This window comes from Ctenopharyngodon idella, chromosome 9, assembly GCF_019924925.1.
Source record: "Ctenopharyngodon idella isolate HZGC_01 chromosome 9, HZGC01, whole genome shotgun sequence".
Classification (NCBI taxonomy): domain Eukaryota; kingdom Metazoa; phylum Chordata; class Actinopteri; order Cypriniformes; family Xenocyprididae; genus Ctenopharyngodon; species Ctenopharyngodon idella.
The window spans coordinates 12,057,046-12,282,959 of record NC_067228.1 but is presented as its reverse complement, the minus strand read 5'-3'; the positions used below and the strand labels follow the sequence as shown (position 1 = coordinate 12,282,959).

Here is a 225,914-nt window from a genome sequence, read left to right as displayed (position 1 = left end):
TAATAGAGTATGCATTTTGTTCTTCTGGTTCTTTAAAATTAAATTCAGATGAGAAGTTCAAGCTCCTTTGCTCTGTGACTTTGTGCTTTGAGTTTATCCCAGGCTCATCCATGACTCATTGTAGTGGCATTTTGGCTTTCCACGGGTGCAATAAATACAAAAACCAACTATATATTTCAAATCATAAAAGGCTCACCATAAATCCAATTAATCTGCAATCTGTGTCACATGAGAAAACTGTCTCCATTTGTCTGATCATGGTGGCCAAGCATTTCATGGCACTGACACCGTATCTGTCTCCATCGTCACTGGCAACTTTGTAGTGTAATTTGACTCGTCTGCAATTTGTTATGCATTTTTGCTTAGAGTTTGGTGTGAACTAGCAATGAAACAGCCAGGAAAACAATCATCAAACAAAAAATCAATTTGTACTCTATGTTCAGAAGATTCAAGATTCAATTATATAGTTACTTGTTCTTGATGACATTTTTTTTAACTTATTGTTTATTGCTATAAATTGTAGCGGGTAAATTGTATTTACCCAAATGTCCAAAATTTGGGTAAATACAAGCGTTTGACAAGCGACATAAAGGTTGAAGTGAGCAAAAAAAATAAATTATTGAATACAGTTAAGTGTCTTACCTCATTTCCTTTCCCTCTGAATCTGAATAAAAATAGTCTTTGATCATAAATATGTTAAACAGATGTTTGAATGCAAAAAATGACAGCAGAAAGACAAATTCAACTAATTAAACTGTACTAAACATTACTTCACGAGTGTACAAACATTATTATGTATATGAAGCCAATAAACAATACATTTTTGCTGTTTTGAAGAGAATAAACTGAGCATTTAGGCTCCTGTGGCATACTGCTGTATCTTTCTGAGAAATATGCTGTCAGAAAAGTATAATATTTACAGCTAGGTTGTTTTAAAAATAATTTCATAATATTTTAAAAATTAAAAATATATTTAAAAAAGAATGAGCAATAATAACAGTGATGCCTTAGCCACACCAATAATTATTTTGCTTTTTTACACAGCGTGGCATAATTGTCCATTTATTTATTGAACAGCGTCATGATGTCCACCCCAGTATAACCAAAATTGCAATCCCCTTTGGACTTCTACTGCCAGAACACTGATTAGCCCTCAACCCACAGACATCCCCCTGCTCCAGATGAAAGATGGGAAAAGGCTTTTTCCACTGACTAGTAACATCCTGATGCTTCTCATCTGCCTCCGTTTTGGGTCTGGAAAAAAATAAGCAAGTCAGCCAGCAATGAGACACCATATGCTCACATTCTCTGGTCCAACATGACCTGGGAAAAGGTGAAGCAGGCCAGACTGATTTCCCCAAAGATATCTGTATTTTTGACATGAAAGTATGGACTTTTCTGGTTAAATATTGTGAAATATCCACTTTCTTGTGCTACTGATTATTCTAAATGACCCACTCTATCTCAATGATTGCAATGGAAAAGCAGCAAGGAAATGATTGGAACTAATTGTGATGAGAATTTTGGCTGCTATGGCTGCGTGGTTAGTACATCTGCCTTTCCATATTCTGACAGACTTCAGCTTCTAGGGAGCATTATGTAACTTTTTGGCTTGTACATGTTAAGGTTTGAAGCCCATGGAAAAATTACTCTAAACTTTGTGGAGTAGTGGCAGTTTGGAATAACAAGAACTTTCTCATCGATGTATAATGTGTTGAAAATGAGATGTCTCATTATTCTCATTAGTTTTTCTTCGCTATCACCCAGCACTCTGCTTAACAATAAATACTGCTAAATAATAGTACTCACAGGGACAGACTGTCCATGACTTTGTAGACCTTTACATTTTATCTAAAAAAAAAAGTGCATATTAGGATCTTAAAGGGTTAGTTCACCCAAAAATGAAAATTCTGTCATTAATTACTCACCCTCATGTCGTTCCACACCCGTAAGACCTTTGTTCATCTTCGGAACACAAATTAAGATATTTTTCATAAAATCTGATGGCTCAGTGAGGCCTGCATTGCCAGCAAGACAATTAACACTTTCAACGCCCAGAAAGCTACTAAAGATGTAGGCTATTTATTCTAATAAACAGTTCATGTGACTACAGTGGTTCAACCTTAAAGCGACCAGAATAGTTTTTGTGTGCCAAAAAAGCAAAATAACAACTTTATTCAACAATATCTAGTGATGGACAATTTCAAAACACAGCTTCATGAAGCTTCAAAGTTTTACGAATCTTTTTTTTCGAACCAGTGGTTCAGAGTGTGTATCAAACTGCCAAAGTCATGTGATTTCAGTAAACAAGGCTTCGTTACATCATAAGTGTTTCAAAATTTCAATGGTTCACCACTGGGGGGCGTGACTTTGGCAGTTTGATACATGCTCCGAACCACTGATTCGAAACAAAAGATTCGTAAAGCTTCGAAGCTTCATGAAGCAGTGTTTTGAAATCGCCCATCACTAGATATTATTGAATAAAGTCGTTTTTTGTTTTTTTTTGGCACACAAAAAGTGTTCTCGTCACTTCATAACATTAAGGTTGAACCACTGTAGTCACATGAACTGTTTTAAATACATCTTTAGTAGCTTTCTGGGCATTGAAAGTGTTAATTGTCTTGCTGGCAATGCAGGCCTCACTGAGCCATCGGATTTCATCAAAAATATCTTAATTTGTGTTCCGAAGATGAACGAAGGTCTTACGGGTGTGGAACGACATGAGGGTGAGGCAACATGCAAGTACAATTTTATCTTCTTCTTCTTTTTGACTGCAATTTTATGACCTCCATTATTACAAGTATAAAACTACACAAAAAACTATTTACAATGTATTGTAGGCCTAAAAAGAAAGTTGTAATGCTTAAAGACTGTAATACACTATTTACAGGGTATAATAACTGCATGGGTCCCTGGAAATGGCTGGGATATTTGAGTTTCCTGTTGGGTGGGCTTCAGGTCAACTGCCCAGGCAGCGGAGTTGATAATTACACCACTGTGTCCATGCAACTCGCCATCACAAAAGCAAACCGTATGAACCATTGGGATCACCCAGACAGCTGAACAATTTTAACAAACATAGAATGTAGAAGACAGAAGTCATTAAATTAAGAATTGGATATAATCTTGGATGACAACTAAACCACTGCACAAAGAAAAAAAAATGACAATAGATGTCTGTAGAAAGAAGATAAATCTTTTTCTTTTCTTATCTAAGATCAAAATGCTGGAACTAAATAAATGCACAATGACTTGAAGCCAAACAAAAAGCAGCTGCAGTTTGTTTGACTGTCATAAAAGGATTGTTTTATAATCCATGTGAGCTCAACTCACCACAGAGGAGAACCTAAAATGTTTGCTATGGAAGTAAGTTTTGTATTTGGATGCCACCTTCATGTGTGGTGCGCTGGTGTTCATGTTGGTCTGACCGCTTCCGTAGTTTACATACAGAGACATAATGACAAAGCAATGTTATCCACCTCTGACTTTTCCTGGACTAACAAGGCATGTGAAATACACAAAGATCAACTAAATTAGGGAATTCCATATGGGGCAAATTAAATGAGTCACTCTTTAAACTGTGTGAGGTTGTAAGCACTGCACATTCTTTAATCACAAGCGTCCCCTCCCCTGAACCATTGGCAACAATTAACTGTAAAAGAAAAAAAAAAACTTAAAAGATCTTATAGTTTAGTTTTACACATCAATTAGTCAGAACAAACAACTTCTTCAGAATATTTTGCTATTTTAAAACACTATTTCTCTGTCTCACACACACACACACACTGTTTTAATACTTCATAGCTTGGAAAAAAGGCTTATGACTCATCCACCCACATGGAAACATTTTCCCTTCACATGTGGCAGGACTTTTATTTATTTAAATTCAATAAATATATTACTTGCTGTTTTGACAAATAACCTTTCTTCCTCAATGGTTCATAACACTCTCTGTCCATAAACAGAATGACGGTACTGTTGATCTGGACGATGGAGTTCAAATTTGAAGGATGGCAACACTTACAGTGCTGAATTGAAATTCTAAACAGATGGAGACAATGTGCAGTATTACAATGAGACAAAGAATGTGTAGTATTACAAAGAGACAAAGAAATCATTTTAAGAAGTAATGTAGTTTTTTGCAGCAACAGCAGTAATGCTTAACCATTGCCTACGGATTCATTTCCAGACTTTCATATTGCTACCATGTTGTTGAGAGACAAATCTATGATGACGAAATCTCTTCAAAAAGGACTGCATGAAAGAGCTGGGTGGAAGAGGAGGATTTGAAATCTGCTCACCTTTACTGCACGTCACCTCTGTGGCATGCAGCATGATGGGATACAGACATAACCCTTAACCCTTGGAAAAAGTGAACTCATTAGGAATGGCCAATAGCACTTTATGAACATCTGTCTAAGAAGAGGTAAGATCTGGTTTTGTAAACATACCTCAGGGGTGCTTGTTTTATTAAGACACTAGGCCTAAGCAAAGAAAAACACCATCATATTAATGTTGATTTATCATTTGTCAAGTACAAAAAAAAAAACAAGCAAAAAAAAAAAACACCAACTTTCAAAGTTTAGGAATGGATAACAGTTTCATTTGGCCTTGCAATAGTACTTAACAAATGGCTGAGCAGTTTTACACACGCACCCCAGCTGCTCCAGTAAAGCCTGTCTGTGACCCCAGACCGCTCCTGATGTCAAAGACTTCAGTTCAGCTGGTCTGCATTTATTACTGTTTGAAGTAGTATAAGGTCAATAATGATCTCAGATCAGGAAACATGTCCATTGAAGTTTTTTGTCACTTGATCGAACAGCCAAAAAAAGAAGAAGAAGAAAAAAAAAAAAGATTTATTATAGAAAAATAAAATACATGATAAATAGGCTGGTTCAAATATACATATACAGTTGCAAGAAAAAGTATGTGAACCACTTGCAGAATCTGTGAAAATGTGCAAAATTTTAACAAAATAAGAGAGATCATACAAAATGCATGTTATTTTTTATTTAGTACTGTCCTGAGTAAGATATTTTACATAAAAGATGTTTACATATAATCCATAAGACAAAAAAATAGCTGTATTTATTAAAATGACCCAGTTCAAAAGTTTGTGAACCATCGATTCTTAATACTGTGTGTGGTTACCTGGATGATCTACGACTGTTTTTTTGTTTTGTGACGGTTGTTCATGAGTCCCTTGTTTGTTCTGAGCAGTTAAACTGAGCTCTGTTCTTCAGAAAAATTCTCCAGGTCCCAAAAATTCTTCAGTTTTCCACCATCTTTTGCATATTTGAACCCTTTAGAACAGTGACTGAATGATTTTGAGATCCGTCTTTTCACATGGAGGACAACTGAGGGACTCAAACACAACTATTAAAAAAGGTTCAAACATTCACTGATGCTTCAGAAGGAAACACGATGCATTAAGAGTAACATGAGTCTAATAATGCATCATGTTTTTTTCTGGAGCATCAGTGAATGTTTGAACCTTTTTTAAAAGTTGTGTTTGAGTCCCTCAGTTGTCCTCCATGTGAAAAGACGGATCTCAAAATCATTCAGTCACTGCTGTAAAGGGTTCAAATATGCAAAAAATGCTGGAAAACTGAATAATCTGCAGGACCTGGAGGATTTTTCTGAAGAACAGAGCTCAGTTTAACTGCTCAAAACAAACAAGGGACTCATGAACAACCGTCACAAAACAAAAAAACAGTCGTAGATCATCCAGGTAACCACACACAGTATTAAGAATCAATGGTTCACATACTTATGAATGGGGTTATTTTAATAAATTCAGCTTTTTTTTTTTTGTTGTGTGGATTATATGTAAACATCTTTTATGTTAAATATCTTACTCAGGACAGTACTAAATAAAAAATAACATGCATTTTGTATTATCTCCCTTATTTTGATAAATTATTAACATTTTCACAGATTCTGCAAGTGGTTCACATACTTTTTCTTGCAACTGTACATACATAACCCCCGGTTTCACAGACAAGGCTTAAGCTAGTCCTGTAATAATATGCATGTTTGAGCTGTTTTAACTGAAAGCAACTTCTACTGATATGTCAGTGCCATTGTTTTGTCTCAAGATGCACACAACACCGGTAATGTTTCTTTCTACTGTACGTTTATAAAAGTTACTTAAATATCCTAATTGAACCAAGGCCTAATCCTGTCTTAGGCTAAGCAGCTGTCTGTGAAACCGGGCCAAAATATTCCACAGTTTTAGTTTAACACGTTCACCTCTCAAAAGAGTGCCAGGTTTCAGACTACAGGTCACAATAATAAAGCACAAAGGAAATGCATGCACAAACAAATGAGGCACCTGTCAATATTTTAACAACGTTTTGTGTTTTTATAGAACAAATTAGACCGAAGTGCAAAGAATCATGCTGTGAGTCTCCTTTAAAAGGTTAACAGTAAGTTCCCGTACTATATACAGGGAAGAACTGTAAAAGCTCTAACCAGGGGGTTACCATGATGGTGTTTTGTGTTTGCGTGAATGACCTTCTTTATATTAGTATATACTTCAGCTCGTGTAAAAGCTACTTGTGATGAACTTTGATTCTTCATGTAGCTTTCTCTTTTACCACCTGCATTATTATGGTGGTTGTCAGTATATGTTAAAGGTACAAATCAGATTTTAGTAGCAGCGTGCATTGTTGAATTTACTGGTTTATTTTCAAATTTTCCTATTTGTAAATTAGTTTTATACTGTAAAATTTACATAGTCCTGTAAATGTGTTTACAGTTTTTCTGTATTTTTTACAAAATTATTCTGGCAACCACAGCTGCCAAAATTACTTTGTAAAAACTATATATATATATATATATATATATACATACACACACACTATATATATATTATGGCATGCCGTTCAGGAAATTATAGTATTTATAATATGATTGGTTGTATATATTGAATGAAAATCTGAATATATGGAATGAAAGTCTGAACATATGGAATGAAACTAGAATATATGGAATGAAACTTGAATATATGGAATGAAAGTCTGAATATATGGAATGAAGCTTGAATATATGGAATGAAAGTCTGAATATATGGAATGAAACTAGAATATATGGAATGAAGCTTGAATATATGGAATGAAAGTCTGAATATATGGAATGAAACTTGAATGTATTGAATGAAAGTCTGAATATATGGAATGAAAGTCTGAATATATGGAATGAAAGTCTGAATATATGGAATGAAGCTTGAATATATGGAATGAAAGTCTGAATATATGGAATGAAACTAGAATATATGGAATGAAGCTTGAATATATGGAATGAAAGTCTGAATATATGGAATGAAACTTGAATGTATTGAATGAAAGTCTGAATATATGGAATGAAAGTCTGAATATATGGAATGAAACTAGAATATATTGAATGAAAGTCTGAATACATGGAATGAAACTTGAATATATTGAATGAAAGTCTGAATATATGGAATGAAAGTATGAATATATTGAATGAAAGTCTGAAAATATGGAATGAAAGTCTGAATATATGGAATGAAACTTGAATATATGGAATGAAAGTCTGAATATATGGAATGAAACTTGAATATATTGAATGAAAGTCTGAATATATGGAATGAAATCTAAATATATGGAATGAAACTTGAATATATGGAATGAAAGTCTAAATATATGGAATGAAACTAGAATACATTGAATGAAAATCTGAATATATGGAATGAAACTTGAATATATTGAATGAAAGTCTGAATATATGGAATGAAAGTATGAATATATTGAATGAAAGTCTGAATATATTGAATGAAAGTCTGAATATATGGAATGAAAATCTGAATATATGGAATGAAACTTGAATATATTGAATAAAAGTCTGAATATATGGAATGAAAATCTGAATATATGGAATGAAAATCTGAATATATGGAATGAAACTTGAATATATTGAATGAAAGTGAATATATGGAATGAAACTAGAATATATAGAAAGAAAATCTGAATATATGGAATGAAAATCTGAATATATGGAATGGAAATCTGAATATATGGAATGAAACTTCAATATATTGAATGAAAGTCTGAATATTTTGAATGAAAGTATGAATATATTAAATGAAAGTCTGAATATATGGAATGGAGATCTGTATATAGCCTATGGAATGAAACTTGAATATATTGAATGAAAGTCTGAATATATTGAATGAAAATCTGAATATATGGAATGAAAGTCTGAATATATTGAATGAAAGTCTTAATATATGGAATGAAACTTATATTCAATAAAAACTGACGTCATCAAAGCATCATCTTGTGTTTTTCATTTGTGATTGATCTGATGTTCACCTATGAGCGAGTCTGCGCTAAATCAATTTTAAGTAATAATGAATTAATAAACACGCTGGTGAATGCGTGTATGGGCCAAAATACTGGCAACCAGACTCAATACGCTTCTAACGATGAAGAAATCCATTCGCTATCTAATCGCGGTAGACTTAATGCGGCAAACCACACAGGCCAACAAGTTCCTGCTTGTCTGGCTACAGAAATAAACATGCCTTCCACCTCGACCTGACAGGGACCACCCACAGCATCTCCTATCTACAATCTTCGCCCGTTCACTCGAAACGATGACAGAAGAGTAAGAATAGAACTGAATGCATTTGAATTGCGGTTGGTAAGAGTTTTATTTCAATCAGTCATAGTAAAACTCATAAATATCACAGGTATTAGGTTTGATTTTAAACGTAGTCAATATTAGGCTATATCTTTTAAATTTAAGGTAAATAAATTAGGCTTGTTAGGTTTTATTTAAACTTTGAAATGAATACTTTGGATTAGTGCACTGCTGTATTAATGGCATGTATGTATGTATGTATTTATGAGTAAAATTATGAAGTTACACACTTTAACAGTGCAGTACGGTAAGAGAAATGTTGACGGTTGACTATGAACCACAAAAATAAATAACTGCAGTTTACACTAAATTTATTGTAAACACGGTTCACAATTGTCAAGTTTCATTCCATATATTCAGATTGTCATTTAATATATACAACCAATCATATTATAAATACTATAATTTGCTGAACAGCATGCCATAATATATATATATATATATATATATATATATATATATATATATATATAAATATAAAACGAAGTCTCTTATGCTCATTAAGGCTGCATTTATTTCATAGTAAATACAGAAAAAACAATAATGTTGTGAAATATTATTACAATTTAAAATTATGGTTTTCTATTTTAACATACTTTAAAATAGAATTTATTTCTGTGATGCAAAGCTGAATTTTCAGCATCATTACTCCAGTCTTCAGTGTCACATGATCCTTCAGAAATCATTCTAATATGCTGATTTGATACTCAGTTATTATCAATGTTGAAAACAGTTGTGTTGCTTAATATTTTTTTGGAACCTGTGATACTTTTTTCAGGATTCATTGATGAATATAAGGTTAAAAAAAACAGCATTTATTCCAAATATTAATCTTTTCTAACAATATAAATCTTTACTATCACTTTTTATCAATTTAACATATCCGTGCTGAATAAAAGTATTAATTTCTTTCAAAAAAAAGAAAGAAAAAAAAAATTACTGACCCCAAACTTTTGAACGGTAGTGTATCTTGTTACAAAAGATTTCTATTTTAAATAAATGCTGATATTTTTTTAAACTTTTTATTCATCAAAGAATCCTGAAAAAGTATCACAGGTTCTAAAATAATATTAAGCAGCACAACTGTTTCCAACATTGATAATAAATCACCATATTAGAATGATTTCTGAAGGATCATGTGACACTAAAGACTGGAGTAATGATGCTGACAATTCAGCTTTGCATCACAGAAATAAATTATATTTTAAAGTATATTAAAATAGAAAACCATAATTTTAAATTGTAATAATATTTTACATTATTGTTTTTTCTGTATTTATTATTAAATAAATGCAGCCTTAATGAGCATAAGAGACTTCATTCAAAAACATTAAAAATAGTAATGTTTCCAAACTTTTGACTGGTAGTGTATAAACTACATATATATAACCTATATATATACACATACACACACACACACATACAAACACTATTTATTTAGATAAAATTCAAAGACAAACAGAGTAAAATGGATGGGTTTATTATTCTCATAGTACCATATGTGCCCGTTGTTTCAGCGCATATGGAGTGCACTTTTATTCTCAAGCTGAAAGGATGTGACAGTGGCCAGCAGCTGGTATGTTTCCTCTACTTTTTTTTAAAACCACTCTGCGTGAGAAACCAAGGAGGCAGTGCAAAACATCTGAATAGCAGACAGAGATGCACTGTCAACAAAACACTTGTCAGACAGTGGAAAACATCTTAAATACAACTGTGTGTCTCCCAAAATAAACTGCTTTAAGCTGTCGGTTGTTTGCACTGTTAAACAATACCTTTGCTAGTAAAGCAAGGCTTTTTTTGGCTATCATAAAATGAACATTTCCTTCACTGCAAACTCTGCCAAATAACCTGATTTTCATAAGCTTTCAGTCATTAAAAAGTAAAAAAAAAAAAAAAAGTGTCACTGCATCAACATAAGAGAATATTGTGTACATAGTATATAATTGTATGCATGGCCTTAAAAATGAGACTGGGGTTAAATATTGCAAGTAGTCATTTTGATTAACTGATCTGCCAAAATTTATAATATGATAAAATTGTAAATACACAAATGAAAAATGTTGCCATTTATTCCGATGAGTGATTTTGTACAACAGATGTAAATGGAAGTTTTAACCAGCACGAACCATCGTCTTCGTTGGACCAAAATTACATAAAGACCAAATTTTGAACTGTACCATCAAAACAGCACAAATGGCCTGAGCAATATATGCATATAGTGAAGTATTTATGCTGAAAAATAATAATTTACAATATTGACAGCAGTGTCGTATTTCAAAGCAGATGTAAAGTTTGTACAAGTACAACCATTTCGAAATTGTCCTATATCACTGTGGTTGATGAGTTCAAGAAGCAGAACAGGAGAAAAGAAAGATGGCAGCTCCATCACTGAGCAGGACAGATGAGTGTGTGTGAAGGGTCCTGGACACCAGAGATTTTTCTTCCATAAAACTCAGAATCTGAGAGGTGGTGAGGAAGAGGATGGGAGAGGATGGAGTGCTTATCAGTTCTCAAGAAAAGCCACGTAGTCAGTAAGTCTGGCCAGCTGTTGTTCGTTTGGAACCAGAGAGACCGGGGGCGGATCTGGAGAGAGGGGAAGGCAGAACAGAAACATGAGAGGAGAGGGGATTCCTTCAAGTCCTCTACGATCTGCTCTATAACACATAGACATATGAATGTAAACAAAGATGTGCACAGAATAAACGCATGAATATGTGTGAGAGAGAGACTGTTACAGATGCAACAGCACAAGAAAGAAAAATGTCATAGCAACTGTTGAATTAATAAACTTCAGCCGCTTTTAGCAAAAGTTGCAGGTCATCAGTACTGGGAATAATTTCTCAATCATCAGTTACTCAAATGCATTACAGACATCTGCACTGTCTCACGAGGCTCATGCAGAAACACAGATGTTGCTTGTTCCTGTTCTTTTGGAATGAATGTTTCTCGTAAAAATGGTTCTCAACAGTTACAGGCCAACACATAAAAAGCTGCGTGCACTAAAACACAAAACGTAAAGAGCACCATGGTTCAGAACTATGAACTGAAGGGGACCAAAAACCTAATGATATCCTTGTTGTTTACAGAACCATGAAATCTTCAAGGAACTGTGAGAGCCAATCAGCAACGAACATGAGAGCAGGATGAAAATGGAATTGGAGTGAAGTCACCCTTTCACATGCTTGTTATGAAATAACCGTGCAGAACAGTGAACTCAATGGAACAAACTCTTTATACAGAGGAGGGGCCATGAATAAAACCTTATGGAGGAATGAGTCATAGAGTGGACGAAAAACATCTGTTCTTGTTGGTAATAAGAAGTGAAACAGTGCCCCCACCTGGTTTCTGTGGCATGATCATCCTGGTGTTTGGATCTGCTTGCCACCCATGGCTAACTACACCTTGAGTGAAAGACAAATGGACATTTACATTAAAAAGTGTCGCACAATGGGGGTTTGCACATCTCTAAACCATGGCAAGTTGCTTTTGCAGAAGATCAAGAAATCGTCACAGCCAAAATAAAATTATTTGTATTCTAATGATGACCAAACACATGTGAAAGTCCTCCAGACTTGTTTAAATGTATTTCTTCAAAATATATGACATTTACATAAAAATCCATCATATGTTTGCGTGTGTGTGTTGTGGCACTCTGTCTTGGATTATGTACCTTTGACCGCCTCTTCTACAGAGTATCCCACAAAGGCAGCAAAGTCGTCTGCACTGATAGAGGTGTACGCTTGAGCAACGAGACCATATGCCCTCCTACGGGTGGACTCTACAAAAAAAAAAAAAAAAAAGCAAGAAAAAGACATGAGAGATTTTCAAAAGATGGCAATCTCCCAAATTTAATACTTTTAATCAGCAATAATGCATTAAAATGATCAAAAGTGAAAGTAAAGACATGTTACAAAATATTTCTATTTCAAATAAATGCTGTTCTAATGAATGTTTTTTTTTTATTAATATTTTTTGTAGGCCAGTCCTTTTTGACCGGGAACACCACAAGTGTCACTTTGGGCCATTTTGTTCAAGATAAAAGTATTTCAAAACAAACTTCCTGATTAAACATTAAAGCACACTAGTGTGAAAACGGTGCTATTTTTTTCCCCATATTTCATTGAATATTGACAAAATTGGTAACACTTTACAATAAGGTTCATTAGTTAACATTAGTTAACTACATTAGTTAACATGAACAATGAACTGCACTTAAACAGCAATCTTTGTTAATGTTAATTTCAACATTTACTAATACATTATTAAAATCTTGTTAACATTAGTTAATGCACTGTGAACTACCTTAAACAAACAATGAACAACTGTATTTTCATTAACGTTAACAAAGATTAGTAAATACAGTAACAAATGTGTTGCTCATGGTTAGTTCATGACATGTTAGTTAATACATTAACTAATGTTTAACTAATGAACCTTATTGTAAAGTGTTACCACAAAATTATCCACAGACTGCTTTGATCACTCAAATAAAAGGTCACTGAGGTGTATAAGCTCAGATCAATGAGGCCTACAATCAATCAGCTCCAAAAAGAAATACAAAACATGTCCTAATTAAAAGAAAACAAGTTGACAAAAAGATTGAATCCAATGTTTTGGGAAGTAGTTATACTCTGTATGAGCAAAGTCAGTAAGTTTTAGTCCAATGTGACAACATTAACTAACATTTTGGGAAAAAGAAAACCCTTTTCAGGTCAAAATGACCCAAACACAACATAATGCAGCCTTGGTGAACATAAGAGATGACTTCTCTCAAAAACATAATAAATCTTACCGACCCCAATATTTTTAATGGTAGTGTATAGGTTTTCGTTATGTTTATGCAAACAAACTACTTTTTCTAGGCAATTATGTGCATCGTTTCAAACTGCTTTGCTTTTAAATATTTTTAAGTGAAAAAAAGTCTGAACTGTTTGTTTACACATTCAAGTTGCATTAAGCATTGAGGAATTAGATTATGAAACAAAAGTAAAATCGTTTTGCTTAAAAATTAGTTTATATTGTAATAACTCAAATAGAGAGGACAACTGTGGCTTTCATATGTTCAAAATTGAAAGGTGATGTCTGTAAATGTATTTGTTGTCACACTTGTGATTACTGAAACAGACTGAGTAATGCTGTGAAGGCACTAAAGGAATTGTAAGTGTGACATTATCCATCAACCCAAGGTTAACCTAAAGGAGATACACAAAAACATATACATATATACACATACATATATTAATGTATGTATATATGTATATGTTTTTGTGTATCTCCTTTAGGTTAACCTTGGGTTGATGGATAATGTCACACTTACAATTCCTTTAGTATAATTTATATATATATATATATATATATATATATATATATATATATATATATATATATTTATATATTTATATTATATATTTTATATAAACATTTTAAATGATTTATTTTCCATAGTTTGCAATATTGGAGAGAAGTATGATTCAAAGGCTTACAAACACTTCTAAACACTTTCAGGCCTTGAGCTAAATGAAAAGCAACTTTCATAGCAACAGTGTTTACTAACAGCTACTGGAATGCAACACCAAGGAGGTCAGCAGTGAATACAAGACTGCCGTTTGGAAATTACAGGCAGTCAAGAACATGTTATACAAGGATGACCTCTACAGAAAGAAAACCAGATACACATGATGTGTGAAAAATATTTGGTCTTAGCACCTCACAAGCAACAAGAGTACTTAAACAGTTACATTCAGGGGATTCATTGTATATTGCTTGTTTATTTTTAGCAACAGCCATTCCAAGTGCTTGCCAATCCATGCATCCAATTCGTGACTCCTCACTTGCCTTGACCCTCTATCATGAATAGCAAAAGCTGTTGAGCAAGGCAGTGCTGGGGGGAGGTGGAAGTGGTGTCCATATGTCCTATTCTGGTATCCTACCCCAAGGTCCCCCCAGCCATATCTCATCCTCTTACCTTTTAAAAATAGCATGTGCCTTTAACCAGAGAAGAAAGTTGAGAGCAAAGAGTGCACAGAGTTCACTTGTGAACAGTTACCTTTAGAGTAAGTCCAAGATTCTCTATTTAAACTGTAAATAAATAAATAAACTCAAATCTCAAATTTGAATATTTTTATTTGATATCAAAGCATTAAGTCCACATTCGAGTAAACTGAACATATAGGAACTACATGACCACATATCATAAAATGAGACAACAATGATCAATTTCTGAGTAAAACAAATGTGAAAGTATGAAGATAACTTCTAAAGTGACAACAGCATAATTTTAACTACATTATAAAAAGTATAAAAATGGCACCTAGTTAATTTGAAGTATTCTTATGATGATAGAGTTGAAATGCTGACACTGCTTAGCAGTGATATACGAACATTAAATCCTCTTCTTTCTCACTGTCACCGTCCTTGCTTGATCTTCTTGTCCTTCCTCACATCCTATTTAACCTCTAAGACACTCTTCCTTCCCTGCAACCCATTTACTCCTCTTCCTGATCCTCAGCATCTTCAAATTCCTCCTCATCATCTGCTCCAAAGTCCATCTTGGACAACAAAGTCTCCACATGTTCTGTATCCAGAGTGAAATGGTCCATTCTTTCAAAGCCTGGCTCTGGCCTTTCTTCAGCAAGTGAGCTCTTCGCCGCATCCTTTGTCTGGGCAATCAGGTTCTTGGAGGCCTGCAGGAATTCTGCGGCACCGCTTTGCTCCAGTGCCTGCACTGCCGTGTCCGTTAACTCTGTGGCTGCCTGAAGACGATCCCCATAACGCCTAGCCAGACTTCTGAGGGCAGCTACCTTCTCATCCTGCTCCTTGCCAATACGTTCCAAGAGGGCATTCTTACGCTCTTCCAAGGCTGCGTACAGAGAATCGAAGCATTCACCAAGCCTTTGCTTGGCACGTTGAGCATTGTCCTGAACAGCTGTGCAGGCCTCCTCCATCTGGTTGAGCAACGCCTGAAGGCGACCGTTGCCTGCCACAAGAGCATCAATGGCGTTACTCAGCTCTCCCTTTTGAGCCTGATAGACACTAGCAAGTGGTGACACCTCACAGTCTTTATGTTGGCCAAATACCTTACACATGGAGCAAGTGGGAGTTTGGTGAGTCACGCAGTAGATGTTGATCTTCTCGTCCTCATGCTCTTGGCACATTGGCTCCTTGGAGCTTTTGGGTTTTATCGAAGTTTCTGTGGTGCTTCCACCACCTCCACCCTCCTGCTGCTGTTTGTATATGTCAATTATGTTCTCAACTAGAAGATTTCTCTGAAGTCCATGCACACCATGACGATCGAGAACCACTTCAAATCGGCAAGTAGGGCACCGGAAGACACCACCAGAGAAACGATAAGGGTTTCGAGAGTCATAAAGATCACTAGCACATCCACGACACAGGTTATGTTGACAGGGCAGGATCACCACCGGTTTAGTGAACATATCTAGACAGATCGGGCAGCTCAGCTGTTTCTCAAGGCTCTCCATGGAGCCAGGAGACCCCAACAAAGAGGCAGTTCGCTGAATTTCCATGTCAGTGGTCGCTTTGTCTCCTTTAGCTTCAGTGGCTGTCTCCTCAAAAAAACACGTTAAAAATAAACTGCAGCACAGCAGCAAATGATTCCTTGCAGTTATCAGGTCTGTTCTGGGACACAGTGGCCCTGGTCTTTATACTACCCTCAGCCTGTGGGTGACATGCCATTCCTCCAACCAATCAGAGCACACATTCCTATCCACTTGTTTTCAAGATTCATTTTTGGAGACGCAAAAGCCCCCACCCCTTTAAACCCATGTGTTGTGTCATGATGATACCATAACACCCCTACCCTTTCCTGTACAGTGAGATTTCAATGGTGAAACACTTTAGTGGTGACAAACAACTTTCATATGAAGAAAACAAACTCTGTTACAAAAAACCCTTTACATTTTTATATAATTATATATATATAATTTATATAAAGTTCTGTATATATAAATTTTCAGAGTATTCTGAGGAATAGTATTTTTGAAGAAACATTTTATTTTGAGGAACAACCCATAAATCATTCCAAATGTGTAATTTCAAAAAAATTTCTTGTTCAAATGTTCTTGAGTAATTTGTTTGTGAAAAACAGCTGTTGATGTCCTACACAGTACATAGGGAACCCATGAATACATGGAAAGGGTTATTTTTAACCTATCCTTGGCCTGGGTGGGTCAGGTGCTGGCACGTAGGGATCAAATGAAAGCTGTGTTTTAGCACGAGCCCCGAAAATACTATATTAAATATAGAGAAGAGATGGTAAAAGAACTGTTGCTCCCTTAGTACTTTCCAACAAAAAAAAAAAAAAAAAAAGGATACAACAAAATGTTGCATTTGAATGATAAAGTAAGTTCCGCATTTAAAATGTCCCTAAAGGCGGTCATCATTCGAAGGATTCACACTTGGCCTATGAATATGCAGAGTTAATGTCTGAGCTAAGTTTAGTCATGAACCACTTGAAATGGAATTTGAGAGCAATATATGTGCCACTTCCTAGGGTAAATTTTTATTTCTTGTTGCACATCCATCAATATTCAATGGTGATTTTTATAAGCATACAATTTAAATTTTATGCTTGTAAAGCTAATCACACATAACCCCATTTAATTTGAATTAAATATTAAATTTGCCTTTAAATTTTTTCTCTTTAAATAAAATATTCAAATTTCCTATCAAAATAATAATGCAGTTAACTATAAAGACAAAACACACAGGAATGAAAGAGCAAAAAACACTATCCTGTTACACTGTATGCATCCATTTAGGAACTAAGAGCAAAATTAGGTCTCTCCTTTAATCCAGTACACACAATAGTTTGAAAAAGTTGACTAAGGTTTATTAATGAACAATTTACAACAAGTTACCACTGTTTGTTCAGATTTAATTTCTTTGGATGCCCATATTATTTTTGTAATTTAACTTATTAAATCAATAAAAATGTTTACCATACTACTAAATAAAGCGGTTGCCAGAATGAGAACTAAACACAAACAAATCCACCTCAATCTAAAAAAAGCCCAACGAAATTTCAAGACAAACACTTTATATAGAGAGAAACTGTCATGGTGAAAAAGTCAGTAATTTCTTTATTAAACCGAGCCATAAACCAAGTTAAGGATTACAGCTCTGTATCTTATAATTTGTAATTTTTTGTCATTTATGATTAACTGATGATGTCTGAATACATTATTGACTGAAACATTTATTTCAAGACTATTTAAATACTATTTAAATCAGTGGTTCTCAACCAAGGGGAAGACTTACTGTACAAGTATTTGCATTTATTAATTATTATAAATATATTAAAATAATCAAACTCTAATCTAAATTAAAATGTTAAAACAAAATCAAGATAAACTGGCGTCATATTTTTTACTTTCACTCAAATAACTATTGGTTCATTCCATGTCAAATCAAACAAATTTCGAAAACTTCCCCGGCTCAAATTTTTGATTTTGTTAACATTTTTTTCTGTAGAAAGACAAAATATTAAATATCAAAGATGTATATTTACTGATTAATCCACTATTTTGTAGAGGGGGGGGTAAGAATTACAATTTTCACCTGAGATTTGGAGCTAATTTACAGGGGTGTAAAAATGACTTTAAAAAAGATGGCAGCATCATTATTTTATTTTTACACAGAGATTGGCAAGTCTGTTAGTAAAATTTGTTGACTTTAGCAATCTTTGTTTCATTATATGCCAACGGTGATGGTTCAAAAATGGCAAAAAGCACTTCTTGTGTTTTTTGCCTCAAGTTTTCATGCCTGTGACTGAAGAAGTATTAAAGATATCTTAATATCCTTTTAGATTCTGATTCTTGACAAACTTTCCTTTTGGTATTTTCATTTTAAAGGCCCTTGATGGTTTAATACCAAAGATATGGAGATATTAATGCAGCTCCATGAGTAAATTTATAAAGTGTACACATTTTCAGTGGTCAAAAACCAAATGTGGGTCACTTTGCATACAGCTGATGCTTTTTTCTTTTAAAGAGGAATATCTGAAGAACAAATAATGTTGAAACTAGGAATGTATCTTGTGTTTTTCTATTAACTCCGCTGCATAGAACATACCTGTCTGAGTGCCATAAATATTCCTTTTCCAAAGTTTGCATCCGTGTAACTCTAAAAGTATTTAAATAACTATTGGTTTATTCCATGTCAAATCAACCAAATTTTGTAAACTTTCCCACTTTAACATTTTTTTTTTTTTTTCTGTAGAAAGACAGACAAAAATATTAACAAAATCAAAAATTTGAGCCGGGGACCTCTAGTTGAATTGACATGATATGACCCTATGGTTTTTTATTTAAGAACATACAGTTCTAGAAACTTCTGGAGTCACAAAATGAATTGTGGTTTATTAATTTAACATAAACACTCCCAGTTTCTGTTAACAATAATAACACAAAAAAATAAAAAATTTAAAACCAAGAAGCTTTATAATAGCCATGATTACAGCTGAACCACCAAATATATCTAATATGGAGGGGGCCTTTTTGTATAACAACAGGGGGACCTTCGCATCAGGAAGGTTGAGAACTACTGATTAGCTGGGTGCACACTGTGCGATTTATATTAGTCCTTTACGATTGTTGCTTGTCAGACTGTACGAACATGATCCTCATGTCATACTGTGGGATCTCAGCTGTCATTTATGTCCGACTGTACGACAGTCAAGACGTGTTAAAAACGGACGCGCGCATGAAAACTTGTCCGGAGATTTACATCATCAACCCATACACGTTCGGTGACTGTGAGCTGCATTACATGCGGGACTGAAATGGTGGCTAACAAACAAATCTCTATCGTTAATTTTGATCATTGCTTGTCTTGAAAAACGAAGACAATTTGACGTTTGTCGTAGGAGAAGTCACACTGCAGGACTGTGCACCAAATCTTTAACATGTCAAACTAGCGATCAAAGACCACAGATTTTAGCCTAGGATTATAGGAATCTTTTAGGATTCTCAAAATTAGTCTCAGACAACCAAATCGTGGCCAAAATAGCACTGTGCACACGCCTTAAGATGAGCGACCAACGATTCATTAATCACACTGTTTCATCATTTCATTATAACATTTTGAAAACCAGTATATAGCTATATAGACAGATAAAGAAGGCAGTGAGTTCTGGCTAAGCATGGAACCCTATGATCTCTTAATTGTTAGATGGTAATGAGGATTTGTTTAATTAAACAGACAAGAATAACCACAGAGCAAATGAAAAGTTCAAGGCCAATATATCTAACTTCATTATAGACTTCAACTTAGGAATACAACATAAAATGCAGCATAAACCCCAAGCCACATGATCACAGTACCTCTTAAAGCTTCCATCACAGGGAGAATGCTTTCAGACCACTGGTAAGCAGCAATAGCAGTGTAGATCCCTGGAAAGTCTCGCTGCCAGATACGCTGTCCTACCGCCCATATAGCCGCCAGCTCTGGGTTTGCCTGTAATTAAAAACTGTATCAGAGATCTCAAATTTATTGTGCTTTATTTTAGATTAATTGGAAGCAAACATAAAACTCACTGTTTTAATTGCTTGGGGTATCCGTTTCCAAAGATATCTGGCATTATTCCTGCATAAAGCAAGTGACTATCATGACAATCAACTGATAATATAAATGTAAATTAACATCAAATATAATTTATGTAACATACTCACATGTCATTATGCATGAGATACAAGACTAGTAATTGAGAATACACCTGAGGTGTAGCAATGCCACCGGGAGCCTAAGATACAAGGTAACATGGTTTAAAATTAATGACATTTAAGAGATGACTATGACAATTTACATTTATAAAAAAATAATAAAAAAAAAAATAAAAAAAGTCAGACGTCCCTGTTGTACAATACACGTAAAAAAAAAAAAACATGTGCACAAGGCAAATTATTACACACAAAACTTCATAGACATTTACACAGAATTTCCATATCACATTAATGAGTTTAAGAGTTGAATGTCTTTATTTTATCTTACACTGATGCCTAAAGCTGGCTTTACATTACTAATGTTGTTCAACTGACAACTGTAGCTGTTTAGTAGATAACAAACATCCGCAATATAAACGCACTAATAAATCAACCTCTCTGCCTGCTTTTACCTCCAGCTCTTGAGTTTCAAACTGCAACAGCAGCTTTTCATCAAGTTCAGCCATCATGACAGACACAGGCATCTTTTACAGGCGCTTCATATGCTAACGGCTAAGGAAAACAAATCGCTGCTGCTCTGGCTCTGCGACGCCACACTGACACCTGCTGGACTGGAGAGCAAACGACGTCACCACACCTGTTGACATTTGTGCGGTCAAATATGATTGACTGTCTTGATACTGCTGGCCAACTGCTCACCAGGTTGTCTAGAGAGAGGAGCGTGTCTCAATATCTATAATCCACTTCTCATAACACTGCACTGTATTTTGAAACGTCTGTGTGTCTTGTTACTGTGTGACATCTATGCTTACGCATGGAGAAGTCCTTGCTTGTTTGTTTAAAACGTTCTGAAGTTGCACCAAATTAAAATATTGCGTTATATTGCGATTGCGATAATATACTTTATTAATCCGCGTTTCTTTGCTTTTTCCACTCTTGTAAAACTGAGATTTCACATTGGGTTTGAGGGGATAAATGCTAACGTCAGTCTTATAAACATTAAGATCAACTTACAGTTGGACCTGTCTATATTTAGATGTAACCACTGAGAACAACAACAGATGCACAGCATATGAAACTTATTAAAGTGTCAGGCATATTGTGAAAGGGGAAAACCCTATTAACAGTGACACTGTTGTGAAACAATGTCAGGCGACATTGCATTGGATTACCCTGTTGAATCAGAATTTGTACAGGCTCTTAAAGAAGCACAAAGTAAGGAGGACTCTACATGTGTGCAGACTCTTCTCGTGGAGGCAAGCAAAGAAAACCCAAATGTCATCATAGAGTTGTCAAATGATGATTGGATGAAAGACCCTGATGTCGAGCTCCCCCCAGTTGTGCTGTTGGGTAAGTACAACACAGCCATGCTCTTATTTGATCCTGAAAAAGTATGATGATGGAATACACAGTGTTGAAATTTTTCTACAGTTTGAATTTCAAACTTATTTCAAAATGAACAGATTTTTTCCTCCCATCAACACAAATAATAGGGAGACGGGTTATGGTTGTAACATGTGGATATATATATAGATAGATAGATAGATAGATAGATAGATATAGATTTTATATATATATATATATATGTACATATATTCTGATCTAGCAAGACTATAATTTTTTTGGCCAAAAAAAAAAAAAACACATTTTGTTTACCACCTAAACTTTTGCAGATCAAATCATTTAACTTAACTTATATTAAATTGTAGTTTCTCAGGCAAAATGTGATGTATTTTTAACCTGGTAATTTCAAACTGCTATGCTAATATGGCTAGCTAAACAATGGCTGACAGGGATGGGGTGGGTTATAGCTTTGAAAAGTGTTACATCCCCTTGCATACAACTAAGAACATTTTCTTTTATAATTTTACAGAATGCACAGAAAATGAAAAAGAAAGACAGATAGAGATGTGTCTGCCCATTTTTAAAGGAACGGATAAAAGGGCAGGCCCTTAAAGAAGGGCAGGTCAATCAGATTAGTTGTGAAGACAATGCTGAAAGCTAGTGGTGAGGATTATGAGACCTTAAGCCGGGTTCACACTGTGCGATTTTGTCCGTGATTTGGCCATCTGAGACAGATTTTGCAAATCCCAAAAGATTCCTCTGATCCTAGGGTAAAATCTGAAGTCTTTGATCGTTAGTTTGACATGTTCACTAACAGCCAATTAAGACTGTTGAGATCAAATTTTACCTCAGACGGAATTCCGGCACTGTCAGAAGATTTGGTGCACAGTCCTGCAGTGTGCTCACACAGACATTGACAGTGTTTTTTTTTTTTTTTTTTTTTTTGAAAGTGGATTTGAGTTGTGGTCAGTCACAGAGAGAAAGGCATTGTTTTGTATTGTTCTTTTGTATTGTTTTAATAAACCTTTTTTTGAAGCATATTGCATGGTGTGGCCTCTGTTTTTGGTTCTTTTGTCTAATTGTTACAACTTACCCCATGTGTTACAACCTACCCCAATACCGGCACACCTATGTATTAGACATTAACTCATAAGGGCTGTGAAATTCTTACAGAGGTTTGAATTGGTGCCTTTTGTAGTAAACAAATGTGGGTACATTGTATAAAAGTTTAAGCACTCTAGCTCAAAAATAAAGTGAGTTACAGATGCTGAAGCAAAAAGTGTTACAACCATACCTGATCTCCCCCTACATCAAAATGGTCTAACAATTATTTTGTCAAAAATAGCACTCAGTATTTTGTAGAACCCTTTATGTGTGTGTGATTGTTACAGTTTCCAGTGTTTTCTCCCAGTCTTCTGTAAATCTTTTGAAACACTAAGGGTTTTGTTTTTTTATGAAAAAATAATATATGCGGCAATCAAAAATCTAATATTAAATTACCCTCAACCAAACTGAGAAGCTAAAGTTCAGCTAAATGCTTTATTGTCATTCCCACATCCTAAAATAATATTTAAAAATTTAAATTAAAACAATATAAAATTAAAGCTGCAAGCAGCGATAAAAGGGCCCTCGCACCCGGGCTCACCGCCACCCGTTGGACTTAGGAAAACAGTGAACAGTGGGCGAAATGCATTTAAGTGAGTAAATACCGGAGAATTATGGCAAAGTCATTTCAAAGTGCCACACTTTCTGCTGCCTACAGGTGGCACTGTGACCGTAACTGAATATTGCCATGTAGATGTCTTCAGGCCAGAAGTATTATCAAACATGTAAAGTTTGGAGCAGATCAGACATCGTATGCCTGAGTTACAACAACTTCCTGTTTCGTGGTGTTAATCGCAAACATTAGCACTAGCCAAGTGTTGCATGATTTAACTTGATTTCTAGTATTCTTGATTTAACGTGTTTCTAGTATGTTTGGTACTTCGTGGCATACTGAAATGTGTTTCTGGGAGTGAATTACAGTGTAAAGCATGCCATTTCCTGTTGCCAGCAGGTGGTGCTATGACTTACTGAATATTGGCATATAGATGTCTTTAGGCCAGGACTCTTATCACACATGTGAAGCTTAGGGCAGATCGGACACTATATGCCTGAGTTAAAACAGCTTCCTCTTTCATGGCGAAACATCAGACTTTGTCAGTCCGCCACGGACACGCCCTTCAACGAAAACTCAAGATCTATGATATTTTGATTTATCATCGCTATGGTCTTAAGATTAGACTGACAACATATGATGTTGATCTGGTTAAATCTCTTTGAGGAGTTAATCACAGTGTAAAATATGACATTTCCTGTTGTCTGCAGGTGGCGCTATGACTGTAATTGAATATTGGCATGTAGATGTCTTCAGGCCAGGGCTCTAATAAAACATGTGAAGTTTGGGGCAGATCGGACATTGTATGCCCGAGTTACAACAACTTCCTGTTTCATGGCGAAACATCAAACTTTGTCAGGCCGCCACGGACACGCCCTTCAGCAAAAACTCAAGATCTTCGCAATTTAACATTGCAAAGGTCTTTAGATTAGACTGACCAAATATGATGTTGATCTGATTAATGCTCTAGGAGGAGTTCATTAAAGTACAATGTGTGGAAATGGCAAAAATTGCACAAATTTTGCAGAGAAAATTCAAAATATCACTTCCTGTTGGTTTTCAGATTTCGTACCAAGAGACTTTTTTGTAGGGATTGGGCTGTTACATGTGGGTACCGAATTTCATACCTGTATTTGAAACCTCATTGAAATTTTTTAAGTGGCGCTATCGAGCCATTTTGCCACACCTAATTCTGAAACCCATATCAGACGTAAATTTTCACCACTTCTGATGCGTATGCAAAGTTTAATGAGTTTTTGAGCATGTGTAGGCCCTCAAAAAAGCGATTCATTTGCCAGAAGCGGAAGAAGAAGAATAAGAAACGGTACAATTCCAATAGGGTCCTCACACCATCGGTGCTCGGGCCCTAATAAAATAAAAATAAAGGTGTATGACTCTATACTGTCATGCTGTATCTCAGAGACCCTCTCAACGCAGGAGTGTAGAATCCAGGGATAATTTTTATTTAAATCAAAAACCATGAAACTCCAGGCAGAACAGCATCAAACAGACTATACAGGATAATACCTTAACTAAAACAACTGGAGCGGACTCAGGGGTTGGAGCTGACACTGGAGCAGAATCAGGGTCTGTAGCCGATACTGGAGTGGACTCAGGGCCTGAAGCCGACACTGAAGCGGACTCAGGGACTAGAGCAATGGACTGTGCTCATGGGCTGGAGCCAAAACTGGACTGTGCTCATGGGCTGGCGATGCAGAGGATCATCTCTTCTTCCTCAGACTCCTCCTTTTAGCTCAGATTAAAGTGAATCTGGGACTGAGTGCTGAGGCAAGAGCAGACTCTGGACTGGACTCACAAATTGGAGCGGACTCATGGGCTGGAACGGGCTCTAGAGCAGAATCGGGGTGTAGGGACCGGAGAGGGGAATTCTGGATGGAGATAAATGCTGGATCTGCCACTTTTGCTACTAGGTCAGCGCTGTTGAAAACCATCTTCTGGGCTCGAGGGAAAACTGGAGGAATGGGTAAGATGGTCCTGATGTTAAGGGATGTGGAGGGTACAGTCGCAGGCTTGGGGTGAGCTTGTAGGGTTTGTATTGTCCTCTTTGACTTCATCAACCACAAAAACGGAGACATTTAGCCAGAGGACGTAATTAATGAAATCAACTAAGGGAAAATAACAATGACCAGAAGACAGGAACTGAAATAACTCGTCATCCATTCCCATCTGAACGCAGGCATTGAGGGTAGTATTACTCCAGCTTACCAGATGGGAATAGTCCAAAAACTCCTCCACATACCGCTCCAGAGGATGTCCGTTCTGTCGGAGAGAGAAGAGATGATCTTCAGCCATTTCCATTGTTGAGTCTTTGTTTTGGGTTCTTGGATTCTGTCACACTGTATCTCAGAGACTCTCTCAACGAAGTAGTGTAGAATCCAGGGAAAACTTTTATTTAAATCAAAAACCAAGAACTCAGGAAAATCCAGGCAGAACAGCATCAAACATACTATACAGGATAATACCTTGACTAAAACAAACTCATAACATGACATACAGTATACAGTACATTAGTAATAATTACATTTATGAGTTATATGACTAATTTGAGACCAAAAACTATGCTTGTGTTTATGCAACTGGCCCCAGTAACAAAGGTCCCTGCTCCATCTGGTTCCTGTGCTTAAAAAATGAAAAGATCCCGGCATTAAACCAACACAGCTAGTTGCCAATTTTCCTCCAGTGTCAACATGAAAATAACAAACCATTAACTTGAATTTGTCCTCATTGCTTCTACATATTTGACAGTATATCAGAACAGCCATAAAATACCCAGGTATGTCATCAGCTGTTTGGGAGATGTTTTAAATTGCATATAGTTACATGTGAGGTCACAGCTAATGACTACTTTCACATGCACCTACACAACTGCATAAGAACTGCCTATAATAGCAATTAAAACCTTAAAGCCCTATGTTTAACAGATGTTTTGACTTAATTCAAGTAATCAGCACAGTTAAAGGTAAATTAACTAATGAGTTTTCGTCAAGGAGAAATTGATGCCCTTTCACTTGTCACTGGAATTACAGTTGACAGCTCAGGGCACTTTTGGAATTAAGGTCACAAGGTAAAGCACCTGGATGGATCAGATTCCGGGCAGCTGTGTGGCAAGTCTGATTGGAGGACAATGCTGTCACACCTCATGATTTCTTGAAATGGAGAGTCTGACTCTATTCCTGGCTTGTGTAGTGGTGATATCACCAGCAATGCTTTCCACTCAGCTGTGCATCTGGCATATTTATCGAACTGACCTCTCTGAACGCTCAGCCTCTGTGTTGTTGGTGAAAACAATAATCAAGGCACTCTTGTTATGCAATTGCCCTGCACTGATCACATGTCATTTGTACTAAAAATACAGGATATAGAGCAACTGTGATAATATAAATAGCCATAAAAATAGGCAGGTAAGAAGAGGAAAGGGTTGTCAATATTAGCCATGCTCTCCCAAGGTAGTGAGGCGTGCTCTGCAAGTCGAAAGGCCACGTTCTTGACAGAGAGAAGGCGGTCGTCTTTAGACAGCAGTCAGAGGGTTAGGACAGAAAAGACCAAAGGTTATAGAAAACCAGGGTTGCACTTTCTTTGTCCCCCTGTTCTCAATGACCTGTTAACCCACCATTGGAGGGACGTGCAGGATGGATTCTCTGATCCAGAACAACTGAACAAAGTGTTAGAGTTTCAAAGTGATGAATTGCTGTGGACTGCTCAGAAACAGGGTGAGTCAGATTTGATGAATATGACGGAGATATAAAATGCTATTTTAGGGAAGACAATGAAGAATTGTTAATATATTTCAGCATCATTACTTTGCTCTGAAGTGTGCAGAAATGTGCATACTCAACTTTGTGCATTCAAAATGTTTTTGTGCATTCAAAATGTTTCAGAGAGGACTTTTACTTTAAAAAAATTCAATGATATCCGTATTCATATCAGTCATATTCTTAAGTTTCAATATCCTGCTGAAAAGGCATCACATGTTGTGCATCTGTTGTTAATAACACCAACCAACATATGTTGAATTTTCCCAGAATCGGATGCAGGTATGCTGGTGCACATATCTGGCTTCTTAAATAGCTTAACCAGAAAGCCTCACTGCATGGTCTAGTGCTTGTTTTGTGCTGGACTTACTGGTGGACCAGCAAATCAATGTTGTTCACCAGCAAAAAGTGCCAGTGATGGAATTGTTTTGCAGGTCGACCAGCAGAGAACCAGTTTGGACCGGCATGAAACACTGATCATTTTAGCAGTCTTATTCTGACATCACATATAGAAATCATATTCTAAAAAAACTAATATAATGTGTTAAATAGATAGTTCACCCAAAAGGAAAATGTGTCATCATTGTCCGTATGTCATTTCAAACCATAAGGCTTTCATTAATCTTTAAAACACACACTTAGTTTAACTTTGTTAAACTTGGTTGAATCCAAGTCTTCTAAAGAGACACAAACTCTTTATATGATGAACAGATTAATTTATGCCTTTATTTGCATATAAACATTGCACATATTTTGAGCACATCATAAGCGGAAGCTCAACCGTACTTACTTGATATTTTCACTAAAATATCTTCATATGTGTTTCAAAGATGAACGAAAGTCTTATGGGTTTGGAGCGACAGTGAGGGTGAGTCAATGATACATTTCCAATCAAATTTGACATTTTAATAATCACAGCATAAAAGTCTAGTGATCAATAATCAGATTTAACAATTTTGGTAGTGATCTGCTGTACATTTTGACATCAACTGGATATGTACAAGGTATATAAGAGCCATACTTTAATCCAGGCTTCAACTATGACTACAGTTTGTCTGCTAGCAAACTCCCCTCACATTCCCTGCACTCCCTTTTGATGAGACAGGCATCTTACATGAGACACACTGACATATTAAAGCTTTTCATGCAAGGATAACAAAGCTTGCGCCTTTTAAAATAGACTAAACGTGCCACGCTGAACAAGTCTTTTAACGCTAGAAAGCCCTTAACTCACGGCATTGTGCTTCATACTGTCTGTGGGCGGATGCCGCATTACTGAGGTGAGGAATCTGTGTGGAATTGACACAGGATTTCTAAGGGATTGTGGTAATCTTCTGTGCATATGAATGCCATGCACAGATCAATACTGATCCCACTGTTTGGGTCTGTCTCCATGCAACACTCCTACTACTCATTCTGCAGATTCCAGTAAAGATTTTCCTTGTGTGCCCTCAAAATAAATTATCTCATCCAACCCAGAGATTATGCCATTGCAATTAAACTCTCTGCTACTACTATAAATATCTAACCTGTTATGCTACAGGCACTTTTTGGCATACATGGAAGTAGCATATAAAATTTGATCTGTTTAACAATAGAGCATGTCTTAAATGTTCTTGAAAGACAGGTCTATTATTCAAATAAAACAAAAGTCAACAAATGGACATAGATGTTTGCAGCTCAAAGGATTTAGCATCTATCTCATACATCAACAACTAAAAATGGCGCCAGTAAGCTATGACCAACTGATGGAGAACAATGGCTTACTAAAAATAGAGGCAAAAAGTGCTTGAAGCCGTAGGAAAACATGACTAGCACTATATAAACACAAGTCCTTGAAAGTGTAAGCCATTTGAAAAGTTAGGAGGAGATGCTAAGAACTATGTGCTTTGAGAACCTCTGTTCAACTGTGCAGCTGAATGGATGGCAGGCTCTGCTGGATGATAATTGTGAGTTAGGACAAGATCATTGGGAAAGAGCTCATTTACGCTCCTTGTGGCTCTATAGAGCTGTAGTGAAGGGAGACTCCAGAGGGCTTCGAACCCTCCTTAAAAGGAACTATATTGATGTTGATGTGTTTTACAATGTGAACCGGGAGGAACTCGAGTGGCAGTCTCACACAGAAACCACATTTGGACCCTCAGGTAAAAACAGTCATTTGTGGGATAGAAACTCTAGGTCAGTGTTTTTCCAACCCTGTTCCTGGAGGCACACAAGCACTGCACATTTTGGATGTCTCCCTTATCTGACCAGTCTATTTCTGGTCTTGGAGTCTCTACTAATGAGCTGATGAGTTGAATCAGCTGTGTTTGATTAGGAAGAGTCTGAAAATGTGCAGTGTTGTTGTGCCTCCAGGAACAGGGTTGGGAAACATATTGTACTTTTTTGTGTTGTGCTGGTCTATGAAACAAAGATTTAGTTTATTCTTTGATAACAGAGATTAAACATTTTATTTTGCTACTGTGGATCATTTTTTTATTGGATTTATATATTCAGATGTATTAATTTTTTTTTATTTTTTTTTTATTTTATTTTTTTTTTTATATTTTAATCTATTATTTTAAGACTTCATTGTAGTATTCCTACTCTTATTACTTTATTTCATTGTTAATTATATTTTATTATTCATTATTACTCTTGAGCCTTTATTTTCATTTTTTAGGATATTCAGTATATAATTTCTAAATATTTCTGTATAAGTGGTTTCACATACACTTCTGTTAAATAGTTTGGGGTCATTAAGACTTTTTTTTATTATTATTATTATTTCTTTGAAAGACTTCTCTTACTCACCAAGACTGCATTTAATTGATTATTTGAATATTTTAAAATGTAATATTCCTGTTCTGACAAAGCTGAATTTTCAGCATCATTACTCCAGTATTCAGTTTCACACAGTCCTTCAGATATAATCACAATATGCTGATTTCATGCTCAAGAAACATTTCTTATTATTATCAATGTTGAAAACAGTCTGCTTAATATTTTAATATATCAGTTTAATTCATCCTTGCTAAATAAAAGTAGCCTATTAATTTATAAAATAAAAACAATCTTACTGACCCCAAATTTTGAACGGTAGTCAAGTATGCAATTTTGATTTAGGCTAATATTCTTTTAAAATGAGTCCTCATTTTAACATATTGTTTTATTTTCTGTAAGATTCATTCAATTATTAAAGCATATCACAGTGATTGTCTGGGAATATTTCCCATTTCAGGTCTTTGGTCTTTGGAGTACAAAAGAGAAGTGACAAGCCCACTGTGTATTGCTGCTGCACAAGGTTTCACTGAATGTCTACAGTATTTACTGGAGCACGGCGCACACCCCAACCTTATCGCAGGAGGAAAAGCGGCACTTCATGAGGCCTGTGCAAACGCCAACACTGAATGTGTAGAGCTGCTGCTGGAACATGGAGCAAATCCTAACCAGATGACAGAGGAGGGACTGACTGCCTTACATCTCTGCAAAACAACACAATCACTACGGTATCATCATATGAATACTATACAAACAACACTATAGTATTAATACACCTTATAATTATCATTATCATAAGAAAGATTTTAAATATAATGGTAAACAAATACTAAATTAAAAAAAAAAAATTGGTCAAATTATATGTTATTGTACATTAATAGCTGATATGAAACCCATATTAATAATATTTTAACTCTAGTGCAAAATGTGCAGCAAGTTCTTCCCCCCGAAAATTATTGAACCTATTGTTTTTGCTGTGCAAGCTGGATTATACAAAAAGTAGGCCTATCAATATTAAATTTTAGGAAAAATCAGTTCAAGCTGTATGCAGTGTTTGTATTCTCTCATCGTGAGCATCTGCTGTACATTTCTATTGTAGCTGTGCAAAAACATTGGTGAGATATGGTGCCAAGGTGAACGTACCCAGTGAGGAAGAGGAAGAAACACCATTGCATGTGGCAGCTAGACATGGTCTGCCCCACCATGCACAGCTGTACCTACGATTTGGAACCTGTGTAAACCATAGCAGTTCTTCGGGTGAAACGCCACTGGGGGTGGTTTGTGGAGTCGCCCCAGAAAAGACAGCCAACAGCCAAGATGAACGGTACCTCGAGCTCTGTCGTCTCCTCCTGGCCTATGGAGCAAACATTAATTTAGCTGATAAAGAACGCCGCAGTCCTCTACACAAGGCAGCCCGCAATGTTCAGCATAAGATGGTGGAGCTTCTCTTGGATCATGGAGCTGATATCAATGCCATTGACTATAACGGATGTTCACCGCTATCTAGTGTTCTACAGAGCTCTGTGGTTCGGCAAGAATGGGAACCTCACATGGTGGTTCAGACCTTGTTAAATCGTGGCTCCATTAAAGTCTGGCCACAAGCACTGCTGAAGGTGATCACTAATAACACAGAGACAATAGCATTAAGATATTTCAATAATCTACAATAAAAACTCTTCTTGTTTCATTACTTAAAGGGTTAGTTCACCCAAAAATGAAAATTCTGTCATTTATTACTCACCCTCATGTCATTCTACACCCGTAAGACCTTCGTTCATATTTGGAACACAAATTAAGATATTTTTGATAAAATCCGATGGCTCAGTGAGGCCTCTATTGAGAGCAAAGCCACCGAACCTCTCAAGGTCCAAAAAGGTACTCAAAACATATTGAAAACAGTTCATGTGAGTACAGTGGTTCTACCTTAATATTATAAAGCGACAAGAATACCTTTTGTGTGCCAAAAAAACAAAATAACGACTTTTCAACAATATCTAGTGATGGGCGATTTCAAAACACTGCTTCGAAGCTTTATGAATCGAATCAGTGGTTCGGAGCACCAAAATCACGTGATTTCAGCAGTTTTGCCGTTTAATAGGAGATCCGAATCACTAATTCGAAACAAAAGATTTGTAAAGCTCAGAAGCAGTGTTTTGAAATCGGCCATCACGAGATATTGTTGAAAAGTCGTTATTTTGTTTTTTTGGCCCACAAAAAGTATTCTTGTCGCATAAGGTAGAACCACTGAACTCACATGAACTGTTTTAAATATGTTTTTAGTACCTTTATGGATCTTGAGAGGTTCGGTGGCTTTGCTCTCAATAGAGGCCTCACTGAGCCATCGGATTTCATCAACAATATCTTAATTTGTGTTCCGAAGATGAACGAAGGTCTTACGGGTGTAGAACAACATGAGGGTGAGTAGTAAATGACATTATTTTAATTTTTGGGTGAACTAACCCTTTAACATTTTCCTACCACTGAAAAAAGCAGATTTAAAGTCTATTAATTTGCTGATGTCTCATGCATTTCCATTTCTGTGTATTAATTTGTATTAAAATGTATTAATTTCATGTTTGTTTGTTTTTGGTTTTAAGGTATTGACAGCCTGTGCAGAGGCACCTAAAACAGTGGAAATCCTGTTTAACTCATACACACTTGTTCCTGTAACCTACAAATGGGTTGAGGCAATACCTGAGGATACCTTTCATGTGAGTCTCTTATCATTTTACCAGGGTCTTTGGATTCATATAGATGAAACCTATGTGTAAACATGGTTTATAGCATAATTATTTCAAACATTGTGTAGCAAAACAAGGCTAAAGGCTTAAAGGAAATCAGCTTTGGATTGAGTCAATGCATGCACACTGTTTGCATTATTGTACCATAGTGAAGCAAAGTAAATAAAAAAGAAATAAATAAAAATTATTTTTTTTCTTTTTTCTTTTCTTCTTTCTTTCTTTCTTTTTTTTTTTTTTTTTTTTTAGCTTCACCGACCCTTTTATGAGTCTCTTTTTGCACTGGAGTATAAACCACGTAGTTTACAGCATCTGTGTCGGTCTGCACTGAGGAAACAGTTTGGGAAAAAATGCTACTCACTCATTCCCAGTCTCCCTGTGCCAAAGACACTACAGCAGTATCTTCTTCTGGAACCGGAGGGGTACATTGACTAGAACCAGACCTTTTGGTAAATAAAACTGTAGAAGGCTTTTTTAGTGTTATAAATGAAGTACAGACTTCCTTACATTTCACTTGCAAAATCACAATACACTGATACTTTTAGAGATATTTTTTTCACCTATTTTCATATATATATAGCTGATATATTAGTGTAAATAGCTTTACAATACATTTTATTGTTTGAATGGCATTGTGTTGTGTATGCTATGAATTCTTCTTTAATTTCTATAAATATCTAGGCCTAGTTACAGCTCATTTAATGTTTTTGCATAATTATTTAGTTAAGAAATATTTTTCTTGTTTGCCCTTAAAATAAAATACCTTTTGACAAGTCTGATTCTCCTTCATTTCTCCAGTGTAAAATGTGTTTGGTATAGATAGAGATGTTACACTGACATGCTTGACATCTGTTTGTGGACCTGTGGATTGCACTTATTTGGTTGGCTTGTTGATGTAAGTACTTTTATGTTTGTGCTTTGTAAGGTGCCTTGAAACATTATTATTATTGTCGTTGTTGTTGTTGTAAGTCAGTGGTGTCCAAACTCGGTCCTGGAGGGCCGCTGTCCTGCAGAGTTTAGCTCCAACGCCACTTAAACACACCTGAACCAGCTAATCAAGATCTAACTAGGCATAACTTCCAGGCAGGAAGTTTTGGAGCTGGAAGGAGCTAAGCTCTGCAGGACAGCGGCTCTCCAGGACCGAGTTTGGACACCCTGTTGTAAGTGATTTGCCTACATGACATTATATGATGTTAACATAGCGGCCATGAGAGGGCGACCTGCTCCATGTAGAATAAGGCTTTTTATAGGTTTCACCTCAAGTATTTAAGTGTACATTATTTAAGTTATATCTCAGAAGTATCAGACTGGTAATTTTCTTAATATATAAAACATTTGACAAAATAAAGGAATGAGAGTGCGGCAGTAAAATATTTTAGGCCTACTGTTGGGAATTTGTCGTTGCTCCACATCCAGCATCACTGATTATAATGAGTTCGATTGTATTTTGTCGCGGCGTCTCGGTGTAGACAGTAACTTAAATGTAGCCTATAATCGTTTCATAATGCAATAGCTTTATAGATACTTTAAGTCAAAACTGTTTTTTTAATCTTAACGTCTACATTCCACAGACTGAGTGCGCACTATGTACGTCTCATGGTCCAGTGCGTGAATACTCGCTTTAACTGCGTTGTGCCACCTGGGAGCGGTAAACGCACCCCTATTGAACTGAATGAGCGGCGGTGACGCACAAGCCTCACGAACGAACCGGATCAGACAGATTTTGGCGTGTCACTGCTGTTACTGTCACCCTTACCGAAGTCGTTTGTCCATCCCAGCTTTAAAAAGTTCTTCGCAGTCATTGTGTGGGCGTTAAAGTGCAGAAGAAGAAGAAGAAAACGGGAGGCATGTGAAGTTACTGTCTGTCACTTTCACCAGAGATGAAGAATTCAGTGGAAGATGAGTGCGCTGATTCGGGAGCAGAGACTGGAGGGTGAGCGATGATAAAGAGGCTTTATTTGCTAAGATAATTAAATAAATAAATAGTATAGCGAATATAGCCGTAATGCACTAATTAGGTTAGACACCATTGTGTTACAAACAAACATCAACGCGCTTAGAAAAATCTGATTCATTTAAAGTGAGTCATTTGGTGAGGATTCTGATACCTGAGCAGCACAGGTCGTTATGAAAATCATTAGACAGCGCGCTTATTTGAAGTTTTCTCGTTTCGTTTTTTACCTCTTTTGGCCCATTTCTTATTTAACCATCTGTTGTTTGGCATTAACACCCAAGACATCTGGCGCAGAGATTTACTGATGAAAAGTAACTGAAAGCCAATGAGTTGAGCTATTAGTGCATGCTTCTTAGGCTGCTTAGCACAAGAGAGTGACAGAAGTAGCCAACATACTAATCACATAGATCTGACATTAGCACGCTACCTGAGGTTTAACTCTATTATTTCAAAGTCATGTGTGATCTGTACCATCATCATTCTGTGCTTTCAGCTGTGAACGATGAAAAGATGCATCCTGGTTTGTTTATAGGTATGTCACATCATAATGGCTGTCGTGTGTTGTAGGTGTAGGTACTGCTTTAGTAGGACAGTCTTGGCACATTGCTTAAATCCTCCATTCTGTAGAACATGTGACCTGTGTGTATATAATCTGCTTTGGAATATTATTTCTTTAGATATGCTCAGAATCATTTGTTGAAGAAAATGGCCTCAGCACCTTTCTAATGACTAAGTCTTCAATTAGCTGATGCATTTATCCAAAGCCACTTACAGTACACAAGAGCAACCTTGGGTTTAAGCTCAAATGGTGATAGCTCATCCCTCATTGAGTTTGAACCACAACATATCTGTTAAAATGTTCTTTTTACCACTGAGATAGATCTAGTTCCTTTAAACTTATCCTAAAAATGTGTTGTATTTGGTTGATCCGGTAAAAATAATATGATGGACTCGTTCTTCCCATATGTAAATATATTGAATATTTTCCACATGTAGTGATTGTCAGATTAGGTTTATGTGGCTGTCTTAATGCTATTGTTGTGTGCCTTATATTCTCATTTAGTTTGTTTCCAAAACAGTAACTGACTGTAAACTGCATGAATGGCAGTAGATCAGAGAATTTCAAAAATGATGCTAATGATGCTCAAGAGTTCATTGTTGAAGTGTGAGACTAATACAGATCAATAGAAAATTCACCACTTTTAATGCCTTAATTAAGATTTTCATTATATACAGCACTCATTGATTCAGGATTAGCAAATGTAAAACACATTTGATTCACTGTAATGATATTATCGGCCACATTAAGAGGCTTTTATGATACTTTTCTTTGTATTAACTGTTATATAGAAACACATAAAAGTGCTTTTGCTGTTGAATGCCAAGTATAGACCATGGTGTGTACAGCATAGTTTAAAAGTTTGAGGTTGGTAAGATTTTTCGGGTAACACTTTACAATAAGGTTCATTAGTTAACTACATTAGTTAACATGAACTAACAATGAACTGCACTTATACAGCATTTATTAATCTTTGTTCATGTTAATTTCAGCATTTACTCATACATTATTAAAATCTTGTTAACATTAGTTAATGCACTGTGAACTAACATGAACAAACAATGAACAACTGTATTTTCATTAACTAACATTAACGAAGATTAGTAAATACAATAACAAATGTATTGCTCATGGTTAGTTCATGTTAGTTAATACATTAACTAATGTTTAACTAATAAACCTTATTGTAAAGTGTTACCAATTTTTTTAAGTTTTTGAAAGAAGTCTCTTATGCTATCATCATTCTATCCTAATCATTCTAATATGCTTATTTGATGCTCAAGAAACATTTCTCATTATTATCAATGTTGAAAATAGTTGTGCATCTTAATATTTTTGTGGAAACCATGATTCATTTTTTCAAGATTCTATGACGAATAGAAACTTAAAAAGAACAGCATTTATTTAAAATAGAAAGCTTTTGTACCTTATAAATACCTTACCATCACTTATGATTAATTTAATGCATCCTTGTTAAATAAAAATATTAATTTCTATTAATTTCTAGTGTACATTGCACCACATTACCAGTACAGACCATAAAATTACAGCATTAAATATTCAAAATTCAAGTTTAACTACACAGAATTTCCATGTTACACTGTTCTCATTACCAGAGAAACAGGAAAGACAGCGAGAGAGAGGAAAGGAAAAAGATTGACCAGAGAGCGATAAAAGGAAAAAAAATATGTACAATGGAAAAAAAAATACTAGGTTACTATAAGGCACATGTACATAAGGTATGAAATATTTCAAACAGGTCTTATTCTTAGTTTGTTTTTAACCTTTCTCAGCAACCGTTGAGCTGAGAGCATAGAAGGTTACTGACACAAAGCAGCTAAAGGCACAATCTTTGATCATAACTTCTGCATATATGTGTGTGTACTATATACACAAGAGGATCTACTACACACACTATATACCATGACACCCAGGATTGTTTATCCAGATGTAGGACCTTCCTTTGAAACCTTGGGATCCTAAATCACTCTAACAGTCTCTAACAAAAGTCTCTCTCTGTTTCCCTCTCTCTCCTTTCTGTCATTCACTCTCCTCTCAGGTCTGACTACAGTCTTATGTCATCAGCAAGCAGTGAGTACATGTCATTTGTTTGTCCATTCCCCTATATGCAATTCAGATTAATTTTCTAATAAAACATGTCTTAATCAAACACATACACACTTTTTCAACTCGTCATATGTGACTGATGCACTTTAAATACCATCCTGTTGTCTTGTGCTCACTGGGGTGTTTGTAAGGGACTATTATTTGTAAAGCTGCTTTTGGAACAATATATACTTCGGAAGCACGGTAGAAATTACAAGTGAAAGATTTCAGTCAGTTAAAACACACTTGACAATTGTTGCCATGACAGTGAGATTAGTTTGTTCTAGAAATCACAGCTTGAAGAGCTTCGAGAGCTCTAACACCTCCGCTTGTTTGTGTGTGAGTGCCTGCTTGTGTGTGTGTCTGTGGCTGACCTTTCCCTGTGGCTGTGTTGGGCCCAGTCTGTTTCCCTATGGAGGGATTAATGTCCAATATTAGCCCATTAATCTGGGCAGCAGGAAACACTCCTCCCAGTGACAGCGCAGGAAGCACTCTCTCACTCACCCACTCACATATAGACACACTCACCTACTCACACACACACACACACACACACTAAAAAACCTAGAGCCCATCAAGGACACCACATAATAGACTGTGTATAATTTACTGAAGAATGAAGAAAAGTGCTTCAATGTGGACTCAGGGACAGAAAATGAAGAAAACAGAATGAGACTGTTTGAGAAACAAGGAGAGAGGGGGAGAAAGAGAGGGACTGTTCTCACATATAAAATATATATTTTATATGCAATTTATATAAAATTAAATAAAAGTTTTAGTGTGGATCAGTGTAGTAGAGCAGTATTCATTTTGAATTCATATTTATCGGAACACCTCTGCATGGAAGGGAAATGTTTTTCACTTTTTCCACCACATTTCCCCTTATTGTTTCTGCATTCTGTCTCTATCTCAACAGTGTGACAATATGCTTTCTTGAAATGCTGCCATGAATAACTGCTTACTGCTGCATCATCAGTCATGTCAGCATTTCGTCGCTTCTGCAGCTCATCAGATTTTCTCTGTATCCATGTGCACAACACTTTCTTCTCTATATCTTTGTTTTGTCACATCACTAACAACTTCAATGTTCTGCATAAACAGTCGAGTGCTTATTCTCTGAAATCTGTTTTTCCTCTTTAGAGCTCTGTACGCTTTTCTACAGTATCTAAATTAATTGATTTTAATTCAAGTCAAAAATATTATTTAACATCACTCAGTCAACCTAAATGCATTATGTTACATCAACAAGATGAAATGTAAGGGGTAGATAAGAGAGAAATAGCCACTTAAAGTAACAACTGCAGGTCACCACTTTATACAGTGTTGGAATGACACCAGATTGGGGTGTATATTAGGGATGGTTAAGCTGGTGCTAAACATGGCGTCTTATTTAATGGTGTTGCTTAAGTCTCACACAGCCAAACAGATTACATTCCATTACAGACTCAACTGAGATTACAGATGGTTTAAAGTGATCAAGTCTTATTGAATCTAGCTGAACGCAGAGCTGTGTCTCAGGAAAGATACACAGACACCTACAGACCAGATTTCCTGTATTCAGACATCATTAACATGAGAATATGCTGCTGCATTTCAACCCTGTTACAGTACGTTTGGAATTTATTAGTAATTTGAATACTTAAATTATGGTATTATCATTACTGTGTAATAATTCACAAATTATAATTGAAATATGAAACATTGTATATATTTATTTTTATTCACTTATTTTATTTTTTATTATTGTCATTGTCATTCTGTCTGTACACTGAAAGCTTCTGTCACCAAGACAGATTCCTTGTATGTGCAAACATACTTGGCAATAAAGCTCATTATGATTATAATTAAAAAAAAAAAAAAGAAATTAATAACTGATAACATTCCTCTTTTAATGTGTTTCATTAGATGTTTGTGCTAATCCTCATACATTGAAAAGATTTTAGGGTTGTCAAAGATTGCAATAGCCACATTATTTGCAGTCAATATTTGGTCAAAATAAATAAATAAATAAAGTGCAACCATTATAAAATACTGATAAAAAGTGTATGGTCAAAAGATGTCACTTGTCAAGATGTCAAATATACTGTCAAAATGGCAGAATGATTAAAACATTCATTTAAAATGTGGAAATATCACAGGTTAACTAAAAATTCTTTAAAAAACTAAGAATAAAAAAGTTGTTCAGTATAAGCCATTAACACGATAAATTGGGACTTGCAAACTGGCCAATATGCCAATGAAAAAAAATTTAAAAATAATTTTTTTTTTATTTTAACATTTCCTTTTAAATTTATCAAACAATGTAGAGACGTTCAGTATCTGTGATTTCTCCTCTTAATTGCATCAGTAATAAGTCAAAGGATTCTGTTTCCTGAGAATCAACCATGTGTCTGCGGGGCAAAGTGCCATATCATTCACATTTAATTTCTTCCAGCTGAAAGCTTTTGGTAATTGAAATTAATAACTGGATCACATTAGGTCTGTCGTGAGACTGTCTGCATATGTGCATTCAATCTCGAGGTCATACAATAGAAGAAATATTATGTGGTTTTAAGTCTGAACAAGTACATTTGCTTAGCGAATATACTGCTTAGTTTTACTACACTGATCAATTGAAAGGATCCTTCATTGAATGATGTGCGTCAGTTACACCTGCAAGAGTGCATTGCAACTAGAGAAGTGTGTTTACTTGCGTGAGTGTGTTTTTGTGTGTACGTGTGTAAGAGCATAGCGTTCCCTCGGCCTCTGGTGCCCCCAACCTTAAACAACAAACAAACTGGGACAAGTCCCATGAGTCAGGAGACAGAGTTTGGGGGGGAAAAGAGTGGAGGAATAGAAAAAGGCAGGTGTCCATGCCCTGCCACTTTCTGCTATATACTGAGAAAAATGTTTGATTCTGTGTTTGTGAGAGCAGCTAGACACTAACTGTGTTCTCAGGCATAACATTATGACCACTGACATTTGAAGTGAATAACACTGATTATCTCTTCATCACGACACCTGTTAGTGGGTGGGATATATTAGGCAGCAAGTGAACATTTTGTCCTCAGTTGATGTGTTAGAAGCAGGAAAAATGGGCAAACGTAAGGATTTGAGCGAGTTTGACAAGGGCCAAAGTGTGATGGCTAGACGACTGGGTCAGAGCATCACCAAAACTGCAGCTCTTGTGGGGTGTTCCCGGTCTGCAGTAGTCAATATCTATCAAAAGTTCTCCAAGGAAGGAACAGTGGTGAACCGGCGACAGGGTCATGGGCAGCCAAGGCTCATTGATGCACATGGGGAGCGAAGGCTGGCCCGTGTGGTCCGATCCAACAGACGAGCTACTGTAGCTCAAATTGCTCAAGAAGTCAATGCTGGTTCTGATAGAAAGGTGTCAGAATACACAGTGCATTGCAGTTTGTTGCGTATGGGGCTGCATAGCCACAAACCAGTCAGGGTGCCCATGCTGACCCCTGTCCACCGCCGAAAGCGCCAAGAGTGGGCACATGACATCCGAACTGGACCGCGGAGCAATGGAAGAAGGTGGCCTGGTCTGATGAACCACGTTTTCTTTTACATCACGTGGATGGCCGGGTGCGTGTGCGTCGCTTAGCTGGGGAACACATGACACCAGGGTACACTATGGGAAGAAGGCAAGCCGGCGGAGGCAGTGTGATGCTTTGGGAAATGTTCTGCTGGGAAACCTTGGGTCCTGCCATCCACATGTTACTTTGACACGTACCACTTATCTAAGCATTGTTGCAGACCATGTACACCCTTTCATGGAAACGGTATTCCATGGTGGCTGTGGCCTCTTTAAGCAGGATAATGCGCCCTGCCACAAAGCAAAAATGGTTCAGGAATGGTTTGAGGAGCACAACAACGAGTTTGAGGACTTGGCCTCCAAATTCCCCAGATCTCAATCCAAACGAGCATCTGTGGGATGTGCTGAACAAACAAGTCCGATCCATGGAGGCCCCACCTCGCAACTTACAGGACTAACATCTTGCTGCTGCTAACATCTTGTGCCGGATACCACAGTCTAGTCTAGTGGAGTCCATGCCTCGATGGGTCAGGGCTGTTTTGGCAGCAAAAGGGGGACCAGCACAATATTTGGTAGGTGGTCATAATGTTATGCCTGATCGATGTATCAATACAAGGGTTTGAAGGGCTTGTTACATTGTGCAGCATTTCTTAGGATGTTGAGAGATCATAAGTGTTGATGTTTTTCACATGTCATACAATTACAATTGTAAAAGTTTCCTATGAGACTTTCTTTAATTCCTGCTCATGAATATTGAGGTTTGATCTCTGCAATCGTAAAATGTCACATATGCCTTTATCACTTTGTTAACTTGGTCTTTTATGTACTTTTCTGCTCAAGCATATTTGTGTGTGTGCAGTGAGGGCTCGGTCTGGTCAAAGGTTCAGTGGAAGGGCAAACCTTATTCAGAAGTCCTGCAGGGAGCCAAAGCATTTCTCCAGGGTTACTAACCATCCACTAATGCAACTAATGAGGCTGTACTGTTCACTATTAACCACAGCCTGATTACAGAACATGGATGAAAAGATTCCATTTAGTCTTGAGAGCCCATCCATTTTTTTTTTTTCAATTCCCGCAGTGCGTTCCTTTATAGAAGTCAAAGTTGAAGAAGGTTTGCAGTGACTCCTGAAGCCAGAACAAAGCAGAACATGTAACACACAAATACACCTCATAGACAGAAAGGCAAGAACTAAGTGTGTGGTAGACTTGGTAGCAGTGCACAAACTGAGGGAAGTCTGAGGAAATATATATCCCAAATAAGGGATATACAGTAGGACTTCCCATAAGAAGGACAAATATACTTGGAGGGGTCCCTAAATATTTTTGTAGTAGGAAACATAATGACAACATCAATTTGTTTTGAACAGTCAGCAAAAGGGTAAATGTAGTGAATTAGACGTGTTAATGTGACTTTATTTTCTGTCTCTTTTAAAACCATCGGAAAAAACCCTGCACACTTTCCCTTATATCCATTTATCCATATGATATTTTTATTATTAAAAATATGAAAATATTTTGTAAAAATGATCAAAAGCAGTGATGATTTGCGGCAGTTTTAAAGAATTGTGTCATAAATTGTGTCCTTAGTTTGAGGATAAAAAACACAAAATTATATTCATTTATAAATATATTTAAATTAAATAGATTAATTGATAAATAAATGATTAATTATTATACATTTTATTTATATATTAATTTAACTTTAAAATTGATTTAAAATTGAATGAAATGAAAATTCAATTTATTTTCTAAATGTATGTTACTGGTCTTTGTGAACAATTCATCCATGCATGTTTCATTTTTTTTTTATTATTATTATTATTATTATTAATTTGACCTTGTAATATTTTATCAATATGTCATAACTTCATCTTCCAGTGAAACAACAGACTTCTCTCTGGTGATGTATTTTGGACTTCTCCAATCATTTAGTCTGGTTAAACCCCACACCTTTCTTACAATTGACTGCAATCTCTCATTCAGATCCATCCAATTTAACAACCGATGGACAGAACCAAGTCCCCAACCTACATTTTCCCATAATCTGTTTCTCTTGGATGTTTTCACAATACAGAAGAAAAGATGTCACTACATTGTTTCATTGGAATTAATTTATTGTAATTTATGTGCAGCTACATATGTTTATGGATCATTTTCTTCTTGTCTCTCTATCCACCCACCTCTTGTTATGTCTTTCTGTTAGGTGATTTGTCCATGGGGGACCTACAAGACCCTTTCCTAGTTTCTATCCACATCATCACTGACCCTGGTCAGGCCAAACCACTCCAGCAAGCTGCTGATCAGGTCCTCTCCTGGCTCCACCCGGATCTTACCCTCTTCAGGGTGTCAGAACGGGCAGGTGGTCTCTCTCGAAAGCCCAAGGTCCGCCTACAGCGCATCACTGAACCGCCATCACACCAGCCAGCCTTGGCCGTCATCCTGTTCCTACAGGATGAATATGGAGGTGAAGAGAGTCTTAAACGTCTCCACAGTCAGCTGAGATGCCCACCATGGCGATACCACCACACAGAGCGTGTGAACGGGCGAGGGCTGTTACCCCTTTCGCCAGCCAGCCAGGACTTTGTTACTTTGGCACCAGGCACACCACTATGGGCGCTTCGCCAGGTGCACTATGGCAAAGAGATTGTGCGCTTTACGGTCTACTGTCGCTACGATACCTACACCGAACAGGTGCGTCTGTACAGGCTGCTCCTGCGCCGAAGGCTTGCCCAGAAGAAGGAGGATTTCTGCTTCTGTGTGGTCTACTCCAATCCTGAAACAGAAATCCAGCTGTCATTCAAGCGGATGCCCCGTGGCCAGAGCCCCGCCCCCACTGAAAATGCTGTGATGGAGATTCGAGTGAGGGATGTCGGTGAACTTGTGCCACTGCTGCCACGCCCCTGCACGCCCATCAGTGACGTCCGCTGGCAAACCAACGATTATGACGGGAACAAAATATTGCTACAGGTAAGACAGAGAATATATTATTAGAAAATTAACTTAAAGTAGCCTTTTTTGTGTAACAAGTATATTTGAGGTCCTAAAAATTTTTACAGCATGTAAATGGCATACCATATACTGACTTCTTTCCATGAACTGTCTGCAGTTCTAGAAAATGTCTAAACAATGTGAGTAGAAGTGTTGGAAAATGATGTTTTACTAACAAAGTTCGGGAGGAGCAGGTTCAGATAATTAACCTAATTAGTAGGACTGGGTAAAAATATCGATTTCTCGATTTTAATCGATTCTCATTTTTACGAACCGATATCGATCCTTAAATCCCAAGAATCGATTAGTCTAGTCTGTTTTCAGTTGATGAATGAACAGAAAATGTAACGCGCCTCCCATCCAATAAATCGCAATAATCTTTGTGCTTTGTTACTTTTGATATGAAGCAAAGTCTCAGATTTCAAATGACGTCCATCTTATTATGAGATTCAAAAAATAAATACCGTTTTGGTGCTGTTTAATGTGACGTGACAGATCGCTTTTGCGCCTCAGTTAAAGAGAAGCGGCAGCACGAAGTGCATGTGAACATGCTCTCCTTCGCTTTAATACCAGTTACAGCGCGAAATAAACATGATTAAACATCTGAAGGTATGTTAAAATACAGTACATCTTACCGAAATCCGTGTCATGTCTCGTGTAATAGCTCAGTGTTTCAACCTCGGAAAGACGTAAAACAGCTTGTAAACAATGTCACGTAAAGTCACATTTACCGAAGAGAAACCATATTCAGTGACCATAAACTCATTAGTCAGCTAGAAAAATGAACTCTAGAAAGCAGCATTCTGATAAATATATGCACCGTTACATATTCATTATAATTTTATATCTCTCAACATTAGTTGAGAGATTTTTTCCTCTAGAAAATTTGCCATGTACAGTATCTGATATACTACATCCAAAATAATCGATATCGAATCAAAATCGGAATCGAATCGCAAGCATGTGAATAGAAATTGAATCGAATCGTGAAAATTGTGTCAATACCCGGCCCTACTAATTAGCACAAGTGGAGAGCATTCAGTTAATCAACTCAAACAACGACAAGAGGTATATATTCAGCAGACTTACCTCTGTTCATTTGACAGCTTATCAGCATCCCTCCACCACCCCATCTCCTCACTTCTCTATCTATTCTTACTACAACCAGGGGGAGTACTCTGGGTTCGGCCCGAAATTACGAGGTCGAGGCCCTCCCCCCGGACAGCACGCAAAATATGCATAACTTTTACTCTATTTAATTATATGTAAATGTGAACTCGTGATATAAAGATTCAGAAAGAAAATGTATGAATCCGACAGTGACTTACTATACTCCATATATTTTACATAGCAGTGTAGTAAAGAGACTATGTGGAATATTTGTACTTTTATAAAGTATTATAATTTTTTCACACCACAGTACTGTTGAAATGAACTAGTGAATACAATAAGGTGAATAAAATAATAAGGACGTTTCAAATATTTATATATTATTTATAAATTGTAACCTAAAATGTCGATTTAAAAAAGCTCATGACATGTTATGCATCAACTAACAATACACCTTTGAAAACCTTTACCATTAAAAAAAAAAAAAAACATGTTTAGTTGAAGACTTCCCAGCAGTACACTACTTTTCCCACAATCCTATTAATCTCCACAAATCAGATAAGTCATTGTTACCATGGAGATGAGAATCATTGCAAACAGTTGTGGTGAGTTTTTCAAGGTGAGACTAACTAGATAACAATAGCCAAATGTTAGCTAGCTGCCTACCTAACTTTAGTTAATATGAGATGCAGTAGTGTGCAGTGTTAGGCTACACAATACAGTTGACGCCTTGCAAGCAGAGTTGTGAATCCGTTTTTAATTACTGGTTGCCTGAGATTACCTTCAGTGATCAGCTCACATTCTTTGCATCTCCTAAGGGTGTTTTTGGTAGAAACCAACAAACCAAAAATTAAAAAAAAGTGAAGAAGTGTGTTCCCTTTGCTGTCTTCTCTTTCTGAATCATTACCTAGCTACAGCAGTAAACAACTGCTGCTAATACTTACACTGATGACAATAATACAGTGTGAATGCCAACCAGAGGGGCATGAAATTGAACTCAGGTTTAAACGAATCAATCATTAGTGCATTAGTGCTTAAAGGGTTAGTTCACCATCGTCATCTCACAATCATTTGTTTCGAATCAGAGGTTTGGAGTGCGTATCAAACTGCCAGAGTCACGTGAACATTTGAAGTTTCAAAACACTTATGACGTAACGAAGCCTCGTTTACTGAAATCATAAGATTTTGCCGCTCTGAACCACTGATTCGAAACAAATGATTCGTAAAGCTTCGAAGCTTCATGAAGCAGTGTTTTGAAATCGCCCATCACTAGATATTGTGGAATAAAGTTGCTATTTTGTTATTTTTGGCGCACAAAAAGTATTCTAGTCGCTTTATAATGTTAAGGTTGAACCACTGTAGTTACATGAACTGTTTTAAATATGTTTTTAGTAGCTTTCTGGGCATTGAAAAAGGGAGTGTTATTGCTGGCGATGCAGGCCTCACTGAGCCATCGGATTTTATCAAAAATATCTTAATTTGTGTTCCGAAGATGAACGAAGGTCTTACGGGTGTGGAACGACATGAGGGTGAGTAATAAATGACAGAATTTTCATTTTTGGCTGAACGAACCCTTTAAATATGCAAAGATGATAGTGGAATTTAGTATACTGCAGAGTTGCATACAGAAAAAATAATATGAAGACAGCAAGATATCTCATAAATAATACAAACTGATTTTTAAAACGTGTATCCTGGTTGGGATCCAAACACCTCCAGCCTGTTTGTGTGTGGACTGTATTCAATGTAAAAATTCTAAAACAAACCTAAAGACATGCAGCTAAATTAACTAACATACAAACACATACAGGTCAATTCTGCCTGACCTGGATTAGCTGCGATCAAAGCAGGTTTGGCTCTCGGTCACAACTACAGCTTTATTACTAATCAACCCCTGCTGGTGCCAAATGGCACAGGGAGGATTTCAAACGTAATACACATTATCTCTCAAATAAATATGCTCAGTTTAACTGAGTACAGACTTATAGACAAACTCTCTCACTTTACTAAGTCTCCTCAGAATCTGTGGACTATATAGTATATAGACTAGTCACTAACAAATTCAGCTATGCTATCACAAGAATTAATTCATGATATAGAAATGTACTGTATATTTGAGCAAATAAATATTAGAGCTTTTTTCAAAAACAAACTTAAACTTTTGAACAGTAGTGTAAATACATTACAATACTCTCATTTTTACACTTCAAAATTTCGCACATGTATTTTAATACATTTCCTTGCCAGTGACCGTTTAGTTTGCTCGTTTGGTGCTCAGTGAGTGTTAATTTGACCCTGCTGGGACCAATGAGGAATCCCCAGAGTGAAAAGGAACATATAAACTATTCTGAGAGGAAGATATAGCACATAAAAAATAAATAAAATGGCAATGAGAGAAAAGTATGAATGTGGAGAACGTGGGAAATGTGTGAGTGGAACAGTGAGAAAAAGGGGCACAAAGAGGCTCAATGATGGATGGAAAACCAAAAGACCTAGAGGAAAACGATCGAGGGAGAGGTAGAGGGATGGAGGGAATGTGCAGTGAGGTGTGAAGCAGAAAACAGTGGAACTTTGTTACTCTCATGCACACACACTCAGCAATGCTTAGAGGAATTTTCCTCTTTTCCTCTTTCACTCTTTCTCTCTCTCACACTCCACAGGTGTACAGTTACCTTATCGGATCCATATTCCCACATTGTGTTTTGTTTGGCAGTTGCAGGAACATGACTCCTTTTCCCAAGATATTTTTATTTAATGTCAAACTATTATGACAGCTCACTGCAAAATCATCCTCCATGTTGTTCATCATTTTGCCATGTGAACAGTCAAGATTTAAAGCAGCTGGTATTCAACTAGTTTTGATTTAGGACCCAGGTTTTACATTTATAGATCGTCAAGTGGCAACCCAATGTATTACATAAAAAAAAGTAAAGAAAAATGTCAAACATTGAGATTTATTAAATTGCCATGCACTGTATAGGCCCATCAACATTCAAAATTATTAACAGAACACAAGACAAACCACGTTTGTCCTTGTTATATTTATCCTTGTACACTACCATTCAAAAGATTTTTTAAATGTTTTTAAAGTCTTTTTTGCTCACCAAAGCTGTATATATTTGATTATAAATACAGTAAAATATTGTGAAATATTAAAAAAAAATGTCAGCATCATTACTCCAGTCTTCAGTTTCACATGATCCTTCAGAAATCATTCTAATATGCTACCATAAAAACCCACCCCAGACTTTTGAATGGTAGTGTATGTCTGCATCTTATTGTCAATATAGATCTTTAAATAAAGAAATTAGGTTGCCTGCTAATTGCAAATAATTTCATGCTCTCATTTTGACTTTGTCAGGTTCAAGGTTCACGGTATTACCGCAAACATACCATAGCAAAGTTCTGTCACCTTCCTCCTGAAGATCCTCCGATCACCTCCCTCCCTCCACCAGAGATGCCCCCTCCTCCACCTCCACCTCCACCATACGGTCGCGGCCCTGCCTCCTATCGGAATCGCCGTTACCACCGGAACTCCTCGCGTTCGAGGAGCCAGACCCTTCCGTCTCCTGTCATACACGCCTCCAGGACATCTCCGCCGACGCTGTGTGATCAGGAGGGCCGTGTGGAGAGGCTCCAGAGGGATGTGGAACTCTTACGGGCTGGATGGACAGGTCACCGCACACAGTCCCTCTTTTCTCTGCCTACAGATGAGTCCCGTTCCTCGTGTGCCTCTCCGTCAAGCTTCCGTCCTCGCTGCTTCTCTTCCATGGCTGCTCCAATTTTCCGTGTCAATGTCGATACGCTAGTGGGAGCCGAAGAGACAGATGTGGACACGGGACGAACCATCAGCGGCAGCTCTGTGGACCTGTCGGTGGTCTCAGGTTATTCCCATCCACAGCTGAGGCCCCGTCTAAAGGCCCCAGCCCCACGGCCCAAGTCTGCTCCTCCGACAGATGGAGGTCTTGACTTTTCTGAACTGACCCATAATAACACCTCCTTCTCCATAAGACAGACTCCTGTGCCGTTTAGAACACAGAGCGTCTCTGCAAAATCCACACCTTGTGTAGTACACAAACCCCAGCCAAAGAATGTGTGTGTCTCACAGCTGGATGCGTTGCAGAACAGAGGACAGCAGAACAGCAATGGTATCACAACAATAGATGACTGTAGTCAAGAAGGCACTGCGGAGGATGAGCAAGAATTTTATATCTGACACGTGCAGGACAGACATCTCATAAACATGTATGCAGGCATTTGGGTAAGAAGAGGGAGATTTGATGTCTTTTATAATTGTTAGTTGAGTATTTAAATGTGGAAAACCCTTAAAGGGAAAGATCAGCTTAAAATGAAAAAATGCTAATGTTGTTCCTAATGTGACTTCTTCGAAAGTAAGATATTTTATTGAAACCTGAGACGTTTCTGTCACTTCCATTGAAAGTCCAGGTGACCAAAAGATCTAAAAGGTCACAAAGATGTTGTAAAATGAACCGAGCAGTTTAATCTAAATCTTGTGAAGAGATGCAATCAATTTATATGAACAGATTTAATTGAAGCTTTTCTTTGCATCTAATCAATGAACGACATGCATAGAGCACATATGTCGCAGTGGAGGGACAGTAGGGAAGTCTTATGTGTTTGGAATGACATGAGGATGAATAAATAATGACAGCATTTTTGGGTGAACTATCCATTTTAAAAGCTTTGTTCTATAGCAAATATTTTTTATTAGCAACAGGCCATGCTTCACAATGTGCATTCATAATGAATGACTTTAAGACTTAATAAAACTGGCTTTTATTTGTTGAATGTGGTGATATTCTGTAGTGTTTCATAATAGTTGTAATAACAAAAGAGCAATTGCTTATGTCAGAGAACTCAATGAAGAATAAAACTCTGCCACCTAGTGGTTGAACATGGCAACTACACAGGTGCTAGACACTTGTATTATGCCACATGTCACAACATTATTAGAGAAAATATTCACTTCTCTACAATTTGTACAGTTTCACTATTTGTTCTGTATAAGAGTTTAGGAAATTGTTTTGTTTCTGGCTTGAATGTAATGCTTTACATTATCATGCATTTTAAATTATATGTAAATACTTTGTTTTAAATACCTCTGTCAGTGACCGAGATTTCATTAGAATGACTTCTGTGCAAAATATCAGTGATTATATGGATAGACGAGAAAATAATCAAGGAATTCATTAATGTCTGTGTTTACAAATATAAAGTAATTATATTCTTTGTCATTTCATGGTGTGAATTACTTGCTATTTGATGTGATGTAATAAAACCAAATAATTATTATGTTTATTATTGGGGTTAGCAGCTGTTTTCTGGAGAAAATAATAAATACATTGTGGGAAGTTGCTACTTCTACTAAGATTGGTCCTTAGAAATTCTTTAAATTTATTGCATGTTATCCCTAATGTGACCAATATGTTCATCTGGTAAAACACAGGAAACAAGATATATACTTCATGGTAAAGAAATATGTATGCCTGTTAATCATTATTAGCTAATATTACACAATATGGTCTGATTCAAATACTGGTTGCAAATGTGTTCTGCATTAAATTATTGAGTCATGTAAAAAAGTGACTAATTTATCATGTAGTATCCCTTTTATTTCATCCAGCCCTGTACATTTCTTTTTTTCTTTCTTTTTTTTTTTTTTTTAAACAAAACATTAAGTATTTTAAGTAAGTGAATTTTCCTCTCACAGTTCTTTCAAAGCATGGTTCAATGTAGGGTCAAAGGTCAAAGATGTTTTCAACAGTCCACACCTTCATGTTTCAATACATTCATGTAACCTGTAACAAGACAGACATGCCCGAGTTTCGTCCTTGTGAGTTGCCCCTCTCTCAGTGCCAGAACACCCCCCTCCCCCAACTAATCCCATGAGCGTACCTGGCACATCGCTACGGCGATACCGGCTCTCAGTGCTACCGCGCTCCGGCACTGGACTGGGATTCTGTTAATCCGGTCCAGCAGCCACAGAGCTATGGAAATAGGGCAGGAGAGGTGAACGACAGAGAGCACTCACCAAATATCACAGAGCTTCAGTTCCAGCACACAAATCTCAGACAGACCCTGCTAGAACATAAGTCACTTCTAATAAAGTCAGTTCCCATGAAGCAGTTGTAGATTAAACATGTGGGATCACACAGGGTTACAATGCCAGAATAATCAGTCAAGAATAATTATAATCATCATCATTATCATTATTATTATTACTACTAATACTACTACTATTAACATATTACCTACTATCACTACTGCTACTACTAATAATAACCCATTACCTACTATTAAATACTAATATATATGAATAATAATCATAATTATTGTTATTATTATCATAGGTAACACTTTATTTTACAGTGCCGTAGTTACACATTACTACATGTACTTACTATAGTAATAACAGTAAATTATGCATAATTACAAGTAACCCTAAACCAAACCCTAGCCCTAACTGTAACTCTATATAGTAAATTAGAATTATTAAATTATTAGTTGTAGTAGTAGTGCTCAAATACAATAATTTTATTATAATAATTACTAGTATTAATATACATGTATTATTATTAATAACAGTGAGAATAATAATAATAATGCACTAATGTTATAATTATTAATAGTTATTATTATTAGTAGTAGTAGTAGTAGCAGTGCTCAAATATAATAATTTTATAATAATAATTACTAGTATGAATATGTATATCAGGCCCAGTTCTACCAGGGTGCTTGCGAAAGCAAGAACACCCTCAGTTGATGCTATAATAATATCTTATTGACGAAAAGATTTCTCAAATGCTCCAGTGCGTATTTGTGTTTGCATTCTGGAGAATGTCAGATGTTTCTATTTACTAAATTTGAATTTACTTCATGACCGTTAAAAAAGTATGTTCTATATAGTATGAATATGGGTAGTATGAAAGAAATTCGGACGTACTACATCCGCCATGTTGTTACTGTCACGTGAACTACCAGCGTCAGTTACATCACTGCCATTCATAAACCCACTCCTGTGGACTCATGGGATAGCGTCCATCAAATCACTTCAGAATCTTAGCGGAAGTAGGTCATCCGGGGACTTTTCACCTACTGTTTTTCAAATACGCTATGTCCCAATTCAGAGGCTGCATCCTTCGAAGGACTTGGACTTCAGAGGCTGCACCCTTCAAAGGCCGCAAAGGTCGAACCAAGCATTGTTAAATGGGACGGCCTAGCCTACGTTTTTTTTTGTTTTTTGTTTGTCACCTCTAGCAAGTGTGACAGCTGCCATTGATGAGTGGCAGTAACGTTTGTACTGGACTTTTTTAAAAGTTATATTAAACTGTCTGAAAACAGGTTCGAACTGTCTAAATATGTTCACCATGGTCCATTTCTGTATATAATAAGATGAGATTATATATAGTTTATACTCTTTAAGTCAACTTTTGAATGACTTAAAGGTTTTTTTTATTTTATTTTTTTACATTTGTATCATTTGAGTAAGCTGAAACCCAATACTTGCATTTAAAAGTGTAATTCGGCAATTTCTCTTAAAAAAAAATCGTGTCGTCACTGGCGCGCAATGAATTCTGGAGGCAAGGCCGTGAAGTATCCATCTGTTGTATTCTTCATTGCACGGGAAATGAAGGATGCATTTGGAAGCGCATTTGAAGGAGATTTTGAATTGGGACAGTCTTCGTCGCACCGCTGTGATGCAATCAGCCTTCGAATGCAGCCTTCGAAGGATGCAGCCTCTGAATTGGAAGCAACTTAAGTATTCGGACATACTACTCTTTTTCCATACTGTTTTTTGCATACTGTGTAGTAGGGAAGTATTCGATTTTGGATGCAGCATAGAGTGTTTTGCTGCGGTAAGCAATGTAGCCAACCACAGACAAGTTTGATGATCTCTTGAATGCAATGGCCAATCAGGGGTGTTTAATTTAGTCTGAAGCCACTCACCGGTCAAAACGCAAGAGTTTTTGTACAGTGCTGAGTTCTGCACGCTCGCAAATGTAAATAAGTTGCAGTGTAAATGTGTGCAATTTAGACAACTTCATTGATTATAACGGAACTTTGTGAGATCGCGATGAACTGAGAAGAGTGACAACTTTTAGTGATTATAAAGTGCTTTAGGCCAATTACATGCTAAAAAAAAATTTCAGAAGTGACATCCACATATAAATGCAGGATTCACTCTCAAAATTGCAATGATTGATACATAGCACGGGACAAAAATGTCAAAATAGATAGCCTACGCATTAAGCAATAAATGCAGACTAATAGATTGATAGAAAATATTTAAATTTCCATATCAATTTTTTTGAAATTCTATTCCAAATTATGTGTAAAAGTAATGACTTGTAATTATGTTATCTTAAATGTCTCACTGTGCATTTCTATTCTTGCTGGAGCCGTTGCTTACACATTACATGTGCACTTCACTTATTCACTTCACTTAACAGTAATAATTATACATGCATGATGATGAATGATGATTGTTGTTGTTGTTATTGAATGTTTTATGTTCATAATATATTTGTGGTTGATATTAATTTGTCATTATTATGATTATCATCACCACCACCATCATCATACTAATATATTCATAATTAAATAAGACAATAATGCAAACACAGAACCTGTGTCTCTCCCACTTGCCCCTGCCTCGATCTATTTGCAATCCTTCTCCACAACATATTAATTGTGAGAATGTAATGCTGAATTTATTTGTCCAGGCAGTAAATGTCAAACATTGATGTTACTCCCATTAGGATTGCCTAGTTGTAACTTTTCTATAAAGGACTAAAGACAATGTCAAATTGTAACATTTAAGACATTTTTTTTTTTAATCTTTTAATGTTTTAGTCCATCAATAGCCTATTTGGCCCATGAGCAAACCTTCTGTATTCAAAAAATGTTTTCATAGCTAATTTTAAATATCCGACCTTCAAGATGAAAGAGGAGTTGTTTACTTTGGCCGCCATTCCTTTGGGTGCATTGTCCTTGCTCAAGTGACCGTGACTTTCCCATCATCGTTTCCCATCTTAAAAATTCAAATTCCATGGACGGAATACTGGAATTAAAGAATCTGTCTTCTCCACTGACTGCTGCCAAGTTGGCTGTACTAATTAACATGCCTTCTGATGGGCACAATCCAAATACCTGATGCTTACTGATCATTTCCCGGTTGCAGTTTACCATGGGAAAATGTGTCTTCAATCCATTAGGGTCATTTATGGAAACTCCAATTATGGTGGAGATCTGACTTTGACAATGTGAAAATACAATAGTTAAATATAACAATTTCTGAATGTTATAACAGGATTGTTTTAAAATATAAAAAGATTTTCATGTTAGTGACCCTGTTCAAAAGTTTATGTTCGTTTTTTTTTTTTTTTTTGAAAGAAAGATATTAATACTTTTATTCAGCATTAAATTGATTATTATTTTTACATTGTTACAAAAAAAAAAAAAATCAAATAAATGTTATTCTTTTGAACTTTCTCCATCAAAGAATCCTGAAAAAGATATGTATCTCTTGGTTACCACAAGGATATTAAAGGGTTAGTTCACCCAAAAATGAAAATAGCCTAATGTCATTTATTACTCACCCTCATGTCGTTCTACAGCCGTAAGACCTTCGTTCATCTTCGGAACACAAATTAAGATATTGTTGATGAAATCCGCTGGCTCAGTGAGGCCTCTATTGAGAGCAAAGCCATTGAAACTCTCAAGGTCCATAAAGGTACTAAAAACATATTTGAAACAGTTCATGTGAGTGGTTCAATCTTATTATTATAAAGCGATGAGAATACTTTTTGTGCGGCAAAAAAACAAAATAACGACTTTTCAACAATATCTAGTGATGGGCCGATTTCAAAACACTGCTTCAGAGCTTTACGAATCGAATCAGTGAATCGGAGCTCCAAAGTCACGTGATTTCAGCAGTTAAGCCGTTTGATAGGAGATACGAATCATTAATTCGAAACAAAAGATTCATAATACTCAGAAGCTTCATGAAGCAGTGGTTTGAAATCGGCCCATATAGATTTTGTTGAAAAGTGTTATTTTGTTTTTTTGCCACACAAAAAGTATTCTTGTCACTTTATAATATTAATATAGAACTACTGAACTCACATGAACTGTTTTAAATGTGGTTTTAGTACCTTTATGGATCTTGAGAGGTGCAGTTGCATTGCTGGCAACGGAGGCCTCACTGAGCCATCGGATTTCATCAACAATATCTTAATTTGTGTTCCGAAGATGAACGAAGGTCTTACGGGTGTGGAACGACATGAGGGGAGTAATAAATGACATTATTTTCATTTTTGGGTGAACTAACCCTTTAAGAAGCACAATCGTTTTAAATTTATAATAAAGGTTCACGCGTGACTGTTTTACTGTATTTCAAAAACAATAAAAAAAAATCTAACCAACCCAAACTTTTGTACTTGTGTAATGACTTCCTCTCTTTATTGTGTGTGTGTGCGTGCGCGCGCGCCTTCTTCTCGAGTGCGGATTTGCTGGTCGGGCGCATGCCTCCCTCTGCCTGGCTCCTTATAGTGCCGGGCGGGAGGCAGGAATTCTGACCGAGTGGTACGGACATCGCCGCCAGAGACCACAAACACGGAGCTCTCTCTTTAAACAAGGTCTCATGATCGACAACTCTTTCAATCAGTTATCCTGGCGTGGAGGATCAGGGCGAACGCACGTTCTCCTACAATTAAAGCAAAGCGCGTGAGTGACAGTGACAGTGGAGCTGAACATCAGTAGAAGAACCGGAGCAGCTGACACTCAAGGAATCTACAGAGGACGAGCCGGCATGTATGAAGTTTTCTTAAATATTTTAATTCAATTATATACTTTTAATTAAATAGATTTTAATAACATATTTAAATGTAATAAAGATTTATGTTCAGATAAATAACTATTTCTGTACTGTGGTTCACGCTGTGTAAATCATTGCAATTTTTCATTGCATTCATTTTGTTTTAATTTATATGATGAATGCTGGGGACTTAAAGGGATAGTTCACCCAAATATGACAATTTTCATCATTTACTCACCCTCATTTTGTTCCAAACTTGACAAACATTATAGATAAACATTATAGAAGATATTTTGAGAAATGTTTCAGTAGGCCTATTTGTTTCTCCATACATTGGAAATCAATGGTCTCCAAAACAGTTTTGTTACCAAAATTTTTCAAAATATCTTTGTTTGTAATCTGCAGAAGAAAGTCATACAGTTTTGGGATGGCATGAGGGTAAATAGATGATGTCAGAATTTAAGATTAACCAACTTAAAGCTTATAGGGTTGAGCTGCTGAAAAGTGGGTGATAGTGGAAATGTATTTTTCATTGATTGTCATCATTATAGAAACACTTTAAAAATCATTGAACAGCTCTTTCAGCTTACAGCCTGACTGAAATATACCAAATAATTTCACCAAATTATACATTATGTCGTTTGGTAACTTTAAAATTTCTTGATGCATGTGGCAACATCTATTTTAACTGGTTTTATGCTCACAAATGTAATTTGGTACTGAATCTAGATAAGGGTTACAGCAACAAAAGTAATTTGTAGTAGATTATAAAAAGTAATAGATTTTATATAAAATAGATTTGTAATTTTTTCCAGTGTATGTAAAAGAATACATGATCTATTTTTGAGTTGATTTTATGTTTGCAGATTTTGACCTGTTGATCATGCATCAGCTGTCTGTGACTTCCCTGTTGGTCTGTCTGTGGCTGGTGGAGCGCTGCCATGGCAACAGTAGCTTGGGCAACAGCCTCAATGATCTACACACGCAGTTTGGCGTCAGCCTCTACCAAACACTCACAGAGACAGAGAACAACTCCAATCTGATCGTGTCTCCAGCCAGCGTCTCATTGTGTCTGGGTCTTCTGCAGCTAGGTGCCAGGGGGAACACTTTAGCACAGCTTGAGGGAACTCTGGGATATGATGTCAATGGTAAGAGTAAACTCTATTATTGCTGAACTAGCAGCACACTTGTATGTTGGTGTCCTAAATGTTGCAAAATATAAATCAGCAATGCCTGACAACCTGTCTACCTGTCATTGTCCAATACTTGGAGACACTTATGATGATATAATGATACAATGGTGTCCTCGTAGATGCTCGTGTACAGGACATTTTGTCTCGGCCACAAGGGGATCTGGGCAATTCCAGTGAGGGGGTGCGGCTTCAGCTTGCCAATGCCTTATTTGTCCAGAGTGGTGTGAAACTCCTGCCAGAATTTATCCAGCATGCCTTGGGATGGGGTAACAGTAGTCTACTGAGTGTGAACTTCAGTAATCCCAACCACACTCATAGTCGGCTACAGCAGTGGGCACGTTACCAGAGTAAAGGTGAAAACTAAATATTGATTTGCATTTAAATTGTTTTATTATGATGAGACACATGGTACTAGTATGTTTTTTAATTATTTAATTATTATGCTTTCTAAAGCGGTTGACCATCTCCAGACAAGAGAGGAGCAGCTTCAGTCCAGCGAGGTCCAGGAGGAATCCTCCGGGCGAGACAGTTTGCTGCACATAGCTCTTCTGAGCACGGTGGTGTTCCATGGTGCCTGGCAGAAACAATTTCTCTTCACTGAGACTCAGAACCTGCCCTTCACCCTCTCAGACGGCAGCACAGTCAAAGTGCCGATGATGTACCAGTCAACCGAAGTCAGTTTTGGTAAGGGAAGGAACAAGACAGACACGACCCAGCCAACATTTCCATGTGGGCCCCATGTGGGTTTTTGATGGGCTGTAACTTGGGCCCTGCATGGGCAACCCAAATGGGCAACATTTGTCCATTGGCTCCACATGGGCCCCATGTATGTTAGCCCATAGGGGCGCATGATGGGTCCATAGTGGGCTCTAAGTGGGGCCCATTTAGATGTTCATTATATGGTCCCAAATGGGTGCTAATAATGGGGCCAAGGTGGGCTACACACAACCCTTATGGAGCCCAAATGGGTGATCACACTGGACCCACAAATGGCCCCATTATGTTGTTTGTTTTGTTCTGTTTTTGTGGGACCACAGTGGGTAAAAAGATGTTCCTGGGACTGTACAGACTCCTCAGCTTCATATCTAAAGAGTAAAGAAAGAAAAGACATAGAATACACATTATTCGGCTGGTCAAATATGCAAACAACATAAAGCATTTATACTAATGCAGTGGTTCTTAATCCTGGTCCTGGTGATGCACCACTCTGCACATTTTGTATGTCTCCACTATTTAAAACAACTGATTCAGATCATCAGCTTATTAGAAGAGAGCTCCATGAACTTAATTTAGTGTGTCAGATAAAGGAGACAAAACTTGATAGTTAACTGCCAATATTATCATTTTCATTCTTTATATAGCTGTTTAGTTGCGGTAGTTCGGCTAGCTTCGTTAAGTTTTTTCATTCTTGAGTCTGCCGTTACTGAATTCCAAAATCTTTCAAAATTATCCAATTATATAAAAGCAACAGTAAAACTTGGTTAATATAAAATGAAATAGACATATCTTACCTTGATAGAGAGTTTATATCCCTTGACACCAGGTGATAGTGTTTAAATGGTGAGGGGAGACCGTTTTCTTTTTTATTATTATTTAAATGAGAATGCGGGAAGAAAGAAAGAAATACTATTATTATTATTATTATTATTATTATTATTATTAGTGTCTAATATACCCCAAATGTGGCCCACTGACCCTCATATAAACAATAATGAGCAACCAAACATGGGACCCACAACTTTAACCAAGTTGGAGCCCACATTCAGCCCATTAAAGTGCCCACTTTGTCCCTGTGCCCAGATGACACCCATAAAACCCAGATATAACTTCTGTGGGGCTCACATGGACATGTTGGCTGGGCAGTTAAATTGAAGCCTATTGATCCATTGTTCTACTAAGAATCATATTGGAGGTTTAATTTTTCCTTTTTTTAATGAAAGTTCCCTCACTTTACCTGTCCACCTGTCTCAGGGCATTTCCGACTGCCTTCAGAGCAGGAATACTCTGTGCTGGAGCTGCCATACCTGGATCGTTCACTCAGGCTACTGGTGGCGTTACCTGGTGACCGGAAAACCCCTCTATCACAGCTGGAAAAGCAGCTCACAGCCCGTGCTGTGGGACTGTGGGATACTGGATTAAGACGCACTAAGATGGATATATTTATGCCTAGGTAACTGCATAAAAAAAAAAAAAAACTACACATGAAAAATTATTTTATACAGTTGGTATTCAAAATGAATAATACTTATATCCAGGTCTTGTGTGTATTTCAGGTTTAAGATGCAGAGCAGGTTCAATCTGAAGCCTGTTCTACAATCTCTCGGTATCTCTGATGTCTTCAGTCCCTCAGCTGCTGATTTCAGAGGCATCTCTGGTAGGAAAGTGGGTCTGAAAACAGTTTAAACCAATCACAGATGCTGAGAATATCAAAAATAATTACAAATATCATCAGTTGAAATCAATGATTGCAAGTTTGCTCCCTCTGTGAAAATTAAACCTCTGTTTAATATACCTACAGATGGGGAAGGGCTTTTTGTATCAGAGGCTTTCCATGAGGCAAGAATAGAGGTGACAGAGGAAGGGACAAAAGCAGCTTCAGCTACAGGTATGTGATATTTGCTTGCTGAAAAGGATTAGTAGGGAACTGAAAATAAGATATATGTTTAGTTATACCTCTAGATATGAAGTACTGTCTGTTTAATGTTAATGAAGACTGATTATAGAATTGGAGATATTGCTGTTTCTAATAGAGGTCATGTTACACCTGGAAAGTCACGATAAAGTGGAAGTAGTGGCAGATCTTTTCTTCTGTATTGTGACGTACATCCAAGAGTAACGGATTATTGGGGACTTGCTTCTATGGGTTGCTGATTGGATTTTGACAACCGATGGAAGCAAGTCCCCGTCATACATTTTTTAATTTTCCAATAATCCGTCACTCTCGCTCAAAAATGGAGGTAGATGGACGTGAGCTTGCAGGGATGAGGTTTAACTGGACTAAATGACTGGAAGTCTTGCATACGTCATCAGAGAGAAGTCTGTTGTTTCACCTGAAGATTAAGTTATGACATTTTGATAAAAAATTCCAAGGTCAAAATACAAGGCTGAATTATTCACAGAGGTCAATGACATGCATTGACAAGAGGACAGAAGCACATCTGTGTTAACGACAAAAATATTATTTGAAACTGATTATTGTAATTAATTGACACCCGTTTGTTTTTTGTTTTTTACTTTAAGATGTGTGTTTTATATGCTCAACAAAGCTTCTCCCTGGGGTATGTGTGTGTGTGCCTGCTTGAGAATCAGTTGTAGTCAACAGATGGGATATAGTTGAATAGTCTGTTCAAGCTGTGAATCCACTGGGAAATAATGACAGAGCTTTCTTTCTCTATCTTTCTTTTTAGCAATGGTGCTATTGAAACGATCCCGTTCAGCAGTGTTTAAAGCAGATCGACCATTTCTATTTATCTTGCGACAAATTAATACAGGTAAATACTAGAAACTTTAATTAGCATTCATATATATATATATATATATATAAAAAATATGATCAAAAAAATACAGTAAAAACAGTAATATTGTGAAATATCATTTAAAATTAATTTCTATTTTGACATTTTAAAATGTCATTTATTCCTGTGATGGCAAAGCTAAATTTTCAGCATCATTACTCCAATCTTCAGTGTCACTTGATTAATCAGAAATCATTTTAATGTGCTGATTTGCTGCTCAAGAAACATTTGATCATTCATAAAAAATCTGAAGTGTTTTGAAATTTCATTTGTGGGCTTTCATTTCACAGGTTCGTTGCTGTTTATAGGTCGAGTTCTGAATCCAGCTGAGATGTTTTGAGAAGATCCATGCAATCACAACTGCTTCATGAACTTTATGAACACACACAGAGAGGACACTTGGCAAAATCATACAAATGTATATTAACTCCACACACCCCTCCTCCCTCATGGTTGGGGGGGGGTCAGAGGAATATTTGAGGACCGTTAGGAGGGTCCACTGACACTTCAGGAAGAGGGACGAGACTTTTGTACATATCTGTAAATAAAATTTTATTACATCAGGGTTTTTTGCACATCACAGCGTCTGCTGTCATTTTTTCCCCCTCTACCCACAATAAATTTCCTCATTTCTGATGGAAATGTTTGGTTAGCATCCATTACTGATTTCATAGAATTCAGTATTCAGTTGATCTGGCAGATTTTAAACTTAAACCAAGGTTCTGTTTTCATACATATTGAAAAATGTAAAAAGGCTATATTGAATCACAATGTGGCATTTAAGATGCAAAAATATAACGTCAAAATAACAATCCCAATACGATTGCAAATTCACGTTGGAGTTAAATTTCTTTCTAAAAGGTTTCAAGAATAAGAGCTCCGACCATCAAGAAAACAGTCAATGTTAGTTTACAAAGTCTAGCAGTCATGAGTCAAAAATACCAAGAGGAATAAACTAACCCTTGACAAGACAAACACTTTATTGCATTACCCCAAACATCAATAACAGAATTATATTTTAATTATATTTTTGATGGTCTCAGATTGGGAGCTCACAACATAACACACTACTAATGATGTTTTGGTTCTAGATCTCACAAATTTAAGTGTGTGTGTGTGGGGGGGGGGGGACAAAAAAACAAAACAAAAAAAACACAGTGAACATGGTAAGATTTGCAATCCTTTTAATGACATTGTGCCACTGAGAAATTAATGACAGAAAAAATGTCATTTATTTACACGACTATTCACAGTGTAAAATAGACTTTATTCAAATACTTACAAAAAATGCTTTCCACCAAACATTCTCTTAAATAATATTTTCAATGTCACCATGTACATATATACAGCATATTAAAAATACTTTTTTTTTTTTTTTTTTTTTTAGAGAAGCCACAGATTCCTCTATCTATAACATGTATGATGAAGATTTGGTCCCTACATTAGGGTGCAGGGTTAGGAGGGTGAGACGCACAAAGACCAAAAGAAGCTAAGGGATACTGAATATTTGGCAGTAATGTAGGAATACATTAGCAGCAACTTCCCATGTCAATGAATAAGCTCTTAACTCTGACTGGCTCTTAACTCTATAATGGATGTTTAAATATCACTTTTACATTGTTTGCACGTTTCATTATTATATCTTTCCAGTTGATGCTTCTGTAAATCAAATTTGGTTACTCAATGCAGAACTGTCATTTGCAATTTTCAGCAAAGTCAAGAAACCAAAGTTCAGATAAGTGTTTTAGTCCTTACTTTCACAGAACTTTGCCATGGTTCTGTGGTCTGAAAACCAGATGACATGAACCTTTTTTTGCTAGAGGCAAAGCCATGTGTAATAATGAAGGTGTTTCTTTTTTTTTTAAACGATAAGAGCTTTTTTAAAAGTATCAGGAAAACAAAACATCAGAAAGATGTTCCTCTGCTGCCAAATGCTAAATCTTTTGCACCAACATCATTCCTGAGATGAGATATTTTATCAACAACAATTATTTTTGGAGTGTACAAGACTACATTTAATTATAAAACCTCAAAGTCACTCAAACCTCCAACATTAAAGAATTGCTTTGTAACTTGCCTTTTTATTGGTGTGGAATATTGCTGATTTAGTTTCTTTATTAGAGAGATCAAACCAAAGAACCACTTTCCAGTAAATAATCTTGTCTGAGACTGAATGCAGCAGTGAGTTTGCAGAGGCGCTATTCCGCTATTGAAATGAAAAGGAAAACTTGTTTATATTGGTGATCAATGACACGTGTCAAAATGTCACAGGGGACTGTGGGGGGAAATACAAAAACGCAAATGAGCTGAGGTGGAACCCAATGCCATTCAACCAGTTCTCTTTGGCACAATTAGATGGGGGAAAAAAAAATGTCTAAGAAAAAGAAAAGGAGCAGTGCGTTTATGACCATCTGACATAGAAACATTCCCATATCCCCCTAGTCCTGAGGTTTAGAGACAACCCATCAAGTCCTCATCGATAAAATCAGCTTCAATACTGATAAAAACTGGAGACACACGAGTCCCAAAAAACGTTACATAAATAGTGCAGATCTGTGCGCGAGTCTTTCAAGTAGGGCAGATGGAGTGCTCAGAAACCGTCCAGATGATTCATGCTGTTGGTTCTTAAGTGAATCTCCTCTAAGAAGTTCTCCAGCTGCTCAATCAAGACCCTCTTCTTAAACCTGTGCGCACGCACACATGGTGTAATTAATTAGTAATTGGATATATTAATAGAATAGAAGCATAATGTTTATGGCTTAATGCATTGAAAGTGCAGATATTTGTGTTTTCACATTAAGCCCAAAGTACACTTCACTTTGACGCGAATGCTTAGGCAAACATGTAGCGAACATGTACTAAAAGTATACTTCTTTTGATAGCATACAAACACAGGCACACCAGAAAGATTAATCCTTGTCCAGAGTCTGTACTTTTTCCTCTCCGAAAGTTATGACCAATTAAAAAAAATAAATACTTCGTACTCATTTAAACTAGAGATGGGGAAAAGTCAAAGCATTTTAAAAAGGGTTGCAGGTATCCCTTAACCCACAAACACTCTTTAATGGCTGCATTTTATGGGGCTTTCACACTGGCAGTTTATTTCGAAACGGGCCACGGTTCGCATGAAAAATTGCTACTGTGAAAGCTATCATGTGAACCTGAGAGCACACCGGGGTACCAGACACAAGACTGCCTGAAGGAGGTGGCTTATGGTGAAAGGCGATCTGTGGCACAGTTTGCGTGAATATGAAAGCAACACGGACTCAGGTGCGCACTTGTCCAGTAAGTAAAATAACCTGCGCATATTTTAGCCGATTACGATGTATTTACTTAAAATATGTAAGATATGATAGTGTTGATTTACCTTGTATTCGAGCAAAAGTTAGCCTGCAGTGTATTCAGACATTGTGAGTGCAATCATAGCGGCAAATAAATGGCAATCAGCTGTCTCCTCACAATAATTTGTTTGCAAGCAGCAGAAAGCAGTCTACATGCAATGCACATGACCACACCCAAGTGTCGTTTCCTCTGCTGCACATAATAGCACCACCACCGTTCTGTTTTCTGTCATGCGCCGTGCACTTTGTGATGACGTAAGTTTAGTGTGAAACCAGAACAACGCTGCGGGAGGCACCGGGAACAATCACGCCCAGGCTTGGACCGCAGCAAATGAGCCCAGTGTAAAAGCCCCAAGACATTTTTTATGCCCTTCTCTCGCTAACTTCCCTCAGGTCTCGTTCACTTGGATGTACATCATTGCTTACATTGCATGAGTGCCCACTACTGGCTGAACCCTTGCAATGGGTTTAAACGGAAAGCCCTAAGCCTTCGATCACTTGTGTGTAAAATAAGTGGCAATGCATGCATCTATTGTTGATAAAAATTACATGACATGCACTGTGAGTGTACTCTATTGTATGCATAAAAACGAAGTTTACTTTGGGCTTTACTCTTCATACAAATACCAAATGTGTAGTTAATCTACTTAATTTTGAATCTGAAGGAAGGAGTATACCTGGCAGCCTCTTTGATTATGCTTTGCAGGAAGATCAGACGTGTTTCCAAACTGCCCTGGATTTGCTTGAGGAGGTAGAAGATTTTCTCATAACCTGCGTTAAGGACATGGGGGGTAGAAAGCTTTGATGTATGGTGTCATGATCAATGTAAAAAAAAAAACAATAAAAAAACAAAAAAAACAATTGTAAAACCACAGGAACAAAATGAATTTCCCAAGACCTGCAATATTCATTACAATGTACAAATAAAAATAACAAATGGAAACCAGCTGCAACAATATTACAGCTTTTCACATTTGGCAAAAGAAGCCAACATGTCCAATTGATTTCATAAGGCCCAAGACAAAGCGTTGGTGGGAGGCCACCCCTCCTTTACTTATTGGACACCATCCAGGAAAGAGCATCAAGAGAGGAAATGATGGAAACACTTGAGCATTGTTTAGTTGCAGACATCTGCACATGTGTGTTGTTACTTACGTCTTCCAGGTTTCCTTATCTCCTTGGTGATGAGCACTCGGAGTTCAGAGTTCAGCTCCTGGCTCTCTTCGTTTCTGATTTTTTTCAGCTGGCAGGGGGAAGGGTAGCGACGCGGGGCCTCCTCTTCACCCTCACTGCCCAGAGAGAGCTCACTCTCGCTGGACTGGCCGTTCTCCTGCACTCCGTCCTGCTGGTTCTCATTCTCATTTAACTGAAGGTGGTTCCTTTGCTGAATCGGTTCAGACTCTGGCACAGGACTCGACTCCTTGTCCAAGTTATTGTTTGACTCAAGATGGTTGGTGATGTGGTTATCCAATTCTGTTTGATCATTATCTGGTGCTGTATTGGATCAGACATGAAACATGCATGAGTAAAATTGGAGCTTCAATGTTTTAGACACTAAAGGAACCAGAATTAAGTGACACACCCACTACTAAATGATTTTTCTGCATTCGTTTATTGGTTACTTACTTCTGGGTGGTGTTTTGGGAGGTGTATATGCCCGTCCCGGCCGAAGCAGTGGAGACATGCAGCGCCTGCGTTTGGGGGCCCCAACCCCAGCAGGACTGCTGGACTCTCCAGGACGTTTTCCTTTGCCTTGAGTGCCAGTAACAAATTCATCTGCCTCGTCCACCATCATCGCCTGACACGAAGAGAAGAGAAAAAGAGTTATATGCCTGAAAGTCAAATCTGTATAGTGCTCCTTTTTGAAAGCCTGAGATCTAAAAGTACCTTCTTGTCCAATTTGAAGGGGTTACCAAAGGTGTGCAGACGTTTAGGCTGATCGGGGTCTGCCTCTCTCAGAGGGGCCGGGCAATGCTTCAAGTAGTCCTGATAGTTGCCCATCTGAGCTATAGGCACACTGTGAAGCTGATCTAGTAAAAAAATTAAAAAAAAAAATAAATAATATAATATAATATAATATAATATAATATAATATATATATATATATATATATATATATTTTTTTTTTTTTTTTTTTTTTGAAGTTACATAACTAATGTTGAAAAATTAACATTTAAATGGTATCATGAACATAACCTTATATAACAAATTGCAGTCAGAGGCTTGCAGTTCTTTCGGAAATCAGAAGCTACATTTAATTGAGTGAATCGCCCAGACATTCAGGAAACTGCTCCAAGGAAATCAATAACCATTCATGGCTCTCTGAGTGTTACCTTGATCTTGTCCTTTCAGAATGCAGATGCTAGCGTGCAGAAGGTTCCGCCTCATGCGACTCAGCTGGTCCAGCAGATGAGCTCTTGGGATATCATAGGGGTTCCGCAATCCTTGTGGTTTTAATGCCTGTGTTGTCAGAGGATAAATGGCAAAGATGAGGGATCTGAATTGGTAAGAACTGACCATGGATCATTTGCTGACCAGTTCCCTGTTAAAAACATCAAATGTGCCATATATATATACAAAACACTTGCATTCAAATCCAGCCTTTTAAACATTAATCTCATATAGACTTGTTTTAAATTTAGATGTCATATGTACGTGTATTCTTTGTGGATCTCCTGGTCTTGAGCTCATGATAACAGTACAAAACATCTACAAAGTGTGCAGTATTTACAGTAGTGTAAATGTACACACTTTATTCAGAGCAGCTAGTTGAAAGCCAGCAAACTCCTTGGTGTTTGCCTCCATTGGTAGAGCTGGCCCATCTCCCATGATACTATGCAGCAGTTGTGTGAAATCCTTCCTGTGTGCTAGAGAGAGGGCGGAGCTTCTGCAGCGAAGTTTAATCCCACCTTCCGGAACCGTCTTTTTCCCTATTGACGCACAAACTCTGTCTGCCTCGACCTTCGTCTGTAATATACACAATTTACTAATATATAACTTGATGAAGCACTTTTAAGAATAAAGACTCTAGAAACAAGCTATATTAGAACACACCTGCTGACTGAGCTTTTTGAGATAGGACACAACACTGTAGCTGAGGCCATACTCCATGTTGTCAGCCAACAGGTTTGGAGCTCCCATCATTCTTAATGCTTTCCGCAGGGCCTGGGAGAATCAGGATGAAGAAATAAAGAAAATAACTTAATTTAATTACTTTTGTAATGTTAAAATGAACATGAGTGATTCCATTACTTACAGTGATGTAGTAGGGCGGCATTGTTTTAAGATAGTTTTCAAAAGATTGTCGCCACTTCGCTGGAGGCTTGAACTTATGCACAGTAATCAAGTCATCTATAAATGCATGATGAACAGTTATGTGACTTGTAACCATCAACAATCAAAAAAACAACAGCAAATACAGAGTGTTAATTTTGTTTTTACTCGAGATGTTAAAAACAAGACAGGACAAGAGAAAAATCAACCAATTCTGTATATGAATTATTCTACCTATACCTTCATATGATAAAATCTAATAAATGAGATGTTATTAATGAAACTTACCAAGCAAAGGCAGCACCACAGGGTAGTTATAGGGCATGACAAACAGGTTGACACAGGTGAGAGCTGTGCTGGCCTTCAGATAACCAAACGGCTGCCCGAGTTCCCCGTATTTAGCACTATTACACACAAAAACCTGAGAGAGAATAAAACGTTACAGCAATTAACATTCAGCCATAGCAGTGAAGTTAGTGAAGTCTGACGATGCTTTCACACTACCACTTTTGTTGCGCAGCTGAGTTCAATTGACATCAGAGTTTGATTCTTTTGGATGATGTGAATGCTGTTCTCCGAACTCAGGTGCGCACCCTTGAGCCATACCCGAAACAGGATAAAAAAGGAGCAGTGTGTAAAGCTGCGACTGAGGGGTGCTGTGACTAAATATGCGATCAAACCTTCTCAGTGATGAAGTCTCTTGATTTATGCTTATGGTGGAAGTGCAATAATTCTGTTGAAGTGTAAAAAAAAAATTCCTCAAATGACAATCATTGCAATTATAATTTTGCGCAAAATAATCATTTTCAGTTTAACCATTTTGCAGCAATGTGAAAAGTTCTCATTGCCTAAAAACTAGACTAAAATGCCCAGACATTTAGTTGACTAAATATGATATACTAAAAAGTACATTTGACACAGGACAAAGACTAAGACTAAATTTTAAATAAATAAATAAATAAATAAATAAATAAATAGACAAAAACTGACAAAATTAACACTAGTTCTCATTTTCCTGACACACTGAACGTGTATCTAATTTCTGCTCCCCTTCGGCAGAAATCAGCTTCCGCATTCTTAGAACATTTTCAATACATTAGCAGCAGATAGATACAAGTAATGTGTTGACGCTTTAAAACCAAAACCAAAAGGTTCAAAAACATGCTATGCATTTTGCCACCTTCTCCAGCATTGTCGTTACTAAGCAGCTGCTGCTTTGATTGCGCAAATGCACCGCGGTTCAGACACAAATATAATGTGAACACAATCCAGCGGGGACAGGGGGGAGCAATCAAACTCCGGTTCAGACCAGGCAATCGAACCATAGTGTGAAAGCACCTTGAGTGAACATACATGTTGCCTGACTCGCATGTAAGGCGCTAAAATACTAGCAGTACCTGCCAGCAGGTGTGCGGTGATTTCCTCTCCAGTATATACTGAGTAAGTGGGGAAGGCTCTAGCTCGTACTTGTCAAAGGGCACTTTATCAACCACCATGGGCTCTGAATCCACACATGAAAACTTTACTTGTGGGTGAGCTGCACGTGGAGGCTGAAGAGAAACACAGTCAACTTAGCAAACAGCACACTAACAAGGCTTACAAGTTTACATTACACTAGAAAAATACAGTTTTTATCTATCATTTAACACCATACCAGCATCAAAGGCTATATTTGTGGCAAACTTAAGAGTAAAAAAAAAAAAAAAAAAAAAAAAAAAAAAATTACAGTAATCATTATAAAAATGATATTTCAATTAATTGTATACTATCATTTACATTACACTAGAAAAACCAACAGAGCATATAAACATTACATTAGAAAAAAAAAAAAAAAAAAAGGACTGAACAGATGGTACAGCATACACAAATTGAAACATGTTTTTTTTCGTACCAAAGTAGGAGAGTTCTGGTCAGGCCAAAAGGACTCCGGGATAGGCCAATGGCCAACAGGAACACCAGTTTTAGGGTTGGGTCTAACATAGATCAACTTATGACAGCTGTGCCATGATTGAGGTCCATACTTTATCTCTGTTGGACCATCTAGGAAAAACAAAACAAACGGTAGTTTCATTAATAATGGCTTGGTTTAATTTTTTTTTTAAATATAAAGCATACACTACCGTTCAAAAGTTTGAAAAACACTGCTCAAGTGTGGGGAAAAGTATTTTTTTCCTCTTTGTTTTAGGAAAGAAATTAATACTTTTATTCAGCAAGGACGCACTAAACTGATCAAAAGTGACATTTAGTTTGTTACAAAAGATTTCTATTTCACAATATTACTGTTTTACTTTATTTTTGATCAATTAATGCAGCCTAGGTGAACAAGAAACTTTTAAAAACATTACAAATTGTTTTTACAGACCCCACATTTTTGAACAGTAATGTGTTCAATCTGTGAAATTTATAAACCTTTGTGTATTTTGTGTATACTGCATTTACTGTGTAAACTGCATATTGTCCCGTGCAGCCATACAGCGTTTGTTTTGTTGTAATATCCAAAAATCTACATATCAAATATCTAAATCTAATGGGGAACATTGGATATAAGTACCCATCTATCCACCCACCTATACTGGTTACAGCCTAAACTGATAAACAGTAGCGTTATCATTAATAAGCACTTTACTATATTAAAAAAAAAAAAAAAAAAAAAAAAAAAAAAAACTGCAAAAGCCTGGTCCTCCTTTACCTTCAGTAGGTGGAGGATCAGGTCCCGTCTTCTCAAAATTGATGACCACACCACTCTGGATCTTCTGCACCAGAGACTCCAGACACTGGTTTAGCATTCTCTGGGAAAACACGCTGTACGAGCGGCCTAAACATACAACAGGAAACAGAGTTTAATTGCATCTGACGTGAGATTAAACTTGATTGCTTAAATGAACATTCTATCCACTACTACGCATTATTTGAAGTAGATTAATACTGTCTGCTTTAAGATGAAACAGTTTACTGTGGCTTTTTTTTTCTTGTCAGTTTACTGCCAGGCCACAGCTATTCAGCTATTCAAGGCTGCACACACACACACACACACACACACACACACACACACACACACACACACACACACAGTAGCCGCCCTATTGTGTTTAGTATTTGATCAACATGAGGACAGACGTTGTTCTTTTCTCTATAGTAAAGTTCAGTTTGTCTCCATTACAGAGATGAATTAGTCAGCACACACGAGTCCAGCAGAATCTGCACTTAACCACAATTCAGCAATTCTCTTCAATTCACAATTCAAACACTTTCACAGCACTTAAACGTCACCCGATATGTATGATCTGACATTTACTCAGCAGGGCATGTACAGCTTTTTAAAAAGTTGGGCTGCCCCTAATAGCCGACTAAACGTTAGTCGTTGAGAAGAGGCTTGGTCGACTAAATTTTAATCAGTTTTTTATTAGCCGAAAAAACAACTCCACAGGAATTGGCGAAGTCACGCAGATTTCTAGCACTGTTCCATGCTGTGATATGCAAGAAAGGAAGTCCAAGGTGTGGCAACATTTCGAGAATGACCACAAAAAGGTGATGTGCGAACTCAAACATGACTTAATAAAAACATGCAAGTAGTAGCATAACAATAGCCACTTTACATGGCCGCATGTCTATCGTTAACATTAACCTAGATAAATGTGCGCTAATATTAGGCAAATATCCAAGTGTTCGTGTGAAAGCTTACTGCAAAACGTTTAACTTAACGTTCATGTCCATGCCATCGGAGCACATCTTAAAAGCCTGCTTTGTGAGCAAGACAAAGAGCTCACTTCTCTCTGAATGTGGACAAACTTGTGTTACTTTCTGATTATATGAGAAGACTGAGATTGGAGGAAAAATAAGTCAGGTAAAGCCTAATGGTTCATTTTATTGCAGCGTTTCAGTTTGATTTATTTCTTTTTTATATAATGTTCATTTATTTTTCATGTTTATTTATTTTCAGTTTTCAGCGACGCAACGCGTCAAAAGACAACAGAACCAGTAATAATCAGTGATATTGTCTACAACTGTCGCGTCTGGTGTAGACACGGTGTAAGAGTCGACTAGAAAATCTTCAGTCAGGTGCCCAAATTGACTTTTTCTGTAACCTCATATAAATATCTATTTCAAATTTTACTTGATATACTTTACATACTTGATCATGAATAATTCTCACACACACAACCAAATATTTCATGGTGGCTATAAAGCACTTGCACTAGTACCACTAAACATTGCCAGTTGACTTAAAAGTGTACTTCACCACTGGGAAAATGGGCTTTCAATTAAATTCAACTTAATTCAATTGCCTATGCAGTAAAAAAGTGGAAAAACAATTGAAATCGGTGACGAGAAAAAAAGGCTGTTGTCTTCCCTTTTGTCAAATAGGTAAGAAAACTTCAAAACCCATAATGCACTGGGCATATTGCAATCCAAGGTCACTCCCATCAGTCTGCTATGGATACGCTTCACCGGAGTCAAATACCGCCTTGCTTTAGCAGGAATTACTTCAGCAAACTTTCAGTTATAAGGGTGTCGACTTGTATTGTTCCCGGGGGCAAGAATTCAGAGTAAATGTTTAGCAGGAGTGAGTTATTTCGGTTTCCTGTGAAGGATCCAGTTAGTTGTAAGGCAGTGGCTAACGGCTGCACAGAAACGTAAATATGGAGAAGATGACCACAATCAGTGTTTTTGGCCAAGCGGGGGGGTGGGGGAGATACTGAAAGAAACTGCTGTCCTGTCAGTCCCGCCCAACAACCTCGCAAAGCTGTCGCGTACAGGAAAGGCTGTGGTCATACGGTTACATTTTTTTTTTAACCTTAATGCTGTTTAAAGAAAAGACATAATATGATGCATTTTTCAGTGATAAACCTACCCTTACAATAACTGTTCTGTTAATAACCCTCTGTCGATCTAACTGTCTGTGGTTACACTTTAGTTTGAGTTCACTTCCAAAACATGCAGTTCATTGTCTTTTCTTTTCCACGCCTTTGTCTTTTTGTGATAAAATTCTCACTTAAGTAGTTAAAATGCATACACACCTCCAGTGACCTCACACATGGGTGTAATAGGGGAGGAGTCAAGTGGAACTCCACCCATTGGTTCAGGATCAGAAGAGGCATGGCCTGGAATGCGGAGCACTAAAGAGAAGAGTCGCTGGTCCCATCTGAAAGGCTCTTTGGTCAGCTCACTGCCAGGCAATGGTGTTGTCAGGGGTAAATGTAACTAGAGCAGAGAAAAAGGATGAATTAATTCATGTCAGCACATATATGGAGAAATCCCTGGGGAGGGGAGAGAAAAAAAAAAAAAAAAAATCTTGTAGGAGACTGACTTGACTATTGCTCATTTTACCAGCTACAGTCTGTTACTTTCACAGATCTGCAAGCCATACTGTTAAAGGAACACTCCACTTTTTTTGAAAATAGGCTCATTTTCCAACTCCCCTAGAGTTAAACAGTTGAGTTTTACCATTTTCGAATCCATTCAGTCGATCTCCAGGTCTGGCGGTACCACTTTTAGCATAGCTTAGCATAGTTCATTGAATCTGATTAGACCGTTAGCATCTCCTTAAAAAAATGACCAAAGAGTTTCAATATTTTTCCTTTTTAAAACTTAACTCTTCTGTAGTTACATCGTGTACTAAGACCGACGGAAAATGAAAAGTTGCGATTTTCTAGGCCGATATGGCTAGGAACTATACTCTCATTCTGGCGTAATCAAGGAAATTTGCTGCCGTACCATGGGTGCAGCAGGCGCAATGATATTACGCAGACGGAGACATTTGTGAGAGGCGCTGCGTAATATCATTGCGCCTGCTGCACCCATGGTACGACAGCAAAGTTCCTTGATTATTACGCCGGAATGAGAGTATAGTTCCTAGCCATATCGGCCTAGAAAAATCGCAACTTTTCATTTTCCGTTGGTCTTAGTACACAATGTAACTACAGAAGAGTCAAGTTTTAAATAGGAAAAATATCGAAACTCTTTGGTCATTTTTGAGCGAGATGCTAACGGTCTAATCAGATTCAATGAACTATGCTAAGCTATGCTAAAAGTGGTACCGCCAGACCCGGAGATCGGCTGAATGGATTCGAAAACGGTAAAACTCAACTGTTTAACTCTAGGGGAGTTGGAAAATGAGCCTATTTTCAAAAAAAGTGGAGTGTTCCTTTAAAGAGAACAACAGATGATATGGCAAGGGAGGAGAAAAAAAAAAAAAAAAAAAAGCAAGCAGGGGATAGCGAGGACAAAGCAAAATAGGAAACCCATGACTAGACAGGATGCCATCACAGAGGGAGTCCTCAAGTCCGGCCCATACTGGCACATGACCCACCTCATCTTGCACCCCAGAACTGCTGGTCAGCTTGCTGCCATCAGTTATGGCCAAAATGATAGCAGGCTCCAAGAAAAAAGGGTTTCTACCCTGCAAAACACAAGACAACAAAAATGATATAATAACAACAACCATAAAAACTGAGCACTTGCAGTGGAGCTCATTAGACAAAGGCATAGCTTCAAATACACCCACTGTTTTTGATGTTAACACTGATTTCATTATACAAATCATAAACACACCATATATGCACTGATAAAATAATGTATAATCAATCAGTTAAACGCTCTGCTCTTTCAATGATAACATTTAATTGTATCTTCAGCACAGTGCAGATTTTATGGAGGAGTCATTTCTGAAACAAATATGTGAACCAGAAACAAAAGAGATCCATTACTAAGCATTCCAATAATATAAAGAGAGGGAATCTAAATTTACCTCAGGCAGGCAGAGAAAAGATTTAATGACCCTGTTTTTCTTGTGTCATGTCACTACATGCAGCTCTATTACATGCCAATAATAAACTCAGAGACAAAATATATTGTCTAAATCATATAATATGAAGATATATAGCATATTATAAAGAATATAAAGCATATTTTAAAATTTCTTATTTTCTGTCAAAAAAATAAAAATAAACATGTAAACAAATAAGCTGGGGCCTATACCATGAAGCCAGTTTAGGTGTGTAGTAGCCACAATAGCTAATTATGTTTCAGTTTAGTTTGTGCCAAGTGCCAACCCTGGGTTTTAGGCACTATGAAAGTGGCTCAGCTTTTAGTGGTGTTCATCTCCATAGTAAGTTACGCTCCACAGCTAACCTGCTCCAGGACAGGTTATACTCTAGGTAAGAGATCTCAAACCGAAAGGTTTGCTGACCAATCAGCTGTGAACAAAGTGACACAGCGCTCATAAATGAAGCCACTCTCCCAGTTTCTCTTGCTTCAAATTAAAGGTCACCACGTAATAAATTTTTAAAGACAAAATCATCTGGCTTTTAGTGATGAGTATTATAATTATTTTATATGATTTATATAATTACTATACCCTTAATCCATTACACAAGCAATTTTAGTTAAACGATTAAGCAGCATTTAGTTTAAATGTATAAATACATACTATACAAACACGCTTTAGAATCAATAAAGTTTAAAAATGACTGAAATCTGTGAAATTATATATATATATATATTATTAATTATATATATTATTAACTACATAAACCAACATCACTTTAACTTGTAATGATAACACAAAATGTTTTCTTTTAGTTGTCCTCTTTCAGGGACAATGTTTTCTTCTTGCTATGTAAATGCATTTATATAATTTATATTCTTCAATCTCTTAATCTTCGGCAGAAGAGAAATTAATCATGCTGACTCTTTTGTGAGAAGTGAATCTCTGTTTCTCTGTATTTAAGGCATGTGATTGGCTGTTCGCTACTGATGTCACACTTTCATGTGAACAAATTCCAAAAACTCAGAATCAAAATCTGAGTTGACTTAGAAAGTTGATGATCAGAGTCATGTTACCAACAAAGCCTGACTGGATTGTTTTAGTTTTGTCAGCTCAAAACTAATCCCGTAACCCTGAGTTTGTTCAACTAGCACAAAAAAAAAAACATTCTGTGTGGGGAAATCTTTTGTCTTCCAGCAAAATTCCTGAACGTGTGAATTTCTACAGCCAGGGAAGTGGGAAAAAAAAAAAAAAAAAAAAAAAAATTAAACTACATGATAGGTGATATAATTCAATTTAAGTAACCTGAATTCGAAGACAATTTACCCTTAAAAAAAAAAAAAAAAAAAAAAAAAAAAAAAAAAAAAAGAATAGCATAAATAGCAAATAACCACTGAGATGACCAAAGTAAAGCCCTTGCAACCTCACAGAAATGTGCTTAAAACCAATAAGAACCTTTAGTATGGTGTATTGCACAAATCACCCACATTTTTAACAAATAAAAATGTAAAAAATTAACATAATATTCTTTAAAAAAATGCATATCCACATGGGTTCTATCAGCAATTTTCTCATAGAGAAGTAATGATGGTAATAAATATCTTGAGTGATTTGTCTCACCACACACAGCCTCCAAATCTTGTCTATGTGAGGTAATTTTGCATCTGTTAGTTTCACAGCTCAACATGCAAAAATACAAGAACTGTGAACCTTAAGAAAACTCCTGAGAATTTTTCATTTACAAACAATGAAGCAAAATAAGACCAAGCTCAACCTGGAACAATTTTAACTAGAGCACACTTACACAGCATAACTGAGGTCCCACTACAAAACCTGCTTTAGTTAATCATTGCCCTTATTTGCATCCAAGATGCAGTTTACTTATTACTACAGTGTGTCACCAGGGGCCCTTTGGGATTGTGTTGGCACAGTGTGAGCCTACTGGGTGCTTGTTTAACTGAGTTGTTGGGGATGGGCTCATGGGGTTAGGCCAAAGACTTTATACCAGTCCCTGGTTTATAACATACCTGTCCATAGTTGTCTATCCCCGAAACTAATCTATTGAGATTGAGCAAATCAAAAGCGGTCCTTAAAGACTGGCCGATCGATGTCAATCCAACTGCTTGCAGGTTCCTCAGCTCGGTCATAAAAGTGGCATGACTGTCCTTCCATCCAGCCTGAAAAATCAAGACACAGCAAATGATTAGCTATGCTTCTAAAGAGATCCTCACACCACATCTCTTCAGGCAGACACAATGATCTGAAACTGGCTGAGGGAATAATGTAAAGGGCAGTGAAGAGTCCTCTCTCTCTCTCGGTGGGAAAACTAAGTTAGGTTAGTCCCCCCATCTCTCTTTCCTCAAACACACACACACACACACACACACACTTAGAGCTCTCTGCTGCCACACTGAACAAAATGTCGGCCATGTTTAAACACACAAATTCATGCTGGGCAGAATGTTTTTACACCACATATTTAGACGTGGTGTTTTGAAACGCAAACAGACGAAGCGAGCGCTGAAAGTGTCTGGAGTAAAATAAATCCGGTTTGGAAAGAAATAAGAGTTTGTACCTTGATTCCAGCCGGTGCTTCCTCAAAACTCACTAACATGTATCTGTCTCCCCTGCTGGCCGGATCTCTGCTCCTCAGCTGTTGAGAAAAAGTATATGGAAACGTAGGTTTTTCGTAAGTTTTCAGTAAAGTAAGAATGTGGAGCAGAGTCGTGTATTCATTTACCTTCAGGAAAGTCTCAACTGCGCCCTTCGCTATGTCCAGATAGCTAGTGCCCAGATGGGAGCGCTGGTTCATGGAGGCGGACGTATCTATCAGAAAAAGTAACACGGGCATTGTGTTGATAATCGCCCCTTCTACATGGACCGAGTGTCAGTGCAAGCGGACAAATGCAGAGCAATCTTTTGTTCGCCTCCTGTCGCTGCTGTCAGCACGCTGCTAGCCGGCTAATGCTAACTGTCTCGCGCATTCTTTCTGTCAGAGTGTAACTGTAGTTAGTGTTGAAAGAGCGATGCCTTGTAAACTTAAGCAAACCTCAGACCCTGGGGGGAAAAGGTTGTTGATTTACAAGGGAAACGGGTGTTGTTGCTGTAATTTGAAAGAAATGCCTAACTTTTATCATGGTAACTTTCTGTTTAGTTTACGTCCATGATTCTCCTCACACTGAGGTCTGCTCGCGGGCTGCAGTGGTTTTATTCTACGTTCAGCACTTGACTCCGCCTCCCAAGCCCTGCCCGAGTGCCATGCGTCAAAACGCCTCAACTGATTGGCACCTGAAAATAAATGATTAGCATATTCACACAAAAAAAGCGAAGCTCAACGGGAGCATGCGCATTTGTAAACAAATTGTTTATTGAATAAACATTAACATTGTACATGTACTTTCGTTCAAATGCTGATACTGAATTATGCATACAAAAATAACACATAAAAATAACAAGAAAAGAAAAGAAAAAAAAAACAGACTAATACAAAATAAAGTATTTATCAAATAAATACTCTATAAAGCTCTCAAACTTTTAAAGTCTTTATAGTTTTCTTATTCAAAGAGTACAAAAAGTACAGTTTATATGTGTACTTTCTGTAAATAATGATTTCTACTGGATAAAATTAGTTTATACATTTAAATGAGATTTCTTTAACCTTGTTTCTAATATGGAACCACACTTTTTTCTTGGCAAATCACCTTTCCATTTAATAAAGAGTTCAAAGATTTAACCTTGGAAAGTAACATAGTATTACGATGTAGTGGCATGTTATTATTGCTTTATTGACATTTATTCAGTTTTTTTCTTCTTTTTTGTTAGTAGCTGTTGGTCTTTGAATGCCCTTGTTCTCTTTATACAAAGTGACAAACAGAACTTCCTGGAAACAATGATAGCATCAACCAAAGGACAAATCATGTTACTTTCCTAAACAATATGAGGCACTTCTGGTTATAAAAAAGCCAGAATATGTGCATTAAAGGCATGTTTGGTCACATAATCTGCAAAATTATTTGGGATATGCATCCATTTAGTTTGGCTTTCTTGTCTTGAGTTAAGAGAATGCACAATAGTTTTGTGGTGTCTGTCTGCACATGATAAGGCCGAACTATAAATAGAACAATTTCCACTCTGTGTTTTTATTTTTTAGACCCAAATATTAATTAAAAAATGTCGAGAAAAAAAGAAGACTAAACTAACATATAGAATGAAACTGATTGTTTCAATTGAACAAATAGCACCGCTGTACAAGGTTTGGTGCAATTAAACAATGCTCATGTACAAATGTCAAAGAAATGGAAAAAAATAATGACGTTCAACTTCCTGTTCTACAAATTTGGTATTCATCAGAGTCAACGCTGCACATCGCAAACGCATGCATTTGTGATTCATTTCAAAGTCGGATCGTCTGGTTACATAGGCAGTGAGAGAAGAACAAGCTTATGTATTTAGGTGACATGGCATAGAGATCGTGTTTCTCTAAACAGAAAACGCCGTGAGAGGTAATCAGCTGACCTGCAGCATCCCAGATCGTCACACTTCACCGTGCTGCAGCCAGGTCTAATAATCGACCTGCGCTCAGCGTGTTATGCTGCCGAGAGAGAGCTCAGGTGACGGAGAGACTACAGCGCCATGGCGGCAGAGATTCCCCGTCCGCAGACGCGAAAGCCCGTCCTGTTGAGTAAGATCGAGGGTTTCCAAGATGTTGTGAATACGGCTGTGATCATCCCCAAAGAAGACGGTGTTATCAGCGTATCTCAAGACAGGTCAGCACGCGTATGATTAGAAACCCAAAACAAATACTAGAATTACATTGCAGAATATTCAAAACAGGTCATGTATACGGTAATCTTATAAGCAGCACTGGCACAATAATAATAAGATATACAATACATGTGATATATGGTCGATTTATTCTGTTTTTGTTGAATAAACGATATTCGGAGGACTAAAGAATATAACACGCAGTTATTATCTCATAGGGAGTACATCTGGAGGATAATAATAAAGAAGCTTAATATGCAAACACGTACGGCTTATTTAAGCTGCTGCTATCGACGAACTACGTTTGCGCATATTTGCTGTATAGTATCGCGACTCGAGCATTTGTCTGCGGTTATTTTCTGAGTGGTGTATCGTTTGTGAACGAATCGGTGTATTTGAGAGAATCGCTCACTGAAACGTCCCCTTTTAAGCGCGTGACTACCTTTTCCTGCCTTTAAAGATTGACAGAAACAAACAGAAAGCATTTGAAATGTGAAGTATAAATTCATTGGCAACCTACTGAACAAAAAAGCCCTTTAAATGGAAAAAAAGAAATAATTTGAATAAAGAGATTCGGAGCGAGACATCTCTTCCGTGAATGAACTGGCCGAACGAAACATTTTTGTTTGTGAACGAGGTGTTACTTATCTCTTATTTTCAAGAGGGAAAAGAGAAAAAAAATAATGTGTAAAAATTAATAATGACCATACACAAATAAATTTATATAAGGGCTTTACTGAAACGCAAAATTTCTTTATACTGTTTGTTATGTTTTTTCTATACCTTGATGCCAAGCAGTTCAGTGATTGGGGGTAATAGATCTGCATTATTGTGAAGAAAACGCTTAGGCATAAAAGTCTCTTATAGTAGATTTGTAGTAAAATATTTCTCAGTAAAGTAGTAGTTTGATTGTAAATGACTGGGCATATTTTAATCAACCGTTTGAATTAATGATTCAATGACTCACTCGTAATTAACACACAAAAAGAAATTCACTTGTCGCCACCTACTGGCATAACAATGTAACATAGCCTACAGAAAGTGTCATTAATTCATTAATTCATAAAAGTGTCATTAATTCATGGAATCTGAACCAAGCTGTACGAATTTTTTTTGGTGATCGGATTTTAAATAGTTACTAACATTATATGTATATTTAAGGTGTTTCTACACAGAAAAAAATCCACAAAATTGTTATTATAAATATTAATAATTGTTTTAAATTACTTTTAACAGCTTCTCTAATTTTAAAGTAAAAAATTTTGTTTTAGAGATTTGTCAAAGCAAAATCTAAATATTACTGTTCTTCACATTACTTTACATAATACATATGGCAGATTTTGGCAGCCCTTATCCTGGCTATGTTTTTTTTTTTTTTTTTTTTTTTAACTTGCCAACCAAATTTAGTTTGAGGTCTTATCTTGTCTGGCGATTAAGGTGATTAGGACTTATCTTAGCCAGCGACATTTATTCTTAACTATTCTTAAATTGTGCACTGAATTGCATGTCATTTCAGTAAGAATGTTTCTGCTAAATACATGAAATTTTATAATCAAGACTATTAATTTATTTGCTTGTTTTCATTTTTTAGGACAATCCGTGTGTGGCTGAAGAGAGACAGTGGTCAGTACTGGCCCAGTGTCTATCACACAATGCCTGGTGAGTCCAAGGCAGCTTTCTGATAGCCAAAACAGCTACATAGAAACATTATGGGACATGCAACTACATAACTTCAGGAATTTTACTATCAAAGTAAAAAGATGAAATGAAACCAGTATGGGCATGAACTTCAGCTTGTGTTCACATTCAGACAGGAGTTTCATTTCTCAGCAATGATGTCACATTTTTTGCTTGCTTTCTAGTTAACTATTGCAAACTATGACTAAGAGGTCACTGACTGTCAGTAGAGGGTTTGTGTTTATAGTTGAATGCTGATCGATAGATTTAGTAGGATAGAAGATACTCATACTTGTTGTCTTTCTTATATTGCAGTGGCTTGTTCATGTATGTCATTTAACCCAGAGACAAGGAGGATCTCTGTAGGGTTGGAAAACGGCACTGTATCGGTATGTTATGTAAAATATTATTATCTTCAAGCACATAAGTGGCACTGCTGCAGTATTCTTACACACACCTGTTTTCTATGTAGTAAAATGTCACTAGCAGGTTCTAAGATACGTTCCTAAGCTTCATTAAGACAGGAGTTTCTTTTTCCAGGAGTTTGTCCTATCGGAGGACTACAACCAGATGACTCCTGCACGAACATATCAGGGTAAGTCACAAATCTAGTCTCGCACAATAAAGTTTGTTTTCTTGACTTAACATAAATCATATAAACATGTGCAAGCATCATATGCTATCTATCGCTGTGATTTGAAATGTCAGAAAAAGTCAAATTTCTATTCCTCTTGTTTTATTCTGTTGATACACTTAGAAAGGTTTTGAAACAAGTTCATCTGAATTTAGTTTTAGAATTTTAGGAAAAAATGGGTTTCAAATATTTGATTTAGTTTCTATTTTAATAACTCAGGCATGGGTTTCATATTTCGTAGTATTTACAAAAAGGCCTAATTAGTAAAGCATTTGGTCATTTTGGGGATTTTATTATTTTTTGTATCTTGGGATTTCACCATGACCATCATACATTAGCTTGCTGTTAAAAGCTTTTTTATAGAAGAAGAAGGTGGAAGAACTTTAATCCTATTTGGATGTAATTCTAGAACATACAGATGATATATATTCCGGTTCCATTCATATAACAGCAACCAAAGAACAATGGATGGCTGTTCCTTTAATAGCCATGTACACAATTGTAGTCAGGTCAGTTCTGTAGAAAGGGAAAATATATGCAGGGCAGCTTTATTATTCAGTACTTAATCTGAACATTCAGCTCTCAATCACTTTGTGTCATTATGGCCTAGAATGACATTAATGTGAAACAGCTAGCTAACCTTCTTTAAAAAACATGGCTTTATGTAATGCTCTCAACACAGATAAATGATAGCATTAGTGATATAGATACATTAGTATAATAAGTGCTGTGGTTTTAGTTTGCTAGTTCGTTACTGAAATCCAATCTCTTGTGATTATTTGACTTTCTGCTGTATTATTTATTAATATTTCATGTGAGAGCATAATTCCTTGTATTTTTGAATGTGGTAAAGTTATCCCTTCCTGCTTTGTTTATTGTGTTTTGTATTTTGTTTGTTTTAGCTCATCAGGGTGGCGTGACTGTGGTGCTGTTTGTCTTAGAGATGGAGTGGGTTCTAAGCACAGGTCAGGACAAGAGCTTTACGTGGCACTGCTCAGAGAGCGGACAGCAGCTGGGCACGTACAGGACCACAGCATGGGTGTCTGGACTACAGTATCCATTCATACGCCACTTCCAATCTGAGATTTCTCACAAAATCTCCAAGTTTTTATTCAGTCTTTAAAAAATATGTCATCTGAGCAAAGTCAGTCACTGTCACTGATATTATCAGATTGTGCTGTCTTCTGACGTAAAACAATTTACTTTTGCTTTATTATAGGAAATAAGCTTCCTTAAATTATTGCTTGGTTTTTCTGCTTGAAATCACAATGAACACACCAATCATGAATAATTTATATTAAAAATATAACTAGGTAAAGGGATAGTTCACCCAAAAATGAAAATACTGTCATCATTTACTCACCCTCATGTTGTTCCAGAATGGTTTGTATTTCTTTCGTCTGTGGAAAATGAGAAATGTCTTAGCATTTTTTGACCATCTGAAGGAAATCAGTGGTAACCAAAACCAAATAACAACATTCTTTAAAATATATACTTTTGTGTTTACCCAGAAGATGGAAAGTCATACAGTTTTGGAACATGAGGGTGAGTAAATGATGAAGAAAAAAAAAAAAAAAAAATGTTTAGGGTGAACTTTTAAATGCTGTAGGAATACAGGAATGTGGCTAGTATGTTTATATATGTGCTGAAATCTAGTGATGCAACCAAAAATTTGACCCGAACATTGGCGTTTAATTAGCGCTTTTCCGATGACTAGTTTTGACTGTGTCAGTGTCTATTTTGAATTACCAAAACTTTATTTTCGGTTTCAAGTTTTCAGCTAAATGAAAACTTTTTAATTTCAGTTTCAGATAATAAATTCACTTTGGTGCATCACTACTGTATTGGTCTAGATAGAAGAGATTCAGGAGGGGTTCCAACATTTTGTAGCATGTGCTTCTTAACGATTGTGTAAGATTTGATGTGGAGACCAGACATGCCTTCGTTGGAGATCATTCCGGACAAGTGACAATCCTGAAGCTGGAACAGGACAATTGCAGCCTTGTTACCACCTTTAAAGGCCACACAGGTGCTTATGCAAACAGCACTTTACAAACAGACACACAATAAAACTTTTCACAGGTGTCAGCACAATCTTTACCCATTAGCCCAGACACATTTTGCCATTGGCTGGTCAATTGAAGTGTAGAGATTCACACAACATTTTGAGCACTTAAATTAATTAAATAAAGTAAATACTTTATCAAGCTTTAAGTTACAAACATAAACTGCAGAAAGCTAAAAAAAAACTGATCAGCAAAGGGGTAGCATGAAAACAAGCAACAAATAGGTTGATAAATGGTTGCCTATTAACAATATAAGTAATTAACATGGCTTGGAAGGAAATCAGTTGGTCAGCACAAATAAGCAAATTAACCAACAAACAAGTCCTCAGTGTAATTTAAATGACTACCTCCAATCATTCTGGTGTGGCTGGCGTCCCCTGGTGGCCAGGATGACAATACTGTGCCAGAGTAACAGAAATATCATAATTTCCTCCTTGAGAAGCCTTAAAGTCCTCATAACCACAGGATACACAAATATACTAATCTTCATGCATGCATCCACACATCCAAAGTATTCCATTATTTGCACTGTAACTGACCCTGAACACTGTAAACGAACATCTTATTGAATCTTTTAACGTTGACCCTGTGTGTGTTTATATGTGCAGGCAATGTTACAGCCCTGTCTTGGGATCCTGTGCAAAGGGTTTTATTCTCTGGAAGTTCTGATCATTCAATCATCATGTGGGACATTGGAGGCCGTAAAGGCACAGCCATTGAACTGCAGGGACACAAGTAGGACATTGGATAAATTGTTGTCATGTATTTAAGATATGAGAATTTAGAAAGCATACTTGTCATGTCCTAATATTTGTGTCTGTGTGTGCGACAGTGATAAAGTGCAGGGCTTGTGTTACGCTCCTCACACTCGTCAGCTCATTTCCTGTGGCTCAGATGGCGGAATAGTTATCTGGAACATGGACGTCACACGACAAGAGGTGAGAGAGATATGGAGCTAGAAAGTATCATCTAAGACAAAAGGATTGTCTCTGTCAACAGGATGTGTGATATTTATGTTAGTTACATATGTCTGTTTACATAGTTTCAGCATGTCCTCATCTGTTCTTTATCTCAGACCCCTGAGTGGCTTGACAGCGACTCGTGTCAGAAGTGTGAACAGCCGTTCTTCTGGAATTTTAAACAGATGTGGGACAGTAAGAAAATTGGTCTGCGGCAGGTACTACACACAAAAACACAGATTGTACATGGTAAAAAGATAAAATAAAATAAGATAATTTTTAAATAACAATCAATATTTTGTCTTGTTTTACAGCAAAATCTTAAATGAAAATTTTTAAAACAAGATAAATTAGCTAAAGAGTTTTATAGAATATACATTAGTTTAAAAGATTTTTTTCATGTTTTTGAAGGTCTCATGCTGACCAAGGCCACATTTATTTGAATAAATTAATACAAAAATACAATGAAAACAGTAATATTGCAAAAATATTTATACAATGTAAAATTACCTTTTTATTTTAATATAGTTGAAAATGTAATTTATTCCTCTGATGGCAACATTGAATGTTCAGCATTATTACTCCAGTTTTCAGTGTCACATGATCCTTCTGAAATCACTCTGATATGCTGATTTGCTGCTCAAGAAACATTTCTTCTTATTATTAATGTTATAAACAGTTGTGCAGCTTTATATCTTGGTGGAATCAGTGATATTTTTTCAGCATTTATGTAAAACATTAATCTTTTGTAACATTATTAATGTCTTTACTGTTACTTTAAATTCATTTAATGCATTCTTATGTTTTATTTATCTAGTTTTATTGGCCCAAAACTTTTGAACAGTACTGTGTATTGAATTAAGTTTAAAAGTACATCTTAAAACAAGTTTTAAAATATAAATATGTAATTAAGCTTTAAAATATTTTAGCATAAAATAAATTGATCTGAGAACTGTAAATGCGTGGAGAATTCTTTTCAGAAAATATACCTCAAATTATGTTTTTCTGGTTAAGTTAAATGATTGTTTACAGTCCTTTATTCAGCCAAATCTTTAATATAATATGAAGAAGCTTGATTTTGCTCTCTTTCCCAGCATCACTGTAGGAAGTGTGGCCAGGCCGTTTGTGGAAAGTGCTCCTCTAAACGTTCCACGATTCCTCTCATGGGATTTGAGTTTGAGGTGCGGGTTTGTGACAGTTGTCACGACTCCATTACAGATGAGGAGTAAGTTAAATTTTGATTGTCTTCAATTGTTTTGAGTCTCTCAAATGGTAGAATCACCCAAAGCTCTCTTTTTGAACCCTTCCCACATCTGGTTCAAGTCCCTCCTATCTAGGAAGAAGCTGAGAATCATCCAGGCCAGAACATCCAGACTCAAAAACAGTTTCTTCCCGCAAGCAGTCAGACTTCTGAACCGCTAGTCTGTGTGCACCTAACCACCCCCCGCCCCACCAAAAGACTATGACCATAACCCCCATTATCACTTAATTCCACACAAATAATAGTTACCTACCAACCATGATGTAACAATAACATCACTCTACCTCATCAAAAGACTTAATTTTCTGTTACATACCTATGTGCAATACTGTAACATATATACACGTATATAAATATTTATTATCTAATACTTCAACACTACAACTCATACCTCAATGCTGCTGCACTTTATGTATATTTTGCCTTATTTGTCTTATTTAATTGTCTGTCTTACCCTGCACACTTATTGTCTATATTTACATATATTTATATTTCCTTGTAAATATCCACTATGTGTGTCAACGTTGTACCCTAAAGGAACTGAGTTTCGTTTTTAACCATTGCCTTGCTTTTGACTTTGTCCAGACGGGCGCCCACTGCAACATTTCATGACAGTAAGCACAGCATCATACATATGCAGTATGAACCAACCAGGGGCTGGCTGCTCACCTCTGGGACAGACAAAGTCATCAAGGTCAGTCACTGTTCTCACACCTGAGTGTGAGTGTACTGTTTTATAAATTGTGGAGATTGAAATCATTTTAAAATCTGTGCTGTGTTTACATGCAGCTATGGGACATGACTCCTGTGGTATCATGAGAATCATATGTATCATCTGCAAGCAAGTCTGAACCTGAACCGAGAACCATGGAGAACGTTCAGAGTTCAGGTCACTTCCCATGGGCAGCTTCCTCTCATGGAGGAAAAACTCAAGGATATCATGGCATTGAACTGATGTTTTAAACTGAGCATGTGCATTTGTATGTATTTGTGCATGTGCACGTGGATTATGGGAACAAACTTGTAAATATTGTCCAGTCTGCTTAGTTCAGGTTGTTTATATTGACATAAACCAGTGTTGTTATGTTGTCTGTAAAAAAAAAAATCTTCGCCCTCATTTTATCATCGTCTTATCTCTTATCCCAAACACAAATGGATCCTCATGATATTGCATCAAAGCATGCTGGAACTGTTTCTATATTCAAGTGCCTTTACTGCACATCAATCAGTGGTTTTGGCATGGTAAAATACCGTTTGCAATTGACTCTTGGTCATGATCCGTTGCCTCTTTAAATGTAAGCACTTAGTTTTACTGGTATTTTTACACCAGTAAATTTAATGGGAGATTTAAACATGCACATAATCACAAATGTTGTTGTTTATACAGGGTAAAGTTCAGTAATGCTTTATTGTAATAATATTGTGTTTGGTTTGATTAAAGCTGATGTTTCATAGACATCTCATTACTATAAGAAACATTCATGGTATTCCATTCTTTCAATGGCTGAGAAAATATTATGGTGGTTTAAATGATAATTTGACGTCTTTCCTCAGGCACAGTTTCTGCTGTATGTTGAATCAAGCAAAGATTCCATAATGAGTGACTTGCAAGATTCCAGTGAAGTTGAGTTGAAGTGACATTTGAGCATTTTTAACTGATCATTGTAAAGCCACAATATGTAAAACACTACAGCTGAATGTTTACAGAATATGGATAGATAAACAGCAGGAATATAGATGCTTTATTTTGGTGTAAGCAATTGCAAATGGGGAGGTTGGATTACCAATTAGCATTTTAAAAGGACTAATTTGACAAATGAAATCTGGTTCATTTTTAAGTATACTGTTGTTGTTTGGGGTCAGTAAGATTTTTCTTTTATGTTTTTGAAGGAAGTTTTTCCAAGGCTGCATTTGTTTTCTTTTCTGCTTGTATATATTTTAAAAAGTAATTTATTCCTGTGATGGCAAAGTTGAATTTTCTGCATTATTACTGCAGTCTTCAGTGTCAGATGATCCTTCAGAAATCATTCTAATATGCTGATTTGCTGCTCAAATATCATTGCTGACAGTTGTGCTGCTTAATATTTTGTGGATTTCAGGACTCTGTGGTCAAAAGACTTTTGATTATTTTAACGTGTTCTTTCTTGCAAAATAAAATTATTAATTAAAAAAAAAAATCTTACTGACCCCAAACTTCTAATGTAATCAGTAAACAGTAATGTAAGTGATAATAATATGAGTGAAGTCTTTGTTCATCGTGAATTAAAAGCCCCAATTTTTGTCACAGGATAGTCAGATTCTTTTTCTGTGTTATGGCACTTTCTATAAAAACAAATCATTTAAAATCCTGTGTATTAATCTCAACTACCAGCTCATCATAAACATGATTTGGATTTAATCAGTTGTTTTGTTGAGAAAATGTGTAATGTAAAGCTCTCTTACATTTAATAGAAATGTAAATAAATAATAATGATTCCCCTAAAAGATTTAGTCAGAGATTCATTGTTATTATCTTTTATTAAAAATCATGTCAATAGCCACAAATTGACATAAAAATACAGTATTTTTTAGTTAATAATTAGCTAGTTAATTGTAAACTCATTTGTAAGTGTGTATAAGGGGAAAAACACACCTGTTCATCTTCACTTTTATTTGTTCCACAGTCATCTATTTTCATAATAGTATGAGTACAGGTTATAGGTAGTGTGGTATATGATGTTCTCAGACAGCTGTTCATTTTTTTGATGTCAGTTTCTAGGCCAGCCCGCAAGGCTAATTAGAAAATTACTCATTTTTTATGGGTTTTATGGAACAGCAGTTTTAGATTTATGAATCAAATAATCTGCTGATGCAATGTCTGCAATGTTGTCCAATTCATCAAGCATGCAAACTCAAAACCTTGCGGTAGCTGTATTCCTCATTTAGTACCTTTCTAAAAAACAAAACAAAAAAAAAAACATCTGTAACACTTTACAATAAGGTTCATTAGTTAAACATTAGTTAATGTATTAACTAACCATGAGCAATACATTTGTTACTGTATTTACTAATCTTCGTTAACGTCAGTTCATGAAAATACATTTGTTCTTTGTTTGTTCATGTTAGTTCACAGTGCATTAACTAATGTTAACAAGATTTTAATAATGTATTAGTAAATGTTGAAATTAACATTAACAAAGATTAATAAATGCTGTAGAAGTGCAGTTCATTATTAGTTCATGTTAACTAATGAACCTTATTGTAAAAGTTTTACAAAAACATCTTTAACATTTATGTTTTTCATGTTTGAGGTATGACTGTGTGCAATATATGTAGAAAAACATTTGAATAATGTTAACCATAGACGCCATTTTACATCAGGAAACTCAAAAGTGCCATTCCAAAAGCAGAAGTGGGTGTATTAGTTGCTTGCCTCAAACTAGTATAATAAAAAATAATTAGGAGTGTATTTGTTCAGAAGAATGGACCATAAGTTTAAAATATTTCAAATATACATTTTAGCTCACTTTGGTTAATCTTTGTGGTATAGAAATCATAAGCTTCTCACATCTCTGCAATTCTCACCATTATTAAGAATGAATATCACAGTCTCTGTGAGGAATGATTTGGCCATTAACTCAACCGATTAACACTTGAATTTCACAGCGAGCTCCTCAAGCTTGCTCATCAGCTTCTGTTCTTCAGCTGGAGAAGACCTGGAGAAGGCCAGCGGCAGATGCGTAGAAACCGCTTTTCTGTCTGCAGATGAATCAGTATGTGGAAGAGAGGTCAAAGTTTAGTTACATGTTAAAGAGACCTTTAGTCTGCTATATATAGAGACATGTTCAAAAGATGATGTGTACAGCAAACTAACGCACACTTTCTGCTAAAGAGTGTTGGGGAAGTTACTTTTAAAAGTAATGCATTACAATGTTGTGTTAGTCCGCTACTTAGTTACTTATGTAAAGTAAAGTTACGTTACTTTTGCATTACTTTTTCCTCACCTGGACTTGGCTTGCTTGTTTGCTTTATAATAACAAAAAACAAAAGTTCTGTTTTTGGCAAATGTAAAGGCCCTTTTCACACCAAAAGTGAAATGATGCAGGAGAAGAAAGTTCAACACTTCAGCAATAAAATAAATAAATAAAATGAAACACAAATGTGCTGTTTATCTAAAGTCATTTTTGCTTATTTGTCTAGTTGAATTGGTCCTTGATGAACTGATCATCAAAGGTCAGCAGCAAAGACATTACAGTGAAATATATAAAGTATATTTGTGTTATTTAACATATTTAAATTCTGCAGGTTTGCGTAATATCCTGAATTTGCATTTCACTGGGTTTTTTTTTTTTCATTTTGAGAAATACTGAATCTGTTTTTGTGCAAGTGAGATGAGTAAATGAATGCTCACATTTAGTCTAGAATTACAGTAACCATCATGTTTACACAGCGCACACAACGCCTCTGCACTTCACTCCAGATTTCTCTCAACATGGTGACAGGAGAAGTGTCGGTCAATAAATTTGAAAACAAAGTAACCTGCGTTACTTATTTGAAAAAGTAACTTAGATATTTTGTTGTAAATATAAAAGTAATGCGTTACTTTGCTAGTTACTTGAAAAAAGTAATCTGATTATGTAACACACGTTACATGTAATGCGTTACTCTCAACACTGCTGCTAAATGACAAATAACTGTACACTTTATAAAGATGCTTGACCTTGGAAGAAGAGGCCACTGGGCTGTCGGCTGGCAGCATCCGATATGGCCAGCCACACCACTGTGTCAGCGCCCTGAGCTTCAGTACGGAGCTTATTCTTCATTTTCTCATAGAAATCTGGCATGGATGACCGTACCGCTGTAGACAGAATGCAAATCTTAGTGGCTGAGATTGCACAACACCTTTATCTTATAAGCAAGACATTTACTTGCAACTGATGTAAACACACTGCTCACCTGGGGTGTCTGCCCAGCCGGGGTGCATGGATGAGAAGTGGATTTCTTTGTGCTGAGCTGCCCATTGCTCTGTCATGATCACCTGTTGCCTCTGAGAAAGGCCAAAGTTTACACTAATCAACTCTAGTATTTTTACTGAAAACATAACAATAAGGAAAAAACTCAGCATAAACTCAGCAATAACATGAGGACAGTGATCCAGGCTGCATGATGTAAAAAAGCTTACACAGTGACAATAATAGTGGTCATTATAACAAAGGCAGAGTGGTGATGCTGCTGGAATATTTTGTCTTGTGCCACGATTATTTTTTAACAGTGATGGACTAGATTGGTAAGCCACCAAAAGTATGATGATTTTGTGGTCTATGGACTATGGAAGTAATAATAAAAGTAAAAAAAAAAAAAAATAAATTATATATATATATATATATATATATATACATATATATATTATTACATATAAAATGCAAGTTGCAGAGCAAAGTATTTCCTGAAGAAGAAGAAGAAAAAAAAAAAACAGATTTAAATTTGAGTTTATAATTTATAGTAGTACCTTGTTCTGTGCATAAGCCATAGTGCCATCAAAAGAGTCTCTCTCAAACTGAAGGTCCTCCACATTCAACTTCTGAACCAGCATCCCACCAGATGACACGGTGATCTGTAATAAAACAAAAATATAATTAATAAAAAATAATAATTATAAAATAAAACCAAAACAATAATGGTAACACTTTACAATAAGGTTTCATTAAACTAATTAAAAAATAAATAAATAAATAAAATAAAAATAAACACATAATTATCAATAATAATAATGACAATGAAAAAAAAATTTTTTTGGTTAAATTCTGTTGCCACATTCATGAAGTTGTCAACAAGTCATATGTACAAGGTTAGTCTGTGGAAACATGCAAATTCAATCAGAAGGCTCTGGCTTATGAATTCTGCATAATGCTCTCTCTAATGTCCAGAGACTAATCTTTATGTTATGTGTCTCCTCCAGTAAAAATCAAAATTTCTTTATTGGTAAATCCACGCTGAAAATTATGGAAGCCCGTTTCCGCCACTAAAAAAAAAAAAGAGTAATTGCGACTTTTTATCTCAGAATTCTGACTTTTTATCTCGCAATTGCGAGTTTATATCTCACAATTGCGAGTTATAAAGTCAGAATTCTGAGATAAAAAGTCGCAATTGCGTGATATAAAGTCAGAATTCTGAGATATAAACTCGCAATTGCGTGATATAAAAGTCAGAATTCTGAGATATAAACTCGCAATTGCGTGATATAAAGTCAGAATTCTGAGATATAAAGTCGCAATTGCGTGATATAAAGTCAGAATTCTGAGATATAAAGTCGCAATTGCGTGATATAAAGTCAGAATTCTGAGATGTAAAGTCGCAATTGCGTGATATAAAGTCAGAATTCTGATATATAAAGTCGCAATTGCGTGAAATAAAGTCAGAATTCTGAGATGTAAAGTCGCAATTGCGTGATATAAAGTCAGAATTCTGAGATATAAAGTCGCAATTGCGTGATATAAAGTCAGAATTCTGAGATGTAAAGTCGCAATTGCGTGTTATAAAGTCAGAATTCTGAGATGTAAAGTCGTAATTGCGTGATATAAAGTCAGAATTCTGAGATATAAAGTCGCAATTGCGTGATATAAAGTCAGAATTCTGATATATAAAGTCGCAATTGCGTGATATAAAGTCAGAATTCTGAGATGTAAAGTCGCAATTGCGTGATATAAAGTCAGAATTCTGAGATGTAAAGTCGCAATTGCGTGTTATAAAGTCAGAATTCTGAGATGTAAAGTCGCAATTGCGTGATATAAAGTCAGAATTCTGAGATATAAAGTCGCAATTGCGTGATATAAAGTCAGAATTCTGAGATATAAAGTCGCAATTGCGTGATATAAAGTCAGAATTCTGAGATATAAAGTCGCAATTGCGTGATATAAAGTCAGAATTCTGAGATATAAAGTCGCAATTGCGTGATATAAAGTCAGAATTCTGAGATATAAAGTCGCAATTGCGTGATATAAAGTCAGAATTCTGAGATATAAAGTCGCAACTGCGTGATATAAAGTCAGAATTCTGAGATAAAAAGTCGCAATTGCGAGTTATAAAGTCAGAATTCTGAGATATAAAGTCGCAATTGCGTGATATAAAGTCAGAATTCTGAGATATAAAGTCGCAATTGCGAGTTATAAAGTCAGAATTCTGATATATAAAGTCGCAATTGCGTGATATAAAGTCAGAATTCTGAGATATAAAGTCGCAACTGCGTGATATAAAGTCAGAATTCTGAGATAAAAAGTCGCAATTGCGAGTTATAAAGTCAGAATTCTGAGATATAAAGTCGCAATTGCGTGATATAAAGTCAGAATTCTGAGATATAAAGTCGCAATTGCGAGTTATAAAGTCAGAATTCTGATATATAAAGTCGCAATTGCGTGATATAAAGTCAGAATTCTGAGATATAAAGTCGCAATTGCGAGTTATAAAGTCAGAATTCTGAGATATAAAGTCGCAATTGCGTGATATAAAGTCAGAATTCTGAGATAAAAAGTCGCAATTGCGAGTTATAAAGTCAGAATTCTGAGATATAAAGTCGCAATTGCGTGATATAAAGTCAGAATTCTGAGATATAAAGTCGCAATTGCGTGATATAAAGTCAGAATTCTGAGATATAAACTCGCAATTGCGTGATATAAAGTCAGAATTCTGAGATATAAAGTCGCAATTGCGAGTTATAGTCAGAATTCTGAGATATAAAGTCGCAATTGCCTGATATAAAGTCAGAATTCTGAGATATAAAGTCGCAATTGCGTGATATAAAGTCAGAATTCTGAGATATAAACTCGCAATTGCGTGATATAAAGTCAGAATTCTGAGATATAAAGTCGCAATTGCGAGTTATAAAGTCAGAATTCTGAGATATAAAGTCGCAATTGCGTGATATAAAGTCAGAATTCTGAGATAAAAAGTCGCAATTGCAAGTTATAAAGTCAGAATTCTGAGATATAAAGTCGCAATTGCGTGATATAAAGTCAGAATTCTGAGATATAAAGTCGCAATTGCGTGATATAAAGTCAGAATTCTGAGATATAAAGTCGCAATTGCGTGATATAAAGTCAGAATTCTGAGATATAAAGTCGCAATTGCGAGTTATAAAGTCAGAATTCTGAGATATAAAGTCGCAATTGCGTGATATAAAGTCAGAATTCTGAGATAAAAAGTCGCAATTGCGAGTTATAAAGTCAGAATTCTGAGATATAAAGTCGCAATTGCGTGATATAAAGTCAGAATTCTGAGATATAAAGTCGCAATTGCGTGATATAAAGTCAGAATTCTGAGATATAAACTCGCAATTGCGTGATATAAAGTCAGAATTCTGAGATATAAAGTCGCAATTGCGTGATATAAAGTCAGAATTCTGAGATATAAAGTCGCAATTGCGAGTTATAAAGTCAGAATTCTGAGATATAAAGTCGCAATTGCGTGATATAAAGTCAGAATTCTGAGATATAAAGTCGCAAGTGCGTGATATAAAGTCACAATTCTGAGATATAAAGTCGCAATTGCGTGATATAAAGTCAGAATTCTGAGATATAAAGTCGCAATTGCGAGTTATAAAGTCAGAATTCTGATATATAAAGTCGCAATTGCGTGATATAAAGTCAGAATTCTGAGATAAAAAGTCGCAATTGCGAGTTATAGTCAGAATTCTGAGATATAAAGTCGCAATTGCCTGATATAAAGTCAGAATTCTGAGATATAAAGTCGCAATTGCGTGATATAAAGTCAGAATTCTGAGATATAAACTCGCAATTGCGTGATATAAAGTCAGAATTCTGAGATATAAAGTCGCAATTGCGAGTTATAAAGTCAGAATTCTGAGATATAAAGTCGCAATTGCGTGATATAAAGTCAGAATTCTGAGATAAAAAGTCGCAATTGCGAGTTATAAAGTCAGAATTCTGAGATATAAAGTCGCAATTGCGTGATATAAAGTCAGAATTCTGAGATATAAACTCGCAATTGCGTGATATAAAGTCAGAATTCTGAGATATAAAGTCGCAATTGCGTGATATAAAGTCAGAATTCTGAGATATAAAGTCGCAATTGCGAGTTATAAAGTCAGAATTCTGAGATATAAAGTCGCAATTGCGTGATATAAAGTCAGAATTCTGAGATATAAACTCGCAAGTGCGTGATATAAAGTCACAATTCTGAGAAATAAAGTCGCAATTGCGTGATATAAAGTCAGAATTCTGAGATATAAAGTCGCAATTGCGAGTTATAAAGTCAGAATTCTGATATATAAAGTCGCAATTGCGTGATATAAAGTCAGAATTCTGAGATAAAAGTCGCAATTGCGAGTTATAAAGTCAGAATTCTGAGATATAAAGTCGCAATTGCGTGATATAAAGTCAGAATTCTGAGATATAAAGTCGCAATTGCGTGATATAAAGTCAGAATTCTGAGATATAAAGTCGCAATTGCGAGTTATAAAGTCAGAATCCTGAGATATAAAGTCGCAATTGCGTGATATAAAGTCAGAATTCTGAGATAAAAAGTCGCAATTGCGAGTTATAGTCAGAATTCTGAGATATAAAGTCGCAATTGCGTGATATAAAGTCAGAATTCTGAGATATAAAGTCGCAATTGCGTGATATAAAGTCAGAATTCTGAGATATAAACTCGCAATTGCGTGATATAAAGTCAGAATTCTGAGATATAAAGTCGCAATTGCGAGTTATAAAGTCAGAATTCTGAGATATAAAGTCGCAATTGCGTGATATAAAGTCAGAATTCTGAGATATAAAGTCGCAATTGCGTGATATAAAGTCAGAATTCTGAGATATAAACTCGCAATTGCGTGATATAAAGTCAGAATTCTGAGATATAAAGTCGCAATTGCGTGATATAAAGTCAGAATTCTGAGATATAAAGTCGCAATTGCGTGATATAAAGTCAGAATTCTGAGATATAAAGTCGCAATTGCGTGATATAAAGTCAGAATTCTGAGATAAAAAGTCGCAATTGCGAGTTATAGTCAGAATTCTGAGATATAAAGTCGCAATTGCGTGATATAAAGTCAGAATTCTGAGATATAAAGTCGCAATTGCGTGATATAAAGTCAGAATTCTGAGATATAAAGTCGCAATTGCGTGATATAAAGTCAGAATTCTGACTTTTTTTCTCGCAATTCTGACTTTTTTTCTCACAATTGCGAGTTATAAAGTCAGAATTCTGACTTCTTACTTTGCTTGCGTTGCCTTTCACTGCGACTGACCATTAGGATTGGTGCTTCGTTATTATTCTACATAACATGGAAGACCTCATAAAGGATTATTTTCAGCGCGGATTTACCAATAAAGAAATTTTGATTTTCCTGGAGGAGACACATAAGGATTAGTCTCCGGACATATGCATTATGCAGGAATATGCATATAGCATGTTTCCACGGTAACCTTGTACATGAGTATCATTGTTTCGTTTCAAGGAGAAAAAACAGCTTTTACTGCCATCTAGTGGGCTTAATACTAAAACACCAATACCTATCATGTTTCATCAACTTTGTAACTTTGCAACTCAAGTCTGGTGGCTCCATAAAAGGGGGCATTCAAGGGTAAAATCATGCAATTCTGCAAATACAGTGGAAGTATTTGGTGAATAAAAGTTGTTTTTAACAGAATGGATACACTAATGAATTTGACACAATAATAACAATAGTAATAATAATAAGAATCAGCTGTGGCGGAGGCGCAATAAAACAGACGAAGCTGAAGTGGCACATTTTCTACACCAACAGCTTCAGACATCAGAACGGCAGCACGGCTATCGTTGGATGCACCAGAAATGTTGGATGTCCGGAACTGTTACAGACAGAGAAACTGTCTGTCAGTTAATTGCGAGAAAAAAAGTCAGAATTCTGAGATATAAACTCGCAATTGCGAGAAAAAAAAGTCAGAATTGCGAGTTTATATCTCAGAATTCTGACTTTATATCACGCAATTGCGAGTTTATATCTCAGAATTCTGACTTTATATCACGCAATTGCGAGTTTATATCTCAGAATTCTGACTTTATATCACGCAGTTGCGAGTTTATATCTCAGAATTCTGACTTTATATCACGCAATTGCGACTTTATATCTCAGAATTCTGACTTTATATCACGCAATTGCGACTTTATATCTCAGAATTCTGACTTTATAACTCGCAATTGTGAGATATAAACTCGCAATTGCGAGATAAAAAGTCAGAATTCTGAGATAAAAAGTCGCAATTACTCTTTTTTTTTTTTTTATTTAGTGGCGGAAACGGGCTTCCATAGAAAATAATCCTTTATGATGTCTTCCATTTTATGTAGAATAATAACGAAGCAGCAATCCTGATGGTCAGTCGCAATGAAAGGAAACGCAAGCAAAGTAAGAACTGCGAGAAATAAAGTTTCACACAATTGTGAGTTTATATCTCACAATTGTGAGAAAAAAAGTCAGAATTGTGACTTTATATCACGCACTTGCGAGTTTATATCTCAGAATTGTGACTTTATAACTCGCAATTGTGAGAAAAAAAAAGTCTGAATTGTGAGATATAAACTCGCAATTGCGAGATATAAAGTCAGAATTCTGAGATAAAAAGTCGCAATTACGGTTTTATTTTTTTTATTTAGTGGCGGAAACGGGCTTCCATAGAAAACAGCATGCGTTTATTACACCACTCATTGGGACTCAGAAGAACGGGTGCTTTTCTTCACACTCACCACTCTGGGATTCTCTGACTTCTTCAGTGTGGGAATCAGTGCTGTCGTCAGTATATAAGTCCCTGTAAAACAAACAGGATCAGCGAGCCACATAGTCACTTTTATCTCGTCTTATCTCTAGATCTCAAGAGGTGACATTCTGTACCAGAAGGGATAGCCTCTGACCTTTGTAACTCAATATTATAAAATAGACAAAATTACAAAACTTCAGTAAGAGCTCATACTTTGTGGTCCATATCGGAGAAATTTTAAGATATAATCAATATCAGATCAGTAAAAAACATGAATTAACTTTCCTACCAAGTGTGTTTGTTGCAAAGTTTTTCTCCAGACCATCCTCAGTCAGTTCTCTTTGATTGACCATGCAACCCGCATTATTGATCTATGGTAATAAATCACATTACAAGTACAATAAATCACAAGTAGAGACAGCATGACAATGTACATGTTTTTGTTGTACACTGTAAAATGCATAGTTCAGACTAAGAGTTGTCATATGCTGTTGTTAGCACATTAAATCTGCAATATCCCTATGCACAATAACAGGGATTTTACTATGTGCACAGCCTCTTGTGACTTGTTACTTTAACTTATTATGGTATGTTGATATGTCCTAAACCTTGAATACATTTACCAAAGCATGTAGATTGTGTTTCCGAGAGAATCCATTGGCAAACTCCCACACTTTCCTGGGGTTGGACATGTCAACTAGGTGAATATGGACATTCTGAAAGCACATGAGACAAACTCAGAGCAAAATTCATTTCAGAAGCATGTGAAATAATGTTAAAGCATAACATGTACCTCATTTTTACTTTGCTCCACGATCTCTTTTCTTGCATCCTCCGCACGATCTTTATTTCTGCACACCAGATGTACTGTCCCACCTGAAGAAAAACAAGTTCGTTTGAAAGAACTTTGAATTGCTGTTTTTTAGAAGCACTACACATTATTTGCCAGTAGGAGTCACTGTGGTGTCCTTTTTGTTTGTTAAACTTGAACCGTACAATTGTCATAACATATGTGATTGATTGCACAAGATTTTCTCAGTTGATCAGTTATTAAGGGTAGAATATAATGGCAGTAGTCTATATGCTGTTTTTGTTCTCACCTCTCTTTGCGATTTCGCAGGCGGCGGCTTTACCGATGCCGCTGTTCGCTCCGGTGATGATGAACGAGCGGCCGCTCACACTCACCTCTAGATCCGCCGCGCTGAAGCGCCTTTCTGCTGCTTCATAACCGCCCCTGATAACAGAGTAAACTAGACTTTAACTAGAGCACTGCAGAAACTATCGATGGTGAAATTAGGTAATGGCTGTCTATGACTTGCCAAAGTGTTGTGCAAGCTGAGACGACAATAGACAGACTAATGATGACTTACTTCGTATATTCCTGTAGACCCTTCAGGAGCCAAACTGTGTTTCGGTAGAAAGACATCGGTACGATTCTACTCGTTTCCACTCGAAAGCGGTGTCATAACATACGAGATACGAGCACGCTGGTAATCAGAGCCACGCCCCTGTGGCGTTTAATAACAGATCACATGTTGAATGTGTTGTAAGCATGGTTGCCAATTCCGCGTTTTTCCAACGCAATATCAAACTGTTGCCGCGGGTTCGACATTGCATAAATTATATTTGCCTAAAAATGCTTGTAAATATTTCATATTCTACCAATGATAAAACTGTTCTATTTTGAGTCTTGTTAGGGAGGGACACTGGGGAGTCTTTGAACTCTGTGTGATCCTTTATGAAAACAAAATGTGTCAATGATTAGTACCATAGTGATTTTCAAATTGAAGTTGTGTGCATTACAGTGACTGTAAAATATGAATTTTAGGTATGGTAGTGGCATGTTTTCAGTTTTTATATTTGGGCTAGGGTCATTGGGCTAGTTTTGACTTTTGGGCTATTTTTATTTGGCCATTGGGCTGTTTATTATTATTATTATTATTATTATTAAGATAGCAATAGGGGAATACAAACACATTTGAATCTGTAAACCAATAAAATCCAAATTCTGCATCTTATATCACAAATCAATCATGTTTCTAATACATCAAGTATCCTTTTCAACAGCTTAGATGTTGGGCTGGTTTTGTTATGCAGACGTGGCAACCATGGTTGTATACGCGGTTGCGCATGCGCAGATTCCTTTGCGAATCTGCTTCTTCATAAAACGATAAACTTGTTCTTTGGTCAGTGAAAACGTCAGTTTTGTACACTTATTTGAAATAGTTTCTAAAACATAAATGATAAACACAAATTATTAGATTTAGGTTTCACCACATACTGGCGTCGTGTTTTTTAGGCAAAGTCGAGTGTATCAACTTAAGTATACTAAGTATATCTAAAAGTACACTGGTGCGCAACATTCTGTCTTTTACATCTTTTTAGAAAACGAGAGTTGACAGTTTTCATTCATATGGATAGCGGCGTATTTTATGAGTTCTTTCAGTTGTCAGGATGGCCGAGTGGTCTAAGGCGCCAGACTCAAGGTTCACACCTTCCCAAAAAACATGGGTCTTCTGGTCTCCGAATGGAGGCGTGGGTTCGAATCCCACTTCTGACAGAACTTTTTCCCATTATGATTAAAACCCGGATTCCTCCATAAAACGTATTTTAAATTCATTTACATAGTTAAAATGAATGCAAGTAAGCATACATAGGAAATGCAAAATTAATGTGTGGTTTAAACATTTAACATTTACTAAAAAGATTAACATTGCTTATCATTCAATCAAACATTTCTCTTTTACTAAAGCAAAACTGCTCACTTTTTTGTCATGCTCTGTCATGTGATACAATTTTCATGTGATACAAATTTTCAGTGGTCTTTCTGTATAATTCTTTCATCAATTTTAAGAGAAATGCTATTTTAAATAATGAGTAATAGCCTACAATTACTCAAATTCACCTCCACTTCCAATTCAGGTCAAACTATTATCAGTATCACTAAGGCTTATCAGTATAGGCGATAATGATGCTCTTGTATTGGACTGCAGTGGCTTTGAAGCTCCTCGAGATGGCAGAAGACAAACAAGGTTAAATTTGTACAAACTTCATAGCAGTTGGATTCTTGGAAAAAAAGAGTAAATCGCATGAAAATTAATGTACAACTTAAAGTTTAATTAATAATTACTCTCAAATTCTTTAAAACCTTTTTTATTAGGGCACTTTTTGAAATCTTAAAAAATCAAATATTGTTTCACGTTGACTAGTAAATATTGCATGTATTTTGAAACGGTAACACTTTAGTTAGTTAACTACCATTAACTTACAATGAGCAATAGCCTACACTGTTCTACGGTATTTAATTAATGAAAATACAACTGTAGTTAATGTAAACTCAGGTCCAACTTTTCATTTTATTTATTTATTAAAAAAAAGATATTAGTAAAGGCTGAAATTAACATTAATAAACGATTTTCATTGTTAGTTTATGTTAACTAATGTAGTTAACTAAAATTACTAAATGGAACCGTATTGTAAAATGTTACCGTTGAAACATCCACCATTAGGGTGAAGTCAGCTAAAATGGGCTATCAGGTAAAATGGGCCAAATAAGGTTGTAGCGTCATATCTCTTTAAATTTTTACAGCCAATCACAATAACTGATCTTGCATTGTTGCTTGAACACTTGTTGACATGTAACAATAGTTTTGACTTTGAGGGTGAATTGAGGGTGAAAATAGGTTTATAGGCCTAAATGTAGGCTATCCATACGCAATCTTAACAGTCTTTTAAAGGAAATTGCATTGCAGACAGTATGGCAGGAGGACAAGCAAAGAAAGGAAACATAGAGAGAAGAGAAGAGAAGAGAAGAGAAGAGAAGAGAAGAGAAGAGAAGAGAAGGAAGATGTCAGTACAGTACAATGTTAGGACCTATAGCTACAGGAAATGTTAAAGTGATTTTTTTTTTTTTTTTTTTGTCAAAGATGTTCTAATGTTTAACAAAACGTTTGACAGATATTTGACAAAGCATAGAAACACACACCAATGAACACGATCAGTTCGTTTTTTTTAAAGCATTTTTTAATGAAATATTCGTTCAACTTTCTATTAGTGTCTAATAGTGTCAATTTACTGTTAAAAATAAAATGATTTCAGCCGAAATTACCTGTGTTGTTCTCTTTTTATACTGGCCCATTTTACCTGAATGTTGTGCCATGGCTCAAGAAGGGACCTGCTGATACTCTAACTCTCATAATTTTAAAACAATTATACTTTTTCACATTTTAATATACATATATATATATATATATATATATATATATATATATATTTAAGAGACCCATGCTAATTTATAAAAATATCATTAGATCAGCTTATTTGATGGTATTATAAGCAATTTACCAAAACGTGGCCCATTTTAGATGACTAAATATAAATATAAATATAAACGTTTCTTCAAAATCATTGTTTTCTTAAATGTTTGGTGTGAGAATAATGACAGCAATATTCTTTGCTAAAGACAAATAATAAATAAATAAATAAATAAATACATAAATAAATAAAGTGCACATAAATATATAAAGTTTATATGAAACTTTAAAATGCTAAAACTTTTTAAAAAATTAAAGAGACAATAAAAAGTTTAAAGCTAAAATAATCTGTAATTTAAACGCTGATTCTTCTTCATTTTCTATTGTTGTTGTTAATTTCGTAATCACGTTTCTTTAAAACACTAAGTAAACAAAAAAAATCTGCAATAAATCTCGGCCGCGCACTCTTTATCAGCTTAATGATGTTGTCTTCATACTTCCACGAACAGAATACATTTTCAATCGTTTTAGTTTCGTAGCAGATCCTGTCTGTCAACTTACTACATGAACGAGATTGTACTTTTTCTCATACACAGAAAAGGGTGGAATTTAGGCGTGTCTACGTAGAGGCCATGCCAGGTAAAAAACCCAATGGATGGGAAACACGGAAGTTCACAAAAACTGAACGAGAGTTTCCACAATCACAGTTGGAGATGGACTAATCGCGACGGTCACCCGTGATGAAATGTTTTGTTTACAATCTCGATCTGATGGTTGGATTTGATCGCAAGCACCCTGTAAACCATCAGCGATCGATCGACAGGCGATGCGTCTCTGATGTGAATTTAGACGCTCTTACTTCTACGTAGTAGGAACTTCATACGTTTAAATACTAGTCAGTCTCCATAGTCACAATGAGTGCTGCAGTCACTGAGGGTCAAGAGCCCTCCACCTCTGCTGGAAATCCAGAGGGACTCAGTGTAAAGGATGTCAATCAGATGATCATGGAGTTCCTGATGTTCATGATGAGAGCGATTGTCCTGTGCTATCCCGTGTACCTGACCGGCTCGCTTGGACTCAGCATCAGCTGGATTCTTCTGAGTATGCTGATGTGGACAATGTGGAAAAACAACCGCAGGTGGAAAGATCAGAGGATCGATACAGCTATTGACTTTTTGGAAAACGAGAAGGACGTGATCAGCACTGAACTCAAGGCCATGAACATGCCAGCTTGGGTGGGTGGTCTTCTTGCCATTGACCTGGAATAATACTAGTTTAAATGCAGCGTGAATGTATATTCTGAAGATGCAAACCAATGCTGGTGGGAAAATACTGTTTTTGTGTATTAGCCTACTGCTTAGTTTCTGTCAGAGGACTGTCAGAGGTGTGGCTTCTTGTTGTGTTGCTTTGGGAACATTACACACAAAGGTGTCAGCCTGAGTTGTTTAATTACAATACCCAGCCCTTCATACCTTAAAACAAGAAACTGACACACCTTTAATATGGTACCAAGCTGAGCAAAATATATAAAATGGATTATGGTGTAAGACCATTTTATTGGACCTGTAAAGTTACAAATTCCAGTTTCCAGTTTTTATATTAGCTACAATTACTCCAATCTAGTCTTAAAGGGTAGTTCACCTAAAAAGGAAAAAAGAAAAGTAGACGTGAGGCTGTCAGATATCAGAAGAATATTAGTGACTATGTAAATTAATTATGACAAAATTTTCATTTTAGGTTGAACTATCCCTACCCTGTGTAACAAAAATAGTCAGCCTGTCTCAGGTTAACAGCGTGAAATAACACACCGGATCTTTACTGTTGATTTTGATATAACAGATTACAAGTCGCAGATATCCATATACCATAAAATAAAATTAAAAATGCCTGACTGAAGGTCTGAACCTGGTGTTTTGTGTTTAAATAACCCATCTGAGCATCATAAAATGCTTCATGAATATTGCTTCTTTCACAAGAAAATTATTTTAATGGCATAAAAACTTGATGTAATTCATATTTCATAAAAAAAGCCGAAAGGAAATGTGAAAATGAATTCATATTTAAGCAACTTATGTTTTTGATCTTGAAACTGTTGGAACAACATTTTGTTGTGAAATGTCCAATTATTATGTTCCTTATTCTTTGCCCTGATAGATTGACTTTGCAGATGTTGAGAAGGCTGCATGGATGAACAAGGTAAGATTTCATCCTGAGAGGTTAATTTGCCCTTGACATATTTTTTCAAACCTCTTTTTCATAAATTTGTTTGCCTGTGGGAGTTTAGATTGTAGTATTTCGATATTTCCGCATTAAATGCGTGTCTCTAAATGTGCTTGTTTGTTGTAGATTCTTCAGCAGGCATGGCCATTCTTTGGCATGTACATGGAGAAGCTTCTCGTTGAAAACATTCAGCCGGCTGTAAGAACGTCCAGCCCCCATCTGAAGACCTTCACTTTTACTAAAGTTCACATGGGGCAGAAGGTATAATTCCACAATCTGAGGCTCTGTGCCCTTAATTGGGAATAGAGTGTAATACCCCACTACTATAACTATTTCAGCAATCATTATAGAGTTTACAAGGGTGTATTTGCGTTTCAGGCTCCTACTATTACTGGGGTACGAGTGTACACACATGAGCTGGAAACAAGAGAGGTCATCCTTGACTTCAACATTGTGTAAGCTATGACAGCAAATGTCATTTTGATACTATATTATCATGCTAACCCACATATGGCCGCTATAATGTGTGGTTTTACTACCATCACTTCCTGAAATGTTTTAAGACTCTCTTTTTCTTTCATCTACTGCAGTTACGAGGCTGATGTGGACATTGATGCAGATGTTAAACCAGCCATCAAAGTAGGAGTCAAAGGGCTTCAGGTTAGTGAAGGAATGTAATGAATGTTAAAACTGCTTGAATCTAATAATAGTAGATGGTATTTTCTTCAGTTGATGTTCAAGTGTTGACTTTTAAGTCAGGTGAGGTGATAAAGACTACCATTCAAAAGTTTGGAGTCAGATTAGATTTTTTTTTTTTTTAATGAATTTTTTAATAAGAAGTCTCTAATTCTCACCAAGGGTGCATTTATTTGATTAAAAAATACAGTAAAACAGTAATATTGTGAAATATTATTAAAAGTTTTCTTTTTTTACTATAATTTAAAGTGTAATTTATTCCTATGATGGCAAAGCTGAATTTTCAGCATCATTACTCCAGTCTTCAGTGTCACATGATCCTTCAGAAATCATTCTAATATGCTGATTTGGTGCTCAAGAAACATTTCTTATCATTATAGAAAACTCTTGTGCTGCTTAATATTTTTGAGGAAACATTTTTCTCAGTATACTTTAAGGAATAGAAAGTTTAAAAGAACAGCATTTATTTGAAACAGAAATGTATTGTAACATTATAAATGTCTTTACTGTCACTTTTGATCGATTGAATGTATCCTTGCTGAATAAAAGTATTAATTTCCTTTAAGAAATCTTACTGACCACAAACTTTTGAATAACAGTATACAGAAGTTATTTGTTTTTTAAATGCCCATCCTGCTGATCCCTCAGCCAATTTTCAAAAAATGTATTACGTAATGATTTGATTGGAGTTTGTCTTTGTCCATGTGATTGTTTTGGATCATTTGAGAGAATTGACAGTAAATGTACCAGCATCAGTCCCCACAGCACAAGTTAAATAATATGAAAATGTCGGTAACACTTTATTTTAGGGTCTTTTAACTAGTTGCTTATTAGCATGCATATTACTAGAATATTGGCTGTTTATTAGTAATTATTAAGCACATATTAATGCCTTATTCTGCATGACCTTATTCTACATTCTTAATCCTACCCAATACCTAAACTTAACAACTACCTTACTAACTATTAATAAGCAGTAAATTAGGAGTTTATTGAGGGAAAAGTCATAGTTAATAGTGAATACATGTTCCCTATTCTAAAGTGTTACCAAAATGTCTAACTATGAATGTGTGTTAATTTTTTCGTTCAGCTTCAGGGGATGTTACGTGTAATTCTCGAGCCTCTGATTGGCCAGGCACCCCTTGTAGGTGGAGTCACCATGTTTTTCATTCGCCGACCCGTGAGTATGGACATTGCAAGCAATTAGCAAGTTCAAAGTAAAAAATAACAAAAGTGTCATGAGTTCATCAGCAAAACATGAACATTTTAAATTACATTTCCAGGCTCTGCAAATCAATTGGACTGGAATGACTAACCTTTTAGATGGTCCAGGACTAAGGTACGTTCATAGATTTTAATCATTTTGATTGTCAATCAATAATATGTATTTAATGAAAATCTGTCAGAATAATAGGATTTTTTTGTAGTTGACAGTTCTCATTACACATGCTAAGTATTAAAGTATTATTATTGCATTATTTCGTAACTTAAGCATGTTAAGTTGTGTTTTAAATTGTGTGTATACTTTGTGTTATCAAGCAGTCAACCTTGTAATAAGCATGAGCAACACAGTCACAGTAAAGCTGGAGTGGCTAAACAAACAATGACAAAAACAAACTGGCCACCCTACACTCATCTTCAAAACTGCTTCAGGACATGGAATGTTGTCATACGAGTTTATATATAGATGTCTGTGTATAGCATGAAAGCCTCCAGTACATGGAGAGATGAATAGTACAGGTAGTAATAATTAGGATTTAAAGGGTTCACCCAAAATAGTAGAAATGAAAATTCTGTCATCATTTACTCACCCTCAAGTTGTTCCAAATCTCTATGAATTTCTTTCTTCTTCTGAACACAAAAGAAGATATTTTGAAGAATATGGGTAACTAGGGATGCACCGAAATGAAAATTCTGGCCCTAAACCAAAAATTCTGGATGCACTTGGCCAAACCGAAATTAAAAATTATTTATTTATAATTTTAAATTCGCTTTTTTTGTATAATTGTATTAATATTAGACTTTTTAATGAAATTCAATAATTTTAATGATACTGAATTTAAAAAATACAAGCCAATAAAATAAAATAACCCCACTTTTATTGAAAGTAACACACTAAAATTGGACAGAAAATATATTAATATTAAATATCAATATATTATTCTTTATTCAGTTCTATGCAACAGAATAAGATTGAACAGATTTATTTTTTGACCAATTATCCAAACAATGTATAGTCCTCGAAAGCTATTATCACCAGAGAATGTGAGCAGAACGTAGGGGAGCGGATCGGTGAACGAGATGGTAGCGTCATTTTACCAGTATTGCCCAATATGGCTATACACAACATGTTACAGTATGGCTATTACAAATAGAAACAAGTATACTACTACATAGAAATTTCATGTCGGCACATTATTTGAGTGGACTTGTTTTTCCGATGAGCATGAGCGGTACACAAGTTAAGCGTTCGCATGGGCTGTGAGCAACTTAGCTCCGCACGTGTGTAGAGTGGAATATTGAGGCTACTGGAGCGATAACCGCTAGAGCGAGTGTGAAACTTGAGTGCTAGAGGTGGGGTGGGGTGGCATTTATTTTTGGCACATATTTTTGGCCATTTTTATCTTTCGGCGAAAAAAAAAAAAAAAAGGAAATGTCATTTTTGGCCGATAATTTTCGGCAGCTGAAATTTTGGTGCCCCATGGGTAACCAAACAGTTGATGTGCTGACTTCCATAGTATGGAAAAAAAAATACTATGGAAGTCAATGGTGCCCATCAACATTCTTCAAAATATCATCTTTTGTGTTCAGCAGAAGGAAGAAATTCATACAGGTTTGGAACAACTTGGGGGTGATTAAATAATGACAGAATTTTTTTGGGTGAACTATCCCTTTAAGTTGTCCTTTTTCCAAAATGTTAGAAATAAGATTACTGCATACTTAACTGTGCTCTTTGTTCCTAATTTGCCATAATTGTATATAAAACACATAACATGCTGTCTCAAAACACAATTTATCGTTATTAGTACAAATTGGAAAAACTAATTTTATTTCTGCTAACTATTAACTCTTAATCTTTATAACAATCAGAGATTTATCCATATATCCTGCAACTCAGGACAGATTTTTCCTGGCTGTAAGACTCTTAAGGTGATGATACACAGGGCAACTTTTTGAGCAATGTTGCCGGGTAATTCTGCCGAGCGATGTTACTTGGGCACTTTCCCATTGAGAATGGGCAACAAATTTCAATCTAAAGTATCCAAATAGACATTTGTTGCCCATTCTCAATGGAAAATTGCCCAAGCAACATTGCTCAAAAAGTTGAAAGTTTTAGTAGTAATTGAGTAATCCAGGCACATTTAATTCCGTCATCTCAATAAACTGAAAAAAAACGTGATATGTAGTCTTCCACCATCTAAATCTAAATCTCTCTTTACTCCTTAGTCAAATGTCAGAATCAGCCATTGTGGACATCATCGCCTCTCTCATGGTTCTGCCCAATCGGATGTGCATCCCTTTGATTGATCAAGTCAAGGTTGACCAAATGAAGTTTCCTCTTCCTCGAGTAAGACTGGCAATGATTGGCTCCCATTATCAAATTCAGTCAAAATGCTTTTTGTGTTTGTTTTCAAACTGGAGAATAAGTTATACCATGTGAACATCTTTAGGGTGTTGTACGGGTCCATGTTTTGGAGGCTCGGGATCTTGTAGCAAAGGACACGTACATGATGGGACTAGTAAAGGGCAAGTCAGATCCATATACTGTGCTGAGGGTCGGGAACAAGCAATTCAAAACAAAGACCATCAAAGAAACTTTGAATCCACGTTGGAATGAAGTTTATGAGGTAATTATGAGCAGTCCTCAATCTGTCTGGATAATATAAACAATTTCAGATGGGAAATAGGAAATGCAAAGAGATCTCATTAATGTTTCAATAGTTTGTCATTCATGAAGCTCCTGGACAGGAGTTGGAAGTGGAACTTTATGACGAAGACAAAGACGCTGATGACTTTTTGGGCAGGTAATGATGATTATGCACAGATGCTCATGCTAAGATGCTCAGATGCTCATTATTTTACCCATTTTATATGACTGAGTGCGAGATGTTGGATTGTCTGCCACAGGTTCAGTTTGGATTGTGGAGATGTGAGAAAAGACAGAGAGATAGATGAGGTGAGCTTTAGAAAGATCAGAATCATAGTGCTCCTTTACGGATAGTTGATTGGAATGAGAACAAAGAATTTATCTATAGTTCTCTGCACATAAATATACCATGATATAACTAAGCTTTTTGTTGTTTTTGTTATTGTTGTTCTGTCTTTGATTTGCAGTGGTACACTCTGGAGGACATTGAGAGTGGTCAGATACATATGAAACTGCAGTGGTTTTCTTTGCACACAAACCCAGAACTACTGAAGGAGGTAAGCTTGTATTTATTGCATTTATTATAGTTACCTTGTTGTATTGATTTAGATACTGTGGCAGATGGCTAAAATATGTGCTGTGATTTAAGTGGTGTATTTTCTAACAAAATATGTGCTATGTGAATATTTAAGGAATCAAACGTTGTCTGGATCAAATTTAAGGTTATTTTAATGTTTTCATCTAATTTGTTCATTTTCATCTTTCAGACTAGTGATGGGCTTGCTTGTGCCATGCTGGCAGTATATCTAGATTGTGCCTCCAATCTGCCTGTGAGTATACTTATACAATGAGAGCACTTCTAAAAGACTGCCAGCCTATCATAACCCATCACAGCATGTGAGAACAAGTGTTATTATGTGATATTTTCATCCATTTTCTTTGCCTTCAGAAAAACCAACGTGAATTCACCCATAATGAGAAACATGGAAAACCACCCAAAGAGGCTCGGGTAAGAAATTGTCTCAACTCCTTTTATTATACACAGTTTGCAGTCATTTCTTAGTTTATTTAAAAAAAAAAAAAAAAAAAAAAAAAAATACTTAATTTCATCCACTATTGCCCTTCATGGCAGTGAGTAAATGATGACCATAAATTAACGTTTTTGGGTGATCTGTTCTTTTAAGCCTTTCTGAAAAGTTTGTCTATTAGGTTTCCTCATGAACAAAGTGAATTTTTTTTTATTTTTTTTTTTTTTCTGTTGTTGGGTCAAAATGCTAGATGTCTAGGTATTTCACTCTTCCATCATTCCATCTCATGCATTTGGAATGCAGCCTTCTGCCATGCAGCACTGAATAGAGAGCATTCCAGAGATTATATCATATAGTTTTAACCGAGCACGATAAAGTCAAGGCACAGGTTTTAGTTTCTGCTTCTCTGTAATTGTAACGACCTGTTCAGCTGGTTTTTATCAGTGGCTCAACTATGAAAATGATCACGTTAACCACATATACATCATGCAAATTAAAAGGTGAAACATTAGGACTTTTTCATAGTCTTTTTCATGATGTCAGTGTATCATAATATCACCTAATTTTCAGTGGATCGCAATCTTATTATTTTATTATATTGAGGGTACATTTACACAACAACAATGTAATAAAACCGGAAATGTTTTTTCTTTGTACAGATGACAATGTTGTCAAAACAACCCCCATTCACACGGATTCACGAAAACAACTAAAAACTCTGTACACTTAATACGCATGTGCATGTGCATGCCGTCACCATTTTCACAGATTTACGTTTTTGTAGTTTACATGGAGACATGGTATAACTGTATCTTTTCATAAAAATGGCACTTTGAAACCAGTTTTCAAATGTTTGCTTTTTCAGGTCCCAAAACGCTGTTGTCATGTAAATGAACAGCCAAAACGCATAAAAAGATTTCTGTTTTTAGTTGAAAACTGTTGTGTAAATGGCCCCTTAGGTAGTGGAGTGATCTGCTGGTCAGGACATAGAAATGAAAAGGCTTTCATGCACACATTCTCTGAATACTTTCTTCAGTCGAAAATGAAAGCATTCTTTTGCAGCTGCCAGAACTGCTTTTGGCATAATGTGGTTTTTGATGCACCACTACACTAGCTAAATCATCCATGAGTTGCATTTCAAATTTTTTCACTAATGTGCATAATAGTTCGAATATATCACTTGCAAGGATTGGACGTAAATAAAAATCTGTACTAGATTTGTAAAAATCACAACTGAAAAGTTTAAGGAAAAGTCATGGAAATTTATTGATGGAAAAAGTTTGGGAACCATATCTAAGGGTTACTTGGAATATACATTATAAAAATGTCTACGTCCTTATTTACAGATGTGTCCATTTTTAATTTCAGCTCACCAGAAAAACTAATGATCCCAACTCATATGTGGAATTTTCCATTGATCAGCAAAGTCAAAAAAGCAAGGTATTTAACTTCTTTAGAATATAATTCTAATGCCAATCCCCTCTGTTTTCACTTTTTTTAAACATAATGGATCAGATATTTAGAAGCTGGAGTGTTTGTATTTGTTTTGACAGATTGTGTATGCCACAAAAGACCCGAGTTATGATGAATGCTTCACATTCTTTGTGCACAGTGTGAAAAACCAAGTGTTGAATGTTGAGGTAAACCAGGTCTTAAAATAATCAATTTTACAATATTAAAATAGACTGAATAATTCTTGTTCTTCCATACAAATGACTTGATAAATTTAGCAAAAATCAGGAATTCATAGCATTATTATGTAATATATAGAAAATAAATCTATCACTCTCTTTTACCCTGTGGCCTCAGGTAAAGGAGCACGAGAAGAAATCCTCACTGGGCAAACTCACTCTGCCATTGGTCCGGCTGCTCAATGTTTCTGACATGACAATGGATCAGCGCTTTCAGCTCGAGCGCTCCGGAGCCAATAGCCAGATCAAGATGAAAGCTGTTCTCAGGGTGAGCGAGTGAACTAAAACTGCTGTTTTGTTTTTTTCTTCAGCACCTGGATTTTACAAGCCCAAACACAGTACAAAAACTGTCATTCAAAAGTAAAATAAAATCAAACTTAAAATCAAACATTGAAATATATAATATTTATTATATTGGTTACACTTTACAATATTGTTAAATATGTTAACATTAGTTAAAGCATTAGGTAATATGAACTAACAATGAACTTTACAGCATTTATTAATAATATTGAAAATGTCAACATTACAGTTTGTATATATGACTTATACTTTTAATGGATATGATCTAACAATGATCAGTAGGATGTATTTATTAATTATTATTAATCTAGATTCATAAATTGTTATTTAATTTGTTGTTTAGTGTTTGTTCACAATACCTAATAGATTAATTTTAACAAATTGAAAAACAAAATGAAAGTGTTACCATTATATTTGTTTTTCAACAATTCCTACAATACATTGTGGTTAGCACAAACAATGTTTATCTTTGTTGCAAGTGAACCTGTATTGGTTCCTTTTTTATGTTACTTTTTTTATGATTTTGTAGGATAAGTGTATGTCACACAACCTGGCCATGTTGAAATCTGCCTCTCTTGACTAGCTTCTACCAAATAATAAATGACTTTTGCAGTTTGACTGAACACAGTCTTTGGCATCAACAACTTGAAATATGGGAGATTTTGCTATCCTGACATCCATAACCCAATCAGGAGTTTTACTGAAGGACAGTAAAAGACTCTTAAAGAGATATTCCTCCCAAAAATGAAAATTCTCTCACAATTTACTCACCCTTATGCCGTCCCAGATGTATATGACTTTCTTTCTTTAGATGAACGCAAATAGATTTTTGGAAAAAATAATCCATCTCTGTGAGTGTTTATAATGGAAGTGAATAGGCCCCTCAAAGATGACACTTCAAAAATCACACAAAATTAACATGGAGGTAATCCATACATCCCCAGTTGATGCATCTTCTTAAATGAAATGATAGGAATGTATGAGAAAACAAAAAAATTTTTAAACTAGAAACCATCGCTTCAGCAATGTGTTCACTTGATGTCAATAAATGTAAATGCGTTGTGAAACTCGCATCACATAACGTCTCGTCATGTTTGTTTTGCGTGGTTTTTGAAATGTCAACTTTGAGGGGCCTATCCACTTGCTGTATATGGAATCAAAGAGAATAATTATTTTTCTAAAAATCTACTTGTTTGTCTGAAGAAAGATAGCCATATACAATGGATGGCATTAGGGTGAGTAAATGACGAGAGAATTTTTTTATTTTTGGGTGGAGTATCCCTCTACCGAAAGGATTTGATGTAAAAATAGTTCTATTATATAAATATATGTTCTATTGTATATTCAGAATCAGAATCAGAATGAGCTTTATTCGCCAGGTGTTTACAAACACACAAGGAATTTGTTGTGGTTTTCTACAGGAGCTCTTGGTACACACATACATATGACATAAGAACAGAAAGAACATTTAAATAAGTAAACTAAGAAAATAATAATAAATAAGTAAAATAAAATAAATAATACTAATGTGGTATACATCTGGAACAGAAGACATACAATTAAGACATAAATTACTAAAATAATGACTATAATATTTGTTGGTAAATGTTTAACAATGACTTCACACCTTTCGCTTTATTTAGATTCTTACGTTGGAGAAACGGGAACCAAAGGTTGTCACTCCACCAGCTCAGGATAAGTCAAAAGCCTCATCAACTCAAACTCGCCCTGAGCCTCAAACTCCAGCTCCAACTCCAGTTCCAGCTCCAGCTCAACCTGTACAGAGTAACCAGAAGGAAAATGTGCCCGTTTCATCTGTCCCACTCTCCAGAACACAGACTGTTCCTGCCCCCATGCCATCTTCAGTCAGCTCCTCTAATGACCTCCAAGCAGAGTATCCCCCCTATAGACGAAGCACTTTCGTGGGCACAGAGGCGCTGCGTTCGACCCCTTCCACCCCCAGTCAAATGCGTCGCTACGATTCCCACAGTCTGTTGTCAGATAACTCAATAGCTTCTTCTCGCTTTGATCTAACAGACAGCGTCCCTTATCCAGAGTATGTACAATATAATGCATTACATTTATTTATTTTTCATTCATTTACATTTATTTATTTATATTACGCTTAATACTATACAGATTGTTTCAAAGCAGCTTCACAGTAATAAATAAAATAACAGTGTGAATGTTGCAAAGTTCTTTAGTTATAAAGTGAACTCAGTTTAACTATAAAGCAGCACTACAGAAAACAATAGTGTCTTTATTCAACTCAAGTCAGTTCAGTGTTGATTCAGTTTAGTTCAATAATAGTGCAAAGTTAAAGGGATAGTTCACCCAAAAATGAAAATTCTGTCATCAATTACTCACCCTCAAGTAGTTCCAAACCTGTATGAATTTCTTTCTTCTGCTGACAACAAAGGAAGATATTTGGAAGAATGTTTGTAACGAAACAGATCTTGCCTCCCATTGACTGCCATAGTATTTATTTTTCCTACTATGGAAGTAAATGGGGGAGTGAGATCTGTTTGGTTACTGACATTCTTCCAAATATCTTCCTTTGTGTTCAGCAGAAGAAAGAAATTCATACAGGCTTGGAACTAATCATTTTTGGGTGAACTATCCCTTTAATCAAATTATGAAACAAGCTTATTTCATCTATAAGCAAGTCTACAGAAGACAATAGTGTCATTATTTAGCTCATGTCAGTTCAGTGTTGATTCAGTACAGTTCAATAACTGACAAATGTTTTGTCCTATAAAAATCTTCAGATTTCACCAATGAGTTTATATGTTAATTTTAAGGGCCGTCTTGAATCACCAGGGCAGCTTTGGGCAGATCCAACTCACATTGCGTTATGCCACCTTAAGGAAGCGGCTCATCGTGATGGTCAACAGCTGCAAGTGAGATGCCTATGTATCTTTTTTTATATACCTTGTAATTATTTTACCACAGAGCTGAAAGAATCATAAAAACTATTATCTTTCTTCATGGCTTCTTAGGGATCTGTTCTCCTGCAGCGAGAGCGGCTCTGATACTTACGTCCGCCTGTATCTGCTGCCTGATCAGACGTGGAAACACCGCAAGCGCACTCCAGTTAAAAAGAAGACCGTGAACCCTGTCTTCAATGAGATGTTAGAGCCATTTTTCACTTCCTGAAAACCAAGTATTTTCATTGTTTGAAATGTTTTAAAGATCCCTAAAATAACTCTTCATCTCAGATTTGAGTTTGCCGTGTCACCGGAGGAAGCAAGAAACAGAAAGTTGGACGTTGCAGTAAAAAACAATAAAATGCTTCACAAAAGAGAGCGAAAGGAGATTGGAATGGTAAGTGGAGAAAGAACGTTGATTGACATGAATATATGAGGCAGCTACAGAGTAAACTTAGATAAAAAAAGCATTTTCTAATTATCGGGATGTTGACATTACATTTTTTTTTCCAAAAGGTTTTGATTGATATGTCTGAAATGGATCTGATCAAAGGCTCCACAGAATGGTAAGGACAGCAAATGTGAACTACATTTGTTGTGGCATTAACTTTTATTGCACAGCTGAGGTTTTTTTTTTACTAATATGGTTTAAATAAGTGTATACAGATGGTGTGTGTGTTTATGTGTTTATTTACTTTTTCTCTCCGATCAAACAGGTATGAACTCACTCTCCCCGGGCTGAAGAAGACAAACTAACAAAATTGAGGTCAACTACACACAAAATAATGGAGCAAATTTATTATTTATACTCAAATGAGACAGACTAATGACTTTGACACTGACTTTTAAGGTGACAGGAATACATAATTCCTAAATCTACACAATAGTTCATTGCTCATGTTGACCTTATGCCACACTGTAGGATCCAATTTTATACTTTTTCCACCATCTATTTTTACATTCATACACTGAGTTTTATGCATTTGCAGTCTTTTTTTGTGTGATACAGTGAATCTTAACATGACAGGTTGTGTGGCTTTCGGTCTTTTTCAATTTTTCTGTCAAAAGTCTTCAAAACAGGTTTATTTTTTATTTTTGTGCTGTATTTCATTAATTATTTTTTATAAATATTAGTATGAACTCATGGAATGGTAGCAAAACCACTTGAATTCCTAAATATATAGACAGATATGATTTTAAAACTTAAAGCATGAAGTATTATTTTCAGTTGTTACAATGGAATTCAAAATTCCGTTCCAAATATCTCTACTTTCTGCACAAAGAGGAAATATAACTATAATGATTTATTTTTATATTTGTAACTAAGATGTAGAAAAGCAAACATACTTGTGGATTGTGCTTATAAACTTTTTTTTTTTATATATATGCCAAAAGTATCAGTTGTATGTTGTATAAGGATGTAAGAAATTACAATAAAACTATTTGAAGGTTTAAGTTCTTTATTTGCAGTGCAGTTTGTTTAAATGATTGTCTTGTTTGTGCATATTTTTAGAGAAAATATCACCAGAATTAACAAGACACAATTTTGTAAACATTACAGCTAAACATTTCACAGCAAAAACAACAGAAAATAAATTCATTATAAGGCACATACATTTTCCATAATTAAAGCCCTTTAAAATTTTGATGATTCAGTAAGAAACATTATGGGAACTACAGTTCTATTTAAAAATCTTCTCCCTGATTGTATCTGATGTGATCAAGTCCTCAGTCTCACTGTGTAAAATGATTAAGTGACTAAGTGAAAGTGATTAAATATTCAGGATAAGCATTATCATCACGAAATACCACAAAAATGGTTGGAGCATTAGGGTTGTCCACAACAGTGTCGTACAGGTCACAGTTGGCATTTTTTGCAGGTGGCACAATCATCCCTCCTACTCCTCTAGTGTAGTCTCCCGTAAGGACTCTGCAGAGGTACATGTGCTTATGTCTCTGAGCATTAGGCACTGAGTATGTGTCGCTAGAAGAGTAGCTTGCATTAAGTGCAAAGTAAGTGCCGTTTCCATATGCTGCAGCTATAAGAAGAAAAATTAAGATATGAAAAATACATTTATACACAACTTCAGTTAGAATGATGAAATGTGAATATTATAGTGATTGTAGCAAATGATTTACCATTTTTTCCTGCATAGCTGCGATTAAATCCACTCTTATTGATGTGACTGATAGTCTGCTCACTGGTTCCATGAAATAGTCTTTTCTCATTGTTTTGATGACCGTTCTTTTTCTCCATGACGCTTTTGTTATTCTGGTAGTTCTTCCACATGCCAGGATTCTGGATTCGTTCAATCTATAATAAAAAACCAGGTGTAAAAACCAGATAAGAATCCCATAATGAATATGAGTATGAAATGGAGTTGTTGGTGATGTTGCCATGTGTTTATTTCCTTGTGATTTACAATGTATAGCACTACCTAGTTAAAAAATTACATCCACCTACACACATCCTAAGAATTCTATATATAACTGGGGTTTAAATCCTGTAAATAAGTATGAACTGTTCAGAAAACACTAAAAACAATATTTTAGGAGGGAAAGGCATTAGTATGTTCAACCCTGTGTAGACCATCGGATATGAAGAAAAAAAAAACAATATAATAAAATGACACACACCTTCAAGACATTGTTTTTTGGACAAGTGGCCTGGAAGAGCCTCAATACTTCTTTGTATTCTGTGCTGGTCGTTTGCAAATTAAACCTTTGGTACAACTGGTCAGGCGCCATGGCATCCCAATACTGTGGGATACTTTCAATTGCTGAAGAAAAACATATAGTTTTTTTTTTAAAATGGTAGTGAAATTAGTTCTAGTGCAATTAGACAAATCATATCCAATTTGCATCTTTTATTTATTATGATAAGACAATTTATACATTTATTCACTTTATATTTATATATGTATTATTTTCTTTTTCGTATCGATATGATATTACACAGCAAATACCTTTCAGTTTGTCAATGCGTTTGATGTCCATCTGGTTTCCACTAGTAGTGCTCACCGCAGGACCCTCAGGCAGTTTGACCTGGTACGTTTGGCCTTGGAAGGAAATTCTGATGTCTGGAGCTTGCCTGCTAAGGGCCTTTTCCAACTCAAAATTTGTAAGTTGATCAAAACTCTTATATTGCCCACCTTGTTCATACTGCCAATCCACAAGCTCACTTGTGTAATCCAGGTCTTTTTTTAGTATTTCATTTTCTTTGGCTGTTTTGAGCATTTCTTGGATTTCCTGAATGGCTTTTAGAACATCTCGGCTGAGACCTTGTACTATGAGTGTGGCCTGTCCTGAGGTCCCTTCTAAACCTTTATGGGCTTTGTACTCTAGCCTTATAGTCACATCTATACTGCTTTGCAGGTCCTGGATTCGCTGTTGGTCCTTATCTGTTAAGCTAAGGATCGCTGTGTCTGTGATGGACTCGAACACTTGTTCCTGAGAGATCGTATCCTCTAAGAAACGCTTTGTTTTGTCCACTTCTGCTTGTGATGGTCCACAGATAGAAAAAAGCACTGGATGTACTTGCACGCCTTCAATGACAAAGTCTTTGCCACCATGTTGTTTTATTTCTTTCTCCCAAGATCCACTGAAGAATGATTTTGCATATGCTACAACATACACAATGTTGGAATAGAGAAATATCTTCAGTCAGGTCGTGTTTGACATGTTTGAATATTTTAATGTTTTAAAAGCTACTGAGAAAATTACATGTTCTATGAAATTAGGTTGAAGTGTAAGTAATGAGATTCATACTTTTGATTTTTGACCATGTACTCTCTTTCTCTTGTTTGGGAGGCCCAGTTTCTCTATACTGCATACTTTTGAGGAATTCAGGAAGCATGGGGGCCTGGAACACAACCAATCTGATCAGCTTGATAGTGGACTGGGGAGTTTTTCTTACCATGTCCAACACACCATCCATCATGGAGTCTGCTACTTGACCTGGAGACAAACCCGCTTGTCCTAAAAAAAAAGGAAAGCAACGTGACTATGAACCATGTTCATGTTTTTAGTGAAAAACATGTTTTGCATTGACAACATAAAATATTGTAGGAATTTGGGCTGCTAAAGTTAATTTAAGATGAAAAACCTTTATGACCACTTATTTATTTAAAATGCTAAACCAGAATTTGAGATTACTCACAATCAGTTCAGTTAAACTCAAATTATAACAACTATAATAACTAACAGCTCTAGAAAATAAATAAATAAATAAATGTATTGTACAAATAATAAATACAAATATGTTTTGTAAAAAAAAAAAACAAGTGGAAAAATAAATAAAAAATATATGTTACTTATAAAAATTGAATTCATATATGCTTTATATTTTATATATAAGGACAGTCATTGTGTGACATAGATGAACAACAATTGCACTTTCCCTCTCATCTGTTCATTTTCCTGTTCTTACCTGTGCCAATAGCTGGGAAGGAAATGGAGGTTAACTTTTCCTTGGCACACATTTCCAGGGCCTTTTTAACATGTTTTTGGATCATAATAGCATTGCTTTGTGCTGCAATGTGGATGATCTTTTTACACTGTAAATTCCCAGCTTGAGTCATTATCAGTCCACTGTTAGTCTTGGCCGCTGAAAAAACACATGGACCAGAATTATAAAGCACCACCTGCTCTTTTCTAATTTAATATTACATTTATTTTATTTAAATTCGTATTAAATATTTTACCCTTGTAAAAAAAAAAATATATATATATATATATATATATATACCAAAATCTACTTAAAATACATTTATTTCATACTAAGTATACTTCAAATCTATTAACATATTTATTGACACATCATTTAAGACTTACTGATATATAACTTTATTTGGAGTATTTCTTTATTGCACAATGCACATTTCTTAATATTATGCCTAAAAGTGTTTACTATTAGTAAGGATTGTATGATCTTTGTATAATATCAGTCTTTAAATGCAATATATTTAAAGTGTACCTAAAGTATACTTGCAATAGCTCCACTTTAGCACAATCAAATATACTTAAGTACATCTTTAGTTAGACCTCAGCACTACTTACACACAATTAAAAAGTGCATTAAGTACAAAATTAGTTGTTCCAATTTAGCAGACTTTAAGTATACCAAAAGTATAATTGCAGGATATTTGATTTAGCACATAAATATGTAAATGTATTTGTAGTATACTTAGCACAAGATAAATGTATTTTAAATTCATTTTAGTATATTTTTGTTCACTTGGGTAGTTTAGGAATTAAAACATGCTTCTCACCAAGTTGCTGACACTCAGCTTCTACGTTTGGGCCAGCCTTATCCAAAATAGCCTTTGAGACACCTTGACAGTTTGAGAGAAATGTTTGTTTTATGTACTAGCTCATTTATTTCTATCTTATAAAATGAAGCAACAAGCAATTACAAGCAAAATGCTTGAAAAGACATGAGTAAGGTAAAGCATTTACAGGTTTCTACTAACTCAGTATTAGTAACTTTACCTGATTTCAGTGTGAACTCTTTATTGCTAGAGTTCACGATGACATCAGTTTTCTCAGTAGTAATATCACCATTCAGGACCTGAAGTGTTACTCCTCCCACTGTAGTCTCATGAATCCCAGATTTCGTAGTGACCTTTGAGAAGGGGCCTGTAAACATAAAACAGAACTGAATGACCATTATGGTAAGGTACCATATCAAGAGGAATTTATTTCATACATCCACTAAAAATGACCTTAAAACAAGTTAGTTATAGGTAATTTGGATCTGATAAGTGAAGTTTAGGGCACCTGTGCTCTGGGGCTGTGTGGGGTTACTTGCTGTTGCTGCAGCAGACTGGCCCAAAAACCTTTTGCTGAACTCATCTGTGAATACCTGTAGTGAATGACATACAGTATTACAGAGGTGAAAATAACACATTATTGTGTAAGAGTCAAAAATCTGCAAAATGTGGAATCGTGACTCCATATGGATCTTAAAAAGGCTGAAATGAGATCATATATCAGGTACCTGAATGGTTTGCGTATCTTTGTGGTGAAGAACATATACCACTTCCTTCACATGCTTTGAACTTCTTTTACTGCTAAACTTGAGGGTTGAGTCCAGCATTGTGCAGACCACCAGTGGCTTTGGAAATCCCAGGTTTCCTGTGCCAATGGCAGAGAATACAATGGAGCTCTGCTGACGCTGCTCTGCCTGATCTAAACACTTATCCATGATATCCTCCAGCACCTGCTCAAAGAGAATAAAATATCATTAAAAGCATCAGGTTTTTTTCTACTAATCACTAAAAATCAATCAATGAGTATTACCTTCTGTTCATTCCCTTGTCCCTGATTCCAGTGTGGTACGACTGCATGGAACACCAGTTTGTTCTTCAGGTTTGCACCTGCAGTTTCAAAAACTGCTCCAATGTTTGCAGTGCCTGTGACTTGCTGATTGAGCAGAACCTGAAGCTGTGGACCAGCTGCTTTGAGAAGGGCATTTGAAATAGCTCCTACACCAAGATTCAGGTCACTGCTGAGAGTGTTCACAACGACATCCATCTATATAAAAAAAGAGCAGATATTTACAGATGATTATTTAGCTCAAATCATGCTCCAGCATTTTACTTTGGCAAGGGGCCTAAGAACTAAATATATAAAATCTTATTTTATACAAAAAAATAAAAATAAATCTCTAAACATTTTTGATATTTCAAATACAAACTACACTTCAGAAGAAAGCAATACACCAAATAATATTATGCATAATCTGTAAATATATATGGAACTCACTGTTGTGTCCTCAATGTTTCCTTTCATAAGGGTGATGGTTAAACCTTCTTTTGTCGGAAAACTTTGAGATGCCCCTTGAAAGAGTGTGGTTATCTGTTGTTGGCTTGGAGAAGAACTTGCTTGGTTTTGCTGCTGGCTGCTTGAACTGCTTCCAGCTGTCATGCTGCTGGTAAGTGAACTGACCCCATAAATTTTCTTCACAGCAGCTTCTAAAGCTTGAACCGTTTTATCATTATTGTCAACTAGGTGAATCTTCCTCAGCGCAATGTCTACTTCAACAAAATCACAGAACTCTTTTATAGCTTTCACAATGGTTTCTGCACAAAGGTCTAATGGGAAACCAAATACACCAGAGCTAATGGCTGGGATTGCCAACGACTTGAAGCTTTCTTGATCTGCCACATTCAGACTTTTCTTCACAGCTTTCTTCAGGAGCTTTTCGGACTCCTGACGTTTTGAAGAATTATAATGTGGTCCTATTGCTAAGATGACATGCTTGCATCGCAGCTGTCCCCCTGCATCGAGGAGAACTGCATCACCTGTTGTCAACTTCCGTACTTTGACAAGCTGGTTGCAGGCATTCTGAAGTTTAGGGCCAGCAGCATCTGAGAGTGCCTTTGCTAAACCTCCATCCAGTAGGAGGTTCTCTTTGCATGCACCGATCACTGCATCCGCTTGAAATGAACACATGTCAGCTTTGTTTACTGTAATCTCAATTCCTTCATGTGTTTTATATTGATAAACAGGCTTTATTGTCTGCGACTGAACAGTGTCATGTGGGTGGTCATAGTCGTCTATTAATTGGACCAGACAACTCATATTTGTCTTGGCAATTGTAACACACATTGACTCTTTCTCCTTGAAAAACTTCTTTGCCCCTGGTTTAACTATTTTCATGGTGCAGTGATGTGCAGACGTAATCAAGTCATCAAACATAGGCACAAACTCAGAGACACAAAGCCTTGGGCCACTGATCACGATGGTTTCATCTTTAAAGTCCACATTCACTTTACCTTTCACCTCTTCAAGCCAATCCTGCGTTTTGTGATCCCTGATGAATGTGACAACGGTCTTGTGAGCCTTCAGAGTTTTCTCGAAGTGTGAGTTTTTCTGAACAAAATCATATAACTCTTGTTCAACATCCTTGATAGACTCAACAAAGCCAGAAACCATCACCTGGTTGACTGATGTCTGTACTGTAACATTTTTCTCATTTTTTTTAATGTGAGACACAAGGTCTTGCCAGTCTGATCTTGTTAGAACACTGGGATCTTCTACATTGAAGCTCAAATGTCCCAGATCTGTCTGCAGTCGCTTCTCACCAAAATCCAAGTCCTTGTCTGTTTTTCCAACAAGCAAAACTCTCTTTACATCGGCTTCTAATGCTACATTGATTCCTTTGTTAAAAAACAAAACTATGGACATTTCTTCCAGATCCTTCTTGAACAGAAAATCTAAAACAGATTGGTGGAGCTCAGTTGGTTTACGAATCAAACTAAGAACAGCCTCCAGTATCTTGTTCTTTGTTTCCAGCATCTCATCTTTTAGACCGTAAAGAGTTAACTTTTGGCTGTGCGCATGGTATGTTATGTCCATTTCTGGAAATCTGTCTTTAATTTGCTGCTCCAAACCATCACAGAGAACAAGCTTGTAAATGGATGGAGTCATATTTATTTCATCAGTCTCACTGCCCTTCTCCCTTTGGATTCGTTGGGTGACTCTCTGAACAGTTTCTCTCAGAATTCCCTCAATCCCGTTCACATCTTCATTCAGGCCGGCTACAGATATTGTCCCTTCATCTGCACAGGGAACCAGTGTGACTGCCTCTCCCGCTACTGCTTTTTGAATTTCAGGCTGTATCTCTGTCCATGCATCCTTCTGAATGTGGAGCTCAATGGATTTAAACTTAGACACTGACAATGAGAACTCAGAAAGGGCGATTTCACTCCATGTCTGAATAAGTTTTCTTGTCTGCCCGCCTTGGTTAAGTAAAGAGGATGAAGGACTGATCTTCACTGCTGAGGACTGAAAATCTATCTCACAAAAATGACTGGACATAGCTTGTGTGACTAAACCCAGATATTTTTGGTTTTCCTTTAAGTGGTGCCATACAGTTTTATCAATCTTCTCAGTAAATGCCTCTGGAAGTCTCAGAGTGGGTCTGTCTTTACCATATAGAGCTGTTTGTAGTGTGTCATAGTATGGCAGTACTCTGAAAGGCTGCTTTTTAATCTGATGTTGCTGGTCAATGACTGTTTGCACATCTGAAAAAGCAAACACTGTATAGTTTATGCATATGTAGAAATTAAATTCAATGAAAAAAATCAAATGTAACCACTTTATATACCTTCAGGATTTTTAAAAGTGATTATTGCTGACTGATCCGTTTCAAATGTTACCCCATCATCCACTACTTCTCCAAATTTTTCAAAATAGAGCATGAGGTAGTCAGAGTTTGTGTTTGGAGGTAAGCCTTCAGCTTTCACCTTTGATGTCATTTCAAGTAATCTGACTTTCATGTTTTTCCTCTTAATAATTCCATTGCTTGGGCAGGATATAATGAAGTTTTCTGCATCTATTGAAGAAAATATAAGTAACAGGAAATGTGGGTTAGAGGGAAGGTGATCAACACTAAGACGCCGTCCCAAAAGGCTTAGTATTTTGCATGTACATCTGAAGAGTATATCCCTCTATGGTACGCAATATGATATCAATGAGGAAAAAATTATTTGTGTTGTTAAAATTGGACACTTTAACAATATCAGTAAACATTTTCATAATTTTTTAATTTATTTAATTTTTATAAGTTTGTTGCCTCGAGGCAACATTGTACCACAATGGAAAAATTTAAACATTTGGTATTTTCATGTAGAAAAAAGAAATATATTTATTGAAAACATCAATTTCTTTAACTAGACATTTGAACAAACAAATTTATCTAGTTTTTAATGTATTAAAAGTTTTTTTTTTTTAATAAAAAGTAACATTTTATATCCCGCTGTTATCCAGTTGTACCATAGTTGAACACAAGTATTACCAAACCATCATATTATTGTTATTATTTCAAGTTATCATATTTCCTCATTTTCCAGGATGATCTTCCTCATCACAGTATGACCCCTTATCATCACCCTCATCAACTGACAGTGTTACCTGTGTTTTATACCTTTTTGAAGTGCTATAGAAAATGTGCAAATCATAATATATGCAGATATAGTATGTGAATTACTATTCTTATAAGTGCATTACAAAATCATGTGAAAATGCCAACATATTTAGATAATTCTAACTTTTTTCCTTACAAATATAATACATTTCTATTGAAACCTATTGTGCCTGTATGGCCTTATGCGATTCCATTATGGTTGTTATTTTTTTCTAAAACATTTGATGATATATAATAAAGTTCTTAAAAATACTTCTTTACTTGCCAGTGAAGGTGACTCATATTTTTTGTGGGAAAAAGCACTTTTCATTAGAGAAAATATGGAGTCATGTGACATGTGCACATGTGCTGAAACAGGACACAAAATGGACCCCTGTTGGTCATGTTTTGGTCTTTTTTGCACTTTTATTGATTAGTATTTGAGTTATTCTGTCCTGAGATACATTTGATCAATCAATTGGTGTCTTATTTTATTAAAAACAAACTAAAATAGACCATGTTGCCTGGAGGCAACACCGTACCATAGAGGGATATTCTACTGGGGAACACAACTCATGACTTACCCTTGCTATGGGAAAAGGTTACGACAGCACAGTTGCCCTCTGGTATCATCTCAATGCTGAAGTCATTCGCCTCACCAGAAGATCCTTTCTGTACATTTTCCACCAGCATTGTCAGAAACTCCTGACCGCTGTTTTGGATGTTTTCAATTACAGCTGATCTATGGGTTGTATCTTCTTCTTTTTCCTCAGGTATCTCAACCTTCTCTTCTTCTTCACTCTGTGGTTCACCTGAATATAAAACATCATTAATTTGAAAAGATTTACACAGTGTCTACAAGTGCTGTGACGCAACACAACAAAATACAATAGACCCCATTATAATCAGTGATACTGTCTACACTGGATGCGATGTGGTGCGACAAATAAGACAGTAAATTGATGCACCGTTCTATTTCTGATGTACCTATGCTACAACTGACACAAAAGACAATTTGTTTTGCAATAGTTGCTTTGTCACATCCGGTGTAGACAGATTGCAAGCTACAAGGTGTTAGTTGTGCTGAAGATATCATTTATTAAGCTTGGTATCCTGTTTGTGCCGAGGTATCATGCACAAATAACCATGCTAAAGCTGAATAAAATCTTCACTATTAGTATACGTATTACTTTTTGAAATCATTCCAGTGCACTGAAACGTTCACTCCCTAAAAAGTCCCACAATAAAACCAGGGAACATCGATGCTCACTATGTTCCCTTAATGGAAGTTCTAAAGCAATAAATGTTTTTTAAAAATACAAACCATTATTTAAGTATATTTCAGCATAAACATACATCGCTAGACAGGTAATGAACATAATCTAGCTAACATTTATAATTCATTTAATGTTGCACGTATATGTATCAAGCAAAGTATTTATTTAAATAACATTAAAAGATAATGTCCAAATTATATCAGTTCTGCTGTTGTTCATAAATACCAGTAGTGATGTTGAGTGACAATAAGGACGTTGTCATGTTGCTTGTCACCATAAGTGTCCCAATGTTTAGTGAGCCAGGGTCCTTACTGTCCTTACCAGTACCCGAAATTCCTGTACACAATATACTGATTCACGACCTAGCGAAGCTAGGTAGCTGATTGAGACGCACCCATGTTTCCTTTGTCCCTGTTCATTAGTTGCCATGGTTTTTGATTTGGTCTCATGTGTTACACATCTGTCTTGTTAATTATCTTGTTTAGTTCCTAGTGTTTCACTGTGTATATATAGCCCTCATTTTTTAGTTGTTCCTTGTCTCTTATCATCTGTTTGCGGGTTGTTCTGTTCATGTTTTTGAGTTCTGAGATACCTGACTATATTGTTATTTTGATTTTGTTACTAATAAAGACTATTGTGCATAGATCCTCCTTTTTTCATCCTTTGCCTCAACCACGCCCTGACAATCATATAATAAAATATCATATTTATTGTTACTACTGTAAAGCCATATTTAAAAAAAATCTCCTTCAAAGCTTTCAGAATCTTTAGTTTTTAAATATTTTTTCATTAAAAGATACTTAGGTTGTCACCCATGGCTTTTCCATTTTGGCCTAGTTTTCATTAAATAAATAATGCCAAGGTGTGATATGACATGTGTTGTCGTTCATCTGAAGTTTTATTTTTTATATTTATTTATATATATGTTTTATATTTGAAGACCTGCCTAGGATCAGATGATTTTCTAGGATGTCCTAACTTTTTCACATGATTGTATATGAAAGTACAATTGACCCTTTTCACATTTCCGGGTTTCTCAGAAGCGGAAGTCGTCATAGTTGGGTAAACTTCTATAGCGTTGAATGAGAGACTACATTAAATATATTTTTTGTGTTCCCATTTGAAAATTGAGAGATATTGAAACGGTAGTCAGAAGAGAGAAAGATGTCAATTTTACCATCACCTCCCATAGCCGGTGTATTAGAAACACCACAGCAGCATTAATTGTTTTTTTTTTGTTTGTTTGTTTTTTAGGAATTTAATGCAAAGGTAATATAATACAAAGTATAGTGTTATAAGTGTACATACATTTTTTAAAAAAAAAATTAGAATATAAAAAACTGCAGGATTTTCGATGCTGATGGCCGTTAAAACGCGTCATTACAGTCTGTGAAAAGAGTCATTATCGATTGTACTGAAAATGATAACTTCAGTATTATTATACAAATATTGTTGTAGCGTTCATCACTAATTCTATTGAAGCTATGCTTTAGTGGACAAGTTTTTTGTCAGCGAAAACTTTAACTGTATACAGGTGAGGTACGATTATAAAATTTCAACTTAAAGTTATGAACAAATGTTTTTTTCCAATAACGTTGACAAAGTTGTAGCACAAAAATATTTATACATCTTTCATGGAACTTTTTTCTGAATTTTTTTTTTTTTTTTTTAAATGTTATTACTACTTGTTTTAGAATGTACAGAAAATAATCAAAAGTAAAGTTAATAGTAATGTTAGTAATGTTACATGCAAAATGATAAAATAGAACGTTCCATCAACGCTTTCTCTAATGTTTGAACAACCAAGGAAAAATGTTTTCTAAAACCTGGATGTTTTGGATTTTCAGAGAACATTCAGAAATAACGTTTTCATAACTTGGGAATTTTAGCCAAACGTTCTTACAACATATTTGTGTTAGCTGGGACATACTGTAAGACTTTTTGTACAATTATAAAGGATTTGCATGACAAAAAAAGAAAGTATAGCCTATGTCTTTCATGTCTGGCATAAAATTGTGTATGTGATCATAACTTAATAAATGTAAAATGACAACTTGCATCATCAAAATCAGTAGGTCAGCTTGTTTAGGTTGATAGGCTATAAAACGCCCACAAAATTTTCATCTATGTCACCGATGTACTCTTAAGAAAAGAAAAGAAAAGAAAAGAAAAGAAAAGAAAAGAAAAGAAAAGAAAAGAAAAGAAAAGAAAAGAAAAGAAAAGAAAAGAAAAGAAAAGAAAACATAGGCCTAGGGAAAAAACGGTTTCGCGGGAAGAAAGTCTAGGCCTACATGCTGGCATGACCAGCAGAGGGCAGCAGAACAGCGTTTATTCTGATCCCGAAGGACTTACCCGACGTGATTGTGCTGACTGAAGAGGTTGATTCCTATAAAACAAAGTTTACTTTTTACTCCAAGTCAAAGTATTAGCTGTTCGCGTTACTCAGTTGTGATATTGAATACTCACATGAGGAACTGATGCTTCTGATGACGGAAGACTCACAGTGATTTTCACAGTTTTTTGATCAATCTTGAGCTCATGCGTTTGTTTGTTCAAAACCCGCTGTCTCACTGAGACAAATATTAGAACATACATGAGTGAACAAACATCGTGATTTTCATTTGCACTACGCAAAAATTAGATCAGTTTCGTTTCTGGACTCCTCCCACTGTAACTTCACAACATGTTTTGATATAATCAATAATTATGAAACTTTTAACGCGAAAATATTAACGAATCACTTTACAATTTATTCGTGATATATGTAACAGTGATTCAGAATTTTGAAAGAGTTTATGTAACTTTACCTTCCTCTGCTTTGAATCGAACAGTTGCTGTCTGTCCTTCAGTATCACAGTGTTCCACCACACAGTCGCCTCCGACGGATTTCCTACTTTGAAAATAGATGTTAAGTTTATTTTTTAGTTTGGGAGTGTGGGGGTCCCACTGGCCCTCCACGCAGAGAGCATAAGGAAACTCCTCTGCCATGTCCGCCTGTCCTGTGACTGAAGTGTTAGTCGAACTCAGTGTAAAGGCTTAAAGTTTCACTTTTGATTTCTTTGCAGCCTGTCATGCATCGGGCGGGGTTTTTCCCAACAACAACAAAAAAACGTTTCAGCTTCAAGAAGAAACCTGTTTAGTAGCTTCTTTTCGAAACGTTGAAACCATCGCTGTTTTGGAAAAACTAGGAAAGTACTGCAGTAAATGAAATAAAAAAGGTGAGTGAACAGATTCTTGTAGCTAGGTTATTGAGTAAATCGACCTCTGTTCGCATTTAATTCATTGAAGGTCGCACAACTCTTTCGCTTTCGATTTCAATTCAACAAACTTTTTATGTGATTTTTGACAGTCATTGATATGCATGTCTTGATAGAAGTTAGTCAAAACTACGGTAAGATTTGTTTGTAATTTCAAAAACAAGTAGTCTACTATACTTAAGTTACATGGATTGGCTCCTGATTTTAGCGATCAGGATTATTTGCAGCTTCGTATGACGACGTTTCAACATTCACAAGGATTACGCTTCGTTGTGTAAAAACACAACGTTTATGCTTTAAATTGGTTGTATTGTATGTCTATAGTTTTACTCCTTTAATTTTTAGTGTTTTGTTAATCGATTTTTTTAGGTTCTTGTGTTGCGGAGTTGGCCAGTGTTGTTGTTATAGTGGATACGTGCAATTTAAAGGGATAGGTCCCTCTAAAATAAAAATTAAGCGTTATGGTCCCTGGTGTAGGTCAGGGTGTAACATAAATGACAAAACAATACTTCTTTATCACCAGTTACTCACCCTCATGCCTGTCTTAATTTCTTACTTCGGTTAAACAGAATGTTAGATACTAAAAGCCTGTCACCATTTACTTTGATTGCATTTTTCCTTATAGGCCTACAATGAAAGTGAATGGCGACTAGCTGTTTAACATCTCCTTTTCAGTTTTCTTTCTAGCTGTCATATATATATAGGCCTAGGCCTATAGTTATATATACAGAGATTTTTATTTGGTCAGTCGTGGTTTAGTCAAAGAACCATTTGGACTTTCTATCAGAATTTAGAATCAACTCAGAAGAACTTTATAATATGCGCTTGGCTTTGGAGCTGCTACTCAACCCATCACCGCTGTATGCACCTGCCTTGTGACCCGTCCTCAGTATGCACCTGTCACTCAGCCCGTCACAGTTATATTTGCCTACCTGCCAATCCATTACCTTTGTATGTGCCTGCCTCACGACACAGTTACATGCGCCTGTCACTTGAACTATTAAGATTACTAAAAGGAATAAAAGCCATGTGGACATCAAAAGGAATTTCAAGTAAATCATTTAGGATTTTGAAACTCTTGCAGTAGTTCTCAGTGTTTTGTCATTAAACTCTAGTAAGACATTATTCTAATACAACTAGTAGGAATCTGAAAAAAGATACACAATATTCCATTCTTATTCAATAGACCCTTTTCACAGACTGTGATGACACAATTTAACGGTCATCAATATCGTAAATCCTGCAAAGTTTTTTATATTTATAACACTATACATTGTATTATATTACCTTTGCATCAAATTACCAAAAAAAAAAAAAAAAAGAAAGAAAAAAAAAAATTAACACTGCTGTGTGTTTCTAATACAGCGGCTATGGGAGTGATGGTACAAATTACATACTTCTCTCTTCTGACTGCTGTTATCAATTGCTCTCTAATTTTTTCCTCTTTTTGAAAGTTGTGAAAACACAATTGTGTTGTTTTTCTTTTCCTATTTGTGCAAATGGAAACACAAAAAATATATTTAATGAAGTCTCTCATTCACCGCTATAAAAGTTAGCCCGACAACTTCCGCTTCTGAGAAACCTGGAAATGTGAAAAGGGTCTATATTCAGGACTTCAATTTCACTTTATCTAGCAGCATCTAGGGGTGTGCGATATCATGTTTAAAGGGTTAGTTCACCCAAAAATGAAATTTCTGTCATTAATTACTCACCCTCATGTCGTTCCACACCCGTAAGACCTTCGTTCATCTTCGTTCAAACTGCTCTTGCCTGAACAACTTGTAGCTTTAATAAAAATTAATGTATTTAATTTATACAGTGAAGTCTATTCACTGTTTTATTTTTTTCTTATTTGAATGTCAGTTAAATAGACGTAGCTGAAAAAAGTAGTTTGTTTCAGTTGAATCTATTGCATTTGTTCTGTTATTTGTAATTTCATCTTTGTTCTTTTTTAAATAACAAAGATAAAACAATGAACTAGTTCATTATTTTAATAGATCATGAATTGTGATCAATATTTTTCAAGATCATGAATTGTGATCCTGCCTGAAAGAAAATCGTGATATGATAATTTTGCCTTATCGCCCACCCCTATAGCATCTTATTAGATTCTTCCAATAAGATATTTTGACTAATGATTCTGCAGTCAGAAATTGTTGATATTTTTGTATAATTGTTGATAATTCATTCATTCCCCCCCCTTAGAGGTTTGTATCCAGAGGAAGCTAAAAGCCATGAGTGACATACAACAGATTCCACTAGTTCTTGAGCACGCTGCCATTCTGAGAAAGTGTCAGGATGCCTTTTGCCATGCTGTTAAAGCAAAATTTAATTGCAAGGCTATTCTCCACAACATGGAAGAGGCTGGCTCCTTTGGTAGTAACAGTGGAGTCTTGCGTGCTGAGAAGAGGTACTCCACAAAACTGTCCAGCCGAGTGGAAATATCAATCTGGAGAGATGATCTTACCCGTCATCAAGTGGATGCTGTGGTCAATGCAGCCAATGAGAAGCTTAACCATGCAGGAGGTCTTGCACAAGCCCTGAGTGATGCTGGGGGACCAATGATCCAGAAATGGAGTGATGATATTATACAGCGAGTGCAAAGAGTGAAAACCGGTGATGCTGTGCTCACTCCTGCTGGAAATCTCCCATGTAATTATATCATACATGCTGTTGGTCCCTGCTTGTCTCCAAACCCAAACAAGAAGGATATTGATCGAGCAACACCCTTCTTACATAATGCTATCATTAGAATTCTAGAAATAACTGTAATAAATAACATTTCCTCTGTTGCTATTCCTGCTCTGAGTTCTGGCCTTTTCCATTTTCCAAGAGATCTCTGTGCAGACATTATTATAAAGGCTATAAAGCAGTTCTATGACTTGAATGGGTTTCAAGGCAAGAACTTAGAAATCCATCTTGTTAATAATGATGAACCCACTGTCCAAGAAATGGAGAGAGCCACTAGAGCGGTTTTTGATCCGTCCAGCATCTCTGGCTCATACAGTGGAGCTGTGCAAGGCAGAAACCAGAGCATGACTTCCTCTTCAAGCAACAGTTTGAAGTTTGGCAATGTAACACTGCACCTTAAAAAGGGCCTTATTGAGGAGGAAAAGGTAAGACTATAATGTCAAGGACTAGCTAGCAACTCATGATTTTCAGGTTTTTAAAGAAAAGTTTGTTTTATATAATGATATAAAAATTTGTTATGTGGAAAAAATACAATTTCTTTTTCTTTGTTCTTTGCTTCAATCTCCAGGTTGATGTAATTGTGAATACAATTGCAAAGGACTGCGATTTGTCTCAAGGAGCGGTTTCAAATGCTATTTTGAAGAAAGCTGGCCAAAAGATTCAAGAAGAGATTTACAGAAAAAGATACTATGGTGCTGATCTTTATGAGACAAAAGGATACAACCTTAAATGTAAAGAAGTTTTTCATACTGTATGTGCCATTAGGTCTGACCCTAATGCAGAGAAGGTAGATTTACTTTTTATCAGCACACTTTATTCAGCTTTATTCATTTTTTCATGTATGTTATTATCACTGACCACTGTCTGTCTTTTGTTGTTATCTATAGATTCTTTTCAAAGTGGTCTCAGAATGTTTGAGAAAAGCTGCTTTGATACACACATCCATCTCCTTCCCAGCTATTGGTACTGGTAATCTGGGTTTGGACAAATATCAGGTGGCTCGAATCATGATGAATGCTGTGGCTGGATTTGCAAAACCGAGCGTGAAACTGAACATATACTTTGTTGTGTTCCCAAAAGATGATGAAATGATGAAGGTGATATATGCTAATTGCTTTTAACTTGTCACACTTAACCTTTGTGTCCCCACTGCAAAAAGTGACATTATGATGTGTAGCACAGGTGTAAAAATAATCAAGCAAAAATGCAATTCAGCAGAGAATAAACTTTTTTCACATATTTGATTTCACTGCATGTTCAGGCTTTCGAAAAGGAGATGAAGGGAAGAAAAGAAGGAACAATGTCCCCAGTCTTACCCAATGACATGACAAGAAGTAAGCAAATTTCTAATTTCTGTTTCTAATTTCACAGCATCACAAATTTGCCCAGATTAAGAATACTGTTCTTCATTGTTACCATTATTTTGTTAAATTACTCAGATTTTATTGAGCCTTTATTTGGTAAAGTCACTGTTGGACTTTAAAATACAAATACTTATTAAAACTACTGAGATAAATGTTCTTATATAACTCTTAAATGCTTTCAGGCTTTGCTTCTGCAGCCAAAGAAACCACAGCAAATGAAACACCCACTGTTGAGTTCCACAGTGTCTCCAAGGAGGCTGAGAGAGAGGCAAAAGCATGGACATTTAATATGCTTAAGCAATCAGATAACATGACAATAAGGAATAACCATGTCATATACCTTGACCAAAGAGACCATGAAAACATGCTTTCTCTTCAAGCCAAGTTACGTGTTCACATCAAGGAGTTTTTCAGGAATGGTAATGGTGGCATAACCATCACTGGAAGTCCTTCAGATGTCAGCTGTGCAGCAATTGAGGTGGAGTCCATGCTTTGTAAGGCCCAGGAGGACTTTGCTGAAGCTGAAGAATGTGACATTCTGTATTCTGTTGTTCGCTGGAGCTGTAAAGATAAACCTTGGATACAAACACCTGAAACCAGTGCAGTTTTGGAGAAAGCTTATCTGGCAGGGAATGAAGAAATTACGTTCAGCAACCACAAAGTCAAGTTTAAGTCCATGGTTTTGATTGACAACAGTGGAGGATTTAGCAGAATAAAGAGGACATGTATGTTTTTAATACTTAAAATGTAAATATATTGCAGATAATAAGTTAGTGTTGAGTTTATGTTTCTGATGACCGGATACAGTTTTTACTCCTTGACACCACAGGCCTGTTGGATCCTTTTGAGCCTCTTAAGAATTCATTTTATGCAAGAACTCCTGTGAGCAGCAAGGAATATTTGGACAAAGAAAGGAGAACCTTGGAGGCTTTTGGGTTCCGTGTCGTCAAGGTGAGTGAGCTGCCATACTACATCCAACATTATGTTTTATTTGCTGAGAGAACATCACATTATCTTTATTTTGATATCGAGCAGTTTTTGAACCTGTTATGTGTCAAGCAATACATGTTGTTTTCACAAAAAAAAAAAAAAAAAAAAAATCTATGCTTAATCTAGTATATATAATAATGATTTTTTTCATCTTTGGCTTGCACACAAGAGGACTAAATATATTTTGTGTTATGTACTATGCATTATGACATTTGTATATATATAATGTTATGACCTTCATTTACATAAATCTTTTCATACCTTTCAAACCTTACAGACTTCCATATCACAGCAAATTGTATTAATAACGCCAGCTTACAACTACTATAAATATATCCAGCACTATCACCATACATACAGTACAATCACATAAATCAATAAATACTATATAGCAAATCTCAGATGTGGACAATTAGGCATTAAGGTACTATAAACATTAACATAATGAATTTCTGTAAAGCTGCTTTGAATCTATGTGTATTGTGAAAAGCATGATACAAATAAAAATTGACATGATTTGAAGTTTAGCAGTGTTGTGGTAATAATAGGATCTAATGGCATGTGGTTGCACTGGTTGTTGCAGGTGGAGAAGCTAGAGAACAACGCACTGAAGCAGCTGTTTGACAGGAATGGACAGAGAGTGACAGACAAACCGAGGCGCCTCTACCAGCGTGTGTCAGCTCAGTTCTGTGATCTCATCTGTAGAGTAGGCTTTCAGAAAGAGTTCGCTCCTCCTGCAGGTAACACAAATGTGAAGACATTGAGAATAATAATTAGGTTTTTGTGTTCTTTTCTGAAGGCATTTCTTGTAAAAGTGAATTTACTGTGTTTTTAAGGTACAAATGCTATATTTTGGTGTTTGGAATCAGGTTACAATATCTTCATTAAAGAAGTTTTCCTTCATTTCTAGAGCAAAGGTATGGCAGTGGAATATACTTCAGCAGTACAGTGGACGGAGCCTTGAAGCTGTGGAAGGAGCCGGATCATGAGCAGTACATCTACATCATTCAGGCCCGGGTCCTCACTGGGAAATCCACGGATGGTTCTCAAGATCTTATTTTGCCCCCTACCTTAATGGGAGACCCTTTGGATCGTTATGATAGCGTGTCTGACAGGGGACAGACACATGTCATCTTCAGCGGTCAACAAGCTCTTCCTGAATGCCTGATCATTTGTGACAAATCATCCGCTGTGTAGCTGCTCACAGAAATATGCAAAGCACATTAAAAATAATTAGGTGAAATCTGTGGCTTAAAATTTAAATCGCATATTACTGGATCATTGATGGGAATAGAAGATGGTGAAAATTATTAGTTTTTTTTTTTTATATATATATATATATATATATATGCTCAACATAAATGTAACTATCTTTGACTAGGACTGCTCTTTCTTTCTTTCTTTCTTTCAGACAGTTTCTCACAAGTCTGGCTTTGAGTAGCCTACTGTTGTTACTGTTATAACAGTTACATGAAATTATTTAGTTTTTAATTAATTTTGATAAGTTCACCTTTATCAATTGATCACAATAGAATGCAAACGAGGATAAATAATTTAGCTGGTGGGTTTATGGTTTTAAACTCTATGCTTAAATGCAATGCAAAATATCTCTGACTGTTTATTTTATCAGTAATCAAGGCCTTCTGAACACAACTGAGTTATATTTGAATTCCTAGACCTAAATAAATAAATGCCAAATTTCAACCAAAATTTCTTTTGTGATGACTTTTCTGTACAGCATTATGAGCAATATGTAATGCAACGTTCCTTAGATTTAGACTAGAAAATATTACAGAAATATAACATGACCATAACAAGACATAACATTGGTAGTGTTAGAGTTGCTCTACGTTTTAAGCAGAATCGTTTAGCTTAAGTATTCTCTTTTCGAAACGTTGAAACCATAATCGCTGTTTTGACAAACCACGAGAGTATTGCTGTAAAATAAATGAAAGGTAAGTGAACAGATTATACAGTATGTTGTTTGCCATATAGCGTCTGTTCGCATTGAAGGTCGCACAGCTTTTTCTTTCGATTTCAATTCGACGAACTTTGTTATTTTTGACAGTCATTGACGTGTCTGTCTTGACATAAGTTTGTTAATCCTAAGGTAAGATTTGTTTATAATTTCAAAAACAAAATATACTTCAGTCAGCCTACATGTTACACCATGGAATTTTGTTTCCTGATCTAGTGATCATGATTGTTGCAGTTTCGTGGACTATTCGTTGTGTAACGACACGAGCACACGACGTTTATGTTTCAAATCAATGCTCGCAAAATCAATAACTTAAACAATACTATAGTTTTAGTGTTTTTAATTTCAGTGTATTGTTTGTGGATTATTTTAAGTTTTTTAAAGTTTTGTTGTGCGATTGTTATCTTAAAGGATAGTTCCTTTGAAAGTAAAAGGCTACTACCATAGGCTACCTGTATGCCTTCTTCTTTGAAACAAATAGGCCTAATGACAGAGTAAAAAGCCTCTGTCACTATTTACTTTCATTGCATCTTTTTGTCCATAAATTTAAAAGTCAATGGTGGCAGGCATTTTAACATATCCTTTTGCATGTGCTAGTCATCCTCCTGAAAACAAACAAACAAAAACTGCTGGACTTTCTTTCTGAATTTAGAACCAATTTAGAGGATTTTTCATTAACACTTAATAATAAGGTCTCATTTGTTAGATAATGCATTATAGTTAACATTAACTATTAGATCGTTAATGCTTGTTCACAGTTCACAATGTTGAAATTAACATCAATATCATGATCATGATGTCTTTGAAGTCTTCAGTAGTTAGACGTTATTTCTATAGTAGGGATCTGATAAACATTACACAATATTCAGTATGACTCTAAAATTAAAAACAACTTTAAAACTGTTTCACTTTATATTTACTAGGAGGCTTATTTGATCCTGTTATCATTTATCACTGGTTCCAAATTATGAAAGAAAATCCAATATAAACCCTGTACACACATCCAATTTGAACTAATGATTCTGTGTTCAGATATTTTTGTATAATGGTCAGTACTTTGTTTTACTCCAAAGCCAGAGGTCTGTGTCCTGAGGAAGCTACATGCCATGAGTAACATACAACAGATTCCACTGGTTCCAGGGCACGCTGCCATTCTGAAAAAGTGTCAAAGTGCCTTTTGCCATGCTGTTAAAGCAAAATTTAATTGCATGGCTATTCTCCACAACATGGAAGAGGCTGGCTCCTTTGGTAGTAACAGTGGTGTCTTGCGTGCTGAGAAGAGGTACTCCACAAAGCTGTCCAACCGAGTGGAAATATCAATCTGGAAAGATGATCTTACCCGTCATCAAGTGTATGCTGTGGTCAATGCAGCCAATGAGAAGCTTAACCATACAGGAGGTCTTGCACAAGCCCTGAGTGATGCTGGGGGACCAATGATCCAGAAATGGAGTGATGATATTATACAGCGAGTGCAAAGAGTGAAAACCGGTGATGCTGTGCTCACTCCTGCTGGAAATCTCCCATGTAAATATATCATACATGCTGTTGGTCCCTGCTTGGCTCCAAACCCAAACAAGAAGGATATTGATCGAGCAACACCCTTCTTATATAATGCTATCTTTAGAATTCTAGAAATAGCTGTAATACATAACATTTCCTCTGTTGCTATTCCTGCTCTGAGTTCTGGCCTTTTCCATTTTCCAAGAGATCTCTGTGCAGACATTATTATAAAGGCTATAAAGCAGTTCCATGACTTGAATGGGTTTCAAGGCAAGAACTTAGAAATCCATCTTGTTAATAATGATGAACCCACTGTCCAAGAAATGGAGAGAGCCACTAGAGCGATTTTAGGTCCACCCAGCATCTCTGCCGTGGATCTCTACAGTGGAGCTTTGCAAGTATTTTTCTACTCATCACATTTTATTTTCATGTTCCCACCCGATTACATAATTATTCAAGCAGCATTTGTACTTATATGGAAAAAGTGAATACATAAATATGTGCAACACAGTTGTTAAAATTAATCAAGCACAAATGCAATTCAGCAGAAATGCAAAATTACTTATTTAATTCCACTGTATTGTTTAGGCATTTGAAAACATGGAGTAAGTCCCAAGTATACAATGCCATGGCAACAAGTAAGTAAAATATATGACATTGTTTTTATTTACGGAAAATATTTCTGGTTTCACAGTGCCACATCATTTGCCTAGAAATTAATAATACAGATACTCATAAAAACTACTGAGATAAATGTTCTTATATCACTCTTGAATGCTTTCAGGCTTTGCTTCTGCAGCCAAAGAAACCACAGCAAATGAAACACCCACTGTTGAGTTCCACAGTGTCTCCAAGGAGGCTGAGAGAGAGGCAAAAGTATGGGCATTTAATATGCTTAAGCAATCAGATAACATGACAATAAGGAATAACCATGTCATATACCTTGACCAGAGAGACCATGAAAACATGCTTTCTCTTCAAGCCAAGTTTCGTGTTCACATCAAGAAGTTTTTAAGGAGTGGTAATGGTGGCATAACCATCACTGGAAGTCCTTCAGATGTCAGCTGTGCAGCAATTGAGGTGGAGTCCATGCTTTGTAAGGCCCAGGAGGACTTTACTGAAGCTGAAGAAAATTACATTCTGTATTCTGTGGTTCGCTGGAGCTGTGAAGATGAACCTTGGATACAAACACCTGAAATCAGTGCAGTTTTGGAGAAAGCTTATCTGGCAGGGAGTAAAGAAATTACGTTCAGCAACCACAAAGTCAGGTTTAAGTCCATGGTTTTGATTGACGACAATGGAGGATTTAGCGCAGTGAAGAGGACATGTATGTTTTTAATACTTAAAATGTAAATATATTGCAGATAAGTTAGTGTTGAGATTATGTCTCTGATGACCTGCTACAGTATTTACTCCTTTACACCACAGGCCTGTTGGATCCTTTTGAGCCTCTTACAAATTCATTTTATGCAAGAACTCCTGTGAGCAGCAAGGACTATTTGGACAAAGAAGGAAGGAGAACCTTGGAGGCTTTTGGGTTCCGTATCGTCAAGGTGAGTGAGTTGCCATACTACATCCAACATTATGTTTTATTTGCTGAGAGAACATCACATTATTTTTATTTTGATATTAAACAGTTTTTGAACCTGTTATGTGTCAAGCAATACAGTTTGTTTTTACTAATAAATAAACTTAGCTTAATCTATTCCAATATAATTATGTTGTGTTTTTTTTTTTCTACATCTCAGGAAGTACAGTCTTTGGCTTGCACACTGGAGGACTAAATATATTTTGTGTTATGTACTATGCATTAACTTAAACCTTTTCATACCTTTCAAACCTTACAGACTTCCATATCACAGCAAAATGTATTAATAACTCCAACTTGCAGCTACTATAAATATCAGCACTATCCCCATACATACAGTACAATCACATAAATCAATAAATACTATATACAGCAAATCTCATATGTGGACAATTAGGCATTAAAGTATTATAAACATTAATATAATGAATTTCTATAAAGCTGCTTTGAATCAATGTGTATTGTGAAAAGCACTATAAAAAAATGACTTGATTTGAAGTTGCAGTGTTAAAAGGATCTAATGGCATGTGGTTGCACTGGTTGTTACAGGTGGAGAAGCTAGAGAACATCGCGCTGAAGCAGCTGTTTAACAGAAATGAACAGAGAATTAAAGACAAACCGAGGCGCCTCTACCAGCGTGTGTCAGCTCAGTTCTGTGATCTCATCTGTAGAGTAGGCTTTCAGAAAGTGTTCGCTCCTCCTGCAGGTAACACAAATGTGAAGACATTGAGAATAATAATTAGGTTTTTGTGTTCTTCTCTGAAGCATTTCTTGTAAAAGTGAATTTACTGTGTTTTCAAGGTACAAATGATATATTTTGATGTTTGGAATCAGGTTACAATATTTTCATTAAAGAAGTTTTCCTTTGTTTAGAGCAAAGTTGTGGCAGTGGAATATACTTCAGCAGTACAGTGGACGGAGCCTTGAAGCTGTGGAAGGAGCCGGATCATGAGCAGTACATCTACATCATTCAGGCCCGGGTCCTCACTGGGAAATCCACGATTGGTTCTCGAGATCTTATTTTGCCCCCTACCTTAATGGGAGACCCTTTGTATCGTTATGATAGCGTGTCTGACATGAGACAGACACATGTCATCTTCAGCGGTCAACAAGCTCTTCCTGAATGCCTGATCATATGTGAGAAATCAACCTTTGTGTAGCTGCTCACAGAAATATGCAAAGCACATTAAAAATTATTAGGTGAAATCAGTGGCATGAAATTTAAATCACATGTTACTGGATCATTGATGGGAATAGAAGATGGTAAAAATTATTATTATTGTTTTTATTTTTTTTTTTTGATATGCTAAACATGAATGTAACTATCTTTGACTAGGACTGCTCTTTCTTTCTTTCTTTCTTTCTTTCTTTCTTTCTTTCTTTCTTTCTTTCTTTCTTTCTTTCAGACAGTTTCTCACAAGTCTGGCTTTGAGTAGCCTACTGTTGTTACTGTTATAACAGTTACATGAAATTATTTAGTTTTTAATTAATTTTGATAAGTTCACCTTTATCAATTGATCACAATAGAATGCAAACGAGGATAAATAATTTAGCTGGTGGGTTTATGGTTTTAAACTCTATGCTTAAATGCAATGCAAAATATCTCTGACTGTTTATTTTATCAGTAATCAAGGCCTTCTGAACACAACTGAGTTATATTTGAATTCCTAGACCTAAATAAATAAATGCCAAATTTCAACCAAAATTTCTTTTGTGATGACTTTTCTGTACAGCATTATGAGCAATATGTAATGCAACGTTCCTTAGATTTAGACTAGAAAATATTACAGAAATATAACATGACCATAACAAGACATAACATTGGTAGTGTTAGAGTTGCTCTACGTTTTAAGCAGAATCGTTTAGCTTAAGTATTCTCTTTTCGAAACGTTGAAACCATAATCGCTGTTTTGACAAACCACGAGAGTATTGCTGTAAAATAAATGAAAGGTAAGTGAACAGATTATACAGTATGTTGTTTGCCATATAGCGTCTGTTCGCATTGAAGGTCGCACAGCTTTTTCTTTCGATTTCAATTCGACGAACTTTGTTATTTTTGACAGTCATTGACGTGTCTGTCTTGACATAAGTTTGTTAATCCTAAGGTAAGATTTGTTTATCATTTCAAAAACAAAATATACTTCAGTCAGCCTACATGTTACACCATGGAATTTTGTTTCCTGATCTAGTGATCATGATTGTTGCAGTTTCGTGGACTATTCGTTGTGTAACGACACGAGCACACGACGTTTATGTTTTAAATCAATGCTCGCAAAATCAATAACTTAAACAATACTATAGTTTTAGTGTTTTTAATTTCAGTGTATTGTTTGTGGATTATTTTACGTTTTTTAAAGTTTTGTTGTTGCTATGTGCGATTGTTATCTTAAAGGATAGTTCCTTTGAAAGTAAAAGGCTACTACCATAGGCTACCTGTATGCCTTCTTCTTTGAAACATATAGGCCTAATGACAGAGTAAAAAGCCTCTGTCACTATTTACTTTCATTGCATCTTTTTGTCCATAAATTTAAAAGTCAATGGTGGCAGGCATTTTAACATATCCTTTTGCATGTGCTAGTCATCCTCCTGAAAACAAACAAACAAAAACTGCTGGACTTTCTTTCTCAATTTAGAACCAATTTAGAGGATTTTTCATTAACACTTCATAATAAGGTCTCATTTGTTAGATAATGCATTATAGTTAACATTAACTATTAGATTGTTAATGCTTGTTCACAGTTCACAATGTTGAAATTAACATCAATATCATGATCATGATGTCTTTGAAGTCTCCAGTAGTTAGACGTTATTTCTATAGTAGGGATCTGATAAACATTACACAATATTCAGTATGACTCTAAAATTAAAAACAACTTTAAAACTGTTTCACTTTATATTTACTAGGAGGCTTATTTGATCCTGTTATCATTTATCACTGGTTCCAAATTATGAAAGAAAATCCAATATAAACCCTGTACACACATCCCATTTGAACTAATGATTCTGTGTTCAGATATTTTTGTATAATGGTCAGTACTTTGTTTTACTCCAAAGCCAGAGGTCTGTGTCCTGAGGAAGCTACATGCCATGAGTAACATACAACAGATTCCACTGGTTCCAGGGCACGCTGCCATTCTGAAAAAGTGTCAAAGTGCCTTTTGCCATGCTGTTAAAGCAAAATTTAATTGCATGGCTATTCTCCACAACATGGAAGAGGCTGGCTCCTTTGGTAGTAACAGTGGTGTCTTGCGTGCTGAGAAGAGGTACTCCACAAAGCTGTCCAACCGAGTGGAAATATCAATCTGGAAAGATGATCTTACCCGTCATCAAGTGTATGCTGTGGTCAATGCAGCCAATGAGAAGCTTAACCATACAGGAGGTCTTGCACAAGCCCTGAGTGATGCTGGGGGACCAATGATCCAGAAATGGAGTGATGATATTATACAGCGAGTGCAAAGAGTGAAAACCGGTGATGCTGTGCTCACTCCTGCTGGAAATCTCCCATGTAAATATATCATACATGCTGTTGGTCCCTGCTTGGCTCCAAACCCAAACAAGAAGGATATTGATCGAGCAACACCCTTCTTATATAATGCTATCTTTAGAATTCTAGAAATAGCTGTAATACATAACATTTCCTCTGTTGCTATTCCTGCTCTGAGTTCTGGCCTTTTCCATTTTCCAAGAGATCTCTGTGCAGACATTATTATAAAGGCTATAAAGCAGTTCCATGACTTGAATGGGTTTCAAGGCAAGAACTTAGAAATCCATCTTGTTAATAATGATGAACCCACTGTCCAAGAAATGGAGAGAGCCACTAGAGCGATTTTAGGTCCACCCAGCATCTCTGCCGTGGATCTCTACAGTGGAGCTTTGCAAGTATTTTTCTACTCATCACATTTTATTTTCATGTTCCCACCCGATTACATAATTATTCAAGCAGCATTTGTACTTATATGGAAAAAGTGAATACATAAATATGTGCAACACAGTTGTTAAAATTAATCAAGCACAAATGCAATTCAGCAGAAATGCAAAATTACTTATTTAATTCCACTGTATTGTTTAGGCATTTGAAAACATGGAGTAAGTCCCAAGTATATGTAACCGGGTGGAAGAAAAGACACACACACCGGAAGCAAAATTATGCTTTTCAAAATGTGGGGTTTGTTTAATCTGACTGCTGTTCAAAAAAAATGACAGCGGTCGATGGGAGCAAAACTTGAATAAGCACACTTACAGAAGTAGATTTTGGATAGTTGAAGATTTCACTAATTACACCATACAAAAAGAAAAAAAACTCTTATCCATAGTTTAAGCAATCAAAATCAGAGAAATGACAATCAATTGTTGCAAAGATAAGTTACGACAATAATTAGTGTCACTTCCAATCGACTAGATGTAATTCAGATGACTATATGCCACCACTGAAGTACAGTAAGATGCAAGGTAAAAGACTAACAAAAAAACGCACCGGAGTCCACCGGAAATAACCAAATTACTTGAAAAAAAACAAAACAAATGTTAATACAGACTGGAATACGGCAGTGGCTGAGGCACAGAAGAAAAATAAAAGCACATTAGCAAAGCCACACTCCCTTTGTTTCACATATTAACCATGAACCATAAGAAAAATAAACCAGAATCAATCACAAAATAGCTTTTAACACATCTACAGCAGGTAATATATATATATATATATATATATATATATACATACTATCAAATAAACATTGCTTTGAAACACTTTATATCAAATCGTGAAATTTACATACCCAATAATCCTTTACTATTTGCCACAAGGTTCACTCGTCACTCACTCGATCCAAAAGCATCGACCGAAAGATGACGAAACTACGTTAGATTAGACCGAATGCAAGCACTAGCACATGGAGCTCTCGTGGACAGTGAGAATGGCTTCTCTGGTCGCGCACATGCATCCAAATCGCGCAAAAAGTATCGCGAGAAGAGAGAGGAGTTTTCTTAAAGGGGCCACAACATTTTCAACAAAAAATAGAAACATTGTATATTACACCACTTGGCCACACTCTCCCCTGCTAAGAAGTCATTGCCCTCAATGACATCAATACATATTCTTAACTTCTTTCACAGCCTCTCTGAACAATACACTACCAAGACTTGTCAAAACCTGGGAAAAAACTTCAGAACTGAGAGAGACAGAATTACAGGCCGATCTTGGCTCATTAAATGGGTTTGAATGCATACCAGCATTGGGCCGACTGGTTCTTCTGGGTGCTGGAACAGGCCTCCTGGACTCAGATTTGTTTACCGAAGGGGCAGGATTAGGTTCATGTTCCACTGATGGTTCAGATTCCACTGGCTGCTCCACATTATCCAGAACGGAAACAGGTCCAACATCTAAAACTTCCTCAGCTGAGCCGGAGACTCCAAAATGAACATTCCTTGTCTCTTCAAGATGAGGTAATGTAACCTCTTCCAACACCACATACTCTGTGTCAGCATTTCCAACTTCCACAGGGTCACCCAGAGCCGTAGATGGTGATGACGACAAACTACTCTCTGTTACCACTGGTTCCACAACAGGATTCACACAAGGGCGTAAGTCAGCTCTGTGGACTCTCTTACTGGGACCACCCTCCAGAGGCTCAACCGTATACGTGGTGCCCTGTACCTGTATGACCCGATACACAGTAGGAGCCCAAGCATCCTGTATCTTGTTTCTCCCAGCAGGTCGGTGACGTAAATACACCGTCTGACCAACACCAACGGTAGGACAGTAGACTTTGTCGTTTAATGGAGCGAGTCTCTCAGCAGCCTTGCGCTCTGCGTATTCTCTCGTTTTTTCGTGAGCTTCTCTGAGGCGATTCTGGTGAATTACTAACCAATCCTGTCTTCTATCCACAGCTTGTTCCTGGCCTAGAAGAGCATCGACAGGAAGACGTGGTTCCACGCCGAACAGCAAGAAATAGGGTGAGTAGCCTGTTGTTGCATGTGGTGTTACATTGTATGCATAGATTAACTCAGGAAGGTGTTCTGGCCATCGCCTTTTCTTCTCAGGAGGTAGTGTTCTTAACAACTCATGGAGCGTCCTGTTAAATCGCTCACACTGAGCATTACCTTGTGGATGGTAAGGATTTGTGCGTGTTTTTCTTACTCCATACAGTCGACACAACTCAGCGATCACCTCGCTTTCGAAGTTCCTTCCCTGATCTGAATGTAACCTCTCTGGCACTCCATACTTCATGAACCACTCTTTCAGTAAAATCTTGGCTGTGGTTTCAGCTCGCTGGTCCCTGGTTGGGAATGCCTGTGTAAATTTAGTAAACACATCGGTTACAATCAACACATTCTCGCGACCATCTGAGGCAGGTTCGAGCACTGTATAATCCACTGCCACTACTTCCAAAGGCCTTGAAGCTAAGAATGGCTTCATAGGAGGACGGATTCTCGGCTGCGGCATCTTGGTTAGAATACACCGTTGACACTTTTTGACCCACCTCTCGACATCTTCATACATGCCAACCCAGAAGCATCTCTGCCTTAACAGGTTAAGGGTACGTTCTATACCCTGATGTCCCATCTTATCATGGACACTTTCAAGGACTCGATCTTTTAAACACGCTGGCAAGAGCAGCTGCTGGCACTCACCAAGATGAAGATCATCCACCACACGATAGAGCAACCCATCTGACTCTCTTATATATTTCCACTGCTTTAACAGTGACAATACAGGCTTAGGTAGGCTGTGTCGTTCCTGACTAGTGGGCTTTCGCTTCTGATCCCAAAACTCCCTAAAAGAGCAGAGAATCAAATCCTTTAGCTGGAAATCCTTTAACTGAGCTTTGGTATAGCCTGGAAGAGTAAATGTACTTCCCTGAGTATCAGTCCCTTCTACCCTGGCTCCACACCCCAAAGCACGGATCTGGCTCACTTTACAGCACTGATCACCAGCTGTCAGCAGTTCCACATCTAAGGGTGTACCCTTGTTGATCACATTACAAATGGCAACACAATCATCGTATTCCACGTCCTCAGAACTAGCAGGCTCCCCTGCTAATGGCTGCCTAGAGAGGGCGTCAGCAGCAGCATTGTGCCGTCCGGGTCGGTACTTAACCTCAAAATCGAAAACTGCTAATTGGGCCATCCATCTTTGCTCGATAGCACCCAATTTTGCTGTTTGCAGGTGACATAAGGGATTGTTGTCTGTGACGACTACAAATTTTGAGCCCAACAAATACCCCCGGAATTTTTCAGAAACAGCCCATTTGAGAGCTAGTAGTTCAAGCTTCATACTACTATAGTTTCGGTCATTCTTCTCTGCATTACGTAGCCTTCTACTAGCGTAGGCGATCACTCTCTTACAGTCACCTTGCTGCTGGTAGAGGACTGCTCCTAGACCTTCACTACTAGCATCCGTCTCCACTATAAATGGAAGAGAAAAGTCTGCGTAGCCTAATATAGGAGCAGATGTAAGCTTCTCCTTTAACAACTCAAAGGCTGCCTGACACTCAGCTGACCAAAGTGAACAAAACTCAGATTTCCTCACAACTCCGTGTTGCTTCAGGCACAAGTTCACCAAATCATGAAGAGGGCCAGCGATTTTGGAAAAACCTTCTATAAATTTTCTGTAATAACTACAGAAGCCTAGGAATGATCTTAACTCCTTTACTGTGCCAGGAGGTTTCCAATTTCTCACCGCCTCAACTTTCTCAGGGTCAGTACCAATGCCTCGAGCTGAAATTTGATGACCTAAGAACTTTACCTCTTCCTGGAGAAAACGGCATTTTTCAAGCTTTACCTTGAGCCCCATTTCCTTCAACCTACTGAAAACGACATCTAATCTCTGAAGATGTTCATGGAAAGTAGAAGAATATACAAGTATATCATCCAAATAAACCAGCATGATCTGGAAGATCAAATCTCCCATAGTGGATTGCATAAGACGCTGGAATGTAGAAGGTCCATTACAGACTCCGAAAGGCATACGAGAGTATTCAAATATACCAAATGGGGTAGTGAATGCTGTCTTCGGCTGGTCTTGTTCACGCACAGCCACCTGATGATACCCGCTAGCCAAATCAATGGTTGAGAAGAACTTTGCACCTTGTAACGCATCAAAACTCTCGTCAATGCGGGGCAAAGGAAAGACATCTCGTTTTGTCTTGGAGTTCAATTTTCTGTAGTCAACACATAGTCTAAGACTACCATCCGTCTTCCTTACAAGTACTATGGGCGATGCATAAGCACTATTGCTAGGTTTGATAATCCTCTTCTTAAGAAGCTTGGTGATATGTTCCCTGGCTTCACCATACTGGGTCGGTGGAATGCGCCGATAGGGCTGAGAAACTGGAACGTCATCTACCAGATTGATCTCATGCTGTACTTTATCAGAAAACCCTAGTTCTTCATCGTCCAGCGCAAATGCATCCACATACCTCAATAGCAAAGCTTTAAGCTCATCCTGTTGCTCAGCGGTACCACCTAACTGTAGCTTGTTAAGAAAGTCGGTTAAGGTATTCGCCAATACCGGTCTCTCTTCTGTGTTTACAGTTATCTCTTCCACTCCAGCTGCAATTCTTAGGAACTTCACTTCACAACCCTCCGTTGGACTTAAGGATTCAACAGGACAGAGAGTACCCAGCCGGGTGCGGGGCTGCAACCATACATCCTCTGTGGAGAGATTCACAACTTGCACTGGAAACAATGGTTTTACCGTGGACACAAGGGATGGTACCACAATCAAGCCCCCAGGTAAGGGTGAATTTCCAGGCTCCAACAACAGTTTTGAACCCTCAGGTAATGAGCTTCTTATCCCCCTGACCATCAGAGTTGAAACTGATGAAGCAGGTATGTACACTGTCTCTTTTCCAGCTACCCGTGCAACAAACCGTTTCTCATGTCGACTGACACTTTGCATTTGCTGGAAAACCTCTCTCCAGTCAGACTGCAGTTCCCCTCCTAAGGTGGTATCGAACTCAGCATGAACTAACTGTCTACATCTGCCTATGATATTCATGCCCATGAGAGCTGGAACAGCTGAAGAGCTTTGTGCATCCCGGACTACTAGAAAACCACACTCTGGCAGAGTGATACCCATGGTTTCAACTGTAAGCTCAAGATAACCAAGGTACGGGATGTCTAATCCATTGGCGGCTGTAATTTTGAGCCAACTGGATGTGGAAAGCATGTCGTCTACTTCACCTGCTAAGTGCTCTTTAAAAAAATGTTCTGTAATTGTACTGACTTGGCTTCCCGTGTCAAGTAAACACGAAACAATCACTCCCCCGATTTTCAAGTCAACTACAGGACATTTCCCCACAGCATGTTGGAGTAGTCGATCATGATCGGAGTCCTTGGGAGTCGAGCCAACAGATTGCCCTCGCATCGCCTGGCTCACAGCGACCGAGGGTGTGCATTTCCCTGTGGCACGGCTGAAGATGCATCCTCATTGACTGTTTGTTTGTTTCTTCTCACACAGTTTTTGGCTATGTGCCCCACCCCATTACACTTAAAGCAGATGGGCTGGCCATCATCTGTAAACCTAGGCTGCATCTGAGATTTAGTACGATTCACAGATTCAGGCTTAGTGCAGTGTAAAGTCAATTTCTGAACAGCTTGAGTCAACTCCCCTATGGCTTTGCCTTGTTCCGCCACTAATTTTAGAACTTCATCAAGCGTAACAGAGCTCTTTGCTGGCATCACCACAGCCGCACACTGGACTTCTGTAGCTTCAGAGCTTACATTACGGTTAAGGGCTACTTTACTAGCACGCAGCTTGGGATCTTCCAGAGACCACATTAAAGCTTCATCTCTTACTTCAATCAAAGTTGACTGTGGCTTGTCCCTCACCAATTTACGAAGTACCCTTCGGAGCGCGGCATCTCTTGCTCCCTCAATGAACTGGTCTCGTAAAGCAACATTCACATTTGCAACAGCATCGGGTGACTGCTTCAAGAGAGAGTTCAATATTTGTGACAAGGCATGAGAGTATGCACGAAGGTCTTCACCTTCTAACTGTTTGCGAGTATAGAAAGTCTGCAATAACTGGGCAAGACTACGCTTTTCCCTAAAGGCCTCCCTAAGGTAGAAAAATATGTCTTCCGTACGCTGAGGTTGATCCCCCCGCCTTAACCTAACCTCTTCCAAAGCAGCACCTTTCAATAGGGAAAGAACAAAGTCAGTTTGGTCTTCGGGAGTCTGGTTTCTTACAAGCAATACCCTTTCCACTTCTTCAATGAATTCATCCACATTTCTACCATCTTTACTAAAATCACCACTGAAAGACTGAATGTGGCGTTCCCTTGGCACATATATGTAAGATCTAGTTGGCTCTCTACTTAGGTTGGCAATAGCTGCCATAGCTTCAGCATGCTTTCTGCTGAGCTCTTGGATTTGTCCCTGCACATCGTCCATATCATGTCTTAAACCCTGTTCGCTAGCAGCACCCTGTACTGCATCTTCATCATCAGACTGTGACATGTTGAATTAAATTTAAATGTCCTTTTGGCAGCAAAGTCCGTTTAATGTCTTTTTCTTTAGTTCAAAGGATATGTGATAAAGAATGTCTGTGTAACACTGCTTCCTCTTCTTGCAGGACACACAAAACAGTCCTCTAGTTAACAGCACACTTCTGAGCTTCGGCCACAGATGGCGATGTCCCCTCCTCGTCCAGCGATCCAGTCCCTTGGCCACGAACCCTCAGCCGACGTCGTCACTCTGGACACTCAAAGCACGGTTGACCGCCTCCACTCCGGGTCCCTGCAGTTCACGTACACACCACTACCGTATTCCAGAGAGAAAAAAAACGCACTAAACGCCTAAGAGCTCCCAACTGTCAGATACCCCACTCCTGGTACCAAAAATGTAACCGGGTGGAAGAAAAGACACACACACCGGAAGCAAAATTATGCTTTTCAAAATGTGGGGTTTGTTTAATCTGACTGCTGTTCAAAAAAAATGACAGCGGTCGATGGGAGCAAAACTTGAATAAGCACACTTACAGAAGTAGATTTTGGATAGTTGAAGATTTCACTAATTACACCATACAAAAAGAAAAAAAACTCTTATCCATAGTTTAAGCAATCAAAATCAGAGAAATGACAATCAATTGTTGCAAAGATAAGTTACGACAATAATTAGTGTCACTTCCAATCGACTAGATGTAATTCAGATGACTATATGCCACCACTGAAGTACAGTAAGATGCAAGGTAAAAGACTAACAAAAAAACGCACCGGAGTCCACCGGAAATAACCAAATTACTTGAAAAAAAACAAAACAAATGTTAATACAGACTGGAATACGGCAGTGGCTGAGGCACAGAAGAAAAATAAAAGCACATTAGCAAAGCCACACTCCCTTTGTTTCACATATTAACCATGAACCATAAGAAAAATAAACCAGAATCAATCACAAAATAGCTTTTAACACATCTACAGCAGGTAATATATATATATATATATATATATATATATACATACTATCAAATAAACATTGCTTTGAAACACTTTATATCAAATCGTGAAATTTACATACCCAATAATCCTTTACTATTTGCCACAAGGTTCACTCGTCACTCACTCGATCCAAAAGCATCGACCGAAAGATGACGAAACTACGTTAGATTAGACCGAATGCAAGCACTAGCACATGGAGCTCTCGTGGACAGTGAGAATGGCTTCTCTGGTCGCGCACATGCATCCAAATCGCGCAAAAAGTATCGCGAGAAGAGAGAGGAGTTTTCTTAAAGGGGCCACAACATTTTCAACAAAAAATAGAAACATTGTATATTACACCACTTGGCCACATATACAATGCCATGGCAACAAGTAAGTAAAATATATGACATTGTTTTTATTTACGGAAAATATTTCTGGTTTCACAGTGCCACATCGTTTGCCTAGAAATTAATAATACAGATACTCATAAAAACTACTGAGATAAATGTTCTTATATCACTCTTGAATGCTTTCAGGCTTTGCTTCTGCAGCCAAAGAAACCACAGCAAATGAAACACCCACTGTTGAGTTCCACAGTGTCTCCAAGGAGGCTGAGAGAGAGGCAAAAGTATGGGCATTTAATATGCTTAAGCAATCAGATAACATGACAATAAGGAATAACCATGTCATATACCTTGACCAGAGAGACCATGAAAACATGCTTTCTCTTCAAGCCAAGTTTCGTGTTCACATCAAGAAGTTTTTAAGGAGTGGTAATGGTGGCATAACCATCACTGGAAGTCCTTCAGATGTCAGCTGTGCAGCAATTGAGGTGGAGTCCATGCTTTGTAAGGCCCAGGAGGACTTTGCTGAAGCTGAAGAACGTGACATTCTGTATTCTGTGGTTCGCTGGAGCTGTGAAGATGAACCTTGGATACAAACACCTGAAACCAGTGCAGTTTTGGAGAAAGCTTATCTAGCAGGGAATGAAGGAATTACGTTCAGCAACCACAAAGTCAAGTTTAAGTCCATGTTTTTGATTGACAAAACTGGAAGATGTAGCTCAATGAAGAGGACATGTATGTTTTTAATATTTTAAATGTAAATATATTGCAGATAATAAGTTAGTGTTGAGTTTATGTTTCTGATGACCGGATACAGTTTTTACTCCTTGACACCACAGGCCTGTTGGATCCTTTTAAGCCTCTTAAAAATTCATTTTATGCAAGAACTCCTGTGAGCAGCAAGGAATATTTGGACAAAGAAAGGAGAAACTTGGAGGCTTTTGGGCTCTGTATCGTCAAGGTAAGCAAGTTGCCATGCTACATCCAACATTATATTTTATTTGCTGAGAGAACATTACCATATCTTCATGTTTATTTTTTAAGTAGATAAATATATTTTATTTCTATTTTCTATATATTATTTTAGATTTAGCAGTATCTTCTTGTTGATATTGAGCAGTTATTGTTCCTGCAATTTGTCAAGCAATACATGTTGTTTTCTACTAATTAACAACATTTTCTACTAATTTAACAACACAATCTAGTCCAGGGGTGCCCAGTCCTGCTCCTGGAGGGCTGCTGTCCTGCAGAGTTTAGCTCTAACCCTAATTAAACACAACTGAACCAACTAATCAAGATCAATGTGTATGAACTGAAGAAAGAGTCTCCTTCCATATCCATCCATCATAAACTTATTTCACACAGCTTCAGGAGTGGATGGGGTTAATAAAGGCCTTCTGAAGTGATGCATTTGTGTAAAAAAACATATCCATATTTAACAAATTCTGAAGTAAAATATCTAGCTTCCGCCAGACCACCTTCTGTATTCTACTTATGAAAAAAGTTTAAAACTCTCGCAGTTCAAAAAGCTTATGCTACGCCCTATGTCGTCCCCATTCAACTTACGAAAACAGTGTAACTGACACGACACCAGTTCCATTTTTTTGTAATTTGAATACGGAAGGCGGTCTTAATGAATGAGTCAGGTAAACAGTGACAGGGAATGCATGAAAAAGAAACTACACAGAACATGACTATAAATCTAAACAAGACGTGATTGTGATGTGTAACTACACCAAATTATTTATTCAACAAAACCTTACAGATTTACATATTACATTAAAATGTATTAATTACTCAATACCTTAAATGTATTAATAACTTGAAACGACTAAAAATATATCCAACTTTATCCACATGCATACATAATTAGGCTGTCACTACACCAAATTGACATAAATATAACAAAATCGTACAGATTGCGTACTTTTCAAACCCTACAGATTTTCATATCACAGCAAGATGTATTAATAACTCCAATTTGCAACTACTATAAATATATTCAGTGCTATCCACATATAAATCACATTAATCAATACTATATTGCAAATCTCAAAAGTTTGATTGTTTATATTATCATACTATGATGTAAACAATCCTGTCGCCTAACTATAGACTGCTAAATATGGACAATTAGGCATTTAGGTATTATAAACATTTACATAACAAATTTCTGTAAAGAAACTTGTCTTGAAGTTTAGCACAGTGTTGTGGTAATAATAGGATCTAATGGCATGTGGTTGCACTGGTTGTTGCAGGTGGAGAAGCTAGAGAACAACGCACTGAAGCAGCTGTTTGACAAAAATGAACAGAGAATGAAAGACAAACCGAGGCGCCTCTACCAGCGTGTGTCAGCTCAGTTCTGTGATCTCATCTGTAGAGTAGGCTTTCAGAAAGAGTTTGCTCCTCCTGCAGGTAACACAAATGTGAAGACATTGAGAATAATAATTAGGTTTTTGTGTTCTTTTCTGAAGGCGTTTCTTGTAAAAGGAGCTGAAGGCGTTTCTCCTTCCAAGGAGCAGGAACATGAGCAGTACATCTACATCATTCAGGCCCGGGTCCTCACTGGGAAATCCACGGATGGTTTTCCACATTCTATTTTGTCTCCTAACAAAAAACAAGCCCCTTTGAATCGTTATGATTGCTTGTCTGACAGGGGACATGTCATCTTCAGCAGTCAACAAGCTCTTCCTGAATGCCTGATCATATGTGACAAACTGACCGCTGTGTAGCTGCTCACAGAAATATGCAATAACAAAGCACATTAAAAATATTGTCATATCAGCGTAAAAAGTCATAACACAACAAATACAGAAATTTACAAATGTAAAATAAAGGTCTTTATAATAATTAGTCTACATCATATTACTGGATGACTGATGGTAATATATGCTGGTGAAAATTATTATTATTATTAATTTTTTTTTGATGTGCTAAACCTGCTTTAATGTAACCAACTTTGACTAGAATTGCTCCTTCTTTCTTTCAGACAGTTTCTCACAGGTCTTGCTACTGTACTGCTGTTACTCTTAACATTTGCATGAAATTATTTTGTTTTTAATATGAAGACATTTATAAATAGGGGTGGGCGATATGACCAAACTCTTGTATCACGATATGAGTAATTTTATATCACGATAATGATATATATCATGCATATCATGATATAGTAATTTTTGCCTTAAGATTTTTATGATATCAAAATTTTTCATACCATTGAAATTTCATAATTCTTATCACCAATTTCAATATCATTTAAAAATTTAATACTAGCCTAAAAAACTCTCAAGCTTACTGAAGACAAATAAACAGTGATAAAGAAAGAGCAAAGAAAACAAACTACAGTAGAACAAAGACAGACGAAACAGACCTACCTGAAAAACTTCAAGCACTAGAAAATGTCAAAGGTCAAAGGTCAAAGTCAAAGGTATAAAAAACAATGCATAGTCTTTACTGTGTAAATTAAATATACATTTATTCTTATTAAGGTTACAAAAGCAAGCAGTGAGAGATTTTCTCTCTTTTTTTCTTTCTTTTTTTGTTTTGTTGTTTGATTAGCATAATGACAGCAGGTAAATTTGGATGCTATGCTGTCCGTTTAAGAATGACTGCACCGATCCATTATACTCAAGCCTTGTCTTTCTCAACTGTACTCAATTAAGACATAAATGGCTCTGTTTACTTGCAAATACGTGGTCACTTTGACATATAGGCATGTGTATTTAACCGTTAAAGCCCAATTATGCAGCAAAAAGCACTCAGTTCAGTCCTCACGCGCTCTATGAGCAGCGGCTTCATGTCGCGACGGCGCTGAGAAACAGTCTCTCAGAGAGCGCGTGCATATGCTGAAATGGGTTGTCTTTCGCTGCTAATTGCGCTTCAACGGTTTAAAACCGCTTGCTTTTAAAACGCAATGCTTAAAAACTCGTGCAAATGATAAAGCTTTTGTGACCGCGCAGCATAGCAACCTCACTTGCGTAACCGCAACAGAGACGATAGTCAAAAATCTCTGCCGGTTGACAAATTTCTACCCGCTAATCGTGTTTACCAGTTTACCCCCATCCCTACTTATTGTCCATAAAATAATTTAATAGCTTAATAACAATTTAACATCCAGCACGTCTCTAATTCGCGATCGCTTTCTGAGAGGTTTCTGTCCGCGCACTTTGGCAGTGTGCCAGTCAGCACGAGCGCTGCACCGAGTTTCTTTTCAGGATATATTGCGCTCATAACTCTTTAACATCAAGCACGTCCCGCTCTTTATATCCTTATTCATGCATTTCATTACTCTGAAGTGTCAATAGAGCAATATATATATATATATATATATATATATATATATATATATACTGTCTGCGATATGTACGATAGCCTATAGCAAAGTCTCTAACGATAGACATTTTATTTCGTGGTAACGATATCGTCATATCGCCCAGCTCTATTTATAAATATTAATTGGTGTTGAAAAAACAAAAAAAAAACAACAACAACAAAAAAACATTGTTTTCTTGTTATAAGTTAATCTTTATCAGTTGAATGTAGAATGTCAGTGAGGGTAAATGATTTGGCTGATGGGTTTATAGTTTCAAACTATATGCTTAAATTCATTCATTAATTAATGCAATATAAATAATCTTTGACTGTTTATTTGATCAGTTATCAAGGCCTTCCTGTACATGTAATGTGATCTGCACAACTGAATTATATTGAATGCTTTTACTTCAATAAATGCTAAATTTCAATCAAAATTTCTCTTGTGATGACTTTTATCTGTTCAACGTTATGGGCTAAATATAATTCAACTTTTCTTAGATTTAGACTAGAAAATATTTATTACAGAATTATAACAAGACCATATCGAGACATATTTTAACATTTTCAGTGTAAAATTTGCTCTTCATATAAACAGATGAAATACATCAGGGTCAAAAGAAGATTTTAATAGCAAATATACTGAGGTTTCAATACTGATGCCACCATTCTAATACTTTATTTAAATGAACAAACATTTTAATACAAATCAAATTTCCATTCTACTAAGAAAAATATAAAATTGTTAAACTAGTAAATATTTAACTTCTTAGGGAAACATAACTTGATTCATATTTGGGTTCAGATCATTTTTCAGTTCCACCTAAGAATTGTTTAATACAGTATGTCATGATAAAATTTTTCACATTTAAGATCATTGTTTCAGAAGGAAGCTGATGTCAACAGAGAACTAGCACGTCACAACACACTGAATTCACCAGACACATAAAGACTGAATGAAAGAAAACATCTTGCTTGTCACAAGGCCTTGAGCTAAAAACACAGTTACATTACAGTATATTTCCTGAAGAATTTTATTGCTGAAGTCTGACCGTATTTATAAGACGTAAACGATGTTCACATTTAATCCACTCTATGCATTAAAGAACATGATTGTGCTACCGCACAAAGAATAAAATTTTTTGACATCAACAGTCTTGTCTACACATGACATGGCCATCATATCAAACTATCCAGTAAAGGTCCAGCCATCCTCACATCTTTTTGTGTCAAAGTTAACTGCACTGTGAGAGCAAAAAACACACTGACATTACTTACAGGAATTAAGAAATTAACCATTTAGATGGTTAAAACACTTTTTCTAATGTTGCTATGTGAGGTATATAGAAATATTACTAAACTATATGTTTGTAAGACACATCTGTCTCTCATGCCTCAAAATGGTCCATCACTGAACCAGCACATGCTGTGGTCAGACTGATCACAAATGAGCACATGCTATCTCAACATCCATATATACACTCTTGATGGATAATCCAAACACTCACACACGCATTCATTCACACAGATCATTCTGACTCTGAGATTTCCATGCCGTCCACCAGCAGTGTGTGAATGATGCCATCTCGTCTCTTGCCGCTGCTCACAGCCTTGATGCAGCAGTCATGGTCACCCAGGGAGAAGTGCGTCTCTGTGCCGTCATCAACAAACTCACCCTGAGGAGCAGGAAAGATGAATGTTTTTCTCTTGAATGAATGGTAGTTATGTTAGTCACATATGTTGCTGAACCGGTACGCTCAGTAGGTTTGTGACCATCTACTTTGACAGAGTCAAACATCAGTCACATTTTTACATTCTCTTAGCCCTGTTAATGTCAGAGTGATTAATCTAAACTGCATTAGATAGCTGTACAGTACTGTAGTTTTAGAGTGAGAGAAAATACATAGACTTTAGACTGATTTTATTACAAATTAGTTGCACAAGTAATTTGATTCAATCTGATGGGATTGTTTTTCATCCACAGTGAACCAAGACTGCAATATATGATGTGTTGTTGATCTGAGACTGAATTAAAGGCTGATCAGGTGCTGTTTACTGTATTCACACCCACTTTAAAGAGTAAGACCTTTATTGAGAGGTGCTAAAGATTGTGGTGGCTTAATGAATTTGCTAAAACTAAGACTAGGGTTGGGGTTATTATTTCCAAAATAATATAATAATATTAAAATAAAAAGTAATAGTAACACTTTACAATAAGGTTCAATGTAATAACATTTGTTAATGCTTTAGGTACCATGAACTAAAAAAGAACAACATTTTTACAGCATTTATAATCTAGGTTAATACAGTAGTCAACATTTGAAGTGGATCAAAACCTTTCATCAAAATTGTCCTAAAACCTTCTTAGGACAACTTAGTTCTTAGGACAACTTTGATGAACTTTTTTGATCCACTTCAAATGTTGACTACTGTATTAAGTAGAAATTAAAAGGATATTTCACCCAAAGATGAAAATTCTGTCATCATTTACTCACCCTCAAGTAGTTCCAAATCTGTATCAATTTCTTTGTTCTGCTGAACACAAAAGAAGATATTTGGAATAATGTCAGTAACCAAACAGATCTCGCCCCCCAATTTACTACCATAGTAGGAAAAATAAATACTGTGGTAGTCAATGGGGGGCAAGATCTGTTTGGTTACTGACACTTGAGGGTGAGTAAATGATGACAGAATTTTCATTTTTGGGTGAACTATCCTTTCAACCTAGATTATTACATGTGTTAAAAGTATTGTTCATTACTAGTGACCTAATTGTTAAAGTGTTACCAAAATTTGAAAATTTAAAATTTAAAAATAAATTGGACTTACAGCTGTTTCCATTTTCTGTCCATTGCACCATATATCCATGGTATCTTTCTCTGTTGAAGATGGAAGAGTTTATAAGTGATGAATTAGCAGGTTGCAGGATAAGTGATAAAAGTTAAAACAGCAATATAAACACTACTTCACTATACTTTGAGTCTTTATACTAGTCTCACTGACTCTTAGTGAGACTGTGGCTTACTGTAAATCTAGAACCTCAGCCTTATCTTATGCATTTTTGCCACTGTGATTACATTCTTGTGTCTTGTGCTGAGCCTTTCTTTTTGACACTTGACTTGTCTTTTTAACTAGATTAATTGTCAGTTATGAAATACAATATCTGTGCATCATTGTTTTTTAAAATCACGAGCCAAATGACCACAAGTAATGAGTAACTTGATTATATGATGATAACATGCAGTTGAGAGGATCTGAAAAATGGAGAATTCAGCCTGTGGCCTCCTATGGTTTTAGCAACCACACCCCTTAATAAATATGAAACTAGTCAGATGTTTTAGTTGAGTTTCATACTGTCAGGTTCAGCATAACTGATAAATCAGTGGCTAGTCTTAAAGCAGTCCTAGCTCAACATTTGCTGCTACACCCTGGGTGAGCCATATAAACATAAATCAAAGGTCTGGAAAGTCCTTGGAAGTTTCTCTTTCATGGTTAACAATGTTTATAGACCAAGTGTTATCAAACTAGGTCATAGGTTCTTTTGGCATGAGCTGATAAATGTTTACTAAAGCCAGATATCCACCTGCTCACTAGCGCCCCCATCAGGTTAACAAGACTGTTTGAGAATGTTTGTTTATTATTAGAAGCACCTCCTATTGTTAAGAACTAATTAGTTAAAGGGATTTGTAATTTTTTTTTGCCTTCATTTACGCTAAAGTTAATCACTGCTGCTGTGCGGCAGGTCACAAATGAGGAAAGGCTTTCAGCATTTTAGAGATCAGCTGTACTTTAGTGGCAAAACAGAGGATTGCTTTACATATTACATATATCATTCACAAGTTATTAGCCTACTACTATTCCTGTTAAAATTAATACCTGCTTTTGGATGCTACATTCTATGATACAGAAGGGGAGGAAATAAGAGGGACAAATTTCATCACAGATCAATCAAATCCCATATTTATTTGAGGAACCTATGATCAGTTGTTTCTTACCCAGAACCACTCTGCAGTCGATGCCATCTAGGTTGAGGAGCCACGTGCTGGTAACTTTGGAGCGATTCTCCATGTACTTCTTCAGGCTCTGTCCGTTGATCTCTAGAGTGTACTCGTATGCAAAGCCACTCACTGCATCTATGTTAATAGTGGCCTTCGTGTCTGTGCCACCCACATGAAAAGTCTCCTTTCCAACCAGTTTGAACATCCAATCTCTCCGTATGACTTCCTATGAAAGTCATGAACAAAACAGTGAGGAACCTGCACTTATTTTCTCATCATTATTATGAAATACTCATGTCACAAATTTCTGTATAATCATAATTCTGTATAAATCCCTAATTAAACGACTCTCTGGAATACAGATTCTTAACTGCATAATTGATCGCATAATTGTCCCTGGTAACCGATTTTCTACATAGATTTTCTTCAATTAATTAGTGTGCTCTTGTTTGTTTGTTTTTTAACACCATGCCAGCTTCTGTGGCTATTTTCTTGATGAGAAAATTTATGGTAAAACTATATTGAGTTTTCACAATCTATTTTTGCTAAAACTTAACCTTTAAAACTGTATTTGGTTTAACTTTGTTCAAAATTTCTTAAACAGTGTTGAGTAAAAAAGGTTTCTCACAGGGTTAAAACCAGCACAGTATACTAAAACATGCTTCAGGGATAAAGTCAGGTTTTGACAGAAAGAACATGTTGGTGGATGTTCTCCTAATATTAAAAACTTGTTTGTCATCTGGAATGGCCTATTCGGCACAGGGTATAAACAATCTGGTTTAGTGTGCACTAGAACTGTAGTGTACACTATCATTCAAAGGTTTGGGGTCTATTTAACAATGAATCCTAAAAAAAACAAAAAACAGTTAAAATGGTTCACACAAAACTATTAAGTGATATAAATATTATTAATAATAAGAAGAAATGTTTCTTGAGCAGCAAATCAGCATAGTAGAATGATGATTTCTGAAGGATCAGGTGACACTGAAGATTGGAGTAATGATGCTGAAAATTCATAGGCATACATTACATTAAAAAGATATTAAAATATAACATTTTGAATTCATTTTTAATTTTAATAATTATTTGTATTATTATTTTATTATTATTATGTTTTTTAATTTTATAATTATTATTTGCCAACTGATTTTCTACATAGATTTTCTTCAATACATTCTAATATTACAAATGGCAACAAAATAACTGCAATTTTTATTCACATCCTTGGTTCGTTTTTGTTTTAATATTTTTTTTAATAATAAGTTTTCATTTTGTTTTGTTTTTAAATAAACTGTCATTAGTGGATTCTACAAGTACTACTGAAATGTAACAAATATTATCCTCCTGAGTGTCAGCTAAAAGATTCTTACTTTTCCATCAATGTAAATAACCCGTTTTCCTGTGGTTGTGCCGTGCTCAAATTCAATCCTGTGCACACCATCACTCAAAGCCACTTCCCACACAGCTACAAGATCTCCTGACATCCTCTGCCCTCCAGTACCTAACAGAGATATGAATGGGAATTGCTCATTATATCACATGGTAATAGTAAACACGAGAATAGACTGAAATGAACAGAAAACAGAGAAGATGAGTACAGTGTAAATGCAGATGTAAGTCTTGCTTCATACCCAATAAACGCTAGTATAATAATAAAAAATACAACACTAACATCAACAATCGCATTGTTAAACGGCCTTGTTGTCTGAAAATAATTTGGTTATATGATTTACCATTCTTTAGGAAGAACATTTAAAAACCTTAACTAAACGTGTGGTTGACGATGTATCAGAGCCATCAAATCTGATACTGAACAAACTGTCGGTCATTCAAAACACAGATTCAGAGCAGTAAAGACAGTAAAAAATACATATAGTTACCGATTCCAGTCAGAGCAGAAATAAAGCGCTTCTCTCTATATTTGACAAGGCAGCAAATATTAACACAACTGTCGTCAAAATCATCAACACACTAGCTCCAAAATTAGCCAACAACAAATCTGCGCCAGCTAACAACTGTTACCCTGGCAACAGCTTATTCTTCTTCTGTCCGCGTTAAACGCCACAGTCAACTCTACTGACATCTATTGGCAATGAATTACTAGCCGTTATGATGCACGATGGGATGCTGCTGCCCATGGACTGCCACACATACATGCATATCCATATTCAGGTACTAACATTGTCCAGCACACAAATGTAAACATACATTTATCCACGTTTTTCCACCTAAACTCTGAACTGTGCGCGATCTCACTGTACATAAGCCAAACACACGGACAGGAAATTAGTGTAGCGCCATCTGGTGGTGATGGACCATAGACATATTATGTTTATGTGATGGACAGCTAAAAAAAAAACACATACTGGACCTATGGTGATAGTAAAATATTTTGTAATCGATTATTTTATTGGTAGCACTTTATTTTACAGTCCTGTGTTCCGCGTGTACACACAATGCACGCAACTAACCTAACTTTAATCCAAAGTTACCTAATATTGGTTAAGTTCACTGTGAGTACACTAAGTGCACGTACTGTAAAATAAATTGGTTTACGTTTATTTCATTGTAACACAGTTTCCAAAACAATTTTGTGCAGAAATGTATGCTCTGCATAGGCGATAAAAACATTCCTTAAGCTGTGTAATCTTTTGAATGTGTATTGTAATAATTACCCCCTTCTGTAATATTCTTTTGACTTCTTTGTTTTATTTATTTATTTAAAGTAGTAGTAATAATAATGTATTATTATTATTATCATTATCATTATCATATACTATTATAATACAATGTAAATATAATATTTCCTGTGGTGGAAGACTCAACAACAAACAAAATAAAGAAATGCAAGAAACAATCCCAATACATCAATAAGAAACAACGTGTTTAAAACAAATCAAACAACTTCTTTATTATTTTTAAATTTAATTTTTGGTCAGGGTTTTTGTCACATGAAGAAACCACGTGACGCACCGATGACGCAAAACTCCCGCGACGCGACGCAGAGATCCTTCGGCGACATTGAGGCTCATCAGACTCGCTGGAGTTTCTGAAGTTTCGCGATGGCGTTGCGGTTATTTCGGCTGGTTGTACCCCCGGGTGCAGCAGCCTGGAAAGCATTATCGCCTGTGCCGACGGTAAGATTGAAAAACATCTTCTGCACTCCAGACGAAAGGTTCATCTGTTCTGTCGGGCCTCATGTAGTCCAGACTGAAGGACAACAGTAGAACTACAGCTGTGGAAATCACTTCTTACTGTCAGATTAACGCATCTGTTCATATGTTTATTGAATCAATGTAACGTTTATATAAAAATGCATTCACGTTTGTTCAGACATGACCAATATATAAAAATGGATCTCCGTGTGCGACGGACACTAGTTCTGCCAATACAAACTGTTTTATAGTTTTCTATTTAAGAAATGTCAGCGGTCATTAATGGCTTGACTCCATAATAGAGATACTGCAGCTGATCATGACAACATATGTACATGCTGTCAGACTACATCACCTTAATGATATGAAATATAAAAGGATATTTTGATACCTTTAAGGCTCAAGTCCACACAAGTGCTGTCAGTAACCTGCGGTATGGATGGTGGGCTTACGCTCTGGGGGAGAGGACAACAACCCGCTTCAAGGAAAACAGCAAGATCATTTCCATTGATGGCAACTTGGCATCTGGAAAGGGAGCACTTGCACAGAAACTGGCTGATAAACTGGGTAAGACAATTTCTGGCTATATATATCCAGGGAGTATTTATATATCCACTGCCACCATAATATAAGTGAAACACTTGAGATAGGATTTGGTCATTATTGCAGTGACTATCTTTCTGGCATGTTATATGTTTGGCAACAATGCTTTTAACCCAAACTGATGCAGCAACCACCACAGAGTCCTGATCTTAACCCCACTGAATGTCTTTGGGATGTACTGGAATAGAATATTTTACTATTCCTAGAACTATTTGTTCAGTATTCGATGTTTCTCTCATTAGGAATGCTGTACATGCCAGAGCCAGACACGCACTATGTTGACAAAATGACAAATGAGAAAGTTCCTCTAGATCAGGCTTTTAATGGAAACTGCAGTCTGGAGAAGTTCTACTTGGAGCCCAAAGCCAGTGACGGTAACTCTTACCGCCTGCAGTCTTGGATGTACCTGATGAGGCTGCTGCAGTACTCTGATGCTATTGAGCACCTGCTCTCTACAGGTAACCAAAGCTGTTGATATTGTGATTAAAAATTAAAACCCTACAGCATTAATGGATTTTCCTATAAAAAATTTGAATAAGTTATGTGGAAACACAGTAACATTTAGGCTTTTTATGTCATTCTCTCTTCTCTGTTTCCCTTTCTCAGGACAGGGAGTTATTCTGGAACGATCGCCATTTAGTGACATGGTTTTTTTGGAGGCCATGTTCAAAGAAGGCTTCATCCGCAAGCAGTGTGAGTGATTATGTCTGAAATTCATATTATAAAATAATATAAATATAACTTAAAACTTGTGACTAAAGTCATATTGCAACTGATAATAAAGCTGTTTTTTGTTGATTGAAATGAACAGGATGTATGATGCATGTGTTGGTTGCTATTCTGCAGGTGTGGAACACTATAATGAGGTTAAGAATATAAGTATCTGTGAGTTTCTGCCCCCTCATCTGGTCATCTATGTCGACTTACCTGCTGAAGAGGTCCAAAAGAATCTCAAGGCATCAGGAAAGGTGTGTGTGGGGATCAGACTATATGTTGATCCAAATAATTAATCTTTCGATTATAATGTACAAAAATGACACATTGACAAAGATTTTCATAATCACAAAATAATTGATTACAAAATTATTAAATTATGGCTGGGTTTAATGTAGGGGTGTAACGGTTCTCTGTAAAAAATAGAACCGTTCTCCGTCCCACGGTTCGGCGTGCACTTTCACCACAGTTCAACTTAAATCTGACGATGCATCTATAATATGGCTTGTTAAAAATAACAACGTGTAAAACAGACAGACGGAGTTCGGCTAATGTATGTTTCTATCGATGGATACGCATTCTGCTTCCCAATACATTACAAAAACAGCGATGATCTAAAAAACATGGACAAAACAGTCATGGTGTCTTGGTGAGTATCCTAGCAGACATAGTCGGTTACGTCTTAAGTGAAGGTAATCAGTCGAGAAAGACAAGGCATAAGTGGTATCATATTATATTATACATAATGTCTGTGCATTATGTCTTAAAGTGACAGCAGCCTAATATTCCTGCTGTCTGTTTTTATTGTTTATCAAACAACAAAAGACAAAAAGACAAGGAAATCACTCACTGCTCTTGATTGAATAGTTTTTGTAACTTTAATAAGGATTGATCTTTAATTTATACAGTCAAATATGCAATGTTATTTTACATTTGATTACTTGATTTAATTTCTGTACATGAAAACCTGAAAAGCACCGTTTATTTTATTTGTATCTTTGCTTTATTGTATTTATTTGTGCTGTTGCTTGTAGTTGGATTATTTGTTCTTATTTTCTTTATTTTTATTTGACAGTAGTCCTTTTTTCCCTGAGCATAGCACATACCGAACCGTGAGTAATTTGAACCGTTACACCCCTAGTTTAATGTATAGTTTTGTTTTAATTTGGTGTAATAATAGTAATAATTAATACATGTTTTTTTTTTTTTTTCCAGTCCCTGAATGGAGGCTTTTATACATTGTATAACTGCAGAAATAATTTACAAGCAGTTTAAGTGGACATGTTTTTTATGTTTGGTGTTTGAATTCTATTCAAGCTTCCATGCTAAAACTACCTCCAGCTTTCTGATTAATAAGGGTTCTGAGTAAAGAACTAAATATATTTAAAGAGATTTTGATGAATTCAGGAAGTTCTGATTATACAGTGATGACTGAGTGACCAACATCACATCAGTGAATTTGAATTTTCATTGCCTTATACAGCCATACCTCCAGAATGTTCCTTTAAGCTACCTGAAGAGCATTGAGACAGCGTACAAGAAGACCTTCCTTCCTAAAATCAGGTCAGTACCTAATATTCATTATATTTATTAATGTGTATAAATGTTATAATTAACATAATTTGCTGTAATTATATAAAAATATCAAAGAAGATTATTAATTCAATAATTTTATATATTGTGTAAGTTCAAAGCAAGTGCATATTCTGGTAATGTGTGTGTGTGTGTGTGTATATCTCAAAAGTTTTCAGTTTTAGTTTTGAAAAACTCTCATTTTCAGTGAAGAGGCAGAGGTTCTTGCCTATGACTCAACCCAAGCCCAGGACATTGAGAGGGTAAGAATCAAACCTGCAAATGGAGCACATTGTGGCAGGCAAATGTCACTCCTCTCTGACTCTATTTTGCCTTTGCAGGTTGCAGAGGATATTGAATACCTCAAGTTTGAGAAGGGCCCTTGGCTGGAGCAAGATGATGTCACTTTCCACCATATGCGAATGCTGTAAGTGCTTGCTTATTTACATTTCACTTATATTTTTTTTTTCTTCCATAGACTGTTACTAGTACTGGCCGTAATTATCTTTCCAGGTTGGCCACATCTTTGAACACACTGAATAAATTTACCCTTTTCCCTCATTCACTAGGGTGGAAGACAAGCAGAAGGTAGCCACCATGACCTGCATCCCCAGATATCTGCCAGAAGTCACAGTCGGTGCTCATGAGTTTGATGCTGCCTACTATGCTTTCAAATCGGTATGTGCCTTCCACTGAAACACGTGTAGTGGCTTGTATGTGCTTAAAGGGATAGTTCACCCAAACATGAAAATTCTGTCATCATTTACTCACCCTTAATTTGTTGCAAACCTGTATGAATTCTTTTGCTGAACACAAAAAGAGATTTTGAAGAATGTCGGTAACCAAACAGTTGATGGGCCCCATTGACTTCCATAGTATTTTTTCCATACTATGGAAGTAAATGGGGCCCATCAGCTGTTTGGTTACCCAATATTTTCTTTTGTGTTCCGCAGAAGAAAGAAATTCAAACAGGTTTGGAACAACTTGAGGGTGACAATGATGACAGAATTTTCATTTTTGGGTGAACTATCCTTTTAAGACCTAATTATGGCCATGTGCAGCTATGTGTATCTTGCCTAAACTCTGTTAGCCATTTTTTTTATTAGTAGTGATGGTTAATATTAACTCCATTTTATTAAAGAGATTATGGAAGCAGTGATGTTTTAGGTGTCTCATTGATGATAGATCTACCTTAAATGACGTTTCTGTCAGATACATTTGTGTACAAGTAATTGTGTATGTCCAGGAGCCCAAACGGTGTCCCTTCAAATGCCTGCACAATGATTGAATGTTTTCACAGAGCAGGAGTGTCACCTGAGGACATTCAGTGATGTCGGTGACATTACAAAATCAGTAAACAGACAGACTTGGGTGGGTGGGTGACAAAAGCACTTTGTATGGCCAATAGTGATTCCTGGCAATACTGTATTGATCTTTGGGTGCACTGTGTTCAGCCATCAGATTTTTCATCTTATCATCTGCTCATCTGATCACCACCTTGTCAGTCTTTGCCCTAAAACATATTATGGGGCTTTACCTCAGCCCATAGAACATGCGGAAGTGGAGCTCCTGAATATAAATGAAATGTCTAGTCTTTTACTTTATTTTATTTTCAGTGTATTTCTTTAAAGGTCACAGTAAAATGTTGTCATTGCACACCAGGGCTTTAAAGAATCTAACATGTGATATGAAAATCTCTCTTTAGCTCCCAGGAAAGAAGTACGCTGAAGGTTATAATGAAGACGTTGGTGACAAAGGCATCTGGCTGAAGTGAGAAACACCAGTGTCGCTGGAGGGAAGGACATCTGAAAGACAGATTCCTTGTGGTATTTCAACCATTTGTCCATGTCCCATGGAGAAAGATATATTCTTCTCTTTTGCAGCTGAAGATATCATTGTACATTGCTATTAAAACATTTATTGTATATGTTAAAAAACTGTTTCCTTTCGTTTTGGGTCAGTGTTGTTCTTGGGTGGGATCTTGTTGAGTTGAACTTAAATTCTGGCTTCAAGGTCATGGTCTTATGAGGCCCCTGGGCACGACTTTGCGCTCCCACTCTATGCACCAAGAGGCCCCCTGGTGGTTTTTCTGCTTTAAGAAAAAAATTGTCTGTACTAATTTTGGGGCACAAGAGGGGTCAAACTGAATGTGCTTCGGACACTGCTGATCAGTATTCTTTGGCAGTGTCAGGCCATGTGGCTTTAGAGGCTCCTGGCAATCAGAAGCCCTTAATCCAGCCTTGACTGACTATTCAAACTAGATAGGAGACTAAAGTACAGCTTTAAAGGATTAGTTCACTTTCAAATGAAAATTACCCCAAGCTTTACTCACCCTCAAGCCATCCTAGGTGTATATGACTTTCTTCTTTCTGATGAAAGTTATGAAGTAAAATATCTAGCTTCCGCCAGACCGCCTTCCGTATTCAACTTACGAAAAAACGGAACTGGTGTTGCGTCAGTTAAGCTTTTTCCGTAAGTTGAATAGGGAAGGCGTAGGACGTAGCATAAGCGTTTTGAACTGAGTTTTACACTTTCTTCATAAGTTGAATACGAAAGGCGGTGTGGTGGAAGCAAGGTATTTTACTTCATAACTTTGTGCAAAAAAATATCCATATTTAAAAACGCATCACTTCCCTTCAGAAGGCCTTTATTAACCCCCTGGAGCCTTGTGGAGTACGTTTAAGATGGATGGATGTGGAAGGAGGCACTTTCTTCAGCTCATACTCGTGACCCCTGTTCACTGCCATTGTAAAGCTCAGATGCGTTAGAATATATCTAATCCTTTAAGTCTTGTAAAAAAAAGTCACATTATTATTATTATTTATATTGTTAGAATGAAAATGATTCAATGATTCAATGAATTTCACATCTGAGGAGGTAATATGTAAGGACATTCAATCTGCCGGCGGATATTTTATTTGTTTCATTGTGGTGAGACGGTGACTAAACACCCCAATTAAAATACCCTTTTTTATTTTTATTTTTTTTAAATCGCTCAGTGCAAACTGGCCGCAGCTCATTAGACACCTGAAACCAGTCGTTTCTCGTCACTCAGATGAGATGAGAGGAGATGATATGTGTCTGCGGCGGGATTGCGCTGCTGCTGCCGGTAAGAGAACGGCCGCGGATCCAGGAATAGCGCCGCTGCTCATTTGTTCCTGAGCGCCTCTCATGTTACCATCATTTCTCATATTCTGGCCTTTATGGGTGATTATTCACCAAAATCTCCAATGACGCTGAAATAAAAGTGGCTGTTTAAACAACGCCGGCCTTCAGATCCCCTTAGCTTTCATCAATATTTACAAACCTCTGCGTTCCTCTATCAAAAGGAATGGGATTCCATAAATTTACATTCATTTAATACTGTTTAATATTTTGGGAAAATCTGTTTTCCTATAAAGCTGAAAATATTTGAGTGGAGAAAATGAAGAAAAAGAAAGTGCCAAAATTAGTCTCAAAGGAGATCCAAGAGGACTGTAAGTACAAGTTTATTTCATTTTAAAATGACTAAGAATATAATTGAGGTGTGGTTATGTTCGCCGCCATTATTTCACATTTGTTGTTTACGTTCTTAATCATGTCAGCTTGGCATTTTAAATGTGTAAAAAGTAGTTTTGGATGCAAACCACCAGAGGGCGCTTAACAGTTTGAGAATCACTACAGTGCCACTAGAGAACTGTTATTATCCTGCTTGTGTGTTTGCCCTAAGCCCTATGAAAGGGATAGTTCGCCCGAAAATGAGGATTCCGTTATCATTTATTAATGTCGTGCCAAACTTATGATTTTCTTTCTTCCGTGGAACACAAAAGGAGAAAGTCTCAATCACAATTCACTTTTATTATAAGGAAAGATGCAATAAAAGTAAATGGTGACTGAGGCTGTCAGACCCCATTCTGCCTAACATCTGTCGAATTTAACAGAAGATAGAAAGTCATAAGGGTTTGAACATGAAGAAAATGATGCCAGAATGTTAATTATCGGATGAATTTCCCTTGAAGTTCTACTTGTCTTGCTTTCCTCAGAGGAGGGCACTGTTGTACTTCCATTCTAAAGAAACCACTCTCTTATGGATTTATGTCTCACAGAGCAGAACACTTTCCCTTTCTCCTTCACTTGCTTGTTGTGTATTTGTCTTCATGAGGCTTTTATTTTGACAGCACTCTTTTAAGAACATAAATATTTCATACTGATAGATCCTACCACAGCTGTTATTATATGTGCTCTTTTAGTAGATGTTGCACTGCAGGTCTAGTTATAACTTGGCACGGCAAATAGGGCTCTGAATTTAAATTTTGAAGTGGTTAGAAAAGTGCACATCTGCAAAGTACTACATTTGAATTAAACTATGTTAATGCATTTTCAAAAAGGGTTTAAAGAGGCTGAATTAAAGCGGGTAATTCTAGTGAAGTTGCTGGATCTCCGTATTTAGTGCTGCTGTGTATGGAGGACTGTCACATTGCTATTTGAGTTGTCGGTTATTGGTGGCGTTATCAGGCAGCTTGGAGGGGTGGTCTGCTAAATGAGGAGGATGGAAAGATAAACAAAGCTATTGTGGCGGTGCTGACAGACAATAGACACACAGCAATGTCCTGAAGCAACATGAATGGATGTAAAATGAACTTTGAATAACATCAATGACAAAGCAAAATAAACTCAACCTGGGAGATAATAGTAACAGCTTCGACTTCTGATTATATTCTGCATAAGTTTTCTTAAAAAATAGCATATGACGTGCACAAAGGTAACAGTAAAGACATAATATTACAGAATATTTATATTTCAAATAAATTCTTTTGGACTTTCTATTCATCAAATTATTTCAGTTTCCACAAAAATATTTATTATTTACAACACTGAAGATAATAAAAAATATTTCTTGAGCAGCAAATCAGCATTTCTGAATAATTTCTGAAGGATCATGACACTGAAGACTGAAGTAATGACTGCTGAAAATTTAGCTTTGCCAAATTAAAATTAAATTACATTTTAATATATATAAAAACAAATGAATGCAGCCTTGTGGTGCATAAAATACTTCTTTCAAAAACATTTTAAAGAATTGTACAGACCCCAAACTTTTGACCAGTAGTGAATGTACAACCGATGAATTCTCACTGGCATTAGAAAAGATGTGCTGCTAAATCAATTGCAGAGTATTCAGAATATCTGACATTATTTAACCTTGACATTTGACTATAAACCATTCCCATAAAACATGACACAAGCGATATTATGTTTTAAAATACTCTATTATATTTTAAGAAAGAGCCCAAGGTCACGTTTAGTTACATTCATCCAGCAGTTCTGTGTCCTTCTCCAAATATTCTCAATGTAATTACTTTTTTTTTGATAGTATGAATTTGCTGGAAGATATGATAATTTCCCATCTCTGGCTGAGATCTGCCATACCTAAAAGTTCAAGACCTTTTGTGTCCCTCTAAAGAGAAGCTTTCACACTGCTTGAAAACCTGGGGCCACAATTTCACAGTCGGACCATCACGAGTGGGTCTCCTTTAGACAACTCTGTTTTTCCTCATGTGACTTTAATCAGATTTCACACCTCGTTTTAAGTGAATCATTAACATGCAAGGAGAGAACATGATTTGCTAGCCTTGATTACTTGTGTACTCTTGTCAAAGTGATCATGGGTTATTTTTGAATTTCTGCCACTTCATTTTATGATGCGTTTTAAGAAACGTAAGAGAGAGTTTTTTTTTTAAGTACTTATATCTACCAAAACAGGAGCAGAATTTGTTGCTGCCACAGTATTTATTCACATAAAGTGAACAGTGAACATTTAGAGAAAGTGTCCGGCAACCCGTGCCGTTGCTAAACTTCATCAGCCCCTTGTCAAATTTTTATGTCTCTCACAAAGATAGTAAAACCACAATTCATCTACAGGACATTGTGATGTTTCTGTGAGCGTTAACTTAGTTTAGAATACTGTAAAAACAATAGACCTCATAATCGTAAATTAATTTGAGTGTGTTAGTTGAGTCAAATTTTTGAAAATTAGCTAACAAATAGTAAAACCTCCTAAACACATTTAACTCAGTGAAAATGATGTAAGTGTGAGAAAGTTCCTCAAAAAACATGCTAATTCAAATTAGCAACTCATGACAACATACAAACTAGCCTCTCAGTAATTGTTTTAATGGTCAGTCTACTTTTATAGGTTATGCTATCACCTTTGAGAATGGCATCAGATAACCCTCTTTGATGTGTCTCAGCGTCCATGTTAGGAGTCAGACTTGTTCTTGCCGATTTCTACAATGTTACATGGGCGCTATAAGCTGCCATGATGAAAACAGCTTTCATTGTCAGGTATTCTTACCTCATCTTTTATCAGATAAAGCATTTGTCAAAAACTGTTCACGTTGAGGTGCTTTCATGTCAAATCTTCAATTCAGGGTCTCATGCTTGGATGAGATTTTTGTCAGACCTTGAAGTCAATGATATTACAAACAAGTTCACATATTTCAGCTCCTATTAACAAAGTCTTTCACATACATTTTAATCGTCTAGGCTTTAAATAGATGTTTTAATCATATTTCCATATGTTAAGCACACTCAATGGGAAAAAAGGGGAAGTTTCTTAAGGGAATCTCTGGAAATCTAGTTAATTTGCTCTCTGGCTAGAATTAAGCCCGGAGCCATCATAAATTACCATTTCATTAAGATTCAGAAGCCAAACAGATTTAAATATTCATGGATTCCCTCCTTTCTCTGATTAGATTTTAATTACATGATATTGTCTTAAACAAATGAGGGACGTTCGCATAAAGGAGCTATTTGTTTTGAGGGATAATGAACACCTGAAAGGTAGAGCTGCTTCAAAGAGCAGAAGCATTTACCCGTCGAGACACAAAGGGCCCCTCCGAGCCCTGTGTTTTGTCTTGTTTCTGTCAAAGAAAAAAGACAGAAGGAAATAAAAAAAATAAAAAAAACACTCTACACCCCAAGCACTATGCGTCACACCTGGTCAGAACCTTCCCAGTGTGTTCTTCAATCCATTCATTCATTCCTTCCTTTCCTCCCTGCCTTTGTTGAAAATTTAATGACCTCTAGCAATTATTCAGTGGTGCGATACAGGACTCGTGTACACGATGGTTTATTTTATGATGCAAGTTACACCCATCAGCTTTTCGGCTCTTTCCCCAAATGAGTATTCAGATATTCATGTAAATTTCTCCATTTTAAATTCAAGGCAAGAGAAACATGATGCACCTGTCGTGACCAAGGTCGATGTAGAGGTTGCTGTAGACACAGTGTTTGCAACAACGTTAAGGGCATTTACTTTCTGTAACCAGAGCAGCATTCTTGTTTTTTTTGTTTTCTTTTTTTTTTTTTTAAATAAAAATGATATTTTTACTCTCCCACTGTAGCTGATTAAATATTTACAGAGCTCTGTACGACCATTCATTCGTTTAATAAAGCGTCTTTTTCTGGTGTCATTTCAGCTTGTTTTTCAGCCATGATGCTGTGATGTTAAACCAAAAGCAAAGTAATGAATACTTATCAACTTTTACTGATTGCTTTGGTTTGATGCCAGGCTTCACAAAAGCAATATCCAAAGGTTACAAATAATTGCTGTAATACAGCAGTTCCATCTTACAGTACCACGAATACCTCTCTTCAGAACAGAGATGTCAGCTCTTCGCTGTAATAGCCTCATTAAATTCACTTGCAGGTGAGCAAAGTATACAATGCTGTGAAGACATATCAAAGCCACAGCGTATTTGCCACAATAGTGCTGTCCAAAAATGTGAACGAGCACTTAAACGAGCATGTAGCTTGTTTAGCCCAATATTTATGAAGTATTCACACAGAGCTGAATGTCCAGGGCGGCCACATCCACCCATTATAAATACAGCACCACTTTCCCAATAAACAAACAAATCGACTGCTCTTTTCCATATAAGGTGGCTGTCTTGCCCAGCTAGCACTCTTGGTTTCAAGGAATAATAGGCTGTGATGAGCGGAGATAAATCAGCTCATTCAGGTAATTGTGCCTTATGGGGATTTGCAGCCTCTGTGTAATGGCCCTCTTAAACACACCGCATAAGATGACCATGGCTGACTCATCAGGTTTGAGCCGACTGCACACATTTTCTTTCTCAGAAAATATCCTCTGCTTGAAAGTATATGATGGTTTTACTGCACATTGTGTGCTGGGAGAGGCTAAAATCTCTGATTCATGCAGAACGAGTCAGAAGGTGGACGCTTTGAGTTATATGTTGAGAGGCAGTAATGGACTTTAAAGACTTCAAAGACTCACTGTGAATGAATTAATAGTTTGCATGTGTCGTCTGTGCCGTTTTAGTGCTTGGTACACTAAAATCATTATGCAAAGTGAGGTTACAATGCAAACATGGCCAAAATATTAGTGCTGAACCGAATGCAGTTTGCACAGCTCAATGATCTGGGTATTAAGTGTTGGAGGATGCAGCAGACTACTGATATCTGATATACTTAACAGTGACTTTAGAGCATCGCTCCATAATTGCAGAAGTTTTGGACTGGGCTTCATTTAAATACAGCACAGCACAATTTAGCACTTAAGATGATTTGCTGGATTTTTATTTTTTGCAGAAATCTTGTTTAGTGAATTTGAACCTATTCGTCTTCATCATGAATCAATTCATTGTTACTCTAATGCATAGATGATGAACAAAGAATTCATAATTTTGTTAATGAATGTCAAATGGCTGAACTGAATAGTAAAGTTTATGGTATTTTATCAATTCATTACACTGGAGTCACACTTTTAGAAACAAGATAAATGGCCATTTTTTAGCCTTAAAGGGTTAGTTCACAAAAAAAACAACAACAACAACAACAAAAAAAATTTAAATCCTGCCATGCTTTACTCACACTCATGTCATTCCAAACCTGTGACTTTTTCTTCTGCAGAACACAAAAAAACATATTTTTTAAAAGATTGTGGTAATCAAACTGTTTTGGTTAGCCATTGATTTCCATTGTATGGACAAAAAACACTGAGACAATCCTCAAAATATATTATTTTGTGTTCCACAGAAGAAAGTCATACAGATTTGTTTCAAAGTCCCCCTGAAATCAATTTTTTCAGCTTTTAATATGAATATGTTATCCTTAAGGTTATGAATAAGCTGGTGTGTTCCAAAACAATGACAAAATTCGCATTGAGGATATATAATCATTCAAAACTTACAGTCTTTCACTTCCGCTGAAATGGATCACGGATTTTCATGACATCACATCGCACTTCAGCTTCTCGTCAGATCTTCTGTCCAATCAAATGCTCTCTAGAATCTGGAGTCCCGCCCCCTCCTAACAGACACAGAAGCTGCGGCTGAAATCGGTCATTTGTTCACACATTTACTAGTTTCTATATGGTGAATGGTACATAGTGCACTATATAGAGCATAGGGAACGATTCAGATAGTTTAAATATGATTTCCATTGGCGCGAATGAAGTCCGTTTTTGCGTCAGTTTTAAGTGAACGGCCACAGCGCGAGCACAGTCCGCTCTGGTCCAGAGACACGAGAGCACAGAGTGGATCATTTCCGCGGACCGCGAGTCGGCTCAGACCACAAAAGGTATTGGACCCATTTGAATTCTGCACAGAATGCTGTATTTTAAAGTGATATAGAGGACATAAGGAGGAGAAACGGTTAGAAATTAGAAGGAAATGGAGGTTTTACTGATTTTAACGGCTCTGGCCGAGCTGTGGTATAAACGAAACGCTATTGGCTATTTTTAAAAAGGGGCGGAGCTATTCGATATGTCCCGCCCTGTCTTTCTGTTTCAGTTGAAATTATGTCAACACATTGAATAATGCTGCACCTTCCAAGACACTTCAGCGCTTTAGTGCTTAGATTTCTGTCCAAGAGTTCTTAGTGTAGTGGAACTGAGCCCCATTTTTCAAGAAGTGATATCCACAGTTTTACTAGGTGAAAATCTGCTTTAAAACGTCCATTAGAGCTTCAGATCTGGTCATTGGGGAGGTCAGGAAAAGTTCTTTTCTCAACTTGGAGCTCATGAAACCAAATTCTAAATTCTTAAATGCATTTAGCAGTTTTTATAGGAGCACCATCATCCTGCCATATTGGAATATTATGAGGTAACCGTGTTAGGAACATATCATGTACCTGATCCTGTAAAAACCTCATAGTACTTGGCTGAGCAAACATCAGATTTAATGACTTTTCCAAGACAACTGCCCACACAAGTACAGATTCCTCACTACATTTAACAGCTAACATCTTTTGTCCAGATGTAAACCTGTCCGGGAGTCTTGGTTACAAACGGTTTCCTTTTTCATAGTGTGTTTATGTTATTTCATACATCCTCTGTACTGTCTAATGATCTGTGGTGAGCAGTTTGTTTCCTCTAGAGTGTTAACACTGTTCAAGAATGCTGACTCGATATGGAAATTTCATCAGGCGTTTACAAATGGCACAGCGCAAGTGTCCTTTAAGGACCATTGGTCATTTTTAAAGTATTTTCAGTCTCAATATGTTTCTGAAAAGATAATGAAAGACTGCCAGACAAGCACTGTCACTGGCATTATTTTCTGTGAAGAAAATATCTGCACACTGAAGATGACTGTCGTTTGCAACAGACTGTTTAAGCTAACAGGGATTTTCAGGGACATGTTCACTGACACTGTTGTCTTCTTGCTAAATTATAAAAATATCTAAAAATATGATGACAAGATCACTTAAAATCTATTTTTGTGATTATGTTATTATGGATTTTTATAGTTTAAGTTTGATAATCTGCATCTGCAAAACACTAACAGTAAGACAGCACTTATAACTTTACTATCTTTGTTTTGAAAACAAACTTTAATAGTAAGTGGTTGTGGTCCACTTACTACAATTTTTCCTCATGGGGACCATAAAATGTCACCACAAGGTCAAAGATTTCTGGTATTGCCATACGTGAATCACACAACAACGACAACAACGACAAATGATTAATGACAAACCAAATCCACATAAAGACACTATCAACATAATAAATATATAAGGCACCATTAACAAAATCCACCCGTTACACACCATTTTTTAAGTGTAATTAATTTCAAAGTGAAAGACCAGTTGTGTTCATCTCGGTTGTCCTTTGATCATCTTGATTTAAAAAACAGAACCAAAAAAGATTCATTCCAAAAATGCAGTCCAAAAAGCTGCTCTCCACCCACCTGAGTGAGTAAAGTTCTCTGACAGAGGAAGAATCAAAGCACCTTGGCTGTGGATTTAAGCGAGTTCAGTAAACGGAGCCAGGCCTCGCTATCCTGTGGAGCTGCAGAGGGCATCAAGGTTGCACAGAGTCACAGTCATTTTCAAGATGAACAACCTTGTCCTCATGGTCTAAATATATCTGCTGGATTTCCAGTTGTGCAGACCAGCTCCCTCAAGCCACCCTGCTAAGGACAGATGTCAGCCTTCTGTGACCCTGTCAGTGACACACAGCTGGATGAGGCGAGCAAATCTGGAACAGTCTCTGCAGTGCAATGGCTGAAGATGGTATGTTGTTTTGAGCATTATGTCAGAGTGTGATCCCAGCGCACCGATGGCTGATTTCAGAATGAGGAGGGGAAAGTAGGTTAATGGAAATCATAGTGTGCTGTACCTCTCACCTTCTTCTTCCTCTTTCTCTCATACAGGTTTGTAAAGACATACAGCATGGTTCATTATGGCTACAATTTAGTCTTACAAATCTGTCTCATTTGAAATGGAAAAGAAACACTCTGCAAAACAAACCTTTGAGGTTTACATCAGATGACGCGTGAGGCTGTCTGAAGCCAAAGGAAGGTTGTCTTGCTGCTTTGCTGCCCAGTCAGTCAGTGACTTCACAGGCAGCGTGTTTGTATGAGGGAACCTCCTAGGGAAACTGCTTTCAGACAGATGTCCAAGGCACCATAATGTCATGTCTAATGATCAAGAACAAATTCAAGTGAGCTTAAAGGAGCTTCAGAGCCATGCCTATTATGCCATTGCAACAGACCAATGGAAGGTGCTGAAGGTTTTTACCAGCCAGGGAGAAAACCTTTTTGGAAAGTTTGCTTTGGCAAGTTGCTTAACTCCATAAGCAAACTCCAAACGGCCTGGTTTTGGCCTGGTTTTGTTTAAAATGTCAAACCAGTTTGTTCTTTGATTTCACTTGAAGTATGTCGGGGCCTCGAGAAGAATGAAAAAGAACTTTAGAGATATATTGAGGCCTTTAGAGATAACCAAGAGAATACTGAATGACTACAAAGCTTGTTTGTCAGTAGTAGTCATTAGTAGGAAATTGGAATTGTAACCTGAAATTTATATCAATGTTGAAAACAGTTGTGCTGCTTAAAGGTAGGGTAGGCAAATTTTTCATAAACACTTTTTGTCATTCTGGTTGAAACTCTCTTCACATCCTGATAGAAGTGGATTAAAATTTAAAAAATGTACATATATCATCTGTGGAAGTCTCAGGGCGAAAACATTTTTGTCCAATCATTGCATTAAGGGTAAGTTTACACGACAACGATATTTGGTTTTCCTTTCCTTTCCGATAAGGTTTTCCTTTGATTTTTCCACACATTGTCAAAACAATCCCCATTCATATGAATCTCTGAAAATGACTAAAAACGCTGTATTCTGCTGGCAGGATATTAGATGGCGATGAAACACTATAGACTGAACATGTAATGTGCATGTGCATTTTCACAGATTCGTGTTTTTGTTGGGGAAAAAACATGGGGGCGTGGCTTTGGAGAGCGTTCTGAGAGGGTGGGATCTAATGCTTTCAAAGCTAGCTTATTGCTAGCCACTCCGAAATTGCCTACCCTTAAAAAAAAAAAAAAACAGATTTAGAATAGTAAATAGAAAACAGTGATACATAAAAGTATTTATTTAAAAAAAAAAAAAATCTTATTGACCCCAAACTTTTGAACAGTATTGTACGTGCCCTTGTGGCAAACAAGCAAACTTTACAAACTTTTTAAAAAGATGAAATGGGAAAGCAGTGCTAATAGCAGAAGCCTCTCTATTGAAGCTGCAGCTTTGATATTCAACACATGTGAATTAAAAAGCCTGTCAAGCTTTAAACTCAGTTGGGGACAGTCTTGAGGATTTATTCCCCTCCAGTGTTATTTTTGTAAAATCAAAATATGTTACAAAGGCAATTTGTTTGACAAGAGCTACTGTATTTCATGTGAAGAGAGATTCTGAATACTCAATCATCAGAAATGTCACAGAGGAGTGTTTTGCTTGAAAAGTGAAAACTGCTGTGCTGATGGCTTCTTTGTGACATAGTTTCAGTTTTCTGTTCACTTTTGTATAGTTTTGTTAACAAATCCATGTCTGATTTCAAGTCTGCTTGACTTCCTCACAACTGAAAAACTATTCAAATATTGAAATACTGTAAATATACTATACAGATGTTTTAATGTGACTAATCTCGAGGAAGAAAGACACCCTTAAAGTCACCATGAAATCAAAATCGACAATTCTTATTTTTTTATGGTGTACTGCAGTATTTATTATAAATGATTTATCTGTACACATCATTTATATAATAATTAAAAAATAACTTCCCCTCCCTCTTGCAGAAGCACCTCTTCTCATTTCTGATGACATGTTTGGCGCGAGGGCGGGACAACCTGTCACTCACATGACATCACAGTAATAACAAGCCACAATGATCCAACGATCCAATCAATTCCTGATGGACAAAATCAAGTCCCGTCCTACATATTTTCTCATTCAAGAAGCTGTTTCACTCAGATATACATCACAAGAAAAGACTATTGCAACTTCCAATTCATGCTGACTTTAAGATACACATAGCCTACACAGAGCATGCTGCACTAACCTTTCCAGAGCAGGTCTTACAGTTCACTTGAAAAGGACAGCCAGGTGTTTTTAAAGCATATGGAGTGTCAGGTTTGCTGGTTCACAGACTTCACAGGTTTTATGTTGTGCTATGAAATAGACAATAAAAATAACTAAAGGTTCTCCCAACTTCCAGTGGAAGCAGATGTTGAAAGGCCTGCAAATGATGTGAACAATGTTCTTCAGTTTCAGCTGATCATTCTTCAAAAAAAGAAAGGAGATAATATGGATTTTGTGTAAACTGATTAAGTGGAATAGCAATTTTTTTTTAATTTTTTTTTTTTTATGTGTGGTGCAGCTGGCTAATGTATCCAAGTTAGTATTATGACTGAAGGAAGGAACAAATAAATAAATAGTCTATTTTTTGAAAGCATATTTCCTCTTTTTTATCTTCACAGTTCACTTTTGTAAAATTTTGGGAGCCTGTTTGAAGTTTGAAGTTTAAAGTATAGGCTAATTTAGGTTTTCACAAACACTTAAGAAATGATGGGACTGTAGGAAACAAACATTTATGTTGAAGCATTGTTGGAGGTGATAATTGTGTCCTCCTGCACATCTCACTCCTGTTTGTGGATTGTTAATCATAGAGGTGTCAGTGTTGATTATCAAAATATAAGTAATGACAGGCAGTCTAGCTATTACACAAAATTGTCCTTTCAGTTGTTAACTTCACTGTCAAAAAAAAAAAAAAAAAAAAACGCAGTAGAAACCTTTAGTGGCGAGGTGTCATTAATCAAGAGCGCTGGACGGAGGAAGAGGGGGGTGAGAAGGTGAGATGAGATTTGGTGCTCAGGGCTTATTTTCAGCCTCCATCCTTGAAGCAAAGAATTAATCAAAAGAAAAATATCTCTCACTCGTGTCAGATTCTCACAGTGTAGCTCACCTCCAAAGTGTCTGGCATTTTCATTTTGTTGCATCAGCATCTATACTGGCCTTTGAATAATGTGTACATATTTTGGTAAAAATCTTCCAGAAGAGATCTTATTGAAAAATGATTTATCACGGTACACATCAACTGAAATCATATTTATAGTACTCCTCGTCCCACTGCCATACAAACTGTTTGCTTGTGATAACATTTCTGTTTCCCACGAGTGAAGAACGCAACACCTGTACTAAATACTCCCCCATGTAGATGAACTGAAACTATCAATGGCCCGAGGCCTGGTTGTTTGATCCAAAATCATTAAATTAAGCACAGCATGAGCTCTCTTTACTGCCAGTTTCTGTGAGCTTAAAGGAAATAGTTGACCCAAAAATGAAAATTCTGTCATCATTTATCTACCTCATGTTATTCCAAACCTGTATGACTTTATTTTTTTTTTCTGTGGAACACAAAGGGAGATGTTTAGCAGAATATCTGCCGCTCTCTTGTATACTAAGTCCAGCAAAGACAGTACAGCAGCCTTGTATACAAGTATGCAAACAGTAAATTCAACTATTTACTGAAAATCTTGCTTAACAGCTATGGTCACTATTCGATATTATTGTACAGAAAATGTATCTGCTATAAAAAAGACAGTGATGCTCAAAGTTTTGAAAGATACAAAAAATGACAAACTTTTTGTCTTTGGGTGTAGAATTTCTTTTCTTTTCACTTTTTTAGACCTATGCTTTTTCCTTTAAAATACCGATAAAATTTGGAAATTTAAAAAACAACTATAAACAACAAGCAGCAATGTAGGTAATTTTATTTGTAGCTAAAGCATATATGTGAAGTCAAAAAGTCAAGACATCCACAGAAGTTACATTCCTATTGTCTACATAAATGTTCTTGTTCTCATATCCTGAACTTCTAACAAGTCAGTTTTTAAAGAATTACACTTTTTAAATAATTGCACTTAAAGGTGCAATAAGCAGTGTCTGAGAAACACTGTTGATATTTGAAATCAACCAAAACAAACACACCCCTTCCTTCATTGTTCCGGCCCCAAAATGCACAAACACGCAAAATAATGCTTCGTGAAAAATGAAGCGAAGATGATGAATGAACGACAACAAATAACAAAAAATGAACATATAGTACTCAAGAGTATATACAAGCAAGAGATATACAAGCCAGAGTACATACAAGCTAGACAAACAATGACACTCAAAACTGTCCTGTTACTATAGCTACAACAACAGCATAACTTGGTTCTGTAAAACATAGCAAAACAAATGTCACTCCCATATGGAGCAGAGACAATGCAACCTTGTGTCCTTTTTCAGGCCTTCCTGCTTATGTCTCTCCAACGCTGGAAAGCTTCTAATATGAACGCGGGTCCTAAAGCTCTTGCCTGATCATAACCCTTCTATTTCTAGTGATATTCTTCTTGACCTTTTCTCTTTTGTAATGTCTCTCAGCCATCTCTCTTTCTACAGTCTTTCTTCAAATCTCCCTCTTGCTCACTCTCTCTCCTCCCCCATCATGAGTGTATACGTCCCCTACTGCTGATTGGCTACAAGTGTGTTGTGCTGCTTGGTCCGATCCACTTTCAGCAGCGTTTCTTAGAAATCACTTACTGCACCTTTAACTAATAACATTTTTATGAAGTTCTTATAATTTAAATTAAACTTCTTAACTTCTTTCTTAAGAAGGTTTTGAATCTGGCCCCCCAAGAATATATAAATATATGAGAGACCAATTAATTTCACTTTTTTTTGTAAACAGTTATCACTTGGCATTCATATTCAAATCCTGTCTAATAATACCAATGACTTTCCTTTCCTTCACCTGAATACCATCACATTCTCCTGAGCTGATGTTTGTGCCAACAATCAGCTTCCAATACAAGGAGTACAGAATTTTCTTCCATGTATATTCAAATGTTACCTCTTTTTTCAGGAAAAAAAAAAAAAAAAGAATAAGAATGTAAAATATTGAAATATATTTCATAATACTCTTCTTGTCTGTTTCTGTTTGCGGCGAGCTCTGTCAGCTACTTCACTGCTCGAGCAAACAGGATTGAGGCATCATGTGAGCCTGTAAGTGTTTGTTATATGATGTGTATAAACAGCTATCTATTGTGTCTCATATGAAATACTCTTTCTTGCTCTCATCCATGGCGTCCTGCAGGGCTGGGTCTCCACGAAGAGCAGCGTCTGCTGTCTCGGCAAACTCTGTGCCCTTGGCCTCATTGGTATGATATGTGCCCTTGTGCTGGTACATGTATCGCAGAATGACGGCCAGGAGGAGGAGCAGGACCAGAAACACCGCAGCAATGACAGCTGAGAGAGAGAGAGAGAGAGAGAGAGAGAGAGAGAGAGAGATGTTATATTTGAAGATAACCTGTGGGCAGCAGCTATAAGGTTAGACTGAACTCAGAACAGTTTAATCTGTTTATTTAAGGACATTCACTGGAATATACTGCTGTATGGATTTTTATTAGTGATTGACACAGATACGTTTTTTTTTTTTTTTTTTTTTTTAAGGAATATTCTGGGTTCATTACCACATTTAACGTTACACAAGAAATAAGTTATAAAATTAGGAAATATTTTTTTTGTGGTACTAGCCAACATTATGCCACAAATGCAGTTGATTGAGCTTAATTTTTACTGAACCTGGAATATTTTTCTGATTCAGTAGCTGATGCCCACCCATTTTGGAGGTGACACTATAGGTGGAATGACTACTTTTGTTTATCAGCATCTGCATGTGCCCAGTTTGCCGATTATGTTAAAATTGCCAAATATTGGCTGATTATTGCTATTGCTGACTAGTTTTCAAGTTTTTTTAAATTTTTTTTTTATTGTGATTAATTGGACTTCTCGACTCATTTTTAAGCTGCTGATTTTAAGCTGGTAATTTAAAAGAGAAACATGTTCAACATCATTATATAGGTGTGAGGACAGGGAAATCAGTGTAAATTTCAGGTGTAAATTTCGCTAATGAAAATATTGACAGACTTAACCACTGAAAGCAAAACTTCAGAATGTCCTGCCTGTAGAGAACAGCAGTAATTCACACAGGACAAACAAACTAATATGCACAATGAAATACACAAATTTTATCCTGATATGCAAGACCAGTTATCTGAAAAAGGTTTTGAGTGTACGTATCATTAGAACCCTGCTGAGGTTTTACTGACTCCAATTACTTCTGTGCATGAGAACAAACCCATACACTGATTATTCATGTGTAAATGAGCTAAAGTGAGACCACTGTGGTCTTTTTTTTTTTTTTTGCTCAGCCACAGATCTTTGGAGGCCAGGAAACATCTTGTGCACAAATTACCTCTAATTTGTACAGAAATCCTCCAAGCCTCTCTGACCATCATCAAAGTGCTTTTCTCAAAATGTTCTCATAACTACACCTCTGACAGCCGTGCATTCTGATTAAATAAATTTTTTTTTTTTTTTTGCAAGTAACACATTGATAATATTTCATTATGGTATAGGAGATATTTTATCAGTGCCTAGTTTTGTTTGGCAAGCTCATAAATGCGTTAAATGGACTGGATATTCAGAAATGAAAATTTATGTTTTCCCCTGCCTGCTGCCTTTCATATCACAGCTCAGAATAGCTGTTAGAGAAAGGTTTGGACTGTGCGTGTTCCTGTTGTGCCATCTACCACATCATTTTTCTGTGCCTTCAAAGTAATTAGTCACATGACATCTCCATATTAGGTGCTTTTAGTTAGATTTGCTCAAAACAATTGTGCCCAGAACTAAACGTACATAAGCCTAAGTAGACACAGAAACAACTGGCACCAATAGTCGATCTACTTAAGCCTAGGATGCTTTTGGGAAACGCAGCCCTGACTTTTTTAAGTTACAGGAAAGAAAGTAATTTTTAAGGGTCAAAGCAGGTAGAAATAGTGACTTAAGGCAAAAGCTGCACATTTTTACAGTGTTGGTGAATTGAGGGCATATTGGATATTTGAAAGTTTGTGAGCTGTTACAACACTTACCCCCAACTATGGCTTCAAAGTATGATCCCCCTAAAGACAAAAAGGAAATATTTAAAAATCGGTTATTGTACATGATAAAACAGAATAGTCATATCACATATCCCCTTGTCAGTTTTGAATTTTTAATGGTTTCACTCATACATTTAGGTAAGAATTTCTAATAGAAGTAGATATCATGACTAAACAGAGTAAGGCAATAAAGTATGAAGAAACTGTCCTTAAACGTGCCAGTTCTAGTACTGCTACTGTCATGCTGATTTTAAGTGTAAATACATGTCATTAAAGTTTAGTGCTCTGTTGGATCTTTTCTCTATGGCTAGAGTTCTGAAACATTTTCAAGATAAATGTTTTTTTAGGAGTGCTGCAGTGCAGCCACATACTGTATCTCTACAACAAAATCCGACCACGCCTCACTGATCCCTCGCCAAACACGTACTGTTGACTTTCTTCCTGTGTTGTAATAACACACGTGAATCTTTCATGATGCTTTGTTTTTATAGACAGCTGTCTCCCCCGCTGTATTGTAGCGAGACTCATTCTCTCCATCACCATGGGGACAAAAAGCTCGTTAAAGAAAGTGATTGAAGATAATCATGAATTATTGCAAAGGCAACATCTGCTGCCTTGACTTGACTTTCACTGAAGGACAGACAAATCAAAGATGTTGCTTTCAAAATGGAGATGGATCTAGTGAGACCCCAAAACTATTTTTAAACAGAAAGGATAATGCATGTTTGACCAAGCAGATGCCCCCAAAACATGAACAATTAAGCTCCCTCATTAGTGTCTAATAACCTGTTGCATTGTGATTAAAAGCTCATTGTGATTTGGTGTTTACAGCGTGACTATATTTGGAGTAATTAAGGAGACATAGAACATTCACATTTGGGTAATGTGAAGGGCATGAAGGTGTGTTTAAAGGTATAACCACCACTCATGTGATCTTTAATGTTACCTTATATGACTTCAGTGATTAGTTGTCCTTTAGAAATGGAGGAGTAATATAAAAAAAAATTAAATAAAAATAAAAATGACAACCTCACAGAGGCTCTGAGCCAGTGAATTATTTATAAATCAATCAAGTGCTTCCAGCTCTACCAAACCGCTTTTCAGAAAAACAAGGAAGACTGGATGAAATATATCTCTCTAATAGAGCAGGGGCTGGTCTTGGTTTCACAAAGTACTACACACTTTTACTGTGAGTCATCATCATTTTAACACCCAGATGTGTGACCTCAAAACTATTCTTAGCTATGGAAATTCACCCTATTTATTTTCTAAATGCATGTTATTCATCTTATTTTGTATGATTCATTAATGCATACATTTAATTTTTGACACATTTTTATTGACCTCACAATTTTTTATTAGAATATCATAAAAAAAAATTCCAGTCATCCACTCCAATTTTCTGCAATCAATTCCAGCCAAACCCTCCCCTTTCTTACAATCAACTGCAAGCTCACATTCAGATCTGCCTCCATCTATTCAACAACCAAGACTGAATCAAGACCACACCCTATATATACATATATTTTATTTTTCAATAATCCGTTTCATTCAGATGTGTCACAATTTGGAACTGTCAACTGTAATGGTGCATTCCTTATTTTTCTTTATTAAAAAGTTTTACAAATAAATGTAATGGTAGTATTTTTTAAAAAAATCTTTAAAATCATATATACTAATGGAGACTACAGTTGTATATGTAAACAAATAAAAGCAGTTTTTGTACATGGAACGGGCCGTCTAATGCAGGTTGTGATTGAGGTCACATGACCAGTTGAATATTATACGCTTTATCTTAGCAACCCCACTGTTAGTGTGGCATTGGTAACTGAAAGTTTTCTTTTGTAATTCTACATCCACACCACTAGGTGTCAATATAAGCCTAAGACAACTGTGATATTATCCAATGAGCAAAAAATGAGTGCACCTTTAAAGAAACGGCAGTTACTAGTCGTTTTTTTCCCTATTGTGGTGTATATAAAAATGTAGAACTGTAGGACTTAATTTCGTACTCTGGAATTGATTGGATCATAGGAAGATGGAAATGCAGATCTGAATGCCAGTTTGCAGTCATTTGTGGGAGATATTTAGAGAACAGATGTTGTTTCGAGGGGGAGGAGAGGTTAATGTTTTTGATTAAAGATTTCGAGGGCATTTGAATTTAAAAAATAAACGTGCACGCATAAATCATTTATAATAAACACTGTGACATTCTGTGACTTTAACAGTGCTAAAATGTCCTATGGTTTTAGCTGGTAGAGAAGTTAGGAAAGTTGGATCATTCAAAAGGAGCATGAAGGACACAGTTGTTTTTATATCTCACAGGTCACATTTTCATTTCTATTCAGTGAACAGAGAGGCAAACTGTTGAAATCTATTTAGGACTTGAAGCTGAAGTGTGGAATTTCTGCACCGCTAGCTTTACCGAACCAAATTGCAAAAATAATGATCGCTTTCAAATAGAAAATCTTGCTACAAACTCACCGCTGGCTGAGCCAAACGGAGTGATGTTTTGACAATGACACAAAACAGAGGTGTTGCACATATGGGAACATCAACCAACACATGGCTTACTCTGCATTAAATTGGGATAGTAGAAAGTATTTTAATTATACTCTTCACTGTTAAATCTAGCACATGAAGTGTAAAGTGTGGGATGGGGAATCTTGAAATTTCAGGCTAATATATACTTATCTTCTCATTCTACAGCTGAAATACTTGGTATAGTGGATGTTAAGCCCGTTATAAAAGATCTTTCTAAGTCACACTCAGCGTAGAGCCATAACACCCCAGGACGGATTAAATCTCTGCTAAATTTGCCATGCAAACACGAGGGAGCCTGTCTCGCCTAGAGGCGTCCCCTCGTTAGCCTCGTTAGTGAAATCCGCCAGCCGCTGTGACATGGAGGAGGACATCTGTGCTGCGTGGCCAGATCTGAAGAACAGCTTCTTTCTTTTTTTCACAGCCTGCCATGAAACCCGATGGGTTGGACCTGAAAGATGATGAGGGCCAAAGGCATTCCACCCTCTCTCTCACTTCTGCCACACAGACCCAGGGCAGAGCAAACCCAGCAGCAAGACATTTGCTTTCATCACCTTCCCAGAAGTGGAGCTAATCTTGCCCAAAGCCGGCTTTTGAAGCGCACTGGTAATTGTCTCCCGATAGGATGGGCAGCAAAACCAGCAGCCAGAATGAATTCCAGTCCCTTCAGTTCTTGGGTGGGAAACGCATTAAGCTGATAATTTTCCAGCTTGAATTAATGCAAATTTCTCATTGTTGCTATGCCCAGTGCCCAAACTGTAAATCTGTCCAAATTTCAGCAAACTGGAGAACTACCAAAGCAATGGCATTTAGCTTTGATCGGAACATTTTATTCATGGGGACAACCAATGATCTGGCTCTCATCCGTTAGCCTCATACACATTGGATAACTAGGTAAGCAGCCTTAAATGTCTACTTTTAAGGTATGGTCATATTAGGCACACATAAGGCGTGAAATTTTGTGTGCAAAATCAGGTGCACACAAAAGTCACTTTCATATGAAGCAGCATGACTGGATTTTTCCTGTGAAATTTCACTGAACAGTATTTTTTTTTATTGTTTTAGAATTTTATCAGATCTTGAAGTCATCAGTTAATTTGCCTAACAGCAGGCAGAAGACACCCAAACTACTGTTTCCTCTTGTAATTTGCAAGCAGAACTTTGCATGCTGAGTTTGATACCGCCGCTCCCTTTGATTTCACTAAGGTAAAGTGTACCACAAAAGGCCCATCACCTCTCTGGGTGTACACTAGCCAAGCTCTATAGTAGATTGTCAAAACCGCAGGAACGGAGGTCCTTGTCTCATCTTTGAGGTGATGAAGTGTCAGGGCAGGCCTTCATGTTTCATGTAGAGAATTAACAGCTCCTTCGATGTCTGTCAGGAAAGCACTCAACTGTGGCCAACTGCCTGTGCCAAAATGAGAGTGAAAACAGCCACTAAACGCGTGACTAAACTCTCTCTTCTTTCCTCTCACTCTTTGTCTCTCTAGAACCTCTCAGATGATGTCTGTTGTTTATTATTCATCATCCTTTTAAAAGAGCAGCTTAAAAATGGACAGACGCAGAAAACTGGAAGTTCATCTCATTCAGGCAATCAGTCTCTCTAACATTTTTTGTTTGGTATTGATGGCAAACAAAGATCAAGCAGGGTTGCTCAACTTAAAATTAATCTTTTAAACAAATTATTTGCCAATGGTCAGACCAACAGGCAGTCCCAGTCCAAACTTATACCACTGGTTGAGCCAATGTTGCTGTGCTGGACTGGTTGGGATGAAATGTTTTGACAGTGTTTTCTGGGAAATCAAATGGCTTTCTTACAGTTACCACTGAATATTTTAATACAAATATTGAAAATTACACACTTCAGCTTTAGACCAGCTGGTAGTAAAATGTAAGCCCAAATACTGCTCTGTGAGGGAGCATTAAATTCTAAGCAGCTTCCTCTTAGTTTTTTTTAATTGCTTTGATGCAATTTCAACAAGCAAGTGTACAATTTTCAAAACTCTTAGTACTAATATCATAACAGATCATTAAAAGTGCTCTTTTTTCCAAACATTTTTCAACAGTGCTAGTACAATACACAAAATTACAAAGTATCTTTTCACTACACAAAATAAGTGTTTCATCTATATAAATGTTTCATTCACAGTAACTGCCTTTCATAATGCTCTTGCAATCAAACTTTTGATTTGCATCTCTTCTCGTTCAGTATAATACATTTGCCTATTATTTAATCCAACTGAACTTAATGATTAATCAATGAATCATTTAGTACACCTACAGACTTCTACAGTTGTTGATTCTCTGTGTGTGTGTGTGTGTGTGCATATGTGTGTGCATGTGTGTGTGTGTACATGCGTGTGTGCGTGTGACAGACAGATTTGCAATTTGTGAACATAGAGCGGGTTAGAGTACAAAGGAGAGGAAGCAGTCAATGACTGTGTAACATCAGATTGATCAGAGACGCATCAGAAGAAGGGAGACAGATATATATATATATATATATATATATATATATAATACAGCATTTTACATTACAGTATGCCATACTGTAACTCACCCTTCATCTTTAAAGGTCAACTACAGTATAGACTCATAGTCGTATGGCACATTGAGAACATTTACTGTATTGGCAGCAAACTGTTTTAGCACACCTTATGGCCATTTCATACCTTTCATCACACCTTTTGATAACACACTGAATAGATACTATTACAAACATTATGGATTTTATGTTATGTAAGTTAGATAATGTAAGTGTATTATCTGTTTTCTAATGTGGCATCTGTAGCCTGTATTACTTTAATTATTTCAGCGACAAGGATGATTTGAAACATGTATCTTGCATTGTTTGCTATTGAATGAAATTGAAAGATCATACTGTTGTGTTTCGGTGATTAAACCAAATGTTCTCATTACATATCACAGTGATCTTGTGTTTTGAAACAATGATTATGTAGAATGAAAATATGTACAACTAGAATGAAAACATGAAATCAGGTTTTGAAAGAATGACTAGCTGCGTTACAAGTGTGATCAGTTCGGAGTTTTGAAAATGTACACCTTGTGAAAATAGTACCAAAACGAATAAAAAAAACTGTAAATAGCCCATTGCCAATGAGGACATTGACAATAGATGATAACCTGAGGGAGCTGCAGAGCAGCTTCAGCTTATAATGAACCTCTAACAAACCATACAAACGCTCAGTCCTAGTTAATCAACATATTTTAATTAGATACACTTTCAGTGGTGCAACAGTCACAGCAAGCAAGAATAAGGCCACCACATAGCTGAAAGTCTATGTAGTATCCTGTAAAAATGACTAATGGATTTCACACTGTTTTACATATTCTCTGCTCCCCAGAGAAGGTAAGAATAAGAATTCATTCCCACAGTCCTTCAGTGCAAAGGTGTTCAAGAGTCCAAAGGATGGATGGATGGATAGATCTTAAAAATTTTGAAGTTTTAAAGTACAACTGACCTGCTGTGTTCACAGTAATATATTTCATGTATTAAGCTCAGAATTTGTAGACTTGTAACCCTTTATCAGACTTGGGATTGTAAAAAGGAAATATTGATCATCACGTTACTATGTCTGCAATGCACAGATCCACATCAAGAAAGGCCTCAAAACAGCCTTGAGTGAAAGCATGTGAGCCCATCAATAAATCTCTCATTTACTGGTCAGGATCTCTTCTCAGATTCCTCTATACCACCAAGGCTATTCAGACCTTTAAATCCTCCTCTTAAACAGGTTTTACGGTAGTCATTTCTATCAGACTTGAAAGAACTAGCCACTGTATTGCTGCGCTGTATTGTTGGTGATGCGATTGCCTTGCAAGATCATATAAGAAAATTGATAACTGAGGAAGCTTGTGTAATATGAATAATTTGTACCATTTGTACTGTTTTTGCTTACCATTTATTCCAGGTAAATCTTTACATTGATCTACAATGTAAATTAAGGGGGAAAAATATTGAAAGTACTTCAGTTATGTAGTAATTTTACACCTGATGGCCATGTATAGTACTTGGATAATTTCATTTTGGGATAGAAGTGAGTTATTTATTGAGTTTGTAGGCCAGAGCTTAACTCTAGGTAGACTAGCATAAGGAGGTTAATCACATCAAGCTATTGCATTGATTTACATCATGCAACACACATGCAGCTCACTGAGCACACGGGCAGCCACCAGGACAGCACAGGTGCAAGCATATATTACACAATGGTGATTATAGCCGTAAATTCATAACCGTACTGGGCTGAGATGGTGGAGACAGAATGAGGAAACCACATGCTAGTCTCCCTCCATTCCTAAAAGAAAAATGAGACGGGGAAGGAAACAGGAGTAATTGATGTGACTAATGGAGTGAGATTTCAGCATGTCTTGTAGGAGGAGAGAGGGTGGGAAACGTGCTGAAAGCTTGTGCTGTTACATTGAAGAGAGGAGAGAGAGAAAGCTTTCAGTTATTGAGCTGGGCAGTCTCATAAGGGAATGATTTTATCCCGCCTCACCTCAACACAGCTCTGCTGACATTCTCATCTCTGTTGAGGATTATGTAACGGCAAACGATATAACACAAATAAATATATATTGATATTTTTGAGCCTCTAACCCCACTACCTAACCACTAAACACAACATCAAATATTGTATAAAGGCCGGTTCACACCAAAACGATAACTATAAAGATAACTATAACGATATCTATATTATCATCCAAACCAATGGACAATAACTCTTTGTTTATTATTAACACGCACTGCAGTTATGTTTGCCATTTTAAATGCTCAAACTCTTTAAAGTCAGATGAATTCTGATTGGCTGTCAATGTTTTTATCATTTATTGGCTGGAAAATTAGTTCTTAAAATTATTCCAACAAAATAGTTCCTCTGTGTTGTTATCTGTATAGTTGTAGTGTGGACTTACCTATTCTTGTAGAATTGGAATGATTATTAAAACCTTATACTAGTTATAGTTATCATCACCTTTGGTGTGAATTGACCTTAGTAAAGTTTGGCATCTGTAAGATTTTTTTAATGTATTTGAAAAAGTCTTTTATGCTAATCGTGTCTGCATACAGTATATTTAATCAAAAATGCAATAAAAACTGTAATATTGTTAAATATTATTCAACTTTAAATAATTGTATTTTAATATATTTTAAAATGTAATTCCTGTGATGATTAAAGCTGAATTTTCAGCATAATTACTTCAGTCTTCAGTGTCACATGATCCTTCAGAAACTGATTTGCTGCTCAAGAAACATTTCTTAACAATATCAATGTTGAAAACAGTTGTGCTGCTTAATATTTTTGTGGAAACTGAGAGATGTCTGTTTGTCCATAGACAGCTACGCATCGACCACTTTGACACTTCAAAAAGTTCATAAAGAGATCGCAAAACTAATCCAATGAATCGAGTGGTTTAATCCAAATGTTCTGAAGAGACTCGATCGCTTCATTTTTAGGATGAATAAATTTGATTTAGGCTCTCAGATTTCATCAAAAAGATTTTCATTTGTGTTCCAAAGATGAATGAAAGTCTTATGAGTTTGGAACGACATGAGGGTGAGTAATAAATGACAGAGTTTTCATTTTGGGGTGAACTAACCCTTTGACATATGCGTCCATCTACTAATCCACCCAACAACAGTTTAAATTTGGTGTTTATTGGTGCAGTGTGCACTAACTTATGAAAGAGTGTTGGATTGAAAGAGGATCCACCCCAACAGCTGTGCAACTAAAAACACGAGGAGCTCGCTCTTCCACACCATTTCACAGTTACACACCTCTTTTTACTTCTCTAACACCCTCGCTTCCTAACCAAAATCTTTGAAAAACGCTGTCTGTAAGTGGTCAGTAACAATAATTTATATCTTAGATTGACATCAATAGATTTGAAATGGCAGTTACAGTTTTTCGGTTGGTATTTTTACTCTGGTCATAACAGGTCACTTGGCTTTGTCAGCGTCTCAAAACTTTTGACTCTTTAGACCCTTACGTAAGCTGGTGTGAATTGCCCTTGAGAAACTGTAAGCACAAAGCGAATCCAACATATTCCTTTGAGCGGCAACACAATGAATCCGAATGGCCTCTGCTGCCTAGATGGCTTCATTCATCATCTGGATATGTCTCACAATGCCATGTGCCATAATCAAAGCAGCATAATTATTATTATGATATTCATTTCTATAGACAGCACTTGCCCTTAAGAAGGTCAGTCTATCATCTTTGGGACCAGGACATCTAATCTTTGCAAGCGGTGAAAGTGTGAGAAATAGATTGAGAATCGGAGAAAAATATGTAAGAGAAGGAAATTGCATATGACCCCCAGGTCACTCGGCCACAGATACAGTTATTCAGTGGCCCAGAAATCAGATTGTGGTGCTGAGGGGGAGGAAAAATCAAATTGAGAAAGAGGACTGGAGGCGACACAGTGCACGTCTATGAAGATAAGAGGAATGTGGAAATATCCACAGGGACCTAAACCTGAGTATACAGAAAGGGTTTTAAAGTTTTCATACTTTCCTTTGCAAGTTTATAAGTATACACACATGACATTACCGTCTTCATCCACCTGTCCTGCAGGTAAAGGATTAGCCCTGTTTCACACCGCAAGAATCAGCAGCGCATATGTGAAGCAGAAGCATGACTGCAACTGCACCTACCTGCACCTACATTGCTGCTTTTTTCAGATTGTTTTATCATACTTCCTTTTAAAGTGTTTTTATGCCTCTCCTCTGTATTATTAGCAGTTATGTTAAAAGTTTTTAATGAAAAACCACTGTAAAAAATACACATTCAAGCCAAAAATATACTTCCCTTGTCTGCGTTCCGCTCCGCCATCAGCATAGTCCGCTGATGTCTGCGTACACTGTGCAGCCACATTTTTGCACGCCGCATGTGCAAGTGATTCAGTGCTCAAAAACAAAAGGTCCACTAAGTAGTGCACATGCACCGAACACGTCTATCAGCTCATTTTTGCGCTAAACTGAGCGGAACGTGGAAAATATGTAGTTTGAGGACTTCTATCTGTTGGTTGTTAAATTGGATGGAGGCAGATCTGAATGTCAGGTTGCAGATTATTGTTAAAAAAAAAAAAAAAAAAAAAAAAAAGGGACGGGGTTTAGCCAGACTAAATGATTGGAAATATCTGGTCTACACTGTAAAAAAATATTTTTATTATTTTTTCTTTTGTCAAATCAACTTAGATAATTAATGTAGTTCAGATGATATTTTGCATTTCTGTTGATTAAAGCCAATTGTACTGTATTGACTTAAATTTGTAATTTCAATGAACTCAAAATTTTAAGGCAACCAGGTAACACTCTTTGAAGTTAAACCAACAATTCTTTTTTACAGTGTACATCTCCATGGATAAGTCTGTCATTTCACAAAATTTAGTTTTTGGAAGAAAAAAAGGGATGGTCAACAATCAAATTGGCTTGTCTGCTCATGACACATATTCTCCCAAAAAGCAAAAAGAAAAAGAAGTCCTTGACAGTCTATCACATTTCTGTCAGTTTCAACACATCTTGAAAAGTTTGTGTCAGATTCAAACGTATTAACGGACAATCACATACGTCACGGTGTCTATCCCCAATACAATAGACACTGAGAGTCTATCAGCAGCTTTCTAACATCTTTCTGCTGCTGTGAGGTTCATCATGACCACAACATTGAGTTCAAGCTAACTTGTTTATGGTTTATGGGGCTAGACGTGAGATTCTGAATATGGTACACACACACTCTCAGTCCTGTGGGAGCCTCAGTTAAAGAGCTCTTCGCTTTTCCCTTCTCTGTGCTTTTCTGCAACTGATTTCCTCAAACAATCTGGTGTTTCTCTCTGCCTCTTTCTTTCCTTCATGGCCTGAGGTCGCATCTGCCTGGGAATTGAGGCTGAAGTGGTAAGCGTTCCTATCTCACCCAACCATATGTCACACATCTTGCCTCGAAAGAATACCTCTCCCTCTCTCCTCTCTCTGCACTCTCAGATTCCCTCATTCAAGCTGAGAGTCAGTGATTCTCTGAGAGAAAAAGCCTTTTCAATGAGTTTACTAATGGGCATGTGCTCTCATGAGCCAGTCAAGTGACTGCAGGCCCACTGAGGTTGATTATAGACAGCTGGTCGAGAACAGCGCCTGGTTTTGTCAGTAATAATATATAAGGCATCCGCTGTTGATTCTCCAACATTCCTCTGGAGGGACATATATAGCTGTGTGAATCACATACAAGAAACTGCTAAATATTGCTGCAAAGATACAAACTGTTTTTTAAGCTGGATATCATTCCTAATGCTGATCAGTGTCTAATGATGCAGTGCTCGTTTGACAGACTCATAATTTAACTGAAGACAGCAGCTACATTTGCTAACTGCATTACATCAGTGTTTTATTTAAAGAAAAGCAAAATATTGTAGCTGAACTAAAATTGTTTGACAGCTTTTTAATCATGTTTCTCAAATGACTCTAAATTTGTTTATTCAAAGTGTTCATATAAGCAGACTCATATATTGCATCTTTATTTAAAGGAACACTCCACTTTTTTTAAAAATAGGCTCATTTTTCAACTCCCCTAGAGTTAAACAGTTGAGTTTTACCGTTTTCGAATCCATTCAGCCGATCTTCGGGTCTGGCGGTACCACTTTTAGCATAGCTTAGCATAGTTCATTGAATCTGATTAGACCGTTAGCATCTCGCTCAAAAATGACCAAAGAGTTTCGATATTTTTCCTATTTAAAACTTGACTCTTCTGTAGTTACATCGTGTACTAAGACCGAAGGAAAATTAAAAGTTGCGATTTTCTAGGCTGATATGACTAGGAACTATACTGTCATTCCGGAGTAATGATCAAGGAACTTTGCTGCCGTACCATGGGTGCAGCAGGCGCAATGATATTGCGCAGTGTCTCTTACAAATGTCTCCATGGTTGCAAGGCACGCTCCCTGTGCAAGCAGGGGGTCACAGGCGCTGCGTAATATCATTACTATTTTCAAAAAAAGTGGAGTGTTCCTTTAAGAAACATCTTTTTTGTAGTGGTCTTAGAGATGCATTTTAAAAATTATATATATATATATATATATATATATATATATATATATATTATTGTCAGTAGAAACAAAACAATAAATTTAAACATAATTTTAAAAAATTGTCATTTTTAACAAGTTGCAAACAAAGATCAGTCATCTAAATTATCCAATTATAAAAAAATTACTTGCATTCCAGAATCATAAAATCAATTGCTAAAATTATTGTTAAAATAAAATTATAATTAATTATTATTATTATTATTATTATTAATTGATTAAAAATGTACACCATAACCATCCTGGCACCAACTGATGTAAGGTAAAAAAAAACAAAAAAAAAAAAACAGAAAAAACACAGTTCATTACTACTTCAGTAACCCCTGCTGGTCCATTAAGGCCACAAACACAGATGTGCAGACTGCCCTTCATTTAACAGTTCCCAATTAAAATCAATGTCAAGATAAAGTGTCAATGCAAGGTGAATGCACTTGCAGCTGTTGTACTGTGGCGAGATAAAGACCAACAAGCGTTTTGTTTGCAATTTTTTCCATCGCATACTGGGGGACTTGGATGTGAGGGTTTTCAGAACAGAAGATAAATCAACATTTTGGCTTGCTGTTTTGTTCCTCTGAGGAACACATACACACACTCACTCAGCATTTGTCCTGTAGCTGGAAAACATCTACAACCCCTCTGGTTTCAACTTTGTTTCATCCTCCTCCAAAAACAAAGCAGAGTCTTGTCCTATTTCCCTTATTTATTCTCTCTCTTCTCTCGGCTTAGCTTCTTCCCTCAAATGTTTCGATCTACAGTATCTTCCCTGTTTGAGATCTATTTAATTATCTCTCCTTCAAAATAAAACACAATGTAAAAACTTAACATGTCACATCAAGAAGTCATCAATTAGTACTCCTCCATCTTCAGGGACACAGAGAGTCGGCTTATGCCCCATTGCCAACACACAACAGGTGCTGGCCTGCTGGGTTCTTTGAAAATTGATCCAAAGCCTCTGATCTAAAATATAACCTTGCAACTTGTCACAGTTTCTGATCTGTGGCAAGACTTAATCACAATGCACACAGCAGCTTTTAGAATGACAAAAAAGCAAAACTGAAAAGTATATAATAAAATGGGGAAGATGACAAACAGCATTGTCATTATATTGAGCACAAACATTTTTCTTGAGACTCATGAATCCCTTTTCCATTAGTCACTGGTTTGTTTGTTTGTTTTTCAGTTAGTTTTGGAGTACAATAAAAACTTTTTTTAGTTATTTTGAGTCCCAGTCTTCATTATTTTAACAGGCTGCACACAAACATCAAATGATCAAATCAAATGAAAGGAAGATGCTGAGTGAAAGTACATTTCAAGTGCCATAAGACATCTTTGTATTAGTTTCAATATGAAATATCAATTAAAATATCACAACATACAGAATACTTCCGGAAACATCAGAATATATGAATAATCAATGTTTGAAATGCCATCTTAAAAATGTATAAAGATCAATGGTATAATGAATGTCAGGAAATGTCAGCCCTAAACCTTGTTGCCTTGTTGAATCTTGAAAATAAAAAATCCCAAATTTAGTTTGCAAAGTATTATTAGATATGAAAAAGTGGGGGGCTACATACTGTATGTTGAAATAAATATATGTATTTTAAAACATTTTAATGGACTACAAATTTTCTGATACTCTTTAATCTGTTTTGATGGATATTTTAATCTTTCTAACAATATTGAAATATTAGAAATATTTCAATCAGTGTATTCCACACATAGGCATAATTACTTAACATTAATGATGAAATTATGTTTTGTTTTTGTAATTCAAATTCCAGCTCATTCATATATTTAAATTTTGTCCAACCCTGTTTTGAACATTATTCATATGGATCATGATATACAATGTGGTTTTCAATTTCTCTTTGTATGTTTGACTTGATACCTTTGTAGCATCAAGTATTAATAGTTACTAACAGGTCTTTTTATGTAAATTATTTAGCCTCATTATAGATTGCACCTCATTCACAAAACTTGCCAGATCATAGTAATCTGCTGCAACCCCCATTACTCAGAACTGGCCTGTAAGATTGGAAATTTCACCGTGCAAACGGCACTCAACTCTAATTTTTGCGGCGTGTATTCACCATTTCCTGATTTGCATAATTCCCTTAGGAGATAAAACCATGTAAACAGCATGTGTAAATAAAGGACGCTATCAGCTGGTACAATTCATTCATGGTGAATTATCCCCGAAGTGTACTAATACTTATTTCTGTTGATTATCAAGAGCCTTGCTGTATTTTGACTCTCATGTGCTTGTTATGCTGTCGGCTATGTTTTCACAGCTGGTTGTTTCTGATCTAGTAAACATATTCCATATCTCAAATTCAGAGCTATGACACCGCCATCACCCACTGTCAAACAGATCTCTGCCAGTTGTTAGAAACAGTTTGGGGAACAACCAAAAGTCAACAAATTGGTTTGATGTTTCAGTTGTTCCAAGTTACTTTCTTGTGATACAGCACATACTATTTATATTCAGATATTGTACAAGACAGGCAGAAATACATACCATATGCAGTATTTATTTATATACTGTTCAAAAGTTTGGGGTCAGTAAGATTTTTTTAAAGAAACTAATACATACCTTTACTCATCAAAGACACAATAAATTGACCAAAAGTGACAGTAAAGACAATGTTATAAAATATTTCTCGTGCAAATAAATATTCTTTAGAATGTTCTATTAATCAAAGAATCCTGAAAAAAAAAATTTATCACAGTTTCCACAAAAATATTAACTGCTTTCAACAATGATAATAAGAAATGTTTCTTGAGCACCAAATCAGCATATTAGAATGACCATGTGACACTGAAAACTGGAGTAATGACTGCTTTACCACCACAGGAATAAATTACATTTAAAATATATAAAAATAGAAATATACGACTACACACACAAATGTGTATACCACATATGTGCTTGCATTTCATTGCCAACATACACAAACCACAAGTCCTAATTTCAGTTCCACATGGTGTGTGAAATTCAGAGCAGTCTGCTGATCTAAATGCCACCAATCCACATCCAAACACACCCACTTAATAACGTTTCACTCTGTTGTCAAAGCTTGTGCTGACGCTCATTCAGTATAGTGCACAAAACTACAGAATACTTACGAACAGATGTGTCGTTCTTTGCAGTAGAGTTTACGCTAAGTGCTGTGGAGTTGGCCATTACAGACATGTGAAGGAATATTTGGCAGTCAGATTGAGGGGGACAGCTGTGGGAGAGTGTTCTCAGGGATGATGAGATGTCTGTAGAAAGAGAAAGAGAGGGCAATTGCTTCACTCCAGTGTGCTCTCAGTTAAACAGTGGGAGGAAATAGCAGGAGAGGTTTGTTTCTGGTTTCTGGTTTGAGATAAAGCACATAAATCCCAATCTAAATCCCAATTTGAATACTGAATAATATTTGCACTTGGTTTTCTAATGTTAACCATTATTTACATAAGCCACGCTGCATGTTTACATTTTCATTAAGACATTGTTTTGAAAAAAAAAAAACAAGTGACGTGAAAAGTGACGTGACATGTGGCCAAGTATGGTGTCCCATATTCAGAATTTGTGCTCTGCATTTCACCCATCCAAGTGCACACACACACACCGTGAACACACACCCAGAGCAGTGGGCAGCCCTTTTTGCTGCAGTGCCTGGGGAGAGATTGGGGGTTAGGTGCTTTGCTCAAGGGCACCTCAGATGTGGGTAATGAGAGTGGAAGAGAGTGCTGTTCATTCATTCCCCCCACCTACATTTCCTTCCGGTACCGAGACTTGAACTCATGACCTTCGGGTTACAAGTCCAAAAAACTGCCCTAAAAACTGCCTTAAAAAACTGCATGTTTATTAAAGAGATAGTTCACCCAAAAATAAAAATGTGACTATCTTCTTTCAGACAAACACAACTGGAGTTTTATTAAAATATATTCTTGCTCTTCCAAGCTTGATAATGGTAGTGAAGGGGGTGTGAGATTTTTGCCCTAAAAAGTGCATCCATCCATCATAAAAGTAATCCATACGACTCCAGGGGGTTAATAAGGCCTTCCGATTGGTTTTTGTAAGAAAAATATCCATATTTAAAACTTTATAAAAGAGTAATTATGATTTATGCCAAAAGAGTATCCTCTGATGCGGAATATTGTAAGCTTAGACGCCTTTCGTGGTTCAAACAAATAGGGCTGTGCATCAAACTCAAGCACCTACTCTTATATCGAAATCCTCCGACATTTCTCTTTAAAAATTCTTGCTTTAAGCTTCTAATTCGTGACCGGTGTTTTGTGTTGCTCTATCCTCTGCGCTTCCGTTTTTGTCATTGTGTCATGCGTTGGGTCAGAGGTTACTCTTTCACCGTAAATCGATGTGTACAGCCGTCTGCCAGCAGCTAGTTATTATAGTTTTAAATATGGATATTTTTCTTACAAAACCCATCGCTTCGCTTCAGAAGGCCTTTATTAACCCCTGGAGCCGTTTGGATTTTTGGGGCTTCAAAATCGCACACCCCCTTTACTACCATTATAAAGCTTGGAAGAGCAAGGATGTTTTTTAATATAACTCCGATTGTGTTCGTCTGAAAGAAGATAGTCATATATACATAGGATGGCTTAAGGATGAGTAGATCATGGGATAATTTTCATTTTTGGGTGAACTATCCCTTTATGTTTTCCTTTAGCTCATACACACAATGTAGGCGATTTCAGGTAAAATGTCCCCGTAATTAAACAAAACCTAACCCCCACACACAATGTTTTTTTGCTATTAGACTATATAAAGAGAATGTGACCTGTTGGCAGCAAGATGCCACATCCCCAGCCAGTAAAATTTAAAAGAAAAAAATATTACTTTTATTCAGCAACGATGCATGAAATTGACAGTAAAAACATTTATAATGTTACAAAAGATTTTTGTTTCAAAGAAATGCTGTTCTTTTGAACTTTTGATTAATCAAAAAAATACAGATTTTTTTTATGGTGTCCACAAAAAAATATTAGATTGATGATAATAATAAGAAATGTTTCTTGAGCACCAGATAATTTTTTTTCAGAATGATTTCTGAAGGATCATGTGACAGTACATCATTGTTTCACCTGTTATTCTCCTGTTTATTACTGTGAAGCTGCTTTGAAATAATCTGTATTGTATTAAACACTATATAAATAAAAGTGACTTGACTTAACTTGAACTTGACTTGACTTGACAGAAGACTGGAGTAATGGCTGCTGAAAATTCAACTATTGTAATCACAGGAATAAATAAACGCAGCCATGATGAGCATAAGAGACTTCTTTCAAAAATATTAAAAAGTCTTACAGACCCCAAATTACGAAGTCAGTGTTGATACCCAGCTGTCAGCCCTAACATACGTTTAGGTACTATAGACAGAGATTCTGTCAGCTGTAGATCTGATATGTTGTAAACATTATAGTGCCTTGTGACACATTCGATTAAACCCTCTGGCTCTTATTTAGCCTTTGTTGACCTTTCTGGCAGTTAATAAACAAAGAAAAAGGCAGTTAAAGGCCTTATCGCTCACAGTGAAACAAAGGAAACCCATACAGTATTTTCTTCTCTTTCCACCGCGTGTCCACACCCTGTCCTTCCTTCCTGAAACGCAGCAAAGGACTTCTATTTACATATCAATTTATTATACACTGGCATTCTTGTGTTTTTAGTTTGTAATTTTGCAGTATAAGAATGCTAGAAACTTTTTGCAGTTTGGATGATCTCATTTTTACAAGATTTGACAAGGCTACTAATTTATAACCTTGTTTGACTCCATGAAGTTGTGTCAATGTTTATGCCTGCGGCTTAATTGAGAGCTCTCATAAATGTTATATGTGATGATGGGAAACAAATTCTCACTTTCACTCTCTAATTTAAGAACACTGTTTTTTTACTTCCCTCATCATGACTCAGTGCTAGAATAAAGCAATTTTTAGCTTGTTTTCATTTTAGCGCTTCATTATTTAAAGACAGCAGTGTTAATGTCAGCTGTGTTTAATTATACGATTTATGTACAAGCATAACTGGCTTTTACTATTTACACTTTCACACAAGCCTAAGGCAACAGGACATACTAGTCCCTGCATGAGTAGCAAAGCAATTTAAATCTAACTGTTTAAAGATCATTTGCCTATTTTTTCAATGTTAGTCTCTAATTATATGTATTGACAGAAAAAAAAAAGTTTCTTTTTTTGCAAAACGATGCTGTTGGACTGTGAGGATAGTGAGGAAAAAGCAGCCAGCCACAAGTTTACAACAAGGAATGAATTCAAGGCCAATTAAAAGCATCCCAAATGGCACCTCGTGAAATTGGTTGACAGAATGACCACAATGTGTGCAGAATCTAAGCAAAAGGTGGCAACTTTGAAGTGACTAACAAATAAGTTTTGATAGTTTAGATTTTTGGTAATAATACAGAATCCAGAGCCTACAGAATAGAGAGCCATATTGTACAAAATATTGTGTAAAAGAGGATATTCTGATCAATGTTTTTTGTCCATACAATAGAAATCAGTGGGCATCAATGTTGTTTTCAATGTTGTATCTTCTGTTGTTTTAGAAAAGAAAGTCATTCAGGTTTAGATTTACATGAGGGTGAGTGAATTATGACATAATTTTCATTTTTGTATGAATACCCTATAAGATAAACATAATTCAAAGATTTGATTGTGAAAGGGTCAAATATTAATAAATTAGTTAAAAAAACATCACTATCGTGAGATATAATTCTCTGTGTGTTTGGAGTATAATGGAATACGTGTGCAGCTTAAAATAGCAGGGCAGATGTCACTCACGACTGTTTGCGGTTATTTGCTGACCTGGCATGTTTCATCTCTGTCACTTAACACCTTTAAGCTACCACAACCCTTTCGAGGACCAGACACTCTTTTAGATATGAAGGAAAGCCACAGTTTTATATAGAAATGTAACACTTTGTTCTGACCATGGGAGAAAAGCTGGGCAGATGTAAATAGCAGAAATACTTTTGGACAGTACTTGTCACCATCTAAAAAAAGTCTTTACTCATTTAACACTTTATCTAAAATTAATTAGCAACTTACCACATTTTAAATCTTACATTTAAATCTGCAAAGCAGTACGTTTCATGACAGCATGCTTTACTTTAAATACAGAAGTGAAGTCTAACTCACCAACTTTTCCTCAACAGTTCTGCAACAGTTCTCCCACAGCCTGCAAGCTGTTCTCCTATCCTTTTTCTTGGAACAGAAATACTTCCTCTACTCAGGCTGAGTTGTTCTTTTCACTTTCTAACAGGATGAGAATAATATTATGAATCATAGCAGGGGTCTCTTTTTTTTTAAAGACCTGTTAAATTTAAATGTATAGCATGTGAACTTTCTCTTTCAGCCCTCTCCACCCTCAACATACTGCTTTACTAATGGTTTCTTGTGTTTAACCAATGGCTGGGCAGGCTCCTCCTCCTGAATAAGGCACAACTGAATAGACTCCTCCTCAGGAATAACACACAGCTGTTGTCGGACTGAGCTCAGGGAAGGGGAAAGACAGAGGCAATAGTTATGCAAGAGTTCAGACCAAGCGCATGGTGAAATTTTGCATTTTTTGAGAAGGGTCTGTCTGCATCCCGAAGTACTTCAAACCACGCCCTTGCAAGTTATGCCTACTACTATAAGTTATGCCTCCTGCAAAGAAACAAGCATGGATGTCACTGCCTAAACAAACTTTTCAAAAACAGCTATTTTATGTTTTATGTATGAAATGTTTGCAAAACTTATATTGCTTTCGAATCTTATGAAGTATGAAATAACAGCTATTAGTAAAACAAAATAAATTACACAATCAAATACAGACCTATGGTAATTATAGCTAAAAACCTACCCCTAACCCTAAACCTTACCCTAATCATACCCCTTCAATAAAATTAAAATTTACTGTAGAGTTTCATAATTAAATTCTTTAAAAATTTAAGAAAAAACAAACAGGATGACTTCTGGTGATCTGTGTAATATGATTTGTATGCCTTATCACTAGGTGGCGATAGTGAAGGTTAAAAAAGCAAAAGAGTGAAGGAGAAGAAAAGAGGGGAATTGATGACATCCCCAGTGGTGGGCTGCATCCGAAATAGCATAATCTTTTGAGTAAGTACTTATTTTGAATAAGTAATTACTTCACAACCAATAAAAACGTATGCTCTATATAGTCTTAGTGTGTGTAGTATGAATGTAATCTACTACATTCACTTTCTGTCATCATTATCACCTGACCTACCAGCACCAGTTACGTCGCATCACTGCCAATCACAAATCTTCTCCCGTGGCCTCATTGGACAGTAAAGTGTCCATCTCATGCATGATTCAGAATATCGCCGGAAGTAGCAAGTCATCCGGGTACTTTTTGCCTACTCTTTTATGAGTACTGTGAATTCATACTTCTTTTGTTACATACTGTTTTCACCTACTCTATAAGTGTTGTATGTGATTTTGGATGCAGCTGCTGTTTCATTGTAGGGGGTGTAACTTCTAGTAGAGACATGGTTTGTAGTACTGCAGACATATTTGTTATTTTGTTATTAATATATTTAAGTGGGACTGTTGATGAAAAAAATCTAACAATAATAATTATGTAAAATTAAATTAATTAATTAATTGAATCATCTATACAGATATTTGCTGAGAAAAGCCCATATAGATAATTCAGTATATTATTTTTGTGTGCCATTCTTCTTATTTTCTAAGTACTAATAATATCCATAATCCTCTTTGTAAGTATGCACAAATATTGTAATGTTGAACACTGATGCTGGTTGCATGTCCTAATTTTGCTGAGTTAGATGAGTTTCTGGGTCAACGTATTTTGTTGATCCTGGAACAACAGCACTTGGGTGGACCACTCCTTTTTGCCAAATCTGAGCCACAGCAATGCCACATGTCAGCCAAAAGCAAAGAAATAAACCAGAATTGGACCTTATCTGAGCCACAAAATCTTCAAATATTATTCATAGAATCATCTTAACACTAAAAAGCCTGTTAAAAAGCAGAATCACTGAAGGAAAAAAGAAAACACAAAAACATTAAGAATCAGCACATGAATCTCAACAATGGTGACAATGAAAAGTGTCATGCCAAAATACATGCTGGGAACAATAGTACAAAACTCCCAGCATGCATCACAGCAGGTTTAGTTTGAAGTCACCATCATTGTGATCAGTGTTTGCTTTAGTTGTACAGATTGACTCTTGACTATGGGGCTCTTTACACAACACCGCTTTCAACTTAAAATGGACAACTTTTTGCTCTTCATTTACACGAAAATGGTGTTTTAGTGGCCTGAAAATGCAAACTTTTGAAAACGGGTTTCAAAGTGGAATTTTTTTGCAAATGATGCCATTATCATTTCCTTGTAAACTGCAAAAACAAGAATCTGTGAAAACGGTGACATCTTGCACATGCGTATTACGTGTTTAGTCCATCCACCTTATTTTTCAAAGCAGAAACAAGGTGTTTTCTGTGAATGTGCGAATCTTCTGATTTATTAGCCGCTATAGGGAAATAAAGAGAAGAATATCAACGTGCAGTAAACTGTAAAAATAAGGTGCATAGGCATGCGCGTTTCTGTAAAAGAATGTGTGTATATGCATGTGCGTAGTCTTTCTTTACAAAGTGACGTTGCCAACTACTTGTCTGGCATGTGTAATACAGCATTTTAGTCATTTGCGTGGATCCGTGTGAATGGGGATAGTTTTGATAACGTTTTCATCTGTACAAAGAAAAAACTTTTCAGTTTTTAGTACATCGTTGTCGTGTAAATGTACCCTTAGTGTTAGTTTTTCTCTTGCTGCTGAAATTGTGTTAGCTGTGGCAAAAAAAGAAAGGGAAAATCTGCTCAGGTGATGTTGACAACTTGATGATGAAGAGGTTGTCATCATCAGTGCTTCATGAGGCTTCATTTGCCCATCATTACTAACCGCCTCGCTCTGAGCGGACTCAAACGTGGATCACCAGTATGGTAGGCGGGCATGCTAAAAAAAACTGACTGACATCTCGTAATTGAACATAACCGACTGACAATCTCGTAACTGAGCAAAACTGACTGTCACTGAGATCTTGTAATCAAATAAAACTGATCGTCATTGAGATTTCGTGAAGTAAAAAAGATCCATCATTGAGATCTTATCACAAAATAAATAAACCGACTCATAACTGAACAAAACCAACCATCATTGAGATCTCATAGCAGAACAAAACGTCATTAAAATCTTGTTAAGGAACAAAACTGACCATCATTAAAATCTTGTAAAAAAAAAAAAAAAAAAAAAACGAGTGGCATTGCAGTCTCGTAATGGAAAAAAACAGCCGTTATAAAGGAGCAAAATCAAATGTCATTGAAATCTCATAATGGAACAAAACCAACTGTCAATAAAATCTTGTAAAAGAACGAAACATACTTTATTGAGATCTCGTAACTGAACAAATGACTGACAATGAAAACCGGCTGTCATTGAAATCTTGTGATGGAACAAAACCGACCATCTTTGAAATCTCGTAATGAAACAAAACTGACAGTTTGATTTGTTAACTGACCCATTTAATTCTCATAACAGAACCAAACTGACTGTCATTGAGATCTGGTAAAGGACCAAAATCAACCATCATTGAAATTTCGTAAAGAAACAAAACTGACCGTCTTTGAAGTCTCATAAAGAAACAAAGGAAAAAAACCTACTGTCATTGAGATCTTGTAAAGAAATAAAACCAACCATCATTGAACTCTCATAACAAAACAAAACTGACCATCGTTGAGATCTCATAATGGAACAAAGCTGATCGTCATTGAAATCACGTAACAGAAAAAAAGAATTGTCACTGAAATCTTGTAACCAAATTAAACCAACCAACACTGAAAACCTCCCATCATTAAAATCGTCAAAGCCTGACTGGGTTGGTTTGGTTTTGTGAACTCAAAACTAATCTCGTAACCCTGAGTTATACCATCATGGTGCGAGCCCCTGAGTGTACATCACATTTCACCTTAAAGTGTGTCTGTTGAATGAATTAACTTTTCATTTAAACCTTTCATCTGCGATTCGTTTCACATTTTCATTTTAAAGGGGTCTTTATTTTTAATGATGGCATAAACATCAGACTCTAACTTTAATGTACTTTGAATGGAGCAATTAATTTTAAATGTGATTATTTCAGCTAGTTAAGCACAGTGTGACAATACATAATAAGGGCTTTAAATATTCATCAAATTGCAACACCTAGGACATGTCAAGCAGTATGTTTAATTAAATATTATTAAATTAAATATATAATATCCTAAAAATATAGTGTGATCAGTATAAATATTTATAACGAAATTAAATGCATTTCTGTTTCCAATTCGCCCCCTTCTTGAGGAGTGCTCAAGAGTCTCAAGTGCCATTTTGACTGTGATATTGTGATAAATTCAACTCAGTTATGTCAGAAAAGACTGGGATTTTAATTGCTGTCATTTTCCTCCCTAAAAAATGAGGGGTGACTTGTGACTGCTGGTTAGCACATATGCTGTGCAAACTGTTTTTCATTTCTGCTTTGCAAGGACCAGATGTTGTCCCATTCTATCCCTGAACCTCCATCAATGAATTGACATTTCTTCTGCATACAGTGCTTTTTGGATGGGTGCCATATCTGTTTAAAGACTTCTTAATTAATGATTTTGTTCATTAGCACAGAAAATCTTACATACCTAAGAGAAATCACACCTAAAAAAATCTGTATTATTTTCTTGCTTGGAACATGAATATTTAACCGAGGCCCATTGGAAAACGTGCCTTTGGCAACATTTCTACAAAATGATATTGCGTTCCTAGCACATTTTGCAACACTTTCAAAGTGAGTGTCATTAAAAGTGCTTAAAAGTGCATGAATCTGGCACCCTAAACCTAACCGATAGTGTAAAAAAAGGCGTGAGGAAAAGCACATTTGCTGAGGCAACAATGCACTTTAGCTCGCTTCTATGAGTTTTTGAGCTCTTTTATCGTGATTTGTGTTTCATGGGACTCATACAGGGGCGTTCTGTATCACAAGTGCAATGCTGTACAAGGTGAGCATCAAAAAAGCTATACATATGGACCTGGTCAAGCTAGTCGTAATAGTTTACAAATTGTGCAGTATGGTAAAAATGTTTTGAGGTCATGCGAAAGCATGCAAAAGTAAGTGTTTATTAATAATCAATAATCTGCCCCTGTAATCATAATTTGTGTGAAAGGGAATAAAGTTTGTCTACATAGTAATTTTAGCTGGAAACTGCAGTGAATTTATGTATAGGTACGTGTTTTTTTTTTTTCATTGAGCCAAGGTTTGGACATAAGAGTCTGTCAGGGTGACAGAGTTTTCATTCTTGTTTGAAATATTGCTTTAAGCTATATGACATTTGTATTACAGCACTGCCTGTTTTCATTTTACAGAGATAACAAATGTGTTGCAGATTTATTGTGTTGTGATTAATAGATTCAGTAAGTTTGTTGTGCTAATTAGAAGTTAAATCAGCCAACATTAATGATATATGACACCCAAAATGAATACATACTCAAAACTCCCAGAAAGAACAGTCAGTTGTTTGGATAATCAATCCAGCCTTGAGGACATGTTCATGTTCTGGTAACTTTGTGTTTCAAAGAAATTAGTATTGTTTTTAGCGATACAGTCAATACAAAACTCCCAAGAAATCCTCAGGTGTTTCTTGGCTTTTGTGACAGTCATTCTCTTCCATTAGTGAGATGGGTGTTTACAGTAATTACAGAGAACAAGGTCTCTCATTCTCTAAGGCAAGAGCGTTTAGACAGACCTCTGATTGGCTGCCAGTGAGAACATTACAGCCTCCTCACACATAGACAGAAATCAATGGTGGGGAAATTGTGCTAAGAATTTATGCTGGCAATTCTATCTGCAACAAGGTGTTATTTTAAATGGCATATACAGTAACAGTATGTACTTGTTGGTAATGACCTGAATTTGAAGTGTTTGGTATAGGAGTAAATGGTCTGATGTCTTCAGCAGAATTTAGATGAGAAAATAATATTACATAAAAATTAAATCTGCCAATTTAACACATTAATGTGTGATTACTCCACCAAAAAAAAAAAAAGAGATAAAAAATGAATTCTGACCCCTTACCTGGAATTTTCCTACCATCGGAGTAATTCAGTCTTGAAGTACCAACTTAATGTAAATCCTGTTTTTGTCTACAATAAGTCTCAAGACATGCAACTTGAAACAGCATCTTAAAACATGCATAGTACGTGGTACTGTATAACAGAGAGATTGACAATGACCAAAGACAGCAGTACATTAAACAATGACAAATAATAACAAATAATCAGTCAAATAAAATTATTTTTGTCATGACAACTCTCGGGGTGTTTTCGCATGGTAATGGGTATGACAATGCTGATTTATTTGGTCTTGGCGGAATAGTTCTGCTATGCTGCTGCTGCTGCTGTTATTACACTATAAAACCTAATAAGTTCAGAATACTCAATTTTTGTAGACACCTCAAAAAATGTAAGTAAAGCAACTAAAATCTTTTAAGTAAGCAATAATTATAAATAACAGTTAAGTCAAACTGAAATTTTTAAATTTTAATTTTATTTAATGTTTAAGTCTGTACTTAAAACTATTGTTTACCATACCTAATGTTTCTCATTTTTCAATTATTTTGATGCAGTGGTTGTAAGTTCAGAATACTCAAAACATTTAAGTAAACAACTCAAAGATTATTACAGTAGAACTTAAAAAGAAGTATTTTGTACTACACAAACTCGCTAATTACAATTTAAAGGTGCAATATGTAGAATTTTCTGTCCGCTAGAGGTCGCTAGAGGCCTATTCAAAACAAAGGCTTAGCTTGATGATGCCAAGTTTGAGCATGGAATCTTGGGACATGTGGTCTTCACCTCACAGCCGGTTGAAAGGAATCGGGATAGGACTCGGGAAGAAATCATGTTCATGGATGCGATTATTAATGTTACTGTAGTATGAAGCAGAGCAGGACTGAGTGTTGTGGGAGCTGAACGAGGCCACTGGAATGATTGTTAATGAGAGACGAATGCAACACACGCCGCGAGCAGCGGAACTTTTATTATGCCACAGTCGCCGGCGCTGCTTCCGCTTTTCCGGTCATGAGTATGAGGTAACACAGCACTGTTTATCATATTAGATACATTTGAGTGTGTTGAAAATGATGTTATAACGTTACTCTGTGTGTTCGCTCGACGGCTGCTGTGAGACACTTGTTGCACACTGCAGTAAGATAGATCGATTTTAGAATATCATATTAAATGCTGGATGGCTTGTGTTGATAAATGGCATGCAATTAATTTTAAAACGTATTGTATGATGGAGAAAATTCCGTATTACTGTTACTAAAAATAAAGCTGCATCTGATTATACTATGTTAGCTACTTCACAAAATAGTGTTTTTCTCTGAGGCAAAGCATGGTACTCAAAAAAAATCAAGAAAATTAGATTTAAGCAATAAGACTAAACGTGTCAATAAATATATCAAAACAGTTGTTCCCTTGTCTATTAAAACATGTAATATATTAAAGCGTCTTTGGTGTTTCATTGGTTTCTACAAAATAAAACCGGAAACCGAGGGTAACGCGGGTATGACGCAATTGACAGGCGACTCCTCACACGTCCCAGAGCCTGGTTAAAATTGCAATTTTCTCACAATTTACAAATAGTTGGAAACATTTGGGATATTGTAAGTACTTAAGTGAACAAAATATATAACACTGTGGTTTTTGGATATTTTACTGCAAAATTCTTACATATTGCACCTTTAATTAAAATATTGGATAAAATAGTACCCAATCTTTATGGTTAAGTGTTAACAACAGCATACCAGTTTGCGCTAATGTAACCATTAAAAAGATTATCATTATTTACTTGCATGAACTGTTAATTGACATGCAATATATATATAGCCTTGAAGTTTTGCAGCCCATTTTCGACCTAACCACAGGCACTACTCTTCACCACGATGGTAAACCTACAAAACTTCAACATCACAGAAACACCTTTAAATACCAAAAATAACAGAACATTAAACAATAACACATCTTCCCCTGTATTAATCTTGTGCAAAAACACACAAAATAACACTCAAATTCAACATTTATTCTCGTTTTACAGTGTGACGCAAAGCATGCTGGGAACTTGAAATCTGCTGCAACTCAGTTTAATATTGAATGGATTCTTCTGATAACGTCGGTTAGAGCAATGACATCATTTTTTGTCACTCAGTAAACTTAAAAAATAATAATTTAAGTATAAGGGTTTACTCAAAAATGTTGAGCTACACAAAAATAAAACTAAACTCCTTTTTTAATTGTTTTAAGTTGCATCACTGATTTAACAGACTTTAATTGGATTGTACTCAATCTTTATAAGTTAGTAGTACTGTTTGGGTTTACAGTGTACTGCTGCTGCTGCAGAGCAAGTACGGGACTTGCTACTGCCAATACAGACATGACACATGAATTACTCATAGCAGATCTATACAGGTGGAGCTGGGGAAGGTGGAGGGTTTCTGAAAGCGCACTGCACTGCAACAACAAATGTTGACCAAGCATTTGAAGGTTGAGCATGTAAGCTCATTGGCTCCTGATACAGCAGGAACCAATCAGCTGTGCCCTATAGAGAATGATGTCATTGCAAGCAGGTTGAGTTAAGGACCTTTTAGCCTGCTCCATTTGGAGTTTTGTGACAGAACTTAGTATAAATTAAATATAGTGCAGATGTGTGTCTTCCACAATAATGTAATGTGTTTGAATCATTGGGGGACTTTTCTCAGCAATGATTATTTGATTAGTTAATCAGCATAAACGTGTTGAAAATAATAAAAAACAGTATTTCAGCAAATATAGTTTTTTAATGTGTTAAACTATTTGAATTTGCACTTAGAGGAAATAGAGGAATTTCTCTTTAGAGAGCCCAACTTGTCCATAATCACTACAACCCCCTACAACAAACAACCTTGAGAAAAAAAATCAATTTTAATTGGTTGTGTTGACAAACTTCCTCTCTTGACATTGGTTTGATAGTTTCAATCAAAGACAGTGAAACTCCTTCTGTTTCAACTGCATCCGAGGGAGCACTTGAGGGTATGTGTACCATGATGAAAAGTTGATCATAAATAGCATCGAAGACAAAATATGATAAACATGCATTGAAGACAATATAAAGACTTTTCAGGCAGCTCAAGGAGAGACTCAAGAAGTTGTTAAATTACAGACAGACATGAGTATAGAGAATCAGGAGATGTGCACAGTCAATCAGAGTGTGTCAGTTCATCAGCACTAACAACCCAGGACTATGTTGAGGTACTAAATTAAGACTCCAGTACAAGATTCCACCTACACTTATCAGCTTCTCTGTTTACCAGCATTGATAGAGTTCGGAAAATCAATCTATGTCACCAAATTCACTAAAAACATCACCAACAGCAACAATGCAACAGCTTACTGTTATGATGCTCCCAATAGGGGGTGCACTGATTCCTCATCACGGAACCAGGAGGGTTCTTGGGCTAACTCTATTCAACATTCTGAGTGTATTTATTAGCAAAGGTCTTACATAAATCAATACATAAAACATGTTGTTACTACCAACCTAACTTCTATCTTTTTGCTGACTCTAAATTTAGATGTATTTAAAAAACAAAAACAAACAAACAGAAAACTCTGCAAATGGACAGCATGAATGTCTTAAGTTTAGCCAAAAATAAAAATTCTCTCATCATTTATTCACCCTCATGCCATAAAACCCATTTATGCCATTTATGTCTTTCTTCTATTGAACATAAAAGAAGATATGTTGAGATATGTCTCAAAACATACTGTGTGTTGATGCAATGGAAGTCAATGGTCACCCAAACGGTTTGGTTGCCAACATTCCTCAAAATATCTTTTGTAAATAAAGTAAATGAAGACAGAGTGTTTGTTTCTGTTTTGTTTTTTGGTAAACTATCCCTTTCAAGTCAGTATGAATTGATTTTTGCAACCCATTTTCTATCTGTAATTGCCATCATGTTTTTGAGTAAAACAGGATATTCAATAAGAAAAAATGTAGATAGGAAATGTATTTGTCCCAATTTATAATTGACTGAATTATAAAAAGTGGACATTATGTATAATGAAACCAGAATGAATCAAGTTTACTAAAACAATGCCTAAATAGCTGGTTATTTGTTAATATTATAAATGTCAATGCAAAAGAAGTTTTTTCAAAGGACGAATTAATTACTACGAAATAAGTATTTGATTACGGGATTATGAAAACTTCAAAGACTAACTTTTGGAGTAAAAAGCACTGATGAATCTTTCGCAATAATAGCAGGAATGTGCATGAAAAAAGACAACAATTTCAACTTACTAGTTTTAGGCTGAATGAGTTTGCAGGTTATTATCCTTACATAACATAAGGTTATTATTACATAACCAGTCGACTCCCCTTCAACAATCTAATTATCCCCTGTCACTGTCCTTTGTCTTCCTTTTCCTTTTTCATATTCCCTGTCCATTTTTCCCCAGTTCACTTAAATCCCTCATTTAATTTATTTTCATTGTCTCTCTCTCACAGACACACACACACACACACACACACACACACACACACACACACACACACACACACACACACACACAAAGATGAGGCAAAGAGTCAAAGGGCTAAAGGCAGATGACTAGAAATCTATTATGTTTGTTTTGGCACAGTGATGGACAACAGCAGCCAGCACATGAGTGCCAGCACACACTCCAGACACTGGCTGCTAGAATGAAAATGAAGCTGAGCTGTGTGTGACTTTGTGGGTGTGGTTTATAATCTTGATTGACAACAGTACTGATACCCAGACTCCAATTACATATCATATAGCTTCCATAAACAACAAACAATAAGTTTATATTGAATAGCCTAATTGATATTTTAGAGACGACTTTGCCGCTTAGGCTACTTTGTCTATTTTTGATTCTTCAAAGAAAATAGACCCAAGCAAAGCCACAAGTACAGTCAACCACTGCACGTCTCTGAGCAATACACGATTCCTGTATCATGTTGTGGACTCTTATTTTGAAGTGTATTTTCTGTTCCCTTTCCTGTTTATTTCCTGTTTGCCTTTGTTTCTGTCAAGCGGCAACCTCCCCCCGTTTCTCTTAAAGCCAATATGGAAGTGACTTCAACTGCAATTCATTGACTGGCCGCTAGGGACAGGCTCCAAAAGAGAGCAGAATCTCACTGAGCCCCATGTTAAAATGCCCAACTTTACAGCAGTAAAAACACATGTTTTCAGCCTGGTACAAATTGTGGTTTTGGTCTATTTAGCTCATTTTGCCCTTCATGACAACTGTGAGGGGGGTGAATTTTTTTATAACTCATCGGTTTAAATTATATTAAGCCTTAAAGTTCTGCATAATTAAAGGCGCGGCCACTTGAGTGACAGGTGGATTGCTGCTTCTGTCACCACTAGCCGTTTGTCTGCTGCCGTCAGCTCCACCCACGTCCCGCCTCTTTGCCCATTTTCTGTTATTCGGGAGTGACGAGCGATGGCAACGGCCGGCTTTAGGTTTCAAAAATGCTCTTCAGAAACCTACGGGTGATGTCACGGACAATACGTCCATATCAGTGGCGTGCAGTGGTGTTCTGAAATGAGGAGGCATTTTTTATTTATTTATGAATCAATGTAAATTCATGCATTACTCTTAACGTTAACACATCTTCCTTGTTGAACATTACTTTACATCAAAAAAGAAACCAAAGACAATTCTATTTTGTAATTTTACATTAACAATGTATTGTAATAAATGTTCTATTTATCAAAACCAAGTCAATCTCATCAAGTTAGTGTTTTAAGCATTTCTGCATTCATTCCAAAATAATAACTAAAGGCAATAATAATTTAAACAATATATTTTATTTGTGTATTGATGTTTTTCTTTTAAATTGTCAACTTAGGCTATTTTGGATCATCAGTCATGCTCCGTAAACAATGTCTGTCACAGACACGAAGATGTATTTGCACCAAGCTGATTGCACTAAAAAAAATCGCAGTCATCATGCTATCAGTCCATTTCAAGTTTGATTTTGACGTGACATAAAGCAGTGATATCTAACTGGGTGATCTGTTTACTTAATTTTCAATTAGTCTTCCCATCGACGCCATCATTTGTTCAGTCAAACTGCAGAACGCGCACGTCAACAAGAGGCGGGATTTATCGCACAAACCAATCATATCCAATCATAACCAATTACATCCAATCATAGCGCGATGGAGACATTGCTTCCTCTCACGTGACTTTCCCCCATTCATTCTCAATTACCCCCCACAAAACCCACCGCACGCCGGGGGTCTGATGATTTTCTATTGTTTCCTATGAGAGCAAAGGGAGGCATGACTCCTGTGTAACTTTACCTGCGGGTGTCGCTATTGGGCAGTGTTCCTTAAGAAATACGATTGACTTGCGCTCTTTTTAATGTCATAATTTGTAATATTTGTGTTGTTTTATATGTAATATGGATTATTTTCTCATCCTATTTTTTTGAGGAGGCACTGCCTCCCTTGCCTCCTCGGAGGAAACGCCCATGGTCCATATTTGTTTTTTTTTTTTACAGTCTATGGTTTCTGTAGATGTCTTGTTTGTTACTATAGTGGTTAATCGGTTTCAGATGTGCTTTGTTAACCTTTTGTTATACTGTGTATATATTCCCTGTGTTTCAGTCTTGTCGGTTGTTGTCTTTGCATGTTATGTGACGCTGTTGCATTTCTGTCCTTTGGATTATGTTCCGGTTTAGTTCATGCTCCTGGTTTTGAGCCTCTATTTGGATTGTCTTTGTTTTGTCTCCTATATATATTGCTGCATCTGAATTCCCACCTCTCTTTGTCCCTGCCTGTATGTAACATAACAAACATATAGTAGCCTAGAATAGTGGAGTTTTCGGTCTTGATTGAATCAGTGTTTTTGAATAAATCGGTTGAGTGAATTATTCTTGACTCACTTACTTTGTCTATTTTTACTCTATCAATGAAAATAGATTTAAAGAAGCCACAATCAACTGTCGCAAGTCTCTGAGTAGCAAATATAGTTGTGTTTTCGGTCCTGATTGAATAGGCTATTTTTGAACGAATTGGTTGAGCTAAGTAGTGTTTTGAACGAATCAGTTACTCACTGATAAAAAAAATGTACTTGTCAACACCTACTGACATAACAAGTATTTAAGGAGTAGTTATTGTCATTTTAGTCAGAAAACGTTTACTTTGTATTTTGCATCAGTTCATTCATCCAGACCTATTAATTAGCTTCAAGAGTCTTTTGTCTCTGTGAATGTTCACTTACCACGTCTTCCTGTCCATCATGTCCAAATTTTTCTGTTCATGTATATATATCTGTTCATGTACTATCAAACACAATTAGTCAGTGAGTGACAAACACACAAGGTTATAATTCTTCAGACCTGTGAGCTTCAGTTTGGCCACACGGGAGGCAGTCAAATCAATTACAGCAAGTGTTTGTTCTCTCTGACACGGCATGGCTGAATAGCTATGACCTTGTGGAGATACCCTCTGTTCTTCGCCTCTATCTTTAGGGATCAGTAATCATTTAAATGGAAATTTCCTCCCAACAGTGTGTAAAAACTGGGGCAAACTGCTCTCTTCGCTTGACACCAAAGACCACCAAGTGGCTGGCACTGAGTCTTATAAATGTAAACTGCTTGGGTTATCAGTGCAGAAAAAATGCATAGTTATTTCTTATTTTTCAAGTCATTTTGTTCCATACGACTAAGATTCTGATTGTTTTGCACACTAGACTGCCCCCAGTATGGGTTAAAAAATCCTCTCTGTGCTCACTCAAAGGGACAAATAATATTGAGCATGTTCTGCAGAATGAAGGGAGGGTGAAACCTTTCATTAGTGCTGCACGGGGTCTCTGGAGCTGTTTAACTCGTGGGTGACATCCTGACCTCAGCTTCCTTTCACTGACAAAGTAATTTCCCTCTTGAGGTGCAGTGCACAATCACTGCACTAGAACACACTGACATCCACATGTGACATCCAGCATGATATATTGACTATTCAGTTAAACTTTGGTTTGGGAATTAATTGGACGGTGAGTAAAAGCATTATTGTGTCTCCATAGGTGTCACTGGAGAAACAACCTTTTACATGATATTGATTACAAATTAGGTCACATTTGTATGATGTGGTCACCAGCACTTTGAAAGTGTCTTTGAAATCCATTTACCAATTAATGCAACAATGAGCCATATATGTTCAGCGTTTAAAATATGAAAGTTGCCTCTGGTATCAGGTGTTTTGGAACATAACTATAAGGAGCAATTTTAGTATATAAAATGAGCACATACGGTCATTTGTTTGATATATTTATATTTTAAATTTGTAAAACTCAACACCATTTCTTGTTGCCATTTTAAGCATTTTGCACAGGCAATGTCAGTCTTTGCCTTTGGCAAGAACATTAGCCAAGAGAAATTGAAAACTGTCCAGGAATGTATCTGAATTTATTTGAATAATTACCTAAAAGTGACCTTTCAGTGACTCCAGTGAACTGATTTGGGGAGCTGATCCAATCTGATTTCTTTTGATTTCTCACAGCAGATGTCAACTGATGTTGTACTACTGTTTGATTCTGTCACACTTATGTTAGTGCCTCTGTGTCAGCTTTGTTCAAAGGAAGGAGGAAGTCAATGCTTTTAGAAATGGGAGGCAAATCAACTTTGTATTAAAAGGTTTCAGAGTGTCTGTGTTTGAACAGAACAGCAGAACTAATGCAACTGAGCACCAACCAGCAGCTAATGTGCAGATATATCAGAATATTGTGTGGCTTATTGTGAAGCTTACTAATGCATTTCCAGACTGGTGCTTAAAATTCCCACTGCAGAGCAAGTAAAAATTCATTCCTTTTGCTAATGTGCATGAAATTGGCTGATATGTATTCCTTCTTCTTGTCAGAAAGTCTCTGTTTGACTATTTATGATGCTCTGTGAGATGAGATGCACTCAGTACTACAACTGCAGCCCAAAAATGTAATGTTTTTTTTGGCCAAAACATGCAAAATTACAACATTGGACACAGTGTGTTAGCACACCGTATGTTAATGTGATCGAAAGTTATTGCCATGCTAATTTGCAAGAAAATGTCTTAAGTGTCACTACAATTTAATGTCTATTTTAACTAGCAAAGTGTTATATCTTTATATGTACAGTTATGCTGTGAGAATAGAAACTGTTTTTGTTTGTTTGTTTTTTCAGTATCTATGATACTGAAAAGGCCTTGATTACATTGCAATATAACTGCCTTCTTCAAAAACTGGAACACACTGGGGATATGTGTGACTATGGTTACACAAGTCATTTTTAATACCAGTGAAACAATACTTTGTAAAAATGTGCATTGTGTTATACATTTATGATCATCACGTCTGCTCCCTATGGAGCCTAATGTGGTTTTTATAATGATAAACACTGTATAGAGAACAATAACTATATGCCTTACATTGATGCATTCCACACAAATTGCTGAAGAAGTGAAGTAGGTTTACAATTAAACAATTGAATCTTAATTTCTGAGCAATTAAAGCAACACTTTCTGTTTTGCTTATATAAAAGTTGGAGCTTTAAAACTCTTTGTGCTTGTCTGGGCTCCAATATAGGCATCTATCTTTTTGAGTATAAGCTTCCTGTAGTCTCTCCCTAGAGTGTCTCTCTCTCTCTGTGTGTAGGTTATTTTTCCCATTGAATGCTCATATCAGTGCATTCCTAACCCCTTTAATGGAGCCTGAATGGTCATTGGCCTGTTATTGACCACACAGGGACTCTAATAATCACAATGTAATATTTCTCCATGGGGATGAATGTGGGTTGCAATTTGAGAACTGTCAGGGTTCTCTTCAGTAAAATCTTGAGAGTTGTAGTGGGACATATTCTTGTTTAACTGTACAGGACTAAAGGCACAGTAGCAAAATTTTGCAGCTGAAAAAGGTCCATTGTCCATTATCAATAGTTTAGCGATGATAAATAAGACTTTTAACTCCAAACTAGTCACTTTAAATCAGAAATACACATTGGGAAATATTTTACCTCATGTGAAATTCCAGATTGAGTGGATTGCTTTTGAGATGAATGCATTTGGCCTGCAGAATTTCATTCTATAAAGGTAAATGTGACCTTAGACAGTCTATGTATTGCATTAATACTGCAATATGACACATTTTAAAATAAATGAAGCCGTTATTACAATCATTCACTTTTAAACTAACACAAAACAAAGTATTAAAAATATAGGTGTAATAGGTGTTAATAGGTGTTTTTGTGCAAGCTTCTAAGAAAGGACATGTAAAAATCATTTGTTTCAGTATCTCCCTTTGACTTTAAAATTAGGTGGAGAATGAGCGAGGGGAAGAGAGAAGAAGTGCTGCAGGTCTCAAGCAAAGTGATCGTTTAATGACTTTGGGGTTTGTTTAATCAAATTACAGTTGTGTGTTCAAGTACAAGTACATCTTGCTGTTTAAGGCTTAACAGACTATAAATACCTTGAAGATAATTTACTTTCCCCTATTTTATGGGATGATTAATTATAGATAAAAAATAGAGGCAAGCTTAGTACTGTATGTTGAATGTTTTTGCATGGTACATAGCTTTAAAGATAAAGGCGTTGACAAGTCAGTCATTGACATTCACCAATGGATGGATTAGGGCATTTTCACCAAGGAGACAAAAAAAGAAAAAAAAGAAAAAAAATTCAAAACAATAATCAAACCAGTTATAGTGCTGCGGTAAGATATTTTCCGCTATTGGCAGCAGATTTACCCAGCCTTAAGTATACAGCTCAGTTGTTTGCAGTAGAACAACAGATGGAAACTCCATTGAACAGCTGTCATTTTATCCCAAAAATATCAAAGCCTGCTGATGCGATGTTTACACATGTAACATTGTCCTCCCAGGTGAAAAAAAAGTACATTTCAATAATGTACTTGAAGTGCTCTATTTTCACACTCTAATTTTGTACTTAATATATTAAAAATTCTTCTTTAGTACTTCTTAAGATAATCTTAAGAACATCTAAGTGTACTCAACTGTGCTAGTTTGAGACACCATGAAATATGAACTAAAATATGCTTTTAATATACTATCTCTGTATTTAAAAAATACAGAGATAGTAAAAAATTATAGAAATGTACTTTTTTTTTCACCTGGGCTAGGCTCTGTGATGATGGGGTGATACCCATGTCTTTATATAAGTGTGTTTGAGGGCCCATCCAAAATAATGTTGTTCCAAACCCCACAAATTCAAGCAACAACTCTGTCTTCATCCAAGTCATTAGAAAAAAGACTAAATATAAGCAAGCAATTTCCTTGGTCTTCTCTGAAATCTGTAACTGCAGAACATACAGGGATGAATTCTCCCAGTCCCTCTGGCTGCACTGATGTGAAACTCAGGCACACATCAAATGAAGCTTACAAAATCCCTGTGCAAATGTCCTCCTGTTATTACCTCGCAGAACTTACAGAACATCTCTCACTTTGGTAAGTTGAAGAACTCCAACTCTCATGTTGTTTCAACTTCTTTATTGTATATTTACCTTTTACTGGTACTGCAGGGACGTCTGTAGATTACTGTCTCAATCAGACAGTGTTTACACTTAAGCTCTTGAGTCTGAAAAGGGACTGGGTAGGTTTTCACTGTAGAACTACCTCCAAATACTCTATAAATTGTCTCTCAGTATGAGGCCTTGAGAACGATTTAAGTTTTGGGAGACTTGTAATTTCAGTCAGGCTGCTGTTTCATTGCATAATTGTACCTGTCGACCCAGAGGAACATACTGCTGATTCTGAAATGTTCGGTTCATTTCAAGTCTGGTAGGGTGATAAATATTAAAGGGCTCTATGTCAGAACATGAAAGTCACAGTACTGATTATGATCATGCCTTCATTTACATTCTTTAGGCATGTAATGAACTCACTGTTTGTATTTTCATTTAGCTTACAAGCCAAATTAATAATATTTAATCTGCAGTGTGAATGAGGCAAGAATTTTAGTGGAAATTGTATGAAATATTGATTAATGAAGTAATAAAAATGTATTATTATTTTTTTATTATTATTGCTTTTAAATCTTTTAACATCATTCTGCAGATCAAAACAATGTAACACTGAAATGTCTTAAAAATATCTGAAACTGTGACATCTCCTCATAAAACACAATGTGAGGCAGATGGCCATAGCAAAAGGTACAATATCGTTCTTTTTATTCTCAATAATGGCCATTAAGGTGCTCCTCATCAAAACACTTAAGCACACAAGAGGGCTTTTCATGCATTCTATATGGGCTCCCAGGTGGAAGTTCATGCTGAAAAACAGATGACCTTTATCCGTTTGCCTTTATTTTCCTTCAATTTTTGCTGACAGAAAGCTCTTTAAAGCTATAAGTGCTGACCATTGGGATGTACTTTGCTTGGAGTGTGTTGTCTGATTATATGGGTCAGCAAATTTCCATATAAGCATACCTCTAGATAATAGGAAAATTGCCATTAGAGATTCCCAGGTGGCCTGTCTGAAATGGTTTGCAGTGGAAAGGGAATGCACATCTACATAAGCATACAGAGGAAAAGGCATGGTGCTGATGAAGGATGATTGTTGGAAAAATGAGAAAATTAAGAAAAATCATTTTTCTATTGTTATTTTAAAGGTACACTAGGCAACTTTTGGCCCCATAGGTTAAAAAATATGACTGGATGCATTTTGTGGAAGAACATTAGTTTGGTTGTCTGAGTGACTGTGTGGATGAATATTCACTGTTCAATAAAATACCTTACTCACCTTTTGAGGAATAAAAACACCATCTCCGTGTCACTTTTACAACATTTCAAATCCCTCAACTCTCAGATCTCCGTTAATGTTGATTCTTGTTTTATTACGAGCTGTCTCGTTCTCTTTTGCCAGCAGAATCTCCTCAGTTTGGTGTTTTTTAAACAGGTAATTCCCCAGAGATTTAGCATGCTCCATGTCAACCTTACTCATTGTTGTGACAACTAACCTATGACAGACCCACAACATAGATGCGTGAAAAGTAACTTTTCTCTAATTCCCCGCAAAGATCTTCCCGTAAGGTCTAAAATATAAACACTTATAATAGGCTTTCTATAGTGAATCAGGGTAAGACAAAAACATGTTTTGTAAGGATTGATTATGTATTGACTCATTATTAAATTTAGTTAATTTTAAACAAAAAAAGTTACATAGTGTACCTTTAAATACATATTTATTATTATTTAAAATACACTCAAACTTCCACATCCAGCGTGCTCTGTGTGCTAAAACTGTGCCACATCATTTGGATTCTACATGCGGAGCTGCTGCCACTCTCTGCTTTAGTGACAAATGAGGACATCTCTCTACATGAGATTTGAGCGGCATTAGGGCTACGGTGCGAGAGTCACGCTTGATAAACCACAGTAAGAGGTGGTCATTTTAAAGCCCTGACATTCTGTCGGCCATCACTGATTAAAGAGTGATTGACTGTCACTCACAGGCTCATCACATGCTTGCACAGAGACCTCATGTGAATTCCTGAGAGTAGAGGTATTAAAATCCCGGGATCTCTCTGACTCGATGACAGTACGGTTTAATTTAATGCAATAATGTCAATGCTTAATGCACAGTAACAATGAAAACTCTTTTGACAGAGTGATTATGTGCCTCATTTTGTGAAAAGCTGATGCAACAGAAAGATTTAGATACATCAACTCAACACTCGAGAAAAGAATAATGAGTGAAGCGATCCTCCATTAGATGCATTTGACTGACATACAGTCTGCAGATATAGTAATCCACTGATAATTATTATTATTTCTAATAGCTAAAATATAATGTGATAATATTATTATTATTAAAAAAAAAAAAAAGTATCAAGGTTCCCACAAAAATTTTAAGCAGCACAAGGGTTTTCAATAGTGATAATTACAAGAAATGTTTCTTGAGCACCAAAACAACATATTTGAATGATTTCTAAAGGATCATGTGAGATGAAGACTGGAGTAATCGTTATTTTAAATTGCAATAATATTAATATTAGTGTTTTACTGTATTTTTAATCATATAAATACTGTCTTGGTGAGCATAAGAGACCACACAGCTGCAGACTTTTATGAGGCAATGCCGTCTAGAAAATCAAAGAAAGATTTGTTGCATGCAGAGCAGTTTTCAAGGCATTGCTGCAAAGGCTTTCTTTCATTTTAAACTTTTGTAATTTGTCTACTGCAGAATCACTTTGGAGTAAGCCAGCTGGAAATTGCACCACATGAGGCGAATCAAAGTTTAATGATACAAGTTACTTTTTATAATTATTCTTATAATTCTGCCATCAGATCTAGTCTAGAGTCTTGTAGTTTAAATTGCATATGGAGAATTTATAAAATAACTGGGTATCTGCTTCAACTCAAACTGTCGTTTTGCTTCTGCTATGAAAAATGCCTGCCACTTCTTCATTCACCAGCTTTGGCAATAACAATTTTCTAATGTGGGGGGAAAATCAATTTATCCCCACCATTTTTCTCTCCAGGTAGCGGAAAAAAATGATAGCATATGCATCATATCACTGGGCCATTTTCTGCCAGTCTCTCTCTTAAATAATCCATTTATTGAGCCCTGTGGATGTTCTGATCACTGCACACCAAAATGTATGGGTGGATTTAATCTGAAGCACAATCCCTAATGTGTGGTGCTTGTTTTGAGTGTATATTTATTTTCAGTGATTTATAACAAGCTGAAAGCTCACATTTATTGAGCTTTCACCATTCGACACATTAATAGATATCTGAGTGATACGAGAGACATCAAACTAGTATTGCTATTCAGGAGATTGTTTACCTGGGACTCAAATATGCAGTTTAGTGGTCATCATATAAAAATATTTCACAACTGACCAGTTTTCCTGTGGAATCATTTGTTTTGTTTCCATCACGTTGGTTGGCATTGGCATTTTGTCTCAGTGACTTCTTCATGAGTCACTGAAAATGTCAGAAACTGTTCAGCCTTTTATGTTCAAAACGGAGTCGTAGAATGATAGAGACACTCAAGAAGAAGTGACAACATTTTGAATGCAACAGGACGTTTCTGAACAGTTAGTTGATGTATTTATGTAGCTGATATGGAGTTAACTATCTTAAAGTCATTGATTAGCATATTCTGTCATGATAATCTATAAATCACTCGTGTGGGAACAGTTGTAAGATGCTTACAGAGCCAGAGAATATATGCTGCATGAAGATAGAACAGATGTAGTTTAGCTTATAACTTGTCATTTTGTCATCTTGCTTTTATGACATGCTATTGCATTTGTGTTACCTACTATAATCAGGGTTGCCAGGTTTTCACAACAAAACCCACCCAATTGCTACTCAAAACTAACCCAAAACTAGCCCAATCGCGTTTCACAGGGGGCCCCACAGTAAAAATCGCGTTCCGGGGGGTAAAATTTGCGTTTTTGACGGGGCTCCCTAGGTAAAAGTCGCATTCCAGGGGCTAAATATCATGTTATTTGGGGTCACTTCAACCCGCGGACATGAAAAACAACCTGCGGCAACAGTGTAAAAGTAGAAAACCGCGGACTTGGCAACACTGACTGTAATGCAGTAACATGGCCTCACCCCCTTTGTTGCATGTTCTCGGAAGCAGGGTTTATGTAAATTCTAGGGTTAGTGATGTCACCAACCCGGGAAGAATCTAGATGTAGTCCCTACCAGCCGTTTGTTGTAGTCCTTAAACAGAGAATTCTTTAAAAGACAAAATCTCTGTTTACATTGAACTTTCAGTGCTGTAACTTTGCAGATACTGTTTATGCTCAAGCAGCAACATTACACACTAACTAAAGTTAAAGAAGTGAAATCGCAATGAACCACCCCTTTTCTGATCTCATAACGTTAACTGGACCTTCGGGTGAAACTTCTCTCTGGTGACGTATGGAAGGAAGACTTCTCCAATCATTTAGTTAATTAAACTCTGCCCCTGCAAGCTCATGTACATCTGCCACCATTTTTAAGTGCAACACTCACATCTCAAAATCCAGTCAACAACTGATGCATAGAACTCATCTTTTCCGATAATCTGTTACACTCGGATGTACGTCACAATATGGACGAAAAGCTCTCTTGCTACTTCCGTCTCATGGCGACTTCAAATCCTCATGCTCACCACTTTCACCCAACAAATCCAAACACTGTTGATCTGGCATGGGTTGAGCCTAATTCATCAAAACAAAAGAAGATTACTAACAAACTATCCACGTCTCCCCTTGATCTACATTCAGAGTTAATTACCTGCTGTTGTTCACTCCTTAGTGGCCACTGACTCATGTGAAATTAGATAAAGATATTCTTCAGGAGAGAGAACAGTAATCATTGTGATCACTGACAGTTTTATTGTGGAGTGCTTGGCTGCACTGCATTATTGGTCTCAAAGGACAGATCATGATAAAGCCAAATGTGCTCTTCAGCTGTTTTATATCAGGTGTGCAAATCTTTATTATTATTTTTTTTCCTCATAAAACCATATCTTTCAATATATTTGCAGTTCAACATTTTATTTATTTTATTTTATTTTATTTTATTTTGTTTTGTTTTTTGAGGAGAACGGGAACCAAAAGTGAAAAGTAGCTAATAAGAGCCCATCAAACTCCTTTAATTCTTCAAGCATACTAAAGCAGACTTACTGAGAGACTGCAGTATTTCCTGTTTCCCAAGTTATATTTGGAGTTTAAATGATTTACTGAGTGTTAGGACCCAGAGGGAATAATTATAGAGTTTTATTGGATCGTCATTGGGAAGGGATAAGGCAGATAATGAGATAAAAAGCCAAAATTGTCCTTCAAGCTACAGTATTTAACCAGAAGTTTATAAGATGAAGATGTCTTCAGCAGCCATCCTTGCATAATTAGCTTCAAACAGAGAGAAATGTTGGTCACCCCTGCACTTATATAACAGAGAAGTTCAAAAAAAAATTTTTTTTTTTTTAAGACAAAGTACATTTTCTGAATTCGCAAAAATGGGACCAGTTACTGTATGTTCCTCTGTTGAATGAAAGCAATAAGATTTATCAATATCCTAAAATGCATTTGGATTTTTAATTGTTAAATTAAATGATGAAAGAATGTTAGCAAATGGGAAATTATTTGATAATCTGAAGCCGTCGTCAACCATAAAAACAGAAAACAATGTGCCCAGCCAAGCTCAATGAATACATTTCATATAGCGTTCCAAGAATTTTAGAGTATAGTTCACTTTAAATGCAATCATGGGTGCACACTATTGTAACAAATTCCTGAGGAAATTGGTGAAACTTTTTATCTTAGCTCATCCTTACCTAATAACGAGTCATATGTAAAGTAGTGGTTTTGAAAACATACAATATTCGATTAAAATAACAATGTGAATCTTCATGTGTGAGTTGTCTGGAATAGCTCAAATCAAACAGCAGCTAACATGCATGAAAAGTCACTTCCACATTTTGTCATGCTATAGTACACTGTGAACATCTTTAGACACATACATAATTATGGAGCTTTAATGGTTAATTTAACCCTAAACTCTCTTCCTTTATTTAAATAAAGTTATACAGCTGGCTGTATTTTATCCAATCACAGACAGACGTGTCACAGGCTGTTCAGCAAAACGTGCTACACACACCCCCATCACAGTTAATGAGGCAAAAAGCAGGTGTAGTGAATGCAAATTCTACTCTCTTTGAAGGGGCGGTCATGGATTTCACTATACATTTCAATCAAATCGAATGGTTAGATTGAATTCAGAGGTTATCATGTGCAGGATCTGATACACAGTAAATGTTCCATAAAGCAGACTTTGCGGATGCAAATAAAGGGGCGTTGGCAATCCGGACCAATCAGACAGAAGCACAGCAGACAGCAGTATTTGCCAAAATAGGTAAACATATGA

General features: G+C 36.4%; 15 protein-coding genes, 1 long non-coding RNA gene and 1 other non-coding gene across 29 annotated transcripts; 11 read left to right on the top strand and 6 right to left on the bottom strand.

Annotated features, from left to right (window-relative positions):
- Positions 1–10,131: 10,131 nt before the first annotated feature.
- cops8 (COP9 signalosome subunit 8) lies at positions 10,132–20,968 on the bottom strand. Of its 2 annotated transcripts, XM_051906097.1 has the most exons (7): positions 20,801–20,967; positions 20,358–20,428; positions 20,223–20,271; positions 20,010–20,142; positions 12,338–12,445; positions 12,006–12,068; positions 10,132–11,250 (listed from the first exon to the last, which is right to left on the bottom strand). In XM_051906097.1, exons 1-7 carry the CDS (start codon positions 20,870–20,872, stop codon positions 11,171–11,173), a joined length of 576 nt encoding a protein of 191 aa, XP_051762057.1. In that variant the 5' UTR covers positions 20,873–20,967; the 3' UTR covers positions 10,132–11,170. The 2 variants fall into 2 exon arrangements, with proteins under 2 accessions (XP_051762057.1, XP_051762058.1); XM_051906098.1 differs by lacking the exons at positions 10,132–11,250; positions 12,006–12,068; positions 12,338–12,445 and adding an exon at positions 14,773–16,204 and having other exon boundaries at positions 20,801–20,968.
- Positions 20,969–21,478: 510 nt separating this feature from the next.
- Positions 21,479–33,393, top strand: asb18 (ankyrin repeat and SOCS box containing 18). 4 transcript variants are annotated; one of them, XM_051906093.1, is made up of 6 exons: positions 23,654–27,080; positions 27,393–27,404; positions 30,343–30,610; positions 30,982–31,495; positions 32,480–32,593; positions 32,870–33,393. In XM_051906093.1, the coding sequence occupies exons 1-6, from the start codon at positions 26,804–26,806 to the stop codon at positions 33,053–33,055; spliced, it is 1,371 nt and encodes a 456-aa protein (XP_051762053.1). In that variant the 5' UTR covers positions 23,654–26,803; the 3' UTR covers positions 33,056–33,393. The 4 variants fall into 4 exon arrangements, with proteins under 4 accessions (XP_051762056.1, XP_051762053.1, XP_051762054.1 ...); XM_051906096.1 differs by lacking the exons at positions 23,654–27,080; positions 27,393–27,404 and adding an exon at positions 21,479–21,698; XM_051906094.1 differs by lacking the exon at positions 27,393–27,404 and having other exon boundaries at positions 23,655–27,080.
- Positions 33,394–34,122: 729 nt separating this feature from the next.
- Positions 34,123–50,475, top strand: LOC127519216 (protein FAM124A). 3 transcript variants are annotated; one of them, XM_051906761.1, is made up of 5 exons: positions 34,125–34,553; positions 35,068–35,106; positions 37,193–37,224; positions 42,966–43,729; positions 48,222–50,475. In XM_051906761.1, exons 3-5 carry the CDS (start codon positions 37,209–37,211, stop codon positions 49,074–49,076), a joined length of 1,635 nt encoding a protein of 544 aa, XP_051762721.1. In that variant the 5' UTR covers positions 34,125–34,553; positions 35,068–35,106; positions 37,193–37,208; the 3' UTR covers positions 49,077–50,475. The 3 variants fall into 3 exon arrangements, with proteins under 3 accessions (XP_051762720.1, XP_051762721.1, XP_051762719.1); XM_051906759.1 differs by lacking the exon at positions 35,068–35,106 and having other exon boundaries at positions 34,129–34,553; XM_051906760.1 differs by lacking the exons at positions 35,068–35,106; positions 37,193–37,224 and having other exon boundaries at positions 34,123–34,553.
- Positions 50,476–55,161: 4,686 nt separating this feature from the next.
- On the top strand, positions 55,162–60,985 carry serpine3 (serpin peptidase inhibitor, clade E (nexin, plasminogen activator inhibitor type 1), member 3). Its single transcript, XM_051906317.1, has 9 exons — positions 55,162–55,693; positions 56,564–56,845; positions 57,010–57,243; positions 57,344–57,574; positions 58,862–59,060; positions 59,164–59,264; positions 59,409–59,495; positions 60,298–60,381; positions 60,696–60,985. The coding sequence occupies exons 2-9, from the start codon at positions 56,581–56,583 to the stop codon at positions 60,743–60,745; spliced, it is 1,251 nt and encodes a 416-aa protein (XP_051762277.1). The 5' UTR covers positions 55,162–55,693; positions 56,564–56,580; the 3' UTR covers positions 60,746–60,985.
- Positions 60,986–61,572: 587 nt separating this feature from the next.
- On the bottom strand, positions 61,573–76,977 carry ints6 (integrator complex subunit 6). Its single transcript, XM_051906313.1, has 18 exons — positions 76,526–76,977; positions 76,361–76,438; positions 75,813–75,962; positions 73,330–73,419; positions 72,038–72,221; positions 69,709–69,834; positions 68,911–69,059; positions 68,417–68,569; positions 67,308–67,440; positions 67,003–67,097; positions 66,801–66,911; positions 66,498–66,713; positions 66,080–66,206; positions 65,634–65,776; positions 65,373–65,544; positions 64,902–65,240; positions 64,424–64,517; positions 61,573–63,089 (listed from the first exon to the last, which is right to left on the bottom strand). Exons 1-18 carry the CDS (start codon positions 76,634–76,636, stop codon positions 62,996–62,998), a joined length of 2,565 nt encoding a protein of 854 aa, XP_051762273.1. The 5' UTR covers positions 76,637–76,977; the 3' UTR covers positions 61,573–62,995.
- Positions 76,978–78,166: 1,189 nt separating this feature from the next.
- On the top strand, positions 78,167–86,622 carry wdfy2 (WD repeat and FYVE domain containing 2). Its single transcript, XM_051906318.1, has 12 exons — positions 78,167–78,551; positions 80,141–80,208; positions 80,542–80,615; positions 80,767–80,821; positions 81,763–81,913; positions 82,777–82,889; positions 83,535–83,661; positions 83,759–83,864; positions 84,002–84,103; positions 84,980–85,110; positions 85,732–85,840; positions 85,936–86,622. Exons 1-12 carry the CDS (start codon positions 78,418–78,420, stop codon positions 85,963–85,965), a joined length of 1,200 nt encoding a protein of 399 aa, XP_051762278.1. The 5' UTR covers positions 78,167–78,417; the 3' UTR covers positions 85,966–86,622.
- Positions 86,623–87,644: 1,022 nt separating this feature from the next.
- Positions 87,645–98,384, bottom strand: dhrs12 (dehydrogenase/reductase (SDR family) member 12). The gene is made up of 10 exons (XM_051906319.1): positions 98,240–98,384; positions 97,970–98,103; positions 97,663–97,745; positions 97,493–97,585; positions 97,159–97,240; positions 96,859–96,920; positions 90,635–90,739; positions 90,082–90,172; positions 89,846–89,983; positions 87,645–88,884 (listed from the first exon to the last, which is right to left on the bottom strand). The coding sequence occupies exons 1-10, from the start codon at positions 98,293–98,295 to the stop codon at positions 88,772–88,774; spliced, it is 957 nt and encodes a 318-aa protein (XP_051762279.1). The 5' UTR covers positions 98,296–98,384; the 3' UTR covers positions 87,645–88,771.
- A 933-nt stretch (positions 98,385–99,317) lies between these two features.
- Positions 99,318–99,429, top strand: trnal-caa (transfer RNA leucine (anticodon CAA)). Its single transcript has 2 exons — positions 99,318–99,355; positions 99,384–99,429. It is a non-coding gene; the product is annotated as a tRNA-Leu (tRNA).
- Positions 99,430–101,716: 2,287 nt separating this feature from the next.
- esyt3 (extended synaptotagmin-like protein 3) lies at positions 101,717–115,310 on the top strand. Its single transcript, XM_051906312.1, has 23 exons — positions 101,717–102,357; positions 103,277–103,318; positions 103,469–103,603; positions 103,721–103,797; positions 103,933–104,002; positions 105,129–105,218; positions 105,322–105,377; positions 107,486–107,606; positions 107,710–107,886; positions 107,981–108,063; positions 108,167–108,215; positions 108,374–108,463; positions 108,674–108,736; positions 108,856–108,915; positions 110,303–110,374; positions 110,488–110,574; positions 110,744–110,893; positions 112,572–112,984; positions 113,730–113,828; positions 113,928–114,059; positions 114,147–114,252; positions 114,372–114,421; positions 114,572–115,310. The coding sequence occupies exons 1-23, from the start codon at positions 102,037–102,039 to the stop codon at positions 114,609–114,611; spliced, it is 2,583 nt and encodes an 860-aa protein (XP_051762272.1). The 5' UTR covers positions 101,717–102,036; the 3' UTR covers positions 114,612–115,310.
- On the bottom strand, positions 115,298–128,244 carry parp14rs1 (poly(ADP-ribose) polymerase family member 14-related sequence 1). 2 transcript variants are annotated; one of them, XM_051906309.1, is made up of 17 exons: positions 127,850–128,244; positions 127,509–127,612; positions 127,395–127,428; positions 124,350–124,577; positions 122,968–123,195; positions 120,621–122,884; positions 120,156–120,389; positions 119,854–120,075; positions 119,634–119,718; positions 119,346–119,492; positions 119,126–119,188; positions 118,285–118,461; positions 117,624–117,833; positions 116,822–117,478; positions 116,493–116,635; positions 115,995–116,169; positions 115,298–115,894 (listed from the first exon to the last, which is right to left on the bottom strand). In XM_051906309.1, exons 1-17 carry the CDS (start codon positions 128,028–128,030, stop codon positions 115,614–115,616), a joined length of 5,433 nt encoding a protein of 1,810 aa, XP_051762269.1. In that variant the 5' UTR covers positions 128,031–128,244; the 3' UTR covers positions 115,298–115,613. The 2 variants fall into 2 exon arrangements, with proteins under 2 accessions (XP_051762269.1, XP_051762270.1); XM_051906310.1 differs by lacking the exons at positions 127,395–127,428; positions 127,509–127,612.
- Positions 128,245–128,341: 97 nt separating this feature from the next.
- LOC127518989 (protein mono-ADP-ribosyltransferase PARP9-like) lies at positions 128,342–135,054 on the top strand. Its single transcript, XM_051906314.1, has 9 exons — positions 128,342–128,433; positions 130,505–131,415; positions 131,559–131,777; positions 131,878–132,087; positions 132,252–132,324; positions 132,537–133,079; positions 133,184–133,305; positions 133,928–134,084; positions 134,255–135,054. The coding sequence occupies exons 1-9, from the start codon at positions 128,400–128,402 to the stop codon at positions 134,539–134,541; spliced, it is 2,556 nt and encodes an 851-aa protein (XP_051762274.1). The 5' UTR covers positions 128,342–128,399; the 3' UTR covers positions 134,542–135,054.
- Positions 135,055–135,162: 108 nt separating this feature from the next.
- Positions 135,163–154,922, top strand: LOC127518990 (protein mono-ADP-ribosyltransferase PARP9-like). Of its 2 annotated transcripts, none has more exons than XM_051906316.1 (6): positions 135,163–135,299; positions 136,396–137,216; positions 137,411–137,460; positions 137,607–138,149; positions 138,251–138,375; positions 152,433–154,922. In XM_051906316.1, exons 2-6 carry the CDS (start codon positions 136,429–136,431, stop codon positions 152,904–152,906), a joined length of 1,980 nt encoding a protein of 659 aa, XP_051762276.1. In that variant the 5' UTR covers positions 135,163–135,299; positions 136,396–136,428; the 3' UTR covers positions 152,907–154,922. The 2 variants fall into 2 exon arrangements, with proteins under 2 accessions (XP_051762276.1, XP_051762275.1); XM_051906315.1 differs by lacking the exon at positions 135,163–135,299 and adding an exon at positions 135,317–135,454.
- Positions 139,644–143,125, top strand: LOC127518995 (protein mono-ADP-ribosyltransferase PARP9-like). Of its 2 annotated transcripts, none has more exons than XM_051906321.1 (3): positions 139,644–140,360; positions 141,465–142,285; positions 142,480–143,125. In XM_051906321.1, exons 2-3 carry the CDS (start codon positions 141,498–141,500, stop codon positions 142,583–142,585), a joined length of 894 nt encoding a protein of 297 aa, XP_051762281.1. In that variant the 5' UTR covers positions 139,644–140,360; positions 141,465–141,497; the 3' UTR covers positions 142,586–143,125. The 2 variants fall into 2 exon arrangements, with proteins under 2 accessions (XP_051762281.1, XP_051762280.1); XM_051906320.1 differs by lacking the exon at positions 139,644–140,360 and adding an exon at positions 140,378–140,515.
- Positions 143,920–149,867, top strand: LOC127518997 (uncharacterized). Its single transcript, XR_007931699.1, has 3 exons — positions 143,920–144,160; positions 144,297–144,362; positions 148,987–149,867. It is a non-coding gene; the product is annotated as an uncharacterized LOC127518997 (long non-coding RNA).
- Positions 154,923–155,093: 171 nt separating the features above from the next.
- Positions 155,094–160,767, bottom strand: faima (Fas apoptotic inhibitory molecule a). 4 transcript variants are annotated; one of them, XM_051906327.1, is made up of 6 exons: positions 160,692–160,767; positions 159,854–159,984; positions 158,481–158,709; positions 157,315–157,364; positions 156,981–157,017; positions 155,996–156,161 (listed from the first exon to the last, which is right to left on the bottom strand). In XM_051906327.1, the coding sequence occupies exons 1-6, from the start codon at positions 160,744–160,746 to the stop codon at positions 156,157–156,159; spliced, it is 507 nt and encodes a 168-aa protein (XP_051762287.1). In that variant the 5' UTR covers positions 160,747–160,767; the 3' UTR covers positions 155,996–156,156. The 4 variants fall into 4 exon arrangements, with proteins under 4 accessions (XP_051762284.1, XP_051762285.1, XP_051762287.1 ...); XM_051906326.1 differs by having other exon boundaries at positions 156,004–156,161; positions 156,981–157,020; XM_051906324.1 differs by lacking the exon at positions 156,981–157,017 and having other exon boundaries at positions 155,094–156,161.
- Positions 160,768–161,441: 674 nt separating this feature from the next.
- Positions 161,442–166,464, top strand: ndufa10 (NADH:ubiquinone oxidoreductase subunit A10). Its single transcript, XM_051906640.1, has 10 exons — positions 161,442–161,620; positions 162,037–162,205; positions 162,484–162,699; positions 162,848–162,934; positions 163,088–163,209; positions 164,439–164,518; positions 164,736–164,790; positions 164,869–164,954; positions 165,097–165,205; positions 166,233–166,464. Exons 1-10 carry the CDS (start codon positions 161,546–161,548, stop codon positions 166,299–166,301), a joined length of 1,068 nt encoding a protein of 355 aa, XP_051762600.1. The 5' UTR covers positions 161,442–161,545; the 3' UTR covers positions 166,302–166,464.
- Positions 166,465–180,058: 13,594 nt separating this feature from the next.
- gypc (glycophorin C (Gerbich blood group)) lies at positions 180,059–202,337 on the bottom strand. Its single transcript, XM_051906219.1, has 4 exons — positions 202,081–202,337; positions 198,052–198,189; positions 183,280–183,309; positions 180,059–181,594 (listed from the first exon to the last, which is right to left on the bottom strand). The coding sequence occupies exons 2-4, from the start codon at positions 198,116–198,118 to the stop codon at positions 181,398–181,400; spliced, it is 294 nt and encodes a 97-aa protein (XP_051762179.1). The 5' UTR covers positions 198,119–198,189; positions 202,081–202,337; the 3' UTR covers positions 180,059–181,397.
- Between the last annotated feature and the right edge of the window lie 23,577 nt (positions 202,338–225,914).

Coding starts and splice junctions, on each gene's coding strand:
- cops8 (XM_051906098.1), bottom strand. CDS start 20,872: ATGCCTGTGTCTGTCATGATGGCTGAACTTGATGAAAAGCTGCTGTTG. Junction 20,272..20,357: donor TATCTCATGCATAATGACAT/GTGAGTATGTTA, acceptor TGCTTTATGCAG/GAATAATGCCAGATATCTTT. Junction 16,205..20,009: donor TGTGATGGAAGCTTTAAGAG/GTACTGTGATCA, acceptor AAGGAGACAAAG/CGACCACTGACATGGAAATT.
- asb18 (XM_051906093.1), top strand. CDS start 26,804: ATGCTCTCCCAAGGTAGTGAGGCGTGCTCTGCAAGTCGAAAGGCCACG. Junction 30,611..30,981: donor AAAACAACACAATCACTACG/GTATCATCATAT, acceptor TTTCTATTGTAG/CTGTGCAAAAACATTGGTGA. Junction 31,496..32,479: donor GGCCACAAGCACTGCTGAAG/GTGATCACTAAT, acceptor TTTGGTTTTAAG/GTATTGACAGCCTGTGCAGA.
- LOC127519216 (XM_051906759.1), top strand. CDS start 34,501: ATGAAGAATTCAGTGGAAGATGAGTGCGCTGATTCGGGAGCAGAGACT. Junction 34,554..37,192: donor TCGGGAGCAGAGACTGGAGG/GTGAGCGATGAT, acceptor CTCTCCTCTCAG/GTCTGACTACAGTCTTATGT. Junction 37,225..42,965: donor TCTTATGTCATCAGCAAGCA/GTGAGTACATGT, acceptor TCTTTCTGTTAG/GTGATTTGTCCATGGGGGAC.
- serpine3 (XM_051906317.1), top strand. CDS start 56,581: ATGCATCAGCTGTCTGTGACTTCCCTGTTGGTCTGTCTGTGGCTGGTG. Junction 59,061..59,163: donor ATGGATATATTTATGCCTAG/GTAACTGCATAA, acceptor TGTGTATTTCAG/GTTTAAGATGCAGAGCAGGT. Junction 59,496..60,297: donor AAAAGCAGCTTCAGCTACAG/GTATGTGATATT, acceptor CTTTCTTTTTAG/CAATGGTGCTATTGAAACGA.
- ints6 (XM_051906313.1), bottom strand. CDS start 76,636: ATGCCCGTGTTACTTTTTCTGATAGATACGTCCGCCTCCATGAACCAG. Junction 72,222..73,329: donor GTTCTGGGGTGCAAGATGAG/GTGGGTCATGTG, acceptor TCTCTGCTCTAG/TTACATTTACCCCTGACAAC. Junction 66,912..67,002: donor TGCCGCCCTACTACATCACT/GTAAGTAATGGA, acceptor TGATTCTCCCAG/GCCCTGCGGAAAGCATTAAG.
- wdfy2 (XM_051906318.1), top strand. CDS start 78,418: ATGGCGGCAGAGATTCCCCGTCCGCAGACGCGAAAGCCCGTCCTGTTG. Junction 80,209..80,541: donor TGTCTATCACACAATGCCTG/GTGAGTCCAAGG, acceptor CTTATATTGCAG/TGGCTTGTTCATGTATGTCA. Junction 85,111..85,731: donor GACTCCATTACAGATGAGGA/GTAAGTTAAATT, acceptor GACTTTGTCCAG/ACGGGCGCCCACTGCAACAT.
- dhrs12 (XM_051906319.1), bottom strand. CDS start 98,295: ATGTCTTTCTACCGAAACACAGTTTGGCTCCTGAAGGGTCTACAGGAA. Junction 97,746..97,969: donor CTGCGAAATCGCAAAGAGAG/GTGAGAACAAAA, acceptor GTTTTTCTTCAG/GTGGGACAGTACATCTGGTG. Junction 97,586..97,662: donor TGGAGCAAAGTAAAAATGAG/GTACATGTTATG, acceptor ATGTGCTTTCAG/AATGTCCATATTCACCTAGT.
- esyt3 (XM_051906312.1), top strand. CDS start 102,037: ATGAGTGCTGCAGTCACTGAGGGTCAAGAGCCCTCCACCTCTGCTGGA. Junction 108,916..110,302: donor AACCACCCAAAGAGGCTCGG/GTAAGAAATTGT, acceptor TTTTAATTTCAG/CTCACCAGAAAAACTAATGA. Junction 112,985..113,729: donor GACAGCGTCCCTTATCCAGA/GTATGTACAATA, acceptor GTTAATTTTAAG/GGCCGTCTTGAATCACCAGG.
- parp14rs1 (XM_051906309.1), bottom strand. CDS start 128,030: ATGGCAGAGGAGTTTCCTTATGCTCTCTGCGTGGAGGGCCAGTGGGAC. Junction 119,189..119,345: donor AGAGTTCACACTGAAATCAG/GTAAAGTTACTA, acceptor CAAACTGTCAAG/GTGTCTCAAAGGCTATTTTG. Junction 117,834..118,284: donor CTTCCCAGCTATTGGCACAG/GTAAGAACAGGA, acceptor CTTTTTTTTTAG/GACAAGCGGGTTTGTCTCCA.
- LOC127518989 (XM_051906314.1), top strand. CDS start 128,400: ATGCATGTCTTGATAGAAGTTAGTCAAAACTACG. Junction 131,778..131,877: donor CTGACCCTAATGCAGAGAAG/GTAGATTTACTT, acceptor TGTTATCTATAG/ATTCTTTTCAAAGTGGTCTC. Junction 133,080..133,183: donor TAGCAGAATAAAGAGGACAT/GTATGTTTTTAA, acceptor TTGACACCACAG/GCCTGTTGGATCCTTTTGAG.
- LOC127518990 (XM_051906316.1), top strand. CDS start 136,429: ATGAGTAACATACAACAGATTCCACTGGTTCCAGGGCACGCTGCCATT. Junction 137,217..137,410: donor GATCTCTACAGTGGAGCTTT/GCAAGTATTTTT, acceptor TGTATTGTTTAG/GCATTTGAAAACATGGAGTA. Junction 138,150..138,250: donor TAGCGCAGTGAAGAGGACAT/GTATGTTTTTAA, acceptor TTTACACCACAG/GCCTGTTGGATCCTTTTGAG.
- LOC127518995 (XM_051906321.1), top strand. CDS start 141,498: ATGAGTAACATACAACAGATTCCACTGGTTCCAGGGCACGCTGCCATT. Junction 142,286..142,479: donor GATCTCTACAGTGGAGCTTT/GCAAGTATTTTT, acceptor TGTATTGTTTAG/GCATTTGAAAACATGGAGTA.
- faima (XM_051906324.1), bottom strand. CDS start 160,746: ATGTACAGTGAGATCGCGCACAGTTCAGAGTTTAGGTGGAAAAACGTG. Junction 158,710..159,853: donor TTATTTACATTGATGGAAAA/GTAAGAATCTTT, acceptor TGACTTTCATAG/GAAGTCATACGGAGAGATTG. Junction 157,365..158,480: donor CGACTGCAGAGTGGTTCTGG/GTAAGAAACAAC, acceptor CATCTTCAACAG/AGAAAGATACCATGGATATA.
- ndufa10 (XM_051906640.1), top strand. CDS start 161,546: ATGGCGTTGCGGTTATTTCGGCTGGTTGTACCCCCGGGTGCAGCAGCC. Junction 162,206..162,483: donor GAAACTGGCTGATAAACTGG/GTAAGACAATTT, acceptor TTCTCTCATTAG/GAATGCTGTACATGCCAGAG. Junction 164,519..164,735: donor ACCTTCCTTCCTAAAATCAG/GTCAGTACCTAA, acceptor TCTCATTTTCAG/TGAAGAGGCAGAGGTTCTTG.
- gypc (XM_051906219.1), bottom strand. CDS start 198,118: ATGTCTGTAATGGCCAACTCCACAGCACTTAGCGTAAACTCTACTGCA. Junction 183,310..198,051: donor AAAGAACGACACATCTGTTC/GTAAGTATTCTG, acceptor TTTTGTCTTTAG/GGGGATCATACTTTGAAGCC. Junction 181,595..183,279: donor CTTTGAAGCCATAGTTGGGG/GTAAGTGTTGTA, acceptor TCTCTCTCTCAG/CTGTCATTGCTGCGGTGTTT.